Genomic DNA, 287054 nt, shown 5'->3' on the forward strand with positions numbered 1-287054 from the left:
GGGCCTCAGTCTCCTTGGCAGGGCATGAGGGTCTCGGCATGACCCCATCCTGTGGACACCTTGCCGGCCTGGTGGGGCCCAGAGCCCTTTGTCCTTGGTTCCTTCCCCCTGGGCCAGGAGGTTCCTGTCTGTCAGCTCCCAGCACTTTGCTGCCCCGAGCAGAGCCCCTTCATAATTCACTTTAATGAAATATGGTGACGGTTTTATCGACAATGCTCCTGGGGGCGACTGGGGAGAATGATGACCAGCTGCACCTTGCTCGCATTGCCGGGCCAGGGGCTGGCATGGCTTTTCCACAGACCACCGGGGCCCTCCAAGCCTGGGCGGTTATCTTGATGTGCCTCCTTGCATTTCCTGAAAGTGGGGTGGGAGCAGGGCCTCCGCCTGTCTCTGGGTTCCTGGGGTCCATCGCTCAACCGACGGAGCCACCCCGGCCCCCCAACAAGGCAGTTTTTTTTTTTTAGAGATTTTATTTATTTGTTTGACAGAGAGAGACAGCCATCAAGAGAGGGAACACAAGCAAGGGGAGTGGGAGAGGAAAAAGCAGGCTCCCAGCGGAGGAGCCTGATGTGGGGCTCGATCCCAGAACGCTAGGATCACGCCCTGAGCGGAAGGCTGATGCTTAACGACTGCGCCACCCAGGTGCCCCCCAACAAGGCAGTTTTTAACTGTGGGAAATGTTGATCGGGAAGCATGATGGAGCCAGCACCGCTCTGCAGGCCACATGGATAGTTCTGGGCAGAGTAAAGCCTACAGGCCACTACACCTGTGACAGCTCCCCCCCCCCACACACACACCAGGTGAGAGCGGCCGGGTGTGCCTGGTGCTCATGAGGACGGTCTGTGACACGTGTCATTTGAGCTCTCTCCAGGTGGAAGTGAGGGTCCGTGGCTGCAAGAATGGCTGAGGGAGGCAGCCACGTGGAGGCTGGAGGGGCGGCAGAGAGGGGTGCAGTCCTGGGCAGGAGTGGGCAAGGCGACGCAGGTCCGAACAGGGCGGGGTGGGCTGTGGAGCCCACGTTCCCCGGCTCCGGGCTCCCAGCGAGGCACGGCTGCGCCCCGCGCCCCAGAGCGGGTGGCTAAGGTGGCCTCGGACAAGGCCGTGCCCGGGGGCTGTGGCCTGGGGCGGAAGGGAAGATGTTCCTCCCCACACAGAGTGTCCAGAGCAGCAACTCCGCCTCAGCCCAGCACGGCCTGCCTGAGGGGCAATCGACCCGCCCGCTGAGCTAATGGGGCCCTGCGGGCATCGGCTTCAGGGGCGCGGGAGCTGCCTCAGCGGCTGCCTCATGCAGTGCGTAACAGCACAGTAACCCGAGCTGCCGCCACTTGGGGGAAGAGCACGCGAGTGGGCCTGGCTGGTTCCGCAGCCCGCCTGGCTGGGGACAGGAGGTGGGGCCCCGTGGCAGACCCTGAAGGCCTGTCATCACGGCGCCCCCATCACGTAATCACTTGCCGATCCCCCTCCACTGAGCGCAGAGGAGCCCTCGGGATCTTTCTCAACATAGTGCTCCGGGCAGCCACACCAAGCTACCCGAATAGCTTCTCATCTCTTCTGACACTATGGCCCTCTCCGGTTCTGACCCCCCATAATTCTAGGAGTTTCCTGATAGTCACCGCATCCTCATCCGCTCCCTGCTTCCCTCTCCTGACATTCACGGGGTCTGCACTAATGCCTTCCAGCACCTGGGAAAAACCAGACCCAGAAAAGTCTACATTTAAGGCACAGGGCAGGCAATAGGATCCTGGTTTAGATTCTGGGAGGCTGAGGCCCCGAGAGAGCCCAGCGTTGTGCCAGTTTGCCTAGACACCCATGGTGGGAGTCCGGAGTTGGAGGCATCTTCCTGATCTAGCTTCAAATTTCTCATATAGGAGGCACCTGGGGGGCCGAGTCAGGTAAGCATCTGCCTTCGGCTCAGGTCATAATCACAGGGTCCTGGGAAGGAGGACATTGGGCTCCCTGCTCACTAGGGAGCCTGCTTCTCCCTCTCCTCCCCGCTCATGTGATCTCTCTCGCTATCTCTGTCTCTCAAATAAGTAAATAGAAATCCTAAAAAAAAAAATTTCTCACATAGGTTCCCAGCATCCCCTTTTGTCAGGCCTGTAGGAGGCACCCCTACTGCTTTTGCCCTCAGTGATGGAGATGTCTCCGCCAACAGCTGTTGCCCCCCAGGCCTGGGCACCCCCTACTCTCTGCCTCATGGGCCAGCTTGTGCCAGAGTCTGAGACAAACACCCATCACTCTGGAGGCCACCAGCCTCGGCGTCAGGGGAATGGATGAGTGTTCCATCTCTGCCGTTTGCCAAACAGGGGAGGGTGGGGAGCCATGTTGCCACTTGGAGCCTCAGTTACATTGTCTGTAAATGGCATTGCTAGTGCGGTATTACACCTGCTGTGCGAGTCCACTGGCAGTGTGTGTTGTAGATGTCCTGGGTCCTGGCAATGGGGAGAGTTGACACCTAGAGAGCCCTGGAGCCATGGGGGGCTCACATCCCCTCCTCCTCCAAGCTCCTTTGTGAACCGGAAGGAGGACTCAAGTGTTCAAAGGAAGAGCCTTTGCCATCAGCTCAGGAGGCAGGAGGAGATAGATCCGGGTTCGGGTGCCCCCAGGCACGGCGCGGCAGTGGCACAGCACGGCAGTCATCAGGTGGGTTTCCTGCTGTGGGCCTGTGCTTCCTTGTCTGCAAAAAGGGCACAGAGGGCTCCATTTCAGCAATGCTATATCCTGGAGATCCTGGAAAGCCTTCATACACACACACACACACACACACACACACACACACACACCTTAGAAAAACTGGGCAAAATAGAACAAGCAACATTTAAATGCATGGCTGAGCTTTTGAGAAAGTGAGGAACATTTCCAGGGGCAGAAATGAAGAGTGAGGAGTCACAAAGTTTAAGCCCCATTCATTTAACCGACACTGCACTGACAAAGAGGGAAGCAGGGGGGTGGCTTGGAGCAGGAGTGGGGCTTGAACATACTCACAAAAAGACTGACTGCACTGTGCGGTCTTAGCGTCCAGCTACCTGAACCTTTCTTAGAGGGCTACCATGAAACAAAACAACAGCCAGCCAGTTAAAACTTCATAGAAATCTTTCGAAACTGTTAAAATTATATCGCCCAATAGCTGCAAACTTCATTATCATCAAAGAAACAAATGTTTCTTAAGTGGGTAAATTTGGCAAATTGGTCATCTAACAAATTCTGTCTTCAGCAAATGATTTTTTGAAAAATTGACTTTTGGCAAGTAGGTTTGCAGTGAATTGGCACTTTGGTCAATATCTAAGCCTGCTTCTGGTTTTAAAGGTCCTCAGAAGAGAGGAGTCAAGGGCTTGGGCCCATGAGAAGCAGAGAGTAAGAACTGAGACCCCTGTTCCCCTCATGTACACCCAATTTAAGACCCTTAAAGGTTTACAACTTCAGTAAAAATGTCTAGCAAACAAACCAAAACAAAAGTTTCTCATTGGCAGACAGATTTCTGCTTAAGTTTTTAACTACACTTGTATCATCTTGAGTGTTGATTATATACTACATGCATGATTCTGGAAGCCCAAGCCAGGAAACCACCATCAACAGTGGTTCTAGGCCAGGAAGAGCCTCAGGTTGTTTGTGGAAGGAAACACACAACTTCTCTGGCCGATATGCCTCCCCTCATCCCCACAGAATTCCCATAGCCTAAATCCCACAGAAAATAAGCTCAAAATCCCAATTATAGAGGATACAAGGAGACTGGCCAACTAAAAAGAGGGTCCAGAGACACCACAGTGGCAGGATTACCTCCGGAGAATATTAGTCAATAGAACTACTGGATGGAAACTCTAAAATGAATATTTAAGAGCATATAAGATACCATTGGGGGAAAAAGCTAACCAGGTATTTTTGAAAGGAGAAATACATCTTTTACAAATGAAAAAATAGTCATTGAAATAAAACTTAATGGAAGAGTAGAATAGCAAGATTAGACACAGCAGAAGAAAGAGTTATTAGTTATGAAGATATATTGAAGAATTACCCAAAAATATAGCACAGAGACCATAAAGAGATGGAAAAGAACAGAAAGAAAAAAGGAATAAGAGGTAATATTCACTGATATAATGGCTGAGTCTATTATAGAATCAATAGGAGATATCCCTCAGATTCAGAAGTCACTGTGATTCTAAACAGAATAAATTAAAACAAATTAGCATCTGATCTAATCTTAGTGAAAATGAAAAATAATAAATATGCAGGGTTTTTAAAAGCAATAAGAGAGAAAGAATACTTACAGAAGAAAGATATTTAGACTGTTAGCAAAACTAACAATAATAAATGAAGCCAAAAGAAAATGGAATAATAGTGTCAAAATGCTGATAGGAAAAAAAAAGTCAGCTAACCAGATAGCTAAACTATTATTTGAGAGAAAGGGTTAAAAAAATACTTTCAAACAAATAAAAACTAAATGAGTTTAACACTAGCCAACTCTTGTTGAAAATGAAGTTTTAAAGGGTACACTTCAGGAGGAAGAAAATTGAATCCAGAAGGAAAGGGTGAAAAGCAAGAAACAATGTTGACACAGTTGGTTGCTTGAAAAGATCAAAAATTGGCAAACCCTTAGCTAGACTGACAAAGGAAAAAAAGGCACAAATAACAAAAGTCAGAAATAAAAGTGAGGACATTACTATCAACCAGAAATAAAAAGGATTGTAAGAGACAATGGAAAACAATTAGACAACCTAGATGAAATGGACAAACTCCTAGAAACACAAAAATTACCTAAACTGACTCAAGAAGAAAAAAAGAATCTCAACAAGCCTATAACAGGTAAAGAGATTGAATCTATTATCCAAAATGTCCCAACAAGGAAAATTCTGGGAAGAGATGGCTTCACTGCTGAATTCCACCAGATATTTAGAGAAAATTTAACATTAGTCCTTTTCAGACTCTTCAGAAAATAGGAAATAACACAAACTCTATGAGGCTAGCATTACCCTGATACCAAAGCCAGATAAAGACATCATGAGAAAAGAAATTACAGACTAATATTCTTTATGAATATAAATATAAAAGTCCTCAATAAAATATCAGCCAACCAATTTGAACAGCATATTAAAAGGATTATACACCATGACAAGTGAGATTTATGCCAGGAATGCAAGGATGGCTCAATATAATAAGATCAATCAACATAATACAGCATATTAGTAGAATGAAGGGGGAAACACCCAACATGGTCATCTCAATTAACACAGAAAAGGCATTTGACAAAATTAAATACCCTTCAACAATAGAAACACTCAGAAAACTAGGAATAGAAAAGAACTTCCTCAACATTTTAAAAGGAACTTATGAAAAACCCACAGCTAACATAGTCAATGGTGAAAGCCTGAAAGCTTTCCTCTTAAGATTAGGAATCAAACAAGGATGCCCACTTTTACCGCTGCTATTCAACATTGTACTGGATGTTCGAGCCAGAGTGATTAGGCAAGAAAAAGAAATAAGGACATCCAAATTGGAAAGAAAGAAGTAAAACTATCTCTATTTACAGATGACATTATCTTATGTATAGAAAATCCTAAGGAGTCCACAAGAAAACTATTAAAGCTGATAAATGAGCTCAGCAAGTTGTAGGATACAAGATCAATAGAAATCAACTGTATTTGTATATTCTTGCAATGAATAGTTAGAAAATGAGATTAAGAAAAAATTCAATTTATAATAGCAACAAAAAGAATAAATTATTTAAGAATAAATTAAAGGATGTATAAGACTTGTTCACTGAAAACTCTAAAACATTACTTAGAGAAATTAAAGATCTAAATAAATGAAAAAAAAAACACTCCATACTCATGGGCAGAAAGACTTAATATTGTTAAGATGCCAATACTACCCAAACATCACCCTATCAAATTTTCAAAGCCTTATTTGCAGAAATGGAAAAGCAGATACTCAAATTCATATGGAATTGCCAGAGGCCCTGAATAGCCAAAGCAATATTGAAAAAGAAAAACAAAGTCAAAGGACTCACACTTCATTATATCAAAACATACTGCAAGGCTATAACAATCAAAACAGTATGGAACTGACATAAGGAAAGATGTACAAACTAATGGAATAAAATTAAGAGTACAGTCTACGGTCAATTGATTTTTAGCAGAGGGGCTAAGTCCATTCAGTAGGGAAAGAATAGTCTCTTTGACAAATGGTTTTGGGACAACCGGATATACACATACAAAAGAATGAAATTGGACCCTTACCTCACACTGCATGCAAAAATTTAACTCAAAATGAAGCAACAACCTAAATATAAGAGTTAAAACCATAAAACTCCTAGAAGAAAATACATAGTAAATATTCATGTCCTTGGATATGCAATGGATTCTTAGTTATGACATCAAAAGTATGAGCACCGCCACCACCACCAACAAAAGATAAATTGGATTTCATCAAATTTAAACTTTTTGTGCATCAAAGGACATTGTCAAGAAAGTGAGAAGACAGCCTACAGAATGGGAGAAAATATTTGCAAATCATACATCTGATAAGAGTTTAATATCCAGAATATATGAAGAACTTCCAAAACTCAACAACAAAAAGACACAACAACCCGATGTAAAAATGAGCAAAGGACTTGAACAGATACTTCACAAAGAAGATGTACAGATGCCAATAAGCACATGAAAAGATGTCCAGCATCAATAATCATTAGGGAAATGAAATCAAAACTTCACTTAGTTACCATTTTACACCTACTAAGACAGCTATAATTAAAAACAAACAAACAAAAGGTGGGAAATAACTGTTGGTGAGGATGTGAAGAAATTGGAATCCACTTACCTTGCTGTGGGAATGTAAAATGGTGTGACGTCGGGAGAAAATAGTTCATCCATTACTCAAAAAGCTAAACACAGAATTACCATATGACCAGCAATTCCATTCGGAGTTATATACTCAAAAGAATTGAAAACAGGGACACAAATATTCGTATGCTAATGTCCATAGCATTATTTGCAAGAACCAAAAGTGGAAACAACCCACGTGTCCATCAACAGATGAGCAGGTCAACAAAATGTGGGGTATACATACAATGAACTAGTTCTCAGCCTGACAAAGGAATGAAGTTCTGGTACATGCTATTCCATGGATTAGCCTTGAAAACAGAATGCTAAGTGAAATAAGCCAGACATAAGAGGGCAAACATGGTATGATTCCATCATATGAAATATCTACAATAGGCAAAGTTATGGAGACAAAGTAGATTAGGGTTTATCAAAAGTTGGAGGGAGGGTGTGGGGAGTTATTGCTTAATTGCTATAGAGTTTCTGTTTAGGATGATGAAAAGGTTTTGGAAATAAATAGTGCTGTTTGCAAAATATTGTGAATATAATTAATGCCACAAAACTGTGCACTTAAAAATGGCTAAAATGGCAATTTTATGTTGTATATATTCTATGACCATAAAAAATTTTTAAAGGAACAATGGTGAGCAAAGAAGTTGGTAAATCTGTGGGTAGACCCAATAACATACTGACAGCTCAAAGAAAAATAGTAACGATTCATTTGTGGCCATACACCCCAGACAAGGCTGATATACCGAGAGCAGGGCAGAGCTGTTGACTACATCTAGAGTCTGCGTGTCCCAGTACACAGGTTAAAACTTTCAGGACAACTTATTAAAGTAAGAGAGATAGAAATATGACTTCTGCATTACTTTCCTGTGACTGCTGTAACCGGTCATCACAAATGTAGTGGCTTACAACAATAGAAATGTATTCCCCCATAGGTCTGGAGGCCAGAAGACAGAAACCAAGGTGTCAAGAAGGCAGGGCCATGCTCCCTTCTAAGGCTTTAGGGGAGAATCCTCCCTTGTCTCTTCCAGCTTCTGGCAGCTGCCTGGCTTATGGCTCAACATTGCAATCCCTGCCTCCATCTTTCCAAGGTCCTCTCTTCCATAGGTCAATATCCAAACCCCCTCTGCCTCTCTGGCATAAGGATACGTGTGATTGCATTTAGGGCCCACCTGGATAACCCAGGGTAAGCTTCTTCTCTCAAGACCGTTCATTTAATCACATCTTTGGGGGAACCAATTAACAGCCTACCACCACTTCCAAATCTCAGGAGGAGGAAAAGGGAATACAGAAAATTCAGTCACTCAAGTAGAAGTTAGGAAAGGAGAGGGAAAATAGAAGTCTAGAAAAATCCAGACAAAAATTAAGTGGTGGAAAAAAAATTCTCATAGATCAATTAAAACAATAACCACAAATGTACTGAACAGAGACTGTCAGATTAGACACAGAAGCAAAACCTAGCCATATGTCGCTTACAGAATTCACACTGGAGCCCAGAAAGGTAGGAGGCAAGAGGATGGGGGAAACCCTGCCTCATGAATACGAGCTGTGGCTGTGCTCATCTACAGACAGCATGGACTTGACACCAAGTGTCCTTGGAGATGAGGGCCACTCTAGAGAGAGGACCAGGCGACCCCGCTCTAATGCCTTGAGCCCTCACTCCTTGGAGGCCAAGAAAGTCAGAGCACGCAACCTGGTTTTATGAAGAGAAAGGCCTTTTCCTGAAGGTTGTGCAGTTGTGTTCAGGATCGGCCCAGTCGGGCTTGGCTCCTGGAGAACAGCCCGACCCTGTCCTGGGCAGGGCCGCCTCAGCAGCCTAGAGACAGCCCAGTGATTGGCCACAGAGCAGGCCTTGACTTCCGAACTGCCCAAATCGTCTTCCTGGGTACTGTGGATCGAGGCGGAAAGAAACCCAAGCACATTGAATGTATGGTTTGAAGGCTGTCATTGCTCAGGATGACACTAGGTTAATAAGAGATTTATAGGCCATGATGCTTGAACAAGGCAGAAATGGAGAAAAGAGGCTGACTCCCACGGTCCAGTGTGAGGCAGTGACTAGAGTCTGGTTTGTCTTGCCATCAGGGGCCCAGTGAGATTCTGCTCCTTTCCCTCAGGGCCTCATCTGAAGGACAGGGGTGGATGAGGCCTGGAGAGCATGAACTGTGTGTGGAGCGGGGTCTCACTGTGAGCGGCAATAGGCCAGGCCTTCTTCTGCCAGGGATGCTCCTTCCTGATCCCAGCGGCCTCTGTCCCTTGGTTTTGAGCCTACAGGGACCCTGTCAAAGGTCCACCAGATTGAGCAGGAATTGGATCTACCCTTTGGGACCTCACAGGCCATCCTGTGGGCTGGAAGGCTTATCAGGGATTTTTTAGACTATAGCCTCTCTCCACGCTCACCAGCATCATCACTCCCATCTCTCTCTCTCTCTCTCTCTCTCTCTCTCTCTCTCTCTCTCACACACACACACACACACACACACACACCATTACTTTGGACTCATTTCCACAAATCTCAGCATGTATTTCAGAATTCTAAGCGCCTGTATTGATTTTTGGAAGAAGCCATTTTTAAACTGCATGTGAAGACCATTCTGTCGGGAATCTTATGCCAAGTCTAGGGGTCTCCAAGTGAGGGTCATCTCACCAGGGCATGGGGAGCCTTGCCCCTTTCAAGGCCATCCAGCATCCCTCTGACTGCCTTTCCTGGACCCCCTCCCCAAGGCCAGCCCCGGCTGGGTTCCTGGAGAGATGTGGTCCTCTCTTGGCAGGAGAAGGTCCTCCTCCTCCTCACCCGTCAGACCCCCCACTCAGGCTCAGCATCATACTGCACATCCCAGCCTGCTCCAGGGACCCTAGGCTGGCAGGCCACTCGGCTTCAGAAACAGCTGTAATCCTGCAAGAGGAGGGAAGCCACACAACCCCCCAGCGGGGGGCAGGGAGCAGGGTGGTCTGGGGCTGGGAGCCAGACGGTCTGGGTTCAGATCCCAGCAAAGCTTCTGACTGACAGCAGGACCTCTCTGAGCCCTGGTGCCCTAGTCTGTACACTATATGGGTCACTGGCTGTGAGCCATACACCCAAGGACGGAGCAGAAAGGAGGCTCAGAGTGTGAAGGTCATGCCCAGGGGACAAGCTGCTAAGTGGTCTCATCCACATCCAGGCCACACAGCCAAGACTTGTCTCAGAGCAGGCTGTTTGAACGGCAGCTGGGGCGCACTTGGGGCTCCTGGGCCTGTAGTCTCAGAGCCTGGGATAGTTACTTTTATGTGTCCTCTTGCCTAGGTGTCCAGATGATCAAACAGTATTCTGAGTATTTCTATAGGGATGTTTTTGGATGACATTAACATTTGAATCTGTAGACTGAGTAAAGCAGATTTGCTTCCCTAATATGGGTGAGCCTCATCCAATCAGTTGAAGGCCTGAACAGAACAAAAGCCTGACACTCCCAGGAACAAAGGGGAACTTCTCCTTCCTGGCTGCTGGAACATGGGTCTTTTCTGGCCTTCAGACTCAAACTGAAATATTGGGTCTCAAGTCTATTGGCCTTCCGACTAGAGCTTACATCATCAGGTCTCCTGGGTCTCCAGGTTGCCCACTGTAGACCTTGGGACTTCTCAGCCTCCATAATCACATGAGCCAATTCCTTATAATAGAGAGAGAGAGAGTGAGAGAGAGAGAGAGGTCCTATTGGTTCTGTTTCTCAGGAGAACCCTGACTAATACATAGCCCAAGGATGAAGTGTGGCTCTGGGGCCACTGTGCCCAGGAAGGATCTGCTCCTGTGCTTCCAAGCTGGGCCTCTCCTGTAGCGCAGGACCACACGGCTTCCTCAGTCAGAGCTCCTGCGATCTGGGAGGTCAGCCGTCTTGGGCTGAGGAACCCATGCCGAGGTCTGTGCTGCTGTGAGGAGAGGCAGCCTGGGCTGTGAAACTCAGTGCAGGTGTCAGCCTGACTCAGATTCTCAACCAGCTGTGGCCTGAGGCATGCTACCTATCCTTTGTAGGCCCCACTTCCCTCCCTGTGAAATAAGGAATTTTTAAGAAAGATTTTATTTATTTGAGAAAGAGAGCACACGAGAGAGAGAGAGAGAACGAGCAAGGAGAGGGATAAGCATACTCCCTACTGAGCAGGGAGTCTGATGTGGTGCTCGATCCCAGGACCCTGGGCTCATGACCTGAGCTGAAGGCAGATGCTTAACCGACTGAGCCACCCAGGCGCCCTGAATAAGCACTTGTCTTGCAGGATTTTAAGTGCCGAGCACAGTGCCTGGCACATAACTGACATTGGTAAGTATTAATTGGTGGCAGAAAAACTGGAGAGCAGACAGCTGACCTCCATGAAAGGGCCAGGCCTGGCCATGGACAACGGGCTGTGCCCCGTAGCTGAAGGGCCCAGTGCCCAGGGCTGCATGCCAAGAGGCCCCTGGCCTGGAAGAGCTGCAACCGTCCATCAGAGGCCTCTCAGAGGCTCTCCGGAGGGCTTGTTCCACAGTGCTCAGTGCTCAACCCTCCTCAGACTGGACCCCAGGCTGCCTGGCCCAGGATGGCTGCTCCGAGGCCAGCACCGCTTGCAGCTCCGGGCTGAGGGGGAGGTGTGGGGTGAAGGTGGCAGCAGGGCCTGGGGTCCAGAGCCAGCCTGTGCCTCCTGGGCCGCTGAGCTCCCTCATCCCGTTGATGCCCCGTATGCGGGAGCCCCTTCGCATGAGGACGGCCGTGGCATGCGGGGCTTCCCCACTTAACCCACTTACAGGGTGCAGACAAGAAAGGGAGCCCCTGGCCAGGCTGCTGGGCCGTGGCCCTCGGTGTCCGCCCTGGCTCGTGCACAGCCAGAACCATTACCTCCTTTCAGAAGGAGCTCTTTGAAGAGGGAGGGCTTTAGAAGGAGTTTCCCAGCAGAGATTTCAAATCAGCCCTGGTGTGGGATTTAGGTCATTGATTTTATTGATAAACAGAGAACACAGCTTGACAAAAACAAGGGAGGGCGATTATAAATACATGAAGCTGGAGCAGAGCCTATTTTCTGAAGGGAGCAGGGCTGCCAGACCTGGGCAGAGAGGCACCTCGCTGCCTCGCACCTGGGCCTGGGCTCTGTGCAGGGAAGGCGACCACCCAGCGCTGGGGGCATGACTTCCTCTGGTGGCCTCACCTTCCTCCCTGTGAGGCTCTCCAGGTCGGCTGCTAGGGTTCTGCCCTTGGGGAGCTCCTTCCCTGTGTGGGCAGCACTCGGCCCGGGCAAAGACATACGGAGGTGATGTTAGTGCTGGAATGCAGTGAGGGGGAATGCGCTTAGGGAGTGTGTGCGGCAGGGTCCTCGAAGGAGCAGACACACGGCAGAGGAGACCTGAAGCCATGGGCCAGGTTGGTTCCAGAAGGGCCAGGTGGGGGTGGACACACGGGGGAAGGGACTGCCCAGCAGGAGCCAGGCCTTGGCAGAGGGGCATGGCCACTCCCCTCAAAGCCAGGAAAGGGCTGCACAGGGTACCCATCCTCTACCCTGGGATCATGCCAACCTCCCAGGGCCCCACGAGGACTAGAGGAGATAATGGTGCTATCCAGCCCAGCATGTGAGAGGACCTCTCGGGTTTCTGTACTTTCTATACTATAAGATGTATCAGAGTGGGGAGGAGAAGACCTCTCAGATGGACACTGAGCCTGGCCCCAGTAGGGAAGAGACACTCTACTTCAGACTCACAGTTCCTGATTCCAAAGCGGACTGCAAAGCTACAATAATCAAGACAGTGTGGCCCTGGCTAACAATAGACATAGAGATCAATGGAATGAATTGAGAGGCCAAAAATGAGCACTTAAATTTGTAGTCAGTTGATTTTCCACAAGGGTGCCAAGACCAACCATTCAATGAGGAAAGAGTAATCTTTTCAACAAACATTAAAAACAGGTATAACTGGATATCCACATACAAAAGAATGAATTTAGATCTCAACCTCACACCATGTACAAATTTAACTCAAATGGATTATAGACCTAAATGTAAGGGCTAAAACTATAAAACTCTTAGAAAAAACCCCACAGGAGTAAACCTTCATGACCTTGAATTAGGCAATGGTTTTTTAGATATGACATCTAAAGTACAAGTGACAGAAAAATAGATAAACTGAATTTCCTCGAAATTACAATCTTTTGGGCTCCAAAGGATGCAATCAAGATGGAATAAGTACTTGTAAATCATAAATCTGATAAGGGATTAGAATCTAAAATATATGAGGAACTCTGACCACTTAATAATAAAAAGACAAACCCAATTATTAAATAGGCAAAGGATCTGAATTGACCTTTCTCTAAAGAATGCATACAAATGAACGATAAGCACATGAAAAGATGCTTGACATCATTCGTCATCAGGGAAATACAAATCAAAACCACGCTGAGATACATCTTCACACCTGGTAGGATAGCCAGAATCAAAAAGTCAAATAACAACAAATGTTCACGAAAAATGTGGAGAAACCAGAACCCCCAAACGCCATGGTTCAGCTGCTTTGGGAAGCAGTCTGGCAGTGCCTCAACAAGTTAATATACTGTAGGATCCAGCAATGCCACTCCTAAGTATCTCCAAGAGAACTGAAATGTATCTCCACACCAGAGGTACGCAGATGTGCATTGGCGGCATTACTCATAATAACCAGAGGTGGAAGCCACCCAAGCGTCCTTCAGCTGATACACGGATAAACAAATCGGTACATCCATACAATGGAATATTATTTGGCCATAAAAAAGAATGAGGTACTGATGTCTGCTACAGTGTGGATGGATCTTGAAAACATGCTGACTAAAAAAAAAACCAGTCACAGAAGACCACATACCGTATGTTTCCCTCTACATGAATGTCCAGATAGGCGAGCTGTAGAGACAGAAAGTACATTAGTGCTTGGCCAGGGCTGGGGAGGTGGGGAGGGAACGGGATGTGCTGCTTATTTGGTTGGGAACTTATTTTGGGCGTGATGAAAATGTTCTGAAATTAGTGGTGCTGGTGGGTGCACAACTCTGTGAGCGCACTAAAGACCACTTAGCTATACACCTTTAAGAGGGTGAATTCTGCCGTATATGAATTATAGCTCAATAAAGACCTTATTTTAAAATGCCATGTGTTTCAGCAATGAGTTGAAAATTCCACTGTGCTTTTTTCTAAAGATTATTTATTTATTTATTTGACAGAAAGAGCATGAGCAGGGGGAGCGGCAGAGGGAGAGGGAGAAGCAGACTCCCTGCTAAGCAGAGAGCCTAATGCAGGACTCGATCCCAGGACCCTGGGATCATGACCTGAACCGAAGGCAGACGCTTAACTGACTGAGCCACCCAGGGGCCTTCCACTGTGCTTTAAAAAAAATTTTTTTTCCCCTTGGAATCTGGCTAGAGGCCAATGGAAGTTGCTAGCCTCTGATTCATCATTTCTCTTATTGCCCTTGCTTCTTTAGGTCAGGTCACTGGTGACCTTCCAAAAAATCCCTCCAAAAAAACCTAGGAGTCTGGAGATCCCCAGCCGGGCCTCCCATTCTGCAGCCTTGGTAAGCCTCTGCCATACCCTGGAGCAATCCCTGTCCTGGAGAACCATCACACCCGAGCACCACTGAGTTAACCTGAGCAGCAGGGAGCAAAGGGGCTAGGGGTCTGGCCCTGCCCTGGCTCTGCCTTTCAGCCCCAAATGCCCACCTGTCCTGGGAGCCCAGATCGCCTACCTTCCAGCTCTGACACGTGCAATCCACAGGCTTGTCACACCACAGACCTTCTGGACTCCAGAGATTCATTTTAAAGGCATCTGAGTGTCCAGATTTCTCAGAAATCTTTCTCGGAAATCCCCCATTTTCCCCTAATGAGTGGTCCTGGATCTGCTGGTGGTCATGGGAGGGGCCAAGTCACTGAAATAACCATTTGCCAAGTCTGTCCTGACAACATCACTGCGGCTGCAGGTGAGTGGGTGCCCTGGGCGTTGCTGCCCCCCGAGGATGGGCCTGGGCCTGGGGTCTGGGGTCTGGCCGGGCTCTGCCGAGGACTCCGGAGGGGACTTTCTCTGTGTATATCAGAAGGGAGTCTCTGAGTCCCAGTCTCCACAGAGGCAGATCCTGAGACAAGGATGTAACCCACGGTGTCTATTTGGGAAGTTCGGGAAGCACAGCAAGTGAGGCCGGCAGGGAGTGAGGCAGGAGGGGAGGAAAGTTTGGGATCCGGGAGAGCGCTCAGGAACCGCAGGAAGTCTGGCTCCGGAGCCTGAGTGCCTGATGGCTGCACCCCCTGTCCCTCGGTCAGTTAAACGCACGTGAAGATCCGGGATGAAATGCTGAAACTCTGACACAGAGTCCGCGCTCTGGAAACAGCAGTTGCTGTGACCATAGTTACGAGAAGCCGCGTGCGGATTAGCTGAGAGAGCTGGTGCTGGAGAGAGCCCAGTCCTGCTGCGGCTCCAGGCAGGCGGATTCCTCTTCCTTCTCACTCCCCTAACCACCCCGCCCAGCCCCACCTTGCCGGCCTCCCAGAGCCGCTGCTAGTCTCACAGGAGGTCCCGGGTGTGCGTGTGTGCATGCCTGTGCGTGATTGGTGCCGCCCCCCACGCCCCAGCCTGCCCGGGACCCCTGCGGAGGAGGCTGCTGTGTGCCACTTGGCCCAGAGCTAATGGAGCCCTTCCATCACCAGCGGCCTAGGCTTTCATCATCCATGCTTTCAAGTGGAAGGCCGCGCTCCCCAGACACCAGACTGGCCATCATCTTCCAACTGGGGGTATAGAGCAGGGCTGATGAGGAGAGACACTGCAGGCAAACCTCACTCAGGGCCAAGACCTCCTCTAGGCTGGGGGTGGGGCACAACCCAGAGCCACAACCAGAGACAGTGAATCAGTTGCTTTCCATGACCACAGCTCCCACAGACCCAGGTGGGCTCTGGGATGCAAGCCCGGCCAGGCACGGGTCAGCCCTGAACTCAGCCCGGGGACTGCCTACTCCATGGGTCTCCAAACACTTCTTGGCCTCAGAGCCTTGTTCAAGTGAAACGTTACATGGAGGCCCAAAGCATGAAATTATCTGGTTGACATCAGCCAAGGGGCTGCTCCCTTTCTGCCCTGAACCCCCATCCCAGACTGTCCCTAAGACGGCATAGCACACTTGAGTGGTCCACTGTCACCCTACCCACCTCCCTACCGTGACCACAACCTGGCAGAGGGCCACCGTCTCCCCAGACCACATGGGCCCTCCTCACAGCCTCCTCCCCAACCCCTCCCTTCTCCCCCACATCCTCCCACTTGCCCTTCCCGCCTGCCTGCCGTGGCCCCACCGGCCCTAGTCCAGAACGAGGCAGGGGAAACACGCTGTTAAAGGTACGGAATTGTGAAGCTTCCTCCTTTGTCTTCCTTTTTTTGTCCTCCATTTAAATTTGATATTTAATTTGATATTTAATGTCATTCTGAGTACAGAGAAATTAAAATGTTTGTTAGTATGAATTTTACCCTTCATCTTTCTATTGTTCAATGCCAGTTTTTTTTTTTTTTAAGATTTTATTTATTTGACAGAGATAGAGACAGCCAGCGAGAGAGGGAACACAAGCAGGGGGAGTGGGAGAGGAAGAAACAGGCTCATAGCGGAGGAGCCTGATGTGGGGCCCGATCCCATAATGCCAGGATCACGCCCTGAGCCGAAGGCAGACGCTTTAACCGATGTGCCACCCAGGCGCCCCTCAATGCCAGTTTTAAATGCAAATATAAGAGCATTTATCTCATGTTCATAACTTGCATGTGCCTTTAACAGTGTAAATACTTCACACAACTAACTCAACTCTTCCAATTTCACCTCTTGACCCCAGGGCACATCCTACCAACGCTCTCCACCTCTGCTCACTGGCGAGGGAGAAAGGAAGGAAGGTCACTCTCTTTTCCTCTCCTGCATCATGACTGCCCAGCAACTCTGGTTCTAACAGAAAGTGGGGCCGCTGGGGCTGTCCCCCCTCCCTTACTCCGTCATCCACATGACAAGCTCTCCTTGTCCTTGCCGAGTCCTGGCCCCACACAGTCCCCCAGCGCCCTGTGCTCCTGAGATTCCCTGAAGGCATATGAGAACAGGGCTGCGCACGTATTTGCCTATCTCCCCCGATCACACCGCGCCCCCTTTTCCCAGGACGGCACCTGGAGAACACAAGTTCAATGATAAAGTTAATATGATTTCAGGATTACTGCAGCCAAGCGCTGAATCAAGCCCAGGCCCTCTGAGCCCAGGACCCTGTGCCGCTGTGTGGTCACCAGCCCACGAGGCCGTGCCTGCTCCCCGCTTGCTTTCTGCCTTGGCTGACTGATCCTGATTCCACACTGCGGGGACCTCATGGGGCAGGGACCCGCCCAGTGTCACAGAGCCTCTTCTCTCTGGGGCTCCTCCTGCCACCCAGGCTGCTGTTTATGGGTCTGGCTCTCCCACTAGAACACGAGCTCCCAGGGGCAAGGCTATGTTTGTTGGCCCAGTTGGCCACTGGTCCCAGTCCTGAGCCCAGCACAGCCCCTGAGTAACTATTTGCTAAATGAACGTATGAACCGTATGAACCGCTGGCTTAGCTGAGCACCTAAGATGGGCAGGTGCCTGCAGGGCCCAGAGATGCAGAGACAGGACAGCTTTTGTCCCCAGGGCCTTCCAGCCTTGTTCCCACCTGGATAACTTCTAACTGCAGCCTCTGCAAGGTGAACGCCGTCTGCAGGGGTGACCCATCTTGCTGGTGCACAAGCCGAGGCTAAACAGGGGAGACTTGCCCGCAGCAGCCTGGGTGCAGGGGCGGACCCTGGGCATGTACCAGCTGCTCGGGACCCAGGCCCACGGGAGCCTGGGAATGAGAAGGGCCGGGCGGGCCCTCAACCCGCAAGACTCTCTCCCAGCCCTCCCCCACTGCCCTGGGGCTGCTGCCGTGGGGAGGAGCAGCCTGTCCCCAGAAGAAGGCTTCCCCGTCTTGGTGCTGACCTGCTTGTCCTGCACAATTGATTTTCAATTGACCTCCACCTTCCATTTCACACTTCAGAGCCTCTGAGGCCTCACGCCTCTCTGAACAAACCTTCGCAGCCTGAGAAGGCCAGCTGGGTGCCTGGCCCTGGCAGGCAGCCCTTCCTGCCTCCCCAGGGGAGTCCTCAGGCCTTCGGCCATCAACACTCAGACCACGATTTCTTTCCCCTCCCTTCTTCTCATAATTACACAAGTAGCATTGTATTGACTATAAAGGGAAATCCTTTTTCAACTTTTTATTTTGAAATTCTACAATTCTACTTCTACAGAGAAGTTGCAAGAAGAGTACAATGAATTCCCATATACCCTTAAATTCAACAATTGTTAGCAAGATAAGGACATCCTCCTGCAGGAACACCACACAGTTATAGAAGCCAGGAAATTTCATGACAATGCAACCCTGTTTTCTAATATTCAGTCCATATTCAAATTCTACCCATTGTCCCAACATTGTCCTTTATAGCATGGCTTGTTTTTCTTAATATAGGATCCAGTTCCAGATCATACATTTCATTTACTTATCATGTCTCTTCATTAAGGGCCTTTTCAGAGAAAGAAGAGTAGCACAGCCCTGCCATCCTGACAGGCCCCTTTCTCTGTTCTCATCCCCACGCTTCCCACACGTGTGTATGCATATACACACACACATGCACACACACACGCACACACTGGCCCAGGGTGGGGTCTTGAGGTCTGCACACCGGGCTCTGTGTCTGCCACCTTCTCGCACGTTACCTCATTCGGCAGCTAATTCCCCTCTTGTGCCTGAATTATAGTCCTTATGGGAGATATGCTGTGGTTTGTCTGCAGATTTTTCTGGAAAAGGAGGGGTACCCCTGCCTTCCATGATTCCTTGAAATCACAAGGCCTATTGAGTCTGTGAGGGGTTTCTCTGAGTGGCCTCCCTCTGGGTCAGGGCTCAGTCATCCCTGCCCTGGGTATTCTCATCCAGGCCAGCCTTGTTCAGGGCCAGCTAGCTGGTCCTGGTCAACCCTGCCCCTGGAGGCATTTCCAGAACTGAAGGCCTGAGTCTTGGGCAGGTAGCCTGACTCAGCAGGAGGCCTGTGAAGCTGCGGGCTCCTAGCAGGAGCTCCACCCCTGGGGAAGGCAATTGAACCGAGTGATTCTGTGGTCCTCAGCTCCGTGTGATCTTGGGTGGGTTCCCCGGCCTCAGGAAGCCGCAACTGTCCCCATCTAGAAAATGGAAAGAATAATATTATCTAGCATGGGAAGATGAAATAGGACCACGCTCAGAAAGTCATTCCTATCATCCTGGGCATGTATTTGGTGCTTGGTGAAACTTGGCTATCAGCATCATCATTATGCCTTTGCTCCCTCCTGAGAGCACAGGACCCAGATCGGGCGCTCTGTGTATCTACACCGCTTTCCCTTTGTGCCTCCTGAGGCCAGGACTCAACTCCTGCACCAGGTCCTGTGAGCACCGCACCTCCCTCCTGCGGGCTGTGTTCACCTGCTCGTGTAGGGGCTGCACGAGGGCCAGAGCGCCAGACGCATGTGCTCAGTAGCCCCAAGGGGCAGAGTCCAGCCTGGCAAACAGCAGCATGGAGCCCAAGCCCCCTACTCTCGGCACCCAGAGGACGCTTCCTCTGGACACCGCTCCTCCTTGGGAGTGGAAAGGACAGAGAGGTGCCTATTAGGGGCATGGCCCAACACAGGGACACTGCCCAATTCATGTATCAAGACCTATGGGTTGTACCCAGCCCCTGCAGAGACAGTGAGGGGCACCCGTCCACTCACAGTGATGTGCTTGAGGTGACCTGTTGGGTCAACTGGTGAGGCCAGGCCTTGGTCTTTTACACACTGAGACCAAGCCCAGACCCCATCACTCTGAACCCTGGGGCAGCCCTCTGCGCCACCTTCCCTGTGGGATAGGCCTCCCCCAGGGTCAGGTGCGTCCCTGACACTTAGGGACTCTGGGGCCACCTTGCTTGGCTCTGCCCAGGCCTTTCTCGATCATAACCCAGATGGGCTCTGGTTTACTCCCAAGCCTGTACAAGACGAGACTGTGGCTCTGCACCCTGATTTGGCAAACAGTCAGCATCTACTGATAGAAGACAAGCTGGTGTTCAGCTGCCCTGCTTTTCCTGTCTGTATACCTTTTCTTTTCAGTGCAATCTTGTTTTCCCAGAGCTGATTATGACTATTTCTAATCTATTGTTTGAACTCGAGCATACTAATTCGTATTTATCAGATTTTCGTCTCACGACTTGGTTTTGAGACGCCGGTCATGCAGATGAGATGCTGTCTGAGATCAGAGAGCTTGCTTCTTGCGAGCGCCATCAGACAAGCAGGCATCCTGGGGAAGGCGGCCTTTGAGCAGGACCCTCCGGCTCAGGGACAGGCGTACTGGGAAGGGTGACCGGTACAAGCACAGGTGTGAAGGAGGGAATGAGCACAGGTGTTTGAGGGGTCACGGTGGGACCCAATGCTGGACAGATGGATGGAGGCAGCCCCAGAAGGGCCTCAGCCATGACAGGGGCTCCTCGTCCAGCCGCGTGCTGGGGTCACAAGGCTTGAACATGATACTGTGGCAAAAGCTCTCTGCACATAGTCTGTGCAGAGAGTGGTGATTGTATTACTGTCCTTTCAGGCTCTCCCCAGCAGGCTCGGTGACTTGGAGCCTCCCTCCCTGGGGTCCACTGTGAGCAGACAGCATGGCCCGTTTCTTGGGGTGGGGGATGCAGGCCCCAGAAAGACAACCCCAGCTCGGTCACCACTGCACTCTGACATGCAAGCATAGACAGGCTCTAGCAGGAAAAGTCAGACCCAACCACAGAATTCTTTGAATCCAGAGAGTGTCAAGGGCTGTGGAGAGCACAGCGGGTGCTGGGTCCCTGGAGCTTACTTCTGTTGATATGGAGTGCTCGTTAGAAGCCAAGAGCGAAGCTTCTGCCTGCTGTCGTGGCAGCACACCCCCAGCCCCGGCCCCTGAGACCTGAGCAAGCCAACTGGGGGCCAGGGTGAGGTGGGGCCTCTGGGTGCCCGTGCCATGGGCTATGATGAGAAACTAGAGGGACGCCTGGGTGGCTCTGTTGGTTAAGCATCTGCCTTTGGCTCAGGGCATGATACCGGAGTCCTGGGATCGAGCCTCGAATCGGGCTCCCCGCTCAGCAGGGAGTCTGCTTCTCCCTCTCCCTCTGTCCCTCCCCTCCACCCCCCACCACTCATGAACTCTTTCTCTCTCTCTCAAATAAAAAAAGACAAACATATGAAAACATGTTTTCAACACAAAAAGAGAGAGAGACAGAGACAGAGACTGGAGCTAGCAGGCAAGGGGACCAGCAGGTGATGTCCCAGAACACTCACAGTGCTCGAATTATTCATCCAGGGGTGCTCCTAACATCCCTGGCCGGGACCCTGCCTCTCCTGACCCTAGGACAACTCTTTCCTTCCCGTAGCCCCCTCTTCCCAAAACACAAAGAAGGAAGTAGGGAGCCTCCCAAGCTGGGAGGGGGGGGCCCACTGGGGACCCGACTGACAGCTCTCACCATTCTTATAACCACTCAGATATGAGCTTATCTAATCTTCTGTGCGTCAGGGACAAAATCAAAAACAGGCCAAAATAATAGTACTCCCAGCCTTTTCCCTGCTACCTGTCTGTTCTGGGTTCTTTCTTTGCTCCTGCATCTTGACTGGGCTGAAAGGAACATGGACCTCCCTTGTGACGCATCCTGGTCTCCTAGTGTTTGCTCCCATGGAGGGTGGTTGTGCGGGGTAAAGCGGATGATGACAGAAAGCAGCCAGGGCCTGCCTGGTGAATTCTAAGCACATGATAAGTGTGCGCTGTTATTTTTATAACTCCAGTGTCAACCTAACTCCTCATCCAGCCAGAACGGGAGGCGCATGTGGAGGGGCGTGTGCCGCTCTGAGCCAGCCTGGGATCTAGAGTCAGGTGTGGGTGGGAGTGGACAGGGCTGACCTCTGGCTAGGGCTGGAGTCACCAGATCCCCAAGCTGCTTCCTGGATGAGGGCGAGCTGGAGAACAGAGGGGCTGCCCAGAGGCCAGAGGCAGACCCGAAGCGAGGGCCGGCACGGCCTGATCCAAGGTCCCCGTGGGCACTGTCCTCCACGGGTGGTGGGGAGCCTTTGTGGGCTCAGGGCCAGTCCTGGGCTGAGCAGGTTGGCAAGTATGAACCTGAGACTGGGCCCCACCAGGGGCTTAGCTGCCACCTTCTCCAGCTCCACATGCCTTTTTTGAAGAGTTTGGAGGTTTTCCCCCAATTAAGTCTCTTGGTTTTCCTTTGCGGGTTTTTTGTTTTCCTGCTTCAAGTTTTAAAACTATGGAAAAATACAGAATATAACAGACACCAATGTCAGAATTTATAAATATTGACACCTGGTCATGTTTACTTCAGAAGTTTTCAATGCGTGTAAAAGCAATAGGACATTGCCGATGACCTTCCCTCCTGACTCAAGGGACTTGCCCTCTCTGCCCGACAAATGCTGGCACAGCCTCGGGGGCCTCTTTGCAGTCCATGTTTTCATATGCTTGAGACCTTGAAACTCACACATGCATGCGCACACACTCACGAACATGCCAGAACCCCCACACAAAGTGCACACGTGTGGAAACTGTAATCTATTTTTGAGCTTACCTACGTTGATACATATAGATCTAATTCATCCACTTGAACGTCTCCATAAAGATTCTATCTCACAAATATCTCACCATTTGTTTAGCCACTTCCCTGATGACTTAAGTTATTCCCAACTTGGTGCCATAACAAATGATATCATAATGAACATCTTTATTCAGCCTCCAGTGGTACCCAAGGGGATGTACCCAGGGCGGCATCTCAGCATCTTCCGAAATGCACTGTCTCAAATGTGCACGTTTTTGCTTTCCGCTCCTCCAAGTGGTTGGATTAATTTACACCCCTGCCCGTGGGCGTGAAATTTCCCACTGTTCATCATTCTAGCCACGCTTGGGATTCTCAGACACAATTTTTTTCCAAACTGATGGATAAAACATGATATTTCATTTTTACTAATTTGTATTTTCTTGATAATTAGTGAGGTTGAATGTCTGATTCCAAGTTTTCATTGGCCGTTCATGTTCCCTCTTCAGGGAATTGTTCATTTTTATTTTGCCCACTTTTCCTATAGGTTGTATTTTTTTCTTATCTTTTTTTCTTTTCCGTTTTTTACTTAAATTCTAGTTAGGTGACGTACAGGGCAATATTGGTTTCAGGAGGAGAAATCAGTGGTTGATCCCTTCCACCCAACACCCAGCGCTCGTCATAACAAGTGCCCTCCTTTCCCATTGATTTTTATGTTGCTGACCCTCATTGCGATGTGTGTATAGTAAACATCCTCCCCCTGTTGGTTGCTTTTCTTCTTCAATTGTTTTTGAACACCAAAGCGACTACATAGCCCCTAACCTATGGGTAGTATTCTCCTAACATACAGTGGATTCTATTTGCTGATGATTCTCTTGAGGTTTTTGCCCCTGACTTCAGAGAGGAGAGTGGTCAGTGGCCTGGAGCTCTCCATGTGTTGCTGTCCATCAGGTTAAAGTATTCATGATGGACTGGTTCTGTAATAACCGTTTGCCAATATGAGGGTATTACTAATCTTGGAAGCTGTGTTGGGGTACCAGAAAGCAGCAAGGGGAATGACGTTCAAGTGAGGGTCTCTTGGTGGTCCCTGAGGCTGCAGTGCGGCACCAGGAGAGCCACAACGGGCTACACTGGTCACTCCTGCTCTCTTCAAGCAGGGCTTAGACTCCCCTACACCCTCTGTCCAGTGCTGCCCAAGGACATCTCCAGGACAATTGGCTTTATGGGGCATTAATAGGAGTGGTGTCACACTCCCTTTGTTTTCCATGGGACACACTGGAGAGTGGCCTGGACTGGCGTGGACAACTTCTTCACACCCATCCCTCCCCTGTCTCCAAGCTCCACCTTCCCCATTACAGGCCACTCACCACCTCACCCCAGTCTCTCAGAGGAGATAGTCCTGGCCCATCTAACACTGGACACAGAATGATGGATCCATCACCTCCCATCAACAGCAACCTGTAGTCAGCCAAGCTCCAGAGCAAGTTGGACTGGGAGCTCAGGGCCCTGGGACTGTCCAAGAGCAGAGAGTGCCACACGTGTCCTGCCCATGGGCTCCTGAGCTCATCTGTCCGTGTGAGCCCTCAGGCAGAGAGCAGGAGCTGAGCCCACCCGAGGGAGTCTGTGATTCTGACCTCGTCACCAGGTCTATGGCCCACCAGCCCAGCCCAGCAGGGTTTTGGAGAGGAACAGACACCTGGGTACTGGGCATTCATTCATTCAACCTGCCAACATGGGCCTGGGGATGCGGAAGATGACCTGCAGCCCCTCCCTGGAGAACAGCTTGGAGACATAGAGAGGCAGGGAGCTGGCCCCCTCCCTACAGGCAGCACAGGTCTCACAGAAGAGGGACATCTGGGGGCACAGAAGGGACAAGGAGAGGGCACAGCAAAGACAAGGCACAAAGCCTGGACAAATGCAGTGTTGAAAGAATGGGATGACCCAGGATTATAGAGGGGCCTGGGTGGTGGGCTGGCCATGCGGGTGGGAGCTTTGTGTGGCAAGATGGGGCATTGACTCCACCTCTGAAGGGAGCTGGGGTGGCCTCTCCAGGGTCCATGTCCTGCCTGTGTTGGCTCAGCCTCTGTGTGCAGGAGCTCTGGGGCTCAGAGTTGTGGTGGGGAGCACTGGGTGTCCATCCAGCGTGCAGCGGTGTTGGGTGAGGTGGGTTTCAAAGGCTGGTGCCCTGTCTGCGGTCCAGGCCTGCCCTCAAGGAATCCCACCAAGGAGAAGGCATATCCAGGTAACACTCAGGTTGGTACAGGCTCCGGGGGATGTGGCCAGGTCACGGGGAAACACGGAGTTCGGGTTACAGTATTCTCCAGCTCCTATCCCCTGAGAGGACATGAGTACCTGGAGAGCTAGAACAATCCATGCCGTGGCTCAGGGAAAGCCAGCTGGGAAAGACCGCGGGGAATGCAGGAAAAATCTCAGCCCAATTGTGAAGAGAGAGAACTCCCAAGCAGTCCCATGCCAGCACCTCATTTCATAGGAGGGGAAACCAAAGAAAAGAGGGCGAGGCTTGTCCACAGTCCCACGGGCAGGGGTGGGGGGCCACCTGCCAGGTGAGGACTGTGGAGCCCCGGGCTGGCTTTCTGGTCAGCCGCACTTAGGGAATAAACTGTGCTGACATCTCATGACACGGAAGGCATTCCGCTCAGCCCAGAGACTGCCGATGAGAACAAGCACATGGAGGGCAAAACAATAACGCGAACTGGCTTGTTTTTTATTATTTTTATGACTTCGATCTTTTCACATCACACTGCCGCTTGGACCTCGGTTGACCCCCCAAGCGGGCAGGGCAGACGATGATCCTGTACGACATCTGAGGCCCGGGAGGTGCAAGGGGCTACCCTGACCTAAGGGCCCCCACTCCAGGTGGCTAGAGAGCCTTTCTGGCCACTGCTCTTGTTTGTAATCCTTCCCACTTGCCAAGCGCCTGCTGAGGGGAAGCGGAAGCACCTGGAGAGAGGAGGCGGCAGCCGGTGAACCGGGGCTTGCGCAGAGGGCACCAAGGGGTTGGTGTATGATACCTGCCATCTCCCGGGCAGCCCTGGAACCCCCACCCCCATCCCCACCCGGCCTGGAGGCAGGGGTCGGTGCACACTCTCCCTGCAGTGGTGGGAAGGTTTCCAAGCTTCCTGCTTCTCTCCAGATCCCAGAGAACCTGCAGGATTCCTGAGGGCTGGTGCACTCCATCTTTCCAGGCTGGAAAATCTCAGGGGGCTCCAGGAAAAAGGCAGATCCCTCAGATACACTCACAGCCAGCAGCTGAGGCCAGAACAGAGCTCAGGTTTTAGCCATGAGCGTGCCTGTTTCTCTAACTCGCGGCACCAGGGTGGGCTGCTCAGGCCCACGACTTATCACGGGACCTTCACGGCTGCCTCCCAAGGTAGGTGGGAAAGAGAAGACCACCTCCCAGGTGACCAGCTTGCCTGAGGTCCCTCCACTGGCTGGATTCTGAGGTCCCCCCTTTAACCCCTCCCACCAAGTCCACTCAGCACAAGCTACTCGCTACTCAGTAGGAACACTTTCCAGCACTTTCTCTGGGTGGATGAGGCCCTCAGCCCTTGTCAAGAACTTAAATCCTCACAGTGAGCCTGCGAACGAGGTAGAATTAGCTCGTTTTACAGGTGAGTGTACTAAGACTCTAGAGAGGCTGAGCCACTCATTAGAGTCGCGCCGGGACGTGGGGCCTCTGGCTTCCCTGGTGCTTGGGCTGTCCACGATACTGTCTCTTTAAGCAGCAGAGCCAACTGCGCCGCATCTCTGCACCAGACCCCTGTCCCAGCGGAGCTGCCTGTGCAGACACGCACAGGCACATGCACACCTGCGGGGGAGCCCTGCCCTGCGCCCTCCCACAGCCGGCGTTCCCCAGGCTCAGGGAGCTAATTACATCACAGGAAATCGCAGTGTGAGTCTCACATCATCGGAGATATCCCCAGCCGATGGGTCGAGACAGAACACATGTGGCAGAGCCACTGGCCAGGCCCAGCTGCAGCAGATGTCCGCCACAGCTGGAGGGCAGCCAGGCGGCGGCCCACGTGCGGCTAGCCCAGGGCAGAGCCCCGGCCAGGGGTCTGCAAACAGTTGGAACTCAGGCCTTCAGGTTTCTCCACTCCCGAGTGCCCGCCAACCTGTGGCACGAGGCTTCACTCTTTAAGGCAGTGTTTCCTGTCTGCTCCATGGGGTCACTCTGACCCTTAGTGAACTGAGCCCATGTGTGTCAAGGCATCACACAGTGCCCAGCACGGAGGCACAGGGAACAGTGTCCATGACAACAGGAAATCTGATCTCTGCCCTGCTGGGGGGAGGACACGGTCTGCCAAGCAAGGATCACTGAGTGCATGTGCCAGACAGGTGAGTCTCTACCTCTCTTAGAGAGGCAGCGGCGACCAAGTCAATAGGGAAGATGCTAGCCGACTGTGACAAGCAGGTCAGGCAAAGGGGACAGGTAGGCCGTGGATGGTGGGAGGGCTCAGGAAGTGCCCCTCTGGAGAGACACTGAGCCAAGCAGAAGAGAAGTCGAGGGAGAAGAAAGGGGACCTGGCAGAAAGAAAAGCGCAGGGGCCCCAGGCGGCAAAGGGCTGGAAGGATGGGCCGGCAGTATGGTCCCAAGGAAGGAGCAGGGGGGCCTGGAGGCCACAAAGGGCCCTGGGGGCCATCAGGCAGAACTGGGATTCTATTAGCAACAGGAAGCCACTATTGCATGAAGGAGTGGCAGGATCTGACTATCATTTTGGAAAGCTCACTCTGGCTAGTGTGTGTGTGTGTGTGTGTGTGTGTGTGTGTGTGAATGAGGGAGGGTGCCGTGGGGCCCCCCAGGGGAGCAGGGAGACCAGTGAGAGGCTTCTGCTCTCGTCTAGCATTGTGATGGTGGTGACCAGGATGAGGGTGGTGATGAGGGTGGAGAGAAGGGAGGGATGTAAAGGGGTGGGCTGTGGGCTGCCCCCTGTCGGCAGGGAGATGGGGGGGTAGCTGCAGGGCTGGCCAGGGCGGAGGAGCTCTGAGGCAGAAGTGGGGAGTGCAGTCCAGGCGAGAGCAAGGAGGAAAGGGCTTAGGGCAGGGAATTACGAACTAGAAGGAAAGGAGAGGTTCGGGATAGAATGAGAATCAGAGAATCACAGTTCAGTGGAAAAGGATCCTGTGGTTTTCAATCTCCTGCAGTGAGGTGAGAGGCCAGAATTGGCCCCCAACCTCCCATCTGCTACAACCCATCCCTCTATAACCCCAAAGCACCTCCTGAGGAACCACTAGGCTCCACGGAACACAGTTTGGAAGTGCTGGAGTAGGCCAGCTGTGTTGGTTAGGAATTCGCCTAACTGTTGCAGTGTCCAGGGAGGGAGGGGAAGTGAGTAGCCCAGAACACAGTGAATTTGAGGTAGGGCAAGGGCAATCCTAGGACAACAGAGGCCGGCCCAGGTCTCCTCATTTACCTGCCAGAGTTGACTCCCACTCCTGGAGCCTCCCTCACCTAATACCTGACCTGAAGTCTCTCCCTCCCTCGCGGCAGTCCCTGGCTTTGTCACCGACTTCAGGGGCTTCTCCTCTCTCCTCCTCTAGGTCAGAGATCTGGGAGACTAGTGAGGAGGCGGCCCTAGAAGAGTGTATCGGTGGGTGTGGGAGAGGCCTACCCAACCAAGTGACCTCTCATCCCTGGATGAGCCCCCCTGACAAGTTCACCTCTCAGCATCTCCACCATGAGGCCCAAGGGCAACTTCCCTGGTCAAGGCAGGCAGGGATAATGCAGGCTTGGTCATCCCCACAGAACCCCAGGAGGGGCAGAGCGGCCTGGCTCCCTGCCGCTGGCTGCCATGTCTGGGAGACTTACAGCAAGCTGGGCTCCCAACAGGAATCCCTACAGGAGCATTCTTGAGCCCAGTGCAGGTCTGACCTGGAGGTCATGCCACCTGAGGAATTCTCAAAAGCTAGAGAGGGGGCTCTGCCTTCTTCCCCCAGTTGTGCAGCTGCCCCAGGTATGACATCATCAACATCTACTCCTAGTGTTCTGAGCAGCCCATAGCCACTCGTCTGACCAGCCTCAGCCACTGAGGAATTGAGGGCCCCAGGTCACCTACTGTCATCTGTCTGTGTGCATAGGGGGGCGAGGCCCGGCAACCCCTCACTCTGGGCTCCCCTAGAGCTGGGGCAGAGGCAGAAATGGGCAACTCCTTCTGGCCCCCTCCTCTCTCCCCCTAGGCCTGGGGCATGGAGGCCCCTTCAGGATGGAGACCACATGGTGGGAGCTGGCAGCGCCAGAGCAGGCAGCTCTCAGGCGCCTGACCCTCCCTCCCTTCTCCCTCCAGCCTACCCCACACCTAGTGATGCAGTGACTTGCTGCTCTGCGTGTCTGTGAGGGCCCTGGTGCTGTCCCAGGGGACACCTCAGCCCCACCTCTGGTGCACCCTGAAGGGGAAATCAGGGCCCAGAAATGAAAGCTCTATCCAATCAGGCCTTATCTCCTAGATTCTAGGATCCTTGCCAGGACCTCATGGGTCCCATTCCCTGGTCAGAAGCCAAATGGAGCCTCAGTCTCTCACCCACAGGACCTCTGGAAGCCCAGGATATGCAAAGTCTTCTGACCCCCACTTAGATGTGTCTTTCCCCCTCTGCTCTGGGTCCTAATTCTACTCCTGGGTGTGCCCAGAACCATCCACGCCTCTCTCCTCACAGGCCCAGGACCTACCATGTTGTGTTGGAAGCCTCCTCATGGTACATGCCTTCCACATTCTCCCTTCTAGTGTTTGGCCATCCTCCTATAGCCAGGTCCCAGACCTTACCTAAGGGCCTGAGAGCCACAGGCAAGAGACTTTGAACTCCCTGTGCTACGTGGCACTGTCTGAACAGATTCCAGATGGGGACTCTAATATCTGGAGAGACTTCTATTGCCCCTGCTTCACTGACCTCTTTTCCTGTCCCAGAGACTTCAATGGTTCTTCTGCATCTGTATGGAAAGAGAGCCCAAGAAGGGACAGGCAGGGTCGACAGTGGGCCTATGAGATCCTCATTCTCCTGGTCAGCTAAGAAATGCTCCGCCCACTCATCCAGGCAGATGCCTGGGCCCCTCCCTCTCTCTCCTCCTGTGTCCCCTTCCTCTCACTGTCCTCTTCCTTCCCCACCTTTCCTGTGAGGATGCTGCACGTGTCGGGCCTGGCCCCCAGGCAGGCTCTCAGCACCTGGGAGCTACCACTCTCAATGACGAAAACTTGGAGTGCCCACAGAGGCTATTCCTGACAGGAGGGATCAGACCCATGTCTGGCTGGTGAAATCTGGGCCGGGGTCCCACAGCATCCACACGCCTCCCCACCTGCTCAGCCACCCTGGCAGTGGCCCACTGGGCGGCCCAAGGCCCAGCTCAGTCCCAGGAAGAAGGTGGCTGTGCTCTCCTGATCGACAAACACGTAGCCCTTTTGAGGTGATTGAGGATGACGCTGACTGATTGTGTCAGCAGTTGGTCTCCACTGGAGCCTTGCCCCAATTAACATGGAAGTGCTTCCTGTGATTTGCGGGCAGGAGCTGGAGTGGAGGCTGTGGGGATGTTTACACAGATTTGCAAGGATACTGCCCGAAAAGGGCCCGTGGATAAAAGCCATTTATCTCGTGAATCGGGGCCCGCAGGGTGATTTAATTAAGGCCAAATCAGCCACAGCCTTCGGCTCTCCCGTGCTCAGCATCACTGGGTGGCGGTGCTGAGCGGGCCCTCCTTCCCTCTTCTCCGGGACCGAGAAGGTCGGAACACGCTCGTGGGCTGTGCAGATGCGCCCTCTGTTTGTCCAGGACCTTGAACGTGGACCGCACCCGGGCACAGCGGGGAAGACCAGGACGCCTGCAGTGGGGCCCTGGGGAGGGTCAGCCCCTACAGTCAGCTCTCTAGGGCCGCCCCCACGGGCGCTCATTACGCCGCAGCTGTGCCGAGGGCTCGTGACGTCACGCGGCCAGTAAATGGCAGAGTCCAGACCCACACCCGTCAGTGGGACTGCGACACCATGGTCCAGGGCTGGGAGCAGGCAAGCGTCAGAGCACAGGCACCTCCTCAGAAATGCCCGGGTGAGGACCGAGAGAAAGAATATTCTGCAGGCCTCAGGGGGGCCTGGCTGCGGGTGCCTCAGGAAGAATGTAGTCTCTGAGGTAGGTCCTAAACAATAATTATGGTTGTTAATAATGGCGCCCACCAGGAGCCACCTCACCCTGGCTGATGCAGACACAAAGACAAAGGAGAGGAAAGGACACAGGTGACTAAAGCCCAGACAGACTAACAGAGTGCAGCCGATGGAGCCGGGCGGGAGACCTGCATGGGTCAGCGGGCGTCTGTTCCATGAACTGTGGTCCCACCCACGACAAAGGCAGTGGTCTCCTCTGGCCCTCCCTCCGTCCTGCCTCTCTGAGCCCGGCGCAGGACCAAGCAGATACTGGAGGATCCCCGTGCCTGCCGTGGGGTGGGGGTGGGGGGCTGCCTGCCCCGCTCCCTCTCAGGAAAGAAGGAGAGGGGAGAGGCTGGCGCCCCTGGAGCCTTGCCCGCTCCTGCTGTGCAGGCCCAGCCGCTCTGGGGCACTGGGGGCCAGAGGCAGAGGGCATAAGCTCTGTGCAAACATCCTGCCTCCTCCCCAGGATACTTTCTTTAATAAAAGCCCATGGAAATGTCAGCTAGTCTAAACAAATAGTCAAGTTTTATGGAGGACGAGCAGCCTGCATACAGGCGCCTCCAGGGCCTGCTTTTCAAGGTGGCTTTGGAAGACAGTGTGCCAGCAGGAAATGTGGAATCCTTCCTGTCGGGTGAACATTTACATCGTGACAATTGAGCCCAGAGGGGCAGGGCTTGCAAGGTCCCTGGGGAGGAAGGGGCAGGCGGACCCTGGGCCTGGTGTGGGGTGACTGGCCTCTAAGAGCCAGGCTCCCATCAGATGGGGGCTCCCTCTTGAAGCCCCTCAAGCAGGGCTGACTGAGGTCCTGGGGGCAAAGGAGTTGGGGGGGTTGCACAGACAACAGACACCTCTCAGGCCTGGTGTCCCTCCCTCCCTCCACTCCCCTCCTAGGCAGGAGTCTATTTCCTAGAGCGCCATCTTCCTTCTTATCCGTTATGCAAAGCTCTGCGTTAGGGGAGGCACCACTGGGGTCTAATCCTGAGGGACTTGCCAAGGTAAGGGGAGTCTTTTAATCCTCACTGGGACACTGAATAGGAAGAGGAGGAGACCCAGAAGGAAGAGGGAGCTTAAAGCCAGCGCCTGACAAACTCAGGCCTGGGCCCAGCTGGGAGCGGCAGAAGCCGCTGCTGGCTCAGCCCCCAACAGCAATCAGGCTGCCAAACGCATTCGGGGTTTGAGGTGTCCCTGAGATCTGGCTGCAAACAGCAGGCTATGAGTGCCCACACTCCTTGAAACACAGGTCCAGCTGCAGCCACGAGCAGGGTGGGTATGCAGGCTCGTGTCACAGTCTAGAAAGGTTTTCAGGGTGCTGGGCCCTGTGTGGGTTCAGATGGCCTCCATGGATTGTGGCCAGGTAAGAGCCACTTGCAAGGAGAACCACCGAGTCAGCACTGGCTCAGGAGAGCGAAGCGCTGAGAGTGAGCCTCAGGGGGCTAGTGGACCCCTTTAAGGGAAGTGGTGAAAGTGATCCACATGGCCTTGGGGCCTCATTGCAGGCACCCCACGCCTCGCCCTCCCTGATGAGGGTGGTCCAGCCCACCACAGGCGAGGCTACCAAGGCCGTGTAGGTGGAACAGGAGCCAGGACAAAGCCAGTGGCAAGCTCCCCAGCCGAGGCAGGGCCTCCAGGGTGGCCACGCAGGGAGAGGGGCAAGGCTCTCTAGTCCTGAATCTCAGCTCTGCCCCTCAGGTGCCAGAAGGGAGACCTCGAGCAGTAAGCCAGGGAGCCACCCAGGTTCCCCATTTCCTCCTCTGCGAAGCTGGGGAACGGTTTCCACCCCACGTGCTGTGAGGAGGAGAGTGGGTGCCAGGTGCAGGGCGGAGCACTCCATCTGCGAAGGTTTGTCCCCCTCCTCAGGATCCCTCAGAAGTGGGTGCCGAGGCAGGCCCTTGGGCCTCTGGGAGAGGGGTCCGATGTAGCAGATGGTATTTTCCAAAAATGGCCACAAAAATAATTCTAGTCCCTCATACTTTCTCAGAACCTGCCACTCCCCCCACAAGAGGAGGTCTGTTTCCTCGCCCATGGAACTCAGGGTGAGGTGTGGGGGGGTGGCCAGTAGGGCAGAGATGAACTGTCCCCACCACACTCTGGCCAATTTGCTGTTTTGTGAACTGAATCAACATTGTCATTTAAGCCACCTGTCTGTGGAGTGATTGGGTGTGTAGCAAGAAATAACAGAGCATCAGCGTTCTGGGGCTGGGCCTGAGCACAGGGGGCTGATGTTAATGTCACACACTCTGTCTCTCACCAGAGGAGCCTGGGAGCCCCTGACCCGTGAGGCCTGTCTCAGGAGGCAAGGCCCCAGCGACCTTTCTGTCCCTCCTAGCCCAAGGCCCCAGAACAAGGCTCAGCTTGTAGCCTAGAGCTCCTGGACCCTCGGAAGTACAGCCCCACCTGTCGTGAGCCAGAGGCTGTGCCCCTCACGGTTCCTCCTGTCTCATGTAATCCGCAGGAGAACCCTGTGCAGTCAGGACTGTGATTTTTCACGGGACGAAACTGAGGCTGCAGGATCGACCGTGTCCCTTGTCTAATGCGTCCCCACATGACCTTGGAAGAGGCACGCTGGGGAATGATTTAAAAGCCACTGCTCTAGATCACACCCATGCCAGCCATGGACCCCCATCGCTGGGGCAAAGCAGCAACTCTCAGCCACAGGCGCCCCCATCAATCAATATTTTTAATTACTTACATGATTGACTAATAAAATTCTCCACTGACTAATTGATTTTTTTGATTAAGCGGGAGCCTCTGTTTTTATTAAAAGGCTACTTAGATGATTTTTTTTTTTCACTAAATGGGAGGTTGTATGTCTTTTGGTCATTTTGGAAGAAGAAAAATGGGAGGGGGCAAGATCAAAGGGAGACCTGGAGGCCAAGATTACAGGCCCAAACCGAGGGGCCTTGTGATGAATTAGTTGAGAACCCTGCTCCCCATCTGCGCAGCCAAACACCCAGAGGCTCCAGCAGTGGGCTAAGTGCCAGCCGGAGGGACCCTCGGACTTGGGGGTGGCCCCAGAAACGCACTTTGCCCAAGCCAGGCTTAGCCACAACTGCTTCCAGTGTTGATTCAAGTGAACTACAAACTTGCCTTTGCATTTTAATAGAAGCAGTGGCCTTTAAATTATAAAAGTGACTCATTCTTCCTGCACAATTTGGGAAAGACAGGCACAGCTAACAAAACAACAAAGCAATAAGAGAAGTCTCTCAACCTCGGGCCGTGGCCTGAGAGGGCAGCTGATGGAGGCGCTGTGAGAAGAACCTCAGGGCCAGTTGTGCTCTCCCAGGGGTCCAAGGCCCCAGAGAACTGTCACCATAGAAACCACCTACTCCCGGGGCCCAAGGAAAGCTGCTCAGGGCTACCGCATCAGTGGGCCTTTGTCTGTGTTTTTTGCTTTACCACACCTTTAAAACTGTATTTTTAAATGGCTCCAGAGGGCCCTGTCCTGCTGAGGAGCCATTGCCTGTGACCTGTCCTTGTCTTCCCTGGGCAGTGACAGGCGTCCATAAGGCGAGGAGCTTAGTATGGATGGTTAGAGTGAGGGAGGGTGGGCATGTGGTGAAGGAGGGACAGGGAGCAGAGAGCAGGGCTGGGCCTTGCAGAAGGGCACCCACCATGGCCACGGATGCCCCTTCCCTCTCCAGGCCTCACGTCCTTCACCTGGACCTCGACGCTTCTGCAAGGGGTCTCCAGAGCCTGACCGCTCTCAGGTCTCAGCTGTGGGGATGCACTTCAGGTGCGGAGGGTGCTGCTCTAGCTCGGCTCCTGGCCGGGGGCCCACCCCCATCACATCCAAAGTCACTGCCGCCCCTCTTGCCCTGCCCCCACTATCACCTCACCTGCGTTAACCGCTTTATACCCAGCAACCAGAACAGTGGGGAGCATGTGGTGACTCAGAGACTAGGTGACACGTGAGTACTGATAAATCCACCTCACTCGTGAACACTCACTCCTGAGCTGACCCTGGGGCCTTGAGATGATGATCTAGGCACCTACCCCCTTAGGACGGTCATGGAGGATGTACAGGATGATGGGTGATGGCGCCCCCGCCTCACGCCAGCCCTGTGCGGAGAGGCCACTGTGATGTCTTCATGGGCAGAGGCAAGGATGACCATCCAGAGGTCTTGTCCCACCTAACCGGTGCCCAGGTGACCTGCCCTCAGCTGAGTGATGTCCCTAGACCCATGCAGGGCCCAGAGACTCTCAAGTCTACCACCGTGCCTGTGCGACCCAGAATGTCTCTGGAACCTAACTCTACTTTTAAATAAAATAAAATTCCCTGTTTTTTTTTTCTTATACAAAAGTAACATCTGCTTAAGGAAAAAAACATAAAGAGGTCATTTGTCCTCAAGTGCTAATGACATGGGAAGGAAAAGTGGGGACTTTTCAGGGAGGCAAAGGCCAAGGAGAGTGCCAGCCATTCCTCTCTGGATCTCTGTATGCCCAGGGGACACATTCACATCCAGGTCCATTTGACCTCCCCGTGGCTGGCTACCCTCAATGTAGTGAGTCACTTCCTCCTGGAAGGGCTTCCCTCCCCAGCCGGGGCCAGCAAAGCTGCAGCAGGTGGCCACAGGGGGATCCCAGGCCATGCAGAAGGCCCTGGAGTCTCACCTCACCTGCCACCCAGTCCCAGCCTCTGGTCCCCTGACTGGCTCCACCCTCATCCTGATGGGCGGACTTCGGCATGTCCCAGGATCCTCAGTTCTTGATCCCCTCCTCTCTCATACTCTTTCCTTAGTGGTGTCATCCAAGCTGTGGTTTCAGCATCTGTGTGCCGTTGCCACCCACGAAGATCACTCTGACTCTCTCGAAGGCACCTCAAGGGTAAGTTGAACCGGCTCCTGACACATCACCAACACTCACACCAGTCCCCCCAGATCTCCTACCCATTGCAGTAGGTGGCAACTTCGTCCTTCCAGGTGCTCAATCAAAAGCCCGCGGAGCTAAACGACTGTGACTCTGCCATTGTCCCCCACCCTCCCTCAGCAAACCCTCGAAAACCACCCAGGGTTCCCAGCCATGCTGGTCTTCAACTAGACCACTGTAATTGCTCCTAACTAGTATCCTGCCTTCTTGGCCCCTGACCGATGACAACTGTTAACTCAGTGATCCTGAGAAAGCAGAGGCTGCTCTTTAACTCCTGACTCACTAGCCTCTGTGCTCCTCACCCTCCTCCCTCTAAAGTAAACCCATCACCTTCGCCATGGCCTTCAATGCCCACAGAACCTGGCCACTGCCTCCTTGCCAGCTGTGCCTCCCAAACCTTCCTGCTCCCTGTGGTCCAGGCACAGTGACCTCCCTGGGGCTCCTGGAGCCCACCATGCATGCTGCTTCAGACCCTCAAGGCAGGGCCCGGGACAAGGACTTGGGGCAGGTAGTTGATCTGGAAGGTGATGCCAGGAGGCAGAACTAAGAGAGAGGAGAAAAGTCAATTGAGGAGGATATCATCAATGAAGGCTGGGGGCAGCTGGGACCCCCCGAGAAGCTCTCAGAACCATTCCCTTGAAGGATACACAGCTGGGGCTTCGTCCATACTCCTGGCCTACCGCGTAAAGGCTGCTGCAGCTTTCCCTGCCCATGCTCCGGGTCTGCCTTAGGAAGACCCCCAAGGCAGAAAAGGCAGAGCCCCAAGGCATGGCTTGAGGACACTATAGTGGGGGTTGAGTCTGAGCACACAGAACTGTCTCCCACAGCTGTGAATGAAGACAGGCAGGCCAAGGGCTGTACTGGGGACACCTGAGATCTTTGCTGTCTGCGTGTGGTCTCAGGGCCTGGCCCAGAATGTCCTTACTCCTCGGTGACATGCTCCTCACTCCTTTTGGATCCCTGCTTGAAGTCACCCTACCCAGAACCATCCCTGAGCCCCTATTGATAGAGAAGCCCCGGGGCCACTATCTCCATCCTCCTGATTCTGCGCTAATAGGGATATGAGAGCAGCTCTTATCATCTCCTGATATCATTTATATTTATCAGTTTAATTACCAGCCTCACTCACCAGAACACAAGCTCCCCAGAGTGAGAACTGCTCTGCTCTGTTTTGTTTACTTTGCCTAGTGCCTAGAGCGGATCTACACACAAGAGACACTCAATATATCCCTTTTGATTAGACAAGTGAATGAGTTTCAGCAAAATGAAAAATGTGGCCAAAGGAAGGATGTAGAATAAGGGAAACAGCAGTGGTGACATTTAAATAATTTGTAGGCATTTATTATGGAAAAAATTCAAACATACAAAGTAAACAATATAGTACAACGAACTCCCATGTACCATCACCTAGTTTCAACAGTTATCAACTTTTTGTCATTCCTACATCATCTATAACTCCATCAACTGCTCACTCTATTCAATTACTATTTTTATAGGTAAAATGTGCATACATTTTATAGGAATAAACAAAGACCACACAGATGAGAAAAGCAAGTTACTTACTCTGAACTTGCTATAGTGAGGGGGTCAGCCATGGTCACTTGTGTGTTAGCAGTGACCTAAAGGCAAGCAGAGGAGTGGGAAAACTTCATAGTGGAAAAGAGAGAAGGCTTCATGTATACTCTGCTTGGAGGCTGTTGGCCCAGGGAAGCTGTAGGTGGGCTAACAGTAAGCAGGGCGTCCTATGTGATTGGTTAAGGGGAGCACATTTGGCTTCCTCTGGTTTCTCCTAAGTTGTAAGTGGGAACCAAAATTAGGGAAGCTATGCATTATTAATCAAAGCCTTGCCATTTTGGATCAACTGTTCCTGACGTTACTGTTTAGTTTCCTAGATTGTTACTAGAGATAGCATCTGGCTTCCTGCGAGTCTGACTCATAGCAGGTTGGCTTTCTGGGCTGATTATTGCAGATGAGGAGTTGGTTTCCTGGGCAGATTGCTGTAGGTTGTAGGTCAGAGTTCTATTTTTATATATAGTCTGGCCATTGTCTATTTGCATATTCAGTTTCTCAATTGAGATATATAAATATTAGCTATATGATTTTGATAAGTGGGTATACCCATGTCACACATACTCCTGGCATGATATAGAACAAGGTTTAAGTTGTTTTTAATTGCTAAAAAAATGTGAAATTTAGTAGATGTTCAGTTAATTCAGGGTACATGAAAGGAAGATAAATGAATGAATGAATGAAATTTAAATCCAGATCATTGCCATACGGGAGGTTGCAAGAGGGAAAAGAGGAGAGTAGAAGCATACCATAATCTTTGTTTCTTGATAGAGGAAATTTAGTGCTGATTACATTTAGACTTGATAGAAAAATATAAATTTAAATATTTGTATACAAATTTAAGAGTACTGGAAAAATAAAAATAGAATTGGTAGCTTTCAGTAAACATTAAAATGAAGATAACTTAATTCAATTGTTTCTTTGAATAGTTTTTGAGATCTTACTATGTCCTGGGCACTGTTCTAGGTACTGAAGTTACAACAAAGAACAAACAGATAAAACTTCCTGCCCTCATGGAGCTTACATCCTTGTGAGAAAAATGAAAATAATCAAAATAAACAAGTCAATCCACAGCATATTAGCCAGTGATAAATGCTGTGGAAATAAAGCAGGAAAAGGGATGAGGAAGTGCCAGATGTAGTTTGCAGTTATATTTTCATTTTCTTTTATTTTAGATCTTATTTATTTTAAAGAAAGAGAGAAAGCGCACACACAACTGGGGGAAGAGGCAGAGGGAGAGGAAGAGGTCTCAAGCAGACTCCCCACTGAGTGTGGATCCCACGACCCTGAGATCATGACCTGAGCCAAAATCAAGAGTTGGATGCTTAACCAACTGAGCCACCCAGGTGCCCCAGGTTGCAGTTTTAAACAGAGTGGTTAGGAAAGGCCTGCATGTGAGTATAGACCAAAGGAGGTGAGGCAGCAAATTATGTGGATCAAAGGGAAGAGAATCCCAGACTGAAAGTGCAAAACCTCTGTGGTGGGGCTTGACTAGTGCAGCAAGAAGGCCAGTGTGGCTGAAATGGAGTAAATGAGGAGGTAGTAGAGGACATTTGGTAAAAGAGAAAACAGAGGTGGCAGGGTTTTTTGACAGATTGGATAAGGAGAATGTTTTACGCAGCTCTGAGATGACCCCCAGTGATCCCTGGGTCCAGTGCAATCCCTGCCCCTTGAGTGTAGGCTAGACATAGTGACTCACTTCTAGAAAATAGAACACAGCAGAAGTTAAAATATGTCACTTCCAATGTTAGATTATAAAAAGACTGTGGCTTCTGTCTTGACTATTCTCACTTCTCATCACTTGTCTGGGAGAAGCTGGCCCTCATGACATCAGAACACTCAGGGCACTTATGGAGAAGTCTGAGTGGTAAGGAGCTGAAATCTCTGGCCAGCAGCCAGCAAGGACACCTGCCTGTGAGTCAGCTTAGAAATGGATCCTCGTCCAGTTGAGCCTTCAGATGAGACTGCAACCTCAGCAAACAGCTCAACCCCATTTTCATGAGAGACCTTGAGCCAGAACTTTCCAACTAAGCCACACCTGCCCCACAGAAATTATAACATGTAAATGTTTGTTATTTTAAGCTGCTTAATTTGGGGGTAATTTATTACATGGAAATAGATAATTAATACAAGCTGTGTGATTTGACCAACTGGACAAATGGAGATCATTGGTACTCTTGGCTGGAGCAGTTTTAATGGGACAGTGGGGGATGAAAGCAAATGTGACTCTTTTGAGTAATCTCACTCTACAGGGAAAAACAAAAGTGAGATAGTAGCTAGAAGTCTAAGAGAGGTCAAGATGGGGTTTGTTTTTTAGGTTGAGAGAAATTATTTTCTGTTTGTATGATTTCATAGGAAATATCTAGTGGAAAAGGAAAAATTGATGATGCAGGAGAGATTAATTGGAGAAACATCCTAAGTAGACATGAGATGTTGAGGTCTAGGGAACAGGAGTCTCACTAGGAGCAAAGACAGTTTATCCATTGAAGCAAATGCGGTGGATATTAGAAGCAGACACCAGTAGGTGGGTAGATGTGAGTGGAGCTAGTGGACATTACTTATTGTTTCTGTTTTCTCTGTGAAATATAAGTATACATAAAGCAAGGTATACAATGTCTGCTGAGAGCATGGCACTTCAAGTAGAGAAGAGAAGGTATAAAACAGCTATCTGGGAGAATGGGGGAGGGAATGAATGAGAGACTAGTGTGTGACTGCCAGACAACTCTGTGAGCCCCTTGAAGCTGATAACTGTGAATCTGAAGTGAAATCAGCTGCATGGTCATGGACTTTTCTCCAGCCTGTTAAGATTGTGGGCACAGATACAGGCAGACAGAGGTAGGTGTCACCAGGATGGGTCTTTGACATGAGCAAGGGCATAAGATGGAAATGAATAGTGAAGGGACAGTGAAAAATTGGTAAGCCCAGTGGATTTTAGGTCCTGGTGAGTTTGAACAAAAACTGTAAAAAAAGGGGGGGGCGGGGCAATGGGGGAAAGGAAATAAGAAAGTGTAATAAAAAGAAAACCTAAAATAAGATGGCAGGAGTAAGTCAAATCATATCAAACTTCACAATAAATGCAAGTGGGTCAAATTCTATTGAAAAATGGACTCAGACTGGGCAGAATATATTCCATCTATACATTGTTTACAAGACACAGGCACAAAATATATTACACAAAAGATTTAAAACATAGAAATAGAAAAAAGTACACTAGACAAATGCTACCAAAAATATAGGCATTCACATGTGAATTTCAGACAAAATAAAAATGAAGGTAAAAAATATTAAAAGGGACTAAGAGTGATAATTCATATCCATGAAAATTATAATCTACCAGGAAAGTGTAGTAGTCATAAATGTTTGTGTATATAATAATTTAGTTTCACAATCACCTTCCTTAACTGAAAGACAGAAATTGTGAAATTCACAATCACAGAGGGAAATTTTGGGACATATTTTTCAGGAGTCAGCACATAAGAGACACCAAAGAGAAAAAAATATAAAAATTTTGAATTACTATAAACTTAACCACAAATATGATAAACTTTTACCAAAAACAGAGAATTCATATTTGCTTCAACCACAGGTACCACATATTAATCCTCAAAAAATTTCCATTGAATTCCAAAAATCAATATTCCTAAGACTACTGTTTGTAGCAATGAAATAAAAGTTGAAATTTAATAATGAGGGAATTAAGCTCCAAAGTCTACCAACTTCAAAATATTTTTAAAAGGTTTCTAAGTAACTCTTGAATTATGTAATGGCAGATACAGTTACAAAACAATGTCATTTATATTTAAACTGCCTCAAAACAGTGCCACATGTGTTTTATGAGTATATATGCCTGTACTAAATGAGCAGACAAAAATCTGAAAGTGTGTCATTATTCCTCTCAGTGAGCACAAATCAAAACCCTGGACATTAAATATAAAACAAATATAAGAAGACTTGAAATAGTGGAGTGAGGAAGACAGACTGGCTAGGCACCTCAGGACCCAAGGAACGATAGTGGTGGTTTCCCTGGATTTCCATATATCCCAGACTTAGAGCTGAAGAGTCAGAAACCCAGAAAGCCCAAAGAGCACAGACCAAAAAAGCTCCAACAAAACTGACTTAGTCTAGCCCAAGGACAGGAAAGGAGCAGCCTAGGAAGAGAGAAAACTTAAGACAATCACTGCTCTCCTCCGACCAAACATCACAGAAAAAAACTGTGCCCTCAACCACACCCACATCAGCAAAGGCCTAGACTTCTACCAGTATCAAAGAAGGCCAAGGGTGATGCTGGGATCTTACATCCCCATTAGCTATGTCAGTGAGGACTACACAGAAGCCAGAACTTCCACCCCCACCCCACCCTCCAACCCCAGCTCTAACAAGGATCCCTGCTTCAGGTGTCAACAGAGGCTCAGTAAATAATCTGAGCTTCTAATTCTACCTGGTTGTAAGGAGGAGCTACCCTCCACTTTCCTTGCTAGAGTAGTGGGAGAGAGACCCAGCTAAAACAGAAGGTTTGAATAAGATCCAGCATCTCACAACATAATATGAAAATGTCCAGGTTTCTACAGAGAATTACTAGTCATTCCAAGAACCAGGGAAATCTCGAACTAAATGAAAACAGACATTCAACAGATGCTGACAGCTAGATGACAGAGATGTTAGAGTGATCTGGCAAAGATTTTAAAGTAGCCATCATAAAAATGACTCAACAAGCAATTACAAATATGCTTGAAACAAGTGGAAAAAACAGAAAGTCTTAACAAAGAAGTAGAAGATAAAATAAAGACCAAAATGAAATTTTAGAACAGAAAAATACAATAAGTGAAATAAGTGGATAGCCTTGATAAAATGAAGAGGACAGAGGAAAGAATCAGTGAACTGGAAGGTAAAATAGAAGTTACCCAACCTGAACAACAGAGAGAAAATAGAACAGAGCCTCAGGGACCTGAGAGACTATAACAAAAGATCTAACATTCATGTCATTAAGTCCCAGAAGGAAAGGAAAAAGAGGGTAGGCCGAAAAAGTACTCAAAAATAAAATAGGGTCTGAAAACTTACCAAATTTGGCAAAAAAGATAAACACACAGATTTAAGAAGGTGAGTAACCCCAAACAGAATAAAAACAGAGAAATCCATGTCAAGACACATGATAATTAAATTTTTGAGACATACAAAGAAAAAAAAATCTTGAAAACAGAGAGAAATGGCCCCTTCAAATGAAGTGCATTTTTCATCAGAACCATAGAAGTGAGCAGGAAGTGAGCACAGGATTCTTCAGAAGCTGAAAGAAAAGAACTGCCAACCCAGAATCACCCAATGAAAATATCATTCTTATTCTTGTTCTCAATCTCAGATGAACAACCTTACAAGAATGACTAAAGGAATTTTTCTAAACAGAAAATAAGCAATAAAAGAAGGAAGCTTGGAACATCAGGAAAGAAGAAAGAATGTGGCAAACAAAAATATGGGCAAATACAACAGACTTTCCTTCTCATCTTGAGTTTTCTAAATGATGTTTGATCATTGAAGCAAAAAATAGCATTCGGATGTAGTTCTAAATGTATGAGGAGGAAATATTTCAGGCAATTATGTTATACATGAGAGAGGGTAAAGGAAGTAAACAAAGGTAAGATTTCTGTACTTCATTCGAACTGGCAAAACAGTGATACCAGTAGAGTATGATAAGTTATGTATACGTAATGTAATACCTAGAGCAACCACTAAAAAAGCTCTACAAAGAGATATACTCAAAAACACTAGACACACATCAAAATGAATTCTAAAAAATGTTCAAATAATCCAAGAAAGGAAAAATAAAACAAAAAATTTAAAGCAGAAAACAAAAAATAAAATGGAAGATTTAAGCCCTAACATGTCAATAATTACATTAAATGCAAACAGTAGGGATATACCAACCAAACAACAGAGATTGGCAGAGTTGATTTTAAAATATGATCCAACTATATGTCATTTGCAAGAAACTCACTTCAAATAAAATGATAGAGGCAGTATGAAAACAAAGAAAGGAAAAGACATACCACACAAGCATTAATCAAAAGGAAGTAGTAATGGCTATGTTACTATCAACTAAAGTACTCTTCAGAGCAATGAAAATTACCAAAGACAAAGAGAGACATTATGTAATAATAAAGTCAATCCATCAGGAAGGCATAGCAACACTAAATGTATACACACCAAACAACAGAGCTACAAAATATGTGAAGCAAAATCTAATAGAACTGAAAGGAGAAATAGACAAAGCCCCAATTATAGTTGGAGACTTCAACAGTCCTCTGTCAATAACTCATAGAACTACTAGACAGAATACTAGCAAGGATATAGAAACAGAATATTAGCAAGGATATAGAACTCAACAACGCCATCAACCAACAAGATCATATTGGCAATTATAGAACACTCCAACTAACAACAGCAGAAAACACACTTTTTTTAAGTTCCTATGGAACATATACCAAATACATCATATCTAGAATGTAAAACAAATCTCAACAAATTTAAAAGAATTGAAATCCTACAGTATTTTCTATGACCACAATGGAATGAAACTAGAAATCAATAACAGACAACAGAAAATCTTGAAACATTAGGAAGCTAAACAACTCAGTTCTAACTAATCCATAGGTCAAGGAGGAAGTCTCAAGGGAAAATACACTGAAGTGAAGGAAAATAAAAATACCACCTATCAAAATTTGTGGGACACAGCTACAGCAGTGATGAGAGAGAAATTGCACCAAAGGCATATAATAGAAAAAAAGCTCAAATAGATGATCTAAACTCCCCCCTTGTATTAGTTTACTAGGGCTGCCATAACAAATACTACAGACCGAATGGTTTCTGGGGCCTCTTTCCTTAGCTTGCAGATGGCTGCCTTCTCTGTGTGTGTCTGTGTCCTAACCTTCTCTTCTTACATGACCACCAGTCGTATTGAATTAAAGTGCCATCCATATGACCTCATTTTACATTAATTAGTTCTTTGAAGGCCCTGTTTCCACATACGGTCACATTCTGAGGTACTTAGATTTAGGACTTCAACATAGGAACTTGGTGGGGGGGGAATATAATTAGCCCATAACACTTCACAAAAACCTAGAAAAAGAATAGCAAAATAACTGCAGAACAAGCAGAATGAAGGAAACAATAAAGGTAAGAACAAAAGTCAGTGAAATTGAAAACAGAAAAACAATAGAGGAAATCAATGAAACAAAGACTTGGTCCTCCAAAAAGGTCAATAAAATTGAGAAACTTGCAGCAAGACTGAAAAGAAATAAAGAGAGAAGTCACAAATCACTAATTAGGAATGAAACAGGGGATATCACTACACACCCTGCAGGCATCAAAAAGATAATAAGGAAATATCGTGAACAACTCTACACACATAAATTTGAAAACTTAGACAAAATGGACCAACTCCTTGAAAAACACAACTACTATAACTCATCCAAATAAAATGGATAATTTGAATAGGTCTATACCTAATATGGAAATTAAATTTGTAACTTCAAAAACTCCCCAGAAGAAATTTCCAGGCCCTTATGATTTCATTGGAGAATTCTACCAAATGTTTAAAGAGTTAACACCAAATCTAAACAATCTTTTCCAGAAAATACAAGAGGAGGGAACCATTCTCAATTCATTTTATGAAGCTAGTATTACTGTGAGGCCAAAACTAAACAAAGAATACAAAAAAAGAGAAAACTATAACCAGTATCCTTCATACATATAGGTGTAAAAATCCTTAACAAATAATAGCAAAGAGAATTCAGAAATATTAAAAAAAATGAATTTTAGGGGTGCCTGGCTGGCTCAGTTAGTAGAACATGCTACTCTGATCTCAGGGTTCTGAGTTTGAGCCCCACGTTGGGTATAGAGTTTACTTAATTTAAATATATATATATTTATATATATTTATAGATATTTTATATATATATTATATATATATTTAATGATATTTTTTAAAAAACCAAAAAGATAATAAAATAATTTTATACTATGACCAAGTCAGTTTATTCCAGGAATGTAAGGTCAGTTCAACATCTGAAAATCAAGCAATGTAATCCACCATATTAACAGGTTAAAGAAGAAAAATCACATGATCACATCAGTTGGTGAAGAAATTACCCTTCATAAAATTCAACACTCACTCCTAAAAAAGAAAGTTTCAGAAAAATAGTAACAGAGAGAACTTTCTCCATTTAATACAGACCATATAAAAAAATCTATAGTTAACATTATACTTAATGGTAAAAGATTGAATGCTTTCCCCCTAAGATCAGGACAAAGCAAGAATGTTCATGCTCACCACTCTTACTCAACGCAGTGCTGGAAGTTATGGTCAGTGCAGTAAGGGCGGGGAAGGGGGATGAGAGAAGGAAATAAAAGACATAAAGATTAAAAGGGAAAAAATAAAACTGTTGCCCTTATTTGCAGATAACATGACTGTCTAGGTAGAAAAGCCTAAAAAATCAACAAAAAAATCTCTTAAAACTATTAAGTGAGACCAGCAAGTTTGCAGAATATAAGATACACTTACAAGAATGTTATTTCTATATACTAGCAACAAATACGTGGATACCGAAATTAAAAATATGCCATTTACAGTAATTCAAAGAAAATGAATTATTTAGATGTAAATCTAACAAAACTTGTTATGCTGAAAACTCTACAATACTGCTTAAAAGATCAAAGAAGATCTAAATAAATGAGAGACATAGAAGAGGAGACTCAACATACTTAAGACGTTGATTTCCTCCAAATTGGTCTATATATGCCTAACACAATTCCTATAAAAATCTCAGCATGATTTTTTGTAGATATATATAAGATATAAGATTATTATAAAATTTATATAGAAAGACAAAAGACCTAGAGTAGTTAAAACAATCTGGAAACAGAAGAACAAAGTTGAAGAAATCAGTCTACCCAATGTGAAGATTTTTACGTTGCTACAATAATTAAGACTGTGTGGTCCTGGCAAAGGGAGAGACACATAGATTTAGGGAACAGAACAGAGAACACAGAAATAGACCCACAAAAATATGCCCAACTGATTTTTTACAAAGGAAAGAGCCTTTTCAACAAATGGTACAGGAATAATTGGACATCCTTAGTCATAGAACTGAACCTTGACCTAAGTTTCATATCTTATACAAAAGTGAATTCAAAATGGATCACAGAGATAAATGTGAAACTTAAAACCAAAAAAAAAAAAAAGAAAGAAAAAAACTTTGAGATCTAGGGCAAGGCAAAAGTTCATAGACTTGACATCAGAAACATGATCCTTAAAAAGAAAAATTAGTAACTTGAATTTCATCAAAATTTAAAACTTTTGCTTTGCAAAAGACCCTGCTTTGAGGATAAAAAGTAAGGTATGGAGTGGGGAAAAGTATTTGGAAACCACATATCCAACTAAGAATCGGTATCTAGGGGCGCCTGGGTGGCACAGCGGTTGAGCATCTGCCTTGGGCTCAGGGCGTGATCCCGGCGTTATGGGATCGAGCCCCACATCAGGCTCCTCCGCTGTGAGCCTGCTTCTTCCTCTCCCACTCCCCCTGCTTGTGTTCCCTCTCTCGCTGACTGTCTCTGTCTCTGTCAAATAAATAAATAAAATCTTTAAAAAAAAAAAAAAGAATTGGTATCTAGAATGTATCATTTTACGCCATCTTGTAGGACATGTTCCTACTTAAAAAACTCCCAAAACTCAACAAGTGAAAAAAATTTCAATTAGAAAATGGGCAAAAGGCATGAACAGACATTTTACTGAAGATGATATATAGGCAGTAAATAAGCATCAGAAACAGTATTGAACACCACAAGCTGTTAGGGAAGTGCAAATTAAAACCACAATGACATAGCATCATCAGAATGGCTAAAATAAGAAATAGTGACAACACCAAATGCTGGTGAAGGTGTGGAGAAATTGGATTATTCATACATTGTTGGTGGAGATGTAAAATGGTACCGCCACTCTGAAAAAGTTCTACAGTTCTTAAGATAATCTTAACAAAAACAGAAAACTAAACAGGCACCTACCACACAACAAAACAATTGCACTCCTCGGTATTTATCCCAGAAAAATGAAGACTTATGTTAACACAAAAACCTGTACACAAAAATCTATAACAGCTTTATTTGTAGCAGCCAAACTCTGGAAAGAACCCAAATGTCCTCCAACGGGTAAATGGTTTAAGCAAACTTCTGGACAGCAATACCATGGAATACCACTCAGTAATAAAAAAGAACAAGCTATTGATACAGAAAACAACCTGAATGAATCTCTGAAGAATTATGCTGAGTGATCCAAACCAATCCCAAAAGGTTACGTACTGTATGATTTTATTTCCATAACATTCTTAAAGTGACAAAATTGTAGAAACAGAGAACATATTAGTGGTTGCCAGGGGTTAAGGAGGGATGGGTGAGAGGAAAGTGGGTGTGATTATAAAGGACATCATGAGGGATCCTTGTGGGGATGGAAATGTGCTATATCTTGGCCATATCAATGTCAATATCCTGGCTGTGGTACTGTACTAGAGTTTTGCAAAGTTGTGCTGAGGGGGAAACTGGGTACAGAGCATATGTATTATTTCTTACAACTGCATGTGAATCTACACTGATCTCCAAAAAAAATTTTTAATTTTAAAAAACAATGAGAGGTGCCTGGGTGGCTTAGTTGGTTAAGTGTCTGCCTTCAGCTCATGTCATGATCTTAGGGTCCCAGGATAGAGCCCAGTGTCATCAGGCTCCCTGCTCAGCGGGGAGTCTTCTTCTCCCTCTCCCTCTGCCTGTTGCTCCCCCTGCTTGTGCACGCATGCTCTCTCTCTCTAGCAAATAAATAAATAAAATATTTTTTAAAAATTAAAAAAATTAAAAAACAATGAAATTAGACGCAGACGTGAGCTCTAGCAATACTCTCCAATTATTAAAGATGACACATATTTTCTACTCTTGCAGGGGGGAGGGAAAGGTGATAGATTTGATTAATAAAAATGTAAAACCTCCACACAGCTAAAGACACTATGAACATCAAAAGATAAATAACAAAATAGGAGAAATATTCACCATGTACAAAATAGAAAAACCGGTAATACAAATTCAGAAAACATTTCATTTAGTGAAACAAAACAATCTAATAGAGAAATGAGCAAGGCTTATGAACAGGTGATTCACAAAATAACTAGAAATGGCTACCATGTGAAAATATGCTTAGCATTTCTTATGATAAGGTGAACACAGATGAAAATCCCTGTGAAATATGATTTTGCGCCTAACACATCAGCAAAAATAATTTTTTCCTTAAACCTTTATTTGAAGGCAATTCTCAACTCAGTGCAAAAAAACTCCCTTAAACCACTGACCCGTATCCACTGGACTGTTCATATTTTGCTACATTTGTCTTCTTTTCTCTACCTCTGTGTGTATGTGTCTCATATGCATATATACATGTATATATATGTATACATATGTATTTATATGTAGTTTCTTTTCTGAATGATTTGACAATAAGTTGCATACCTCCATGCCTCCTTACTTTTAAATATTAAGCCTTTGTCTTCTACAAACAAGGACATTTTCCTACTTGACCACGATACATTTATCAAATGCAGAAAGGTTCACATGGATACAGTTTTTATCTGTTAGTCATACTTTCATATATTATCTGAAGTCATTCTTTAATTTTGTCAGCTGTCCTGATATTGTCCTTAATAACATTTTTTTCCAGTCCAGGATCACATGTTACACCAATAGGCCCCTGTAATCTGGAACAGCCCCCACCACCTTCTTTGCTTGCATACCATTGACATTGGTGAAGGGAACTGTCTCTTGATGGTGTGCAATGTGCCTCAATTTGGGGTTTGTGATGTTTCCTCAGGATTAGAGTCAGTTTGTGCGTTTTCAGCAGGAAGCCATGGAAGTGATGGACATGGGAGTTGGTTCCATCACTGGTGATGTTAACTTAGATTACTTGGTTAAGCTGATATTCACTAGGTTTACCAATTGAAAAGTTGCTCTTTTTCCTTTTACAATGAAGAAGTATTTTTGTGGGAAGATATTTTGAGTCTGTGATTCCTGTTCAAACTTTCACCCACAAATTTAGCATCTGCTGATGATTCTTGTCTGATCAATTATTATCACAACTGTTGCCAAATGATGCTTTTTCTAAATTCTGTCTACATTTATTAGCTGAAATTCTACTACAAGTATAAGCTTTTCTTTTTTTTTTTTTTTTAAGATTTTATTTATTTATTTGACAGAGAGAGACAGCCAGCAAGAGAGGGAACACAAGCAGGGGGAGTGGGAGAGGAAGAAGCAGGCTCCTAGCAGAGGAGCCTGATGTGGGGCTCGATCCCAGAACGCCAGGATCACGCCCTGAGCCAAAGGCAGACTCTTATCCGCTGTGCCACCCAGGCGCCCCTTCTTTTTTTATTTATTTAATATCATTATAGGCTCATGGAGTTTTCATTTCAGTTGCTATAATTCATTGCTATAATTTATTTTGATGCTCAAAATGTTCCCATTGGGTCAATGGGAGCCCCTTCAAGTTAGCTTGAGTTCCTTTGACACGTCCCCATCATTCTTTGAATACTTCCTTACTTTCTGTCACATGCAACTATTCTAAGCTCATTTTTTTCGTTCCCTGCCCCAACCCTTGAATCAGTCATTTCTCCAAGGAACCGTGATTCCTGGCTCCTTTTAGTGGAGACAGTATTTAGAAACCAAGAAACTGAATGTTGCTACTGGGGTGTTTGTAAAACTTGCAAAGATTAAAAGTATTCAGGATTAATGAAGGCACGGGGAAAGAGCACTCTTGTCCTCAGTCAGAGAAAGAGTAACTGGCGCAGGAGTTTAGGAACGACAGTCGGCCACACCTGTCAAATGCAGATCGGTGTGCATTAGACACAGACAAGCTGCGTAGAGGGATCTTTTCAACCCAGACTAGCATGCAAGTACATAAAAGCAACACTGGAAACAACCACAGTGTCCAGCGACACAGGTTAGCGAAAGAAATCACAATACCTCCTTCCTAAAGAATACCCACCATATGTTGGAAACAATGAGCCAGATTTAAGTCCATGAATTATTATTGGATAAGAAGCAACTTATAGACTGCCGCATGTAATCCAAATTTTTTCTATTTAAAATAAGATGTGTGCATCTTACATAGTGATTGCCTTTGTGTAGGGAAAACTCAGAAAGGACACACTCTAATCTCCTAGGCAATGTTATCCCTCTGAGTTTTAGAGAGAGGGGTGTAGTGGTGAAAATATGCAAGTAGAAAATTACAGTTTTTATTTTGTACATTTCTGAACTATTTGAAGATCTTATAGCAGCCTTGTATTTCTTTTGTAATTTTTTAAAAGATTTTATTTATTTATTTGACAGAGAGAGAGACAGCCAGTGAGGGAGGGAACACAAGCAGGGGGAGTGGGAGAGGAAGAAGCAGGCTCACAGAAGAGCATGGAGCCCAATGTGGGGCTCGATCTCAGAACCCTGGGATCATGCCCTGAGCCAAAGGCAGACGCTTAATGACTGAGCCACCCAGGCGCCCCTCTTTTGTAATTTTTTAAAAAAGCATTAAGAGATAATAGGGGAAGAAGAGACAGCCAGCTCCCAGCCTAGAAGACTCGCCAGTATTGTTGAACAGTAAAGTAGCTTTAAAATAAAGAAAAAGATGTTCATCAGAAGTGGGGTCAAACAGCTTTGGAAACAGAGGAAGAAAAGAAGAAAAAGTTTGGCAGTGTTTGCTCACATGTGCCCTGGAGCAGAGGAGGGGACTTGGCCCAAATCTTGGCTCTCTGTGGAGTGGCCCCATAGGCTCTCCCAGGCTCTTGAACTTTCCAGGTGTCCGCTCCCCAGCTCTGTGCTGGCTCCCCACCCTCCTACAGAAGGTAACTGGCTTTCCCGGAGTGGTGCATGGTGGGAGGGACTGTGTTGGCCAGGAGGTTTAGGACGAGAGGCCTCAGACTTGGGTTGTGCTGTTCCTCCCTGCCTCCGGATCTTATAGCTAGATAGCACTACCACGTGTGATTACGAGCACTGGAGCTACGCTTTCTGAATTCACACCCTGGGTTCCTGCTTGATAACTTGGATAAGTTCTCTCAACCCCTGGAGGTCTTAGTTTTGATACCTATAAAATATCCCCCACGGGGTTGCAGGAAGATCAAATGAGTAAATATGCCAAGTGCTTAGGAGAGTAGCTGGCATGTAGTGAACACTTGAAAAAAAGTTATTTGTATTATTATCATTCCTAGCCATTACAGTGGGCACACCCTTGTCTCAAAATGTAATGGAAATTCAGCTAGGGTTTCAGTGTTGTGTGTGATGCTCACTGATAGTTTGCCATCATGCTGTGCATTAGCTAGGAATGCTTTCTGCTGCAAGAATTCCAAACATAGCAGCTGAAACAAATAAGGTTTTGTTTTGCCTCAGTTTACAAGAAGGCTGTAAGAAGAGGGATGCTGGCCTGTGTTCAGCACCTCAGCCATGTCTGGGCCTGTCTCAGCAAGTGCTCGGCCTCTCTTTCATGCATTCTGCCTCAGTGTTGCAATATGGCTGCCCCAACTCCTGGCATCACATCCACCTTCAAGGTAGGAAGAAGAGAAATGGAGAGAAAACTGGAAGCACCAACCACATGTGGCTCTTTTATCAAGAAAACAAGCCTTCCCAGAATCCCCCAGCTGACGGCCAATTATGTCTCATTTACCAGAACTATGTCATTTGACTACACTTAGTTCAAGACAGGCTGGGAATATAGTTAGCTTTTCAGCCTCAATAGTGCAGATCACAAGGGAGGGGAGGTCGGGAATGACCTCTGCAGAACCTGCCACTTTTCCTTTTTCTATTAAAGAAAAATCCATGTGACCGTGTTTTAGTGAATCAGGAGCAGGTGGTGGCATTCAGCAAATGTTTCCTCTGCGGTGGGACCTTTGTGGTGTTTCTGTCCCTCTCCTGCTCTTGGGGTCCTTCTAAAGAGAGGCCCACCTGTTGTGAAACAGGAGGGGAACATCTAGCCGTGCGGGCCAGCTGGGAGCTCCCTTCTCCGGGAACTCGGCAAAGCTGAGACTCGTGTGGACCCGGATCCAGGACATCCAAAGTCCCCAGATCCAACTTCTCGGCTCAGCCAACCCTCTGCCAGAAACTGCCACTGCTGCCAGCTCGAGGCCGGCGGAGGGGGCCAGAAGCAGTGAGGCTGCTGTCCCCAGCCCTTGGCAGCAAGGGCGCCTCTGCTCATTTCCTTCTGGACTGTCACCTGTTTTCCATCTTCCGGGCTCCCAGGAGTAGGGGCAGGCCGGCCTGGAATTAGGCGGCTCCCATGTGTGACAACCACAACCTCCCTTCACATCCGCCGAGCCAGCCAGGCTGATGGTATCTAGTTCCTGAGACCCCACAGTGAACTCAGACCCCAGATACTCTCTTCTGATAACAGCTTCACCTTTTTCATCTCTTTGAACAAATACCAACCACTGGCTGAAGCCAAAACTCCTGGCTGAATACCAACTCCTGGCTGAACACTCCTCTCACTGCTTCCCAGAAACAAGCCTGGTCTGAGATGGATGGTGGAGGAGGAGCAGCGGGCTGGGTGCCCAGGGCTTCCTGCATGCCCTGGCGAACTTAATGTCTTCTCTGGGGCCCTGTTCCTCAGCAGGAAAGTGAAGGGAGTGGACCAGAAGCTTCCTGGGGTTGCTCTCCTCTGCACACGCCGGGCAGTTCCCCTGCTGCCCCCCCCCCCCCACGACGCCTGGGCTCTCCACCAGTGCCGGGCGCTGGCTCTGTGGCCAGCCACGGGCCACCTTTGGCAGGAGAGCCACAGCCATGGTCCCAGGCCTTGAGGAAAGGCAGCTTGTAATTTCTGAGTTTGTGGGAAGTGCACTTCGAGCACATTTGCACCAATGGAGGAAATAATATCTCTCCCAAGAGGCCAGAAAAAAGGAAAATTCGATTTACCCTGACATCCAGCCCTCCGTTTCTGCTCTTACTACCTGCGTTCTTGGCCATCGAGAGGCAGCAAATCCTCTGGGGCCCAGATGAAGAGGAAGGGAACCAGATGCTGTTTCAAACAGGGATTTTTTTTCCCTCAATTCAGTAGCAGGTTTATATTTTCTTTCAGAATGATTTTAGTTCCCCCCACCCCAAAAGAATAGTACTTTGACTGTTCAGGGCACCTCATGTCCTGTCGGTACCATCTTGGTCCCTTTCCTAGTGGAAGACTCATCCCTCTTCATCCCTAGTCACTGCCCCACGTAGGCCTCCCTCGCACACCCTTCACATAGCCTATGAGGTTGTGCTCTCACTCACTCCATTTTTCCAGATGAAGAAACTGAGGCTTGGGAAGGCAGTCCCTTGCCTGAAACCATGGCCAGAGCCTGGTCCTGAGCCTGATCTCACAGCTGGGATGTCCAGCTGCCCACTGGTTCCTCAGCAGTGACCAGCCACTGTGCTCCCCAGAGTCCGTGTCCTGCCCCCAGCTCCTCCAAGGGCAGTCAGGGGTGTCTAGGTTGGCCTCTACTCTCCCTCTGTAAAGCTTATCAACCTTTATTTCTTTCAGCTTCTCAAAAACCACATAAAACAAGGCTGTAGATGCAACATGAGATTAAAGGCTGAACCTCGTCCAGGTCAGGAAATTCCAAGGGCAGTCTCCCAGCTCAGCTCCAACTCTGTCGGTCACCCCCAGGGTAACTTGTCCGCCAGCCAGGATGGTGGGATGTCGGGGGACCCATGCGTGCCGCAGGGGCACCTGCATCATCCGGAACTTCCTGAGGACCCGACGCTCTGATTTCCCAACCAGCTCCTAGGGACATTTCCAGCTCCCTCTCTGGGGACAACTTCCAGCCAGTCTCCCTCCCTCCTGTGTCCTGGTGTTTCCCTCTCTAGCCAAACCTTCCCTGTTGGGTTTATATACTGCTATTTCCCCATCTTTAAGACACCCCTCCACTGAACTCACTTTGTCCTTCAGCTGCTGCCCTATTTCTTTGCTCCTCTTGGCAGTAAAACTGGTCCCAATTGTATTCCTATACCTAGTTTACCCCTTGAACACTCTCTCAAGCCCTCTGCAAAGACTTCGTGATGCCCTCACTGCCAGTGACCCTCGAGTTGCTAAACCCAAGTCAGTGCTTGGCCTCACCTTACAGATGTCAGGGTGACTGAGCACCTCAGCCCCTGCTCCTCCACACTGTCCTCACCTGCATTCCAGTCTCCCTACCCTGGCTGTGCTGCGCCCGGTCCTCGCCTCCACTCCCTCTTGTCTCCTGTCTCATGGCTCGAAAAGTCTCTACATGCTGCCCTTCCCAACCGTCTCCTCAACTCTCCTTCTGAAGCTCGGACAGGTGTTTAGGGCTCAGACCCCAACCTGCAGGCCTCCCCAGACCTGCCTGCCTCCACCTTTCTTCTGAGGCAAAACAGCTCTCTTTCTTTATATCCCCCTGCCATCCTGTCGCCTATAAAGGAAATCTAGAACATGATACTTCTGGTCATCTCCCTGCTACCACCCACCTCCCCAAACACTCCTATCACCCACCTGGATCCTGTTAAAATGTGCAGCTTTTCAGTCTGAAAGTCTCCCTTTCAGCTCAGAGCAGAAACCCAAATGCTAGAATGACATCCCCAGCTCCTCTCTGCTCCCCGCCTCTTGCCCCTCTTGCTCTGTTCCTACAAACCTTGTCTCCTGAGCTCCCATAAACACATGTCCCCAAATCTAGCTCTGCTCCTGGGGCACCATGGCTCTCTCTTCTTTGAGTATTATCTCAAATTAACTCCTTCCCTACTCCCCCTACCCTGACACTCTCGAATCCTCTCTGTGTTAGTTAGCTATTGCTGAGTAACAAGTGAGCCCAAACATTTAGGAGTTTAAGAAAACATTTGTCCATTTGTTATCTCATAGTTTCTAGGGGTCAGGAATCTGGGCGTGGCTTAGCTGTCCCTCTGGTTCAGGATCTCTTATAGGCTCCAGTCAAGGGATTGGCTGGGCTGTGGTCACCTCAGGGCTGGATCTTCAGGCTCCCTCCTGAGGCTGTGGGCAGGAATTGGCTCCTTGTGGGCTCCCATGCGTCCCTTAGCCCGGGGCCCACCATAGCACTGCTCAAACATCAAAGTGAGCGAGGGAGAGAGAGGGAGTGCCAGTAAGACAGACTCCCCATCATTTGCAACCTCATCTTGAACATGATTTCCATTACTTCTGCCTCTTCTATTCATTCGAAGCAAGTCCTGGGTCCAGCCCACACTCAAAGGGAGGGGATAGCACAAGTATGTGAACACCTGGGGGTGTGACTACCTGAAGCCACTTCTGCAACTGGCTACTACACTGTTCCTGCTGTTTTTCTCGTATCGCATTTGTTCTCATCTAACACACCATGCAGTTTGCTCGTGGATTCTGTTCGTGGTCTGTCTCCCCAGGTAGAATGCACGCTGTCTGCGGGCAGGGCTTTTTTGTGTTGTTGCGGGCTCTATCCCTACCACATCACAGCACAGAGCAGGTGCTAAGTAAATGCTTGCTGGGTAGGTGCTGGTGAACTTCAGGAAGCTCTTTATGATGCAGCACGAGTAACAGACATCCACCCCCAGTGCCAGTACTTTCCCAGGGTTACAAAGCGATCTGGTGACAGGCACTGAAGATTGATTCTGTGCGAGTAGGACAGGCTGGGGCCATCCTGATTACCTCGGCCATAGCGGCCAGGAGATCACAGTCCCACACCCTCTTCTGAGCCTGGGCCTTGCCCCTGTGAAATGAGACTCAGGACCAGAGCTTGATCTCATTATCTCAAGGGCTCTGTAATGGAGTGGTGCCAATTTTATTCTTTTAAAATATGCGTTTTTCAAATATTTTTTAAAGTCATAATTTGTTAGAAACATACCTAGGGGACAGTTTGGCACTATCTTCCAAAGCTTTAGTGCACACACTCGTTGACCCAGCAAGTTCAGAGCCTGGAATACTGATTTTTCACTATATTCACACATGAATGCAAAGACAGGTGTACAAAGATGTGCAATGAAACTCTGTTTATAGTAACAAAAGAATAAAAACACTACATGTCCTCCAGTAGGGGGGCAGTTCAGTAAACTGTGGACCAGCCACAGCTGTCAGGAAAACTGCGGTGAGCCAGAGGTCCCGATGTGGGTGCATCACCATCTCATTCATCACTTAACCAACCAATATTCGTTGAGCACCTACTATGTTCCAAGAGTTGTTCTAGGCACTAGGGGCACAGAGGAGCAAACTCCTTGCCCTCAGAAGCTTACTTTATAGCGTAAAACCACACGTGTGCAAATAAGCATGCAAACAAATACAGTAATGAAATATAACAGGGCTCTAAGGAAAGCAGAGCAGGCGAGGGACAGTGTGGGAGCACTGCTTTATATAGCATGGCCGGGAGAGCTGAGGAGCAACCTCTGAGCAGACACCTGGGCAACCGAGGGAAGGGCCGGGGCATGTGGGACCAGTGCCTCCCAGATAGAGCCAACAGCCAGTGCAAAGGCCCTGTGCACGAACAGCCTTGCTCTGTTCAGGGAAGAGCACAGCAGACCAGAGGGGCCCAAGTGCAGTGAGTAGGAGGAGGAGAGTGTGGCCAGGGAAGTGGCATGAGCTGGGGTGAGGGGGCAACCACCCATCAGAGCTGGCTCCTGACCACTCACCCCTCAGGCTGCAGCCTTGGGTTGGGCAAACTGGTGCATGTTGCTGGGATATCAGCCCCTCCTCTGTGGGCCTCCTCCGTATGATGGGGTCTTGTTATTTTCCAGCATCGCTCTGGGACTGGGGGGAGGACAGATTAGGAGGGGGTGAGGACAAGGGCAAGAGCCCCAGAGGTGGCCAACATAATGACCTAGAGAGGACAGCAGCTTGGATCAAGGTGGCCATGACCAAGATGAGTGGGTGAGACTCTGAAAATGTTGAACCAGCAGACCTATGCCGTTTGATCAGATTTGGGGAAGAAAAGGAAGAAAGGAATCATGGGTGACTGGTTTTTGTCCTGAGAAACTGGGTGAATATGGGAATGCTGGGGGAGAAGCAAGATTCGGGGGAGTGGGAAGGGTAGAAATCAAGTTTCTTTTGGATGCATTAAACTTGAGTTGCCTGCTGGGTGCCCATGTGGGAGAGGCCATGGAAGGCAGGCAGCTCCGTAAGTGTACTTCACAGGAGGAAGGGCCGGGGGAACAGCCGGACAGCAGTGTTGCCAGCCTGGATGAGGATGCTGAGGGGAGGTGTGGAGTGAGCAGAGGGCCCAGGATGGGGATACTTTGGGGACACTTTCATGTTTAGAAATGGAGATGAGGAAGGCACACAGAATGGAGGAGGAGAGCCAGGAGTGGCAGGAGGGGGGAGGGTCTGGGAGGAGGATGGATGGGCTCGTCCAGCACTGACAGGGGTTGAATGGGTGCAGAGGGTCACTGCAGGCCCAGTGGGGTGGAGACTTAGATCGGGACAGAGTTAGGGGAGCGGTGGCAACCACAAGGAGTATAGGAGCCAGGAGAGGTTGCAGTTAAAGAACATAACATTGTCAAGGCAATTTTCTGTCAAGGGAGCAGAGAAATAAGAGAGAGGCATGGGGTCTAAGAGTTTGGATTTCCGTATGAGGAGCGTTCCAGCATGTTTGTATTCTGAAGAGAATGTTCCAGTAGGCTTGAGGGGAGTGTTTGTTGGGGAGGTGCGGCCAAAGGACTGACTGGAGAGACAGACAGGGCAGGCTCAGGAGCTGTGGCTGAGGGCGTGGGGCTTCAACTCCAGAGTTCAGATTTAGCCAGGTGAGCAGGACAGTATATGATTGCTGGGGGAGGGGGGATGTACATGGAGTGTCCTTGTCATGCCCGCTCCCAGGGCCTTGGCCCGGGCCCTGCTCTGTAGGTTTGCCACACCACCATCCCGGGGATGGGGGGGGGTACCCCTTTGAACCGGTTACGCAGCCAAGGACATGAGGTTTGCAACTGAGTTACAGAAGCCGGGAGCTCCTGAGAGGCAGCTGAGGAAGGCCTCAATAAATGGGCAGGTTCTCCATGAGGGGACACAGGGATTAGTGACAGGGCTGACCTGGAGGAGAAGGTGGGGCTGGATCAGGGGTGAGAGAGGCCCCAAGCAGCCCAGGACTCCCACCTCGTGAGAAGCTCCACACATGGCGGGGTTCAGAAAATGTGTACTGGGGTCCTTCTCCTTGTTTTCTAGACCCTGGAGATTGCTGACACTCCTTCCAGGTCTCAAACCCAATGGCCCCAATCCAGAATATGGACATTCAGAGAGAACCCCAATCAGATGCAGGGAACAGCAGCCCTGCCCACTTCACCCCATCTCAGACACCCTGAGGTACCAAGTCATCCTCAAGTCCTGGCAGCCCTAAGTCGTGGCCACAAGTCAGTCCTTGTTCTGAGAATGACCAGGAGGCCAGAGGTTGCTGACCTAGGACCTTGTGTGGGCCCAGCACTGTATGAGGCCTCAGGGGAAGTGTGAGAGAGGAGGAAAGGGCTCCCCTGTGCCCCTGGCACCCAGCACTCCTGGGCCTGAGTCCTTTGACACACATTGCTCCAAGGTGGGTGTCGCCCATGTGACAGTAAGGAAGGAGGCCTCAAGTGGGCCTGTGAACATTGTCCTCCAACAGGCAGTAGAGGAGCAGGATGTGGGCCTGGGTCCTCGGGTGCAAGCTGCTGTCCTTGTACCCTCATCGCTTCTTCCCTCACGGTGGGTCCCAGAGGAGCCAGGCTCAGGGCACGAGTCACTTGCTTTGTCCCTTGCACAAGTGTCACAGGTAGAGAAGTGCAAACTTGATGAGTGTGCAGACCCCACCCCGATCAAATACCCCTGCCGGGAGGAGCTGACCTCCCAGGGTCTCCTGACCCCGGCCCCCAGGGCAGGGGGGCTCCGGTGGCCCCTACTGGAGAGGAGGCAGCCAGAGCAGAGGTCCCACGTCCCTCTCCGCTTGCCCTTGATCAAAGTGTCTGCCCTGGCAACATCACCTCATGCTGGCTGTGCTGTTACTAATGGAATCACAGCTTGCCAGGCAGAGCAACAAGATTTATAAAATGCCCCAGGCATGACAAATCCTCCTTTTGAGTGGGTCATTTGCTGAAGGAGATTCCACCAATGACTCATTTCAGACTGGAGAATCCTGGCATCACAGACTGTCGGAGCCAAGGAGCCTTGAGAGAGGCTCCAGGCTGGTCTCATTGTGCTGATGGACCCATGGGGCCAGAGGGGAACACAGGCATGCCCCAAGGAGTATTGGCTCAGCCTTGCTTTGGTGGCAGTGGGGAGGCATTTTTGGACTGCGTCTCCAACTCCTGGTGGTAAATCATATTTGGGACCTGCCCTCCTTGATCCAGAGTCCCTGGAGTGACCTCTGGCCCATGGTGTGGCAAGGCCACATTTTCCAAAAATAGTCATAGCAATATTTCTTCCCTACATGCTCTTCCAGAATCTTGCCACCCCCACTAAGAGGATTCTATTTCTACTCCCCTTGAAACTGGGCAGGCTGTCGTGACCTTTGTGATGAAAAGAACATGGCAGAGGGATGCAGGGTGACTTCTGAGGCTAGGTGACCCTATGACTTTGACCGCCACGTCATATGGAAGCCCAGACCCTATGGGGCCAAGCATCTGGGTTCTGGCCAACAGCTCCAGCAAACATTGAAGTTCTGGGCTGATGACTAGCACCAGCCAGAGTCCCATGAGGGAGATCTCAGCTGCTTCCAGCCCTGCCTGCAAGCCACCGCGAGCTCAGCTGAGTGGAGCAGAGACAAGCTACCCTGGCCGAGTGCTGCCCAGATGACAGATGCATAAGCAAAAGAAAGGATGGTGTTGTTTTAAGACACTCAGTGTGGGAAGGGTTTGTTGTTCAGCAACGGATAATGAGCGCGGGGCCTTAGGGGCTCCCTCCGACTTCCAGGGACTTCTGTCCTGGGGATGTAGCACCAGCTCCACAGATGGCTGGTGGAAGAAGGCTGTGGGGGAGAGCAGGGCTCCTCGTCCTGGAGGAACTCCAGCCAGTCTGGGTCTGTGGGAAGGGTTGAGTGCCACATTCAACCGGATCCACCGCGTACGGGGAGCAGGGAAGTGCCTCATGCCCGGAAGCTCTGACCGGGGTTTTCTATTCCATGGGAATGATTTCATGGTAGCGAAGTGCTAGGCGTTAACCTTCTGAATTAGATATTTGGTCATTTTCCCGAAGGTTGTGAGGTCTTGGACTCCCTTCTGGGAATCTGCAGCAACCTGAGCTCTGGCCTGAAGAGCAATGGCTTATTTTAAGCCTCCGCTGAAAGTGGCAGGAATGGGGCTGCTATAGGAACAAAAACTGTCACTAAGTCGAGTGGGTCGGGGGGCTTTAAACAACACACTGGCATTCTCTGCAATAAGCTTCGCCAAACAAAGGTCTGTGATTTTATTTAAAATACATGTTGTACAGTGACGCCTACACCTGTAATGCCCATGAAGTTCTTGGTGTTAAAATAACACTGACCTGCTATTATGGGAAAGGACAAGCAAGCACTCGGTAGCCCATTCCCTCCATCTCTTTGGCTCAATGGCGGTGCCCTAGTTGGGTCACCGCAGGGCTCCTGATCAATGTCACTGCCATCAGGGACATTGCGGGGGGCAGAAAATGTCACCAAGACAGCGGGAGATGTGGGCTGTGGCTCCCTCATCCTCTCTGTGTCTCAGCAGCCAGCACACCCAGCAACTCTCTGATGCCCATTCTCCAGCAATGTGGAACCAACCCCCCGCAGGGGCCACCGCCCCTAGAATGCACCAGGCTGCCTTCCCCGTCAGCATCTCCCTCTAAACCGCAGGGTGTTACTAAATGCACTCTGATTTGTGAAACCATCAAAACAACGAACTAAAAAAATTAAAAGCACAAAAAATATCTGAAACACCAACCTCCCTACCAAAATATAAAACAAATAAAAGTGAGAGTGCTCTAAGCTCATGAGCACGAACTTCATCATTGGGAGCAGTTTCCTGGGCTGTCACAGCAAAGCGCCCCAGACTGCGGGGCTGGAACGTGAATGTGCTCTCTCACCATTCCAGAGGCTGGAAGTCTGAAGCCAGGACTGACTCCTTCTGAGGGCGAGGAGGGAAGAAGCCATTCGAGGCCTCTCTCCTTAGCTGTGTCTCCTCACATCATCCCTCTGGGAGTGTCTTGGTGTCTAAATTTCCCTCTTTTTATAAGGACACCAGTCATGTTTGTTTAGGGCCTACCCTGATGACCTCATTTTAACTTGATTACCTCTGTAAGGATCTTATCTCCAAATAAGGTCTCATTCTGAGGTGCTGGGGGTTAGGAGTCCAACACATGGATTTGGACAAACACATTTCAACCCATGTCCCAATGCCAAGAATAAAATTTGGGTTTATGTTTACCTCCTTAGCATGACTCAGTATGACACTATGGTAGTGCAGAACCAGCCTCATGGGCAACCCTGCAGCCATGTCCCACAGGCAGAGGGCAGGAGGCACTCCCCTGGAGGCTGGGAGGCCTGCCTTCTTCTGTGGCCTGGGCCAGTCTCTCCAGGGCCTTGGTTTCTACATCTGTACCACGAGGCTTAGATTGGGTGGTCCCTCGGGGCCTTTCTCTCCCTGAGATTTTTCAGGGTCACTTGAACCTAGCTTTAGGCTACAGGCATGAGGGCCTGCCCTGGGTCAGTCCAGTGTGAGCATGGGGAGCAGCATGGGGGACACTTGGGGTCTCTCCCAGGCTGCTCAGTGTGGTGCACACAAAGGAGGCATTGATAGGCCTCCCCGGGAAGGGCCAGAGTCTCATGTCATGAAGAACAGGAAATCAGGGGCTCCTGGGTGGCTCAGTTGGTTCAGTGTCTGACTCTTGGTTTTGGCTCAGGTCATGATCTCATGGGTTGTGAGTTCAAACCTCAAGTCAGGCTCCACATTCAGTGGGGAGTCTGCTTGAAGATCCTCTCCCTCTGCCCCTCTCCCTACTCTCTCTCTCAAATAAATAAACAAATCTTTAAAAAAGAAGAAAAGAAAGGAACAGGAAACCAGGACTTCCCCCCATGAGATTCCTTACTACTAGCCCTTCAGGAAATTTCCTTGGGGAATGCAGGGTCAGAGCCCAGCAGATAGAGAGGGTATACTTGAAGGGCCATGACTATGCTTCAGTGTAGGAGCAGAGGGTGGGGCAGGACGTGGGGAGAGGCTGGCATGAGGGGGAGCTGGTATCCCTGACCCCTGGCCCCTGCTGCAAGTCCAGACTTGGTGGAGTATAGAGGGCAGGTAGGATAAACCTCCTGTCCTCCTTGAGCTGGTCTCCTCCAGGGCCTTGGTATCAAGAGACAGATGACAATGTGCTCCTCCGCCCCTGAGGAGAAGGTCCGAGAAGGGTGGAGAGCAGGGAGCCAGCTGGAGCGCAGACACCTTCACCAGAGACTGGAACCTGGCTGGCCCTGAAACAGCTTGCTCACCTGGCTGCCCAGGTGCCACATGTGCGCGGGGGCAGAAGTGAGCGAGTATGGCCCTCACCGTGAAGGAGCGAAGGTACCTCACCGCTCACCTGGCACAGCAGGCAGCCAGACCAGCAGCTGCAGTGAGCCCCAGCTAGAAGCTTCCCTGCAGAGAAGTACCCCAGGGACTGGCCAAAGGGCTTGGACTTAACGTCTCCTGGAAGGAAAGGGTGGACTCCAGGTAAGGGGTAGTGGGAATGAATGGTTGCTTAGGCCAGTGTCACTTAAACCAAGAGTTTGGTGCAGTAATTCTCACAGAGCAAGGAAGGGTGTGTGTGATTGGTTACCATCAGGAGTTCACCAGAGCCCAGGCCCCCCTGGCTGGGGGTGGGGGTCCCAGTGCTCTGGTCTCAGGCAGTGCCTGGCCTAGCCTGCCCTGCCCTCTCCTCCCCAGGACACCTACTGTAGCTGGGAGGGAGAGGGGTGGGGTGAGGCCCAGTGAGAGGGTATCATAACCCAGGCCTCCTGAAGCCTGTCAGCCACTGGCCTGGAGCTCAACGGAGAGGCAGAGGAAGGGGAAGACAGGAGGGTGAGTGGGCTTAGAAGGGCCCCCTGCTCCCTGCAGCCTCCAAAGCAGCCATGTGCTCCCCTGGGCTCCCTTCCCCAGCTCGGAAGCAGGCACAGTTGAATGGCCCCATTTCTCATCCCTATCGATTATGCCACAGAGTCCTACAGCACAGAACGTAAATCATCATCCCCAGGGTATTTAACCCAGAGAGGGTTAGTTGGAGGTGGCATCCCTTATAAGTCCTGCATCTGATGTTTTTATATTAATTCCTATAGTGGCCAGATTAATTTTTATTCCACTGACTGTTATCTCTTCTTCATTGACTAGGCGACATTTCTGAGCAGTGCATATCTTGTTGAGTATCAGTCATTCAGTGGGCCACTCCCCCGTTTGCTGCAAGGTTTTCATTAAAGAATGAAAATTCCTTTGCTCCAAAGCCTTAGTCTTTGGAAATAACAAGGCACAGGTCAGCCAGAATCATTGCCGCTGCTGCCCCTACGTGTGCTGTCCTGGAGGGGCCTAGGTGCCCCCAAGTAGGAACACAGCGTCCCTTGTCTTCCTCTCAGACCTTGGCTTCCCCGGGCCCCCATGGGCCGTACAGCAGTCCCGAGTCAGCCTTTACCAAATGACCACGGCTTGGCAAAGACCAGTTCTCCTTGGGCTGAGCGCAAGGTCATCAGGATGATGGCAATAGCCATCTTGCTCTACAGATGAGGAAAACGCATTTGCTAAAGATTCCCTGAAGCCTAATACTGTACACGGGTCAGATCTCAGATCACATGTTGAATCTGGCCCAATCATGGAAATGACCACCCTGATTGCCTGCACAGTGAAGGTGCTGGACGCTGCCCTTCCCAAGGGGACTCCAAGGGGTCTGAACCTAACATAAGGGGCTCAGCTGAAGAAATGGGTGTTAGGAGGAGACAGAGCTGTCTGCAAATGCAGGAGCACCTCAGGCGTGTTCTGGATGGGTCCCCAGCAAAGCCAGGACCATGGGCATAAGTCCGAGGTAGATAGAGGCCAGAAACGGGGAGGTGATGCCGGGAAGGTGGAGAGGCCCATCAAGGACATACTGCCCTGGCCAGAGGGGACTGTGGGTGGGTGCCTCCCACCCTGAAACTCTCATCCTCCTCTCTGCCATCCCACTCGCTCTACAGCAGGGGGCGCCCCATTGCAGGGCTAGAGCCAGCAGCATTGGTGGCCCCTGGGAACTGGTTCTGAATACAGTCTCTCACCCTGGCCCATATCCAGAGTCAGAGCCTGGGGGACAGGCTGCATTGTGTTTGACCAGCCCTCCACTAGAGCTCGAGAACCAGGAGCAATGTGGAGTGAGGGATGCTGCTCCCGCCGGGGCAGGTGCAGTGACCCCGTGTGAGTTAGAGCTTCCCGGTCAGGACTGCCTACGGGTAGGTTCTCAATAGCTGTGAGCCATTCTTACTCAGGACCCTGCAGGGCTTGCCTCTTGCTCTAGGAGAGATGATTCAGGCCCCAGAGATCTGCCTCCCAGGGCATCTCACCCGACCTTTCCTCCAGAGGTCAGACAGGCATGATCAAACCCTCAACCTTTAGGATTTGGAGAATGCTGATAAGTTACAGATGTAGATAGGTAATGAGTCAACGCCCCTGATCCCAGCCTGGGTGTCAGCCTGGGAAATAAAACAGAGGTCATTGCCTTCTGCCCTGTGCAGACAAGGTCGCAAGAGCCCTCAAAGATGATATGTAGTTTATGGGCTGCTTTCAGTGTGTGGGCAGCTGCTTCCAAGACACAACCGTGGAAAGACAAAAAAGGTCGGAAATGGTGCTAAGAAATCGGCTACATCCAAGTGCCTGGATCCTGCAAGAAAATAAATTATGAGACAGGAGCGAAGCTTTAGAAGATTGCAGGTACTCCGTCTAAACTGTTCTCATCTACTTATGAGATGGACTCCTGATGAGGGTCTTGCCAAGTCCCAGGGGCTGAGGAGGTGAGTAGAGGGCCCTAGTGGGGGAGGGTGACCCTTGGGGATGGGGGAGGCCCCCAGGTCCCAGCCTCTCAACTCCCACCTCCCTGTCCATTCACTGCCCAAGACAGCCAGGATAAAGCGACAGGGACCACTGACCACACGTGACCCCGTTCACACACAAACTCCCCCCAAGGAGGATGGCGAGATTCTCACAAGTGGGGTCTGAGGTGGGGTGAGGGTCTGAGGCCCCTGAGGGCAGGGCTGGGAGGGGGAAGCTGGAGGGGCAGGGTGGGAGGGCAGAGTATCTGCAGAAATGGAAGAAATTGAGGCCAGGTTTCTCCATTTTGCAGCAGCTGAAACAGTTGAGAACGTGGTTCCACTTGTCCACCAAAGTCACCTGGGCAATCAGTGTGGAGTCCTGGTGTATTGATTGATTAGAACATTTCTGCTGCTCCCGGGAGGACAGCACAGACACAACTGTCCCTTCTCTCTTGTTCTCCATCAGCCCCAGTGCTCATCACACAGCTGTGCTAGGACGCAGCCTGCCTGTGTCCTCAGAGCCTGCCCTGCCATGAGCCCAGTAGGCCCCTCCTGCTCCTACCTAGGCTCCGTGTGCCCCCAGCCCACCCACCCTTATGGGAAGACAGGCCTGAGGTCAGTCCAGCTTGGCTAGGGACACCCCCTGCTCCCCCCCTCCATAGCCTGAAGCCACAGCACAGGTGATCTGGGATGTAGTTCTTTGGTGCTGGCCTCATTCAAGGATGGGTTACAACTCCGAGAGGGCATCCACCCCCTCACAACGCAGCCCCTGACCTGGGGGGCAGGGCTGGGGCTGAGAGCAGGGCAGCACACACAGGGGTAGTGGAACCAGCCCCACTTGTGGCCACTTGGTGTCCAGGCCAGAGCTGGGCAAAAGGGAAGCTGCAGGACCCAGGGGTCCTGGAGGTCCTGGGGCTGGCAGGTGGGGGCCTGCCTCTGAGCCAGAAGGGAGAAGCTTCCAGACATGACTGCATCTGACCTTCTTCTCATGTCTCCTCTCTGGCGTGGGGCCCAAGGTGAGCTCAGCTCCTTCGTACTCCTGGGCATTAGCATGGGGAACTTCGTAAGTTTTCCAATCCACAGAAAATTGCCAACCTCTGGAGGCCTCAGAAGGACCCACATCCTCCACTTGGAGCTGTTCTCCTTCCTGAGGACCAGCCATCCAGGCTCCTCCAGGGTGGGGTGGGGGGACTGGGGAGGGGAGCTGCTCTGAATGAGGAGGACACTTCTAAGCTTCTAAATCTGTTTCCCAAGAGACCCTTCCCATCCACCACCCTTGCTGGCCTGGAGTACTGAGGTCTTCAGAACCTTCTTGAACATTCCTCAGTTGAGCAATCCCAGCTCAGGGCAAATCCCCAGGGAACCTGGAAAAGGAGAATGCTCCCCTGGCTGAGGATCCTTGTATCCTTATGCTTAAAGGGCCAGGGGGAAAAGAAGGTTTCTGAGCTTTTTAAGAGAAAGTCTCTCAACAAAACACTTCCTGATGCTTGTCTGACACTAAAAACCTATTAAAGTCATAAACTTCTTCTACGGAACACTTCTCAAAAATGTATTTATCTAAAGGGCATCTGTGTTTGGTCTCAAACTCAAACGCTCCAAATGTCAGGCCCCAAATGATTTATTTGGGGCGCCTTGTTCTCTCCCTGCAAGTTGTTTTGCAGCTCAAGCCCATGGTCATGTAGCTCCTTCGGCTGATTTTTACAGATGGCTTCTATTCACACCAAGGAAAGCAGCCCAGAGGAAGAAGGAGCACAAGGGGCATGGGGGTGCACACTGGGGGTCAGCAGGACTGATGCGGTCTCAGCCCACAGCCTCACGCTCCCCCACCTGCCTGCCTATCTCCTTGCCTTTGCCCAGGCTGTCCCCACCACCTGGAGGATTGTTTCTCACAGCAGGACATTTAACCAGCACTCCGAATCCTCACTGGCTCCCCAGCCAAGGGTCCAGAGATAAGTCCAGCACAGTTAGACCAGGAGGCACACTGGGTCCCCTTTGGAGTATCTATGTGGGTTGGGAAGAAGGGTACATTGGAGCCAAGACTTCTAAGTGACGGAGAGGAGTTGAACAACAGAAGGGGCCAGGAGGAGGCAGGAAGAGTATTCCGGGCAGAAGGAACAGCCAGTGGAGGCCGGTGGCCAGGGAACACGCAGGGAGTCTGAGACCATAGTGGGGGTGGGGGGATCTCACTAGCAGAGGGATGAGGGCCAGGGAGAGGGGCCAGGTGCTGAGCTCCCAGCGGCAGCAAGCAGGCCCTCGGGTCTCAGGCTGCTGCACAGAGTCCCCTGACGGCCCTTCATCACTGCATCTTAATATGCACGAGCTCATCAGCCCCTCTCGGAAGAGGCCCCTGAGAGCTGGGCATTGCAACCGTGGAGCTGTGCTCACTCTGCTTGCAGAGGCCCAGGGTTTCGGGAGGTGTGGTCAGGCCTGGGGCTGGGCCTGAAAGGGAACGGAAGTTCCCCAGAGCAAGGGGTGCCCAGGGTGTGCACCAGCAATGCTGCCCCTCTCCTTGGGGCTGTGGCCTCTTCAAACCACCACGAAGTCAGAAAACAGAGGGAAAGCTGCTGGCTCAGAGAGCTCACTGGGACCACACTGGGCACCCACATGGCCTGGGGCTGAGCAACTCAGCCGGCTCTGGTTTCTCTGCCCTCACTGGCGGTTTGTGCCAGGAGGTCTAGGCAGGGGCTGGGGAGCTGTTTCTTAAAGCTTCACTGCCCAGTAAGTATACTGGCCACATGTGACTATTTAATTTCACATTATTGTAGATTCAGTAAAATTAGAAATTCAGTCCCTCAGTCCCACTAGCTAAATTTCAAGTGCCCAATAGCCACACTTGGAAAACACAGAAAAGAATGTTCCCACCATCACAGAATGTTCCATCAGACAAAACTGTTCCAGGGGAAGAAGGCGGGGCTGGCCAACTTCTCAGCAAGCAAAGAGGTGACCCCATCTGGCCTGTGTGAGGGGTCTGCAGCAAGGGTAAGCTCTGGGCAGGCCTAGGTGCAGGAAGCAGCCTCGAGAGGTGCTGGAGTGGAAGCAGTGATCTACCTGAGACCAGCCTGGGGCTTCTGAAACAGCCAGGTACGAAGGAGCACTTCAGGCTGGGGGCCAAGGTGGTGCCGTACTCCTGGGCCTGTCTGCAAACCAGGGGCTGCGGGGAGCTGCCCAGGCTACATTCCCCAAGCTCTGCCCACGCCGCAGGTAGGCTGCCAGCCCCCCACTCTCCAGCCCATCCAGCTCACAGCATACTTCCTCAGCACCCACCCTCGGGCCTGAGATGGACCTCGAAGCTGCACACCATGCCTGGAGTGGCAACCCGTGCCACCCTGGGCAGGGATGCCTGTGATGCCCCGGAACGGTAGAAGCCATTACAGGGCATTAAGTCAATGGGCTTCCTATTTGTCAGCATTCCAACTGCACGGCGGGTGTTTTTCGGCTCCAAAAGACTGCCCAGGCCAGAGTACGTGCTCTGCAGATAGTGCAGGTGTGACCTTCTCAGAGACGAGAGCTGCAGCTTCCAGAAGGCAAAGGGTGAGGCGTCCCATTTCTGCTGGGACAGGGTGGGCTCGCTGCAAGGCCCCTTCCCACCTCCAGCACCATCTCCGGGAGCACAGTGCTGTCCCCCACAGCTTGCCTCAAGTTGGCTCCCTGGAGCAGCCAGCCCTGACAGATATCCTGACCCATATCCCTCCCAGTCCCGGGTCACTCTAGGATTCACTGCCTATGTGCCTGCTGTGCTGGTGATTGTCAGCAACAAGCACCAGGAAGGGAAGGGTCTTTGTTTTGTTCACTGCACGGTCTCCAGTGCTGAAAACAGCACCTAGTCTATAGTAAGTGCCCAGGAAATGTTTGTTAAATAAACGAACTCTTCAAGAAGGAGGGTAAAGGAGAAATGTGCAGATTGGGTGTAGATTCACAAAGGAGTCTTTGCAAATCTCAACGTACGCTCCATTGATCGTTTTAGGTTCTGTGACTGGGAAGGGAAAACAACTACCCTGGCGATGTCAGGGGCTCAGGCAGCACCTCTCCCTGCAGACCCTCGATGGCTGGCTGGGCTGCTTCTCCCTGTGCTTCAGCACCCTTCCCACAGAGCAGGCTTCCCTGCTGGGAGCTCGGCTCCGACCTCCCCGGCTCCGTGATTCTGCCCTCCTGTAGCACACTGCTACCTTGTCATCAGTTCTGTTCTGTTTTGTTTTCCATTTTTTTCCCCTTCTGGATCAGAGAAGCATCATCCATCTTATCTGAAGGCTTTGCTATTTTAGTCTTGAAACCAAAGGAGGAGTCGTAAATAAGTTTTGCCATGGTAAAGATAAGCTTAATTTTTCATTCGCCTCCAGCTAATAACTGATGGGGAGGTCCTCCTTCGCTTTCAGAAGCAAAAGGGAAAAGAAAAGGCTTCCTAGTGACAGGATAATTTGTCAGAAAGTTATGAGTGAGTACAAGCAGGCCTGTATAGGAAGTGTGTATTGAATAATATGACACACTGGCTTCTAATTGCTGCTGCCTTTCTGATCAATAATACATGTTTTCAAAAAGCCTTCTGTTTGCATTTACACAATGGACTGTAACTACTGCAAAGGATCCATTAAGACCTATTTTAAAAAGTGCATTCGTAAAAACTTGTCTAAATCTGCATTACAAGGCAGATTATGAAACTGCCTTGGGAGATGTTTTTTCTAAAAAGCATTCAGGCCACATTTGCTGGACTTGCCAGTTCAAGCTCCCTAGCATCTCTACGGCTTGCCTGTGAGCCAGGATGGCCCTTCTTGGCGTCCACGTGATGCAAGAGGCGGGCATTGTCAGGCCCAGGCCCCATCAGGCTCCAGCCGCCTCCAGCCTGTGGTGCCCCGGAGCTGGGGACTTGGTTGAGGTGGGGTGCAGGCATTAATTAACCCAGCACTCCCGAACATGTAATTACATCACCAGATAAGTGCGCCTGCGGCAAGAGGACTCTGGGGTTCCAGAGCTCTCTCTCCTTCCACTGAGAAGGCGGCCTGTCCTGCGGGGTGGGTGAGTGACAGGGGCCAGGCTCACGTGGGCCAGGCTCACGTTTGGCTGCCATCCCCATGTGGATGTGAATTGTTCCTTATGCAAGTGGGGAGCCAGGGCACAAAGAAGCAGACAGCTCGGGTTTAGGAAACACCTGCTTTCTGGGCTACCTTTACCATGTCCACTGACCTCTTTGGCCTCTCAGCCCCAGCTTCTAGAGCTGATGGGAACCAATGGTAACCATGACAGCTCATACTGACTGTGTGGGGATTCACTTGTCCTTGGACACCTGGGGGGAAGGAACTCTGCTCTCCCACCTCGGTCCAGAGACACTGGCAACATGCTGCTGGGAACATGCCGAGGTCATACAGACAAGGACACAACTCAGAGCCCACCTGCAACCTTCACACCACGCCAGAGCCCCACCTGGCCTACCACCTGGATGGCTCCCCGGACTTCAGAGGAGTCCTAGAAGAACAACAAGAAAAATGTCCATTTTCTGCTGAACCAGGAACAGTGCTGATCCTGTCAATGCTTCGTGTGGGTTTAGCTTCAGCGCTGCAAGGCAGTGAAGATATTCTTATTTTCAGAAGAACCTGAGGCCCCACCGATGAGCTAACCTGGTTCCCGTGCTGGTTGAAAGGAACGGAGAAGAGGTTCCTCTGAGAGGATGGGGGGGAGGGTGGTGGAGAAGGAGGAGGAAAGAACAGAGAAGGTAAGGGAGTAGGGGGAGGAAATTCAGAGAAGAAAAATAAGGCTGTTGAGGGCGCCCAAGGTAGGTTGAGTTGAGGTCAGGCCCTCTGGGTGGAGGTGAGCTACCTGGGGTCCGTATCTGTACCCGGGGGTCTGTATCTGGATGTGCATACAGATATGCAGGACCCAGTTGTTGCTGCCCCAGAGCCCTGGGCTCAGGCCTCAGGCGCCTGCTCCTTGTCAAGCCCAAGGGAGGGTCCTCTCACCAGCCAGACTGAGGCTCTGTCTGCAAATGCCAGCTATGGGTGGCAAGGCAGGCAGGTGGGGCCTGCACAGAGTAAGGTGAAGAGTGTCCCTGTACCGTATCCTATGAGCTCAATTGTGGTGTGTTGTGAGTGTGTTGTGGAGATAGCATGTTTGACATCAGGGTGGGTGAGTGGGGAGCCCTGCTCTGGGGCCCCTCAGAGCCAGCTGGTGGGCATTGGCTCTTTTTGCAGCTGTGCCTAGAAAAGGGCAAACTACGGAATGATAGTAGACCTGCCTCCATCTTGACACCCCACCGGGGCTGCAGAGTGTAGTGATAGGTATTATTATTACCCCCATTTACAGAAGGGAAACTGAGGCACTGAGCAGTTAGCTAAGAGCATGCACAGTCAGGCCCGGACTATGCTTCCAGCCACTGTAACACGTGCTTGCAGGAGGGACTGAGCCCCCTCCCATGCTCACTCTGACCACATCTGGCCCCCAGGCACGGCCTGAGAGGCCTCTGTCAGTAGTTCCAGGAACTGCTGCCTGGTCTTCCAGTGCCCCAAGGACTGGGCTGTGCTCCTGCCTCTGTTTCCCCTTCCCCACAAGGCCCCCCCAGGGCCAAGGTTTCCTGTCCCTGCACTCAGCCTCCACTGGTAACGCCTGGCATTCTCAGCTCCCCTGGACCTCCCTGAGTCCCCACAGTCACATGGGTCATGGTCACAGAGCATCCTGCCATCCTCCTACCCTCAGTAGCAGCTCCTCCCCACTTGAGCAAGGCTGTGCTGGCTGGGATCTGTCTCTGTGCTGGGCTTGACCCCCACCCTCCCTTCCCTTCCCTGTGCTGTGTTTTGAGGCCAGACCCAAGGGGCTCCAGGTAGGTCTCACCTGCTCAGAAGCAAAGAATGCAGCTGGTTAACATATGAGCTGCTGCCCACGGAGCACCTTATCTTGTGCGGGGGCAGGGCCTTGCAAACACTGTTCACTCCTCACAGCCACGGGGGGGGGGGGCACTATTTCTGCCCCCATTTTACACATGACAAAACTGAGGCTCAGAGAGGTAAAGTGATTTGTGCAGTGTTACATGACTATAAGTGGCAAAATACAAACTCAGGTCTGACTCACTTCAAAGCAGAATCTTGTGTCTGAATCTCTTGGGGCACTTTTTTTTAATGTGGATTTTTTCATGGAGGTGGGGACCAGGGATCTATGTATTGATAAAAGGTGCCCTGGTGATGATACTCCAAGGGGTCTGTGGGCAGCAGCAAGGAGCACCAACAACACTGTAATGCACCCCTTCCCCAGATCCCAGAGAGCCTCTCAGTGCCTGTGGGAGCCCATGCCCTTCAACACTGTGGTCTGTTGGGGCAAGAATGCTAACAGCCAACTCCTAAACATGGGCAAGATGATGCCATGATTTATTAAGCACTTACTGTGTGCCTGGCACTGAGTTGCACCCTCACATGCACTCTTCTTTTTATCCTCACTCTTCCTTCTGAGAGGGGGATGCTTACAGTTGGGGAAACTGAGGCTGAAAGAAAGATGACTTGGAGAAGCCAAGACAGGGAGCAGGAACATCCTGCAGACCCTTCCATGCAAATATCCCAGGGCTGCCCTGGGACAGAGAAGTGAGAAGGACTTCCTGGGGATCACAACCTGGCATCTTCGAATTCTACCCCAGCTTGGCCTCTGACCTCCCCTCGCAGGACCTCAGGGAGGCCACATCTATTTCCTCTCTGCTGAGTGAGGAAGCTCCTTCCTGCTGCTCTGATGTTAGGGAGTGTGAGCCATTGCCCAGGCCCCCACAGGACTGAGTCACTCCCCTCCCTGCAGTTCTCAGGCCCGCAGGCCAAGCCTTCACCTCCGCCCTCTACTGGACGCCGCTCTGGTCAGGTCCCCGGGCATGCAGTGGGAGAGGGTAAGAATGTCCATATATGTGAACACAGGCATATACACATATGTATATATGTGGGCATATGCGCATGTGTACAGGAGTATACATGTGAAGCCTCCCAGACCTTTTTCTAAGAGGGCAATGCCCCCAACATGGTGTCAGGTATGCACTCAAAACCCTCAAAGGTGGTGCTGGAGAGAGGGTGGAAGGGCCTGATGGCGTCCAAGCCTCAGCCCTTGAGATGCTCACACAGAGCATGCTCACCCAGATGTCCAGCCTGTCCAGTGTCAGCCACGGCCTGGCCAGGGTGGTCCCTGAGAGGTGCGGGGATGAGGCTGGGTGGAAGAACGGGCCAGGCCACCCCTCTTCCTTCTGCATTCTCCTGCCACGGGAGATTTGTAATGAAGAAATCCCCCCCAGCCCCTTCCTTCCTATTCAAGTCCCTTCCCTGGGCAGAGGCCTGAGTATACAGCCTTGATGGTCCTTATTAGCACCAGAAAGTACGGCTTGTCTGCACCCAAGGGAGCCCTCCCATGACAAACTCCAGCCCCATAAATCCAAAGACCCAGGGCCCTCATGGTGTATGGCAAGCAACACAAGGTCTGGTGGCCGCAGGGTGGCTCTCCTGAGCTGGCAGTGCTGTGCCCTGGCCTCCCGCCAGCAGGCCTGCTCTGGACATCTCTGCTGGCAGAACCCCCAGCCAGCTCCTGTCTTGGCAGCTCCTCCTGCCTGCGAGGGTGACTTCACTTTGACTTCATATCTGCAGAGGGATGTGCTCATCTCTTATTCAGCCCTGAAGAGGGCGGGGCTCTGCACAGCAGGAAGAAGAGACACTGAAGTAGGGGCGCCCCAGGACTGGAGCCCCGCACCCTCCCACCCCAAGGCTCCACGGACTTCTACTCCTCTTCACTTAAGTGGGAGCCAGACCTCAAAAGAGAGCTAGGGGTGGAAGGAGAACAGTGGACTTTTCCCACAGAGACCTAGAATCCAACTCCAACCTCACCCCAGGACCCCGCCATGTTAGGGGCCCAGAGTCTTAGTGTCCCCCTTCATAGGATTGGATGTTTTTATGGGCATCATTTATTTGGGCAAAAATTACATTATTTGGGGTTCCAGCTAGTTACTCTCCTACCCAGTCAGTCCACGTCCTAAGAGTTTTCCTTTAGGGAAAGGAGAACACTCAGCCTTCGAGCACCCCATTAGGCTCCCAGTGCCAGGCCTCCTTGAAGGCCTGTGCCAGTTTTCTGCTCCCATTGGTTGGGCCAGTCCTAAAGAGAGGGGGCTCACAAACTAGCCCCAGGAGACGTTACCCTGTCTCTCCGCGCGGCCGCGGACCTTGTAAGCCACGCGCCAGGCTCGCTCCAGGAGTGCGCAGAAAGCGCTCAGGCTCCCCTTCCGTCGCCCAGGCTCTTCCCCTCCTCCCGCCTCGGGCCCCTGGAGAGGCAGCGCTCCCACCGCGTCTCCCCCCTCTGAGAAATGGCGGAGGATGCGCTCCGCGCCGAGCCTGGAGGCGGGGCGCCCGCCTAGTCTCCTGGTCCGCTGGGGCGCACCCCTAGCCAGTCCGCCCAGACCCGGCAGCCCCGCGTCGTTTCCTTGCCCTCACCGGGCTGCCGGAAAGGGAGAAGCGCAGGGAGCGCGAGCGGACGCACGGGCTGAGGAAGAGTGGCTGGGCGTGCGGAGGTGCGCGAACTGGGGCTGCGGGAGACAGGCCCGCACCCCGGGTCCCGCACCTCGCTCCTATCCCACCCGGCCAGGCCGGCATCTCGCGTCCAGCACCCCTCTCCTCTCCGCGCGGGGCGGGATCCGCACTAGGCGCCCCCGGGGCCGGTACCCCGAGCTCCGCCCTTACCCCCGCACCCCGCCCGCACCCTGGCCCCGCCCGCCCCGCCCCCGCCCCGCCCCCCTCACCGCCCCGCCCCGCCCCTGCCCGCTCCTCCGGCGCAGCCCGCGCCCGCCCCGCCTCAGTCCCGCGACCAGAGCCAGGCGCGCAGCGGCTGAGAGCAGCCGGAGTCCGCGCCCCGACGCTCTGCGCCCCCAGTGTCCCCCGCGTCCGCCGCGTCCCGGGCGGGCATGGGGCGGCCAGGCTGAGCGCCGCACCCCGCCGCCGAGACCCCGGGCCCCAGCCTGCAGCCCTCTTGCCGCGGCCCCGGCGCGCACGGGCCATGGCGAAGGCGACGGCGACGGCCGGCGCCGCGGGGCTGCGGTTGCTGCTGCTGCTGCCGCTGCTCGGCGAAGGTGAGTCCTGCCGGGGGCCCGTGCCCGCAGCGGCCGGGGCGAAATTGGCGCCCGGCGCCGAGCGGCGGAGCGGACGCGCTCGGAAACGCCTTTCTCTAGGCGGCGGGCAGCGGGCTGCGCAATTGCCTGCCGCCCGGGCTGAGCCGGGAGCGAGGTGGGGCGTTAGACCCGCCGCCTCGAGGCCGGGGCTGGGCGGGTCTCCCGCCGGAACGCGTTGCGGGCCGGGCGGCCAGGGTCGGTGCCCAGGGCCTGAGCCGCAGAGGCGCGTCCCAGCCTCGTCGCTCCTCGCGCGGCAGCCGCGTCTTGGAGCGAACCAGACGGATCTTGTCGGCGTTTGGGCGCAGGTGGGAAGGCCGGGTGGGGTAGTCCCAGAAAGCCCGCGACTTGCGCGGGCAGTTCTGTCTCTGCAGATTGTTCCGTCCTGGTTTCCTTTCCTCGTTCCACGTCGGTGCGTTCCTCCTCCAGCGCGGATGCCCTGGCCCGCACAAGGGTGCGGAGGGGATCTGCTCTTTTATAAAAGGTTGTTTTTCCCTTGTGCGTTTTTGCCGCCCTAGTCTTTAAAAAACCGAAAAGCCCGTGGTTTCTGGGAGGCTGTCCTCGAGGGCTCAGACTGGCCCAGCGTAGCCGGCTGAGGGCCCGCCATGGCCAGAGTTCCAACAGGCAGCTTTAGAGTCGCACGCTGCGGCCAGGCAGGGCTACCCGAGGGTGCGGCCTTTGCCATCAGGAGACCGCTCTTGGCCAACCTTTACCAACCGCTTTTGACCATCTTAGAGTGGGGCAGGGCTGTGTGTAGCCCTCGGCCAGGCCAGCATCGGTGCTGGGAGGATTGGATGTGGCCTTACAAATGCTGTTCACCGTCCCCACCCCAAACTCAAGACAGAATGAAGCCTAAGGCCATAGAATCTTTGACCCCGTTGGCCATGCATTTTAGTTTCCCTCAAACCAGCCCTGACTTGATCTCCTCTTTCAGTGCTTACGAATGCACCAAGTTTCTCTTGGACAGGGAAGACTGCCCTCCCCGACTGCTTACAAAGGGCTTTCTCTCCCTGTGGCCTTTGGGAACAGGAGAAGCGGTGGTCCCCTGCCTCTAGCCCCTGGTCTTGCAGACTCTGGGTTCACAGACCTGCCCCAAGGCTTCGTTTGTGTGACTGGATCCTGGGTTTTCTCGGCAGATACTGAAGCCAGAATGGGTTCCCAGCCCATCATGGGGAGGACAGGGGAGAAGCCCTCCCGTTGCCCTGATAAGGAATGAGGGGGAGGGAGTCTGTTTCTGGTATTGGAACTCTGGGGTCACTGGGCTGCATGGGGAAGACCCCTAGGAGGCTGCAGTCAGGGCAGATGTAAACACAAACAACGTTTTGAGGATCTCTTGTAACTCTGAGTTGTAACTTTGTAGTTGTGGGTGTGTAGTCAGGTGTGAGCCGGAAGCTAGTGCTGGCTGGGCAGTCTCTGCCAGCCTCTGCAGCCTGCAGAGGATTTCTCCATGCTCTTCCACTGCCATTAGCTGAGCTGGGGTGCCCACCAGGCTTTAAGGGCTAGACTTTGGGGCCCAGGCTGCAAGGGTCAGCCTGTGGCACTTGGCATGAATGCAGGTGGCTTTTTTCACACCCCTGGCCCACAGAATTTGATGGCCAAAGACAGGCTCTCCAATCAGGAAAGCAAGCATCCCACCTTGCCCACCCCTCCCTTGGGATGACCAAGAAACCACAACTGGCATGTGCTGAGAGTGGAGAAATGGCCCTGCAGTACCCAGGAGGACACAACTGGGACCCTTGAAGAGGCAGCTGGGCACCCTGCGCTTGACGCAGCAACGGTGAAGCTGCTGAGCCTGGCTCTCATTGAACTGAACCAGACCGCCCCTCGTGAGCCCTACTGCTGCTCCAGGACCCACCCAGGCTGAGAGCAGCTCGGCATCTGCGCGCCCTCTTGTGGATGCAGCACTCCAGTGGCCGGGCCTCCTGCCCAGGGGACGCATAGGGTCTCTAGAGAACGAGACTTTCCCCGTTTGGCTAGACGATTCCCCAAGGCAGGAAGCTCTCTTCTGTGCTGGGGGACTGACAGGACGGAAGTAGGGAGGCGACCCAGATGAAGAGGCAGGGGCCTAGACCAGAGTGCAGAGGAAGGAACCCCCCTGCTTCAGAGCTGGCCAGGAAGGTGGGGACAGGGATGCCCAGAGCAAGACCATGGGACATAAACAGACGCCTGCAGCTTGTTCCCCCTCCGTGTGTGCACAGTGTCATAGTGTGTGACCTCATACACCTTCAGAAAAAGGTACCGACACAGACTCCTCTCCCACATCATGGTATCCATGTGTGGGCATGCATGTGTGCGCCAGCACACACACAGACACACACACACACACACACACACAGGGTCTCTCTTCCTCTCTCTCTCTCTCACACACACACACGGTCTCTCTCACACACACAGGGTCTCTCACTCTCTCTCACACACACACACATACACACATGGTCTCTCACACACACAGCGTCTCTCTCTCTCTCTCTCTCACACACACAGGGTCTCTCTCACATACACAGGGTCTCCCTTTCTCTCTCACACACACACACATTGTCTCCTTCCCTCTCTCTCTCACACACAGGGTCTCTCTCTCTCTCACACCCACACACAGGGTCTCTCTCCATCTCACACACACAGGGTCTCACTCTCTCTCTCATACACACACACACACACACACACACACACACACAGGGTCTCTCATTGTCTCTCTCTCACACACACACGGGGTCTCCCTCTCTCACACACACACACAGAGTCTCTCTCCCTCTCACACACACACAAGGTCTCTCTCTCTCTCTCTCTCTCACACACACACACACAGGGTCTCTCTTCCTCTCTCTCACACACACACACATACACAGGATCTCTCTCACACACACAGGGTCTCTCTCTCACACACACACAGGGTCTCTCACTCTGTCTCTCTCACACACACACACACAGTCTCTCTCACACACACTGCGTCTCTCTCTCTCTCTCTCACACACACACACACACACACACAGGGTCTCTCTCATATACACAGGGTCTCCCTCTCACTCACGCACACACACAGGGTCTCCCTCTCTCTCTCTCACACACACACAGGGTCTCTCTCTCTCTCACATCCACACACAGGGTCTCTCTACATCTCACACACACACACAGGGTCTCACTCTCTCTCTCTCTCTCTCTCTCATACACACACACACACACACATAGGGTCTCTCACTGTCTCTCTCTCTCTCTCCCACACACACACACACACACACACACACACACACACAGGGTCTCTCTCATATAGACAGGGTCTCCCTCTCACTCACGCACACACACAGGGTCTCCCTCTCTCTCTCTCACGCACACACACAGGGTCTCTCTCTCTCTCTCTCTCACATCCACACACAGGGTCTCTCTACATCTCACACACACACAGGGTCTCACTCTCTCTCTCTCTCTCATACACACACACACACACAGGGTCTCTCACTGTCTCTCTCTCACACACACACAAGGTCTCTCTCACACACACACACAAGGTCTCTCTCTCTCACACACACACACACACTCAGGGTCTCTCTCCCTCTCTCACACACACAGGTCTCTCTCTCTCTCACACACACCCACACACAGGGTCTCTCTCCATCTCACACACACACACATAGTGTCTCGCTCTCTCTCTTTCTCTTATACACACACACACACAATCTCTCCCTCTCTCTGTCTCTCTCTCTCTCACACACACACACAGACACACACACACGCACACACACTCACTCATACTCATAGCCGGTCCTCACAAGATACACTGCTGCCCTTGCTCAAGAATACGTGATCATGACACCTGTGGACACACACACATTCCCACAGTGAGTGAGGCTGGACCCCGCTCATACTCCACCCTCCCCCAGGGAACCCAGCCCCTTTCCCTGCCACTCACACATATTGGGTGCCCACATATATACATAGGGACACCTGCCCTTCACCGCCTCATACACTCAAGGACACGCCCATCAGCCCCAGGGATCCTAGAACCAGAGCTGGGGAATTTCCATCTAGGACTTTTTCTTAGAAGAGTTTCTGGCATATTGTTGCTCAACACAGATACAGCCACCTTTGTGGCATGGATGAACAGTTTGAGTCCCAGCTCTGGGGCTCTCCCAGGCTGACCCCTCACCCAGCACCATTTCTCTGACTCCTGCACTTCCTCAGCAGGCCTCACATCTCTTGTCTTCCTGGCCTGGCTTCTTGGGTCCCATTGTACTCAGCACCTGTGGCTTCAAGGAAGGACCTGCCCTCTCTCCCTGTGGACCCCCGGGACTTTCACTCCCTGGCACCAAAGAAGGGATGCCAGGCCCAGCCCTCTGCAGTGTGGCCTGGGCAGGCCACTTAGGCGTGGACCAGCAGATGTCAGAGCAGCCCCTGCTGGGAAGGCTGCCCCACCTACTTCTTACTTTCTTTTGGCCCCTCTCTCTCTTTGGCCAGGGACTGGGGGAAGACAAGTCCTGCTTCACCAGCTCACCTGGGTCTTGCCCTCTTTCTCCTCCACCCTAGTCTGCGTCCCTACTAAGCCCCTCTGACCTCTGGGGGCTGCTTGCGTCCCACACCACCTGCCCTCGGCCCCAACAGAGCCTAGCCTAATCAAGGTCACAGGGGATGGGCTAGCTGGTGGGCTCCTAAGGGTGGGGCCTACAAACAGAAAACAAATGGGCAAGTTCATTGAGCCCGTTGCTAAATTGCCTTTATTCTGCAGAATTGCTTTAGGGATAGCTAAGTAAATCACTGTTTCCTTGGTGGTGTGAAGAAAATGGGATGCATTCACCTAATGGGGAGCTAATGGCCTTTTAGCCAGGGGAAGAGAAAACTAATTAAAAATTATGGTAGCTGTTAAAATGGAGCCCAGGGTGCCAAGGGGAATGGAGGGCCCGGAAGCTGCGACCTCCCCTGAGACCTTACCCCTCTCTGTGACCTGAGAGAGGACTCCTCTGTCCTCTGGTCTTAACTGGATAAGGCTGATGTCAGCAGCAGCTACCCCAGGGAGCTCACAGCCTGCTGGTCCTCTGTTGAGCACTGCCTGTCTGCTAGCTTCCTGTAATCTCCCAAAACCCTGAGGGACATGGCCTTGGTTTCCCATTTCACAGATGAGGAAACTGTGCCCCACGTAGCCTGAGGACTACAGCCTGTGGAGAAGACTTGTGACTCCTCACCCCCCGCCCTGGCTTCCATCAAGTGCCTTCTCTGGGCCAGTGGTCGTGGGGACCGGGGATGCGGCTGCGGAGGGATCCTGGGAGGGGAAGATAGCCCTGAGCCTTCTCACCCACCAGTGACTCACATGATCAGGGCTCCAGCCTGGCCCAGCTCTGGGAGTGAAGTGTGGCACTGTGCTTGAAACAGGAGCTCTTCTGGGTCATGGCTGATTTCTTAGGTCAGACCATTGCTTTAGCTGATGGGTGGGAGTCTTACAGGTTTAGATACAGCCCCCAGGCATGGCCCTGGCATAGCCAGCTCCAGGAGAGGGGTGTGTGTACTCTTGTGTGGCAGGAGGAGGTCTGTTTGAGGGTGCAGCCTCTGCCTGGGGACCCAGCACCTGGCAGAAGCTACTGTGCTGGGGTAGGGTGGGGGTCGGGGCTTCAGAGGGCATGGGTGCAACTGGGTCTCCTTATCTAGGACAGGGCCCGCCTCCCCAGGGCTCCGGGGCAGACTGGGAGAAGAAAGCGCCCAACCAGGCACCAACCAGGAAAAACAGCAGAGTTGGAAAGGCACTGCCCTACCCTCCCAAGCAGTGCTTCCTTCCATCCTGTGGAATGGCTACATTTCTACTGTGGAATCCCCTCCCTCTTCCTGTGGGTGTAGGGGAAAACACTTCCTGGTGTGAGGGTAGTGCAGGGGCTCCTGACCTTGGCACACTCAGCTCAGGTCCCCATGTCCTCTTCCTTCTCCCTGTGTCCTCCCCTTCCTATGTCCTCCTTCTCCCTCTGTCCTCTTCCTCCTGGTAACCTCCTCCTCCTTGTGTCCTCCTCCTCTACCCACTGTCGTCCTCTCCATGTCCTCCCCTTCCTTTGTCCTCCTCCTCCCCATGTCTTCCTCTTCCCCATGTCCTATTCCTTCTCTCCATGTCTTTCTCTTCCTCCCATTCTCCCCCTCTTGCCCATGTCTTCCTCCTCCCAGTGTCCTGCTCCTCCCCATGCCCTCCTTCCCATGTCCTCTTCTCCTTCCCAGTGTCGTTGTCGTCCTCCTCCCTACGTCCTCCTCCTCCCCCGTCCTCCCCCCATGTCCTTCTCTTCATGTCCTCCTCCTCCCAGTGTCCTCCTCCCTCCTGTGTCCTTCTCTTCCTCCCTTTGTTCCCCCACCGCCTGTGTTTTCCTGTTCCCCATGTCCTTCTCCTCCTCTCTGTGTCTTCCTCCTCCTCCTCCCCATTTCTGCAATTGTTTCTCTGAGTGAGTGATTTAATAGTAACAATAACAGTAATAGTGATCCACAAATACTCTCCGAGGGACCATCTGCTACCTAGGGAGCTTCTCCAGGGCAGGGGATGCCCTTTGGAGACAACATAGGGCCCTTTGACTTCAGAACTGTCACTGTGCAGGGAGGGACAGGCAGTAAAAGAAGCACTAAGCCATCACTTCTCTCAAATGCTTGTGTGTGATTTCAGAGGAGGTGCTCAGCCGGAGGCAGGCTAAGGGGCAGTGTAGGAGAGGGCCTTGGGCAGCCAAGTGACCCTCCTGGCTGTGGGCTGCAATGTGATGATGACAGCAGGGGGTCACCTAGTCCCCCTGCCCATCTCCCTCCTATTCCCTCGCTCCCTGTCCTCATCCTCCTGTAGGTCTCTGAGGGCCCTCTTCCATGCTGTATGGGGTAGGGGTGCTTCAGCCTCTTGGAGCTGGGGCTTCAGTACAACTCAGAGAGGCCACATTGCTGGGAATGCCCAGGCCTCCCAGAGCCCACCTGGCTTTCCCTTCACCACCCCAGAGTGGCAATCCAGGCCTGGTGTTTGGGGGTTTAAGGAAGGCTGTGACTTTGGAGGCAGGGCTCCACCTCACCTCAGAAAACCTTAGCAGATGAGGCCATCTTTGGGCCAACACTCCAGGACATTTGGGAGCCCTGTAGCCTGGGCCTTCCTGCCCTCCCTCCTTGTCTAGTCTTCCTACTGTCCACCTTTCCTAAGCTCTGGGACCAGTCGAGGCGTGGGCTTCTGTCAAGCTCCGGCTTCACAGCTGTGTGTTTGTAGGAGCCTCTGGGACCTCCCTTTGTCCCTGAGGCTGGAGTCGTGAAGTCAGTGGGTCCCTGCCCTGTTCCCTCTGAGACTGTGGGCACAGAGGCAGTGGGACAAGAGGAGGCAGCAATGGGCCATTGTTCTCTCAGCTCCTCCCCCACTGGAGCTGATGCCCCTAGAAAATGAGGTTGTGGGGTAGGTGATGCCACCAGGACCTTGAGAAAGGCAGTGCATGCACCACCTGGGCCCCCAGGGAGAGCAGGTGGCCAGCCCCAAGCAAACACCTCTGTTTGCTTTTGCCTTGTGAGTGGCTCCACAAAGTACAGCAGCCTTGGCACCCCCACAGAAAGGTCACCTGTGCACCTGTGGGCTGGCTGGTTCAAGTTGTCCATGATAGTCTCAAAGCCCAGTGGGGCCAAGGCTGGGCCCAGTTCCAGGCCCAGCTCAGGGGAGATGCCTGTGCCCCTGTAGGCCCAGGTCCTGGGGCCCCAGCCCCCCTCCCAAGTTCAGGCGCTGGCAGCTGCCTCTCATTGCCATCTTGGGCCTTCGCCCCTATGTGACATGAGGTGCTGACGTTTGGGTTCTGCAGGGCCCAGGGCTCCAAGAAGCTCCTAGAAGGCAGCATGGCCCAGCGGGGGGACGTAAGGGAGTCAAAAGTGCTGAGCCCAGCCCCAAGCACCAGCCTAACCTGCCCTCTGATGGGCGACAGGGCTGTGCTGCTAAAATAAATCAGAAAGTCCCGAGCAGGGTACTAGCCTTCAAAGCTGGTTCCAGTGCCCCTGGGTGTCTATGCGAGCGCCAGCGAATTCCAGTGATTCTCTTTTCAAAAGGGGAAAAACAAAAATGTGATTTCCTAAAATGTAATTAATGGCCTAGAAAATGCTGGGGAAATGTGCCCTCTATGTGCCAGGACCTGAGGGTGGGGTGTGTGTGGGGGGGGTTGACTTGGAGGTGTACAGCATGACGGCAGGCATCGGAAAGAGTCTCGTGAGTTTGTTCCTTAAATTTCTCTTGCTGGTGAAACAAGCAAAGACACAGAAAGACAGAGCTGGGCTGGTCCTGGGTGGGTGCAGGTTTTCTCCTTGCCTGCTCCCCCATCCTGCCCTTCCGACATTGGCTGTGGGGCATCTGCTGCTTTCTCTCCTTTCTGGGGAGGAGAAAGGGTGGAGCCAGGGAGCAGGGCACTGTTCCAGCAGCCACTTAGCCCTGGAGGAGCCGCCCTCCATCTCCTCGCCAGTGGAAGCAGGGTTAACGTGCACTTAGCAGCGCGGGGACGCGCTTTGCCACCGGAGGGATGATCCTTGTCAGGTAGGCAATGCAGAGGGTGGTCTTCACAGGAGACTCATCCAGAAGGACCACAGACATGACTCCCCAGAGCCTTGAAGGGTCTTGAGTGAGAACCCATTCAAATAGTCTTTGCTTCCCTGCTTCCCACCCACTTGTATCTTTGAGGGCAGGTGAGACTGTACTTGGTAACAGAAGCTCCCACGGTCTCAGTGACTCAACTGCTGACAGTGCATCCCGCTAGCACTCCATGCCCAGCCACGCGCTCAGGGAGGGGCACAGAACCAGGGCCGGAGGGGCCCCCGGCACTCTGCCCATGTTCTGTGGGCTGGAATCCCATCGCATGGGCCTTCCCTCCTCAAGAGAGGCCCAGAGTACAAAGGAGAGCATGGCGGGTGGGAGGGCACACACGGGGCACCTGCGTACACCAGACTCACACCCCTGAGCACCACCTCTTCCACGTCTGGTCAGCACAGCCAGGGCCTGCACTGGGCCCAGGGACTGGGGAGGGAAGGGTGGCAGATAATTACAGTTCGCTTTTCTTGGTGAGGTTAAAATTCACATAACATGAAATCAGCCGTTGTAAGTGAACGATTCAGTGGCGTTTAGTACATTCACAGTGTTGCGTAGGTATTCCTGCTATGTAGTTCCAAAACATTTTCATCACCACAAAAGGAAACTGCAGCCACTAGGCATTGCCCCCTAAAGCCCCCACCCCCAGCCCATGGTAACCACCGCTCTGCGTCCTGTCCCTCTGGGTTTGTCCACTTCGGATATTTCATGTAAATGGACCTTTGTATCTGGCATCTTTCTCTTAGCATCATGTTTTCAAAGCGTGTGCACATCGTGGCATGTATCTGTATTTGATTTCCTCGTAAGGGTAATGTTCCGTTGGATGTAAATATCACATTTATTTACCCATTCACCTGCTGATGGACATTTAGATTGTTTCCCACTTTTTAGCTATTGTGAATAAAGCTGCTGTGAACATTCATGGACAAATGTCTGAGTCCCTGGTTTCAGTTCTCTTAGGGATGTACCTAGGAGTGGAATTGCTGGGTCATCTGGTAATTCTATTTTACTTTTTGAGGAATTACCAAATTGTTTTCCACAGCAGCTGAACCATTTTACGTTCCCACCAGCAGTATGTGAGAGTTCTGATTTTGCCACATCCTTGACAACACTAGTTATTTTCTGGATTTTTGTTTTGTTTTGTTTTAATTATAGCCAGAGTACTGGGTACAATTTCCTAATGATTAGTGACGTTGAACATCATTCACGTGCTCATTGGCCATTTGCATCTTCTTCGAGGAAATATCTATTCAGGTCCTTGGCCCATGTTTTAATTGGGTGGGGTGTCTTTTTGTTGTTGTGTTTACCTTGCTTTATCAAACCTCCACCAAATATTGCTGAGAAGCCGTTTTGTGTCGTTAGCATTTCATTGTGTCAATGACATTTCTGTGTCTGAGCCCCAGATCCCTTCTGAGGAGGACGTGGGTTCATCTGATGTTCAGTGGGGGAGGCTGAGTTACCATAACCCCACTGGGACCCTGAGGACCTTCTCTGAAGACCTGGACCCTGAAGCCATGTTAAGCTTGAATGCCCCAGAAGCAATGGCTTCACAACTTGTATGTGAGGTGCCCATGCCCAGGGATCACCTTGGGAAGAACCAGGGAAAGGAGGGGTGCCAGGAATCAGCAACCCACACAGCCCACCTGACAAGGCAGGACTCAGCAGCAGGGGAACCCAGGGCTGCCCTGTCTTGCTAAACCTCAGTCCTGACTCTAAAAATAACCAGGCAGATCCGGTATAAGTTGATTATCGTAATTGTAGCTATGTGATGTCATGCTGCCAGTCCCTTGAAGCCATTTTCCTAGGACAGCAGAGTGTACTGAGGCATTGCTCACCCTTCTACACAGAAGCTGCAGGAGTGCTGGGCAGCAGCATGGGGGTGGGCAGGCTTGACTGAGGAGGAGCGGGAAGGCTTCATGGGCCCCAGGCAGATCTGATTCCAAAGTAGGGGAGGGAGAATGGAGGGAGGAGAACAGAGAGCTGGCTTCCGTCAGCAGGTGCTCTGTACCTGGCCTGTCCTAGCCATGCTTCCAAGGAGGAGTTCCTGTCCTGGTTCATGTCTGGGAACAGACCAGGAGAGTCTGCATGCCAAGTTAGCCACACAGAGAGGCAGTGAAAGAGTGCGGGCTTGGACCCAGCTCTGCCCTTGTCTGTTTCATCGTGTTGCACTAAAAGCTCTCCTTTGGATCTAGGCTCATGTCTTTTTGCCTTATCATTGGTGGTCTAGGAAGACACCTGTGATTGTAATCCTGTTCCATCCCATGACCCACCCCCCCCCCCCACCGCAGAGACCACCTAGGTCAAAGCCCACCCCAGTTTCCATCATGCCCACCATCCTGCCGCTTGTCCCTGGTCAGGAAGTTCATTCTGCGACTGCTTCTGCACAGATATCCCACAGACTCGTCGGAGAATCAGAATTGAAAGGAGCCTTAGCATCGGATGCAATCTCGTCATTTTGTAGATGCGGAAACCGTGTCGATGGGGAAACTGTATAGATGGGGAAAGCCCTCGGTGTGCAGTGGGCGCTCAGGACTTGCCAACTTGTCTGGCCGCAGGTCCATGCTGTGGTGGAACCTGCCTCCCTCAGAGGCTTCCCCAGCTCTCTTCCTTCCACCCTCCCAGCAGAGCAGACCCTTAGGCCTTCTTTGAGGCCTCCCACTTCCCCAGAGAGAACCCATCTTCTGCTCCAGGGATCGTGGTGGCCCTGCTGGGGGTCCTGTCTGCTGTTCACTCTGACTGCGCCTGCCCTTGCTTATAGTGGGGAATAGGGAGAGGAGGGGGCAGCAGGTCCGAAGCTGCAGGGAGGAAGAGAAGGGGTCTCCCGGCAGGGGCCCTCTGATATCCCAGACCTGCCCCACATAGGAAGGAGTGTGTGCTAGGGGCAGGAGGGCAGGCCTGTTCCTGGAGCCCCTGAGAAAAGGGCCTTCCTTTGAAAGGGCCCCTTCTGTTCTTCTCAGACTTGACAAGAAAGCACATCCAGACCACAGGACAGCCTCCCGGCCCCCCATCGAGCTAGAGCAAGCCCATTAGGCCCTGCTCTGATTGACAGGCTGCTGCTGGCTCGTGGAGATGCCTTTGTCCCAGTCACCCCTTGTAGGTGCTACCTTTCCAGGGGCTGCCCTGACCCTTCCCCCCAGGAGATACAAGTCATGGGTCACCATCCTTGTGCAGAAGTTGGACTTTGCTAGTTCTACCTTTTTGAGTATTTGGTGATAGTAGGACCCAATGGGATGGAGGGAAGGATCCCTCGAGGCTCACTTCTGGATCAGCAGAGATAGACATGTCAGGCCCCTAACATCAGTAGGCACCTGCGAGCAACCATTACTGTGTCTGTCCCTGTCAGATAGATACTGCCTGAGCCAACTCCCACCCGGTCACACTTACCTAGGCTTCACCCCATTTCATTGAAATGTTAACAGATTTATACCAGGAGACTTCTAGAGGCACCTGCCTTTTAGAAGAGGCTAAGGGAGGTATGGGTGGTTATCTCTGGTGGCATTTTCAGGCCTGGTCTGCAAACAGGTGGGTGGGTGACCCAGAATCCTAGGTCCCAGGGCCCTGGCTTCTCTGCACATGTGTGCATGGCCAGCACTGAGCAGAAGAGCTTGGTGGCCACGCACACCACCCCAGATGGACCCTCAGCTTAAGTCCTGGCTCATTGAGTGTCCTTGGGCAAGGTGCTTAGCCTCTCTCTGCCTCAGTTTCCCCCTCTGCAAGACAGGCATCATAATCACCCCTATTTCTGGCAGTTGTGTTAAGTGGAACAGTGCAGGTGAAGTACTTTAGAACAGAGCCTCTCACAGGACATGCACCATAGATGTCTGGGCTGTTAATGTTGCACAAAAAAGAGTTAGGGTTAGGGTTAGGGTTGGAGGGAGGGCACAAAAATGGGCAGGACCATCTCTGTTCAGGGAGCTCAAGGTAGGTGGGGTGACGGATTTGTTTAAGTCTGAGTCACAGTGCCCTGCTGGGTGTGTGAGGGACAGTTCCCCAGGCGGAGGCACCAGGGTCAAAGCCGGTTATGTTCTGGCTGGTCACCCCAGGCCAGGGCCAGCACACCCGAAGTCAGCTGGGGCCTTGGGGCATGAGAATCCTGGAGCCACGAGGGCCTGGTGACCCTCACGCAGTCATCGGCAAGCCACTTGGGTGGCCAGTCTTTTTCCAGCCAGGCCTTGCCCTGGGTAAGAAATTAATTGTAACCTAATTGGCAGTTTCCTTTGCATAGAAGCCGGAAGGAACTGTCCGTGAGGCTGGTGATTAACTCAGCAGCAGCTGGGAAATCACATTTGGGCAGGAGCATCCATCATCTCAGTGAGGCCACTGCAGCTGGCCTGGTTGGGTGTGGACGTGTGGGCGGTGGTTGGGGTGCATACGGGGTGCAGCCTGGGGCCCGGGCCCCTCAGAGCAGAAGGCTGGGGCCTGTGTGCAAAGGATGAGTCTGGGCTACTGACTCCCATGCTGCCTGGGCTGTAGACCTCCGTCATTGACCTCACTCCCCCAAACTTCAACCCTGCCCAGACCCCGTCCCCACTCTTGGCAGAGGGCTACCCGGATGATGTGGGCAGTGTCAGGAGACCTGGGCGCTGACTGCATTTCTACCATGAGTGTGAGAGGTGAACCTTGGCTTCTGTTTCCATCATTGAATGGGGGGAGTGATGTCCCTGGCCTACAGCAAAAGCTCAGGGGAGGTGTGCAATGAAGAGCTTTTCACGTAGGTAGAGGGGTGTGCCTGTGTGTGCAGTGGTATCTCTGAGGCAGGGGCTGGCCGTCAGGTCTCTCTTTCTCCATCCAGCTGCTCTCCCAAGCTGCTGGCCACGTTTCCCAGCCAAGGCCCAAGAGGACAGGTATCTGGGGAGACACTTCACTCTACATTGGGTCCCCTGCCCTTCCCCATCGTGAACGGCACAGTGAGGACTGAGGCTGGAGGGCTGGTGGTGGGCCCTGAGAGCTGAGCTCTGTGTGAAGTTCCTGGCCAGACAGTAGGCAGGAGCCCTGGGCTCTGTGCTAGACACAACCTTTGGAGACATGGAGAGCCCCAGAGTTCATTATGGGAAGCTGAGGCACCTAGTGTGTGCCAGGATGCCCATTTGCTCCTCCCTGTGTGCGGGCCTATCCAGCTTGCCCTTGCCATGTGCCCAGCCCACACCAGAAAGGCCACTCAACCTTGTGGCCACAGTGGCACAGGCTTCCCACTGCAGGTGGCTGGCAGCATTTGGGGAAGAAGGAGTGGAGGACTAGAAATGAGGCTGCACTGCTGTGATCACAGTGACTGATGTCCTCATTGGGACATTAATTAAAATAATTAAGATGGTAAATTTTGTGTATTTTTACCACAATTAATTTTAAAAATTGGGATTCCCTTTTATGCCCCCCAATCTGTTATTTATAAATTTGATTTGCAAATCTGAATCTGTACTCTTTTCCTAAAAGCAGATATATTATAATCCCTTGTAAAGGCAGAGCCTCCCACTGAGACAAAGCATAGTGATTGCAGGGTGACCCCCCGTGCACACACGTGTGCATGTGTGTAAGTGAGCACACACATTCTGGCCACCACCTCCAGTTGGCAGTGCTCCTCAGTCACCAGTAAGTCATTTCCTGAGCAGGGATCTGAGGCTTTGTTCTCAGCCTGGGGGCTATTTGCTCAGCACCCACGACTGGCCTCACCAAGATGGTTAGTGCACTAGAGGGCCCCGCAGGTCCCTCACGAGTCCTCTGGGCATAGGGGGGGTCATCTGTGTGGCTCTTCTGGCTCATCCTGCTGCTGACTCTCCACCAGTGCCCATCAGACGAAGCCAGAGTATCTTAGCTCCACCCCCTCTCATCCCAAATTTGGACCATTTCCCAAAAGTCCCCAGGGTGCCCCCCCTTTGTGAAACCATGTGTTTATTGGTTTGCTCCTTTATTGTTGCCTTCGTTGGGCCACTCATTAGTCTGTCTTTCAGTTCATAGTAGTGAGTTGGTGATATGCCTGGGAGGTGGGTACCCGAGACAGTGGGGAGGAGGTGAGCTGGGGCGAGGACAGTTGGGGCCTCACCCCTGGTGAGGAGCTGTGTTTTATTCTGCAAGCAATGGGCAGTTAATACAGGGTTTCAGGCAGAGGGTGACATGATCCGACTGACCCTGGTTGTTCTGCACAGGTGGCCCGTGGGGTTAAGAGTGGGCTCAGAAAGGCCTCTTGAGCAGTGTGGTGTCATCTAGGTGAGGGAGGTGTGGGAGCATGGCGGCTTGGACTGGGGATGGCAGAGGTCAGTCTGTGGGCTGGTGGAAGGGGTGGAAGACGGAAGGGGTGAGTCTGAGGTGTGTGGTCTGGGGGGGGAGGTGGATGGTACCCTGACTGGTGCGGGCAGATGGGAGGAGCAGGCGGGGGTGGGTGGCCTGGGCCCTCCTCTACGTGGACTGAGACATGGGAGGGGCTGCAGCAAGACCGTGGAGATTCGCACCTGCCACTGAGGGTGAGGTCAGGGCTGGCGAACGTGGCAGTCATCATCACAGAGGCTCTTGAACACGCATCATGAATGCCGTGGGACTGGCTGCCGTTTGCTTGGAGGGAACAGGGAACGAGAACAAGGAGCTTCCACCATCCAGAGGGTTGGCAAGAGGGAGGGAGCCAGCACAGGAGGCTGGCAAGCTGGCTTACTGTAGTGCAACTGGAGAGGACACCAAACAGGAGGTCCTAGAAGCAGCCAGAGAGAAGAGAGAATATCAAGGAGTGACAAGTAGAACGAGTATAGAGTTCTCTGAAGCAGTAACAAAAGAAAAAAGGAAAAAAAGTCCTTTGAAGGACCGAGAGAAAATAACTTTCCCACAGAATTCTCTACACAACAAAAGTACCTTCCAGGAATGAGGTAGGAGGCTTTTTTAAAAACCAATTTAAGAAAAAGCAAGAGAGACCCAAGCCCCAGGTTCATCTTTGAAGTGAGTGGGGTGAAGTGGAGGGTGGGGACCCAGGAGGGGCAGCAGCAGTGCTAAGTGTCCGGTAAGGTTGGCTGTGGCTTCATCGGTGTTTGTTGTGGGATTTACTTTCAGGGTAAAACACTCTGCCTGATGCATTTTCGTGTATCAAATACGCCATGAGAATAAAGAGAAACCGTGAATGTGCTAGAGAGAAGGGGCGTGGTGTGGACAGGCCATGTCCTGAGCAGGGCGGGGGGATAGTGCCCGGCGCTGGTGTTGGGGCTGGAGGGACCCCCCCACAGGGACAGCTGGCCTGCAGGGGGAGGGGCCGCCCCTGGGGAGAAGTCCGTGGGGTCTGTTTCACATTCCCAGCAAAGATGATGGCATTAGGAAATCGTCTGTTAAGGAGATTCTGCTGGGTTATAATAAAACTGTCATCTGCGCGATCTGGCGCTCATCAAGGGCAGGAGCCAGGGCTGTCCGGCGAGTGGATTCTGCAGGAAGGGCCTGCCCCGCACACACGTGCAGGCACTGCCACTAATCCCATCCCGGTCTTAGATCATACCGTTGCACTTTTTTTTTCTTCTTTCTTAGAAGCCCTAAATTCCAGCTTCCATGTTGCAGTGCAGGACATTTTTAGTTGTTGGGGGCTCTCTGCCTTTCCCTGGCAGGGCGACTGTGTGCCACGGTGAGTGTGACTCACCGGTGCTCATAGCAGTGGGGAAGACAGGCCCTGAGGTGGGGTCACAGGCCAGGGGCACCCGGCCAGGAAGTGCCTGCCCAGATCTGGACTGGCGTGGTCAGAGGGCAGCACAGCCCCCACAGAGGGGGGCGGGGAAGGCAGAGGCACCTCAGGCGAGCTGTGTGTGGCCCCGATGGCCGAGGCTGGCCAGGACCGCGGAGAGCTGGCGCAGGTGAGCCCACAGTCAGGAACGGGCTGCACTATGCTGCCCTCCACTGAGCGAGCCAGAGGACGTGTGTGTGCGGATGCACCCCTGAGCGTGTGAGACAGTATGTGTATGAGACATGCGTGCACCAACGCGGGCTCACCAAGGATACAGCACTCACACAGCACTTGAAACAGGAGAGGGTAACATAACTTACTAAGCTGTGTTGAGAGAACAACGGTGGGCACAGGGGAGTTCCGTGGGCCACCTCAGGCTGAGGGCACCCAGGCAAGGACACCCCCTCCCCCGAGGCTGGGATCAGAGCCTGCTGGCCGAGCAGGGTAGCAGCCCACTGCTCATGGAGAAGCTGGCTGGGTTTCTTGGGCTGGGGCTGGGCCACAGCCTCAGGGCCAGCTGGAGACAACCCTCCAGGGCACAGGGGAGCCAAGGCTGTGGATGGGTCTGCTGGAAGGTGATCACCAGGCTCAGGTGTGGGCTGTGCAGCCACCAGGGGACTGTGCACTTTGGGCAGGTGGATGGGGTGGAGCACGCGGAATGTCCCACACTAGCAGCCAGCAGCCCCGAGGCGGCAGGAGCCCAAAAAAGCAAGGGAAAGCAGCCAGAAGCAGGAGCATAGCCCTTGACCATCTGCAGCGTCCTCCCCCAATGAGGCTCAGTATCCTGCTCCCTGCAAAGGAGGGAGCTCAGAGTCCAGTGCTGGCATGAGGATGTGTGCACGCGGGACAGAGTGTGCGCGAGAGCACACATGTGAGTGTGTGTGAGCACATGTGCCCTTGTGAAGGGTTGAATGGAAGAGAGGGAGGAGGGGGTGTGGGCCTGGTTCCATCTGCACCCAAATCCAAATAAATTAAATATGCCAACCAAATGTGGAGCATTGGGGACTACCTTCGCAGGCTTCAAAATGGTACGAGGTAAAGGCAAAACCATGGCTGGGTGACCGAGTGCACTGAATGTAGCCAGCAGCACCCGCCTGGCCAACACTGTGTGGATTTTCTTGTAAGCGAGATATCAGAGGAGGCCCTGCTCAGAGCAGGACAGCACTTCACCCCTGTCAAACGTTAGTTCCACACCTTTTCCCTGTTGGGGTCAAGCAGGGTGGGAGCAGATGGGATCTCTCTGAAAGCGAGCAGTGACTTGAGCCTTGGGCAGGGGTGCCACTGTCCCGTGAAGAAAGACCAGCTCCTCGCCCCTCAGACCATGCCATGCAACAGGGACAGCCTGAGCAACCAGAACCGTGGGCTGCCCCCGGGGGGTGACGCAGGCCAACCCTATCTAGGCAGAAACTGCAGACTAGGTGTGGGAGAGGATTCTGGTGCCTGGTGGCATTCAGACGTGAGCAGTATGGATTGGGAAGGCTTTGCAAGTCCTGCTCTGTTACCTGCCCAAAGTGCCAGTGGCAGCTCTCAGCAGATGTGGGTCTGAGCCCACAGGCCACGCAGCCCTTCCTGGCACAAAGGTGCCAGCAGCGATCCTCCTGGTGGGCTCAGCATCTGCCCTTATCCTGACTCCCACTGCCACTATGTTAGCCACTGTACCAAACCACGAGACTCAGAACCACTAGCCACTTGACCTTCGTAAGGCTTCGCACCTCCCAGCCTCAGTGTTCTGAACTGTGAAATGGGGTAGTAAAGGGATCTACACACAGCAGCTATGAATCTGAAGTACGAGCTTTGTATAATATGTACCTGTGCAAAGGCGAGGCCTGTCTGCAACCTGCTCTGGCTGCTGCTCTCCCCGGCGTGCCGTCCTCTGATTCGCAGCTGGAGAAACTGAGACACAGTGGAGGCCAGCAGACTGCAGAGGCCTCACTGCCCCGTGGAAGTGGACACCAGTGGCCCATCCCAGACTCTCCTTGTCCACCTGCCAGGATTGGCTGCATTATTTGTGGGGCCCAGTGTAGAATGAAGATATGGACCTCTCGTTCTAGAATTGTGAAGTATGTCAAAACAGTGACATCAGAGCATTAAACCAAGTGTGGGGCCCTTTGGGGCTGCCCAGGCTAGACCCACCTGAAGCCGGCCCTGCACCCACCTCCTCAGTTCCCTGCCTTGGACCATGTGTTTTTCCATCTAGAAGTGTCTGTGACATTGAGGAGCATTAAGGGAGCCATGCCTGGCTACAGGGACCACCTGGGAGGTATTTAAGTGCATTTAAGTCTGTTTCTGCTCACAATCATTGCCCAACCCACAAATCCCTTTTGGCAGCAATCAACTGGGCCCCACACGGATCCCGTAGGGCTGGGCTCTGTGTGATGAGAGCAGGCAGGACCCATTCTCTCCTGAACATGTGGTCTGTGCGGTGGGAACTGCACCAGCTTGGGGATGGGGAGCTCTGGGAGCTCAGGCTGTCCTACCTCCCAGCCCCTGTACCACTGAAAGTGTGTGCAGTCAAGGAGGCTCCTCAGAGGGGAGCCCAATTCTGGAGCTGCTGCTACCTACCCAGCAAATGGGGTGCTGTAGGTGGAGTAGTTCCCCCTGACCAGACCTGTCTGTTTTACTGCAGCCTCAAGGTGTCACCAGAGCCACCCCGAATGGCCCTCCCCACAGTGGCTCCAAGAACAGCCAAGTTCTACTCAGTTCTGCTCTGCTGACCGGGGCCAGAAATGTGTCCTGAGACAGAGCACCAGCAGAAGCAGTGGTGTCTCAGGATATAAGCTCTCTTGACATGCAGCGTCCCCTCGCGGATCCTCTGGGGGTAGGAGTGCAGACCTCACCTCTCCATGGAGGGGTCAGGCACGCCAAGGAAAGCTGGTGGCCTGGTGACATGGGCTCTGGAAGACACGGGCTGCCCTGCTCCGTGTCCAGTCTTGTGCACCCAGCAGCGTTCCCTGCAGCTCTGAGAGTTGAGACCCTGCGGCAGCATCTCAGATCATTAGTGGTTGGCGCGTGCCCTTCTGGCGGGGTGCTGAGGACGTTGGCAGTACTCGGCAGAGCCCCCTCCTTAGCTGGTGTTGGTGTCACAAGCCCAGGCTCCCCCTGGCCACCACCCTGTGAGGCCCCTGGGAGTTAGTCTCTCCTCCTTTTTGTGCCCGGAAATGCCAAGCTGTCCAGAGAAATGGTGAGTCATTGGGACTGCCTTCCCCCTCGAGCTGATGTTCTTGACTTGCAGGGAGCCTCAGTCACTGCTCAGGGCTTCGTGGGGGAACAAAGCCCTGTCCCAGCAGACAGGGGCTACCTCGGTGGGGACCCAGGCCTGGTCGACTAGGGATCAAGAGCATGGCAGCTCTAGGGGCCCCGGGAGATGAGTGGGCTGGTGAAGGATGTGCCTCTCTGGAAAGACTGCTTTACAAATTCCAGTTCTCTTGCTGTCTGTATGTGCACCCTTGAGCAAACAAATGACTTTCTTTCTGCCTCAGTGTCTGTGTTTGCAAAGCGGTGGTCCTCTTGGTTTTAGCTCAGGTCATGATCTCGTGAAATGGCTCTGTGTGGTTCCCGTGCTTATCACACTTGGGTAGTGGAGAGCGATTTTGCAGTTGTTCTGTGCTGCCTCCTCCTCTCCTTTCTTTTTCTGCTTTAAGGCAGTCCATTTGCAGCTTGTGTTTAGCTACACAGATAAGTGTGTGTTGATGTTATTAGGACCACAGGTGAGAAAGTCCTACTAAGATCAGAATTTTATTATTTCCTTATTTCTGTATGAAAGTCTTTAATCCTGTGACTTATGGAGGGTGAGAACTCTTATAATTTCAGAACAAGGAACTTGCATGTAATTTTGCTTATAAACTATTACTTATGCTAGATTGGAATTTTAAGTTAGTAAATTTTGGGGTCCACAAAGAAGTGTGAAATCAAAGCTTTTATCACACTTTCGCCAAAGTGTGAAATAAAGCTGCTGGAGAGTGCTGGTCTTCCTGGGAGGCCTGCTCAGGACATCATCATTCCTCCCTCACACGCTTCCCTGCTTTCTGCAGCTCCACTGGGACTCTACTTCTCCAGGGATGCTTACTGGGAGAAACTGTACGTGGACCAGCCGGCTGGCATGCCCCTGCTCTACGTCCATGCTCTGCGGGACGTCCCCGAGGAGGTGCCCAGCTTCCGCCTGGGCCAGCATCTCTACGGCATCGCCTACCGTGCAAGGCTGCATGAGAACGACTGGATCCGCATCGAGGAGGACACAGGCCTTCTCTACCTTAACCGGAGCCTGGATCACAGCGCCTGGGAGAAGCTCAGCATCCGCAGTAAGGGAGCCACCGTGCCCCACCCTGTCTCCCCCACACACACACAGCCCGCATCACACCCGCACTGTGCTCAAGAGGGCAGTTCCTGTGCGATCCCTGCTGTGTGAGAGTGAAGAGTGAGGCGAGGCTGGCCCGCCTCTGTATCCAGCCTGGCCAGGGCACCAGGATGAATTTGGGGGCTGCTGATGACCCTTGGGCCTTCTGAGTCTGTTGGGCTTTTGGAGAGCCCTTGGAAAGGATCGGGGGCTCTCTCCATGCTGCACTTACATGCTTTTTCCATTTGGGTGAACAAGATTTGGGGTTACAAGAGAGGGGCTAAGGGGGGCTGGAAACATCGAAAAGTTTTGATTTAGCAAATGATCTGGAACTTTCTGGAGAAGTAACAGTTCCACGGAAAGCTTCTCTTCCCATCAGGCCTGGTGCCAGGGAGGAAAGTGGTGTGGAAGGAAGACCTGGCCAGCCTCCTCAGAGCAGGGGTCAGAGCAGAGAGAAGGCCACATGTGACCCTGATACTGGGGAGAGGAGCAGCTTTCTGCCTTGTGGCACAAAATGGTGATTGCATACCCAAAAGATCGCATACCCAATAGCTCGCGCACCTCCAAGCATCTCCTCCAAAGACATGGCCTCACTGCATCCTCACACCAGCCCTGAGCTACCTCATGCGGGCAAGAGGCCCGTGGCATGCCTGTGAATGCAGAGTGGGCGGCACTGCCCAGCAGGGGCAGAATGACTGTGCCCTGTCTGCCAAGTAAAGCCAAGGTCACATGACAGAGCCCGCCACCAGGGCACCCCCAGTTCTGGAGGTGGCAGCCAGATGGGTCTTGGTTCTGCTTGTACTTAGTTGCTGCCGTCTCCGTCCCAATCCCCTGTGTCCAGGGGTAGAGGCCAGGGTGGAATTTGCTGAGGGTCCCCACCCATTTCCTAGGAGGCCTGTTCTGCTCATGATTGCACCTGTTAAGTCCAGTCAGGAAAGACACCACACAGTAACCTGAACAGGGCAGGTTCGTTTAGAAAATGATTAACTACATCCGGGGATCGAAGCACCAAAGGACAGGCTAGGAAGACGCAAAGAGAACTCTGATGAATATGAGAAGAGCAAATGTGGGGGAGGAGTCAGTACCCCAGGGTGAGAGAGAGGGCCTAGGAAGAGTCTCCATCACTCTTGCAGAGATCCAGACCTTGTTGGAGAAAGAACCTCCATGATGGAGTTTGCTGGAAATTCCCCCTTCAGATGCTGGGGAATTCGGTCCACGGGTGTGTCTCTGTGGAGGTGCTCTACGAGGACAGCCCCTGGGGAGAGTGGGGGCCCCTGCATGGGGCCAGCCTGGGCAGCTCTCCACCTGCTGTTAGACCTGGGACTCAGGGCACCCCTCTGATGGGGGGCAGTGATGTGCTAGAGGCTGGTGGGGAGAAATGGGGAGGGGGCAATAGATCCCAGTGCTCAGAGCACCTGAGGGAGTGGTATTTGAGCTGAGACCTGAATGACAAGAGAGGCGAGCCTCTGAGGCACTGGCAGGTGCCTGTTCCCAGGCAGAGGGAACAGAACCATGGGACCCTGAGGCAGAGACAGACTGGGGGTCTAGGGTAGTTCGGGGCAAGCAGAAGGTGGCCAGCCAGGGTCCAGAGCCCAGTGGAGCCCTGTGGACAATGGAGAGGACTGAGCTTTACACCAGCCATGGAGCTCCTGCCCCTTCCCCATTCCGTTCCCTACCACTGGCAGGTGTGACTGGTGCCCCACTAGGCCTGACTTCTCTCTCTGCAGATGGCGGCTTCCCTGTGCTCACCATCTACCTCCAGGTCTTCCTGTCGTCTGCGTCCCTGCGTGAGGGCGAGTGCCAGTGGCCAGGCTGTGCCCGTGTGTACTTCTCCTTTATCAACACCTCCTTCCCAGCTTGCAGTTCTCTCAAACCCCGGGAGCTCTGCTTTCCTGAGACAGGTGTCTCCTTCCGCATCAGAGAGAACAGGCCTCCTGGCACCTTCCACCAATTCCGGCTGCTGCCTGTGCAGTTTCTCTGCCCCAACATCAGTGTGTCCTACAGGCTCCTAGAAGGTGAGTGCTGGCTTCGTAGGGCCCCCCTCAGTGTCTGCTGTGTGCCAGGCACAGCCCACCAGCCCTTGACATAAGCCATCTGGTTTATTCTTCACCACCACACCATTCATTCATTCGTTTAATATTCTAGAAATATTTCTTGTGTGCTTGTCATGAACCAAGTACTGTTCTAGGGGCTAAGGATGTGACCGTGAACTAACCATGGCAAAATCCTGCCTGCCAGGAGCCTCTAGTCCCCTGGGGTGGCCTCTGGAACGTGCTAGTTGGGAGGTAAAGCTCCAAGGATGTGGAGTGATGGAGACTGCAGTCTTCTATCTCATGGCTGAGGAGGGGAGTACTGGAGCAAAGGTGGGAGGGCACCAGGCAAGCTGGGCTAGCCCCTTTGAGATGGCTGCGGCAGGACCCCTGGGTAGCTGGGATGGGGAGAGCGGAAGCCCATGAAGACAGAGAAGTTCCTGAGGGTTTCCACTTGAGGGACTGGGGAGTCATGGAAGGCTTGTAGGGGATGGCATTGACAAGCCTTGACTTGACAAGCCTTAACTTGATTATCCTGGCTGCTGTGCTAGGAATGATTCGGTACAGGGCAGCATAGGGTAGAAGCAGGGAAACAGAAGGCTACCTGAGAAATCCCTGAGCAGCAGGATGGAAACTGGAAGAAGGGTGGAAGCCACAGGGCAGCAAGGAGCAGGCAGCTTCCGGGCATGTTTTGAAGGAAGATCTAGCAGGATTTCTTGATGAGTTGGCTGTAGGTGTTGAGGGAAGGAGGGCAGCCAGCGTGGTTCCAGGATTCTGCCCGAGCAGCTGCAAGGGCAGCCGACCTGGCCACAAGATGGCCCAGGGGAGGCCGGCCAAGGGGAGACCAGGGGGTGAATTCCAGTGGAGGTGAGAGAAGGCACCCGAGCAGACTGATGACTCAAAAGCAAGGAACTGGGACACAGAAGGTAGACTGCCAGTGGAACCTGGATTCTCACCAGGTTTATCGTACACACATGGTAATGACGTTAAAGAAAATGTCAATAAAGTAAGAAAAGGAGCCATCCACTCCCCCAGCATCCCTACCTTTGCCCTGCAGTAGGGATAGATGTCTTTGTGCAAGATTGTCAGCCAAACATCAGGCTTAGCAGGCTGCCCTTCCTCATGAAGATTACGTAAATTTCATTAAGCATGTTTTTGTAACCATAAACAACAGAGAGAAACAGTATATGATAAGCATTTCCCACATGTAATCCACGTGTAATACATGGCTCTGACGTGAGGGACTGAGGGACATTTGCTTCCCCGCCCGGTGGAGCTGACGTAACCCTCTGTGGTTTGCTGTGGGGGTGGTCATTGTTGACCTTCAAGCCCTCAGCATTTCCCCCTTCTCTGAATTATTCCTGGAGGATGACTTTCAGGACAGGCGTGGGTTGAAGAGTGTGCTATTGTGACTGGTCCTCCCCTCACCAGGTTGTGGGAAGAGGAGCAGGCATGTTAACCTTCATCCAGCCTGTCTTCTGGTGAGGAAGCAGAGGCACAGAGAGGTGGAGCAACCAGTCTGGGATCACACAGCCAGGAGGTGTAAAGCAGGGGTGCAAAGAAGGCAGCTGGAAATATTTGCGTGTTAACCTCAAATCACACACTAAATGTCCACCATGTTTGTTTTCAAATGGTGGAATAATGGCTTTATTTTTCACATTCTCTAAAATAAGCACATATTATTTCCACAATTTTTAAATTGCCTATTTTTTTTCAAAAGCCAGCCAACATTGGGAGCTGGATCTCTGGGCCTGCAGCCTGGTTGAACTGGTGTTTCACCCCCAACCCCATCCCCACCAGGGGAGGCAAGGTTGGGGAAGGGATGTGAGCAGTCATCAGGGTGAGAACCTGATCCAGGCCTTCTGGTCCCCCGAGCTTCCCCATCAGCACGAGTGAAACTGGCAGGCCCAGGAAAGCTCATTAGTGCATAGTCATCACTGCAAACCAGGGCTTGGAGCTGTGCGCCCTCCCTCTCCAATCTGGAGCCGAGGAGGAGGAGCTTAGGCAGGGCCAGCATGCTCCGCAACTCTGACGCACAGAGGCCACCCTCCGCTGCAGCCACTCCTGGCGGGCCCCTGAAAAAGACAGCTCACCCTGCTCCCTGGCCCGGGAGTCATGTTGGGGTTCCTGGTCTGCTTGGTGTGTAGGTGAGAATCTGCCCTTCCGTTGCGCCCCGGACAGCCTGGAGGTGAGCACACGCTGGGCCTTGGACCGCGAGCTGCGGGAGAAGTATGAGCTGGTGGCCGCGTGCACGGTGCGCGTCGGCGCGCGCAAGGAGGAGGTGGTGATGGTGCCCTTCCCTGTGACCGTGTACGATGAGGACGACTCGGCGCCCACCTTCCTCGGGGGCTTCGACACCGCCAGCGCTGTGGTGGAGTTCAAGAGGAAGGAGGTGCCTGTCTGCCATCCCTGCGCTTGTCTCTTGTCTGTCGTCCATCTGTTGGGTGTCTGCCACTCCGTCCACCATTTATTCCTTGGTCTATTCACCTGTCCGTCTAGCCATCCAGCCATGTGGCTGAACATCCCTCCAGCTATTTGTCAGTTGTCCGTCCAGCTGTCGGGGCTTTCTGCCTTTCTTGAGGGTAGCTGAGGAGGAGAGGGGAGGTCTGCCCAGCTGGCCCCTGACGAGTGTCCGTGTCTGACCAGGCTGGCAAGGCCAAGGGCGCGCATCGGGTACAGGGGCGCACCTGTGCCGCGGTGCATGGGTACGGTGGTGCTGTCCCGGGGAGGGAGGAGAGGACGGCTGCCAGAAGGGCTCTCCCTTCCACCGCCGTCAGCGCTCACTGGAGGGTCAGAGAGACTCATGGAGGGTAGCCCAGCCATACAGAAAGACCAGCCAGTGGGTCTGGCTGGTATCTCCCAGCATGGTCCCGCCCACCTCGTCCCGCCCTGCTCTGGTCCGCGCAGGTGGAGCGTGACTGCCACCTGCTGGGCCTGGAGCTGTCCTGCAGCCGGCCGGCCAAGGGCGCAATGGGAGATGTGTGGTTTTACCCGGGTCTCTGGGCACCCCAGGTGCTGGTTTGGTGGATGGGCTGAGGAGAGGAAAGCACATCTCATTAGTAAAGATCACATAAGCTTGAAAGGGCTGCTTTGGGTGACAACAAGGAGTCTGGTTAGCAGCGAAAGCAAAGATGCCCTGTGACTGCTCAGAACTTTCCTTGTGATCCCCTCCAGGCTCGTATATAGGAGGTGTTCAGAAGAGAACATTCTGGTGTACACCTGGGCTTGGATCTGGCTCTGCCATCTATTGCTATGTGACAGTGAGCTAACTCCACCCTTTGGGGCCCAGCTTGCTGTTCTCTGGGACCTGGTGAAGCCTGTCAGCAGAGCACCTGGGAATCTGCTTTAATCCATTCTTACGGGAAGTCTGTAGATGCCTATCATACCTGTTGCACAGGTGAGGCACAGTGGCCCAGGGAGGATGACTGGGCCAGATGGGCAAGGGACCCCATGGGAACTCTAATGCAGGTCAGTCTGTCCTTAGAGCTGCCTCTGACTGCACACACTTGGTCCACCTGTGGGGCATGTGCCCTCCTGAAGTCAGGCTGCAGAGTCTCCAAGGGGTCCCTCTCACCAGCTCTGACTGGCACCCCCTGTTTTCCGCAGGGCACTGTGGTGGCCACAATACGTGTCTTCGACGCAGATGTGGTGCCAGCATCTGGGGAGCTCCTGAGGAGATACACAAGCACACTACTCCCTGGGGAGCCCTGGGCCCTCCAGACATTCCGTGTCGAGCACTCACCCAACGAGACCTTGGTCCAGGCCAATGGCAGCTTTGTGCGGGCAACTGTGCACGACTACAGTAAGAGGGGCCAGGCATGGCCTGGCTGGGCCCCCTGGGGAACCGGCAGCCCACTCTTCTTGCAGCACCCTACACACACAGACACGTGTCCTGGCGCTCCGAGCCCCAGGCTGCAAATCCTTCCACTCCACCCAGCCCTTCCTTGTCTCTACTGGGCTCACCTTGGCCACCTTGGTGGGTTTTTACAGGCTTTCTTCTCTCCCTGCATTGCCTCCTGGCAGACCTTGGTAGGGCCCTACCACACTTCTCCGTACGGACCATGCCAGGGCTCACTGCCCACTACAAGCATATACATCATTGCCTGAGGCCTTCCTCTGGCCTCTGCTTTGCAACCCCCAAGGTGCTGAGTGCCTGGGGATTATTTCTCCCTTGTTCCCACAGCTGTCTACTAACAGGCGTTAGTATATAACAGCAGCTCTGTGTGTTGGAGCCAGAGGATCCCGCAATGATTGTCCTGTCTGGCTCCCGGAATGTCCTGCAGGACTAAGCTCCAGGGACCTACTGTGCTCACCTGCAGGGTGGGGCATCTTCATCAGCTGCCTTGTCTCCCCCACCTTCCCGCCCATGTTTTCTGGGGTCACCTGCCAAATACCCAACTTGCACTTGAATCCTTGATTTGCGATCTGCTTCTGAGGGATCCCAGAATCGCTGGTACTGTTACCCCTTTCTACCCAGACCGATCCTGTCCTGGGCTGATCCTCCCCACCCCCACTGAGCCTTTGAAGGTCTTCTGCCCTGTATAAGGGAAAATGTCATCCCTGCCCAGGCCCACTCACTCTATACACCATGTGTACCAAAACCTCCCCACCCCTATCCTTCTGTCTCTGCACAACTAGAACCATAGCCGCGGCATGCAGCAGGCGTGGAAGTGTGCAGGCTCCGTGCGCTGGGGGCCTATGAAGTCCGGGGCTCCACTGAAGGCTGCGGCTGCTGGGAAGAGGTCTCTGGGGGAATGGAGGCCAGTATGGTCTTCCCAGGCCTCGGTGGTGGTAGATCTTTATCTCGTGTATGTGCGCACCCCACACATACATGCTACACACACACACACACACACACTTTTTATATGCATACCAATACACACATGTATACCCTATACACAACTCACACACACATACCCCACCACACACACACACACCACACGCACTTGCACACCCACACACACCCCACCATACACATATACCCATACCACCACACACGTACACACACACACACCCCACTGCACACATACCCCCCCCATACACACCCCCCACCGTACACATATACCCATACCACCACACACGTACACACACACACACCCCACCACACACACACACACACACACACCGTATACATATACCCATACCACCACACACGTACACACACACACACCCCACCACACACACACACACACACACCGTATACATATACCCATACCACCACACACGTACACACACACACACCCCACTGCACACATACCCCCCCCATACACACCCCCCACCGTACACATATACCCATACCACCACACACGTACACACACACACACTCCACCACACACATACACACATCCCACCACACACACACTCACCCCACCACACACACACACACACACACCCCACCATACACATATACCCATATCACCACACACGTACACACACACACACCCCACCACACACATACACACACCCCACCGCACACATACCCCACCACACACACACACACACACCCCACCGTACACATATACCCATACCACCACACACGTACACACACACACACTCCACCACACACATACACACATCCCACCACACACACACTCACCCCACCACACACACACACACACACGCACCCCACCACACACATACACACATACCACCATACATACAAGTGTCCTCCCACCTGAGAAGGCTTCTCTCGGCGTCCAGCTGAGCACAATGGACATTTAAACAGTGGTTCTAACTTAGCACCACCTGCCAAGTTTGTGATCCACACAGCACAAGTGTGAAAATCTGTGTTTGCACACGTGTGTGTATGCGCCTGGTGCGTGGCTGGGAGGAGGCGTGCAGCGGCATGGGGCAGCAGTCCCAGGCCTCAGCAATGAGGCAGTCATCACTGTGCCCCCACCCGCAGGGCTGGTTCTCAACCGGAGCCTCCCCATCTCGGAGAGCCGCTCCCTGCAGCTGGCCGTGCTGGTCAATGACTCGGACTTCCAGGGCCCCGGGGAGGGTGTCCTCCTCCTCCACTTCAACGTGACCGTGCTGCCTGTCAGCCTGCACTTACCCAGCGCCTACTCCTTCACTGTGAGCAAGCGGGCCCGCCGCTTTGCCCAGGTGAGCGCACAGCCCGATGCCTGCCTGGGGAGGGGCACAGAGGGCCAGAGGACCCCCAGGGTGGGGTACTCTGTTTAACAGGTTGCAAGCAGGGCTGAGGATGAGAGACATTCCTTCTGGCCTAACATGTACACAGAGTGGCCCAGGAGAGCCTCAGGCACAGGGCCAGGGAAGCTGGGGCCATGGCGAAGTTGGCAGAGTCATGGGCAGGGTTGGTGGGCACCATGGGCCTCTTTTTTGCCCTCTCCCTTCTTGGTATCTTTAAAGCGTGTTTCATCCTAATGTAAGAGCAATGCCAGCTAAAGCTACATATGGTGACTTAGAAAGATGTTCCTGGTGGGTTTGTAAAAATGGGTTTGTAAAAATACTGGCCTCATGTGGCTGCTTATGTTCAAAAGCAAATTTTCATTGATGAAATTTGGAAGTGTGTAAGTGCAGTCAGCAGTTAACAGTGGCACCCTCTGCGGGGAAAGGTGGGGAACGCTTCCCCTTAGCCTCTGCAAGTGCGTTTACTAGAGCTTATCTTGCGTGCATTTGTCGTTGGAAAATAACAATTAGTTAAAGTAGTATAAGATGAGGGACAGAGAGGACTGATTTCTTCTCGCCATATCAACCAGTACTTAGCATTTTGGTAGTTTTTTCTAGAAAGTTTCTCTTAAAGACTTTTGTAATTTTACTTGCAATTGCAGCATGCAAATGGCCTCACACACTGCTCTTTCCTAACAGAGCAGCTTCAGATCCATCCTCTTCAGAAGGTCATGCTTAGGGGCATCTCCACTTGTCCCAGTTTCTATGGTTGGTTCCTATGCCCCCTCCACTCCTGACAGCCACCCAGGTCCCGCACACAAAGGACCCCTCCTTTGGACATATCCAAGCTCCCTGACCTGCCGCAAAAGGCCTTTCATGGAGGCCGAGGTCAAGGATGGTGGGAGGCGACAAGGCAGAGGGGCCTGAACGGTGTCTGAGGGCGTACTGAATGGGAGCAGGCCCTGCAGGACGTGTCATCTGTACCCCAACACACTCAAAATAATACAGGGACTTGAGTCCCAATCCAGCCTCAAACTCGCTGTGATCTTTCACCCCCACTCCCGAGTCTTTATGATTGTAAATTGAGGATAGTGACCTTGGGCAGTTTCAAGGCCCCTATGGGAGAGTGGAAGTGAGCACACTTTATACGGGAGGCACTGGGGCACCCGGGAGGGGGGTTGGTTGTGGTGTCAGGCCTGGGTATGGAGGAGCCTGGCTCTGCCCTGGGCCTGAACAAGCTGAGCAAGGACCTGCCCAGTGGGTGCAGGCAGGGCCTCACCTGCCCCACCCCTGCCCTCTGCCCCCCAACTTGACTAGTTGGAGCTTTTGGTCTTAAGCCACTGAAATTCTCATTCTAACTCACGTAGCCAAAGGATAAAAAGGAGAGTTCCAGCTGCCCAGCTCTGGGGCCCAGCAGTGGCACTGCCAGCCTAGCATCCCCAGGAGAAGATCCTGTCTTTTCCAGGGCTTCTAGCCAGAGTCCCAGGAAGGCCCCCTGGGGCTCAGGTAGGACAGGCAGCAACGCTGCGTGAATCATGTGGCCCCGGCGCGGTGTTCTGACTGCCAAGGCAGGTGGCCTGGGCAGGGGGTGGAGCGCCCCAGCCACATGCAATGAGGATGGCAATTGGTGGTCCCCAAAACAAAACTGGCCTGGCCAGAAGAAGTGAGGGAGGTGAGAAGGAGGGACCAAATCAGCCTTCGTGCCTAAACAAGTGAGTGAGTGAAGAATGAGCTGGGAACACAGGCACCTCTCGAGGCAGTCACTAAACCAAACCTTAGTGCCCTGTGTTCTTTCGCCTCTGGCTCCCAGGAGCAGGGGTGGCGGTGGTGTGATGGGCAGGGCAGGGGCAGGCAGGTGGATGGGGACTTGAAGGGAGTGGGGCTGTCATCCCTGGACCCAGTAGGGGACTGATCCAGGACTCGGGCCGCCCAGAAGCCCCTCCAGCCACCATCACAAGCCGGTGCAGCAGCTGGCTGAGGCATTGCCTGTGCCCCATGCCTAGATTGGGAAAGTCTGTGTGGACAACTGCCAGGAGTTCAGCGGCATCCACGTGCAGTACAAGCTGCAGCTCTCCAGCACCAACTGCAGTGTCCTGGGGGTGGTCACCTCAGCCGAGGACACCACGGGGACCCTGTTCGTGAATGACACGGAAGCCCTGCAGCGGCTCGATTGTTCTCAACTCCAGTACACGGTGGTGGCTGCCGACCGGCCAACCCGCAGGCAGACCCAGGCCCCGCTGGTCGTCACCGTGGAGGGGACGTGTGAGTGCCAGGGCCCCCATGGAGGGTCGGGACAGGCAGGGTGTGGTAGAGCCCTGGGCTTCCCCCACATGGGAGGGGCCCGGGCCTGCTCCCCTTCACCTAATGGCAGCGTCCCTGAGCCTGAGTCTCCTTCCCTATCGGATGAGAATCACAGTGTCCCCTGCACAGCCAGGCTGGGAGGGTGACAAGGAGAAAGTATAAAGCAACGTAGGCCAGAGTCACCGCATAGTAAACAGCCACCACTCCCCATCCCCATTGCCGATGCATTCTGTACATGTACTTGCTTTAGGGCTGCCAGAGAAAATACGAGACCCTGGTTAAATTTAAACTTCAGGTAAGCAACAAGCATTTTTTGGTGTTAGTATGTCCCTTTGCAGAGTCTCTTAGAAGACAAACTTCCAGGTATGTCCATAAAGTGTTAGGGACACAGTTACACAAGGCAAGTAGTCACCGTTTATCTGAAATTCAGGTTTAACTAGGCGTGTGTGTTTTTGGCTGAGTCTAGCCACTAGCCTCCTCACATCCTCCCTCCATACTTACCCCAGCCCGGTAGCTGCCTCCCCTTGCCGTGACTGTGGTGACAGCCCTCTCCTCCGTGGGCCCCATCACTGCTCTGTGACCTGGTGCTAAGGCACCCCCACCCCTCTGGGCTCACCCATGAAAGGAGCCCAGCCAGTACTTCCCTCTGCCCCCAGAGGCTGGCTGGACACTGAGTCCAGGCCACCCCCTGTGACCAGCTTTCTGCCCCCCGCAGATGTGGCTGAGGAGCCAGGCTGCCCTCTGTCCTGTGCAGTCAGCAAGAGGCGGCCTGAGTGTGAGGAGTGCGGCGGCCTGGGCTCTCTGACGGGCAGGTGCGAGTGGAGACAGGGAGATGGCAAAGGTAGGCCCCACGCAGAGTTAAGGGCCTCTGTCCAGGTGGTCAAGAGGGGTAATGGTGGCTGAGTGGAAACGGGGTCCGTGTGGGCCCTGCCGGCCACTGTGATGGCCCTCCTCTCTCCGCATCTGTTGTCCGGAGCCTTGTCCCCATTTGTAGTTCCTGATGTCAGGAGAGGGTGAGCATGGGTGCAGAGTAGGGGCAGCACAAGGACATTGAGGCTCTTCATCATTGTGGGACCACAAGTCCCTTTGGGTTTGGGAAGGTCTGGGCCAAAGTTGGAATGTGCAGGGGACAGAGAGACTCTACCTGGGAGGTTCCAGGCCAGGGCGTGTGGCCCCAGACAGTAGGGCTGGGGCGTAGACAGCAGCCAAGTCCGAGCTGTGCCCTCCACCATAAGGATCCCACTCATAGATTCTCCGCTCGGGCCTCAGTTTGCTCCTCGGGAGGGGGCAGGGTTGGTCGGGAAGGCCCTGGGGTGCCGCCCTTCTGGCTCTGGCAGTCTGACCAGGGCAGGTACTCCCATGTGGTGGTGACCAGCCCGCTGTGTGTTATAGGGATCACGAGGAACTTCTCCACCTGCTCCCCCAGCATCAAGACCTGCCCCGATGGCCACTGTGATGCTGTGGAGAGCAGAAATGTCAACATCTGCCCCCAGGACTGCCTCAGTAAGCAACCACTGGGCCTGCAAGTTCAAGGGCCTGGTGTGGGTAAGGGTAGCAGCAGGAGAGGCTTGGACTACCCCCTGCACTTCAGCCAGACCAGCCTCATTCCTGAGTTTTCTGTGCCGAGACTTCTTCTAACATTTCATTTGAACAAAGGGCTCTGCCCCATCAGAACTCTGGAGACTGGTATCCTGACCCACACTCTCCAGTGTCTCCCTGGCCAACTCACACAGTACAGCTCCCAACCCCTGATTCTCCTGGCTCCCTGCTGCCCCTTCTCCGCCCTGTGAAGTAACCACGTGTGGACCTCAGCAAGGGCCCTGGACATCCTGTGGGTTCCTCCTCCTACCTGCGGGGGCCAGGGAACAGGATTGGGGGCAGACTGTGTTGATTCCTACCCAGATGACCCAGATTTCAGAGCTCACTGCCCTCCCTGACATTGTGTGGGGAGGGACTTCTCGTGCTTTTACCTGGGTGGTCCTGGTTTGTCTGGTCACACCAGGAGGCTTAGTGGGCTGCATCTGTCACCAGGGGGCGGCAGCATCATTGGTGGGCACGAGCCAGGGGACCGCTGGGGGATAAAAGCTGGCTTCGGTATCTGCAACTGTTTCCCTGAAGAGAAGAAGTGCTTCTGTGAGCCTGAAGACAGCCAGGGTGAGTGGGTGGGGGGCACTGCTGGGATCACATGCAGGGCAGGACTCCCCACACCTCCCTGAGCCCCAGCGAGCCAGGGAGGAAATTGTAGGAAGGCAGGTAAAACCCAAGAGACCCTCTTCCTTCCCTCTGGACCTCAGTTTCCCAATCTGTGCAGACAGGTCTAGGTCAGGGTGAGTTCCAGCCCAAAGTTCTATGAGAAAGATTGGGCTGGAAAGTTCTTCCACCAAGTAACTCAGCATCTACTCAGATGGTCCTTGTGCAGGGCCTTCTCTGGGCCCATGGCACCGTCTGACCAGAACCCCACCCTCCCAGCCAGAGCCCGCAAGTGTTCCTTCTGGACCAGCAGGTGCCGTGGGCGGCAGGGGCCTGAGCACCCAGGGAGCTTTCCTGCCTGAGCCCAGGGACGTTTTTCTCATATTTGAGTTGTTGCTGCATGGTGCTAGGTGCAAAGCCACTTTCCTTCCCTCTCTCAGTTTTATAAAGAAAATACGAAAGATGATGGGCACACAGAGGAGGGACTCCACCTCCCCACCAGCGCTCTGGGGCCAGCTGACTTCGGTGCAGTGTTCCATGGCTGGTGCAGTGCACACGCTGCCTCTGCTGTGTGACCTTGGGCAGGCTGCTTAAACTCCCTGGGCCTCTTGGCCCTTCTGTAGGAGGGTGACAAGTCTACATAGGGAAAACGTACGGTACAGCCCCTGCCACACGGTCGCTGCCGTGTGAGTGTGTGCGTTACTCTCACATCCAGACTCCTGCAGCGCTTGCCGGCTGCTTAGTCTGCCAGGGCAGCCCTCCAGCGGTGGGCACCGGGGCCCCCTCCCGGCACACTGTCCCTCACGGCCACCCCTGCCTGCAGACCCACTGTGTGACGAGCTCTGCCGCACAGTGATCGCGGCGGCCGTGCTCTTCTCCTTCATCATCTCCATGCTGCTCTCCACCTTCTGCATCCACCGCTACCACAAGAACGCCCACAAGCCGCCCATCGCCTCCGCTGAGATGACCTTCCGCCGGCCGGCCCAGGCCTTCCCAGTCAGTTACTCCTCGTCGGGTGCCCGCCGGCCCTCCCTGGACTCCATGGAGAACCAGGTCTCTGTGGATGCCTTCAAGATCCCGGTGAGGCTCCAGGGAGGGCCTCGGCCTGGGAGGCAGCCCTCCTGGAGGCCCTGCAGGGGGCACTGACGTCCGGCCTGGGGAAGCGGGGAAGTAGGAGTGGGGCTCCCTGGTGCCGAGTGTCCAGTAGCCCACAAGCAGCTAATGCATCCTCGCCCACCAGGAACATCCCATGAGCAATCCCCAAGTCTTCACGGAGCTGCCTTCCAGGAAGGGCAGGCGGGAGGGAGGGTTGCAGAGGTCATGGGGCAGTTTAGCAGAGTGGAGAGTGCTAGGTGCTAATTTAGGTGGACTGAGATTTGGGAGGGTGGGCCACGCCATATCTGATAAAGAACTGTCCTGCAGATGCCCCGAGGACTGGGGGGAGGCCCTGAGGAAGACTGTGAATTTTATTCTCAGAAGGTGGGGCCCTGGGGTTTGGGGGTTCAGCGGAGGAGGCCCATATTTGGCCTTCATTTCTGCAGGCTGCTCTGTTGGGGCCCCAGTCTATGGGATGGGTGCAAAAGTGGGGGCCCTATGATGAGGCGCTCTCCCCATCCAGTCAAAAGATGGCAGCAGGCAGGGGCTGGGCCAGGGTGGCAGCCGTGGGGAGGGGAGTTCATTTGTGGAGCGGAAAAAGGGATACCATGGGGCCTCTGGGCCAGCTGTGGCGGAGGATGGCCCCAGGACTCTGCAACCAGCTGGCTGATAGAGAGTGCCAGCCAGAGGCAGCAGGCTCCCAATCCCTCCTCTCCGCGGGAGGGCCTGGGCCTGCAGTTACCGTGTGCTCTTTACAGCCTCCATCCCAGCTGGGCCTCCCCTCAACCTGCCATGCTTCTCCTGGGTCCCTGCTGGCAACTGCTAAGGAGCTGGAAGCCAGGTTCTAAGAGGGACTGAGGAGAGGTGCATGTGAACAGAAGCTGTACCCCCAAGGCCTGGCAGGGAGCATTGCCCCTTGACAGGGGCCTCCAGGCAGAAAGCTCCAGGCTCACCGGGACTTTGGCAGTACCCTACTGGGGCTGGAGGTGGCCACGGATTATAGGAGGAGCCACCCAAGGGTGCTCATCCCTTAGTGTGGGTCGGGGCCATGGGAGCCATTCCCACATGTGGTGGACACCATGGCCTCTACCCTAGCTTTCCTAGTGCCAGTCGCTCAGCGGATGGGGTCTGTGACCCCTGTCCTGGGAAGCGTCTCAGCCTCTGCAGCAGACCTCTTGGATAAGCCATTTGATTCCTTTATAAATGCAGGCAGTTGATGGAGAGGTCACAGGAAGGGCAGTGATGGCAGGTGCTCGTGCAGGTGGACACATGCCGCCCTCAGCCCACCTCAGCTTGGGCACACGGCACAGAGACGCCAGAGCCCAGCCCGAGGTCCAAGGGCTACACTGACCAGCTCTGAGGACATGTTGCTCAACTGCTTGACCTTAGTTGTCTCTTATATAAAGTGCGGAGAATTTTTAATGTCTTCTAAGAAGATCAAATCAGTGCTATCCACACAGGTTTAGCGCAGTTTCCATGTGCAGTGAATGCTTATTCAGTGCCGATAAGAACACCAGGGTAATGATGATGATGTTGTCAACCCTGCCCCTGCCTGTGGGTTCTTGGGGAACCTGGGCCAACACCAGGATGCCCAGGAGCTGGCCAGCAGGAGCCCGAGACACTGTGCTGAGAGGAGGCCACCTCTGCCCACGAGGAGAGCACACACACCTACACTGGGTGTTGGAAAGCATGGCTGTGCTCAGCAGGACAGTGGGCGCAGTGGTGTCATCTGTGTGGGTCAGGCGAGTCTGGCAGGGCGCAGCATAGCAGCACCCCCAGGCCACACCCACATCCAGCTGCAGGGAGAGTTGGGGCAATGGACGCCCAGTGCTGGCACAGGAGGGGAGGTTCCAGCATCCTCAGGACAGGCTTCGGCATCCCCAGTCAGAGTTCAGATCTGGGGTCTGGGAAGCTGTCCCAGAGTCGTCTTGAGTGGGATTTCAGTGGGAAGGCAGGGTGGGTAGAGGGGGACATGGTGGCAGGTGGCTGCATGTTCAGGGAGATGGCCAGTCTCATGACAGGAGTAGCTTCTTCCACACGTCAGGATGGAGGTTCCCAACTACTGTTGTGGTACCTTTTCTGGGGCAGCACACAAGGAAGTTACCCTGGACACTTCCATTCATAGCTGGGCGTCCTGAGCTGGGGGGTAGCTTGGGCCACTGGTGCCAGTGGAGTCCGCTTAGGGATCCTGGGGATCTCTGGAGAAGACAGATCGGGGCCTGGTCTGTAGGACGTCCACAGCTTGTGGGCTTGGTGTCCAAAGTGGAGGCAGCTGGTGGAGGCTTGGACTCCCAGGGAAGAGGCCACACTCCCATGTGAGCACCCCTGGGGTGCTAAGTAAGTCCCGAACTCCTTGTTTGAGAGACGAGGACATGGGCCTGGGATGGCCAAGGGCATGTTCCGTAGACGGGGGACAAACAAGGGTCCAGGCATCCAGAGTCCAGGCCATTCGGTGGCAACAGCTGTCTTCCCATAATGTGTGGGATCCTACCCAACTGTGGGGTCCTGCCCTCGGTGCAGGGGGATGACCATTGCCCACTAGGTCAGGTGGCAGTGTTTGCACACTGGAGCTTGTCCACTGGGGGCTCATTTATGGGCCTTGTCTTCTTATTTTCCTCTTACCCTCACCAACTTTCTCGCTTCTCCTCTTCCTCCCCTTCCTTCAACCCCACATAGGAGGATCCAAAGTGGGAATTCCCTCGGAAGAACTTGGTTCTTGGAAAAACTCTGGGAGAAGGTGAATTTGGAAAAGTGGTTAAGGCAACCGCCTTCCGGCTTAAAGGCAAAGCAGGGTACACAACCGTGGCCGTGAAGATGCTGAAAGGTACCTGTCTGGGCAGTGTGCACAGGTGGCTCTATAGGAGCCCCGAGGGCTGGACGGAACCACCCTGAAAACCAGGGTGCTGACAGCCAGCCCGGGACCTTCTAAAGAGCCCCCCATGGCTATTCTTGAGTGGCTGCATTCTGAAGACCCCCACCATGGATGACATGGGCCAAGGTGGCCCCTAGAAAAACAGAACAAGAGGACTTTCCTCACTTGGAAGGTTCTAGCTTCGTGCTGCTTCTGCCCCAGTGTTGGGTAGAGATCTGAGTTTTTAAAAAATTAAAAGCCTTTTGGTCTTGAACTGACAGCTCTCCCACCCCAGTCTGCCCCATTCGTTCCTCTCAGCCAAGTGCCCCTGGGGTCCTTCCTGGTGAAGAAGCCACCTGGAAGAACTGGCCCCTGGAACCCTTCCTGGCCCAATCCCCGGTGGCCCCCAGTGGATCTGCCCCTCCTCTGTGACCCACTCATGCCATAAGTCTGGCTCAAAGTGGGCACATACTCATCCACACACAGAGACACTCACTGGTGTTTCTGAGCAGATACTGGGTGGACGGCCCTCTGCCATGACCAGACTTTGGTTCACATGGACCAAGGGCCCAGCGGCCATGCAGTGGGTACAAGCTGGCGTGCGCACATGAGAATTCTAGCACAACACTCGGGGCTACACTGTGCAGGGTACTTCTGAATGCTTATCTAGGTCCACAGACTGGGGTCTCCCCATGCCTTCATGAGGCCCCAGGCACTAAGGGGGCACATAGAGACCAGCCCCCGGGGCCACCATGTGTGGGTCCCAACACCCTCTCTCCAAGCTGTCCTCTCTCTTCCAGACAAGTGTGTGGCCAGTGGGGGCGATGTGGTACAGCTCGGCAGTGGGCTGTGGGGCAACTGTCCCGGGAGGCCTGTGTAGCCACAGCTTCTGACTCCACATCCCTCCCCCCAGGCTTCAGCGCCTGGTGGGAGCACAAGCACAGCTCTGCCCACCCTCAGGATGCATGTGCCCAGCATGGCAGGAGGCCACCTCTGTGAAGTCCCATCATCTCCAGCTTTCTCCAGGGCCTCACCCTCCTGTTGAGTGCTTGGTCAGCAAGTGTTTTAGGACGTGGGACAGTCCTCTTTCCCTCCCAGAAGGATTTATGAGTACAGTCTCTGCACCACTCTCCTTGAAAGATGGCAGTTGCAAGGAAATACTGCCACTTACACACACAGCCTGGTCCCGGGAGGGTTTGCCTGGAGAGACCCTGCTGATGAGGAAGTTTGCTGCTCAGGGTTATTACTCCCTGGAGGCAGATGAGGCTGCTGTTAACCATCCTACGAGCTAAGAGAAGCCCGAGCAGCAGGGTCCTTGGGGGCCTTGTCTAAACCTGGGTAGGCTATCTGGGAAGGAGATAACCAGGGTCTGTGCAGACCTATGATGTGGGTCCAGTGACCCAAAGTGTTCACAGAAGTGGCTTCTAGAAGGGACTGGTTTGCAACTCATCGTGTTTATGTGCATTTCAGAGAACGCCTCCCCAAGCGAGCTGCGGGACCTGCTGTCAGAGTTCAACCTCCTGAAGCAGGTCAACCACCCACATGTCATCAAGCTGTACGGGGCCTGCAGCCAGGATGGTAAGGCCAGCCAAGGGACAGGCAGCTGCCCGGTGCAGGCTGGGGGCTCTGGGCTGCCGCATTCTTACTCCTTCCCTTCCTTGTCCTCTGTGGCTCTGGCCCCCACCTGGGGCCTGCATCCTCCCGTGTGGGTGAGAGGACCAGGAAGGGCTGCCGCAAGAGCGTGGGCATGAGGCCTCTGCTCCGAGTGTGCTCTCTGGGCCTGCCGTGGGTGCTCAGAGATCTCTGGTGACAGTTGGTTTGTCAGTACCCCATTCCAGATGGAGCTCTAGGGCAGGGAGCTCTAGAAACAGATGGTGTGTCCTGGGCACCTACTGGGTACTAGGCGTGCCATGGCCTCCAAGTGACCAATCTCAGCCCTGCGTGGTAAAGGCATTGTCACCATTTCCCACATAAGGACACAGGAGGTTGGCCTGGTCTGTGCCACACAAGGGCCTCTGGCCATGTGTGTACACGTGTGCACGGATGTGCATGTTGCCGGTACGAGAGGGCAGGGTGCAGGCAGCAGGACGCTGGTTGGCACCAGCAGGACTCAAGGCTGGGCCTGGGATGGGACGGCAGCCTCAGAGCTGCCGAGAACAGGGAGCAGGGAGCAGGTGCCACGTGAGGCTTCGGATCCTCTGCCTGCATCCGCTGTCCCCAGCCTGTGCTGCAGCAGGGCTAAGGGTATGGAAAGACATGACATCCTAGCAGCAGGGGCAAGCCTCCCAGGGGAGCACTGAGCACAGTGGCTGCCTGCCTTGGGCACCCCAGAAGGTTGTGCTCCACTGCCCAGGGAGCCTGCTTCACGGGCAGCGCAAGGAGAGCAAGCCATGCAAGAGTGAGCTGGGACTGAAACATGTAACTCGTGCTGCATGGCACCCAGGCCACCAGCCAGAAGGATACAGCCCACTTCTGGTGGGGTGCAGAGCTTGCCTGGGGACCCTGCAGCCTCCTCCCATGCTCCCAGAGCTGGCCTGATTTCTGACGGCCCAGAGCCCTGCAGGCAGCCAGCTCACAGCCCCCACTCATCCGCCAGGGCCACTCTTCCTCATTGTGGAGTACGCCAAGTACGGCTCCCTGCGGGGATTCCTCCGAGAGAGCCGCAAGGCCGGGCCGGGCTACGTGGGCAGTGGAGGCAGCCGCAGCTCCAGCTACCTGGACAACCCCGAGGAGCGGGCCCTGACCATGGGTGACCTCATCTCCTTCGCCTGGCAGATCTCTCGGGGGATGCGGTACCTGGCGGAGATGAAGGTGTGTGCCGCGCCGGCCCGGGCCCCCACTGCCTGCCATGGGGACCTAGGTTTCAGGGGTCCCTGCTGTTGTCTTCCTCACAGCTTGTCCATCGGGACTTGGCTGCCAGAAATGTCCTGGTAGCCGAGGGGCGGAAGATGAAGATTTCAGATTTTGGCCTATCCCGAGATGTTTATGAAGAGGATTCCTATGTGAAGAGGAGCAAGGTACCAGGTCCCCGGTGGATGGCCCAGGGCTCCCGGGCAGAGTGGAGGGCAGGGGGCAAGGTTCCCACAGTGAATGGGGGCAAAGCCCTTAGAACATCCGGGGAGCAGAGAACAGAGTCTTAGAGTATGAACTTCTAGCCCTCATCTTCAAATCCTTCCCTGATTCCTGGGTCCCCAGAGACCCAGCTCAGCACTCATCCTGGGTCTGTTCCTTCCCTTGCTGAGAGCCAGGCCCGACCTTTCAGAGAGCCCACTGGGGAGCCGGGGCCCTGTAGCTTCTCTTGCTTTTAATCACCACCAATTTTGAAGGTCACCTAGTGCTGCGGAAGTGACAGTTGTCTCCGCAGTTGTTCCTCTCGCTTCTGCAGGATGGAAGGTCCCCCGTTTCCTCTCTGTGAAACTTTAGCTCTTCACTCAAAGGAGACTGAAGTCAATACACCTGAGTGTGGCAGTCATTCTGGGGCAGAAAGGAATGAGCTGCTTTACAGGTGGGGGTTCCTCTGGGCCGGGGGCCTGGGAACTCCTGGCTGGGTGAGTTTGGAAGGCTCCCAGGGAGGCCCTGGAGACGGAGTCCAGAGACACGGCGTAGGGTTCTCAGCCGCTTTCTCCAAACCTCTGAAATAGGTGGTCTGGGGCGCTTCTGGGGAATTTGCTTCACTGTGTTGTCCAGTTCCCTGTGGCACTCGTCCTAACACTCCTAGTTCCCCTGCCCTGTCAGTCGCTGTCGTGCAGCCTCCTTGTGACAGACCAGACAGGGCCACTCACAGGGCCGTCCAAGAATCACGGCTGCCTGGCCTTCAGGACAGACACTGCTCAAAACAACATACAAAAGGCGACTTGTGTAGACCTCAGATCTGCTGTCAGGGGTCAGGAGAAGCCCCATGTCGCCATAGGCTGTGAGGATGAGGTTTTGTTTCTTCTAGGGTTTCCGTTGTGACAGCATATCTCAGAACTGCCAAAGGGGAAGTGGAGAGGGGCTCCTTCCTGCCCCATGCAGGGGTGTGGACAGAGTCTTTCTACTGATGCACCAGTCCCCCAAGAATGGGGGGGCAGAGAGGTACAGGCGTCCAAGCACAAGGCACCCTAGAGAGCACAGGCGGCAGGCAGTATTGTCATGAACACGTGCCCCAGAAAATCACACTTCATTAAGGATGTAAATCCTAAAGAATGCTTTAAAGAAAAAGAAATTACAGGACATGTTGCATTAAAATCCAATGCACACATTTTTGGTTGATTTGTGTCCTAAGACTTACCTACTGAAGAGCCGTTTCTCAAGTTGTATTGGAAAGCCTTTGTTAGGTCTGACCCCAGCCCCTCCACAGTGGGAGCACTTTTTCAGAGGATGCTAACAGGGGTCTGGGATAAAGTGATAGGGAAAAAAGCAGCTCCAACACATGAAAACAGATTTCTTCCCTCAGGGCTTCTTGGGACAGCCTTTAGTGTGTTGGTTTGCATCAGAAGTCCCCAAGATGGAAACACTGGAAGTTGGTTTCCCAAACTCATTTACCCTCAGAAATGGGGAGATCTTGCTGGGTGGCATTCTTGGCCCACACATTGGGCATCACCACCCAGGGCACCCCAGAGCCCTCTGGACCTGGCTGTAGGGAAACCTGACTTGGACATGGTCGTGATTCCTTGGGTTTCTTCTCAGTCTCAGCAGGGATGTGGTGCATGACAACGACGCCCTGTCTAGCTGTGGGCAGGCCGGCTGACTCCCTCCAGCGTCTCAGCCATGCCTAGGAAACCCGGATTAGAGCTGCAGCCCCTCTGAGGCCGTGCTGCCAATTCTGTATCGGGGAGCACTCTGGATGTCATTACTCAGCATCCCTCCAGAGCTGGAAATGCTTGGGACATGGCCTCGCATTCCTCCGCCTCCCGCCCTCCTCCCCGCCCACCCCGCCCCGCCGGTTCCCAGGGTGTCAGAGCGATGTTAATGCCTTTCCTTCATTCCCTTTTTAGGGTCGGATTCCAGTCAAATGGATGGCAATTGAGTCTCTTTTCGATCATATCTACACCACCCAGAGTGATGTGTAAGTGTGGGTGTGGCCTTCCTGGGGTCAAAGTTACGTGCATAGTGCACCATGATGCCTCTCGGGGCAGCTTGGCTGGGGAACAAGTGCCTGTTGGCTCATACCAGCCATCTGCAATGACCTCCCCCCCCCCAAGCTGAAGGGGCTTCGTGTATTCATTCAGCAAACGGCAGGGGCCCACACAGTGGTTCTGAGAGTCGCAGTGGAAGGCATGAGAGCAGTGAGCAGGTAACTGCAAGTTCCGCTCACTGCTCCCATTCCCAGCCCCTCCCTCTCCTCTCTGGGCATCTTAGTGCCACACAGGCCCAGCCAAACAGTTCCCCTCTGTGGACCTGAGTGTGGGCTGGGCTCAGGCAAGTTCCCCTGGAAGTGGAATGGTCCCCACCACAGGTAGGGTGGCCTTGAGTGCGTTGCTAGGCTGGTGTGTCCCAACTGCTCAAAGATGGGAACCAAAACTTAGCCTTTCAGGTCTAATCACAAGACTTGATAGTTTTCAAAAACATAACAGACTGGTTTCTCAGTGTTCTGCCATCAACAGACATGCATATCTTGAATAACGTGGGCTGAGGAAAGGCAGTTCCTGAACAATTTTAAACAGCGTGTTCAGATTACGTGAAGCTGACTGTAGACAGTTGGAAATGCCGAGAAGAGGGTAATGAAGACCCTGGAAGCCACTTGGATCCCACTGCCCCTAAGTAACTCCTGCAGGTTCTGGCATACACAGGCCTTCTAGTGTTTTCCGTGGGGTGTAGGTATATGCATTCTTGCTGTAAGTGGGCTCATGCAATAATGCTGTTTTGTGATACGATTTTGTTCCCCCTTCACAGTAAGTTTTTCCTCACAGTTAAATATTTTTCTGTGGTAGTGCCTTTTTTCTTCTAAGATTTTATGAAAAGTTCTAAGCCCGCAGGAAAGGTGAAGGAATTGGGCAGGCAGCCCTGTGCCCTGTGCCCACGGTCCCCCCGTCGCGTGTTGCTGCACTTGCTTGGCTGCCGTGCGCTGTCTTTGATGCTTTTGCACATCTCCACGGGGCCAGCCAAGCACTTCTTGTGGATGTGGGGTCTGAGCTTGGGCAGTGGCTTGGTGGGGCTTCCGCACCGCAGGGGTGAGAGCAGGGCAGGCAGACGGCCTATCCCCACCTCCATTCCACACCCAACCATGCAGTCAGGCCTTGGCTGCCTCTTTACACTGGGGGCTGACGGGGTCAACTGCTGCTGGTCTGCTGAGGTGAGGACACCACTGGCCCAGTACAGCCGCTCACTGGTTGTCTCGCTCCCCTTAGGTGGTCCTTCGGTGTCCTGCTGTGGGAGATTGTGACTCTGGGGGGCAACCCCTACCCGGGGATTCCTCCAGAGCGGCTCTTCAACCTTCTGAAGACAGGCTACCGGATGGAGAGGCCTGACAACTGCAGCGAGGAGATGTGAGCAGGCTTTGCTTTGGCCTAGCCTCCCTCAGACGCAGACAATATACTCACTCCCTCGCTGCTCCCAAGCAGCCCTGGGCACCAGGGTGAACCGGGTAGTAGGTCGTAACAGGGCAGAGCATGCCAAGGCAGAGGTCAGAGAACCACCATTGGGCATAACAGCAGATGCTGGGGACCCTGACTCTGCTGGGGGCTGAGTGCACTTCCTGGGTTGGGGGGGGACACTTACATGGATGAGGGGAAATAGGGCCAACGAGAAGTAGTGGGAAGGATCAAAGGGTGTTTCAGGCCCAGGGAGCAGATTAGGCCCAAGGCCTGTCCCCACAAGACCCTTGGGGAGGGGCAGGTAATTCAGAATGACCTTAGGGGTTCATGTTGGGGAGAGCTCACGTGGAGGCACAGAGGTCGGCAGGGGGCAGGCAAGAAGACCCGGCACCCCTGCCCAAGAGCACCAGAGTCTTCACATATGGCGGTTCCAGCAGATGATTCTCAGAAGACGGGCTGAAAACACATGAGAAAGGGGCCGTCACTGGCAGAAACATGCTGGTCCATTCATTCCACAAAATCGGTTTTGTGCCTGCCACGTGCCTGGCTCAGAGCTAAATGCGGGAGTGCAGGGGTGAGTAGGTGCCATCTCCCTGGGTGGCCTGGGCTGGCAGCCAGCTGGCCTGGCGCTCAGCCACCTGGCAGCCCCGGGGGCCCTGCAACTATGCCAGCGACCCAGGGAAATGAGGAAGTGAGAAAGGCACCAGACAGAGGTGTGACTGGCAGAAGTTTTGTTTGTTTGTTTCTGCAACCAGTTCACACTTCCTAAGAGTTTGAAAGACTGGTGTTGCTCCCTCAGCCACCATAGTGGGTATGACATCCTGTCAGCTGTTTATCCATATCTATGAAAGGAAAGTGAAGACAAATCTCTCTCAAGGGAAAGGAGACTCACAAGATGGTGTACCACAGCACCAAGCACCCCCAGATCCTGGCCCGGCTCAGAGAAGGATGTCAGTGATGCAGAGATGGCTTTGGGGTTTAAGAGCAAAGCCCTCTGGGCCCAGGGCACTGTGCTGGGTGCAGCGGCTATGATTGGGCAGCCCTTCTGGGTCCTAACTGCCCATCTGTGCTTCCCACCAGGTATGGTCTAATGCTGCAGTGTTGGAAGCAGGAACCAGACAAGAGGCCGGTGTTTGCTGACATCAGCAAAGACCTGGAGAAGATGATGGTTAAGAACAGAGTGAGTACCTGGAGCCAATTCCTGGTGTCAGGCATCTGCAGGCTGAATGTGGCAGTGGAGGGATTCCCGCCTCACCCCAGTTCTATGGAGTTCCCAGTGCAGGGGCAGAGCAAGGCTGGGCAAAGCGAGATGGTCGTGCTGTCCCCAGAGGGCAGCTAGTGACTGAACCCTTCTCCTTGAGCCAAACCCTTCTCAAATCATAAAGAAACCGAGATTCTTCCCTTAATACTTAGAACTCTCCACGGACAGGTGTGGGAGGCAAATCTTCCAAGGTCAAAATAATTTTTAGTAATGGAACATGAGAGAGTAGAGTTGAAGTGGGTATCCTAAATTCAGATGCTGCGAGGGGCCCGGATGAGGGTTGACAGGTGGCTCGGGAGTGGTGGGGACTGTGGCGACCAGGAGCGCGCCAGCGCCTCTGAAGAACCCCTCACTGTAGCCACACAATCTATAGGAATATGAGTGCCAGACTGTCAGGTCTTCTGAATTTCAGAGGATATTTATGTTAAGTTTTCCAGCCTTTAGTATTAATAACTCATTTAAATTTCCAAAAGCTCAGTCTGGTCGAAATAAAGCATATCTGGGAGGCTAGATTCAGCCCATGCACCTCCAGCCTACAACTCGTAGGTAAATGAGAAAGCCAACAAGGTTCAACTAATATTTACTGAGCTCCTACTACGTACCGTATTCTGTCGCAGGTGCTGGGGATACAAGTAAACAAGACACGCACAGATCTTGCTTTCAGGGTTTCATCTTTCCATTGACACATTTACTAAAAGTTGGCATTTCTTCATCCACAAAAACAAAGGTGCATAGTTAGTGTAGGCTGCTTATAATAAAACCTAACATCAGTGTACCACTTGGGCCAAGCCTCCAAATCCTGTGATCACAAGGTTACCTTAAATAAAAGTAATAGGTGATGCCAAGAGAGCCAGCCTTCCTAGAACAGAGCTGAAAGTCAGCCAGGAAAATGCTAGAACTGTTCTTTACACATTTAACCAGGGCAGCAGCAGTGGCAGGCGCTGGGAAAGCATCAGGCTTAGGAGCTAAAGCCCATAGCAGCATCCTATGCAAAATCCACATCGATGACTTCAGATTTCTGAGTCCTGACGTGCTGTTCTAGACAGTAGGGGTCCTCAGAGGAAAGCTGAAGAGTGTCCAGCAATCGGAGATGCTTGTTGGCACTCCCACATGAGTAATGGGGCTGCAGTGAGCTCTCCCAGAGCCTCGGGTTTGGTAAACAGGCCGGTTCCCCAGTGCTGGATGCGGTACTCCCCTCATGCTGCAGAGGTAGCACTGGGCACTGAGGGAGCACATTTCTGCCCCAAGAAGGTGAATTTCTAGGGGGAGCAATGAGGGCTATGGAGCAGGGCCAGCGAAGCAGAGGCTGGGAGAGGGGCTGTCCGGGGAGGGGCTCAGGTCTCCCAGAGAGGCTAGTAAGCCAGCACGGGGTGGGACTCAGCCAGGGCTTCTGCCTTCGGGCGGGGAGGGGCAGGACGCAAGTCCAGTTATGACCCACCCCGGGGGTGACCGGCCATCTCTCTCTTCCAGGACTACTTGGACTTGGCCGCGTCCACCCCATCTGACTCCCTGCTTTACGACGATGGCCTCTCAGAGGAGGAGACGCCCCTGGTGGACTGTAATAATGCTCCCCTCCCTCGAGCCCTTCCCTCCACGTGGATTGAAAACAAACTCTATGGTAGAATTTCACATGCATTTACTAGATTCTAGCAACATCGTTCCTCTCTGCACTATCCTTACTCTCTGTAATGCTTTTTAAGAGTGTTTCTGGTCTGAATGAAACCAAAGTTCTCTCTGAACCTTTTTGTTTGTAAATGTCTGACTTTGCATCCGTTTACATTCAGGCATTTTTGAAACTATGTTTTTTTAAAAGGATGTGAAAATAAGTATAATTACCACACTGCCCGGCAACTTACGATTATGGAGAAGAAAGAGAGCTGGGCAGAACTCTCAGGGGATATTGAGAAAATGATAAATAAGTCATTTCTGGTGTGGGTATGTATCAAGTCATAGTACTTCTAATTTAACTACTGGGATAAATTTACCTAATCTGGGGAGGCATTTAATTTAGACAGGAGGAGCGAGCACCACCCTGCCTGCACGGAGTGCACAGCCTGTGGTCACTCCCAGACCCCATCTGGGCGGGCAGGGGGCTCTCCGAGGCCTTTCGGTATGAGGGAGCATTGGCCAGCCTGGCCTGAGCCCCGCCCACATGCCCACCCTCAGGGAGGACACATGCTGACTGCTGTTTTCACATCCTTTGCATTACATGCTGTCATGACAGTTGTCACTTATGAAGTCAGTGCTGAAAGCTGGAGCAAATGCTTTTGAAAGAACATAGTCTGTGGTGCTGTGGTCTTGCAATGGACAGTAAATACGGTTCTTGCCAAAACTCCTTCTTTTGTCTTTGATTAAATACTTGAAAATTTTTCTGTTTCCTAACTTGATCATTGATTGTTTTTAACTCTTGGAGTTTCAAGCATTTTTCAGCTGAGATTGTTCCTTTTGCATGCCTCCTGAGTCACTGATTCCTTGCTGGCTTTGGGTCTAGCACGACACGCCATTTGTCCCGTCGACGCTGTGGGGCTCGCCCGCGTGCACCCTTGATTTGGAAGATTCTCTCCTCCGTGGTAGGCTTGGATGGAAGATGAGTAGGCTTCTTACCTTAGAGAGCTTTTTATAGAAGCTTCCCGCTGCAGTAAGCCCTTTAATTCAGCAATGCTTTATGCTGTCTTAGAAAAAAGACTTAAACAGGTCAACAAATATTTATATCAGATTTCGGAGTTCGAAACTCATAAAAGATAAAATTGGTAGTTTCTGTTAAGTTCTAGTTACCAAGAGAGCACGTGATCTTCCCCCCAAAAATATAACAGTGTTTTGGAAACCTGGAGCACGAAAGCATTCATATAATTGGCACAGAAACCAGAAAGTTTGGTTTGAACCTCAAAGGGAGTTTTGCCAAGGCCTTACTGTCTGCACATGAAGTTTTGGTTCTTCAGTGCAGAACAAATGATCTGTTTTCATTTTTAGGCATGTCAGACCCGAACTGGCCTGAAGAGAGTCCTGTACCACTCACGAGAGCTGATGGCACTAACACTGTGTGTCCACGATATGCAAATGATAGGGTATATGCTAACTGGATGGTTTCACCCTCAGCGGCACAATTAACGGACGCGTTTGATAGTTAACATTTCCTTGTGAAAGGTAACGGACTCCCAAGGGGAAGAAACATGCCGAGAACGGAAAGTCCGCCGGCCCCTCCTTTGTACACTTGACGCTGGCTGGTGATTTTCCCTCCTGGCAGACGTAGCCACTGGACCAGAGTTGCGAGTCCAGCCTTTAGTTAGTCCTTCCTCTTCGGCCCTCGGCAGCACCCTGTGTTGGTCCGTGTTCACCGGTGACCACCACACACTCTGTGCTCACACGCGTGGGTCCCTCACTCACTACCTGAGCTGTTTGATTTTTCTGGTTGCCGCCAAACAGGGCAACAAGATTTAAACATGAAGCACACACACCAGAAGGGCAACAGGAGAAAAAAAAAAAAAACCTGACCCAAACGACATGTCCTTGCTCAGAACAAGAGCCCAGCAAGGCCTTAGAGTGGGGTCAAAGCCCTGCCAGGGCTAGAGGGGATGAGGGGACCTCAGGGCAGGCCTCCGCTCAGCATTTGAGATCCTGAGAACGGTTTTTTAGAATCATGGCACCTTTTCTTAGGAAGACATTTGACTTTTATCATGATTTAAATGATTCTTCAATTTAGCACAATAAAGAGATCGGATGCCATATTTGCCATGTAGAGGGGTGGTGTAAGGGCGGAGGGCTCACAAGACACTTTGGTCCCCATCACTGAGTGATCACTGCCCCCTGACAAGAACAGTGTGAAGAAAAGGGGCATTTGAGTGGAGTGGCCTCCGGTCCAAGGATTGCCGACAGCAGAGACGTGGCTGCTGTGAACCCCAGTGCAGCCAGCCTTCAGCGCACCACGCGTCCGGAGCCAGAGAGCAGTGGCTCATCTCACACATGAGGAGTGGGTGGGGTTGGTGCTCGGGTCACAAGGGACAGTTCGGCTAGTTATGTTAGAAGTAACGCTGACAATGACCAAGGACTGCTACGCCTCCGATTACAATTCTGATGTGGAAAAGACAATGTTTTGGCTCTCATAGAGCTTGTGTGAAAAGGTTACGTGTATCCACTCTTTCCTGTGTTTGTAACAACGTAGTGCTGCTAGAGCAGGACATTTTTGTTTATTAGATTCTGACCATGACTCATAAACTTCTTGTCATTCTTCACTGCTTGTTTGTGGTCACGGACACTCAGCACTCCTCCCATCTTGTGGGGGCGGCTTTCGGGAAGTCCTCGGCAGCTCTTCTGTCTGTAACTTCGCCGGAGAGGGTCGGTTACCAACACACCTTCTGATCTTCAGACTTAAAAGGACTGACAGTGTCTCATCCAAATACTGTATCTTATAGGCATTTCACAAAAGCAGTAAAATTAGGGCATTTTTGTAGCTTGGATGAGTATGTATCAGAGCCTCGTGGGGTGTGTGTGTGTGCGTGTGCACACAAACCCAGAGAGAGAGCTGGAAAAACACGTACTGGAGATGTAACGTGGCTTTAGTTGCGGCCATTTTTCAGACACACTGTGGTAGGTTCTTTTACAAATATCTAGTTGTGGTCAACTTTTGGTTTTCAGATGTGCTTAGTGATACTCATATTAAATGCAGAAAAAAAAGAATGAACTCTCTCAAATTGTTAAAAACACCTACTCGATCAGTGTGAGTTGCCACCGTAGGTTTGTGCTTGGCAGGGTGAGAACTCCAGGTCTAACTGACCGGGTGATGGGGAATTAACCCTTGACCAGTTATCAAACTGTCTATTCCTGAGTTTTAAAAGCACTCAGACTTACTAGTCCTATCAGACAATTTTCTTATGCATATACACCGAAGTTACTAAGTATTAAGTATTACTGAGTATTAAGTAGCAACCTATCAGCTATTAAAATTTGTAAAATCTATTTATGAAAGGTTATTAAACCATACCATGTTAATTTGCTTTTGTAATCAAGGTGACTAAGGAAATAATTTCAGTTATGTAAATAAAATCATGTATCATAAAATGTGTAAACTTCTTTTCTCTTTTTAACTTCCTCATTGGAAACATCAGGTTTCTGATTTTGAAGTTTCAGTGTAAGGATTGAAATATCACAAGGAAATCTGTTGTGGTCACCACTGGGGAAGTAACAATGCTCAAAGCACCAGGAAGCGCTTGGTGATACCTTTGACTTGTCTTGCACAATATGTATGTGAATGGGTACATATATGGTAACTGTTAAAACTCCTCTAATTCCATCATTCACGGAATTTCTTCTTTTACGTTTCCTTCCCTGAAATAGAGCAGCAGCCGTGTGGAGTTCAGGTATTTGTGGTTCTCTAGCAAATGTGGTTTATTTCTTGAAGCCAGAGTTGGACAGGTGTATGACAGAGGATGTAGAATGCATAGTCATAATTGAACGTTCGTTACAGTCAGAGGAAACATCTTGCCTTGAACCACCATGAAGCTTAAAAGACTAAGTGCTTCTGTGTATGTCCTGTTGGGTTAGGCAGGCATTCTCTGAACTCCTCCTCAAATGCCTGGCAGGGAGCAGGTGGACCAGTTAATAAACCTAAGTTGTTACCAGCATAAGTCTGATTTGTGGTTGTGTTGTGCAGTAGGTGCCGAGGGCCCGTGTCATTTCCCATGTGCACATGTACACACATGCACACACACACGTGAGCTGCTTCTGGCCCTCGGAGCTCCAGCTCCTGGCCCTCGGCACCCATATCTGCTCTTGGTGTCCTCCTTCAATCTGGATCACAGAAAATGGAAGTAAATGTAATTTCTAGAGTGAGCTATTTGTTACAGCCTTTCCTTTTCCTCTGAATGCTTAGAAATCCATGCTGGGAAAAGCTAATACTAAAATACTAAGAGCCTGTTTTCAAGAGCATTGAACTTCTATCAGGAGTGTTTGTGTGTGTGTTTGGTTTATTTGTCTTAAAAAGTACGTTTCTACACCAACTTCCACAAAGGATGCTTTCCCACCATGAAGCCAGCTTATTTTAAGGGTGGAAATTTAGTTGAAGATAATGTCTGAGAATGGGGCTTGGACAAATACTTTATATATAAAAGAAAATTCAAAGGAAAAGCATAAAGCTTCCCGAATATAAATAAAGTATTTTTCCCCCAGTGAATGGTTTCCTCTCCTCCTTTGAGCAAATTCACATGTAGGATATTTAGCAGGTGGCATTTAGGATGGTTCTAGAAGGTGCCTGAGAAATCCTTATCTCTGTGGCCCCTGAAAGACATAGCATTGGTCTGAAGGCCATGTGCAGCAGTGGGGTGGGGGGAGGGGCCTTCCTCATCCCTTCAGCATGAAGATATGCACAGAGCTTATCCGTTGCTCTTGCCCTCATAGGAACAGAAGACACCCCTCTTCCTGAGGCCGCCTGCTCTGTTCTTGTCTCTTCTCCATAGGCAGCAGCCTGCTGGCCTCCTTAGAACTGTAGGGATTCACAGGAAGGATACTTAGCTGACTCACGAAAAATTAGAACCTCTATGTAGAACATTTTTCAATTTGGGGCACCTCTCCATGTCTGCAGCCAAGGCCAAATGGGTGGCAGTGTTACAGCAGGGAGAATACGCTTCATGCCCAGGGTTAGGATTAGGAGGCAACACACTATCAGAAGAAATCACCGTTAATCTTTGCAACTCAGGTTTTGATGGCTGTGTCAAGTGATGAGATATTTTTGCAGATGTTTCTGGGATGTGCTAAATCACAGGACCTGGCCAACCAACATCTCTCAACGGGAGCCCGGGCCCAGAGCCATAACAGGGAGGCCATCTACAGGAACGTGGTGACTACAGGAACATCGGTGTCACAAGGAACTGGGCCAGGCAGCATGGAAGGAGTCACAACCCGAGACCACCCCAACCACTGTGACTTCAGGAGTTCTGCAGTCCACCCTGCATCCTTTCAGAGGACACTGAGCAATCAAGTTCAAAGTTAGCGTGAGCAGGCAAGGTAAGTACATTACAAAACTAAAAAAAACAAAAACAAAAAACAAAAACAAAATTAATTTTTTGAGAAGGAAATCATTTTGATATTTCATACACAGACAATATTTACCATGAAAAGGGTCAAGTTCATGAATAAAAATGTGATGGTCATTTTAAGTGTCCCTGTTTCTATTTATCTTGGTCAGTTTTGTAAACAGTGCCAGAGTAAGCCTTACTGCTCTTGTTTCTCTTTTTGGCTGCTCTTGTTTCTCACCTTGGTGCCAGTCCTTTTCTGCACGTCATTTCCCCTGTTGAGGAAAGTCATTCCTGTGGGTCAGAAAGGGTCTAGCACCTGAGAAGAAAGAATGCGAGGCTGCCTCTTGCTACCTGAGGCAAGGGACTTTACCCAGAGGACTTCAGGGAGCCTGCGTCACAGCCCCTGTCTTCAGACGCTTCTCTCACCAAGGGCCTATGACGTGCTGCATGTTTGGTGACTCTTGAGAGTTTTAAAGAGCTTGAAATTTTTCCTGGAGGTTCTGTGGCCACAGGGCCTGGCAGGCCAGATGCATGCCAAGGGTTTGGGGGACTTCCTAAGTGTGTGAAAAGAAGAGATTATCAGAAGTGAATTTTAAGGAAAGGAGTGACACAGAGGATGCAAGGGTTCTGGTCTCTCATAAGATAGTCATTGAAAGAAGTCAAAGAAGTATTGTGGTAGAAAATCGTATTTTTCAAGAGAAGTCCGATTACCTATAATCTTGAGTTTTGTAGAAATAAGTAAAGACCATCCAAATGAGAACGAGCAGAGGTTATTTATTCTGAACTTGCTATAGTAAGGGAGTCAACCACCATCAATTTCTTTTGACAGAATCTCAAAGGCAGGCAGAGGAAGGAAAAGCTTTACAGTAAAAAAAGGAGGTGAGGGAGGGAGGCTTCAGGCATGTGGTGACTGGAGGTTGTTGGCATGGGGAAGCGGGAGGTAGGCTACCTAGAAGCCGGGCATCTTATGAGATTCGCTTGGGGAACATATTTGGCTTTCTCTGGTAGGTCCTGATTTGGAAATCGCAAAAGTGGGGAAACTGGCAGTCATTGGCCAAGCCCTGACTGTTCTGGGCTGGTTCCTGCAGAGATGTGGGTCAGAGTTTCTCAGTTTCCATGCGGCCTGATCATTGTCTGTTTGCATGTTCAGTCTCTCAGTCCTCCTGTCGGATCATTTTCTTGCTTGTGAGAAGCTGGCGAATTTAGAGAAGTCTAGAAATCCAGATCTTCGCCACTTTGAGATCGATTGTCCTGTCATCTCCATGGCCAACTGTATCATGAGGTCTTCTCGACCTTTCTGTTGTGTCAACATGGGAATCATCCGATGAGGAAGTAGCTGTGCACAAGCATTTCAGACCCTGGATAGAATGCAGTGAACCAGGACCATGACCACGATGACAAAAATAAGAACAAGAACAATTAATAACCCCTATCAGATGCTGTGAACCCAGAACCCTAACCCAGGCCAGGAATAAATCCCACATAGGTCATGAGGGTCAACCTTACAGAGCACGTAGCTTTTGCTGTGAAGGCACTCACTGTATAGCCTGCCTCACCTTCCCTGCGTCACTGATCCAAGTACGGTATGAGGAATGGCACACGCCATGACTCACCCACGTGAGGTTTAGAACGATGCCGCTGTCTCTACAGCTTCCCCAGGGTTGATTGAAGGTAGTAATCAATTTGTGCTCTACAAGTAGATTCAGGGAGAAAATTCACTGTTTGGCGTGATGATCTGCAGAGTGCTTGCTTTAGCTTCAGCATTGTCTCCTTCTGCGTGGTTCTCGAACTTCCCAGTAGCCACCTTTGTAGTAAGTAGAGCGCATCTAAAAGTTGCTTAACTTGCTGTCCAGTCACGTAGTACTCCAAAGGCCTACTTCCTACCTATGTATATGTTTACTGTCTAGTCTTTGGCTAGTTAACAAGCTCTAGTAATTGCAATACATTCTGCCATTTGGGCTGATTTTACCTCAGGAGAGGACTATATTCTAAAGGAGACCTTCAATTAATGATAGTATATGCTGCTTGATAACTTCTAGCTTTGAAAATGATCCATCAGCAAACAGGATTAGGTCAGGGTTCTCGATATGAGACTATAATACATGTGAGTAAGGTACAGAGAGTTCCCAAATTATCTGAGGTAAAATCATCACTAAGTTCCCCTACTTCTGTCAGAGGAAGGAGACTGCCGGGTTTCAGGATGCTGCAGCGGTAAGTAGTACCTGGGAGGGAGAGAGTAATAGAATTTCCTAAGAGGTTAATCAGCTGGCTGAGAAGTTATGTGTTTCCAGTCAATAGTATTGTCTGTACTTCAGGAAAAATCATGAGGTCAAGCCAGGAGCCTGGAACTAGATCAGCAGAAGAATCAACACATTTTGCAGCAGAGCACTTGCCCTAACTCTAGGGGGATAAGTCTTTGCGGCATGTCAAGGGAAGGTGACAGTAAGTGATGGGTTTTGGATAATTCCCGCGAAACTCCAAGGCCTTGTCCAGATTGCTCTTGCACAAATAGGCAAAAAGGCTTTCTCTTGTTTCAGATGTCTAGGGAGGGAAGCCATGGAGGAGCCACCTGCAGGTTCCAGAAAGCCTATTCCTATTAGGGCTCTCTGAGGAGAGAATCTCTTACTAAGAACTTAGTTCATAAAAAGGTATCAAAATCACAGAAACATTTAGCACCCATTGTCTGCAAAATCTAGGTGAGCCTTTATATACCCTCAAATGTCATTTTGTGAGGGATCTATCACAGATTTGAGTAGTTTTTAGTCTATCGGAAGAAAATGTTTTCCCCCTTCTAGATGGATCATGCCCTAAATAATAGACTGCATTCTGGCAAATGGTAACTTATCTTTTAAAATTTTATGACCCTCTTCTTCTAAGGCTAAGTAAATGGAATCCTTTTTCTCTGAGCAGAGTAGGAGATCATCTACGTCGGGTGTCATAACAATCACAAGGGCAAGTAGATCATTTAAATCCCAATTAACAACCTGGGGAAAAGAGCAGGGCACTTCAGTGAACCTTTGGGGCATGACTGTCCTGAAGGACAGTTGTCCTGCCCAGATGAAGGCAAGAAAGGTGCTGTCATCATTCAAACACATATTCAAAAGACAAATATTCTGTGATTCCATTCACGTGATGTACACAGAGAAGTCAAATTCATAGAGACAGAAAGTAGAATAGTGGTTGCCAGGGGCTGGGAGAAGGAAAAGTGGGAAGTTAGTGTTGATAGGGAAAGAGTTTCAGTGTGGGATGATGGGAAAGTTCTGGAGCTGGATGGTGGAGATAGCTATATAGCAGTGTGAATGTACTTCATACCACTGAACTGTATACTTAAAAATGGTTACAAATACAGGTTTTATGTTACAGAGATTTGCTATTAATAGGTACAAAAAGTTATTACCTGTCCTGTTCTAGACTGTAAAAAGCTGAGCAGAGATTCACTACAGCCAGTGGCTGTAGCAAGTGGCTCACAGGATGGTATCTGGGTTAGAAAGTGAGGAATAACAATTTTGTTAATGGCCCTGAGGCCATTCTTTACTGTCAGAATGGGCATATTATAAGGGCAGGGTATGAGAAGACCTTTGTATATAGGGCTTTCAACTATAGGTTTGATCCCTTCCTATGCTTCTGACTTCAAGGGATACTGGGGAAATTTGGTTAATGGTTTGGTAGGTTCTCTCTAAACATTATGAGGTTCGCTCCAATCATTTTTTTCCACTACAGTAGAATTTTTAGCCCATAAATTGTCAGGTACGGTGCCAAGAAAATTATCTGGGATATGTATCAAATGTGATGCAGAAGACAAAAGGTATATCCAGAACAGAATCAACTTGCTTCTGTATGAAGGGATCCTATGGAATCTCACACAGTCCTAAGTACTCTGGTGTGCATTTAATATTGCAGAATAAGTTTCTCCCTATTACACTTGCAGGGACGATGTCACAGAGCAGGAAGGAATGTTTGGCAATCAAGGGCCCAATGCTTACAGTTATGGTCTAGGAAACAGAGAAAATCTGTGGGTTATTTGAAATGCTTACCATCTGCCATATGTTTACTCCCAGGAAAAGACTGAGCAAAAGTGGTTTAATGCAGAAAGAGTAGCACTCTTCTTATAAGAAGAGGGAAATTTGGACACAAGGAAGACACAGGGGAGAATACCATGTGAAGATGGATGCTGGTCGAGAAAGAACCCCAAACTCAGGTCTGTGAACCAGCTTGAGCGACAGGGGTCTAGGGCCTATGCCAGTGTTCTGCCCTATGATTCTCCGTATGTTAAACAACACTTTAAGAAAGCACACAAAACAGTAACATTAAAGACAGTAAAAGGGGATGAAGGGAATGGACTGACTCCATCAGAGATGCCAAACAAACAGGAATCTATAACAAAACCAGATTCTGAAACTGAGAATAAATAGCCAAGGAACTCAATGCAAAGCAAGCAGACGTCAGACCCAATGCCAATTTACTATATGCTTATAGACTTGTAAGCCAAGAACAGCAAGGCACATGGGGCCTCTGTGAACACCACACCTGACTGAAGGCTGTGGTCTGAGGTAATAAGCCACGTGAAGACCATATCTTGGTGGCCCCACTGGGAAAACTATGGAAACAAAGATGACCCAAATGAGAATAGGCAAAGGCTATTCAGAGCTTGCTATAGAAAGGAAGTCAGCCCCCATCCCTTCATTTGGCAGGAGCTCAAAAGCAGGCTAGGGGAGTGGGAAAGGTTTCTAGTTAAAAAAAAAAAAAAAGAAGCCTCAGAGTAGAGATTGTTGGGGAAAAAACTATATTCCTCTGATATTAATATACCACAATAGTACTTTAGTATTTTTCTCAATGGAACTACTTATTTTATGTATATCACCCATTATCTGCCACAGAACTTGAATTATGCATTATTGTCTCTCCAAATTTAAATTACATACATTTAGTATTTGAGTTAGTGATTCAAAAAATAATAAAATGCTAACAATTGAAATCCATTGATGGCAGAACCTCAATTATTTTAAAAACAACAATGCTAATGAGGGATTCAAATAGCAGTTTACAAGAGGTGACCACTAACCCTAAACCCCGCTGCTTCAACTCCATGTCAGTTCCGTCTTGGGAGAGCCTCTGCAGTTTCCTCTCTGAGTTTCTGTTTTCTCCACTGTAAACTGAGGACCATAACCTACTCCACAGGGATGTCAAGAGGATTAGAGGGAGCACTGGGAGAAGCACCAGCTGCTGAGTGCACGCTTGGCTTGTGCCAGACATGGCTAGACAGCATGATCAGTAAGGAAAGTGTAGGATAAAAGAAAAATTTAAAAAATGCTATAAATAAAAAAGAAAACCCAACGCTTACAAGGCTAGTTGAGGTAGACAGAGAATAGAATGTTTAACGTGGAGGGGAGTGGTTCTACCGCAGCACAGTGGGAGGTGAGGCTGTTTTGCATCTTGTGAGTGGAAATAGATTTATCTTGCTGTTACTTTGGCCCCCACTAGAGGAAAGTTAGAGCTGTAGAATTTACCAGTATTCATTCATTCACGGATCTGCAAGTATGCAGTGAGCACCTACAATAGGTCAGGCCCTGTGCCTGGCTTATGGGTACCTAAGAGAAAAGGAGAGGCCCTGTCCCTGCCCTAGGGGAGCAGATAGTCTCATCCAACTTAAAGTGTCTAGGGACAACAGAAAGAGAGAACAGCCTAAGCATTTGCCATTATTGGTATAAGACTTGAGGACAAGGTCCAGATAGCTCTTTTTCTGTAGACTTCCTAAGGGCCATCAGCAGGAATGTCAGGTACAGGCTGATTACAACGTCTTAACTAACAATACGTAGTGGACTTAGACTTGGATTGAGGGCTTCAAAGCTGCCAGCCTGGGAACATAATCCCCTGACGGTTCAGTGGCCTGCCATTTATATTTACTTGCAGTAATGCCTTAAGTATTTAAAGAACTTCTGTCTTATCCTCTTAAAGCCACCAATTCTGTGCTTTGTACCCACTCTCTAATTCTCCCATGAGAATTTACATTTACATTTACACTCCCAATTTGGGTCCGCAGGCTTACAGGACAAAACACCGATGGCAGGCTTAAACACTAAATAACTAATTTACACCAAGTAGACTCACACAAGGCTGATCGCCATACTAGAGCCTAACCAGGCATCCAGACAGAAAGCTTAATTATGTCAGGCAGTAAACTAAATCATTCATGCCATTTGCTCGAGGGGCATGAGATTCTGGATAAAGGAGATTCTGGATAAGGGAGAGATCCTTGTGTGTTCTTATTTTAACCAATTCAATTCACTTTTATTGAACACTTCCTAAATGTAAAGTAGTGGTAGATGAAAAAGACATGGTCTATATCTTCACAAGGTCACAGACCCGTGGAATCTATGACTAGATGGATTATTTACCCTTGCGCCAGGTTGAGGGAAGGAGTGTTAAAACTATAAACATTTACAGTTGCTCAGAAATTACATGAGAGAGGAATGACACCTTGATATTAGGAAGAGGCTGGACATCCATCAAGCCTGGCTTAGAAGTAGGCTATCCACTCTCTTACCGGTGGGGTTTCCCACAAGACATATCTGAGAACATCTGTGTTAAAGACATCCCAATAACCACCATCCAATGAAGACAGCTGTGATTAGGACCAAGTCCTCCCTTGTAAGAATGCCACTTCTACAGGATGCACCCCATAGTCACCCCAGTCTTCTGCTCTGACTAATGCAGTGAGCTCCAACTGCCTGCCACCTGCCAGGCAGAGTGCCAAATTCTTCAAACACAAAATTGCTTTCAACCCTCACAACAACTTTAGGAAGCATATGCTATTGTTACTGTCCCTACAACACAGCTGAGGAAAGAGGCTAAGGGAGGCTGAATGTGGTAACCTGCCAAGATAGCTGCTAAGGAAAGCAGAGCCTGATGGGAGGCAGACCCCAAAGCCACTCTTACCACCTTCGTGTCCTGCCCAGACACAAGCAGGGGCTGGGGCTGCCCGACATCCCCCCCCCCCCCCGCCATGCCATCACTCCCCAGGGCGGGACAAAGTGCCTCGGGGGATGCCCTGAAATAAGCAGTTGAGTGGAGGGGATGTTAGATTGGGCTTTCTTTTTCTCCACTCACTAAAATCATGCAATGTCAAATCTCAAGCCATCTTCCACAATGTCTACTTCAAATCCCTCATTTCACATGTAAGGAACCCCAGGTCCAAAGTAATGGAATGGCTAAAGGGACTTCCTCGCTGGAGGCTTCACGCTCAGCCCAGCACACTCGAGGATGCTGAGACACCTCTGGCGACCTCTCAGTCCTTCGCCCAGTGCCCACGAAGGCACTCTTCGCTCCTTCGGGCTCCCAGGACAGGGGTCCCGGGCGGAACTGAGCTGCCATCCTCGGCTGAGTCCCTCCCTCTCGCAAAGTCAGCGGTCGGCTGGAGCTGGTACTCCTGTCCCTGCAGACCCTTGTTCCTGCGGGAACGGTTTTCTGCCTGGGACACTCTCCAGGTCTCCACAAATCATTTTTGGACACACACACACACACACACACACACACACACACGCATTTTCAACAGATAATCGATTAATCAATACTGTATGCCAGTTACTGAGCTACCTAAGCCTGGCACCGGGAGCGGGCGGGGAAAGTGGGCGGAGCTAGGGCGGGGCTGTCGGGGTTGGGTGTGGGCGGGGCGGGGCGGGCGCGCGCCGCCGCGGCAGCCTCATTTCCTCACGCGCGCCGGAAGTGGCGGTTGTCGGCGCGTCGGCGTGTGGTGGTCTTCGAGGCTGTGGTAACCCCTGTGCGCGGGCGCCGCCGGGATATGCCAGCGGCCGGGGAGGAGGCGGCGGAGCCGCGGCGGTGGCCTTGCGCGGACTCGTGAGCGCGGTGAGTACTCGGCCCCACCCGGCCTCGCCTGCCCGCGGCTCTCGCGGCTCGGGCTCGGGCCCGGGCAGTGCGGGCGCCGGGGCGCGGGCGGAGAGCTGTGGGTCCCTGTCCCGGTCGGGTCATTTCACAGACTGGCCCGCCGGGGGGCCCTGTCCCGATGGGGTCGCCGCCTGGACAAGACCTCGGGAGGCCGCTGCGGTGTTAGGAAAAGTCACAATTTTTCGGAACGGTTTGAGTTCTCTTTTGAGAATGATGCTGAGGACCGTTGGTTTGGGTGTGTTTTATTTTTATCACTTTTTTTGGGGGGGGGGGCTCTAACTCACCACCCTCTCTGCTTCTCTCAGTGCGTAAACTTTGTAGTCAGCTGTTACCTCTTCACGGCGTTGACAGCAGCCCCCCGTTGTATCTGCCAGACGCCTGGCGCCTTTAAAGATGCACATTTGCGTAGGAATTAGCGGGGCCGAGGAGACTACGGACAGGGAGCCTCTTGCATTTTCAGTCTTCATCTGGAAAATTGCGCTGTTCGTGAACAGCTTGCGGAGGAATAATTTGGAAACGCAATAGTGATGCTTTTATTTGTGATGACATTATTGGCAGAATGAAAATTTAATTATAAATCTTAAGCTTTTATCCTTCATCCTGTTCTTGAGATTTATATGCAGTGTCCGGATATTTAACCTCTTTGAAGGTTCTCAGGAACTGGGTCTTCATTTTTGGTGGAATTAATGTTATCTTTAAATGTTGTATTAAAACAGTACTTCCATACTTGGAGGTGGAGAACCAAGTATTTTATGACTCAGAATGTTAACCTTTATTTTGTATTATTATTCTGATACCATTTGTTTAAAATTGCCTTATGACTAAAAGAATGTAAAAAGGATGTTCGGTTTCCAATATTTAGAGCTAAATATGGTTAACTATTCCAGCATTTATTGAACATTGACAGTTTGGAAATTACATTTTTTTCTTTTTTATTGAGGTATAAAATACATATGAAGTCGTCAGGTACATAAATCTTAGTTGTACAGCTGAGTGGATTTTTATATATTTACTAACTTGTGTAACCACAAGCTAGACCAAATTATACTTATGGAACATTTCCATCATCCCAGGAGTTTCCCTCTACTTCTTCCAAGTTTTACTCCTGCCACCCAGTCAGTGTTGATTTCTGTCATCATCTCTTAGTTTTGTCTGTTTTGGACTTGATGTTAATGGAATCATGCAGAATGCTTAGCACATTGCTTGTGAGAGTCACCCGTGATGTTTCATGTATCAGTAGTTCATTCTCTTTTTTATTGCTGTTTAATATTCCATTGGTATGACTATTCTTCTGTTGATGGATATTTGTGTTTTCAATTTCTGTTATTACATATTTTGAAGAATGCTATGCACATTCTTATAAATGTTCATGGTGAACACCTGTGTGCATTTCTGTCAGCTATGAAGTAACGATAAGGTAGGCAGAAAATTGTTTTAACCAACATGGAGTCTTTCTTTTTCAGTAGAATTTATTATTTTAACTTCTATAACATTAAAGATTGGTAAAAAGCATAACTGTTTTGAGTTCAAGACTTAAGTGATTCATTACTGTATTACTATTTATTTCTTGGGTTGCACACCTATGACAATCTTCTACCAGACTGTCATTACTTGTTTAACTGTTAGATAAGTCTGTTAGAGCTGGTGACAGTCTGTCCCTGAAGCTTATTGCATAACACTTAGGTAAAAACTGTGTTACTCAAGTTGGTGGTTGTTAGGGGAAACGAAACACCAAAAGAATAGGACTAAAAAATGGTTTGAAGAATCATGGGATTGCAAGTCAAAGACCTTATCTTGTTGTTGTCATACTACACAAGTACTAGGTGTAAATGTAAACTTGAATTATAGGGTTAGTTACAAATGTGAATTTACTGCAGGAGTACAGTGATTTCCATGTATACTGAGATGCTGATATATTTTTAATGGGGTCAGACAACAGAAATAAGTAGCATGTGAGAGATAGATACATAGAACTAGACCTGTAGCAATGGAGTTGATGTAAGGAATAGAAGAAAAATTAATATTAGGATGCTCAGATTTGGGAGGGCATCATACCTGTTGAACATACATCTTGAATATTGAAAAGTAGAAAGTAGGAAAAAATAGCTATGACATAGAAAATAGATCCAGAAGAGTCAGTGAACATCTAATAGCAGTTCCAGGAAGGAGTAGAAATTAGAAGAGGAGAAACAATCAGAGAGATCATGAGGGTAGGAGTATCCAGGCCGAATCTTGGGCATCCAGAGCCAAACAGAAAGATGTATCAGGAAACAAAGTACTGGCAAATGTATATCAGCCCTTCCCTCTCTGGTCTCCATTCATCTGTGTAGTGGGGATGATCAGTAAGTATACTTGATTTTCAGCAAGCTTATAGAAAGATGTGGCACGGATTAAGGGTTTCTGGCTAGGCTAACAGCTTCTATTCCCCATTCTCCTCCCCTCGCAACTCACCGTAAATGCCAGATTTCCCATTCTTACCTTATGGTAGAATGTCAAAAGAAGAAAGGAAGGAAACAAGGAAATTTCTCTGGGTAGAAGTATCTGACTAGACAGTCGATTCATACCAACAGTCTTAAAAGAGTATTGATAGACACATGTAGATACATTCCAATGAAATTTGTGAACTTTATGGATAAATTAATATACAATCCCATAAGCTTCCAAAGAGAAACATATGGTTACCTATAAAGGAGTGAAAATCAGATGTGCACTTAGACTTCTAATCTGGAACATGGACTGTTACGGTGGAACAATATTTTAAAAAGTGCTTATGAGACATATTTTGAACTAAGAAACTTGTCTGTAACCAACCTGTCATTCAAAGTGAGGGCATAATAGGGACCCCTAGGTGGCACAGTCAGTTAAGCATCTGACTCTTGGTTTCAGCTCAGTTTATGATCTTGGGGTTGTGAGATCAAGCCCCGTGTTGGGCTCTAAGCTCAGTGAGGAGTCTGCTGGAGTTTCTCTCTCCCTGTCCCCCTCCCTGCTCTCGTTCACTCTCTCATTCTCTCTAAAATAAATAAATTTTAAAAAAAGGTAGGGGCAAAATAAAGTCATTTGCACCCACACCCACAAGGAATACTGGAGGATGTACTGTATCAAGTGAAAAATTAATCCAAGAAAAATAGATGTGGAATTCAAGAAACAGTAACCAAAGAAAATAGTATAACTTATTTCTTAACTCCAAGGCATTAATAACCATAGCTAAGACATGTAATGCAATGCTAAGGAAGGATCCACAGACTAGAGTAGTTATAGTTTAAGGTCTATAATCTGGAACAAATACTTAACATGATTTTAAAAGTTGGTTGGCAAGGTGGGAAATAGGTAAAGACATGTTGGAAGGCTTATCCTGAGCAAGCAAAAAGCTATAGATACTGACCAGTTACATGCTGGAATGAATACTTAAGGAATTTTGACTTAGCAGTTCCATTTTCAGAGATTTATCCTATAGGTGAAATAACATGTTTCCACATGTTATGCTGGGATGTTTAATAGTGGCAGTAGGTTTGGCAGGATACACAAAAACTGATGAAGAGAACTGGGCCTATGGGAGAGAAGAGAGAGGTTTCACTGTATACCCTTATATCATGTTTAATTTATTTCATAGAATTTTAGAAATGTAAAAAAAATTTAAGACTGTACGAAAATGTAAAGATTCAGAGCACAAGTTGCCAGGTGTGGCCGGTCACCTATTTTAGTATGACCTGTGACCTAAGAGTGGTTTTTATATTTTTAAGTGCTTCAAAACAAAAGAAGAATAATACTTGGTGACATTAGTTATAGGTAGTTCAGATTTCAGTATCCATTGGAATACAGCTATGCTCATTCATTTATACATTTTCTGTGGCTGCTTTTGTGCTCCAAGGCAGGGTTGACTGGTTGTGATATTTACTACATGGCCCTTTACCTGAAATGTTTGTTAACCCCTAGTTTAGAGCCAGAAATAGACCTCCATATGTACAGGAATTTTGCTTATGATTGAAGTGGGATTTCATATTAGTGACAAGAGCATGGATTATTAAATAAATTAAAGAATTGCCTATTTGAGAAAATAAGTTTTATTTTAGGATTATTTCCAGTAGGGAAGCTAAAATGGAGAAGTCATGCAGGAAGAGACCATTTGACTCCATTGACAACAACAACAAAACAAAACTTTACGTAAGGGAAATAACACCTAACACTTATTGAGCACTTAATGCTTCTCATATTTTACTTGACTAATTTTACAATAACACTGAAAGGTTGGTTCATAATTATTCCTGCTTAACAGAAGAGAAAACTGAAGTTTATAGAGATTAAAAAACTTATTTATAACGAAGAATTAGCAGTAGAGCAGATATATGAATTTAGCCTGTCTGGCTCCCAAGCCTATTATATGGACAAGACAAACTAAGAGAAATGTTCATAATCTGTTAATACCATTTTATAGGTATTATCCATGTCAACACATCTGGGTCTACCTCGTTCTTTTTAAATATTGTATAAATGTCTACAGTTTACTTAATCTTTCTACTTCTATTGCCATTACATATAGCAGTAATAAACATCTTATGCATGTGACTATATACTAGTATTAGTATTTCCATAGTATAGAGTCTTAAAATCTTAAAAATTGAATTGTGAATTGCTGGATTAAAAAGCATGTGCATTAAATTTGTCCTCCAAAAAATAAGGGGTGTGTGTGTATGTGTCTATTTTTAGTTTATCTTTAATCAAAGGAATTGAAACATCTTGGAAGGAATCTTGGCCATCCACACAAATTACCTCATTTTATAGATGAAGGCCCGATAGGTTAAGTATTATGCCCAAGATTACACAGCTGTTACACGATTTTTTTCGTTGTTTTTCCTGTGCCACAGGCTGCTTTTGACATGTTTTTCTGTTTTACCTGTAATGATAGCGTGAATATTACTGTCATTTGTTTTGCTGAAATCTGGGTGCCTTGAATGTAGTTAAACCCAGAAACACTTCTCAAAATGATCTATCTGGTATTACCTGTTGTTAGCACCCAACACAGTGTCTATCATAGTTAATTTGGACAGCTATAACAAAGTACCATATACTGGCTTATCAATGATAGAAATTTATTTCTCTTAGTCTGAGCTCAGGGCACCGGTATATTTGAGTTCTGGTGAGGGCCCTCTTCGGGGTTATAGACTGTCAACTTATTGTATCTTCACATGGCAGAAAGAGGGCTGTGTTGCTCTCTGGGATCTCTTAAGAACACTAATCTCATTGAGGAGGGCTGCATCCTCATGACCTAGTTAACCTCCTAAAAGCCTTGTCCCCTAATATTACCACGCTGGGGGTTAGGATTTCAACATATGAATGGGGATTGGGGAGAGAAACATTCAGGCAATTGCAGTGCCTAACACACACTACGTACTCCCAATATTTTTTGAAATGTACTACCTTCTGGTGATCAGTACTTCTATTTCTAAATACTTACAAGCCATTTATTCAATGACATGTTAAAAAAAATCCATGTATCATTGTAACTAGAAATAAAAGGTTCTAATTCCTTCCCTTATAAATATGGATAATTCATAATGTTTTAGCTTTGTTTTTCTGATGGTGCTTATGTTTTCCAGATAATTTTGTGACTTTTTTGTGTAAAAAATGAACTAAAAATTATAAATTTAGTGTTTGAAAACTTTAGTAAGAAATTGTACAGAGATTTAGGTAGATTATACAGAATAGAACTTTTAAAGTAAATGGATTCAAATGGATTGTTTGTATTTTGCAAAAGGCAGTAGGTTACTCTTACTGCAGAAGTTATTTTGTCACACTGCCATGTAAGTATCATGGAAATGATGTATGAAATATGTATGAGTAGTACTATAAAATTATAGAATCAAAAGATTGAGTAGAAACTGCTCGAAGCTCATAGTGTTATGTAGGGAATAATGTCATAGAATGAATTGAGGTTTTTTGTTTTTAGAATGAACTGTGTTGGGCACTCTTCTGTTGTCTCAAAATCACAAGGCAAACAGAGAAGATACAATGAGACCTTCAGAATAATATGAGTTCTACTTTTTTTAGAGTGGGTGTTGCTTAATTTTTTTTTTTTTAAGTAATCTCTACACCCAATATAGGGCTCAAACTCACAACCCCAAGACCAAGAGTTTTATGCTCCACTGACTTAGCCAGCCAGGTGCCCTTCTTATTTTTGTTTTTTAAATCCAAACTTGGAGTCAACAAATCTTCATGCTTATCTTAATGAACAAAATGGAGTTTTCTTAAAAATGCTTCTTTGGTGCTACTACTAAAGCTAAATCTGATATGGTTTTATTTTTTAAATAGCTTCATTGAGGTATACGTGACATACAATAAGCTATACATATTTGTATGATTTGATAATTTGAACATATGTATATACCTGTGAAATCATCACCACAGTCAAAATGATAGACCATATCTATCACTCCCGAAAGTTTCCTTGTGCTCTTTTAGAATTGCTTCCTGTTACCACTTCCCCGACCCCCACCTGGTCCCAGGCAACCACTGACTCATCTGCTTTCTGTCACTACAAATTACCTTACATTTTCTAGAATTTTATATAAACGTAATCATACAATACATACTCTTCTGTTGTTGAACTTCTGTCACTGAGAATAATTACTGAGATTCACCCTTGATGCATGTATCAGTATGGCTATACCACAGTTTATTTATCCATTCACTTGTTGATAAACATTTGAGTTGTTTCTAGTTTTTGGCTGTTACATCTAAAGCTGCTATGAGCATTTAGCGTACAAGTCTTTGTACGGACATATGCTTTCATTTTTCTCAGATAAATATCCAGGTATGAATGATTTAATCATAACTTATGTTTAACTTGTTAGGAAACTAAAACCATTTTACATACCCACAAGCAGTATATGAAAGTTCTAGTTCTTCCACATTGTCATCCCAACACACCGCTTTTTAATTTTAACCATTCTAAAATTAGCCATTCTATGTAATGGTATCTCATTGTGGTTTAACAGTGTTGAACATTTTTTTCATGTGCGTATTTGAAGTGTTTGCTCAAACATTGTGCCAAGTTTTAAGTGAGTTATGTTTGTTATTAGTGGATTTTGAAAGTTTTAAGTATATATTCTGAATATAAGTCCTTTATCAGATATATGCTTTGCACCTATTTTCTCCAGGTCTGTAACTTGTCTATTCATTCTCTTAACAGTGTATTTCAAGGACCACAAGTTAACAAATTTTGATTAAATCCAGTTCATCAGTAATGCTATTACTGTTAGATCAAAGAAGACTTTGCCTAACTTAAGGTCACAAAGATTTTCTCCTTTGTTTACTTCTACTTTTATAGTTTTAGGTTTTTTATTTAGATCTCTGATTCATTTTGAATTATATCCTAGTGAATGTGAAGTAATATCTCACTGTAGTTTTGATTTGTGTTTCCCTGTTGGCTAACGATGTTGAGCCATCTTCGCATGTGCTTGTAGGCCATTCTTAATCTTTTTAGAGAAATATCTAATCAGATCTTTTGCCCATTGGGTTATTTATCCTTTTAATATTGAGTTGTAAGAGTTCTTTATATATTCTAGACACAGATCCCTATCAGATATATGATTTACAAATATTTTCCCCCATTCTGTAGTTGTCTTTTCACTTTATTGAGGATATCCTTTGCAGGACAGAAGTTTTTAATTTTAATGAAGTCCAGTTTATTTGTTTTGTCTTTGGTCCTTTAGTGTCATATCTAACAAATCATTGCCTAATTGAAAACCACAGAGATTTACACTTATGTTTTCTAAGAGCTTTATATTTCTAACTTTTACATTTAGATCTTTGACCCACTTTGAGTTAATTTTTTAATATAGGGTGAAGTAGGAGTCCAGTTTCATTCTTTTGTATGTGAATATCTGGTTGTCCTAGCACCATTCACTGAAAAGACTATTCATTAGCCATTGGATTACCTTTCCACCTGTGGAAATCAGTTGACTTAATGTGAAGGCTTATTTCTGGGCCCTAAATTCTATTGATATATATGTCTATTCCTATGCTAGTACCACACTGTCTGATTTATTTATTTATTGGGGGGGGGCTCACATGTGGGGGGGGCAGAGGGAGAGGGGACAGGGAGAGGGACTGAGCAGGGAGCCCAAGCTGGGGCTCTGTCCCAGGACTTTGGATTTCAACCTGAGCTGAAGTCAGATGCTTAACCAACTGAACTACCCAGGCATTCCCAAATTAATTGATTTTTAGATGGTAAACCAATCTTGCATTTCTCAGATAAATCTTACTTGGTCATGTTGTATACTTTTTATGTGTTGGTGGATTCAGTTACTAATATTTTGTTGAGGATTTTTGTGTCTATATCATTTAGGAATATTGGTCTGTAGTTTCAGTGTCTTTTTCTGGTTTTGGTATCAAAGTAATACTGGCCTCATAGAATGAGTTGGGAAGTGTGTTCTATTTTTTGAAAGAGTTTGTGAAGAATTGGTATTAATTCATATAAATGCTTGGTAGAATCCACTAGTGAAGACATCTGGGCCTGGATTTTTCTTTGTGGGTAGTTTTCGATTATTAATTTAGTCTCAGCATAGGTCTGTTCATATTTACTATTTCTTCTTGAGTCACTTTCAGTTGTTTTTGTCTATATTTTAAAGGGATTTAAATAATTTGAAAACTTATCATTATCCATATTGTTAACATTTCTGGTTTCTTCATTGCTTTGTGTAGATTCCTATTTCCATCTGGTATCATTTTAGTTCCACCTAAAGAATTTGTAGTGCAGGTCTGATGGTGGTGAATTCTTTTAGCTTCTTAATGTCTATGAATTATTTTCTTTTGAAGATTTATTTATTTGAGAGAGAACTCCTGCGTGCACATGTGGGTGGTGGGGGAAGGCAGTCAGAGGGAGAGGGAGAGAGAGAAAATCCCAAGCAGACTCCCCGCCGAGCCCAGAACCCAGCACGGGGCTCCATCCCATGACCCCGAGATCATGACCTGAGCCAAAATCAAGAGTCTGACAGTTAACTGACCGAGCCACCCAGTGGCCCAAGAATTATTTTGCCTTTGTTCTTGAGAGATACTTTTTCTGCATATAGAATTCTAGGTTGATATGTTTTTTCTTTCAGTTCTTTAAAGTTTTTTATGTCATCTGTGTCTCTGCTTGGTTTTTTGAACATGAATATCTTTTTAAATACACTTGTAACCATTTTAATCTTTTTTATTGAATTCTAGCATCTGTGTCAGTTCTAGATCAGTTTCAGTCATTGATTATTCTCATTATGGGTTGTATTTTTATTTTTCTTTGTATGCCCCATCATTTTTGTTTGGATGTTAGACATTGTGAATTTTATTTTGCTGGGTGCTAGGTATTTTTATATTCCTATAAATATTTTGAGGCTTGTTGTGCAGTTACTTGAAAACAATTTGATCCTTTCAGGTCTTGCTTTTAAGATTTGTTAGGCAAGACCAGAGCCATGTTTAGTCTAGAGTTAATTTTTTCCCATTACTGAGGCAAGACCTTTATGAGTACTCTACCCAATGTCCCATGAATTTGAGGTTTTCCAGTCTGTCTGGTAGGAACATGCACATTATTCCTGGCCGTGTATGAATGCTAAGTTCTGTGTCCTTTAATTTTTTTTTTTTTTTTTTTAGCTTCAGTTAGTTTCTTTATATGCCTGCACTGGTCTGTGCCCTGCTCAATACCTAAAGGGTGTGCTCTTCAGATCTCTGGAGTTCTCTCTCTCTGCACTCTCTCTTCTGGTACTGTATCCTTTCAACCTAGCAGCCTTGGTCTCCTCAGACTGTCAGCTCCATCTCATCAACTCAGCAAGTCAGCTAGGCTTTGCTTAGGAGGAGACTCCCTGTGTTATGGCCTGGAAACTAAGGCAGTAAGCTGGAAAATTGTTTGTTTTTTTTGTTTCTCCCAAGGATCACTGTCCTTTATTACCTAATGATCAGTATCTTGAAAACCATTGTTTTATATTGGGAGGGTGGATTCTGGATTTTATTGGTTGGTTTTTTTTATTGCTTCAGGTACAGGAGTAAATCTGGTCCCTGTTGTTCTATCTAGGCTATAAGAGGAAGTCTCTTTAGTCTGGCTTACAGAGTAAGAAAATTGATGGCTTCTAAGGTTTCTTTCAACTCTGAGATTGTTGATTTTGTATTGCATATCTTTAACAGCTCATTTTCCCATCTCCACAATTATCTCATTCTCTCCTCACAACACTTAACTATTTGCTCTTTGTGCATAGAAAGTTGCTTGGGATTAACTCTGGGTTATGAATGAACTTTGTTTATGATATAAACACATTACATAGAATGATGGCAATCAAGGTATAAGAGCTGAAAAATGGATGTTTTCTCCAACATACTTAATGTATTTAGAGCTGTTATGTAACAATCTAGTCCTCTAGGATTTGGCTGAAGAGTTCCCTTCAGGAACTAGGCAAATAAGACTTTAATTGATATCTTTTATTTTTAACAACCACAGAGGTATGCAAATAACATTTATACTCTAAAGTAATTACAGCAACTTTTCTTTCGTTTCAGTAGGTAATACTCAATTGTAAAAGATTCAACTGTAAGATAAGCATGTAAGGTATCTTAAAACCTGTATTTTGCTTAAGGGAATGGAAAATGAAGAACTTGGTTTTAATAATACCACTTAATAGTTATAAAACCTTACTTAAACCTTTCATTTTTGAGCTTATTGTTCCTATCCAAAATGAAGATAATATCCACACCATTTTAAAAGGATGACATAGGAAATGTATAAAAATACTTTATAAACCAGTATTCTTCAGGATTTTTGGACTGCAGCCCTCTTACCAATACATTTTATGTAGAGATCTCATACATATACATATATATAATTGCAATACAAAACTTACTATTATGTGGTATACACTGATATTTCCTGTTGTATTTCATTGAAAAGTAAACCTTTATTTAGTAGTGACCCATTAAATGGGTCATATCTCACAGTTTAAAATGTTTTGTCTATATAAAGAATAAAACTATGAAGTAACATATTAATAAAAGGTAGAGGTACTTAGATTACATACTGTTAGTTCTGTTGTCAAGTTTCATTTCAAAATAGTTTGAGTATAGTATAGTTAAATCATATCCAGTATTTTTGCCATTAGCATCTTTGCCATAAGCATTTTTGCTGCATAGGTAATTGGCCAGAAAGCAAAATCGTGAGAAAAAAAAAAGGACATTTATTAAAAAGGACATAATGAAACATGAAAAATGAAGAACAAAATATAAAGACTTGTAAAATACAAAATATTTATATTAAAATGTGTTTAGATCCATGGCAATATTACATAACTGATTTTATTTTGTGGATTGTACCTAAGCACTTGTCTTCAGTCTTTTGTTCATAGTGTTACACTTTTATTTTATTTTTTTGCTTATTGATCCATGCCCTTGGTCAGCATTGCAATTTCTTTTTTCACGAAGATTTTGTCCTTCATTTTTCCTTCATTTCAAATCTAGGATACATATTTGTAACTGAGCTTTCTGTTGTATTGTGAGAGCCTTTTCCACTGTTGTTTGTTCTTGGCATATTGTCAGGTGTCCATTGATAGACATTCCAAAGTTCTATTGGAAATGTGGGTCCAAAACTCTGCCACTGTATAGATCATTATGAGGGCTAAGCTTTATATAATATAAAAATGGGAGTACCACGTCAATGGAGAAGTGAAACCAAACTGTCATCCAGTTGATGAAACCAAGAAACTGTCAAACCAAACTGTCAGCCAGTTATTTTTTAATCTTTTACAGCAGAATTGCCTTATGGCCTATTAGCTATGCAGTGAAAATGCTTGTGGCAAAGATGCTTACACCAGAACTACCTGGAACCTAGTTAAATATGTATAACTTTATTAATAACTAATATAAGATTATGACTCTACATTTTCAGTTTTAGTCTTTCTTTTCCCTAATAAGCAGGCTAGTTAATAACTTATAAATAGTTAAAAGAGATACCTCTAAGTTTTATCTCTCAAGTAATGACATTCAAGTCATTTCTTATGCTAAGAATTATGGGTTTGAGACATGGTAAAGTCCTAGGACTAATATTAACTTTGCATCCTTATTTTTTAATTAGATACTGCTCTTTATAAAATTTTTTCCTGTTTTTTCTACATTACTTTAAACAGCCTTTACAATCAGTAAAACAGATGCCATCACATTAAAACTTCCTTATAGTGAATTAAAATTTTCATGATACTTGGTTATCATTTGGTTAATCAAAGTAATAAATGGCTAAGGGTAATTAAGTCCATTATTTTTGATCTACTAGCTATAAGGAGCTTGAGTCTATCCTACATTTTTATTCAGATATGTGCCACAAGAAAAAAGAGAAAAAGAAAAAGGCATTCAGGCTTTCCTAATCATGAAGAAGGTGACTAGGACTGATGTTCCCCAGTGAAAGACTGCTGGAGTATCACATATCCTTCTTGACAAATACTTTGTTAGAATGAAAATTCTCTCTGCAACAGAGGCCTCCTTTGCCTCCTGTCTTCTAAATTTAATGTTCTCTATTTATAGAATTAAGCATCCTTAGTTTAAAAAGAAATACGGAAGAGCTCACACAGCTGGTTATGGTATGAACAGTAGTGTGTGATTTTACATTTTTAAATGGTTTTTGAATTTTTTTCCTGATAGATAAACAATAAAATGGTCACGTTTTTTTCTTTAAATAGACTCTAAACCTTTCCAGACTTGTAGGAAATCTGTTGCTGTGTAATACAGTGGAAAGAATTATGTGATCTAATGCTCAAATAATCTATGGGAGGACTTTGGATGTAAAAATGTTTCTTAATGTGTTTTCCAGATATCTGTGACCTTTTGGAATTGTCCCTCCCCTCACACACACACTTAATTTTAAGGCTCTTATATTGGTTGGGTTCAGCCATAGAAATTAATGAAGTAGAATGCTTGAATTGAATAAACTGGAAGAAAATATCTCTCCCTAGTAAGCCATTATCAATATAACAAAGACAATTTATGGAAACTCAGTTCCCAAATGGTGATATGCTCTAGGTAGGAAATGACATATTAATGTAAATATGTTAATAAAGAGTTATAGTATTATAATTATCAAATAATTAGAAATAGTAGTATCTATGTAACACAAAGTATGTTAAACATAATTTTAATGTTTCTTTGATTCACTCAGGAGGTTATGGTTGTGTAGACATTCTGGTTAAAAGTATTGCATGTGTCATTTTAGTGTTTTGTAAGATATTTTTCTTAATACTTTCTCCCAGCATTTACAATATAGAGTATTCTACATTGTATTAGCACCTCTCATGGTGTTCTACGTATAGTAGTCACATCGGTAAGTTTACCAAAACTACCAACAATTTGATATGCTAAGGAAACAAGATTCTGATTGATTCTATCTGTTTCTTTCAGAAAAATCACCACCCATTTAATGGAATTTTATCTGATTCTGTAGATCAGATTTCTTTATTCTGGATATCATGATAACAATACAGGAAGTATGTACTATTTCTCATTTCTGCAAGTAGTCTTCACTGCTGAAAGAAGAAATTTTTTAATCTGTAGCAGAGTTCATCTTGGTCCATCTTTAATGGAAATTCTGATTTTGTTTTTAATTTTTGATAACCTTTTGCTAAAGGTATGAACAACCAAAGAACTTATCTTGTTAGGCAAGTCCACATTAATAAGAATGCCTAGAAGAGGATTGATTCTTCAGACCCGGACCCACTGGCTACTGTTGGGTCTTGCTTTACTCTGCAGTTTGGTATTATTTTTGTACCTTCTGGAGTGTGCCCCCCAGACTGATGGAAATGCACCTCTTCCTGGTGTTATTGGGGAAAATTATGGTAAAGAGTATTATCAAGCCCTCCTACAGGAGCAAGAAGAACATTATCAAACCAGGGCTACCAGTCTAAAACGTCAAATTGCCCAACTAAAACAAGAATTGCAAGAAATGAGTGAGAAGATGAGATCATTGCAAGAGAGAAAAAATGTAGGGGCTAATGGCATAGGCTATCAAGGCAACAAAGAACAAACACCTAGTGATCTTTTAGAATTTCTTCACTCCCAAATTGACAAAGCTGAAGTTAGCATAGGAGCTAAATTACCTAGTGAGTATGGAGTCATTCCCTTTGAAAGTTTTACCTTAATGAAAGTATTCCAGTTGGAAATGGGTCTCACTCGCCATCCTGAAGAAAAGCCAGTTAGAAAAGACAAGCGAGATGAATTGGTAGAAGTTATTGAAGCTGGCTTGGAGGTCATTAATAATCCTGATGAAGATGATGAGCAGGAAGATGAGGAAGGTCCCCTTGGAGAGAAAATGATATTTAATGAAAATGACTTCATCGAAGGTAATGTGAAAAATATGTTGGTCCATAGTTACATTAATTGACAATGCTATTATTCTATGCTGGTAGTATAAGTCAGTCATTATTTACAGTGTTGAAATATTTGAGTTTTTACCCACTGCATTCCACCAAGAATTTGAAGTGGCTTTTTAAAAAAAGTTATAATGCGACCGTAATAACATAGAGGACCAGGGAAATAGAATAAATCTAAGTTTATATAGAAAAATACTGTATAGGGCTCAAGTTGAAGGGCTCTTAGGGCTATGTATGTATTTGTACACGTATGCTTTTGCATTCCTCTCTTAGCTGGTCTTGATGTTCCTTTTTTGTATTTTTCAAAATGTATGGACTAAGGTTCATGATTTGAAAACCATTTGATAAAGGAAAGAAAAAACCCTAATTTAGTAGATTGATGATTATTCTATATTTTAGAGGGAGGAGAAGCACATGTCAGAACATCAAGGGGGCATATATAGTTTTGAAAAGCATATTTGGTATTTGGAAAAGTAAAGAAATAACCTATTTTCCTAATACAGACTGCAGAAAGGGCATGGGATGTATACATATCAAGATGGAGTATGACTCAAAAGTTGAGGAACACTTCCGTAAACTTAAGATATTTCCTGATTGATAGAAATAGAAATACAGATCCCCACCCATCTCCATCTTAATACTTCCTGCTAGATATTTAATTATAAACTTAAAACCATTTTGGTTATAAATCTCTCTTGAAAGTTCTCTTTGCTTGAATTATGAACAGTATACCACATGTAGTTTCTTTGGCCTTGAATCATCATGAATGGTACTTGCTATACTACAATATAGTAGTACCTTGAGACCTTTGGAGGCCATCAGGGAGGGCATTGTGCTTTTCCATGGTACTGTAGCTGTCTTCGTTGTAGCCACTTCTTTTCTCGGTTGTCACTTACTGCAATTTTGGATGGGTTGTTTCTCTCAAAAATTCTTCTAATTTTTCTGCAAGCTCAGCTTTTTGTCTTTTCACCATATTTGTAGCTTATGGCAGAATTGAAAGCTGCTGAGAAAATAACTCACTAAGTATAAAATGTCTTCACATCTGCCTTAAAAAAAAAAGGAAGCCATGTCAGTTATATATTCTACAGCTTCTGCTTATCTTATAACTCTTTTTGGATTCTTTCACTGACAGGATTTTTCTCTGCATGGAACATATTTTGTCCCCTACTTTTCTTCCACTCTGCTACCCTCCACCCCAGCAAAAATAAAAAATAATTACTCATTATTCAGTAACTCCTATTCCTTTTCCAGACTTTAGCTTAGATGTCACTTCACTTAGAAGTCATCTCCAACCTGCAAGTCTTAAGATAACAGTGCTTCCTGTGTTCTCTTGTAACCGCTACCCTGTGTCCCCTCCCACAGCACTTGTCATGGTGTATGATGTTTCCCATTTCCTAATTTGGAGTTCCTTTTAGGCTGTAAGCGTCAGGAGAGAGTGGATTGGTCTATCTTGTTCATTGTTTTATTCCCGGATATTGACTGACTCACACATCTGTAGGGCTTCCCTCTCTCCTGAATGTCACACTTAAAAATCAGATTGCCCAGTAGACTTCCAAACTTTTCTCCTGCAGGTATCTCAGATCACCATGTTTAAATCTGTACTAATTTTTCTTTGTCTGACTTCACTCTCAGAGAGGGAGAGAGAATATGTGTGTGTGTGTGTGTGTGTGTGTGTGTTTGTAGAGTGAAATATATATCAGTATATTGTTTTTATTTCCTTATTTTTCTGCCTCCCTCACTAGACTGACTGTTCCTCAAAACCAGGACTATATAGCCCTCTTTATACCACCAGTGAGTGACACAAAGGCCCTCCATTTATTTTAGTTGAACTGAACCAAGCAATAGAAGTTTTGACTCTCAGGTCTAGAATTCAGTATTGGTTGAAGTAATTTATTTTCATCATATGATTACTGTGTCAGTAGGCTCTACTATGAAAAAAGTCATATGTAAAAAGGAATAATTGTGATTTGGAGCATATTTATGGATTGACTAATAATAGAGCAGTGAACATTTTTTTAACCTCTCCTTTTAAAGAAATAATTGTTTACAACTGTACAGTGGGGATAATTATTTTCACAAAATGATTAAAAACACTACATGTCTGGTTTTGTACTTTTGGTCTTTGAGTAAAATCAATATTCACATCGAATTTATAAACTTTGACATGGAGACATCTTTGTCCCTAACTCTTTCCTTTAGGTTATTATCGCACCGAGAGAGATAAGGGCACACAGTATGAACTCTTTTTTAAGAAAGCAGACCTTATGGAATATAGACATGTGACCCTCTTCCGCCCTTTTGGACCTCTCATGAAAGTGAAGAGCGAGATGATTGACATTACTAGATCAATTATTAATATCATTGTGCCACTTGCTGAAAGAACTGAAGCATTCGCACAGTTTATGCAGAACTTCAGGTAACTCTCAGGGCTTAATGATTTGGCTAAACACTCCTAAAAAATCACATTTTATGCAGATTTATTTAATTTATCTTCACTGAATGTGATTACATAGAATTACAGAGTAATTTTATAGGCTTTGGGGAATCTTAGTTTTTGATAGTGTCTTTTTTTTTAAAGCGTGCATAATATATTGTTATTGACAGTTTGAACTTTGAAGTAAATTGAGAGTGACAACTATTAGACACTACAGTTGATGACCTTTATAATTGTGTGTGAGTTAATTTTAGGACGAGTTGAATTTTTAAAAGCAACTTTATTGAGGCATAATTTACATAAAATAAAACCCACATATTTTAAGGATACAGGTTTCATGACTTTTGACAAACCTGTACACTATAATTGCTTTCCCAATACACATATAGGACACTGCTATTTCTCCAGAAAATTCCCTTGAGAACAATGGAATTTTAAAATTGAAATAAATTTTAGAAACATAAACATTTAACTAAAAATGAGTTATTCTGTCTTGAGAAGCAGAGACTTTAACAATTTTTAAAAGAATTTTTTCCTTTTTTTTGTCAATAAATTTGGATATTTTAAAATGCTGAAGTGTTAAAAAATTAACAAGTATGTATTAGGGTAGCTATTTGAGGAAAGTTTTGCCTTTTTGTTTTAATTTAACAGTTGCCATGTTTTTAATATTTTAATATGCTAGTTTTAATGCTTTATAATCCCAGTCTTTATTCTTATATTGAAATCATTGGATTTAAAAGTTAATGCTGTTCTGTAGCAGAATATCTAGAAATCATGCTTCCAAATGAGTTTTGCCTGTTTGAAATAGCTCACTTGAGATCTGATTTCCTAAAGCATTTTTTACTGCTTTTCTTGGAATTGCTTTCAGATGCTACATTATTCTTTACAGTAAGTAATCTCAGCCATGGCAAATATTTATTCCTTGATGGTAGGTATAATTTCTGGAATTAGCCAGTCTGAAGGCAAAATAACTCTTGACCAACAACTTGAATATTTACTTATTTGGTTTTGAACTGATTAGACTTCTTTCCTTTAGTAGCTTGTAATTTGCTTCTGAAGGCAATACCAAAGCAAAAGTTCCAAAAATATTTTGAAATATGGCAACTTCCATGGACCTCCAAGGGCTATATTCATGTGCTTATGTCGTTATGTGTTTGCTCTGATACCTTTAATAATTCAGCAATATTGCCATTTTTATATTTACTTAAAGTTTCATGCAGTGTCATTCTAAATGAGTAATGCCTCATTCGTTTTGTTAAAGCTTCATGTGATTGCTTTCTGAATGAGTAGTTCCTTATATTTTTTTTGAATGAACTTTATTTTTCAATTCTGTTAGGGATGTTTGTATTCATCAGGACAAGAGAATTCATCTCACAGTGGTGTATTTTGGTAAAGAAGGACTATCTAAAGTCAAGTCTATCCTAGAATCTGTCACAAGGTTGGTGAGCCATGTCCAAATTGAAATCCTTGATATATAACATTAGAAAAATGAGAATTTCAGATATTTAAATGAGCTAATTTTTAATAGCTGCTATTTAAAAGTCGGCTGAGTGCATGAGTGGTGGTGCTAATAAGTTCCTCATTTCATCCCTCAGTTCACTCATGCAACTCTAAATGATTCGTCTTCCCTGTCCTTTTGGCAGACAGCCTGGCATGATCTGGGTCCTCCCACTCTGTGGCCCACCCACCTTCTGTTTATTTGCCTCCATTTATTACTTCTTCATTCCCTTCTTTTGGACTCTTTCCCTTTTTCTAAATCTAATCCCTTCACTTTGATATCATCTCCGGAGCTTTTCTCTCACTGTCACCTCTCTTTCCTTCCATTTTCCCAAGTTCCTTCTTCTTGCCCTGCAAATGATGCTTAGGTCTCTCCTGTCCTTAAGCCACCACCACCTGACTCTGTAGTACCCAGTAGCTACTGGTAGGTTTCTGTCCTTTCATAGCTAAACCTCAAAGAACAAAAGTTCTCTAATCAGGCAACTCATATAGTACCTGGCACATAGTAGGTACTCAGGTTTGAATGAATGAATTAGTAATTCCTTAATACTCCATTATTAATTCTATAGCTTTTCAGCCTTTTCATCTCTAAGTCATGGGCCCAAAGTTATGACCTAACTGCCAAATTCAACCTTTTCTCTGTCATCCTCTTTGATCGCTTTTTTACATTTGATGCCTAACCAGTACTTCCTTCTGGACACGTTCCTCTGATGTTTGTAAAATGTATATATTTTGTAAATGTAAATATGTTACAATGTAAGATATTAGGTTGATTGTCTTTTCCACCAAGCCAACTCTGTATCCTTTACTTGCTTCTTTACCTTTCTGCTAGTTGTGGCCATTCCCTAAGAGTCCAGATTTGGCCGGCCATTCTTCTCGAATCGTTCAACTAACATTCCTTGAGTCCCACCGACTATGTTCCAGGTACACTGCTCGGGAGTCTGACTGGGGTGGTTGGAATAGACGGGCACAGAAGAGGGTGTTACAGTCCCTATCCCTAAGGGACTCTCACAGCACACATATAAAAAAACAAATATTGTCTTTTCTTCTCCCTACACACTAGCTGCTTCTCCTGGTGGCCCTCTTTCAGTTCAGACTAAGACCATTTTCATGATTACCTGGGCTTAATGTCTGAAGGCTAGCATCTTTCATTCTTTACCTCTGGTCAGTTCTTGCTTACTGTTCAGGACCTCTTCCCTGTCCTTTCCTTGCTGCTGCCACCATCCTAACCCAGGTTCCCCCTCCCTTTATTTCTTTCCTTCTTTTCCCTCTTAACCATTTTCAGGTCACCCACTAAGTGCCAGGCACTTATATTGGTATTACTGAAACTGTCCCTGCATTAATCAAGACTCCTCAGTGGCACATGATGGAAACCCATCTTGAACTTGCTTAAGGAAACTGGGAGTGTTACGGAAGAATCTTGGATAGCTCCCAAACTAAAGGGATTATTACAGCCAGATTTGGGGAAGAAAACCAAAACAGCTTTGATATCTTAGGGACTGGAACCAGAGACTTGAATACCATGAAAATTCTCTTATTGTCTTCTTGTCTGTTTTTCTCTGCATGTTGACTTCATTCTCCTATTGCAGATTGGCTTCTTCCACATGTGAGGTATATGGCTGTTGGCGGCTTTGGGCTCACATCTTCTCAGCTTTGCCATCAGAGAGGAAAGAGCTTTCTCCCAGATCCAGTTGAGAAAAGCCCAGGGAAGGAGTTTTGCCCACTCTTGAGCCGGTCACTATGGCCAGGTGGGGTGGGGGTATTGTGATTGGCCCAGCTTGAGTCTGGTCCCCGTCCCTAGGAAATTACTGTGGTTGGGGTGTTCTATGATTAGTTCCTCCACTGGGTGCTGGGAGTGTGAGGTGGTAATCAGCAATTTTCCCAAAAGAAGGGAGAGATTTATATCCCATGAGAAGGGTAGTGTGGGCATTCAGAGCATGTGGAGTCCACTGTATAAACTATTTGAGACTTTGCTTCCATCTCTCCATTCCCCATTCTATACTGTTATAAAGAGTAATCTTCCTAAAATGTCCCTTTTTGATCTGGCCATACCCTAGCATAGCTGTTGTCCAACTTTAACATCAGACTCACCTGGAGTGACTTGTCCCGAGAGAGACAGATGCTCCGCATCACCCCTAGTATCTGATTCAGGGGCCTGGGGTAGGGCCCAAGAATTTGCATTTCTAATGCTTTCCCATGGGAGGCTGATGCTGTGGGTATGGGGACTTCACTGTGAGAACCACTGCCCTGGCAGAAAAATTCCTCCTTGCCTCAAAGACACTGACCAACTTCTTTAACTTCTCACAGAAGGCACTCCTCAGTCTGACCCTTTTCTGGTCTTCTCTCATTGTTCCCATTTTAGGATCCCTTTGTTCTAATCCAGTTTGTTTAATCCCTGTTCTCTAAAATGCTTTCTACTCTCTTACCTCTTTGCCTTTGAGAATAATTAATTGGAATAACCTTTAACCTCACTGCTGAACTCAGGAATTTAGTCAAGGCATAACTTAAATTCTGCTTCTAACATCTCTAGTCTCTAACTACTCTCAGACAAAAGCAATCTTTTTTTCTCAGAACTGCTGTTCATTCATTCATTCAGCAAATATTTGTTGAACTCCTACTCTTTGAGGAGGTACACTGTATCCACAGTAATGAACAAAACAAAATCTCTGCTCTCATGGAGTTTATGTTCCAGTGAGAGGGAGACACTCGAACAAACATGTCTGGTGGTGCTGAGGAAAGCAAAGCTGGGCAGGGGGATAAAGATTAAAGAGAGGGAGGTCAGGGCAACTTCACAAATGGTATGAGGGGGATCCCTCTGATAAGGGGACATGTGAGCAAAGATCTGAAAACACAAGAGCACTCTTTGAATGTTCCATTCATATGGAATGCATTGTTTATTACCAAACGTTATGCCATTTTTCCATGTGTATATTTCTTATCTCCCCAATAAGTTTTTAAGATCCTGAAGGGCAGTGACCTCTCAACACTTTTTAAGCTCACATCACCAGCATGCTGCCTTGGATATGGGCATTTAGTGGATATCTGTCCCTGATGATCATACAGGCGAAGCTGATCATTTCCTTTCCCTGTATGACCGTAGAACCAAAATAAAAAAATACTTGAAGTGTAAAACATATTTTGTAAGTCTTGTTGAAAGAAGAAAGTTGTTAAACTTTAAGTGGGACTTATCCTTTGTTGTATATGCTTTTCCTCCTAGTGAGTCTAATTTTCACAATTACACTTTGGTCTCATTGAATGAAGAATTTAATCGTGGACGAGGACTAAATGTGGGTGCCCGAGCTTGGGACAAGGGAGAGGTCTTGATGTTTTTCTGTGATGTTGATATATATTTCTCAGCCGAATTCCTTAACAGCTGCCGGTTAAATGCTGAGCCAGGTGCGTAAAATGTTGGTAGATGAGCTGAGTGTAAAAATTTAGACAGTGTCAGCATGTCCCATATTTTGAATCAAGTTAATTATGTTTTCTTAAAGTTATATTAGGCATACTTTACTGGAATGTTACGTAGAAAAGTGAAAATTTGCCCCTCTGAAGTTCATACCCCTGTTCTGTTGTGGCCAAATTCCATTGCCAAAATTTGAATCCAAATAAACAAAAGCAAAGAATATGTCTTAAAATTGACAAGGAGGAAGCAGCACTTATCAGAAAAAGAGCCAAGCAGACAATCTGGAGATGTGTGAGAGAAGCACTCTACCTCAGGCCAGTGGTGCCAACACAGGGGCACACACACAAAGAAGCATAGAAACAGATGGTGCTTGGTGTCCATACTATGTATTTGGGGATCATTTACTCTACTTTGCTTTATGTTGTAGTTATTTTTTGAAAATGTATGAGCAAATGACATTTTTATAAATCATATTTTAAATGTGAAAAAGAACTTTTCTGTGCCAAAAAAAAATCTCCCAGTAAAAGTTTTTGTGTAGAACTATTCAAATCATGCAAATTATTACCCTATTAATTATTTTCATTAGGGATAATTGTCAGGAACTCTTTGAGCGCCTAGTGAATACATGAGGGTTAGGTTTACCTTTGTTACACCAGACAGCATGAAGTTCACAATGTGGAAGTTGAAGGAAACAAACATTTGCTCAGTGTAAAAGAAATATTTTAATGTCTAGAAATAGATTTGCCTCTGAGAATTGAGCTTCCATCCCTAAGTGAGTTTTAACGAAGGTGAGATGAGCACCTAGTAGAGTTCTTGTAAAAAGGCTGCCACGTTGCCACAGGTACTTGACAGTTACTGAGCACTTCATATTATCACGTCTGACTGAGGCCAGTCTTAGCAAGGGGTTCTCTGTGGAGGGGAGGTGGATTCCTGAGTCTACACCCTTCACTGCTATCAGTTTGAATGCTAATGACAAGATTTTCTGCAGAGGCTGTTAGGTCAGGTATTTTTAACTCTTCCCAACTCTTCCAGATCTTACCAAATCTATCTACAATTTTATATTTTAATTATTCTATATAAATCTGTTCATTGTATAGTATTCTTTGGATTTACTGTTTCTATGATTCGTTTTGGAGGGTGGATTTAACAGACATTTCTAAGTTCTTGGTGATTGTCAGAGGTTAACCTACATCTAACTCTGCTAATTAGATGAAATGATGAGTAATAAATTGCTCACCTATTGAATAACTGGGCAAACACCTTTGTGTATCTCTCCAAAGTCAAAGGGAATAAATGTGTAAAACAGCCTTTAGTCTGTTTTTTTAGTCTATTTTAGGTTATAATTTTGTAGCTTGGCCTACTGATATGTTATAAAATCATCGTTATGTTCATCAAATCAGCATGTTGTTTACTAGCCTGAAAATTGACAAAATACAATATTGATAAAGTCATCACATATGACCAAAGAAATATCAATATTAAATATTGATAACGCAGTAGTGATCAGTCTTTTGTTTTATGACTTCGTTGTACAATGTAACCATATATTTTAATTTATAGGTAAGAAGGTGTTTTACCCTGTGGTGTTCAGTCTTTACAACCCTGCCATTGTTTATGCCAATCAGGATGTGCCACCACCTGTGGAGCAGCAGCTGGTAAGACTCACTGTCAGTTATGAAAGGCCACAAAGATCCTTGCTAGGTTCCTTTATGTTTGTTTCACAAGTAGAAAAGAAAGTTTCCATAAAAAACTGTAGTTATTTTTTCTAAGATTTTATTTATTTATTTATTTATTTATTTGACAGAGAGAGTACAAGCAGGGGGAGCAGCAGAGGGAGACGGAGAAGTAGGCTCCCCACTGAGCAGGGAGCCCGATTCGGGGCTCAATCCCAAGACCTAGGGTCATGGCCTGAGCCAAAGGCAGACATTTAACCGACTGAGCCACCCAGGAGCCCCAAAAAACTATGGTTATTATAAACACATTTTCATAGTATCCTTTACCCCTCCCCCCATAAGATGCTTTCGCACTTACTGTTTTAGAATTAAGTATCATTCTAGAGGGGGAAAGAAAACGTTAGGCCACAGAGAAAACTTAATGTTGTAGAATATGAAGATTTTACAGTCACTTCTGCCAGTGTATTTTCAATAATACTAAAAATAAATTTTAATTTTAAAAATCTTATTAACTAGAAATTAAAACTACAAAATAAACTAAGAAGGAATGATATTCTGTGGGAAATTACTTAAAAAGTCATGGAGTGGAAATGCCACATAACAGAACTACAGTTATTAATAGTTATATAAGGTTATTTATTTTAAATAAAAATATTATGTTGGAATAATTTAGATTTACAGAAAAGTTGGAAAGATGCTATAGAGCATTCCTGTACTTCACCCAGTTTTCCCTCAGATTAATATCTTATGTAACAATTTGTCAAAATTAGAAAATAACATTGGTAAGTTACTGCTAACTTCACTGTAGAGTAGGATTTCACCAGCTTTTCTGCTAATGTCCTTTTCCTGTTCTGGGTTCCAGTCCAGAATACTATACTGCACTTAGTCTAATCTTTTATTGTTAATATTCAATAAAAATGGAAACAAATGAACTAAGAAGTCAATTTAAGATGTTAAAAAAAATGAATAACTCTGAGGAAAGAAAGATAAGGCAGAAATTAATGAACCAAAAATAATAGTTTGACTAATATATAGGAGCCTATTCTTTATGTGCAAAAAAATTTTTTTTAACCAAAGTGGGCATGTTTGAGGTAAAAAGGAAAATACAACAACTGGGAGAAATCAATTTTATGATGTAAATTTTTAAAATTCTAAATTAAAGATTTGAGAATTTATAAACTATTAACACAAGCAAAGTTTGTGTTAGCATCTTATAAATAAAAGAGATGGAAGCTCTGAAAAGACTAAGAGCCACTTAAAAAATTAGAACAGTTATCAAAAAAATTACCCTGCAGGTGCATAGGTATAATGTTTTACTGGTGAGTTTTTCCAAACTTTCGAAGAACAAGTTAAATTAGTACCATATGATCTACTTAATAAATTTTATGAAGCCAACATTATCTTCAGACCAACACCTGGCAAAGTGTCTGTATACACACACCCCTCTACCTAATCTGTAGGCCAGTATTAGGAATATAGAAACAAATGGGATCAAAATGACAAACTAGGCACCCATATTTGCCTTATCTGACACTCTAAATCCTTTGTAAAAGTGGATTACTTAAAAGAAAGAAGTATATTAGCATTGGAAAATGAGAGAAGTGCCATTGGTAGAAAATTTTGAGAAATTTATAAAAGATGGCAATAGTTGGCATAGGATTGATAGAGGAAGGAAGAATCTAGAACATGTTCAGGAGAACACAAGATGGGGGCGCCTGGGTGGCTCAGTCATTGGGCGTCTGCCTTCGGCTCAGGGTGTGATCCTGGCATTATGGGATTGAGCCCCACATTAGGCTCCTCCGCTGGGAGCCTGCTTCTTCCTCTCCCACTCCCCCTGCTTGTGTTTCCTCTCTCTGGCTGTATCTCTCTCTCTGTCAAATAAATAAATAAAATCTTAAAAAAAAAAAAAACCACAAGATGGGGCTGCTCTGTATCCTCTGAGCTCATAGAAGACAGAGTGGTGGAGTACATATTCTCTGGGTGTATGCTAAGCAACAGGCATCACAGGGATTGGACTGCAGACTGTGCCAGTGTATGTGCTCCCTGGAGCAAGAGAGGCAGTGTAGGGTTTTGGGAATATTGAGTTGTAGGATGGATAGGGAGCCCCAGGCTCTGAAAAGGAGCTGCTGTTGGCACATTGTGTCCAAGACCACATTCGGCCCCTCTTCCACTATTACTGGAGGTAGGCCCCTGTAATCATAGCTAACAGCCAAGGGTTTTTGAACAATGATTTTTTTTAAGTATGCTCCACACCCAGCATGGAGCCGAACACAGGGCTTGAACTCAAGACCCTGAGATCAAGACCTGAGCTGAGGTCAAGAGTTGGATGCTTAACTGACTGAGCCTCCCAGGCGCCCCGAAGAATGATTTTTGAAACAAAAATCAGTAGCAATTAACTGAGAGTAGCCCAACCAACACTATGAAAGAGAGGCACCAAATTTCAATAAACAGAAAAGATAACACATCAGAGTATGAATACAGAATGAAAACAACCTTAAGATAAATATGTCTTTAGGGAGAGAAAACATTAAATTCATAAGACCAGATTTGTTGCTAAAAAAGGTCAACATGGAAATTGTGAAAATCTAAAACTCACTAAATGGGCTGAATAGTGGAACAGTCACAGTTGAAACAAACTTGTAAACTAGAAGACAAGCCACCTGGACACACAAAGACCAAGAGATAATGTGAGGGAAAAATTGAGACATGAGGAATCACTCAAGAAGCCCCCAAAATTGTTAATAGGAGTTCCAGAAGGGAGAGAAAAGAAAGAACAGACAGTGGAGGAAATAGAAGAAAACTTCAAAGAGCTAAGGAAAGACAAGTCTGGCATTTGAGAACTTATCTACAAAGGAGTAAGAATCAGATTGGCATTTGTCTTTTCTTTTTTTTTTTTTTTGATGATATTGGTTAGAAGACAATAAAACAATATCTTGAATGTTGTGAGAGAAATAACTTTAATTCTGTAATTTATATTTGACTTATTTGAGGACAAAATAGATATTGTTGAATATTCAAGGACTCAGAGTTTACTTCTTATAGATCTCTTCAGCAGAATGTGAAATGAGCCCATTTGAAAGAAGACCTGAGAATAAAACAGTTGTCACCACCACCAAAACCCCAGGAAACTTTTGTTTAAAGAGTTGTTGATGAAACACATAGTAAAAAAGAAATGAATAGCAATTGGGGATTTAAAATTCAAACGGTGCACACAAATGTGTATTACCTAGCTCTGTCCCCTGAGAGGACCTAGAAGCAGTAATACCCCAAGAGTAACAAGCATACGCAGCTCCCAGATCTTAGTGCAGGGACAGGAAATCAAGGAGCCTGAAGCTCCAGAAAGTAAGGCAGTACTCAAAAAAACAAAAGGATGAGGGTGTGTCAAAGGGACACAGGAGCCTGAAAGAACTCCCAATGGCAAAGTTGGAACAATTTGAGCAACAAAATAAATAACATAGTACTGGATTGCAACCCCAAGCATAAAATAAATATCCATGAGTCCATACTGTTATAAATAAATTAGTGAGTGAATAAATAATAATAATAAATCAATGGATAGACAAACTGATTAGAATAACAGTAGATAAGGGAGAAGAGCTAAATCTTTGCTACAGAATTCCAAATAATTTATCTAGATACTTTCTTTTCCAGTAGGTGGAACTAGGTGACTCACTTCTAAAGAATTGAGTATGGAAAGAGAACTAACTTCTCAGTGCAGAGACCTGGCAGACACCACCTTAAGCCAAATAATGAAGGTTAACATTACCAGCGTTTTTATGCACCCCTGATTTAATATAGCAAGAAGGGCATTTCACTTCTGTGGCCTTCCTTCCAAAACCCTAATCATGAGAAACACTTCCAACAAACCCAGATTGAGGGGTATTGAGGGGTATTCCACAAAATACCCCACCAATACTCAAAAGTGTCAAGATCAAGGGTGCCTAGCTGGCTTAGTTGGAAAAGCATGCAACTCTTGATCTCAGGGTCGTGAGTTTGAGCCTCATGGTGGGTGTAGGTATTACTTAAAAAGTAATAATAAACTTAAAAGTGTCAGATCATCAAAAACAAGGAAGACTGAGAAATTATGACGGTTTCTCAGGAGACCAAGGAGACACAACAGGTAAATGCAGTGTGGTGTCTTGGACTGGATCCTGGAACAAAAAAAAGGCATTAAAGGAAAAACTGGTAGAATCCAAATGAAGTCTAAAATTTAGTTAAGAGTGGGGCGCGTGGGTGGCTCAATCAGTTAAGCGTCTGCCTTCGGCTAGGTCATTATCCCAGAGTCCTGGGATCAAGTCCCACATCAGGATCCTTGCTCAGCAAAGAGTCTGCTTCTCCCTCTGCCTCTCCCACATGGTCACTCTCTCTCTCAAATAAATAAATAAAATATTTAAAAATAAATAATAAATAAATAAAATTTAGTTAATAGTAATGTACTAGTGTTGGTTTCTTAGTTTTTATAAAGGTACTACAACAATGTAAGATAATAACATTTAGGGGAAGTTAAAACTAGGTGAGAAGTATGGGATCTCTCTACTACTTTGCAACTTTTCTGTAAAATTACTCCAAAATAAAAGGTTTATTTATAAAAAAAATTACTTGGTAAACAAAGTGCTGAATGGAGTCAACATGGGAGGGTGAAGAGGAATATAAAAGCATGCTAATATTCTTGTCTGGTTTGGAAGAATGTGGGAGAAGAATGATTTGAATGTGGGTTCATTGTAGATGTTACACACACACAAAAATAATTTTAAATACTTCCACTTCAAGTTGTAGTTTCACTACTTTGTAACCTTTGCAAGTTACCCTTTCTAAACTTCAATCTCCCCACTTAAAACAAGACAAAAGCTTGCTCTCCTTAATGTGTAATATTATCTCCTTGATATTGAAAGTAGACAGGAAATACACCGATAGGGAAAAAAAGGCTAAAAGATAGTTGGTAATAATTCACAATAAACATATTTAAATAACCAACCTTACTAAGAATAAATTAAAACAGCAGTGCAATACTTTCTTTGCTGCTGTAAAATCAGTTCTTAAAACAGCCATGCAAGCGAGACTGGTGGGGTGGGAGTTCTCCTATCCAGGCTGGTGGTGTAGTAATGCAGGCAGGCTTCCTGGGTAGGAGTTTTCAAACAGGTTCACCCCTCTGATCCAGTAATCTCCACTCCCAGGAGTCTCTCCTGAGGAAACAGACCCGTAGAGCAGCAATAGATACAATAATATTGACAACATTGGAAGCAAGCAAAACTCTAATAATAAAATAATGAATTATAGTACATATGATGGTGAATATGTAGCAAGAGGAAAATGTTCATGAAATGTAGATATATACAGCAGTGTAAATGTGGAGGTAAATATAAGGTTTAAAAAATGGGAAATTATATACGTGTATTTTCAATGCTATTTTAATGCTAATAATAGCTAATTTTTTTATCTACCCTTTTCTTTGTATAAGGTACTATTCTGTTTTTCATACATGTTAACTTATTTAATCCTCCTTACACCTCTGAGGTATGTGATATTATTACCCCTATTTTACAGATGAGGACACAGCCATATGGTAGTTTAGTGCCTGTCCAAATGCACAGCTGGCAAGGGTGGGGCCAGGAGCCAGGGCTGTGTGTCTCCACTCTTATCCACTGCACAAACTGCCTATGTTACCTTAATTCATCCAATAGGGTTCATTCTATGCCAGCCACTATTCACTGCTGGAATCCCCAGCACTTAGAACCATATCGACATGGTTATTACTCAACAAGAATCTTTATTCTGGTAGGAAGAAACAGAAGATAACGTCAATTAATAAATACCATGCAGATCATTAAAATAGGCTGAGTTGTGAAAAGTGATTAGGTGTTTCTGTGGTGTGTTTAGTCAGAAAGGCCTTTCTGGGATGAGGCTGTTGGAGAGGCCATCCAAATAACAGGAAAGACCCTGCTTCCTAGTGGCTGGGGAAAGGCAGTTCCAAGCAGAAGGAACAGCTAAATGGGTTTCCTAAGGTGGCTAGAACACAGTGGGCAACAGGGCACAAAGCTGGGCCAGTCATGTAGAGCTATAAGGAGTTTAAGTTTAGGCTAAGTGTGATAGAAAGCCTTGGGAGGGTTTTGATTCTGTGGAGAATGGATGGCATGTGGCTCCAGCTGCAGATAGCCAGTTAGGCTTTTGCAGTGCACCAGGAAGGTGACCGTGGCTTTGGTAAGGATGGTAATTGTGGAGAAAGTTTGGGGTATGATTTGGCTGACAGAACTTGCTGGTGGATTAGATGTGAGCAATGAAAGGAATGGTAGAAGGAGAGATCAGGGATTCAACCTGAGCATGGTAGATGTTTATGTTGTTTATTAGACCTCCACGGGAAGGTGTCAAGTTGCCACATGGATTTGTGAACCTGGCAGCCTGTGAGGGGCTGGGGGCTGGAGATGTAGGGTATGTGTGGATAGCTGCATCCCCCACGTGCTTAGAAGAGGGACAGATAAAAATGGAATAAAATATTAACAGTCAGGGATTACAAACAGTGGAAATGTGTTGGTTTAAAAATCAAACAAAACCAATGACTCCTTTCCCCAAGTGTGATAATATTTGGAGATTTTTTTTAAAAAAGAAACTAAGTTATAAAGGAAGTCTTAATATTTGTAAAGTCAGAATTGTCTTGGGATAGAAATGTCAGAGTGAGTGTTTTGTTTTATTTGCACTGGGAGGGGAGTGTTTTGTTTTAATACTTTGCACCAGGATTATGTTTTGACTCAGGAGATAAGAATATTGGAACCTGGTTTTGCCACAGAAATTATGGCTCTATAAATTTATTTATTTCATTTGACAAATGTCTATTGAAAGCCTACCATGTGCTTTGCATTGTTCTAGGTGTTCCGGATATAGCAGTGATCAAAATCAACAAAAAGTCCTGCCCTCCAGGAGCTTTACATTCTAGAAGGGAAAGAAGCCTTCTCCCACAAAAAAAAAAAAAAAAAAAAAAAAGGAAAATGCATACCTCACTTACTACCTCCAACTTAAGCTGAGTCCTCAGTGCCGCCTTGTTCTTCTATTTTCCAGCCAATTCTCCCATTACATACAGCAGCTTTTTTTTTTTTAAGATTTTATTTATTTATTTGACAGAGAGACAGCCAGCCAGATAGGGAACACAAGCAGGGGGAGTGGGAGAGAAAGAAGCAGGCTTCCAGCGGAGGAGCCTGATGTGGGGCTCGATCCCATAACACCGGGATCACGCCCTGAGCCGAAGGCAGACGCCCAGTGACTGCGCTACCCGGGCGCCCCTACATACAGCAGCTTTTTCAGACTCTTCCCACTCCTCTCAAGATTTGCCTCCTCTACAGACCTGCATATTCCCTTCATTCCTGCTGCCTGCAGTAATTTCCATGTGGCTGCCTTACAGATCACTCACATTCGTTATGCTCAGAACCCAGCTTTGTATCGTTCAGCTCTGGGCCGGCCCTTTCCTCAGTGCTCCCACTCTTGGGGGATGGCACTACAACATACCCATTATTTAGGACCAGCAGCCTGCTGTCACCCTTGGTTGATCCTTCCCTCTCACCCCCAACCCCTGCCCATTCAGTCACTTCTGACTTCTACTAACTCTTTGTCCTCAATCTTTTTTTTTTAACCCCCATGCAATTCTTTCTTTGTGAACATATCATGATAGTCTAAACCAGCAGCTTCCCATTCGCAGATTATAACTGTTGCCTCTTAACCAGCCTCTCAGCTTATATCTCTTGTCCCCTCCTCTATCTCTTCTCTCTACTCTAGCCAGAGTGATCTTTCAAAAATGTCATATAATCACATTACTCCTTCTGCCCTGACTCTTCAGAGAATTTCCATTGCTATTAGAATAAGCCCAAAATATGTGACCAAGTATCCCGTTCTCTCTGATGTGGCCCCCTGGGTCCCTTAGACCAGGGGTCATCAGTCTATGACCTTCTGGCCAAAACAGCCTACTGCCTAGCATTCTATGGCCCATGAATGAAGGATGGTTGAAAAATATTTTCAAAATAAAATTATATGAAATACAAATTTTAGTAGCCATAAATAATTTATTGGAACACAGCATGCTCATTTGATTACTTATTGTCTATGACAGCTTTCACACTATAGTGGCTAAATTAAATAGTTGTGACAGACTGTATGTTCTGCAGAGCCTAAAATATTTACTACCTATTCTTTTACAGAAGTTTGCTAAGCTCTGGCCTGCATTTGTGGGCACCTGTACTTCTGTCTCTAATGTGGTCCCACCATCCTTCACCCACAGTGCTCTTTCCAATCTCTAGGTCTTTGTACAACCTGTTCTTTTGTCTAGAACTTCCCCCAGCACATCTTTCACTTGACTAACTCCTGCTTATCTCTCAGATCCTAGTTCCAACTTCCATTTCTTAGGGGAGGCTGTCTTAGAACCTTGTACTTTGGATGAGGTAACTCTCTCTTTTCTGTCATCCTCCTCATGTCTCTCCTTACCCAACTCCAGCTCTATAGTCAGTCATTATCCACAGCCTCATTGCTATACTCACCTTCTTCCCTCACCCCATCTAGTGTTTTCTCTTGGAACCCCAGCCTGGTTAAGGCAACTGTTACCCAGGTCTCTGAGCAGTGGAATGGGGAGGGTAAGAAACACACAGCCCCACTATAGGGCCACTGCTTTAAAAACATGATCACAGGCCTCAGGGTTCCACAGCTGCCCTGACATCTGTGCTTGACCATAGTCTACCTGCTGTGCATCCTGCACGCCAGCCACACTGTCGTCCTTCTCATGCCTCGCAGCACCCCTCACCACTAGTCACTCTCCACATAAGTTTCAGACATTGCACTTCCTTATTCTCTCATGAGACCCATCAGCCTCTCTCCATTCCCAGTGGAGGAACTGCACAGGTCCCTTCGTAAGGCCAGTCTGTCATCCCTTGTGCCTAAACAAGCACTCCCCTTCAGCCATCCTTCATGCTCTCGTATCCTAACGTTATGCTTCTTCTAGATCATTTCCATATGCATACAAAAATACTGTAATACCAATTATCTTTTTAAAATGTTAATAGCCCTTTCTTTTCCACAGGACTTCATTCCTCTGCTCTTGCCCTTGTTTTCTCTGCTCTTGCCCTGCTCATTCCCTTCCTGCCTCATAGCCATCACACATGCTACCCTCTTTGCCCTTTAGATATCCCCTTTAGATATTTCACAGCTCGCTTCAGTATTTCATTAGGGTCCCTGCTCAAACATTATCTCCTCAGAGAAACCCCGTGTGGCCATTATATCCAAAATAGGCTTTCTCTCATGCTCTCCCCTTGTCCTACTACATTTTTCTTCCTGGCATATATTATCACCAGAGATATGTATTTATTTATTTGCGATTTTTCCATCAAAACAGAGGCTCTGTGATGGCAGAGACTTTGTCATCTCTATTCACTTCTTTGTCCCAGCTCTCAGTACTATGTCTGTTGGATTAAAACACTTGCTCAGTACATGAATAAAATAAGGTTTATCAGTCCTCAACTTTTACTTGTTTCTGGGGCTGTATATCATCGAAGCCCTCATTTTCTTTTTCTTTCTGTTTGGACTTCAGTGGTGACAGTTTCATTTTAAAGCCTGTTTCCCTTATGGTGGAAAAGGACTGTAGCAGTTCCAAGCTTCACATCTACACCCTACATCAGGAGTTGGCAAACTTATTCTGTAAAGAGCCACACAGAAAATATTTTGGCTTTGCGGGCCACATAGTTAAATCCCTATTGCAACTACTCAGCTATGCCACTGTACCATGAAATACACATAGACAGTTTATAAACAAATGAGTGTGGCTGTATTCTAATAAAATTATTTTCAAAAACAGGCGGCAGGCCAGATTTAGCCTGGAGGCTGTAGTTTGCTGACTCCTGCCCTACACCATCCAAAAAAAGCTAGTGTCTTTTCTAGTAGCTCTCTCAGAGGAATGAAACAACTTTGTTTTCCAGAGTTCCCAATAACCCTCCCCTTTTACCCTGCTGGCCTGAATTTTGTCTAAGTCCCGTTAGTGAATCAATTCCTGCAATAAGCGAGTGACACTGTGCCACTGGTATAGAGTAGTCATGATCCAGTCTAAAGCTGCAGGTGGAAGGAGCTTCCCTGAAGCTCATGAGCTACATGGGGCAGGTAATTAGCAGAGCAGAACTGTACACAGTCAGGTAAGGGGCAAGGGAATGAATGCTGGGTAGGCACCAAATAAGGTCTATGTAGAAGTAATTATAGTGTTTTATAGTATGTGTTTGTGCAACTCTTATTCTCCCAGAATGAATATAAGCTCCTTGAGCTCAGGCACCGTACTGTTTGATTATTAGTAACTTCTGCTTGCACCTTGTACAGGGCTTAAATTCAGTTAAATTGAATGTGACAAGAACCCTTTGCTGACAGTACTGTATTTTTGTTGGTTTTGTAAGGATTTAATCATGTGAATGCATGTGATCCGTTGTCAGTCACATAAATGACCAGGAAAATTATTATTTGGAAAGTATTTTAATTTTTTTCATTGTTGGTTGAAACTTCTTCTAGTTCTTAAGGGATTAAATTGAATTTATTTTTTTTAACTGAAGGTTCACAAAAAGGATTCTGGCTTTTGGCGAGATTTTGGGTTTGGAATGACTTGTCAGTATCGATCAGATTTCCTGACCATTGGTAAGTATACCTTACATTTAAGGAGAGGGCTGTACATACAACTGTAGTACCTTATGGCATTTTTCTCAAAGGTCTCAGAATCAAATGTTTTCCTATTAAATTATGAATGAGATTAGCTAAAAATAGGCATCTGGAGATGTGAAAGGCAAAGTAAGTTTATAATTAATGTGCCTACGTAGCAAAAATGAAATCATAAAAAAATAAAAGTAAAATAGAATATTTACTTGTTTCTTTAAAATCAAAACACGAGTTTTTAAAAACATCTGTTTGGCTTGTTACCAGTATTTGCAGTTGTTTTGAATACTGTTACGAAAGATCTCTACATAACTTTGGTTTTGTGCTCATGGATTATTACATCTGGAAGTAATGTTAGGTTATCTTGTCCAAGGGCTTTTGCATTTATTTATTTAGAGATGAAACCCCCTTAATTGTCTATTGAACTGTTATGAAAATCCTAGTATTTAAAACAAATGAAAAGACAGCTGATCTTTCTAGCTGTGGTTGAAGTTAGAGTGGGGGACTTGGAGTCACTGGCTTATTCATCCACTCCTTGAAGCCAAAATGACCCTGAAGAATCCGGTCTAAGCCTCCTGCCCCACTCTAGCTTCAGCCTTACCCAGCAAAAAATACATTGTCAGAGTACAGTTTAAGAAAGCAGGCTGAAACCTGATTCTGTGTCTCCTGATCAGTCGGTGGCTACATTTCCACAGCATATAAGAATATATTTTATATATTTATAATAGCTTGTGTGTATGTGTGTATACACACACATATACATACACACATATCTATATATACATATGTATATATTTGTATATATTTTTTATATTTTATAGTAGAATATGTTATGTGTACTTTTTAGGTCCATCTTATATTCATTTTTTATAATCAGCTATTTATTTTGGAAATTCCTGCACTTTGTCTTTTTATCACTGTAACATTTGAATCATGGAAACAGCAAATAGGAATAAAAGGACTATTAAGTGAAACTAATGTCCTTTCCCCTGATTTCTGGCTTAATAAAACAGCAAGGATACATCACCGCTTTCTAACCTGTGTTATTTCTCACTGCTCCTTTCTCATTATTTTCTCCTCATACTCCTATTTGGTATGTGTTGGTATAGCTAATGGTGTCCCACATTTCTCTGAGACTCTTCCATTTTTCATTATTTTTTTCTCTCTGTTCTTTGGATTGCATAATCTCAATTGATCTGTCTTCAAGTTTGCTGATTCTTTGTTAGTTCAGATCTACTATTGAACTACTCTAATGAAGTTTTCATTTGTGTTATCCTTTTTAACTCCAGAATTTCCATTTGGTTCTTTTTATATATAGTTTCTGTCTCTTCATTAATATTCTCTATTTGATGAGACATTGTCATCTTGCCTCTGTTACGTCTTTAAGCATGATTTCTTTTAATTCTTTTTTTTTTTTTTAATAATGATTTTTTATTATATTATGTTAGTCACCATACAGTACATCCCCGGTTTTCGATGTAAGGCTTGATGATTCATTAGTTGTGTATAACACCCAGTGCACCATGCAATATGTGCCCTCCTTACTACCCATCACCGGTCTATCCCATTCCCCCACCCCCCTCCCCTCTGTAGCCCTCAGTTTGTTTCTCATAGTCCATAGTCTCTCATGTTTCATTCCCCCTTCTGATTACCCCCCCTTTCTTTATCCCTTTCTTCCCCTACTGATCATTCTAGTTCTTATGTTCCATAGATGAGAGAAATCATATGATAGTTGTCTTTCTCTGTTTGACTTATTTCACTAAGCATTATCTCCTCCAGTGCCGTCCATGTTGTAGCAAATGTTGAGAACTCATTCTTTCTGATTGCTGAGTAATATTCCATTGTATATATGGACCACAACTTCTTAATCCAGTCATCTGTTGCAGGGCATCTCGGCTCCTTCCACGATTTAGCTATTGTGGACATTGCTGCTATGAACATTGGGGTGCATATGGCCCTTCTCTTCACTACGTCTGTATCTTTGGGGTAAACACCCAGTAGTGCAATGGCTGGATCATAGGGTAGCTCAATTTTTAACTTTTTAAGGGACCTCCACACGGTTTTCCAGAGTGGCTGTACCAACTTGCATTCCCACCAACAATGTAGGAGGGATCCCCTTTCTCCACATCCTCTCCAACAATTGTTCTTTCTTGCCTTGTCTATTTTTGCCATTCTAACTGGCGTAAGGTGGTATCTCAGCGTGGTTTTGATTTGAATTTCCTTGATGGCTAATGATTTTGAACATTTTTTCATGTGTCTGTTAGCCATTTGTATGTCTTCATTGGAAAAGTGTCTGTTCATATCTTCTGCCCATTTTTTGATTTGTTTATTTGTTTCTCGTGTATTGAGTTTGAGAAGTTCTTTGTAGATCTTGGATACCAGTCCTTTATCTGTAGTGTCATTTGCAAATATATTCTCCCATTCCGTGGGCTGCCTCTTAGTTTTTCTGACTGTTTCCTTGGATGTGCAGAAACTTTTAATCTTGATGAAGTCCCATAAATTCATTTTATCTTTTGTTTCTCTTGCCTTTGGGGATGTGTCATGAAAAAGGTTGCTTTGGCCGATGTAGTAGAGGTTGTTGCCTATGTTCTCCTCTAGAATTTTGATGGATTCCTGTCTCACATCGAGGTCTTTCATCCATTTGGAGTTTATTTTTGTGTATGGTGTGAGATAGTGGTCAAGTTTCATTCTTTTGCATGTAGCTGTCCAATTTTCCCAGCACCATTTATTGAAGAGACTGTCTTTTTCCCACCGGATGTTTTTTCCTGCTTTATCAAATATTAGTTGCCCAAAGAGCTGAGGGTCCATTTCTGGGCTCTCTATTCTGTTCCATTGGTCTATGTGTCTGTTTTTGTGCCAGTACCATGCTGTCTTTGTGATCACAGCTTTGTAGTACAGCTCGAAATCCGGCATTGTGATGCCCCCAGCTTTGTTTTTCCTTTTCAACAGTTCTTTGGAGATTCGGGGTCTTTTCTGGTTCCATACAAATTTAAGGACTATTTGTTCCAGTTCTTTGAAAAACATTCTCGGTATTTTGATCGGGATAGCATTGAAAGTGTAGATTGCTCTGGGTAGCATGGACATTTTAACTATGTTAATTCTTCCGATCCATGAGCATGGAATATCTTTCCATCTTTTTATGTCTTCCTCAATGTCTTTTAAGAGTGGTTTATAGTTTCTAGAATAAAGGTCCTTTACGTCTCTGGTTAAGTTAATTCCAAGGTAACGTATGGTTTTTGGTGCTATTGTAAATGGGATGGATTCCCTGATTTCTCTTTCTTCGTTCTCGTTATTCGTGTACAGAAATGCAACTGATTTCTGAGCATTGATTTTGTATCCCGCCACGTTACTGAATTGCTCTATAACTTCTAATAGTTTGGGAGTGGCTTCTTTTGGGTTTTCCATATAGAGTATCATGTCGTCTGCGAAGAGAGACATTTTGACTTCTTCTTTGCCGATTTGAATACCTTTGATCCCTTTTTGTTGTCTGATTGCTGTTGCAAGGACTTCTAGTACTATGTTGAATAATAGTGGCGAGAGTGGGCATCCTTGTCGTGTTCCTGATCTTAAGGGAAAGGCTTCCAGCTTTTCCCCATTGAGAATAATATTTGCAGTAGGCTTTTCATAGATGGCTTTTATGAGATTGAGAAATGTACCTTCTATTCCTACACTCTGAAGGGTTTTAATCAGGAAAGGATGCTGTATTTTGTCAAATGCTTTTTCGGCATCGATTGAGAGGATCATATGGTTCTTGAGTCTTTTCTTGTTGATATGATGTATCACGCTGATTGATTTGCGAATATTGAACCACGCTTGCATCCCAGGTATGAATCCCACTTGATCGTGGTGGATAATCCTTTTAATGAACTGTTGGATTCTATTAGCAAGTATCTTGTTGAGGATTTTGGCGTCCATATTCATTAGGGAAATCGGTCTGTAATTCTCCTTTTTGATGGGGTCTTTGCCTGGTTTGGGGATCAAGGTAATATTGGCCTCATAGAATGAGTTTGGTAGCTTTCCTTCTGTTTCTATTTTTTGAAATAGCTTTAGGAGAATAGGTATTATTTCTTCTTTGAATGTTTGGTAGAATTCCCCAGGAAAACCGTCCGGGCCTGGAGTTTTGTTATTTGGAAGGTTGTTTATCACTGACTCAATTTCTTCATAATTAATTGGCCTGTTTAAGAAATCAATTTCTTCCTTTTTCAATCTTGGTAGTTTATAGGTTTCCAGGAAGGATTCCATCTCTTCCAGATTGCTTAGTTTATTGGCATATAGCTATTGATAAAAATTTCTAATAATCCTTCCAATTTCAATGGTGTTCGTCGTGACCTCTCCTTTTTCATTCATAATTTTAATAATCTGGGTCCTTTCTCTTTTCTTTTGGATAAGTCTTGCCAGTGGTCTGTCAATTTTATTGATTCTCTCCAAGAACCAGCTTCTAGTCCTGTTGATCTGCTCTACTGTACTTCTGGTTTCTGCTTGATTGATTTCAGCTTTAATTTTGGTCAACTGCTTCCTTGTGCGTGGATTAGGCCTGTCCCTCTGTTGCTGTTCCAGCTTCTTGAGGTGAGAATATAAAAACTGCATTTTAGATTTTTCTATTCTTTTGAGTGAGGCTTGGATGGCTATGTATTTCCCCCTTAGGACTGCCTTTGCAGTATCCCATAGGTTTTGGACTGTTGTATTTTCATTCTCATTGGTCTCCATAAATTGTTTAATTTGATTTTTGATTTCCTGGTTTATCGAGTCATTCCTGAGCAGGATGGTTCTTAGTCTCCAAGTGTTTGAGTTTCTTCCAAATTTTTCCTTGTGGTTGAGTTCCAATTTCAGAGCGTTGTGGTCTGAGAATATGCAGGGGATAATTTCAATCTTTTGGTATCGGCTGAGACCTGTTTTGTGTCCCAGAACATGGTCTATTCTTGAAAATGTTCCATGGGCATTAGAATAGAATGAGTATTCTTTGGTTCTGGGGTGTAGTGTTCTATATATATCTAAGAGGTCCAACTCGTCGAGTTTGGCATTCAAAGCCTTTGATTCTTTGCTTAGTTTTTGCCAGGGTGTTCTGTCTATTTCTGAGAGTGGAGTGTTGAGGTCCCCTACTATTAATGTATTTTTATCTATATGTCTCTTTATTCTGGTTAAGAGTTGGCTTGTGTATCTTGCTGCTCCCCTGTTGGGGGCATATATATTTATAATTGTCATATCCACTTGTTGAATACTTCCTTTAAGAATAATATAGTGCCCTTCTGCATCTCTAACTATAGTCTGTAGTTTAAAATCCAATTTATCTGATATGAGAATTGCTACCCCAGCTTTCTTTTGAGGTCCATTTGCGTGAAAGATGGTACTCCATCCCCTTACTCTCAGTCTGAATGCATCTTTGGGTTCGAAATGAGTCTCTTGTAGACAGCAAATGGATGGGTCATTTCTTTTTATCCAATCTGCAACCCTGTGGCGTTGAAGCAAGAATTTAAACCATTAATGATCAGGCTGAGTACTGAGAGATATGCTTTTAATTCTGCCATGTTGTCAGTAAAGTCTTTGTTTGTATTGGCTGTGACTTTCTGTTTTGTATCACTCTTGGGGCCTTTTTACTTTTATAGAACCCCCCCGTAATACCTCCTGTAGGGCTGGTTTCGTGGTTACGAAATTGGCTAGTGACTGTCGATTCTGAAATGTCTTTATTTCTCCATCAATTCTGAATGACAGCCTTGCTGGATAAAGGATCCTTGGCTGCATGTTTTTCTCTGAAAGAGCTTTAAAAATGTTCCCCCAGCCCTTTCTCTCATTCCAGGTCTGTGTAGACAGGTCTGATGTAATTCTGATGCCTTTGCCTTGGTACGTGAGAAATTTCTTTGCCCTGGCCGCTTTCAATACTGTATCCTTGGATCTCATACTTGCGAATTGCACTATGACGTGACGTGGTGTAGGTCTGTCATGGTTGAGCTTGGGAGGGGTCCTCTCTGCCTCTTGGACACGAATTTTTGTTTCCCTTGCTAGATTAGGGAAGTTTTCAGCTACAATTTGTTCAAATATCTCTTCTAGACCTCTGTTTTTCTCCACCCCCTCGGGGATGCCGATGATTCTAACATTGGATCGTTTCGTTGAGTCAGTAATCTCCCGTAGCCAACATTCGTGGGCGTGGATTTTTTTAAGACCATCTTCTGTTTTTATTTTTTCCTCTATTAACCCATCCTCCAATTCACTAACCCTTTCCTCCGCTTCCGTGACCCTGGCCGTCAGAGCCTCTAGTTTTGCCTGCATTTGGCTCATAGAATTTTTAATTTCTGTCAAATTCGCTCTCATTTCCGCCCTTAGGGATTCTGTATTCTCAGTAATATTTTCCTGAATACTTTTTTCAAGTCTACTCATTATCTTAACCATTGTTACTCTGAATTCCATTTCTGATAATTTGGTTACATCCATATCCGTTATTTCTGTGGCAGAGGCCACAGACTCACTGTCTTTTCTTTGCTTGGGGGGGGCTTCTCCTTCTTGTCATTCTAATGAGGAGAGGTTGCGGGGTTGTCCAGAGCCCAAATTATTGACTGGGTCCCAGGCCGTGCCCCTTGTTTTATAGGGATCTTAGAGATGTGGGCTTCTTCTTTAAAGATTTTATTTATTTACTTATCTGAGAGAGGGAGACAGACAGTCAGCAAGAACGGAACAGAAGCAGGGGAGTGAGAGAGGAAGAAGCAGGCTCCCAGCGGAGGAGCCCGATGAGGGACTCCTTTCCGGAACGCCGGGATCACGCCCTAAGCCGAAGGCAGGCGCTCAATGACTGCGCCACCCAGGCGCCCGGGTTGTGGGCTTCTTGATTTTTCAGCCTGCCTTCTGGGGGAGGGGCCTGCCGCGCCGATACTCAGGCAACCCTGTTTGGGTAGAGTCTCCGTGTCCCCTGCAAGGGAGGATGGGGATGGGCACTCTCTGAGCCGGTATTTCCAGGCTTTTGTTCTCTGGCGGCTTTCCCTGGCGGCCGGCTATGCCTCTTCTGAGGGTCAGAGCAGCAGAGGCTGCATTGTCGCAGAACAGAGGGATTGCGGCCCGTTCTCCACTGATGTTCTGGCCACTTTAACTCTATTACTGTTGGTGCTGCTCAACCCTGCAGCGTCCCAGGATGTGCGCCCCACACCCGGCGTCCCTGCCCTCACTTCCAGGGCCGGCGCGTCTCTGTCCTTTGTGTTTCTAATGCCGCCAGCCACCGGCCGCCCCGCGCGCTCCCGGGTCTCCCGGTCTCAGTCTATGCCCGGTGAGCACACCTCGATTCCGGAGTTTCGTGAGAAGCCTGGTGGCGCGCACCCGGTTCAGGGTCTCCGTCTGCTGTTTCGCGGGTGCCGACCGCGAGTCCGCCCGCTCCCCCGTGCAGGTGGCCCGCCAGCCGCCAGCCGCCCCGCGCGCACTCCGGGAGTTCCCGGTCTCAGTCTGGATCCCGTGAGCACACCGGGATTCCGGTGTTCCGGGAGATGCCTGGTGGCGCGCGTTCACGGCTCACCGGTCTCAGTCCGCTCTCTCGCGGGTGCCCTCTGTGAGTCCGCCCGCTCCCCCGTGCAGGTGGCTGCCGCTTCCCGGAGCCCAAACGCGGCAGCTCCCTCCCCCTTCCGTTTATCTTCCGATATCCGTGCACGGTTTACAGCTCCCCTCTTCGTACCTCAATACTCAGCGCTGGAGGTGTTCATTTGTAGAGATCCAGATGCATCATCCTGCGTCTCAGGCTGATTCCGTGGTTATTTAGGCTGGTCTGGTACCTATCCAGCTCGACTCAGGGGACCGGCTGAAAAAGGGGTCCCCTACTCCTCCGCCATCTTAACTCCTCTGACCTCTTTTAATTCTTTGAACATATTTATAATGATTTTGAAATTTTTGTAAAAACCGACATCTGGGCCCTCTCACAAACAGTTTCTGTTGCCTACTTTTTCTGGTCGCACTTTTCTATTTCTTTACATGCCTCATAATTTCTTTCTTGAAAACTAGACATTTCAGGTGATGTATTGTGGCAAGTCTGGATATTGATTCCCCCCTGACTCCAGGACTTGTTTTTTTGTTCTGTTTTTTGACTTGGCTTTACTCTTTTAGTAAATTTTATCTCCCCATTCCCCAGCAATATGAAGCCTCTCATGTCATTTCTTAGGGCATGTGCACAGTCACTCTGGGATAACATGGATTTAGTAGGGCTCTCTTTAAAATTAAAAAAAAAATTTTATTTGAGAGAAAGAGAGCAGAAGGAGGGACAGAGGGAAAGGGAGAAGCAGACTCCCTGCTGAGTGTGGGGTCCAACTCCGGGATTGATCCCAGGACCCCAGGATCACAACCTGAGCTAAAGTCAGGTGCTAAACCGACTGAGCCACCCAGGCGCCTCTGGTGGGGTTGTCTTTTACTGTCTCTGTGCCTCTGTTGGTAACACTCCCACCTGTTAGGCTCCACTCATTGCTCTCTTGTTTTTGACAATGCTCTGGGGCATAAATTGCTTCATAGTCTGACCCAATTATATTGAACCCTTTTGCAAGGTAGTTCTTGAGGCACATCTTTGAGTTTTATTCAGACCTCAGGAGGGTTCTTCTTATCTCTTTCCCTGTTTCTCTCCGGCCTACATTTTAGCTTACTGCTCTAATGGAGCTATCAGCCGTCTCTTAATTGCTTACCACCAAAATCTCCGTTATTTTCAAGAGCCCCCTTAGGCTTGAACTTCTGTACACTTATTTCAAATAAAGTCAGTTCCTTCGGGAAGAGCTTTGAAGCAGTTTGTTCTTATGCACTGCCTCCTCCCCTGGGAAAAGTCACTGAGCCACCTCTGGAGCTGGGGGTGGAAACGGTGGCACACTTCTCTCAGAGTGACACCCCTGTGTTATGAGTAGGACATGGGGTGGAGGGTCAGGGGTCCCAGTCCCTTCTGGGGTGTATCCTCTACCTTATGACTATGGGCTAGATGAGAAAGGGAGCCCCTGGCCTCTCAGCAGCACTTGTTTGGAATTTGGCCTCTTTTCACTTTGGAGCTTCTGTTCCTTTCTCTCTTTCCTCTCCTTCTGATATTCCCATTACACATATGTTATACCTTTTGTATACGGTTCTTAGAAATTCTGTTCTGATCTGACTTCTCCCCCCCCCCACCCCCCCGCCCAAGTCCTCTTTGTTTCTGCCTTTTCAGTTTTGGAAGTTTCTATTGACATGTCCTCAAGCTCAGAGATTCTTTCCTCAGCCAATACAAAGGCATTTTTTTCTTCGTTACGTTGTTTATCTTTAGCATTTCGTTTTTATTCTTTCTTAGAATCTGTCACTCCCTGCTTACATTACCCATCTGTTCTTGCTTATTGTCTACTTTTTCTGTTAGAGCCCTTAGCAGATCAATTATAGTTGTTTTAAATTCCCAAGCTGATAATTTCAATACCCCTGCCATATCTAAGTCTGGTTCTGATGCTTGCTCTGTGTCTTCAATCTGTTTTTTGTCTTTTAGCATGCCTCATTTTTTTCTTTATAGCTGAGTATGATGTATTGGGCAAAGGAAACCGCAGCTCACAGGCCTTTAAGAATAGGTGATGAGGTGTGGGGAAAGAGGAAGCATTCTATAGTCCTGTGATTAGGTGTCAGTCCTTTAATGAGATTATGTATCAAGACCCTTAACTTCACAAGTGTTTATCAGACATTGCCCCCAACCTTAGGTGGGAAAGAATGGCTAGAGCGGGTTGGAGTTGGGTATGTCCTTCTCCCAGGTAAGTTTGACTCTAGTAAAATAGTTTCTCCTGAAGGCAAGCCTTGTTAAGAGGAATGAAGTGCTCTGTCGTGTTTCAGAATGATTACGTTCCCACTGCCCCTGCTGAAAGCACTAGAGGATTTTGCTCCACTATTCACAGTGAGAACCTGCTAGAGCTCCTAAAGGTAAAACTCACACAAATGTAGGGACCCTCCTATGACTAGTCCCCCCACCAGAGTTTTCAACTCTCAGACTTGGTCCCCTGAGCCTGTAGCCATTCATCATCTATAGTTCAGATTTTTTTTCCCTACCCCAGTATGGTTTCCCTGGAGATTTCTACTGGTGGGTTTCTGTTCTAATAGTTGTAATTCTGTTTTACCTGCCTGTCTCTTCAATTTGGAGGTGGCAGTTTGCTCTGTGACCTTATTTCTCTGAGGGATCTGAGAAGATTTATTTTTCAGTTTCTTCAGTTTTACTTGTTGTTAGGATGTTATGACTTCAAAGCTCTGTATATGCTGGACCAGAAACTGGAAGTCCCCCATTTATTTTAAGTATCTACACCATCTCTAATATTTGAAGAGCTTATATCTACAAAGAAGAAAAACCAGTATGTTTTAGACATAGTGTTTAGTAAAGCTTGTGACTATTTAAGGTAATACTTTTCAGAGATCTCAGGATTATTGTCATCCTGTGAGTATGAAACTAAGTGGCATATAATTATTTGACAGAAGACATAATTTGGAAACCTAGTTCTTAATTGAAGAATTAATTTGTTCTCAGTTTTTTAAAATCTTGGTAATTTTTCAACAAATTCCCAATGGTTTGTGTTCTCTATGCTTCTTTAGAAAGTTTGTTGTTCACCCTAAGTCAATTTGAAAATAGTCTCAACTCTATCTCCCATTTCATGTGTTCACCCAGTCCAGTTAGCTGTTTGCCCCATCACTCCATCAGAATTGTTCTAGTAGGTAAGGTTACAAGTGACATTTATGTTGCCAGGTCTACTTGTTTTTTTGTGGTTTGTTTGTTTTTTTCAAGTTCTTTATTGAGCAGCACATGCTTGACCATTTCTTCCTGAAGACACTTTTTTCACTTGACTACTCTGATTAGCTCATTCTCTGGAATTTTCTCCATTCTCTGGGGCCATTTTTCAATCTCTTGCTGATTTATCTTTCTCTGCATGTTTAACCTGTAGATACTGGTATTGCTTTGCATTTAGATCTGGGCCCAATTTTCTTTCTAAACTCCTTCAGTAATTTCATCCATTCCTGTGGCTTTAAATCACGGGTGTGCACATTCTCAAATATAGTTGTTCAGCCTAGCCATTTCTTCTGTTTTGTCCTCTGGAAAGTTGTCTGGGACCCAGAAAAACTTGTACCTCCAAGGATAACTATATTAATTACAATATTAATAGTAGTGAAATTATGGGTGATTTATATTTCCTTTTCCTTTGACTTTCTCTAGATTTTTCTGTATAACTTAGACATTTACAAAGCATTCTCAAATATTTAATCTCATTTTGATACTCCCAACAACAGGCTTGAGCTCCTAGATGTCAGCTCCTAACTGGACTTCCAGACCAGGATGTCACTCCTCTATATCAGGTGTCTTTAGGCTGTCCGGTACCATCTCATTTGAGCAGAGCATCTGAATTCTTATCAGGGTTGACTGTGCTCTGGCTGTCAGGCATTTACCTATACTGTCAATTTTCATCCTGCAGGTGGATTTGACATGGAAGTAAAAGGTTGGGGTGGAGAAGATGTTCATCTTTATCGAAAATATTTACATGGTGACCTGATTGTGATTCGGACTCCGGTTCCTGGTCTTTTCCACCTTTGGCATGAGAAACGCTGTGCTGATGAGTTGACTCCTGAGCAGTACCGTATGTGCATCCAGTCCAAAGCCATGAATGAGGCCTCTCATTCGCACCTGGGAATGCTGGTCTTCAGGGAGGAGATAGAGACGCATCTTCACAAACAAGCATACAGGACAAATAGCGAAGCTGTTGGTTAACGTAATCATTGGCACATTAGTCTGAACCACAAACCAGCACTATTTATTTAGCCTTAATTCCAATTCCAGATGCAGTGCCTCTTTCAGAGAAGACATGCTTATCTTTTGTGTTCTTTCTGACATTACTTTACTTTAGCAGTTTAACTTGATATGAGAAGAAAAATCAAGTGTTTCAGTGCAAAGCCTGTTTTGTGGAAATACCGTACTATGGAATCTCTGACAAATCGAAATCTGGTGTTTGCCCTCAGAGTAGTTTTGAGTTAGTTTCTACCCTACACCCATGTTCTAATGCGCCCTGGTTGCATCTGGGTTGAGGGATGGCATGTGTTGTGCTCATGGTAGGTCAGGAGCATCCAGTTCCTGCCGAGATGAAAGAGTGTTATGGATGCAGTGTGTAGACAAGGGTTCTTCACCTGCTGACTACTGAGTCAACCTGCTTTTAAATTGAGATCTTTAGTCAGTTGCTTGAAGAATTCTTTTTCACTGAAGCAGAGGATGACTAAATGACACATCTGAAATTCACAATAAAAAAATCAGAAATAAAAACCCCTTAAACTGAATGTTGCTTAGCTCCCTGAATGTTTTTAAATAAATGGATGATAGTAGAAAATACTTAGCTTAGAATCTATGACTTGATTAAAACTATAATGTGTTGTTATCGTTATCAGGATTAGTAGTCAAAGTTGCTGTAGGTTGTTTTAAACAAACAAACATAGAAATGTCTTTAATAGAACATTTAATTATGTTGGAGTACAGGGCAGTAGTGATATCTGGGGACATCAGTTTACATGAGCCAGGGTGCTGTCATGTCAGGGCCTTCCTGTAGTGATTCGGAATAGATGAACATAGCATGGCGTTGCGTGTTTTTTGCTTTGCATTGTCTTATTTAGCATGGATCCATATGTATTTATTATCCTTTTTTTTCTAATATGTTAATATATGCCACATCTCTGTTTGTAACATTGTGATACTTCGAGTTGACAGAGTTTCACTGAAAGGAGAAAAAACAATTTAATGAGGTATACCATAAAATTACACCAATTTGAGAAAAGAGGTGGAGGAAAAGGTGGTCTGAATAGAAATCTGAATTACAAAGTATTTTAGAGAAATATATTGTTTGCAGATAGAATAATATTTTAATTGAGGTATAAATTATATTAATGAGACAAGATGAATAAGAAGTTATATTCAGATAGGACTGTACTATGTTATTTATCACACATGGATCTTTTACCATAGGGTCCGTTGCTAGATCCAGAAATTGGAAATATGGTTGAACCTTTGGCCTTTAAAAGGAACCTATATTCTATCCTATTTGTATATAAACCCCTGAAAATTCACAGAAGAAAAATCATTACTCTTTTTACTCAGTAAATCATATCATCTGAAATATAAATCCCAAATTTCTTGGTGCTACATGAATGCATTTTACAGTAACTCTTAATGAATTATTCTTACAAGTTTTAAGTTGGGTAGCATTTAGGCTTTTTTAACATGTGTAAAATGTTCTCTGCAGAATTATTCAGGCCAATATCTCCTTTTATATACAGTTATTTATTATGAAGACCAGTGAGTTTAGGTATTTAAAGTGAGAGAACCTAATTATTTGCAAAGGTAAGTTGCAGCTTGTTTTTTTGGCAGAATCAAATGACTTCCCCTTAATGAGCTTTTAATTTAAAGATGGAAGCTAAGCAATGGAAACAGTATATACTGTGTTTTTGACATTAAACGGTACCAATAAAGTATTTTATTACCAAAAGTTAAATGAAAATGTGATAAATGGATTTCTTTCTGTTGCAAAATACCATAAATACAAAAAAGTATATAACATGTAATTGTGTACTTTAAAGAATAATAAAGCAAACAGCTACACCGATTAAGTGCACCAGCTACCCAGATTAAGATAAGATAACGCTATCATTGAAAGGCCTTGGCATGCCCCTTCTCGATCACACACCCTCCATAACAGTAACCATTCTGATTTCTGTAATAAGTTTTCATTTGTTGTTTTTAGTTTTCTTAACTGTGTATGTACCTCTACCCAAAAGACTCTTTAGTTTTGCCCATTTCTGAATTTATATGCATATAAATATATATATATATATTCTCTAACTTTCATTCAGTTTTGTATTTTTGCGGTTCATTCATGTTAGTCTCAAAATTAATTTTTATTACTAACTAGTATTCCAATGTATGAATATAACTAATATTCAGTAATTCTATTTTTTATAGATATTTGGGTTCGTAGTTTTTTGTTGTCTGCTTTTGCTATCAGAAGCAGTATATTCATGAATACTGCTTTACATGTCTCTTAAAAGTGTACAAAAATTTCTCTAGGAGTAATGATGCTGAGTCATCGGTTGTTTGTACATTCAGTTTCCTTTCTAAAGTGGACCATCTCTTTTACTGTGAGAGAGTTCATTTTGCATCCTTGGCAACACTTAATTTTGTTAGGTTTATTAATTCTTGCTAATCTAATAGGCCTTAGGTATGAATTATAGTTAGTTTGCTTTTCAGTCCTCTTGCCCATTATTATCAGTTCTTAGGAATTCTTCACATATTCTGGATACCAATTCTTGTTGGTTAAGTATCATTTCCTAGGACGTGGCTTGTCATTTCCCATTCTTGGTTGTACTTTTTCATTATAAAAATTAACTCTATTGTGACTAATTTTTTTCCTTTATGTATTCAACTTTTTATTATTGATTTATGACCTCATATTAAGAAAAGATAACTTAAAGCTATGGTTCTGTATTGTCTTCTGAATACTTCATATATAGCTTGGGCTTTTCCTAGTTAGGTCTTTAACCTAACTGGAAGAGATTTTTATGTATGATGTGAGGTGAGGATTGCATTATACTTTTTACCAGCGTCGCCTTACAGTATAGTCCATATTTTACCTGCAGAACCACTCTCATCCATCAAATTTCCAAATGCACAGGCCTGGTTCTGGGTTGTCATCTGTTCAATTAGGCTTTCTGTCTGTCCATCACCATACCATTATATCATGGTCTAAATTACTATAACTTTATACAAGTCAGTATCTCTGAGAGCTAGTCCACTTGCCTTATTCTTTTTTTTTTTTTTTAAGATTTTATTTATTTATTCGACAGAGATAGAGACAGCCAGTGAGAGAGGGAACACAAGCAGGGGGAGTGGGAGAGGAAGAAGCAGGCTCATAGCAGAGGAGCCTGATGTGGGGCTCGATCCCATAACGCCGGGATCACGCCCTGAGCCAAAGGCAGACGCTTAACCGCTGTGCCACCCAGGCGCCCCCACTTGCCTTATTCTTAAAGATTGTCATGGTTCTTTGTAGCCCTGGTACTTTGACATAAATTTTTGAATAAGCTAGTTAAATTTCACAAAGTTTTCATGAATTTGATTGGAATCTCATCAAATCTATAAGATCACTTTGGGGAAAATTTACATCTTTATGATACAGTCTTCCAGTCCTTGAACATGACATGTTTATTGAGGTCTTTATTGTCTTTCGATTAAATTTTACTCTTTTTCACAGAGTGGCCTTACATGTATTATTTTATACATTTTTCCTAGATACTTTGCATTTTATATACCATTATAACTATCTTTCATTTTTTTTTGTATTGTCTGTTGCTGGTATTTAGAAGTCCAGTTGCTTTCGTGTTCAGCAGCCTTGCCAAAATGCTTTTAATTCTAGTAATGTATTTCTAGTTTCTTTTGTATTTTTTCTGTTATGCAATCATATATCTATGAGTAGTGAAAATTTTGTTTCTTTCCCATTTTTATATCTTTATTTTTCTTGTCTTACTGTGCTTATTGGGATTTATTGTGCAGTGTTGACTGGAATTGATAATAGTGGACTTCCTGCCCATGTTTCTGATTTCAAGGGGAATACTCTCCATGTTTCATCATGGAGGTGTGGTATTTGCTGGAGGTGTTTTTACAAATACCCTTTATCAAGTTAACAATTATTTGATATTTCTAGGTGAGTTTTTATCATGCTTTAAGAGCATTTATCAAATACTTTTACTGTATCTATTGAGATGATCATATTTTTTTTCCATTTTTGATATGTTAAATTGAGTTAATCAGTTTTCTGAAGTACCCTTGCATTCGTAGGGTAAATTCCAATCTTTCCTGATGTATTATCCTTATTATACACTGCTAGATGCACGCGTGCATGCACACACACTTCATTTGCATATCTGTGTATATATTTCTGTGGGGGGGGTGGGTGTGTATATGTGTATATATTTCAGGTGTTTTTCATCTGTGTTCATGAGTAAGAATGCCCCTTCTCATGTTTGTTGGGCTTTTTTATTAAGCTTATGCTAGCCTGTAAAGTAAGTTACAGGTATTCTTTCTTACTCTATTTCTAAAGCAGTTTCTAAAGAAGTGGAATTACTTCTTCCTTGAATATTTGGCAGAACTACCTGAAAGCCACCTGACCATGAAGTTTTCAATATGGGAAGATTTCTGATCACTGTTTCAAATATTTAATGATTATAGAACTATTCAGATTTTCTATTTCTTTTAAAGTAAGTTTTTGGGTGCCTGGGTAGTACAGTTGGTAAGCGTCTGACTCTTGGTTTCACTCAGGTCATGATCTCAGGGTCTTAAGATTGAGCCCAGCATTAGCCTGTGTGCTCAGCATGGAGTCTGCTTGAGATTCTCCCTCCCTCTCCCTCCGCCCCTCCTGCTTATGCTTGCTTGCTCTCGCTCTCTCTTTCTGAAAGAAATAAATCTTTTCTTTAAAAGGTCAGTTTTGACTGAGTAATTATTAGGTAAGGTGCAATCTTCTAGGAATTTATAATGATAAATTTGAAAATTTAGATGAAATATGCAAAGTTGTTACAATATCCCCTTATTATCTCTGTAATATGTATAGGATCTATAGTGATAGCCTTTCGTTCATTCCTGGTATTGTTTATTTGTGCCTTTTGTTTTTCCTCGATTAACCTTGTCAGAGGCTGGACAATTTTTTCAGTCCTTCAAATAACTGATTCCTACCAGCCACATGTGAGGGATCCAGTTGTGTCACATTGTCCCAACACAGTATTTTCAGTGTTTTCAATTTAGACTCTTGAATCTCTGTTGAGTGTGTACAGTTCTCTCATTTTGGTTTTATTAGCTTAGTTTATCACTAGGGAAATGATATTAATTATCTTTTCATATGCTTATTGGCCATTTGAGTATCTTTTGTGAAATGCCTAGTAAAATTTTTTACCTTTTTTTAATTGCCCTTTTTTTAAGACTGTATTTATTTATTTGACAGAGAGAGCACAAGCAGAGGGAGAGGGAGAAGCAGGCTCCCTGCTGAGCAGAGAGCCCGATGCAGGGCTCCATCCCAGAACCCTGGGATCATGACCTGAGCTGAAGGCAGACACTTAACTGACTGAGCCACCCAGGCACCCCTTAATTGCCTTTTTTTAAATTGGCTGGTAGGAGTTACTTCAGTATTCTGGATATGAGTCTTTTGTCAGATTTATGTATTGCAAATATCTTCTCCTAGGCAGGAGACTATTCATTCTCTTAATGGTATCTGTTAATAAACAAAAGCTCTTAGTTTTAATAATGTCCATTTTATCATTTTCTTTTATGGCTAGTGGTTTGGTGTGGCAATTTAAGAAACCTTTGTCTAAAGTAACTTTGACAAAGAAAACTTTGTCCAAAGTAAAGAAGAAATTTTCATATTTTCTTTTAGATGCTTTATTAAGATTGCCTATAACTTACTTTTCTCATCTTTGTTGAGCCTTTCTAACTTAGATCTATGATGCATCTGGAAATAATTTTTGTATATAGTGTATGATTCAACCTTTAGAATTTCTTTTAGTGAAGGTCTGCTGATAGCAAACTCCATTTGGTTTGTAAGTATCTTAATCTCATTTTAAAAATATTTTTTGAAGGGTATAGAATTCTAGGTTGGGAAATTTTTTTTTTTTTTTTTTTTTTTTTAGCACTTTGAGGTTATTCTGCTGTCTTCTGGCTTCAGTTATTTCCTTTGTGAAGTAAGCTATCAGCTTAATAGTTGGTACTCCTTTGAAAGATTTAATCAGCCTTTTTTCCTCGTTGCCTTCAGGCTCTCCTCTTTATTTCTGTTCTGTGTCACTATGATATGTTTGTGTGCTGGGGTTTTGTTTTTTTGTTTTTTTTTTTATCCTGCTTGAGATTCTTCGGGCTCCTTGGGTTATTCTTGTCTTTTATCAATTCTGAAAGATTTTCAGCTACTATATTTTGATTGTCTCTATCATTCTCTCTTTCTTTCAAAAGCTCTAATAACATGTTAGACCTATTGTGTCCACCATGCCCTTTATGTTTCTTAACCCATTTCATATTTTCCAGTCTTTTCTCTCTATGTTAAATTCTGGTAATTTCTTCAGAATTATGACCAAACGGATTTGGGGAAGAACCTCTATTTGGTTCTTCAAGAAATGAAAATGAATTTTAAAAATCCAACAGGCGGATTAAACAAACACAGCTAAGGAGAGACTTTTTAAACTAGAATCTCAGAATGTTTGCTTCTACTGGCTAACTTAGTGATAGTACCCGTCCATAGTTCAGAGCCATGTTAAACTAGATTTTCAGCTTAATATTTTTTTGACCAGTGTGATGTTTGCTGCAAAACTTAACAAAATCCACTGACTTGTGATCCACTGACCTGTGGTTACATTTTATCAGTGGTGAGTTTTCCCAACCTCCATTCAGTACCAAGGTTCAAAACAGGCAGTTTCTTTTAACCCCTTTCGTGGGACTGGGGGAGAAGCATTTTATTTCAAGTTCACTGTTTTGGTGATAGGAGTGGTTTTGGGGGATGTCAGCTTTATGGGCTGGGGTCTCCTATTTGACCCCTCTTCTTGAACAGGCCCTGCACTTTCTTCTCCATCCCCATGTGGACTTGAAAATGGAAATTCATAATCCTTGCCCTCCTCCGGGCAAAAGCTGCCTTCATAGTTTCCTTTACCTCTCTGGGTTTTTGCTTGGATATTTAAATTTTGATATTTGCGTAACTTTAGCAGTTGATTTCAGCAGGCAAGCACATACTTAGTCTAGTGCTGCCAGAAATAGGTCCATAACTTTCTTATATATATATTCTTTTTAAGATTTTATTTTTAATCTCTATACCCACTGTGGGGCTCGAAACCACAATCCCAAGACCAAGAGTCACATGCTCCACCAACTGAGCCAACTAGGTGCCCAGTTTTCTTTTATTCTTGACAAGACTGTTTCCTCAACATTGTTGCTGAAGATCCATACCTAAGAGTTTAAGGTATGTTGCAATAGATATTTGGGGAGGGGGGATGGCAGCCCTTTACCTTCCTCACAGTATCATGACTTCCTTTCTGGGAATAAAAATAGAAATTGTTTTGGTATGATCTAAGGTTACTAGCCTATATGTGGGTAGTAAGTTTTTTCATCTAGAAAGTAGTTTTGAATCCCAAATTTGTGGGAACTTTTTCCCATATATGTTTATATACTGATTAAACACGTAAGTGACTCTTTAGTAATGTTAGAATATATTTGTATTTACCAGGACTTCAGTTGTTCCTTTGAGAATATCAGTTATAATTCTTTGTTTCACTTTTCCCAGGAGATTCTGCTTTCTGCCAGAGAAGTGGGGTTCAGTTTCATCAGAGGTGCCCCTCCTAGTACTCAGCTACCACTGACTGCTTCTGATGAACCAGGTACTGCACGTTCTGCCATGTATCTTTATAACAACCCCGTGTGACAGAGAGTATTGTAATTTCATTTTAATCATAAGAAAATGGAGACTTTAAAGGGTAAACAACTTTTCCCAGGATACCCAGCTAGGAATAGGAAACTAGGACTCAAATCCAAATAATTTAACTTCTGATTCCTTGCTCTTACGCTTATCCTGTCTTGCCTCCCTGGGGAAATGACATATACTTTATGTACAGGTGTAGTGGGTATGTATTTCACAAATAACCTTTGTTTTGTCACGGAAGTCTCTATCACCTTAGGAGAGAGCTTTAGCTTATTTCCTGTCACAGCTGATACTGTGACAGATTTTTGTTCCTGAAATGTCTGTGCGAAGTGAAAGGTAGCATTCAGTCATCATATGATAGCATTAGGAGCTGCACACCATGCTAGTCGCTGGCCACACAGCTATACAGGTGGCTCCTACATGGAAAGCCAAGAGTGATGGGTGAGACAGATGCCAATGGTGTGATGTGAGAGAACGGGTAGGGCCCACAGGAGCAGGGAGCACCGCTCACCAGGGAAACTGTAAGGAGGTTCAGTGCGCCTGTGAAGCACAGTGCCCCCGGGAAAAGGGCTGTACCTGGAGTGGCGGGCTGTGAGGCTCAGCAGGAGAGCATCCCAAATGTGCTAGACTCCCCACCCCCACGTTTCCCCTTTAGTGAGGCTGCAGTGGGGCTGTAAGAAAGTTCGAGCAAGTTTTCGGCACTGCTGACACTGCTGTCAAAGGGGCACAACTTGAGAAGCACTGCCTTGGAGGGACTACTCCGTGGGTGAAGGAGAGCACCAGAGCTAGCCAGCTGAGCTCACCACCCACTCCCAGCTCAAGCTCCATGGCCAAGGTACACACCAGATGATGGGCTGCCCCTTCTTCAGCTGAGGTAGGTAGAAACTTTCAAAAATAACTTTACCAGAAAATTAAGAATTCCACTGAATTATAAAGACCTAAAAAATGTTGTCATTTACCCAAAATTCACTTAGGCATCCTCATAGGTGTCTCATTTGCTCCACAAACACCTAAGCAGCTATTATGTGCCGTCCACTCCACAAGCCACTGGAAGGGCAGCAGGTGACAAAGCTCCACCGGCCTGGCCTTCTGTCCAATACTGTGGCCACTAGCTATTTACACCTAAATAAAATTAGAAATTCCATTGCTCAGTTGCATTTTCACATTTCACATTTCAGTGCTCAGTACCTATATGTAACCAGCAGCAGTGCAGATACAGAGCACTCCAGCACAACGGTTTTCTGTCGGGCAGTGCTGGTCCAATGGGCAGAACAGACACCGAACGTATTTAAAAATGTGCTGAGTTAGCTCTAAGGGAGCCGGGTGAGGTTCGTTGAGCTGTAGAGGAGATCTCATGCAGCCTGGGCGTTGCTGACAGAGTGGCAGTGGGACAGGCTGGAAAGGAACAGGTAAGAGTTTGCCTTCCATTCTAGTGTCTCAGTTCTTTTCCTTCAATTCCACAAACTCATGTGTGCCTTTCAACAAATCCCTCTCTTTAGTGCTCTTGAATGTGACTTATCACAACAGAAAGAGCACCGTCTAGAACTGCATTCTGCAACCTGTTCTGCAGAGAGATGTCAGGAGGTGTCCCCCAACTTCCCCTGCCCCAGGAGAGACCCACAGTGCCCAGGACACTGACGGTTCTGATCGGTCTTGCAGTAAAGGAGCCTTTACAATCTTATTGAGGTTAGATTTGCCCAACTTACAGGGCCATGTGATACAATGAGCTTGTGATAGTTCTGGATCTAAGTTTGAGGAAAGCAGACTAGAGTGTGTCTCTTGTATGCTTTGTCGTGTCGTGCATTATTTATTTGAAAAGCCCTTTGTCAGAACGTGTTGTGTAGATGAGAGTTCCTTGCTCATTTGAAAGGCTGTGGAGGACCTAGACATCCCCACACCTCCTGCCAGCAGCCAAGCCATCGGGCCTCGCCAGCTACGCGCAGAGAGCAGGCAGGCAAGGGGAGCAACATGTTCTTTTATTGATGCAAGTAGGTCCAGTCACACCAACAACTGCCATCCTGCATTATGGTACAACTTTGTACTCAGAGTTCATCTCAAAATACCAAAACATCATAGGGTGTGTATCAAATTGGGAAAATAAAGTAGCAAACATAGACACTGTATCAGGTGGGTACTAGAACTGATGACCCAGTGGAGTGCACATTGACATGAAAGCTCCTTAACACAAGACGGAAAGTGTTCTAACATTGTATTCCAAATATAGAGTCTCAAGTTTTTAGCCTTTCTTTGTCTCAAATACATAAACAAAGCAATATGTACTATCAAGATACAGTATGTACTATCTAGAATGTCTGAAAAGTGCGAAAACACTGTGACAATACAGTGTAAATATTCTTGCTCCACGCAGGGCTGAGGGCGCCATCAGCAGTGGATCGCGGAGCACCCCCCTTCCTGAGGCCTCACCTCCACATCTCCAGGCTCTCCTAGGAGCTTTGGGAATTAGCAGCTAACTGCCCCGTCCTCACTCAGGCATCTCAGCTGCAGGCGCCCGTGGGAGGAAGCCAGGCATGCGGAGAGCAACAAGGGTGCGTAGCTCCAGCTCGGCTTATGCAGAATGAAAGTCCCACTGTGAGGGGGAGAGAGTCAGAGCAGATAGCCCACCTCTGGCTTTTGAGGGACCAGGACTTGCCGTCCCACAGCCAGAAAGACACAAAATGGAGTGTACTCCTCAATTTGGGTGTGAAAAATACCTCCAAATGCTGGGCAGTTTTATGGGAGTGTGCTCCAGCAGTCTGGTCTGGCTAATTTTCTGTTTCAGATTCCCTTAGGGGAGCCCCCGACCTAGAGGAATGGAGGGAACCAGCCCACTAGAATACCAGTTTGTGAGTTGCTTCTTTTCACTTTGTACTGGAGCTTGAAGAACTGCTTTAAATGTCCCCATCCTCAGGTATACTTTGTATTCTCTTCATTACAGCTCAGTGTACCTGTTACAGCCTGGAAAACAGGCAATTCCACCACACCCTCCCCCCTATTTTAGAGTCTCTTTTCCTAAAATGTAGTTGAACAATTTGTCAGACATATTCCAACAGAAAATATGCTGCCAGGTATCCCCCTGCCCCTCCCCAACCCCCTAAATCCCTGATAAAGGAAAATGAAAAATGTAAACTTTGGAAAGCCTGTACTCAAGGTTTGCTTCTAGAAGTATGCAAATGAGGCCCCTTGGCCAGCCAAGCCCTTCTTGCTGGAACCTCTCTGGCCTAGGCTTTGAGGGCAGGTGCCTTGTGGCCCAGGGCAGAGCTTTCCTGGCGTTTCCCCGGCGGCACTGGCCGCCTGAGGGCTAAAAGAACGGAGCGGGAGACCGGCCCTCCAGTCCTCTCTAAGGCACTAACCCCGACATCAGAGACACTGGCTGGAAGGGCGTCCAAGCAGGCAGGGCTCACATTGGTTTTGGTTGGGTTTTTTTTTTTTAATATTTTTTCATAAGATGTTAATAAAAGTAGAAAATAAAAATCTACATTTCATTAGAATAAGATGTTATCATGGATGCCATCTCCCATGATACTCTTTCCCCACCCCTCCCCAAAGCAGGGCCCTGCCCTGTTATTTAAAATAAACGACAGAAAAAAAAACTTTGTAAGTGCCAAAGGTTGATGCATGAAATAATTACTTTTTTTTTTCATAAAAGTTATATACAAAATGGACCCCAACCAGTGAGGCCTCCTCATCTCAACCCTTATCAATCAAGATTAAAACTCAGTGCATGTGTGTGCTTCATCCAGCGTCTGCAGGCTGCATCCGTGCCTTCAGGCTCTGTTAAGGAGAGTGGTCCTAGAGGTAGGCAGGGCACAAGGAAATGGTCAGGTGGTTGGCAGGCCACAGTACTGGGGAGGGCCTGGATTCTAAGAACCGGCCATCAGGGGAAGCGTCAAGGACACTCAGACCCAAGTCCTCAGCCTCCCACCTACTGGCAGCCTGTGTGGAGTTACCCTGGCTGCCTTTCAGAAGGGCAGATCCGTCATGCTCCCCAGTCCTCTCCCTTCCTGTAGATCCAGGCATGGGACTGGTCTCAGGGGCTCTAGGCCTGTCCCTGGAATTTTCTTACCTGAGAGTCTTCCAGCTATCTTTTTCCATGTGGTTTTCAGGACCTTCACTTTCAAAGGAGGCGATGAAGAGAGCTGAGAGATGAAAAGCCCCTCAGAACCCATGTCCATGTGCAGTCAGTCTGCCTACCACACCAGCTATCCCTTCCTTTCTAAGGGAGCAGCTGGGCCCGGGCAAAGACAGTGACCTCTGGTCTGGGCTTTTCCACAGGTCTCTGTTGCCTGGGGTTCCAGGCCCCATGAGGTCTAGAGCTCCCAGCTTCCTGCTTAGGGACTGAGACATTTCATGGTTCTGCAGCATGAACCCACCCCTGTTCTGGCTCTCTCTGGTGGCTTCCAGAGCCCCATCTCTCCTTGTCCTCCTCCTGTTATCTACTGACAGCCCACCCTCATGTACTCAGCCCTGTGGGCTGAGCTTCCCCTGTGTAGCACGGGGATAGTGATCAGGCCTGCCTTCCAGGGCAGAGGCCGTAGATGTGGGGAAGTCAGGGTGACATGTATGGTATGGGGAGGTGAGTGTGCTGCTGTGGAGAACTGGGCCTCACCTTCCTCGCTGTAGATGGGTGCCGTGAGCAGGTAATTCTGAATCTTCTTGTCCTTCTCGAAGGGACACTCTACCTGAGTCCATGTCATGAACTCATGGATCTGTCTGGAGATCTCCCAAAATTTCTGAAGACACAGAAGATGAACTGGATGTTCATTTGTCACCTTAAGCTTGAAATCCTTGGTTAGGGCAAGGGATATAGGTTCTGGTTTCATTCTGCATCCCAGCAAGATGGGACAGTGACCCTACTCAGCTGACTTTGTGGCCATAGCAGCATTTGACGCAATATCAGAGCCAATAAGTGTCCCTAAGACTACTCTGTCTGCCCTCTGCCTAGGCCATCTGGCTGCAGCAGGATCTGTGCCTCCCCTATACAAGACCCAAGAAGGCCCCATCTGGGACTCCAGGTTGAGGCAGGTATGTCAGCCACACCCAGCAGAGCACCACCAACCAGAACATGCCATACTCTCACTCTTCAGGGCCTGTGTAAGGGTCCCTAACTCCTTCCTACCCCTTACCTATGTGAGGTAAACACTGGACAACCCCACTTCCCCCATACCTCCCCAATCACCGTTGTCCTACTTTTCACCCTTGGCCAGCTGCCCTTAGCTTCTGTCTGGAAATCTGCCTCCTTCTCTCTGCTCAAGTCCCTTCTTAGCTAATGCTTTCCTCACTCCCAAACCCCCAGGAGTAGCCCCTTCTCTGTCTCCCTGTTGGGGTCAGTGTTGGGACCAGGGTCCTGGGTAAATGCAAATTCCCTGTGGCTCCAAGCCCTGTAACCAGATCATCCACCCAGAAGGATTGGGGCCACCATTATACTTCACAAACAGCACACATAACCCACCCTGAAGCTTTCAGTCCTACAGGCCGTTCTGCGACAGGACCTCTGCCTGCCCTAGGATAAGGCTGAGGGGGTCTGTTCTGCCTTGTGTTGGGACAGTCTGGCCCCCCTCCCCTCAGACCACAAGGGGGCTGAGCTCACCTTGAAGTTAACATGCCCATTGGGCAGGTGGTTGGTATGGATTTTGTGCAAGAAATAAATGTCCTTAACGAAAAGGTTGAATACAGGGATAACAATCTTCTCTCGGCTGCTGTTGGCCATCTGGGACCTCTGCGTGGCCCCCTGCAGGGCAGTACGGTAGTTGCAGAAGTTGCTGGATGGGTCCATGTGATGCTGTGGGCAGACAGGAGGACCTGGTGGGCAGTGTTCTCCCTGCACCTGTGACTTGCTCAGAATGCCCTTTTGCAGAGTGGGAAACAGTGATGAGGAAGGCCCTTCCCCACGGGGCAGCCCTGAACTGTCATCAGAAGAGGCCTCCTTTCTAGAAGTGAGCACCTGGCTCAGTACAGGGTTTGGGTCGAAACATCATCAGGAGTTATAGAGAAGTCTCACAGCTCACACACACACCTCTTCCCCTCCCTGCTGAGCCTGGGTCTCACCTTTTTCCTTTCACAAAACCTTCCTTTTCCCCTCTACTTGGACCAACACCTACCAAACCTGACAAGCTCCACAAGACATTGGCAGAAAATGGATTCTGTGATCAAATACATCAGGGAAGGCTGCAAGTGAATCTGCCTGTCCACTCCTGGGCCACCCAGGTGATCCAGGAACACAGGAATTCAAGCCAGGAAAAGGCCAGTCGGCTTAGCATCACCCAGCACAAGGTTCATGGGCCAACTTTTGTCATAACTGTTTCCTAAGCACTCCCCAGAACTTGCTTTAGGCAATGCCAGTTCTGACTAAAGTCCCAAGGGCCAAGGAGGGCTTCAGCTACTCACCTCCTAGAGCAGCCAGGCCAGCTCAACGTGCCCTACCCCAGATGGCACTGTGGGTAGTGGGTTCTGAGCAAAGGGGCAGACCTACCCCTCCTTGGGCCAATGTAGGATGAGGCTGAGTGCTTACCTCCAAGACGTCAAACTTGGCCGTCTTGACTTTGGACCATGTTTTCTTCAGCCTCGCCACAGGACTGAGGTTCATGCCAGCTGCAGGGAACAGCAGGTAAGGTCAGGGCAGGGGTAGGCAGGCCATGCAGAAGCTGGACAGGAAGCCCCTGGGGCCTGGACACTCACAGATGATGGCCATCATGGAGTTGAAATTCCCGATGTTGAAGCACTCCCGGGCCACATCAATAAAGAACTCTAGCATGCGGGTCCGGTGCTTCTTCTTCACCACCTTGAGAGCAGCCAGATAGCCTCAGGGTGAGCCCAACACACGAGCATCCCCTCCACCACCCGTCCCTTAAGGGCAGCCTGGATAGGAGCTACTCTGGGTCCTCAGAGCTGTCCGACCCAGGGCTGGGGAGATGTTTGTGGGCTGCAGAGGCAGGAGAGCAGTCTGAGAGTACTAGGGAGCCCCAGATAAACTCACAGACCGTGCTGGTACCCCATGGATGGGTGTCTCATAATCACTGTGAGATTGGCCAGGGGGCTGGGGGCGGGAGGTGGGTAACAGGGATTTTAGTGGCCCTGGCAATGGAGGCTTCTGTCTCCACTTTCAAAATTTCGTCATCTGAGGGGTACAGAAGTCAGCCTCAGGCAGCCCTGTTGGTTCGGAGAAGTGACAGTGCCGCCCCCCTGCCCCCCCACATGGGCCATGCAGCACTTACCCGGCACACCTCGGTGGCCACTAGCATGCTAAGGCAGTTGAACCAGTTGTCATAGGCCTCCAGGCTGTAGGTCTTGGTCAGGTCCCCTCGGCACTGGTGGAACACAACAGGTCACAGGGAGCCTGAGGACCCTGCCAGAAGGTGCTGCCCCAGTCCTACCCCCAGAAATGAGTAGGAGTCATGGCCAAAAGAGACTGAAAGCAATGGTGGGGTGTGAGCAGCTAGACAGATCCAGGTCTCCCAGGACACCCCCTCTCCAGGCTCCTGGGAACACTGGCCCCCTTCCAGTATGTATGACCCTGTATTGCTGTTTGCTGACCCCTTGGAGCAGGCACCAGGCCAGACCCATATCCATTTGGTTGTGAGGCCCCCACCCTGCATGGGGTGTATATAGTACCAGGCCCACCCTAAGGCCACCCCAGAGCACACAGTAGCCCCTCACCCTGTGCTTGTCCCGAGAGTCCATGTGGCTGACGATCTGCATCAGGTCCTCAGGGTGAATGCTGTTGACCCTCTCCTAGGATGGGCAAAGAGCACAGGAGGGTGACAAGCCTACCATTCTTGGGCAGGCCCCCCACTCAAGGTGTAGGCCACATTCAGAGTAGCAGTCAAGACCTTACAGGTGTGTACCACAGCCCCTCCTTGATCAGAGCACCCAGCCAGTGGGCAGGCCCTGCCTGCCTCCCACCAAATGTACCCCCCAGGGGTCTGAAAGACCCTCCCCTGTGAGGGGAGGAAACAGGGCTTCATGGGAGTGAGGCAGAAGCCTTGGGGCAGTGGCTGCTAGCTGCAGGGTACCTTCCCAGCCCACGACATAGGCAAGATGAGGTGATAGGGTGGGGAAAACTGGCTCTCCCCCTCCAAGCCCTTCACCTCCTGGGTCAGTCCCCATCACCCCAGCCCCTCCCGTGTACACAGGGCTGCTGTGATCCTAGGGACCCAGAAGCAGTGGTTGGAGCTGGCAAGTGCGCTTCACCTGACACGCCAAGAAGACCAGCTGGGGAGGCCCTGCAGCACTGTGTTGAAAAATGCAGGGGGCGTCCAGCAGCCTTGAGTTAGCATTGATGAATACACCCCCACCCCAGACAAGGCACACTGCAGCACTGACCAGCTCAATATGAGTCAGCTGCTGGGCCAGCACCAGGGGGTCGCAGCACACACCCAGGATGTCCTTCTGAGTGGCTGGCGGCTTAGCCTTGAGGACAGACCCTTTATCCATGGCTGGTGAGCGGAGCTTCTCCCGCAGCTCCTGAAGCTGGCTTCGGGCAGCCAGAGACAGCAGCAGGCTCTGTGTCATTTGGGCAATGGCCTTCTTCACTGTGCCATTCTCCTATGGGGATAGGGGACAGTGAAGGTGCTGGTGTGGGTTGGCAAGACCACCACCTCTCCCGAGGAACCCGTCTCGTCTCTAAGGATATGCCTAACTTTGAACCCACATCCCTACTCAAACCTGCCATGAGCATTTGGGCCTTTGAAGACAATGAATACAGTGTGAGCTCCTCTGAGTACTGCTGAGGGGGGCTCAGCTGGCTATCCTGGGGGGTAGACCTCTGGGTCTAAAAACCATGGCTTTCCCCGCGGGTGTCCAGCTGAGCTACTACTTTTGGCCTTCCCACAGCAGGGGGGTGGAGGGGGAGGGCACAATTGGAAAGAGAGCATCTGGAAGGGCTTCCTCCAGGACCAGGAACCTTCACTGTCTGGGTGGGAACAGCCCTGGCCTTGCCCAGAGCTTTCCCTGGGCCTTCTGAGCCGTCCAGCCAGACAGAAGGGGCTGAGTGCACAGAGCACCTTCCAGGTTTCCTGTCTCCACAAAAGACCAGCAGTGAGCTGGGGGCCAGAAACGCAGACAGGCTCTTGCAACCTCTTACTATCCCACTCCACTCACCCCAAACCCAGGAAAGGGTGGGGCCTGGGCTCATTCCAGCCCACCACTCAGGCCACAGGGTCTCCCACATGCAGAGGGTGCCGAGGGTAAGCCTGGCGCATTGCTGGACAGCTGAGCAGTCTTCTTGGGAGGGGCACAAATGGAGCCACCCCGCAGTCTTCTTGGAAGGCTGACAGCATAGAAGACCACATACAGCACTATCCCTGAAGACCTACCCTCCTGTGAGAGTAGACCCCCTCCCCTGAACATTTACCCAGGGAGCTCTGCCGGGGTCCAAGGAAGACCTCACCTCATCACACTGTGTGACCCGGTGGGTGATGGCCTTCAGTTCAGCCATGGCCTTCTCATCCTGGAAGTCGTAGGGGAAGGCCTCCGTCCACTCCTTTAACAGCTGTACAATCTTGGCTGAGAAGGACTTCAGCTTGGCCTGGGGCAGCAAGGCAGAGAGTAAAGTCACCCTCCAGAGCAGGTGACGAGATGACAAGTGGCACAAGCCTCCCCATCTCCCCCAGGTCTTCAACACCCCCACACCCATTACCGCCTGCAAGACCTGCCCTCCCCTCCCCTCCTCCCCGCATTGGGGTGAGGGTGCTAGGTACGGGCATCCCCCACCCTGTCCACCTGCGGTTTTGTTGTACTTGCTTTGTTTCATACTGCCCTTAGTTCAGCTCTTTCACTTAAATTCATCTTCAAAAAATTCATCCTCTTACTACTATGACATAGAAAACTAGTTTCCCTTGTTGTTAATTAGAAGTTACCCATTTAAAACAACAACAATGAAAACCAAGCAAAATTATTAAAAATGAGAGACTCTTGCCTGCCCCCTCTCAGTTAAAAGCGGGTTGGCAGATGCTGGGAAGGGGTGCAAACACTCAGAGGCATCCCTCTCCCAACTTCATGTCATTAAAGATGGGCAGGCACCCCTGCTGTTGCCCTGGATCCACACGCATGTAAGGCCAAGGAGGCTGTGCCGAATGTTTGGCCACAGTGTTCCAGCTGGTCCTCAGTGCCCAGCCCCACGCTGTCCCACTGAAATGACTCCAAGTGCCCACACCCCTCCTGTGCCCACCATGGCTCCTCCTCAGCACTGACCCGCTCCCTGCCTACCTGTATTTGCCCGACCTGGACTGTTCCTGCTGGGCCTCTAGCCACTCATCCCCACATCCCCAGCATCTGCCCCACCCCTGCTGAGCTGCCTCTAGCCTGCCTGATCCTGGCCATGGACCCAGCTGGTTCCCTAGCGATGGCTTCTCATGCCTGACAGAGCCTCTCCCAGCTGGCCACCACACTCCCAGCAGCCACTCCTTTTGGCCAGAGTCCAGTGCATGCAGCATCCAGAAGGCCTTGACACTTCCACCGGATGACCACAGCACCCCACATTCAGCAGGAGCTAGAGCCTTGAACTTAGAGGCCCTGTGGTACATGTCACCATGAACACAGGCCTGTGGGCTCACCCCAGGCTCCACTCAGGCTTCTACTGTCCCCACGCTGAACTTCCGCCTATAATTTCTTCTCCCCACCCATCCCACTTTGCCTTATTTCCACCTGTCTCTTCAGGAGCCTTTCCTAATCCTCTGCAGTCAAAGCCTGTCTCCTTGCACCCTGGGACGGCCTCCTCTGACAAGGAGACTCAGTTCAGAGGCCTGTGCTGCAAAGACAGGAGGCCTGGCCTGGTGGAGGGAAGGTAGAGGACAAAGTCATCAGCAAACAGGGGCAGGACATGCTCTGCCACAGCCCAGACTCGGCCCTGCCAGTTTTCGGACCGTGTACCCACCACCCCATCTTCTGCACCAGACTGGGCTTCTAAAAGCCTCATCCTAAGCACATGCCCCCAGTCACCCTGGCCACCCAAAGCCGGGCTCAATCAGAAGAGACAACAGGGGCAAAGAGCCCTACTGAAGTCACTTAAGACCACTCTGAGCAGCAGTCAGCCTGACAGTGCTGCCACCTGACCCCTACCCGCAGAGTGGTGGCTTTTCTGCCAGCTGGGGGTCCTGGAGCTGACCAGGATGGCTAACAGTGCTGTCTGCTGTGGCCCTTTCCTGGAAAGAGGTGTGAGTGCCCACCAAAAACAGTTACTTTCAGCGTCCCATGAAGAGTGCTTGGCTCTGTGTGCACCCCATGCCCCAGGGGTGCCAAGGGGGCCAGAGACAAGCCAACCTTGCCCAGTCAGGGAGGGCCCTGGGCTGGGGTCAGCCGGACCCGTCCCGCCGGCTTACTCAGAGCAGGCTTCTCCCCCAAGTGTGAGCAAAGGGGGAGCCGGGGGCGCAGAGACAGGGAGCCTCCATCAGCACCTTTACCTTCTCAGACCCCGTCTCCAGCTGCTGCCTCTGCTCCAAGCAGATCTGCCCAACACGGGCCAGCAGGTCATGAGGGGGGATGAAGACCCGGGAGCTCAAGAGAAATGTAAAGATGTATGTCCTCTGAAGAAAAGAGACAAGGTGAGAGGATCAAGAATAGCTCAGGCCTGGTGCGGCCCCTCCAGGTGTGGTCAGAGCCTGTCTAGCCACCCCCCAGGCCTCCCAGCACCATCTAGGAACTGTGCCTCCTCCTGCATGCTTTGCTGCACCTGGAACGCCCTTCCTTTTCTCTCACTGCTACCCAAGTCCCGCCCCCTCCTTGCAAGGCACAGGTCGAATCCCCCTTCCCGGCAGCTCCCAGACGCTTCCCCTGACAAGCTCAGCTCCCAGCAGTCTTACTCTACGCTCTGCCCTACCCCATGATGGGAGAGAACACCAGACCTTGGATGTTGGTGGGATTCTCCCAACCAGTGGAGCCTATCACCCAGTCCACAGTGCTCCCAAGGCCAGGCTCCAAGTGTGCTTCTCCCAATCGCCACTGGCCTTGCCAGTGGAGGCCAGTCGGGGGTAGGGTGGGGCATTCTTGGAGCCAGCAACCCAGCCATAGGGGACTTCTGCACGTGGTCACTAACCAGCTATGGGCCTTATCTCCACCTGGCACACCAGGGCCCCTCTGTCCCACATCCTTGTGCCCTTGTCATTGGGCCGTGTGGTACAGGTTCTGAGGGGTCCTCATGATCTAAGCTGAAAGGGAGCAGGGCCCAGAGCCAAGGGTTCTCTGAAGCATTTCGTCTGACATGGGTCAGCACCTGTGAGCTCTCCACGCTGGCCTACAGGTTGGACTTGGAAGTGGGGGACACTGCTTGGGGTTCTCCTGGGGATTCTTCCCCTACATGGCTGCTGCAGGCTGGGGGACCTAGGACCCTTTGTCTACACTCTGGGCCCAAAGGGGCAGGTCTTCTTCACTCCAGTCCAGAGCAAGCTGGGCCATGTTTGCTGAGAACACAGGCCTTGTGGAACAGGCCTCAGGGCCTCACGGCCTCACAGCCCGCATGTAGCCTTCCGAGGCCACTGGAGGAAACCCTCCTGGGAACAGCAGGGGTTCCTCAACCCCCCCCCCAACACACACAGGCGTGCGCATGCACACACACACACTTCCCATGTCCTGTCCCCAGGCTGTGCAGCATGGGTGCTCAGAGATCCCAGCTGGTCGGTGGCCCCTTCTAAGCAGGTGGCTCAGACGTGTGATGATAGTCACCCAGGCATCACACCTTGGAGTTCTCAGCCAAGGCAAGAAGAGCACACAGGGAGGAGCCCTGCATTTTCAAGGAGCACAGAGATGTACTGGTGTGCACGCATCCCCCAGCTGCCCGCATACATGGGGCAGGGGCAGTGGAGGAAGGCTGGGGGAACCCAGGAACTTGGCAGAGGAGCTGATGCCCAGCTGGCCTCTGCCAGCCCGACCCTTCTGCTCCACCACCCCTTTACGCTCTCCTGGGAAGCAGGTTGTGATCCCAGGGTGTAGTGTTTGGGGGAGGCTCCTCTGGGACAGACAGAAAAGAGGAGTAGCTCCCCCCACAAGGCCCCAGAGCGGTGCTGGGGTTGGAGGGGCCAGCCCCTGGGAGGCTGATGCCCTGCCCTAGGCTGCCTCGGGCCTCTCTCTCCGCCTCTGCCACCTGGCCCTCAGCTGCCAGGTCCGCACCACCAATACAGTCCCGGCCCAGCTCTGGGAGGGTTTTCAAGTAGGATGGAGTAGACGGAGCCCCAGGAGGGAGGGAGGAGGCCTGATCGGGGGCCGGGGGGGCACCCAGAAACTGAGTTGGCTCCATTAGATACAAGCTGGAGAGGGGAGGGGGGCAGTTACTCTCCAACCCTCCCAGGCAACAGTGTCTGGCTCGCCGAGGCCAGCGAGCACAGCTCTGCTCTCAGGAGGGAGGGGGCCTTTGCAGCTTGACTTTCCAAAGGGAGCAGGCAGGCCCAACACCACTGCTGCGAAGAGATGTCCCCTATCGAAGGCAAAAGGGAAGCCACACGTGACAAGGGAACTCTTTTTCTCTGTTCTAAGAATGTACCAACGGCATCTTGAAATGAAGAGGGTGCATTCGAATTGCTGCCGAAGGCCAGTCCTGCCCACGCAGGCATGTGCCTGGGGGTCTGCATGCCGGCCAGGCATGGCGGGGCTGTCTCCCTTTTTTCTAGACTATGGCAGTTCATGCACAAAACAAACTTCCCAGCTCAGGGACAGGACACACGCTGGGCAGACCCTCAGCAGGACCCCAAGGCACCAGCCTTGCCCTTTAGACTCCTCTTCCTGAGGACCCTGTCCAGAGCGCAGGTCCCTGTTCTGCCCCCTTGTGTATCTGCTTCCTCGTGCCATCAAGGCCCTCTCGCAGCTGCCCGGGGTCAGCAGGGAAGTCACTGCACCTTCCTCTCCCCTAGGCTGGGCACAGGGGGCAGAGCAGGAAGTAGGGCTGAGGCTCCCTGATGGCCTGCCCCTCCCCAGCTCTGTCTGGGCCTCCCTCCCCATCCCAGAAGCAACCTCCCTTGGAACCTAGGTGGCCCCCAGCAGTCCCACCCGTCTCCAGGCCCTAGGCACTCACATCCGGGTAATAGTCCACTGTGGGGACCAGGTGCTCCATCAAGGCCTCCAGGGACCCAGAGATGAGGCGTCCCTCTTGGAAGACGAGGTCCCCTGAGCCGCCAGCCCCGCTTCCTCGCTCCCCCATGCCGGGCTGCACCTGTCCACTACAGCTGGGCCCGAGTATGCTGGAGAAGACGACGGACGTCTGGGGCATAGTTTCCTGGGAAGAAGAAAAAGGCATCACAGGCCCAGCCGCCAGGCCCTCCTCCTCCCAGGCCAGCCTGCATCCTGAGTGTGTGTAGATGCACAGTGCGAGCCCCAGCAGGGCCAGGAGGGACACCCCACCCAAGGATGGGCATTAGAGGTCAGCGCAGGTGGGCAGGCAGGCTCCTTGGCAGCCCCTGCAGCCACTGGGTATCTGATTAATGTTTCTTCAACACCTGCACTGTGCATACCAGGTCTCATTCCTGGAGCCTAGACACACAAAACCCTGCCTCCTGGGGTTACATCCCAGTGGAAGAAGAGAAACTATGGAGGAGGAGAACATGAAGCAATGTAGGAGTGGTCAAGGCAGCCTCAGGTAAGGTACCACTGGAATAGACTGATGGTGTTAGTCATGCAGCATCCTGGAATAAGAAAGGAACATTTTAGGCATAAGGGACAGCAGGTGCCAAGGTCCTGAGGCCAGTGTGTGTTAGAGGGAAGAAGCAGGGAGAACAGTCTGAGGAATAACAAACAAGACTATACACACCTGGGGGATAGGGGGCCATGTGCTCTTCCTCTGAGTGAGACAGGAGACAGTGGGACTCCAAGCACAAGAATGACCTGACTCAGAAACTCGGGCACAGTCCCTGATCTGTGCCTTTGCAAGCTGTCTGTGGGGGCTTCTGAGGCTGCTCAAGTCCATGTGTCTTGGGCAGCCACCTGCCCATAGCCAGCCCAGGAGTCATCACCCTGTTCCTCCCCCAAGGCTCCTCACCCCCAGCGGGGTCTGAGGGCACCCCACCACGCCCCGCCCATCACAGCCCAGAAGGCCACAGGAAGGAGCTGCCAGGAGAGGCCCATCCCTTCTGCTTGGGGTGGTAGCCTTTCCCGGAGCAGCTGGGCTGAGGACCTCATAACTGGACTCCCCGACCATGCAAGATCCCATATTGCCCATTTTTTCAATGACATCAATATAAATTTACATAAATGCAGAGAAACTCGTGGCCGTTCACCACCACGCCAATTACAGAGTTTACTCCAAGGGAGCTGGAGAAGGAGACTCACTTTCCATTCTACACATTTGTAGCTATATGGTAACTTTTCTAAATGACACATCCATTTTATCATTTTTTAAATGACTTTGTTTTTTAGTGCAAAGAGGCTGAGTTTTGAAATCCGCACTTTTTATAAAGGCACGTTAGAGAGACTGAAGCCCTGGGTTGGGCCTGTGGATGGAGGCACAGCCACCACTGAGGGTCCCCTGAGAAGGCAGGCTTCGAGGCAAGGGTCTGGAACCCACTCAGAGAACAGGGAGGGCGCACGGGGGCTGTATGGGACCACCCCTGCATCTACCCTGCCCGGGGACCCACCCAGAAATGCTGCCTGTCCACCTGTCCTCCTCTTTCCCCTCCTCTGCGCACTGAGCTCATGGGTCCTGGGGGCCTCTCAGTTCCTAACAGAGCCCCACCCCCAGCCATGAGCACTGAGGGGTCTCCAGGTGCAGCACCAAGTGGCAAAGATTAAGAGCACCCTCGGGTTTGAATCCCACTCTGCAACAGCCAGCTCCTTGCCCCTGGCCAAGTCTAACCAGCCTCAATTTCTGCGGCCATTAAGTGGGGATGGGGACAACCCCTGCGGAGCCCTCTGCCTGCTGGCATTTCTGTTGGCCGCCCCACCTGGCCCCGTGGGCCCCTCTGTTCTTGTACGTGGCGTCCTCCCCTCCCATCCCAGCAAGAGCAGGAACTGCCATCATTGGCCACGTGATGTGTGTCATTGTCCCCAACTGGCCCCCTTCGCCGGGGGGTGGGGGGGAGACGCAGCAAGCAAACTCATAATACAAAACAAAGCTCACACGGAGTACATCACACGAGCCATCAGTGACACCAATGCGAGTCATCTCAGTAATCCTCACAAGAATCCCCACAAATCCCCTTATTCTCCATGCGCTACAGATGAGGACAAGGCACAGAGAGACTAAGTAACTGGCCCAGGTCACGCAGCTAGATCGCAGCAGGGCCAGGACGGCCGCAAAGGCAGGCAGGGACACCTGAGCCTGAGCTTGGCCCGGCCACTTGAGGCTCTGTCAGGATCCTCAACCTCGAGGAGCCTTTATTTCCTCATCTGTGCAATGGGCACAGGGTGGGCTGTCTGACATTTGCTGGGAGGATGAAGTGGGCACTTGTGTAAAGTGCTGCACGAGAGACACGCTCTCACCTCCCCATCCCGGAGGAGCCGACGCCCACAGACATGCCCGCTCAGCACCCCGCACAGGTCGTGTGGGTTGCCCAGGACCCAAAAGCGCTGGATTATTCTAGACACGCTGGCCTGCAGAGGCCTCGAGAGCCCGACCCCGCACGGACGCTCTCAAGCCAGGGCGGTGCTAGAGCTACGGCAGCAGCACCAGGCAGCAGCATCAGCAGGGAACTCGTCCGGAGCCCCCCCCCCTGGTTCTCGGGACTTTTAGATCCTCTCCGAAAGCCGCGCTGCCCCATGCGGGGCCCACCCAGCAGCACCTCCACCTGGCGCCTCGCGAAAATGCAGGACGAGCTCCAGCCCCGTGAGCTGAGTCAAGACCGCGTTTCTGTGGGACATACTCGGCCTTGGAGAGCGTTCGCCTGCAAGTGAGGAGAGCCTGCCTCGCCTGGGTCAGGGCTGCGGCCGGACACCACAAGCACCGGGGGGCTTAAGAAAACACTCTGCCCACCCCGCCGCCCCACAACCCTGACATAACTGGCCTGGAGTGCTGTCTGCCATGGCGGTTTTCAGGGTTTTCCAGGTGAAAACGGGAGCAGGGGGTACAGAGAGCCTCTCACTCACCTCTGCTGCCCTTGGCTACACCCAGACATGACCGGAGGCTGTGGACACCGGGAGGAGAGCTCTGGAAGCCTCCTGAGGCCAGGCCCAGGACGGGGGAGGACGGAGCCGGGCTGGGCCAGCCTTCCGTACCGACTTCCCTGGCGCCTGAGGCTGGAACCCGCACCCCCGCTCCATGTTAGCTGGCCGCCCCCCCCTCCCCCGGACAAAGCAGCAGTCCGTGGCGGGAAGTGGGAGACGGACTCACGCCCCATCCCCTCTGCCTCCTTGTGCTCCTCCTCCGTTCAGGCAGGAAGGCAAGCACCTTCTAATCACAGACGCACTCGGCTCCCTGCGAGCCAGGTGAAAGTGATTCACCATCTCCTGCAAGCTGGGCCTCACGAGCCCCCCACCTTCCCCACGGGGCCAGGTGGGCGTCCGGCCGGCCCGGGGCCCAGGTACCTGGTGCAGGCGGGAGGGACCTGGCTCCGAGGGTGGAGGCAGCAGCCATGAGCCAGCACTTGCCTGGCTCGCGCCTGATTTTAGTGAGGTTTTACTCGACTCTCTGGGGGCATCTACGGAGGAGTCCTGCCTGCCCCTGGGCCCCAAGTCCCAAAGGGTGCTGGGGTGCCAGGTGAGAGGCCACTCCCACTGCTCCTGTCCTGCCAGTGGCACCGTGGTGGCTGGCATGGGATGGGGGCAGGCCGGGAGGACTGGCCTGGCAGAGGCCGAGTCTGAGGCACCCTTTGCAACCTGCCACCAGCAGTGTCCAGGAGGCTGGCCGAAGCTGAGGCAGGCCAGGTGGGCCAAGCAACAAGCTGCACCGTTGACCTCTTCATCTTTCTGCCCCTTCCCGGGGTTCCCCCACCACTCCGCTCCATCTGGCATACCTGCTGCTGCTCCCCAGAACAGGAAGTGGCTACCGTGGGGTCCTGCAGCTACCCCTGCTTCAGGGCTCACTCCTGCTCCCACTCCATGGTCCAATAAAGCACATGACCTTGGGAAAACCCCAGCCTCCTGCAACTCCATTCCTTGAATGCTCCTTGTCTGCACCCCAAACCATGACCATCCACCCACACATGCCCAAGTCCTTTCATGGGGGTTCAGGTCTGGGACTTCAGTGGGAGAGTCCAGAATGGAGTCAGCAGACACACGCTGTCTCAAGGATAATGGGGAAGCCTCGGTTTCCTCTGCTGGTAATTGGGTATATAATTTCTTGCCCCACTTCCCTGGCAGGGTGGTGAAGGCTAGATGAGAACATGGAAGCCAGCCCCCCTGGGAGTGGTTCTAGATGCCACTGTGGGCCACCACCTCTGTGCCTGGCCTCAGTGACACTTGAGTGGTCAGCACTGGCTGCCATGCTTCTGACCTCCAGCCTCTGGCCTAGAGCCTCACATCCTCAGCAGGCTACATGCCTCCTGCCCTCAGCTGTGAGTTCTCACTGAGGCCACATTCTGTGCCTCTGTTGATGCCCCATGCACAACCCAGAAGTCAGAGGACCAGGTTACACCCCAGGGGTGAATTTGGATCAATGGGACATGGGAGGCAGAGGTAAATTCCCCTTCCTCACCCCAGATGGACTGTTGGAAATATAACAGTTTTTGGAGAGCCTCTCCAAAGACATCCAATGAGACGGACTCCTATAGAAAGACATCCCTAGTTTCCATTCGCTCCCCTTCCCTCCCCCCTGATTCCCTGGGACCACACCCCCAGTAAGTGCTGGCATATAAGCTTTGGCTCAGGCTCCAATCTCTGGGGAAGCTGGGCTCGGAGAAGAGCATCCATTTGTCTTGTTTCTGTCCCCCTCGCCATGCCTGCAACAGGCACATGCTGACGGCCAAGCTTATGGGGCAGGGCACTGGCCCCTGAACGTCCCAGCAGGAGTGGGGGGTGCAGGGGGGAGAAGGGCTTCCGGCCCAGAGCAAGGGCTCACACGCCAGTACAGAAGGTAAACCCTGTTCTCTGCGTTCTGCTCAGCCCAGCCGACGGCCTGCCTGCAGATGGTCCTGGACGCCCGGGGGCCTTCCCGCGGGGTACGCTCTGGAAGTCTGCATCCATGCGACTCAGATCGAAGGCCCCTTTTAGGGCACTCAGCCAATGTACTTCGCTTCTGAGTATCTGCGGCTGCCCCGCCTCTTGCACACGCTTTCTCACACGCGCAGTTTCTAAGGAACACACACGCGGACACAAGCATCCCGAGCGTGGACACACTGCCTGGCCGGAGGGCCCAGGAGGAGAGGGCAGCACAGTGGGTGGGGGCAGACGGTCTTGGAGACTGGGAGAGACTGAGTGGCGAGAACACAGGCAGCCCCAGGGCCCCGAGAGACCTGGTGGAGAGGGGAAAGAGGGATTTCAGGACTTTTCTGTGGAAGATTATGAATCAAATTCCCTTTTGCAGCCTCTTTGAGAGACCTCAGCTCGAGATGTGAGTGCCACTCTGCCACCGTGTTTCCCGATGTGGCCCTAGCACACTGGGGCCCCGTGGGGTCCGTGCCCCTGCCCCCCATCTGGGGTAGCAAAACACAGAGGAGGGCATCTGCGTCTGGCCATACGTGCAAAAGCCAGACGAGTCCTGGGAGGGACAGCCATGCCCCGTGCCTGTGTGTACCTTCTGGAACCTGGGGCACCGTCCTTCTACTCACAGACTCCAGAGGCCTTCACTGTGACCCTGCACCCCACTGCCATCTCCCCCAGAGCCTGGGAGCTGCAGCTCTGATGGAGACCCAGATCCTTCCAGGCCAGGGCCTCAGTACGAGAGCCAGAGCCTGCTGTGAGCACCCAAACGGGCCCATCACTGCGTGTCCCATACACCCTTGTCTGCCCAGGCCTGGGTAAGGGTCACCCTCCTTCCCGACGGCTTTTCCTGCTCCCTGTACTGAGCTGCCCAGCAAGGCCCAGGGGAGCCTGACACCGCCCCACAGTCTTGGAAAACACTCCCACAGTGGACGAGCTGATGTCACAGTTTACTTGAACATACTCGGGGACGGATTATAAAGGACACTGACTCTAGAGAAACCATCCAATTACTGCGCTGTGTGCCGAGCCGTCTGTGTTCACGGCTGTCCGGACAGCCCCGTCCACCTTCATGGAGACTTCTTCGTGCCCACGGCCTCCTCTCCCACGAACCGGCCCTTGTCTCCGGCCTCCCAGCCCTGGAGGGAGCCTCCAGTTCACTGCTTCACCCCCCAGGGCTTTACTCAGAGCAGCCAGGTGGGGCAGGAGCCTCATCATGGGAGGGGCCGTGGCCTGCACCACTGCTGGGCTCCCACCAGCTCTGCCCCCCAAGACATGTCCTGGGAAACGAGAGGCAGGGCTCCACCCCGACCCAGGGCATCTGCAGGAAGCAAGCACTTCCTTCAGCCCCAGAGGGACTAACGGAGGAACACAAAAGATAACTGGGCAACCTCAGGCAAGGCCAACTCTGCGCCAGTCAACAGGGGGGACAAGAGCCCACGGAGCGGACAGTCCCTGCCACAGCCGGGCAGTGTCAGGCCTCCGTTCGACGCTGAAGGGGAGAACAGGGGTAGGTTCCCAGGGCAGTCAGAATTTTCGGACCCCTTCCAGATCGTGGAGTCTGCAATTCTGGAAATTTCTGAGAAACACAGAAGCAGGGATAAGCTTTCTTTTGACTAACCTTCAAATGTTTGTCATCAGGAGTTGGAGCCCAGCCAGAGGCTGGGCATCACACGTCGCACTTGATGCCATGCCCCTAACCTGGGGGGCGGCACAGAGACACCCATGTTTCAGACGAGGACATGCAGTTTGCGGCCCTTGCTCGGGTAGGCGGCGGCAAATACGTCTGCCCCACTTCCCTGCTCCTTCTCAGGACTGTCGTTTCTGCTCATCAACGTCCCTGGCTGGGGCATGACCTTCTGAGCATCGGACGAAGGCTGAGGCCCCTGCCCTGGACATGCGGATAAATGCACACTCCCACGGCATTCTGCACATAATTCCAGGGATTGATGGGTTCCCAGAAGTTCATCTACGGATGCGAAGTTAAGAATCCTAGCTTCCTGGAAAACGGGGACAAACGTGGCCTTCAGGGCCCATCCCGCATGCGTCCCCAGGGACGCTCCAGGAGGTGGGAGAGGGCCTGCCGGCCGTGCCTCTGCCAGGCTTCGCCAGGGCTGCTTTTGGAGGCAGCACGTGGGCTGCTATTTTTTAACCTACTCAACAAAAACGAAGACTATTTTTAGCTCAGCTAGCTGCAGGGCATCACAATTAGCAACTGAAAATTACACATCTTGCCAGTCTCCCCTCTTTTGGCTGGAGGAGAAAGAGAGACCGAGAGACAGAGGAGGGGAGGAGGGAGGGAGAGAGAGAGAGAAAGTGCTCCTGGAGGGAGCTGGGTACCAGCCCTGTCACCCCAGCCTGGCGGGCCGCTTAACCAGGAGGGCAGCCTTTAGCAGAGATTCCAGAATGAGCGCATTCAGAAAGCTGTCTTGGGTTGCATCCTGGTTCCAGAAAAATCCAGCCTTGGTGGGAGCAGGCACGAGCCTCATTCACACTCAGAGGCTGCAACCGGGGAGAAAATCATGCTGGCTACTTGGAACAGGACCAGCAACACACAGAGCCCAGACCTGCTGGGGACGCTGGGGCAGCCAAGGTTGGGCAGGAGCACAATGGCTCCCCTCACCCTTCTAGGGCTGTCTGCTTCCCTAAAATCATTTGCACTGGGGTGCAGTAGAAGTGGGGTGTCCCACAGAACCCTTACTCCTTGCCCATCCATCCATCCATCCATCCATCCATCCATCTATCCACAAATGTTACCAAAGACCTGCCCAGACACTGGGAATCCACCAGTGAAGGAACCAAGGCTCTCTGTGCCCCCGGGATGCCCACTGGAGCAGACTGTGGCTGCCACGCACGATGATTCATATCTATGGGTGTGCCACTAGGGGTTTGAAGGGGATCGGTGCTCTGGAAGAGGAAGAGGAGAAGAGCATCAGGAGTGTGGGGACAGAGCAGATGGTAACCTAACCAGGTGGAGAGACTGGCCTTCCTAAAGGAGACTTCTAGAAAAGGAAGAGCACGGTGAGCAGAGGGAAGGGCTGGTGCCAGGCCCCAAGACCTATGAGTCTTCCATCCCCATTGGCTCCCTAGAAATCTCCCCTGGAGCACGTCTTGCTTGCTCACTTCCAAACAAGTATTTCCTGATTATCTTTCAGCCGTGCTAAATGCGGCTCTATGCCGGGCTACCGCGGGCAGGGCACCCTCCCTGCCTTCCTCTGCTGCCTACATGGGGCTCCGGGGATACTCTTCTGGTGTTTGTCCAGGATGAAACACCTCTTCCAGGAGGCTCTCCTGGGATCCAAAGCTGACCCCCTTGGCGTGCAGACTGGGGAGAGGAATTGGCTGAGGGGACCCTCACTTCACACAGCAGGGAACTCTAAGCAGGAGGCAACAAGACAAAACAAGTTCATAAATGAAATGCTTGTTATATGTGTGCCCCCCCAACACTTTTACAGGATTCCTCGCGCATATGCAGACCGTTTTGGTAAACCCTTAGTGGATCCTTTGCAGCAGCGAAGATTTTCACCTACTCTTTGGACCCTGTCAAGTCACACCACCTGAGGGGGGCCAGCAGTGGGAGGGGGCTGCCCCTGCCAAGAGAAGGCCATCAGGATGGTGAAGGTGGCCTCGATTCTCTGGAACGTTGTGACTCTAAATTATAACCAAGAACCTGCCCACTGGGGATGCGGGAGGAGTAGAAAGCTGCGTGTTCAGGGGGTGAGCCAAGGGGCCCACCTCACGAAGCCCATGGCCAGACTAAGGCCTCAGTCCCCAAGCTAGACCGGTCAGGAGGAAGAGGCAGTGCTCCCTTCCTTCCCCCATCATCCCACTTAATCTCCCCTATCCTGTGATCCTGCTGTTTCCCTACTCATTTCACAGACCAGACAATGGCAGCAAAAGCCAGAGGTCCAGCAGTGGACAGACAGGTCACTTCACATGGCCTCCGCAGTCCTATCCCCATTGCAGGGTGCCCGGGGAGAGGGAGAGATCCAGAGCCCCACCCCCACCCTGGATCCCACTAACTGGCAGAAAACCCAATCCAGAGAGCCAAGACTAGCTGGGGGCAGCTGCATGCCAGACCCTTGAGCTGGTGGGGGGATGGAGGAGGTGGGGGGGTGGAAGCCTGGCCCCAGGGGCACAGTGCCCACAGACAGGGAATGGGGAGAGGCAGGGGTGCGGTAGTCTGAAGGGAGACAGGGGGAGGAGGAGGACCCGCCCCAAGTGCAGCCCCCTCCCCTTTCCAGTCCTCCGGCCTCTCCCCACCTCTCTAATACACCTGTTATTCACGACAAGCTCATGTCCCTCCCTCCGTCGCCTCCTCTTCCCACTCCAGTTCCTTAAGAGGCAGGTCTGCACCCCCCGCGTTGGGCATCGAACCCTCGCAGGCTGCCTCCAGCCCCACGTGGGGCCAGGTGGCGCTGGCAGCTCTTTGGGCAGACCGCCCAGTGACCTGCCAGTGGCCACGCCCTCGGGGCTTCATCTGCAAAAGGGCACAGGTAACACCTGCTTCAGAGAGTCTGCGTGCTGGCGTGCTGAGCTCACAGTCATTTCCATAGATTCTGGTGGTACGAGAGCTTCCAGGAGCCAAGACCCTGCGCCCTACATTGCCCCGGCCCCCAGAGTGGCCCCAGGACTGCCTCTGGCTCAGGTGGCTGGATCCTGGGCCAGTGGGGAACAGCTTCCTTCAGCCCCCGGGAATGGAGGCCCGCCCCCAACAGCAGAAGGGCACAAGCAGCCCCCAGCCTGAATTCAGACACTTCTAAGGCAGGAACCTCCCGAACCTCCCTCCTCCCCAAACCCCAGCTCTCAGATCTTCCTAACTTTGAGCTGAAACGTGTCTCCCATAAGCACCAGAGAGCCCAGTCCTGTCTGCTGGGGCCACATGCCGCAAATATTTGGGGTCTGGCTGCAAGCATGGGCTGGGCATCCAGTGGGCTGGCAGGGAGGTCTGACCACCCCCCAGCTGGAGCCACACCCTCCTCTGCAAAACACCAGCAGCTCCAGCGCCCGGTTCACAGGTGGCAGTAAGCACACAGCGAGGCCACCATGCTCGGGACATGCTCGGTACATGCTGACCTGGGTGCACTTGTCACCAAAGTTACCTGCTGCCTTCTGCGACCCAGATTGTGAGGGCTGGGGCTGGCCTCTCCCTGACCCCACCTCTGGGGTCCCTCTCACCTCTCCATGCCCAGGACAGCAGCAGGCCCCTCCTGCCCACAGGAGGACAGTGGACAGAAGCTCCCTCCTGCTCCCAGGCAGACAGATCCATCGACCTGGCTGCACCGCCGTGCCCGGCAAGCGGGGCTCAGAGCTGGCTCTGGCCTCGCGGTAGCTGCTCGGCCCCTGCCCGGGGTGGGGAGTGGTGGGGGTGACACACCTCTGCGCACAGGTCCTTGGCCCTCCTCCTCCTGCACCCCCATGGACTTGCCCCCAGGGAAGTCCTGGGGAGGACGTGGCTGGTCCCACCCGGTGGGTCGGGCCACGGGAGCACCCTGCAGCTCCCACCTTGGTGTCCGCCCAGCCGGCCTCAGCGGGAGCTCCTGGAGGGCAAGGAGTGACATTTTTTTACATAAACCAAGCTTCAAGAAATCGCATCACAGAAGCCATGAGGAAGGGCCATATTTACCTTCGCCCGGCCGTCCTGGGGGCGGAGGGCCCGACTGCAGCCAGAGGCGGCTGCCATGGGAACCAGAGCCAGGCAGCCCCTCGCAGGGCGCTGCCTCGACAAAGGCCCGGCCTGGGGGGTGATGCTGATAATTAAAGCTTTGTTACAGACGCAGGATTCATTTTTTTTCCTTCTGAATTCCTTCCTAGAATCAAATACTATTTGAATTGAGTAAAGGAATCTTGCCATCTCCTCTTCACACTCCTAAATACGAATTCTGCCGAGCCCGGCTTTTTTCCTCTTTTTTCCCCCCTCCTTCTTTTCTCCCTTTCTGTCCAGTCAGCTTCTTCTGGTGGCTGCTCAGGGGACAAAACGTCATTGTCCACCAATAACCATCCCATTATTGAGCCTTGAGCGGCCCAGGGACAGAGCAGGTAGGATTTCAGAGAATCCCTGCCCTTTCCCGCAGGGCGGCTGGCTGGCACGCTGGCCTCCCACCAGGGCCACTGGGGCCCTCAGGGCCGGGGGCGGGTGCCTGGGGCCTCCCCTTCCCCCGCCCCTTCTCCTCTGGCCTCCTGCCCCTTTGGGCCCATTCCACTGGATTCCACAGGGGTCAGCCCAGCACTCCTGCACGGGGGCGGCTTGGACTCTTGAGCTGAGCGGGGCGCAGGCTGGGACAGGACACTGCGCACACGGAGATCAACGTGGGAGCCAGTCCTATCATTTCTGGAGTCCTCTCAAGGTGCCCCGAAGGGGGAGCAGGGCACAGATGCCCACCTCGACTGAACTCGCTCCTCTGGGGTTCCCTTTCCACGTGGAACGGCCCCCTACAAGGCTGCTACTCAGAGTCTGCCTGTCACTAGGGCCCCGCCCATCAGGTAGGAAGAGCCCAGGTTCCAGGAGGGCGACAGTGAGGGACTGCGTCAGAGTTGAGGGGCCTTGAGAGACAGGGAGGCTGGGCCCCTCAGCATGGATGGGTGGGGTGGGGGACCGGCCATGGCCCAGACTTTTCCAGGAGTTAGTATCTGGCTGCCTGGGCTTGCTGGGGTATGGAAAAATGACACACAGTTCCTTTATTTTTAAATGACATCTAATTAGGCTGAGCAACGATTTTCCCTTGTGTTTAAAAACAAATAAAAATCAATTTCCTTTACTTGAATTGTCATCCTCCTGGCAGACGCCCCGAGTGGTGCCCCTGGGAATCCACTGTGCTGTGAGAGCCGGAGGGTTCTGTGTGCCAGCCTTGGGGTGGAGGGCAGGGGGCTCCTGGCTCCCTGCTGGGCCCAAATAGCCATGGCCTTGTCTGGTGGCCACAGCCTCTTGGAAGGATCAAGACACATGTCTTGACCCTCTAACAAAAAGTTTCCCACTCCCTGTGCCACTTCCCCTGTACACTCCCTTGTACGTGCCCCCTACGTCCCCTGGCCCAGAACCTGACCAGCCCCCAGGAATACCGAGGGCACGGCTGCCTCCATCTCTCCCCGGGGCCGCGCACTTCCCCACACAAGGCACTACACGTGCTGTCATCCCATTTTCCAGAGCGAGGGACAAAGGCTCAAAGGGCCTCTGTCCTCAGCCCAGATCTTAGAGCTCCGACGACGGGGGGCTGAGATTTGAAGCCTGGTGAGTGTGACCGCCGTGATCGGACAGAAAACCTAGAGCCATCAGCACAGACTCAGAAGGGAGAGCAAGTGTAAGACGAAGGCAGGTGGGAGCCGGCCATGACCCCGTGAGACAGACTCGACCCGGCCCAGATGGAGCCACCTGCTTGGAGCGCGCAGAGAGGGGTCTGGTGAGCGCAGCACTGCAGCCAGGGTGGGGGTGCTGGGTGGTCAGGCCAGGGTCCCAGGGCCAGCCATGCATGTGCCCCCAAGAAATCCCACACTGGGAGGGATTCAGGACCTCCCCGAAACAGCCCAGCAACCTCACTGCCGATGAGTGACATTCACAGAGCGCTTTCCGCCTGCTGGGCCATCCCGCACCTGCCCACAGCACCCTCCAAGGCATTACTGTCCACTTTCCAGATGAGGTGCCGACCAGGAGGCTAAGGAGAGCCTGAGGCCACGCGGTCTGACAGGGCAGAGCAGAACGACAACTAGAACTTTCTATAATTTCTGACAAGTGGAAGAGACGAGGGGTAGAAAGGAATGAAAACAGCAGAGTGCGTTCCCTTCAACCAGGGGTGTGGGAGCACGAGGAGACAGTACATGGAAACCGTGTTGTCAAAACAGAAAGCCATATTCTTCCAACCAGAGTATTCACCTGCATTGTTCACACATCCTATCACCAATGAAACCCCAAAAGAGTCCCCAAACAGAAATGTACGGGTGACTGAACATTGTGGACACACTTAACACAATAGCTGGATATTAATAAACGATGACCAAAAAAGCCTACCCACTTGATTAAAAAACTTCCCTAAATCATGTCTGTGTTAAAGAGGCAGTCAAAACTCCAGTTACAGACACATCAGAGAAATAACCCTTATAAGAAAACTCGTGAAATTTGATATGGCCAAAGCTGTTCTCAGAGAAACATTCATAGACTTCAATATATTTTAAGTAAACAAGAAAAAATGGAAATGAACTCAGCACTTGACTCAAAAAGCTAAAAAGAGCTTCCAAACAAAACAGACATGCAGCAAAGCAAACTACAAGAAGGAATTACTGAAAGATAAATTAGTGTATTTAATGAAATAGAGAGTAGAACTTGCTGATTGAATTCAAGGGCTGATTTTCTTTTGAAAACACAAAATAGATAAACCTCTGGCAGTTCTAATCAACAAAAGGGTGGAAGAAAGGGAAGGAGGGAGGAAATCAGGAGTATGGAGGGGAGGGAAAGAAAGGAGGGAGGGGAAGAGGGTGGGAGGGAGGAAATGCAAAAATACAGCTACTAGGAATGAAAAAGGAACTCTAGCTTCAGATATGGAGCAGAAACTTTAAAAGAATCGACTATATAAATCTGTGCTAAAAGATCCGAGAGCATTTTGAACTGGGATATTATTTAGAAAATATAAATAACCAAAATAGACGAAAAATGCTTAAAACCCCGAAAGACCAATAACCATAGTGCAAATTAAAGTGAGTTGACAGCCAACCAAACTGTAGGGAAAAATTAAACCAACTCCTGGCTGAGACAGCTTCTAAAATGAATTATTTCAAGCCTTGGAGAATAAGATAATTTTATATGTTATTTAAACTATTTCAACTACGCAATTCATATTGAAAACCCTTCCTATCCATTTTACAAAGCTGACATAACTATGATTTATAAATGTGACAAATCTGTCCCCTAATAAAAAGCACAGATAAATTCTTACTTATGAATACAGATGAAAAATACCCTAAGCAACTTATCAGTAGAATGAACCCAGAAGCATTTTAAAGCACAATTGAGTCTGACCCAGTGGGATTTATTCCAGAAACATGAGGATGATTTAGCTCAGGAAAGCTAATAAGTCAACACATTAATAGGTCCAAGGAGGAAAGGAATTTGATGATCTTGCTAGATATAGAAAAGCTTTCAATGAAATTTAATATCCATCCGTGCTGTACACTCTTGGCAACTAATGAAAGAGAACTGCATCCTGTTCGTGATGAAGGCTGTCTACTGGAATTTAGAGCCAATTTCAGACTCAGTAAAACATTAGAGGCCTTCTCACTAAACTGAAGATCCAGCCAAGGACAGCTGCCATGATGTAATGTTGCTCTGCCCCTTTCAGAAAACACAATAAGATAAGAAAATAAAAGACACATTAGAAATGTAGAGCTAGAATGTTCCTTATGTGCAGGTAATCTGGTTAATTTCTTAGGTGTTCTAGGAAGCCAAACTGAAAATCTGTTCAAACTAGTAAGAGAGACTTCACTTATCAATTATTTAACATACATTTTTTAAAAATGAGTAGCTTAGCTATTTACCTCCCCTGCGTACAGGTGTCCCTGTCCCCAAAGCTACCCCCCTCCCTCGGAGCACAGGCTGTGATGCTCGCTCCAGCGGCAGCAATAGGGAGAGGTGTGTGTGAGCCGGTGCCCTGGGACCTCCCAGCTCTGCAGGTGTCCCAGCCTTTGGCCAGGGACACAATGTCCACCCAGGTCAGCCACCCCGGGTCAGCCACCTGGTGCACAGCGTGCTTTCCTGCCACACACCCGTGCCCCTGCACCATTGCGCCCTCCGGGCCGGGCACTGCCGGTGTCCAGCCTCCTCTGGGAACCTGCCAGCCCTCTTCTAAGGATGTTGCTCACGGCCCTGGTGCTCACAGGAAGGCCAGGCTCTGGGAACAGTTAGCCCCAAAATGAACGTCAGCTCCTCCTGCTCCGGGTGCTGCCGCAGCCTTTGACCTTGGAGCCTTGGTTTCCACTTGTCTTACCGGCACGGTGACCTCTGGAAGGTTAAGGGAGACCCAGAAGCTGGTCCCCGGGGTCCTCTGACTCACACTCACCAGCCCCACCTCAGGCAGGGGGCGGCTTTTGCGGCAGCCACGCTGACATTTGGGAAATGCCGTGGGCTTGGCCCCAGTCAGGCAGGCGGGTGTGAGCAGGACAGCAAGGGTGGGATTATTCCACTGGAGGCTGAGGTGCAGGGTGCTGGGTTTGCCAGAGAAACCCCAGCTGTGACAGGAGGCCACGGGGCCAGAGCCCTTGCAAGCCGCAGGACTCCTGAGGGGAGAAAGCGAGGAACCCCAGTAAAGGTCCCTGGCTGCCCTCCTTCTCCTGAGACCCCGAAATCCTGGAGCCTTCGTGCATATGCTCCCACCTGACCGCTCACCCCAGGGCCCCTCAGCCTGGCCGCCTCTGGGATCCCCCTTGTCCTGGAACCCACAGGGACCCAGTCAGCCCAGAACCTGGCATAGTGGAGGCCTGGTCTGGGAGTCAGTTCTGCCCTTGACCTCCTAGTTGAACTCAAGTAACCCAGGCTACTGTGGGCCTCGGTTTCCCCATGTGTAAAACAAGGAGGAAGAACTAAGCAGTCTCCATGGGCCACTTCAGTCCTCATGTTTTTCCTTCCTTCCTTCCCTCACTTAGTCAACAAGCACCCATGAGGCCCTACGGAGCTGTTCTGCACACTTGGAAGGGGAACAGACAGACATAACACCTCAGTGCACAGAGCAACTCAGGACCAGGGTCTGTGCTGAATCCTGAAGAAGCACAAGGGTGGGGGACTAACTCTGTAGAAAGAAGTCAAGGAGGACTTCCTAGAAGAGGTGATTTTTTTGAGATGGGTTTCCAAGGATGACCAGGGGTTTTCCAGTAGATTAGGAGAAGGAAAAGCAAGGAGACAACAGTCCTGACAGAACCCAGCCTTCCTCATGTCACTCCGCCAGCAGCTCCCCTGGTGGGTGAGGTCCCAGAAGCCCAGAGGTATGGAGGGTACAGGCAGCTTCCACAGGTACCCCAGTTCCAACGGAGGCCACGTCATTCCTGAGTCAAACCCTACCCATTCCAAAGCCAACATGTTACCCTCTCCCCCAAGCAGCCCTCCATACTGCCTCGCCCGTAAAGACTGCACCACTGTGGTCCCGTGCCTAGTAGGCACTCTGCACCTTGGCCAGTCCCCGATGCGCATAGCAGCCAAGTCGACACAAGACTCTGCAGCTCCCTCAGCCCACCTTGCTGCCCCTGGTGAAGCTCACACAAAGGGCCCCCGCCCCAGCAGGCAGGCCCAGCACGATGGTGGTGTGGGGCCTGGGGCAGGCTGGGCCCAGAGCCCGGCTGTCCTGAGCCAGCAGGCAAGGTGTAGGCAGTATGGCCAGGAGACAGCAAGGGGCCCACAGGATAGAGCAAGCTGGGGCTCCAAATTAGCACTCCACGCCACACCTCTCCCCAAGCTCCAGCCTGCCCACCCCCGGCCAGGTGACATCTCCCCAGGGGATGCCAAGCCGTTTCTGCCTCGTGCCCACCCCCAACTGTTCCACCTGCATCCTGTCCCACCTTTTGCTGAGGGCCATGTCCTCCTTCCTGGCATCGGCCTGCCTCTCTCTGTCCCCAGCGCCACGTCTCAGCCCTCAGCAAGGCCTCTTGCTTTACTTCGGAGCGTGTCCGCATCGGCTCTTCTCTCCTCCACCACCACCTCCCCAGTCTGAGCCCCTGGGCCACGGTGCTGGCCCCACCTCTTCTCTCCCTTGCCTCCTCTGCTCCTGACATCCAGCCTCCAGTCTGGCCTCTGGACACATAGGTGGCTTCTTGTTCAAAGCCCTGCCTGGCGTTTTCCTGGTGTGCCCCCCCCCCACTGCCACTTACCCCCCTTCCGCCCCTCTGTCAGCTCCTCATGCATGCGTCACACACGCTGAGGTCTCCCCTAACTGTCCTACCCTACGCACAAAGAGCACCCCCGTAATGGTGGTCAGTACACTGGGCCCCACTTGCCAGGCTGGGCAGGACTGTCGTTACTGGTCCTAGTGATAACTGAGTGGGACCATGTGACTCACCCAGCTCAGGAGTAGCGAGTACAAGTGACAGGGGGACATGAACATCCTAGTGCAGGAGCCTCTCTTCCACTCTGCCATGGAGTCTGTCAGCCTGGGGCCCTGAGTGGAGACAGCTTGGAGCAGGGTCCAAATTGCACTGTGCTGTTAAAAGCCACTGGATTTGGGGAGTTGCTCTGTTTCTGCAAACAACCTAAACTATTCTGACCGATGTACCCTCCATATGTCCTATTCCTCTTTCTTGCTTTACCTGTTCTCTTTATCACTTACCACCATGCAACATTCCGCATTATATGTAATTTTTTTCTAATTTTTTTAAAGAAATCTCTACACTGAACATGGGGCTCAAACCCATGACCCTGAGGAGTCACGCACGCTCGTCCAGCTGAGCCAGCCAGGTGCCCCTCACGTTGTATCTATTGATGGTGCTTTCCCCCCCAGTCTCACTCGCTAGAAGGTGAGCTCCGTGAGGACAGGAACTGTGCTGTTCGGTCCCCCTGAAGCCACAACATCTGCACACAACAGGTATTCAATAAATGTGTGCTGAATAAGTGATGAACGAAGAAACAAATGAGTCCCACGTCTTCGGCACAGCCGGGGTGGGCCAGCTCAGCTGAGGCCCTCCTCTGTGCCCCTCTGGGCCCCCATCCACACTAGGGCTGAGCTCCCTGGTCTGTGCCATCAGCGCCACGCTAAGGGGGCTGGGAGCAGGGGCAGCACCCTAGCCTTGAATCACGCTGCCATTCCGTCTCAAAGGGTAGGTTGTAATGAACAGTCACGGGAATGCAACACCCTGCCTCATGCTCAGGTTAAGTCCAGGACATGTTCTCAGTCTCCTTTCCTGCAGAAAGGAAGCTGCCCCTCACCTTGGAGCCCACACTCCTTGAAGCCCCACCCTGGAGTTCACTGTCCTTAAATACACAGGCATTTGTGGGCCCACACAGTCACAACCCTGCCCCCATACACACCTCTCCCTCCCTCTCTCCCTCTCTCACTCATACACACACATCCCATATATAAACACGCCTGCATTTTCACATACTCTCACTCTCGCCCACACATGGCACACACACATACACACCTCCCACGGCCGATTCACGCAGACCTCCTCTTCTCCCCCACCTCCTCCCGGCAAACAGGTGGTTCTGTGTGGTTCGATTTCCAGAAAGGATTCAGGGTCGTCCTGGCTCTAACAAGCCTGACTGCCAGTCCCATGGCAGCCACCCTCCTCCTGGCCCTGCTGCTGGGGCTGCTGTCTCCTGCCTCCCTGGCCCTGTTCACCCCACAGGGGCCCCTACCAGGTTTGCAGGTGCCTCCCAGCCATAGATGATCACTGGCATCAGCGAGCCAGGCCAGGAAGGGCAGTGGCAGACTGAGCCATCCACCCATTCTAAGCCCTGGCGCCGCCCACCTGGCAGCAGGTGCCCCAGTGGGGACACGCAGAGGGAGTGGTTCCCCAGGGCAGGCTCCTTCCGAGCCAAGCGGGGCCAGAGATGTTCCGGGTGGTCTCATTAACTGCCGGAGGTCAGCACCTCTTCCCAAGCTCTCGGTGGCGCAAGAACCCCCTGCCCGCGGTCATAGGCGCAACCGAGGGGTTGCCCCGCGTGGGCACCCTCGTCGCCGCCTCGCGACCAGCCGCCCCGCACCTGCCACGTGCCGCAGCCCTACCTGGGGCTCCAGAAACATCCTGGGTGCCTGCTCCCCGCGCTATACCCCGGCGCTGCGAGCGCCCCGCGTGCGGTCGCTGGACTCCCCGAGCGCCGAGGAAGCTCCCGCCCCCTGACCCCGCCCGCGGGCTTCCCCATGCCCGCTGCCCTCCGGCTCACTCACAGCCTTGCGTGGGGCGGGGCGGGGCCAGGGGTGGGGCTAGGCAGGGGGAAGGCGGGAGTCTGGGTGGGGCCGAGGGACGGCTGGGTCAAACCAGAAACGGGGCGGAGCTTGGGGCGGCGTCGGGAGGGTTGGGGGGCCCGAGTGGGGCGTGCCGCGGCGGGGCGGGGCGGGGCGGGGCAGGGGAGGGGGCCCGAGGGGCGGGGCGCCGCTCGGAGAGCGGTGGGGAAGGGATGAGTTGGGGAAGGGACGAGTTGGGGCACCGCCAGGGGCGCGGCGAGGGCAGGGCGCACGGGCCTGGCGCTGGGTTTCGGGGCGCTGGGAGTACAGGGCCGGGGGCCGTGGCGTCAGTCGGGCGGCCGCACCAGCCGTCGGTGCTGGGGGGCGCCTATGTGCCACCGGGCGAGGGGGTGCTTTGTCGGTCGGGACTCAGTGCGGGATGCGAGCAGATGTGTTGGTGAGATCCCGCTCTCGGAGAGCCCCGCGGTGACCCCATCTCCTCCCTTTGAGCATCTCTTTCACCTTTGCAACCTCACCTCATCGTAGATATCCACTACAGAGCAGGTGCTTGGCCAGCGTTTGGCTTGAATGCTTCCCTTGACGGGGCGCTCACTCTGGTCTCAAGCGTCACCCGGAACTCTGTTCTTCCATTTCCTTGAGTGAACACAGGGGATACAGCAGCTGCTTTTGTGGGAGGACTAATCTGAGACATGGAGTGGGGCGGGCCTGGCAGGCATGGCACAGTGAGGCGTCATTCCACCCCCCAGAAGCCCCAGCACTCCGAAGGAATCCTGTCAGGTGACAGGTCACCCCCTCCATCGTGTGCCTGCGGTGGACCCCACCCCAGGCGCTGAGAATTTGGATGGAAAAGATGGACTGAGCCAAGAGCACCCTCCCTGGGAGATCTGGAACTGGAGAGCCCAGAGGCTGAGTTGGGAGCCCAGCTGGGGTGGGACTCTGGGAGAGTCACCACTAGAGAGGAGCAGGGACATTCTCAGCTTGCATGTCATGGGCGGGGGGTGCCCAGAGAGAGGCTGAGACAAGACCAAAAGAGCTCGTGAGCAAGCCCTGAGGCACGGATGGGCAGAGGTGACTCTGTCTGTGTCCACACCAGTCCCAGGATGCCCACCCTCTGCCCAGCAGTCTGGTGAGACAGCCATCTCTCCTCCCAGCTACCCCTTCTTGTTTGCCTGCTCTCTTAACCATCCTGTCCCAAGGTTGGCCACCAGGCTGAGGCCCGTGGATGGTTATTTCCGTCTTGTGTAATAAGGGGCTGTGCAGGGTCCACTCGCCCGCCTCCCCGTAGAGGATGCAGGAGTTTGGAAACAGGTGTCTTTCTCTTGGAGCTCTGCCCACCACCCCCTCACTGTCTCTGCTAGGACTGGAGCCCAGCTCTCACTGCTCCGGGACCTGCACTGTTAACTGTAGCCTTGTGTGGCTCCTGCGGGTGGGCAATGGGGGCAGGGAGGAGCACCAGGCAGAAACGGCCAGGGCCGCAGACCACTGCACATCAGCCCTCCAAACTTTCCAACCGTCCTTTCCCCCGCTGCTTCTGCATCTCATTTCAGGCCAGCTGAAGGATACAAATTTCATGGTGGCCTCTGCAGGTGACTTGTGGCACCGGGGCTAGCCTGGCTTTTGGGTGCTGGGCCTGCCCACCCTATCCCGTCAGTTGGCTCCAGAGCACCAGGGGAAGCCTAACAGGCACCTTGTGGTCCTCAGCTCTGACCCACCACCCTGCGTGACATCTGGTGGCCCCGGTATGGTCTCAGGAAGTCCATGTGGGCAGTGAACATCCCTGCTGCCACCTACACCCGGTGCAAAACTTCTCCTCTGCTGCCCCAGACGGTACAGCCCAGAAGAGGTGGCTGAGCCGATACGCAGCCCCACAGTACCTTCCTGTACGGTCACAGAGCCATTTCGCCTAGGCGCTCACCCACAGGTTTCACCAGCATGCCCAAGGACCTCAATAAGGTAGATGCTTCCCCAGGAGGAAGGAGGGCCCCTCTGCCTGTTGTCTCCACAATGGGAATGTCCTTGCAGACACAGATGGCATTCTCTCCTTTGCTCATAGGTGTGACCGCAGCATTCATGTGTGTCTCTGGACTACATCTATACCCATCCTGGTGCCCGAAGAGGCAGGGAGATGGGCATGCCGGGGCTGATCCCTGCTGGGCTATTCCCTTGCTGGAAGCTGCAGGTGGGGCTGGGTGCAGGGAGTAAGAGTTTGTAGGGAGGGCTTGTGGGGACTGACAGAAAAATCTTGTTACCTTGCCAGATTTGGCTTTAGAAAGTGGAGAATGAGCCAGGTGTGGTGTGGGGGCTTCTGGAAAGACAAGGCACACAGAAAGAGATGCCCCAGATGATGTGAGCTGCACATGAGGCCAAGAACAGTGTGTCCATCCCGTGACCATGAGAGGATGCTCCGAGGATGGCAAAGAGCAGAGAAGCCCGAGTCTGGGATGACGGTGACCCTGGACGTCCTCACCAGTGCAGAAACCTGGGACAGATGGGACCCTGGGACAGGAAGGTAGACCGACCGCAACAAGCTCCTAATCGGTGTCCTGCTTCCACCCGTGCCTGCTCAACACAGCGGCCCAAGGCCAAGAGCCTTGTTCAATCCTGAATCACGCCCCATCCTCCTCTGCCTAGAACCCCCAATGAAATGACAGCCAGAGTCCCAGTGACCTGGTGACCTGCCCCCATCTGAGGCCTGCCACCTTCCACTCAGCCCTCGCTCACTCTGTGCCAGCCCCCTGCAGGCCTGCACACCCGCCCTCCGCCTGCTCTGCTCCCCCGGAGGTCCTTACCAACGTGTCACCTGCTCAATGAGATGACCGATCTACAGTGTTTAACCTCCACTGCAGCGCTCCGCCCCCCCTCCACTGAACTTTCCTCCTCTCGGTGGTTCTGCAGTCCGCACATTCCTTCCGCTTCCTCCTTAGTCTCCTCTCAGGAGAATTCGAGGGCTGTGAGTGCAGGGCCTTTGTCTCTTCTGCTCACTGCTGTGCCCCCGTGACTGTGACGTTGTGCGTGGGGGCACTCGGCTGTTGAATAAATGTGCGTGTGTGCATATACGTGCAGATACACATGCAGATGGAGGTATCCAGCACGGGCCTCACATCCAGAATATATAAAGAACTCAAACAAATCAGAAGTGTCAAAAGACCCAATTTTATAAAATGGGCAAAAGCGCTGAAGAGGCATTTCACAAAAAAGGATCTCCAAAATGGTGATAAATGTAAGAAAAAGGAAATAACACTCACTTGATTCGTCATCGGGGAAGGGAAATTAAAACCACAGTGTGACACTGCTGTACACCCACCAGAATGGCTAAAATGAAGAGGCAGAAAACGCCAAGTGCCGGTGAGGCTGTGACCCAGTGGAAACTCCGAGGCACGCACAGAGGCAGCGAGAACTGGTAGAGCCGCACGCGAAGCCGGTCCCCGTCCACGCGGTGCCTGGGAAAGCGAGGCGTGTACCGGCCCAGGAATTCCTCCCGGGTGGAGCCCCTCCCAGACATGCTTACAGACCCACACCAAAGGCACACCCAGGAGCGTTTACAGCAGCCCTATTCCCGATGGCTCCTGACCGTGAGACCACCGGACAAAGTCAACCACCCACAAGGACCAGTGTCCCCAAACCACATGCCGCTAAGAACGCCAGGAGTAAAAGGACATCTAATCAGGACCCCATGCGCATCCAGCTTCGAGGGGGCTACTGGACCTGGTGCCCCTCACCCCTGTATTCATCCCATGAAAAGTCACCAGGGCCTCACACTTAGGACTCATGCACTCTTCCGTACAAACAGCACACTTCAAGACAGTCTATGTTTAAAAAGTTGAGAAAGAAAAAAAATAATGATGCAGGTCAGGCAGAAGCCACCTGAGTGCAGGGACCTTCGGAGTCTGCTGTGGGCCACACCTGAGAGAAGCTGACTCGGAGGAGGAGCATTTCAGGGACACTGGGGCCTTGGCCTCCCCTCTCCTCGTCTGCCCAAGACCAAAGGCCCCTCTGGTGAAAACACCTGCCCCATTCTTTTAAAAGTTACAGGCTACAAGGTGTTGGCTGGAAGATGGAAGGTGGTCTAAATTGGGTTGACTGACCTCGCAGAACAGAGAAATCAGGAACCCAAGTGGCCCCACAGGGGCTGTTGACAAGAACAACAAAGACCTGGCAGAGGCTAAGACCTCAGGGGCCTGAGCTCCAGGGTCGAGCGAGGCCCGGCTGCCCGGAGGCATGGGTGAGAGTTTCTATGGCACCTGTGGGACCACGCGGGAGGGGGCACTGAGGGCGAAGGAGTAGATGACAGTGGGGCTCTGCTTCCTGCACTGACTCCCCGCCCCCTGGCCCTTTGTCGCCCAGAGCGGCTGTGCAGGCAGAGTTCCATCTCCAACCCCTCAGCGTCATGGGCAAGGCATGGAACTCTCTCATTATCGTTTCCGGGTATAAAGTGGGGTTCACTACACACAAATATCAGGGTGGTTGGCAAAACACAAAGCAAAACAAACCAAGCACTTCTAGAAACTTCTAGTTCCAAGGGCTCTCACTGTCCAGAGGCTTTAGACTCCCCTGGGAGATGGCCTGGGCTGTCTACACTCAGTAACAGTCTACTCAGAAGCTCTCGCTAAGAGCAATCACTAGGAACCCGTGTGACACAGTGTGGCCTGTGGGCCGGTCAGCTCTCTCAGAGCGGCCACTGTCCCCCTGTGGAGCTCATACCCAAGCACGCCCATGAGCTCCATGGCCGCTGTGCCCGAGCCCGGGGAACGGCAGGGAGTGCCAGTTCTCCCCAGCTGCTGATGCTGTCCCCAAGGGACCTGGACCAATCGGGCACTATTTGACGTCCACTGGGGAAGCCACACAGGCCTCTGCATCTCCCTAAAACCGTCCCATTGACACTCCCTTTTGGGGAATAACATCCTAAGCAAACAAATCACTAACGGTTTTAGGCATCACTGAGGGAAAAGGTGGGGGCTGGTAGAGTTGGGGAGGACAGCTAACCTGATGCCTCCCTCCTCCTACCACAGAGGTAAGGGCTCCACCGAATAAATGACCCGCCCCCACCCACCACCCCCGGGCAGGAACCCCCCAGGCCTCTCCCTACAGCCTGCACTTGTCCTTGGACTGTGGCCCTCCCCTTCATCCTGACGTGATAACAGATTCGGGGAGAGCTGCCCACCTGCCCGAGGGTGAGTGACCACAGGGCGTAACCCAGCATGTAGCTAACCCTAACTGCACAGACTGTCCCACTACCCGCCTCAGGGCGCCCCTGCCCTCTGCCTAGCCCTTCCTGCCCTCCGCAGGACTGTCCCTGCCCCTCCCTGTGCACCGGGATCCATGGGTGGCAGGAGCACAGGAGGGTGAGGTGGGCTACGTGGGGACCCAATGCTAGGAATGGGCATCACCCTCGGGGATGGTGCTGGGGTCCCCAGAGGCTACCTTACCTATACCTCAACACCCACTTTGGGAAAACAGGATGTTCCCTGGAAGGCCCTGGAGAGCCCTTGCCACTGAAAGGCCCCCAAAGGCTAGAGACCCTGGTGCACCTCCTTCCACCTGGCCTGGCTCTGGCTCACCCTCTCTGTCCACTCTGCAGGCATCCTGGGGCTGCATCCAGAGGGCACAATTTCCCAGGGGTCCTGGCCAGAGACCCAGAGGGTCCTGGGCGCTGGGGAAGAGCCTGGGGGCACCTAGGGTGAAGGCTGGGAGGACACAGAGATCCTGGTTCTCCGGAGGGGGACCCTGCTCCTGCGAAGGGTGCCAGCAGGTGCTGGATGGTTAGAGAAAACATGCCCTTTGGAGAGAGAGTTGGGGGTGTGTGGGAGAACAGTTCCTGCGCCCAGTCTGGCCTCTGCTTCTGGGGAGGGGAGGAAACACAGGTCAGAGGAGGGTCCTTCCTCCGTCCCAGTGAGGTCTCTCAGTGGGACCCAGGCCATGTGTGGAAGGAGGGAAGAAAAGACACAGGCCTGGCTGTGAGCATCTGCCCTCCCAAGGAAGGGGTGGGGGTCAGATCCTAGCAATGCCCTGACCCCCCACCAGTGCTCCCCTGGGTCCTGTTGCCCTTCACATGGAGTCTCCCCCCCGTCCTGGCTGGTGGAGGTGGGCAGGGTATGGACCATCGCCCGCTGCACAGGTTAGGGCCCCAGGCAGACGTGCAGTGACCTGCCACAGGACACTGCCCTGGTGTCCGCCAGTGGGTAAGCTGGCCCAGGAACCAGTGTGGGGGTGGGCAAGTGAGTACCACCGGGGCTGCTTGAGGCCGCACTCTGGCCCTTTCCACCGCCCACAAACCTCTGAGAGGCCACAGTCAAGACCCCAGCTCATGAAGAAATAGATGACTTCCTCACAAGCGAGGCTTCCCTTTGGGTGACACCCCATGGCCGGGCCAGCTTACGGAGTGAGGTTGTTTTCCAGTCTTTGTGCGACACCAGCAGCCAGCATTTACCTTCTGAGAACAGAGAAAGAGAGAGAACGCTCTACTGAGGAACGGTGAGAAGAGAAGCACCCCAGAAGGAAGCCCAGACATGCCTCCCTGACCAGTGCCAGCGGTGGACGCTGCTGAGGAAGCTGGCTGCTCGCTGCTGTCAGATTCCCACCAGACTGGGGCAGCAAGGCCCCACCTGCCGGCTGCACCCCAAAAGTTTCCATTCCTCTGACACAGATGCTGGCCCCACGGAAAGGCTGCCCTGACATTGAGGGGCCTGGTTTCATGATCAGCAGTGGTTGTCTTCAGAGAACATTCCCTTTGCCGTGGGAATACAGCCTCTGGGTTTGGAAGCCATGCTGCCAGGAAGCTGACCCTGGAGCGGTCACAGGGAGGTCAGGTCTGCGGTGAGACTTCTGGATCCTGCAGGATCCCGGGGCTGGGAGGACAGAGACCCTGAGACTGGGCCCTCCAAAGTGCGTGACCTTGGGCTGGGCAGTCCTCTGGCCTTGGGGGACAACTGGCCACTGCGTCCAGGAGAATGGTTGGTGTCTGGGTGGCGGGAAAGTGGGAAGTACAGGGGACTCGCGGTGAGCTGCTCATGGACTGTGATGTCATCAGCAGACAGTCCTTGACCACTTCACAGCTTCTGCAAGCCTCAGTCTCTCCCAACCCTAAATGAAAACGACACTCATGATGTTCTTTCTCACAAGATGGTGCTGAGAGCCAAATACGGTTTGGGTGGGCCCTGCTTCTCATGCAGCCTTTCAGCAGAGAGGGCTGTAAGGGGGCCCACAGGAGGGCAGTGAGAGCTCAGCAAGTACCCCAGTAGGACAGGTAGGCGACGCAATTGGCCTTGTCTGGGAGGGAGGCGAGCAGCAAGCCAGGACCCACCTGGGGAGGAGGCGCAAGGGCAGAGGGAGGGCCGCTTGGTCTAGCATTTCCCCTTACTCCTCCCGACAGGGAGGGCGCAGAGGCCCAGAGATGTGCCTGGTTCCAACACGGGAGGCAGAGTGCAGGACAGCCCAGACCACAGTTCTCTGCTTCTGTCACAGGCTGTCACTCCCACCCACTTCATCTGACCTCATCTCACACTCATCCCACACTGACGCAGCCCTGTCGGTCACCGTGATGACAAGCACCGAGCAGGGGGCCCTCAGTGGAGCTGCTATCAGGGTTTGCATCACCCCAGAAACCAACACAGTTTGGACACAACGTCCATAGGACTCTTACGTGAAGAGATGGGGCCCAGGGCAGAGCATGAACCTGCTCAAGGCTGCAAAGCAGGATGGTGTGAACATGGGGCCAGGCTGGCTTCCGAGAATCTTGTGGCCTCTGGCCAGCGCCCCCTGATGGGCTACAGGAGGGCAGCATTCCAGGACCAATGATGGGTGAACACGGGGCCCTCTACCCAGGGCTTCTCAGTGGCTTCCAACCCAAGGAGGGCTGGAAATTCTAGTCCTTGCCCTGCCTTCCTGAGAATTAGGGGAAAAAAGCCCCTCTTGCTCCAGGAGGACCTAGTCATAAGCAGAAGGTGAGCTGGCTCTCAGCCCACTTTCCCCTTGGCCCGTCACCCTTCTGTGGCAGTCGTGTTCTGAAGGGAGTGCTGGATACAGCATGTCTCAAAGGTACTTCACCACAGAGCTGCTTCCTCCCAAACATTCCAGGAGACCCTGCAGCAGCTGAGGAAGACCCTTCTGCAGTCCCCCCGTGCTGGCCGGCCACCCGGTCTGTCTGCCTGCCCGCCCCAGGGCCCACTGTGGGTCTGCAGCCCTGGCCCTGCCCGTGTGCCTGCCCCACCCAAGTCCTGCCTCTGGGCTCAGGGCTGTCCCGCAGAGGCCCCTGCCAGGCAGGACACTGCAAATGTGCATGTGTCCTCCGTCATCGGAGAATCAGACTCTCCCCCTGCACAAAAGCACTTTTGGGAAATGCCTTAAGGGGCCACAGAGAATTCTGATGTCTTTTCACACAAGGCTTCCAAGAATCTATCCATTTGCTTCTGCCACCTGGAGGCCACGAGGACAAGCCCTCTCCTGGAGCTCCTCCTGGAGTGGGGTGCTGGCCCCCTCCGCTGGCTCTGCAGGCCGGGGGTCCGCGCCAGCCACCCCCACCCCGGACTTGGTGGCACGGTGCAGCCGTCACAGGCACAGGGGTGGGAGAAAGGCAGGCACGTTGGGCTAGGGGTTTACTCCAGACAGAGGCTCTTCAACCCAAACAAATCCTCCCGGAGCCTGCAGAAAAGGCACTTGCCAGCCCCAGTCCCCGGAGGTCCCGCCTCCATGGGTGTGTGGGGACTCGTTCCTAGAGACAGGATGGCATCAGGACCCGGCCTGGAGAGCAGGGCCATGGGACTGAGGGGACGGTCAGAAGCCACTCAGGGAGAGGAGGGCAGGAGGGCAGGGCAGTGGAGCCGGCAAGACTCAGGGGCCTGGGGGTGGGAGAGGTCCGGGAGGAGGGGGCCACCCTGGCAGGCAGGGGCTGGGGCGGGTGACTTCCCCAGATGCAATAGGTCATGACAGAAACCAGGCACTCGTAACGAGCCCGATGAAGTGTATGTGGGGGTGGTGAAGGCAGGAGGTGTCAAGGGGAAGATAGAGGGAGCCCCTTCCGCCACAAAACTCTCAACCCCCACCGCATCACCTGCAGGGCCTTGAGAACAGGCTGCCACCCACGGAGACAAGGACAAGGCGTCAAGGTCCTTGTGCCTCCTGCACTGCCTCCACCTCCCAGCCTGAAAGAGGGGGAGGGACTCAGGCTCATGCAAAGGAAGAAGCAGGAAAGCCCAACAACAAGGAGCAAATTGCTTCATGGCAACAAAAAGCCCCGAGTAATCAATTTTCCCCTATGAAATCTGCAAAATTAATGTTCAATACAGAGTGTTAGCGCACGTGTGGGGGAAGGCCAGGGAAGGAGATGGCCAGAGGTGGGTGACAGGCCTGGGTTTCACAAGGCACCTCACGCAAGGATCCACTTCTTGGCAGCAGGCATGGGTAAAGCACAACACATCCGTGTGTGTGTTTGTGTGCACGAGTGCACGTGTGACTTTTTGTGTGAGCACGTGTGTGCATGTAATTGCACATGTATGCTCTATACATGAGTGTGCACATATGTTGTGTGTGCATTCGTGCGTGCATGCGCCTGTGTGTGCATTTGTGTGCACGCATGTGTGCGTGTGCTCAGAAAACCGACCGGCACATGCACACGGAAAGGTTAATCAGGGCCTGGGCCCCACACTGGCCTCTTCTCATGCCCTCCTTTCTCTTCATTTATCCTTGTCAATTTCCCAAATTTTCTCCAAAGAACGTGAATGGCTCTGTCATCAGCTTAACACAATGTATGTTCTTTTTCTAAAACCAAGACTTGAGGCTGGAGCTCACTGAAAGGCTCCTGGAGAAGGGAGACTTGCTCCCACCAGCCGCCGTGTAACCAAAGCGTGGAGGGTGCCCAGGGCAGATGGGGGTAGGGAGCCTGGGAGGTCGGAGAAGCCAGGACCGTGCTGGCTGGGTGTCAGGAAAGGCTGCATCAGGCAGCACAGCTGCATGGTTGCTGACACAGGGGTCCAGACATGTGGGTCCTCGGAGGGGCAGTCTCTCCTCTGTCATAAAGAACCTGGAAGAGTTTGACACACTGCCTTAGCCCTGGGTGTATGTGCTCAGCGGTGCTCGTCACTCCTCTCCATGCATCTCACCAGCTTGTCCCTCCAGCTGGCCAAGAAGGCTCCACGTGGTGGCAGGCAGTGACATGCTGTGGGAGCTGTTTGGAAGCAGGCAAGTGGGCCCCCGAGCCAGCCTAACAAGTGTCCTCCTCTCCACACAGGGGGCTTTTGACTGTCTTCGGGAAATGCCTACTGGATTCTTACCTCTAAGACGTGTGGTATTACACCCTCCACCCTGTCCTCCTTCCCCCTCTGCCCCTAGTGCTCAGCCTGTCGCTTCCTCCAGAGAGCCTTCCTGATTTGGCACATCCTCAAGGTCCTCACCCATGGACTGCCGGCCCTCTCATAACATGCACCTTATCGCCTAGTCTTCCTCCCACCATCTCTCAGCTAGCGGCTCCCTGGACGGCCTCGCTGGGAGGATCAGAGCTCATGTCTGGGCTCCATGGAATCGAATGCACTGGGCTAGGTTCGTGATGCCTGCCTCAGGTGAGGGTTAGGAGGGGGAGGCACCTCGCTGGATCTGCATCCCCTCCCCTAGCTCCTCATTGGCAGGTTCTTCAACCACTGGCTGGGAATTTGCATTCCTAACTAGACTATTCACTTCCTCATTTTCTGAAAGTTAATGAACGCTTACTATGTGCGAGGTTCTCCGAGACCTAGTCACTGCCCTCAGGGTTTACTCTCGGGGCCATGGGAGCAGGGCATGGCAAACAAATAAATAAATGGACAAAATAGAGCTGCTGATGAGAAAGGCAATAACATCGAGCCTGTGGGTCACAGGAGGCCTCCCTGGGAGATGCGTCTGGAGCAGAGTTCCCGCTGCTGGGCTGGAGGCATCCTTTAAAGGTACCAGGGGGCATGCCAGGCAGAGGGCACAGCAGGTGCAAAAACCCCAAAGCTGGAAAGAGCTCAGTGCATTCAAGGCACAGCAAAACCAATGTGGGAGCCTGTAGCAAGAGATAGCTGGACACTTAGGGCTGTCCTGGAAATTCCCCAGAAGCTCAGCAGAATGGCTGAGTTTGGGGCTGGGGTGGAGGGTGGGGGTGGGGATGCATTACCTAGGAGGCTCTCACCTCTTCTGTTACAGAAAGCCTTAAAGGGTTCTGACACCCCCACGGGGGCCCTGAGCAGCCCCAGTACAGCGGGGGTTCCAACTTTAACCCATTTGGGGCTGACCTGGCAGTAGCTATTTTTCAGGGGGATGTGTTTTAGACCCAGGCTAGCCATCTGTGTGCAGCCTAAGGGCTGCTTGTCAGGGGGCTGGCCGCTCCCCACTCTGCCTCTGCTCCAGGGCTGAGGCCAGACCTAGAGCCTGCCCCCTCCAGGGCTCATGAGGATCACCTGCAGTAGAGCGCTGATGTTTCCGATCAAGGCTTTGTTTCTTAAAAGAGGCGAAAGGAGGTAGAAGGCATTGGGGTGGGGTGTGAATCAGGGTTGGGAACCCTCGCTTCTTCCCCACATCACATCTCAAAATCCACAGTCGCAGGTGGCGGGAGGGAGCTTGGGAATACATATCCCCTCTTCCTCTTGGAACAAAGGGAACCACTGTGTTCCCATGTCTTTGTCATCCCCCACTCCCAGAACAATGTCCCAAGATTACCTAGGGTCCCTGCCTCTTTCCTCTGGACCCCAAGCCAGAACCTGTGTGTCCCCTGGACCCTTCCTGCACCCAGAGTGTCAAGCCTCTTGGCTTTTGGCATTTTCTTCTTGGTCAGGGTCCAAATGCTGGCAGTATGATTTTGGAAATGCAAGCATGGCTTGTGTGGACTTTAGTTATCTCAATATTTCAAAAATGCTTTTTCAGAAGAATAAACAGAGGCCAGAATCCATAAAAAGTTCCTCCCAGTATAGATGAAGGGAAGAGGGGCCAGCCCAGCAACAGGCCCTTGGGACAGGCAGCTGTGTGGCCCAGGGATCTGTATTCAGGCAGTGAACCTTGCCACCCCCTCCCCCACCCAATGCTGACCTAAGGACACAGGCTTGCTGTGAGACCCATGGGGAACCAATGCATCCCTGAGCTGGCGGGGGAGAGAGGGCCAAACGGGCACAGGGGTGCCGCGAGCTGATACAGGTACGCTTGAGCTCCACCTTCACAAAAGGTCTGAACACAGAAGAACACATGGTCTCCTATGCTTGAGCTTCTCTGTTTACTTCACTGACTTCAAATATTTTGGATAGTTACGTTACATTTCTTTTTTTTTTTTTAAGATTTTATTTATTTATTTGACAGAGAGAGACAGCTAGCGAAAGAGGGAACACAAGCAGGGGGAGTGGGAGAGGAAGAAGCAGGTTCCCAGTGGAGAAGCCTGATGTGGGGCTTGATCCCAGAACGCCGGGATCACGCCCTGAACCAAAGGCAGACGCTTAACGACTGCGCCACCCAGGTGCCCCAGTTACTTGCATTTCTTGACAGTTTATTTATATTTTATTATAGGTTTGAGGAAGAGTTTGGGTCTCTCTCTGATCTTGTTCATTGTCCTGCCCTCACACCTTCAGATATGGTCACAAATAGTCCTTCAAAGGTCCCCCAACCCTGGAGAGGGCCACTGTGAAGGTCCTGTGCACCCTCCCCTAGCCCTCTCCCTTTCAGCAGAGAGAGGCTGCCTCTGATGGACAGGGAGGCCCTGCCAGCCCCTCAGGCATCTGAGCAGGGGAGGAGCACTGGAGGACCCGAAGAAGAATCAGAGGTGAGGCTGGTGGGACTGACAGTTGTGTGAGCAGGCAGTGGGCCTCTGGGAGTTGTGCCCTCCTCCCTGCGGAGGGCTGAAGCTGCCTGCCGATGAGCGTCAGTGCACAGCCAGAGTCTCTCTTGAGCCAGGGAGAGCAATGCTCCAGGCTGGTGGAAAGGGGCTCGTTGCCGACTGGACATGAGGGGACCTCTGTGTGCACAAACGTGTGTGCCGCATACATGTCTAGTCCTGAGCAGACACAAACGTTCCTGGTAGGGCTCTTTCTCTTTCTCAGGATCACTGGCTCTCGAAGGATGCTGTTGTGCCCTCTCCTCTTGCCCCAGACAGCTGTGGTCCCCTGGCCAGTACCCCCATTCCTGGCCCTCACTACCTGAGTGGCAGCCCAGGGCCAGGACTGGACAGGGCTATCCTGAGGATACCCTGTGAACTCATAGAGCTGAGACCAGAGCACGTGCTCTTTCCCCTCTGGGGACCCACCCTGTCCTGAGGACCCCTGTAGGAGGGAGAATAGCGGGCATGGCCTGCAGAGAAATGTTCTTTATTCTCCCAGCCAACACCAACAGTTCAAAAGATTATACGAGAAAAAGTAAGTCCCCTCTCACCCCAGGCTCCAGCCCCTCCCCAGAGTCATCCACTATTGACATTCTTGTGTGGAACCTTCCTGAATCATTCTGTGTTCGTGAAATTATTTACATGGGCATACAGGGTTCTTTTTCTCAACTAAAGGGCTCCCACTTCACACACTATTTTCAACTTGCTCTTTCTTCTGGGCAACTCCTCAGGTTCTATAATAGCTGCAGGACCTTCTGCTAGGTGGCTGGGCTGTCGCATGCATGATAGATCCCCTAGCAAAAGGCACTCGGGTGAGGTGTGGTCACCACAAACATTCCTACACTTAGCATCCTTGGCCAGGGGTCTTTATTCAAATGTTATCATATCTGAAGGATAAACTCCTAAAATTGGGTGTGTCAGATCAGAGATTACATGCATTATAAATTTAAAGAGACATCACAGAAGTGCTCTCACAAAAGGATGGTCAGGTGTCAATGAAATGGTAGAGTAAGCACCTCTGAAAATCCTCTCCCCATAAAATCTTCTCCCCAGTAAAACTAGGAAAAATGATCAGAATCGACTTTTTAGAACTTTGGAAATTAATTAGGGACTTGGAGCAAATCAGGAAGCATTTATTCTCAAAAAACAAAAACAAAAAACAAATGAGTCTCACTAAGAATTGTAAGCTTTGTGGCATTTAACTTGCTGTAGTTCCCTCCTCCACTCATCAGCTCCCCCGTGCCTTGAAAAACAAGACCCCATACTTGTCATGAAAATCAGTAGCCTGGAAGCTACTGCAGAGTGTGGAACAGGGCTGAAACTCTTTCAAGGCCCCATTCTCAGAAAACTCATTATTTGACCTGTGGTTCAATAATGGTGGTTTCAGGGAACCTGATGGTTTTCTGGAAGTTCCCATTTGCAAGGATGTCTGCATTTGACCTAACTCAGAGCCCATCTAGTAGGAAAAGCCTATTCCCCTGGGTTGATTGTCAGAAACAATTACTGGCATTTACCTTCACAGCTGCCTGAGGCAGTGGATAACAGTTGGAGCAAAGAGTATACTAACCAAAAAGCTTAAAAGACAAAGTTCAGTAATGAGAGGTCCATAGGGGCTTTAAGAATTTGCAGTGTATCCCTGGGAATCCAGAAGGCCGCATGCATGCCCAGGCGTATGCACATGCTTAGGTAAGCCCTGGGAAGGCCCTCAGCTCCTGCCCACTGACTTGGAAGCAGGAAGTGACGGCTAAGGCAGAGCTGCCCGCTGCCTGGCTGAGAGTTGAAGGTGTGCCCCAATATGCACACAGAGCCCCTGGGCAGATACCAGGAGACTTACTGGTTCCAGGCATTTAAGGAAATCTCTAATTATTAAATGCAACGAAGATAACCAAAAAGAAACCATAGTGGCCTCTCTGCAGAATGAATTCAGAAAAGTCACTATACAAAGAAAGCACAACGACTTCAACAAACAGCAGTAACAACAAACCCTGAAGAGTGAGAATCGGACTTCCACAGTGGCCACATCAATTATTTAGAATATCCAGTTTTCAACACAAAATTACAAGACGTGCAGAAAATATGGTCCATGAGCAAAAAAGCAACCACTAACAACTGTCCCCGAGGAAGTCCAGACATTTACTTTTTTTTTTTTTTTAAGTAATCTCTACTTTCAATGTGGGACTCAAACTCATGACCCCAAGATCAAGGGTCGCATGCTCTTCCAACTAAGCCAGCCAGGCGCCCCACACATTTGACTTATTAAAAAGTTTAAATCAGAGGCACCTGGGTGGCGCAGTCATTAAGCACCTGCCTTCGGCTCAGGGCGTGATCCCAGTGTTCTGGGATCGAGCCCCATGTCAGGCTCTTCCGCTGGAAGCCTGCTTCTTCCTCTCCCATTCCCCCTGCTTCTGTTCCCTCTTTCACTGGCTGTCTCTCTGTCAAATAAATAAATAAAATCTTTTAAAAAAAAACACATAAAAAAAAGTTTAAATCAGCCTTTTAAAGTGTATTCAAAGAAATTAAGTAAGGCAACTTACAGAATGAGTAAAAATATTTGCAAAGCACACATCTGATAAGGGGTTAATATCCAAAATATATAAGAAACTCATACTACTCAACAGCTAGCTAGCTAGCTAGATAGAACACAAATAATCCCATTTGAAATGGGCAAAGGAATTGAATAGACATTCTCCCAAAGAAGATACTCAAATGGCCAAAAGGTATGTGAAAAGGTGCTCAATATCACTAATCATTAGGAAAATGCAAATCAAATTCACAATGAGAGATCACCTCACACCTCTTAGAATGGCTATCATCAAAAAGACAAGTGGAAACAAATGTTGGTGAGGAGGTGGAGAAAAGAGAACCCTGGTGCACTGCTGGTAGAAATGTAAATTGGTGCAGCCACTACGAAAACCAGTATGGATGTTCCTCAAGCAATTAAAAATAGAGCTACCATAGGATCCAGCAATTCCACGTCTGGGTAGATATTCAAAGGAGACAACAACACTATGCCAAAGAGACATCTACACCCTTGAATATAGTGCAACATTATTTACAACAGCCAAGAAATGGAAACAACTTAAATGTCCATCACTGAACGAATAAAGAAAATGTGAATAGAATACTATTCAGCCATAAGGGCGCCTGGGTGGCTCAGTCAGTTAAGCGTCTGCCTTTGGCTCAGGTCATGATCCCAGGGTCCTGGAATCAAGCCCCACATCAGGCTCTCTGCTCAGCGGGGAGTCTGCTTCTCTCTCTAACCCTCCCCCTGTTCGTACTCCCACTCCCTTCCTTCTCCCTCTCTCTGTCTAATAAATAAATAAAATCTTAAAAAAAAAAAGAAAGAGTAATATTCAGCCATAACAAAGAAAGAAATCCTGACATTTGCAACAACGTGGGTGGAATTTGAGGACGTTATGCTAAGTGAAATAAGTCATACAAAGAAAGAAAAATGGTGTATAATCTCGCATTTATGTGAAATTTAAAACAACCAAACTCATAGAAACAGAGATCAGATTTGGGGTTGCCAAAGGCAGGAGGTGGGGGGTAGGGGAATTAGGTGAAAGTGGTCCAAAGGTTCACGTTCCTACTAAGATAAATAAGTTCCGAGGATGTACTGTACAACATGACGACTATAGTTAACAATGTATATGTGAAAGTTGCTAAGAGAATAAATCTTTAAAGTTATCACAAGGGGAAAAATTTGTAATTATGTTAAGTGATAGATGTTGACTAACTTATTGTGTGATCACTTTAACATATACACATATATCAGTTCATTATGTTGTACTCCTTAAAATTATACAATTTTTATGTTACTAGTGACAAAAAAGATTTTATAATAAAACGGTCAATTCAAAAGAGGTATAACAATTATAAATATATGCACCTAAAAACAGAGCCCCAAAATTTAAGAGGCAAAAACTGATAGAACTGAGGGGGGAAATAGACAATTCAAAAAAATTCAAGAAAAACAAAAATTCAACAATCCAAAAAATATTCAACTTCAATACCCCACTTTCAATAATGAATAAAACAACTAAATAGTAGATCAGTAAGGAAATAGACTTGAACAATACTGTAAACGAAAGAGACAGAAGAATACATATTCTCCTCATATACACATGGAACGTTCTCCCAAGCAGACCTATGTTAGGTCATAAAACAATTCTAATAAATGTAAAAGAAATAAAATCAGGAAGGTTGTGTGGCTCAGGCAGTTAAGTGTCTGCCTTCAGCTCAGGTCATGATCTCAGGGTCTTGGGATCCAGCCCCGTATCAGGCTCCCTGCTCAGGGGTGAGTCTTCTTCTCCCTCTCCCTCTGTGCTCTCTCTCATTCTCGCTCTCAAATAAATAAATACAAATCTTTAAAAAAAAAAAGTAAACCATAAAAATAAAAAGTAAAAAAAGAAAACCATACAAAGTATGTTCTGTAACTATAATGGAATAGCAGAAGTCAATAAAAACAACAACAACAACAACCACAACAACACCTAGGAAATTCACAAATATGTAGAAATTATACAACATGTTCCTAATAACCACAGGAAAAGAAAAACTTACAAGGAAAAATTTCAATGCCCTAAGTGTAAATGAAGATACAACATATCAAAACTTACAAAATACAGCTAAAACAATGCTTAGATGGAAATTTACAGCTGCAGATATCTGTATTTTAAAAGAAGACCTCAATTTCTATTCAACATTGTACCAGAAGTTCTTTTTTTTTTTTTTAAGATTTTATTTATTTATTTGACAGAGATAGAGACAGCCAGCGAGAGAGGGAACACAAGCAGGGGGAGCGGGAGAGGAAGAAGCAGGCTCATAGTGGAGGAGCCTGATGTGGGGCTCGATCCCAGAACGCCGGGATCATGCCCTGAGCCAAAGTCAGACGCTTAACGACTGAGCCACCCAGGCGCCCCTGTACCAGAAGTTCTAATGAGGGCAATTAGGTAAGGACATATATATAAAAGACATACACATTGGAAGAAAAAGTAAAATGATCTCTACTTGCAAGTGACATGATCTTGTAGGTAGAAAATCCTAAGGACTACACACACATACACACATATTATTAGAACTAATAAGTTCTACAAGATTGCAGGATGCAAGATCAATATACAAAAATCAGTTATAATTCTATATACTGGTAATAATTCCATTCATGATAGCATCAAAAGAATAAAATACTCAGGAACAAATTTAACAAATTTAAGAAGTGTAAGGCTTGTACACTGAAAACTATAAAACATATTTGGAAAAAATTAATTTAGTCTTAAATAAAGGGAATGACATCCCATGTTCATGAATTGGAAGACAATACTGTTAAGATGACAATGCTCCCCAAATGCTTCAGAGTCAATGTGATCCCTATCACAATCCTAGCTGCACTGGGGGGGGGGGTTGTTTTTTGGGGGGTATTGTAGAAATTGACAACTTGTTCTTAAAATTCACATGGAAATGTAAGGGACCTAGAACAGCTAAAGCAATCTTTAAAAAGAAGAGAAAGGTTGGAAGACTCACACTTCTCATTTAAAAACTTAGTAGAAAGCTGTAGTAATCAAGTCTGTGTGATACTGGCATAAGGACAGACATCTAGACCAAGGGAACAGGTTGAGAATCCAGAAATAAACCCGTGTATCTATGTTCGATTGATTTTCAACAAGGGTGGCAAGGCAATTCATTGGGGTGCTGAGATAACTGAATAGCCTTCTGCGGAAGAATGAAGTTGAACCCCGACCCTCCCTCATGGATCCTCCGAATGGATCCAAGACCTAAATGTAAGAGCTAAAACCATTGAACTCTTAGAAGAAAATACAGATGGGAAAACTTTGTGACCTTGAATTAGGCAACCGTTTCTTAAATATGACACTGAAAGCATAAGCAACCAAATAACAAAGACATAAACCAGACTTCATCACAAACATTTTTGTGCTTAAAGGGTACTGTAAAGCTATGAAAGTGACAACCTGCAGAACGGGAGAAAATATTTATGTACCATACTTCCTATGAAGTGTCTAGTATCCAGATTACATAAGGAGCTCTTACAACTCAGTAATAATAGAAAAATAACCCAATTAAAAATGGGCAAACTATCTCAACAAACACTTCTCTAAAGAAAATATACAAATGAAAAATAATCACATAAAAAGTTGCTCAACCTCATTAGTTATTAGGGAAATGCAAATCAAAACCACAATGAGACACCATTTCACACTCACTAGGACGACTATAATAAAAAAAGATGGATAATAAGTATTAAGGAAGCTGCTGAGGAGCTGGGACTCTAGCACTGTGCCGGTGACAGCATAAAATTGTGTAGTCGCTTTGGAAAACAGTCTGGCAGTTCCTTAAGATTTCCAGCATAGCTTTCAGCAGTTACAGTCCCAGGTATGCCTCCAAGATATCTGAAAGCTTATGCCCACATAAAAACTTATAGGTAAATGTTCTTAGCAGTGTTATTAGTATCAGCTACAACGTGGAAATAACCCACTGTCCATCAACTGGTGAATGGATTTAAAAAATGTGGTGGGGGAGCCTGGATGGCTCAGTCGGGTAAGCGTCTGACTCTTGATTTCCGCTCAGGTCATGATCTCAGGGTCTTGACCACCTCCCCACTCAGCAGGGAGTCTGCTTGTCTCCCTCTCCCTCTGCCCTGTCCTCCTGCTCACTCTTTCTCTAAGATATATAAATGAATCTTTTAAAAAAAATGTGTATCCACACAATGGAATATTATAATAAAAAGGAATAAAGTACACGCTACAGCCTAGACGAACCTTGAGAGCATCACGTTAAATGAAAGACACCAGACACGAAAGGCCACGTGTTGTAGGATTCCATTTATGTGAAATGTCCAGAATAGGCAAATTCCAGGTCACACAACAGATAGTGGCTGCCAAGGGCTGCCAGGTAGGGGACGGGAAGCAGCTGCTAATGGGGATGGGAGCTTCTTTTTGGGGTAAAGAAAAGGTAGTGGAACTAGACAATGGGGCTGGTTCTACACCCTGTGAATACACTGAAAACCACTGAACTGTTCACTTTAAAGGGGTGAATTTTATATGAATTATATATTTCAACTTTTTAAAAAAGGAAGAAAGAGATGGCCCAAGTTCACTCCACTGGGACACTGGGACAGCACCCAATTCCCCTCACATTCACTACAATCTAATAATAGGTGAGAATTATCTCATTGCAGACTTAATTTGCATTTCTTTAATTATGAGTGAGACTGAGGCATTTTTGTCTTGAATTCCTGTTTGGGGGTTTTCCCCTTTATTCAACTGGCTTGTGGATTTTTGTCTTATTCATTCAGTGATCATATAGCGAGCGTATACCTTATACTGTTTTGGCACTGGTGATACAGTTGTAAATACAGTAGACAAAGTCCTGGCCCTCATCATGAGGCTCACACAGTAAAGGGAAGACACAAATAGTAAACACGTGAATACAGACCAGCTGGCAGTAAGTGCTGTGGAAAGAACTAGAGCAAGCAAGGAGGACCCAGAGTAGATTGGGGGGGTGGGGGTGGAGCTTGAGGTTTTGTTGTTTCCATCAGGCAGTCAGGGAAGGCCCTTCCGATGACTTCTCAGTAAGACCTGAATGAAGTAATTCATCTGGATCTAAGGGGACATCAAGTGCAAAGGCCCTGTGGCAGGGTCATCCATGGCCTGTTCAAGCAATAGCCTGTTCAAGGCCAGTGTTCCTAGGGTGGAGTGAGGGTGGTAAGAGGTAAGAACAGATCCTACTGGGCCTTGAACCTTGACCTTTGTGGGCCAGGAAAGAAAGCTTGGATTAGTTTCCTAGAGTTGCCAGACAAATTACCACAAACTGGGTGGCTTAAAACAACAGAAATTTATCCTCTCACAGTTTGGGAAGCTAGAAATCTGAAATCAAGGTGTCAGCAGCCTGAAGTTCCCTCTGAGGTTCCAAGGAAGAAGTCTTCCGCATCTTCCTAGCTTCTGGTGGCAATGCTCGGCATTCTCTGGCTGATAAATGCATCTCTTCCATCTCTGCCTTCGTCATCACATGGCCTTCTTCCCTCCATGTCTCTATATCCCCATCTCCTTACAAGGACACCCAGTCATTGGCTTAAGGCCCACTCTAATCCAGTATGGCCTTGTTTTAACTTGATTACATCTGCAAAGACCCTATTTCCAAATAACGTCACATCACAGACTCCAGATGGATATGAATTTGTGAGGACATTGTTCACCCCAGCAGCTTCTCTTTAGACCCCTGAAGTCTATGCCTGTGGTGTTCCCTGCCTCTTTCATCCACCCATACACTCTCTTTACTTCCCACTGGAGGCTCTGAGTGGAGAATGACACAACCTATTTCAACCAGTCTGGCTAATTCACAGAGACAAGGCAATGTCAAGGTAAGAGGTCAGGTAGAAGGGCTTGCAAAGTCTCCGTAAGTAGGAGGGCAGCCTGCCCTGGGGAGGTGGCGGTGCGGGGGACGGGAAGTGGCGGTGCGGGGGACGGGAAGTGGCAGACTGTGGACATGATCAAGGCTGGGATTTGCTTGTTTTTTTTTTTTTTGTTTTTTTGTTTTTTTTTTTTAAAGATTTTATTTATTTGACAGAGATAGAGACAGCCAGCGAGAGAGGGAACACAAGCAGGGGGAGTGGGAGAGGAAGAAGCAGGCTCACAGCAGAGGAGCCCGATGTGGGACTTGATCCCAGAATGCTGGGATCACACCCTGAGCCGAAGGCAGACGCTTTAACGACTGCACTACCCAGGCGCCCCTTGCTTGTTGATCAGATGTGGGTTCTGAGAGAAAGAGAAATCAAAGATGCCATCCCAACTTTAGGCCTGAGAAATGGTAACAACACTATGGATTTGTAAGAGCACTTTTACAGGAAGAAATTCTTCTGACTCCTAGTTCAAGGTGGTGAACGGAGCACATGCACTTGCTTTTCACCCTTCCCAACCTCCATGAGATAAAAGAACAGAAAGGGAAAGTTGTGGAAGAGGGTGGGTCATTGGTGGACAACAGTGACTCACCCTTCCGGAAAACGGAAGGCAGGTGGGGGTGGGCGGACGAACCAGTCACAGAAAAGCCTTAGCAGGAAACCCCACCTTTCAGGGGACAAGTGGGCATACAGACAAAAGACCATGCAGAGGTCTGCCTCAGGGAGGGCTCCCCCCACTCTCCCACCACAGGACACGGACAGGTCATTACCAGGCTGGAAGGCAGGAGCAGACCCTCACATAGAGAGCTGCTTCTTTTTCTTCAATTTAATTTTTTTAAGTAATTTCTATATCCAATGTGGGGCTCGAACTTATGACCCCAAATCAAGAGTTGCACGCTCCACTGACCGAGCCAGCCGGGCGCCCCAGGAGAGCTGCCTTCTAAGCAGGCGTGAGTGTGGAGCCAGGTGCCCCGAGTGAAGCCCTCACAGCACCGAGGGGAGGGGTGGTGCTGCAGGCAGCCGGCCCCTGGCACCCAAACTGGCCTGAGAGCCAAGTGCTGACTCATCGGGCCCCAGCCTGCAGTGTCTGCCTGGGGATTCCACAGAGGAGGCAAGACTCTGCGGGACAGTCCGACCCCAGGACAGCAGAGGGAGTGCTCAGCCAGCCCGCAGACCCCTGCCTTAAAACTGACATTCCCAAGTTCAACAGGCACAAACAGGCACAAGAGAAGGATGAGATGAAAGCAAAATGCCGAAGGGCCGAGGGAAGAACTGACCCCAGAGGAAACACATACTTCAGGCAAGAAATCTTAAAAGAAGCAATTGTAGAAGAGCTACGAAGACCACTCCCTCTCCCCTGCCCCATATCCAATCCATCCCCTGGTACCAGCAGTTTTGCCTGCCCTGTATTTCCCATGTCCAACGTCTGTCCGTCCATCCCCATTGGCAGCCTAGTCCAAGTGGCCATCTCTCTCCCCTCGGGAACATCCTCACAGTGGTCCCAGTGTTTCACTGCTACCCCCTATTCTAGCCCCTCCCCAGCTGCTAACCACTCTACAGATAGGATCATGTGTGTGGCTTTTGCCTGCCCCAACTTCTTAAAACATTCCAATGGCTTCCCACTGCTTCAAGGAAGACAAAACCTGGTGACTTGGCTGGCAAGGTGCAGACTCCCCTTGACCCCATGCCCACCGCTTCTGGGTGGCTCTGCTCCCTTCCCCACAGAACTCGCACAGGCTGTTCCCTCTGCTCAGAATGCTCTTCCTGCCTGCTGTCCCCGCACCCCCCCCCACACACACACACCTCCTCCCTGCCAGGGCTCACAGATCAGAAGCCTCCGCAGCCACGCTCTTCCTGGGACCCTCCTATGACTGTCTCCCCTACCAGACCCTCAGCCACCTTCCCCGCCTCCTTTCAAATAGAGCTCAGTTCCTAGGATCTATTCTGCATTATCCTGGGTTTCTTTCACTGCTAAAGGGAGTCTGAAACCACCTACCACACACCATGTCACCTCCAATTTGGAAGGGGCCCTTGGAGCAACAGGCTGGGCCTGCAGGAAGCCCCTGGCTTGAGTCCTGCCTCTGGCCAGTGGAGGGGAGGGGCCCTTGGAGCAGGAGACAACAAGCACCTCTACTCAGCGGGAAGGAAGGACACAGGGCCTGAGAATGGATTCCAGAGGTGGGTGGGATTCTGCATTCTCTGCTAGCTGGCCCCCAGTGTGGGCTCAGCCTTCCTTCGGACTGTTACAGATTCCCGCTGCGAATAAACCCTCTTTACAAGTACGTTAACTCACTCTCCATTCCCGGAAATCTGGGCTCAACGCCCCCAGTGAGCACCGAGGCCTAGAACCTTGGACAGAGGTCCCTGGCCAGGTGTGGAGGGGGCAGGAGACCTCGTCCCCAGAGTGAGGGGCCTTGCCTGGGTCGGGAGCTGCCACTGAGGCATTCGGCTCCCGGGTCTGAGAGTTCCTTAATCAGGGCAATGCTCCTGCAGATGTTTCAATTTGTGCGGGTCAAGTTTATTTTTAAAGCAAGATTATTCACTGCCCTCTTCAGGTACAGCCCCCGAGGGAGGTGGCCCCAAGGGAGGTGGCCCAGCGGGCGCAGCAGAGCCTGGCAGCCTGGTGAGGTCCCCAGCTCTGCATGCCCCACTGAGGCAGCTGCCACAAGCCTTTCACCTCTCTGAACCTCAGTCTCCTCTTCTAGAAAATGCAGCCTGTGATGTACACCGGGCAGGAAGGGCACAGCTCGTGCCCGGCAGCCTCTCCCGGCACCGCACATCCACCGATGGGGCGACCTGGGCTTGGAGGGCCCACCACAGCGCCAAGCTGCTTTGCCGATTCCACCTGGGTGATGCAGAGATTGGCTCCCAGTTCAGTGCACTCTGTCACCAACCACCAGGAGACAATTGTCCCAGTGGACCAAGGACTGTCCCGCTTCTGCCTGTTGTCTAGCATAATTCACTCTCAGAAAGTGTCCCCCATCCCACCCAACAAGACTGCTAAAAATGGATCCCTGGGCTCCGCCCCCAGATGGCTAAACCAGTCTCTGGGGATGTGGACTGGGAATTTATGCTTCCTGCCAGCTTGAGGGGGATTCTAATGCGCAGCCGGGCTTGAGAACCACCGGGTGTGGGGTGTACATGCAGCAGGGGAAGATGGGCCAGATACCCCAGGCCGGTCCCTTCACTGTCTGCCCCTCACCCAGCCCCCAAAATGTTAAAGGCACCCGAGGGGCATCATGACTCAGCTGTCTTCCCAACTGCCACCTGGCCAAGCACAGCTTCCCACAGGGCAGGGGAAAGAGGGCCAGAGGCTAGGGCAGGAGAGTCCTCAAGGGACTGCGACTCCTGGGTCCTTGCTGGCAGGATCGTCCTGGGCCAGGCAGACGCTCCCACAGCCTGCTGAGCATCTGGAGAGACTAGCTGGGTCCCTCTGCCCCAGTTCACAAAATAAGAGTCGCCAGGACCCGGCCATCACGCAGAACAGTGCAAACTGTATTGCAAAGAGCATAATGAGGGCCCCTCTAGGGCCACAAGGCACAGAAGGCAGTATTCACCCCCTGACCCACAAGGGGAGGGCTGGGGAGGTGCCAGAAACCCAGACATCCAACAGGAAGGGCCGTGGAAAGAGGCTACCGTGGGGGTTGGAACCTGGCTTCACTTGTTCTGTAAACTCATTCCTGAGACTCAGTTTCCCTTCCTGCCCCAGGCCCAGCATTTGGCGCAGATCAGCCGGGAGCAGCCACCTCACGGGCTCGTGCTGCCAGGCAGCAGGTTGGCTCCCCAGCATGGGGTGCAGCCGCATCGGCACCGCCCAGGCCACCCCCTCGCCTTTCTGCGATTTGGAGCTTTACTAGGAGCTCCCCAGGAGGCACAAACGCTGGAGTGGGAACACACCCACACGTGTATTGAAAAGAAAAGAAAAGAAAAGCCACATGGATTGATTTGCTGTTCCTCGTTTGCAGCGGAGCAGGTGGCTTCGGTGCGTGTGATGGGCATGAGCCGCCGTGAAAACTGAGATGTCAGCCCAGAGCGCACAGCCCTGCCGTCTCCCCTCCAGACAGGGCCTGTTCCCTGTGCAGCCCCTGAGCAGACTGGGAAGTGTGCTAGCTGCAGTGGCTGGAGAGGCTGGACCGGCCCCCGACCCTCCTGAGCACCGGTTTGCTCTGTAATCACTGGGTTCGCAGGAAGACAAGTGAAAGGGCTCTGCCCTAAAGTCCCCACGAAATGTCTGATCACTGGTAATGTAGGAACAGGCAGGAAGGGACCCCTGCCTCTTGAGGCGGCAGCACCCCTGAAGACACACAGGAGTGGCACCAAGCTCCCATCTGACCCCGGCCATGGGGTGCAGTGCCAGAGCTCTAAATGAAGACACAGGGGGCACCTGTCCCCCCACCGATGCTGGGAGAACCCCAGGATGGAGACCTGCCTGGGTCAGACCCCCAAGAACAGACAAGGCCTGGAGCCCCAGGTAGGCCAACCAGGGCATCCCTCCCACACATGTGCATGGTGCTGCCCAACCCTCACACACATTCTCCCCAACAGGGAGCACCTCTGGATCAAAAGGTGTCAGCAGGTGGAGCTGGAGACCCCAGATAGAGCAGAGCTGACCCTCCCCAAGCCACGCCTGGTAAAAGCAGAGAAATCCAACCCCAGAAGCCTTGGCAGTAGGGTGGGGTGGGCCTGGACACAGGTCCGGGCTCCACATCCAGCAGCCCTTTCTAGCAGGGGCAAGATGGAGCATAGGTAGGCTGTGGCTAGAAGGCCACCAGGCAGGGATGCTGGGCCAGAGAAAACCTCCCCCGGGGGGTAGGATGGAGAGCGGAGAGGCAGCAAGTGCACACAGACAAACAAACGACAGGAGAGAGGGAGACAGGGGTTCACCAGACTCAGACCCCTCGCAGCACATGGTAAGCACCGTGCTCTTTCTAGATCTGTTCTCCCCTTTCCCGCCCTGATAGCTACTAGAGGAGGCCTCTAGTAGCACTACAGGAGGCCAGTTCTGGGCTGGGCTGGGCCACCAGAACTGCCCGAATCGAGTAGATGGCCGGCGAGCACCTCTGTGGCCACGTGCTCACGGGCCTGCCAACACCCCCTCTCACCCCCCCACCCCCCCATCCCATCCCACCCCACCTCCCCGCCGGCTGGAGAATCGCCCACAGGAAGGGCTGGCTGGCCCAGTGGAGGCAGGGACTCTGCCCTTCCTGCCCGTGGCAGGGGTGGTGGGTTGGGGCTCTCTGGCTGCCAGCACCCTAACAGAGGCCCTGGGGACGCTTTCCACCCCCCCCCCCCATCACACGCTCCCTGCTCTGAGAGGGCGCTCACCCTGCACACTGACCTCTCATCCTCAAAACCCTGCCAGAGCTTCCCCAGTGCGGCAAATGCCTGCCCCAAACTCTCCTCACAGAGCATGCACCCCTCCCCCAGGACCTCAAGAGCTCACCAGGAGCCGGATCATGGGAGAGACCACCTCATCTTCTCTAGGGTCCCCACTAGACAGGGAAAGGCCCACTATGGGGGACTGTCGTTCCCGCACACTCCCATATGTGGCATGGGAAGGGCGCTGGGACCTGATACTCCCAAACCCGGGTGGCTGGCTGAAGGGGAGCCCCAACCAGGTCTGCCCTGGGCTGTGATGACCTAAGGCCCCTCTTAGAGAGGCTTCTCTGATGTCCATGTAAGGCCCCAACAGTGGGTATGTTCCCCAAAGATGCCCATATCCTGATCCCTGTAACTGTGAATGTGACTAAAGGGACTTTTGGCAAAAGGACTACACAGCCAAAGGGAGTTTGCTGATGTGATTAAAGTAAGGCTCTCAAGTGGGGGAGATCATCCAGGTGGGCCTAATCCAATCCCACAAGTCTATAAAACGGGGGAGCCTACCCAGCTGTGGTCAGAGAAAGAGGTGTAACAGTGGGACAGGGTCAGAGACCGGATCCAACACCCCACTTCTGGCTCTGAGACGCAGGGAGCCATGGGCAAGGCCTCGGGGCTGAGGGACCCCCAGCCACCAGCCAGCAGGAAACAGGGAGCTCAGTTCCTCAGCACCCGGAACAAACACCCGGGTAAGCAGAGCCTCCAGGGAGGAAGAACAGCGGGGGCACCTCGACCTTAACCCATTGACACTACAACTGGCCTCTGCCCCACGGAACTGGAGGATGGCAAGTGTGAGTTCTTAAAGCCACAAGTGTGTGGCCCTTTGTTAGGGCAGCCACTCTGCACAGGTCCCAGGGCCATGGCAGAGTCTCTGCTTCAGAGCACCAGAATGTGGCTGAGGTGGCCCCCGGAAAGGGGTGCCCCACGGCACCAGGCCATCTGACGTGGGCTCTGGAGGCCACCGCACCCAGCCGACGGCTCTGCCTGCCCCTGCTGCACTCAGGAGTGGGGCCCGGGTCTGGCACATTCTCCCCCACGCTGCGAGGCTGCTGTGAGGCCTGAGGGAGACATGCACGCCGGACCGGGGCACGTATCGGCACACACCGGCATCTGGGGATGGCATCCCTCCAGAAACGCCTCCCGTGATGCCAGCGCGAGGGGGCTGAGAAAGAAAGTGACTGACAAAACACTGATGTGGGATGTCCAGCAGCTGGAGGGGACGCGGAGAGCACACTGGGGACAGAGGAGGGTGCCCTCAGGGCCTCCCAAGCACCTCACTGGGACAATGGCACCAAGATAGCTGGCAGGGGCCGAAGACCTCCTGCCAGCCCCCGGCTCCCGCAGCTGCCTCTCCGGACCTGCCAAGGTCGGTGCCCACTGCGGTCTGTGGCTCTTCCTGCCTGGCCCCTCCTCCCCCGTCCTCTCCAGCTCCTGGCTCACAGCGGCACCGCGGTCCCAGCTCCCAGATCCCCCCTCTGTCATGCGTCCAGTCCAGTCCAGGCTTGGAGGGCCTGGAACTGACACCTTCACGTGCACACCGCACCACCACCACAGAGGATCCCCGCGGTGCAGGAGCAGCGGAGTGGCGGGCCTGGGGGTCCAGCAGGCACCCTGCTAGCCATCGCTCTGGTGGTGCCCCTCCAGAAGCCCGTGTTTACTGAGCACAGTGTCTGTTACCAAAGCAAGTCTGAAACCACTGCTGGAGCTCAAGGTCATGGCGGGGCAACCTTCAGGCAGGGGTTCTCCCTGGAGTCCCCAAAGTCATGGCTAACAGGAGGGACCAAAGGAGGCAGCCTCTTGTGGCATGCGAGCAATGACCTGAGTGACACTCGACATGTCCCTGTTGGGGTCTGGCCACAGGGGAGCCCACACTCCCCACAGGCTTCTGTTTCACAGCAGCCCTGGCCACCGAGCACAGCAGGGAAAGTTGGGGATTTTCCTCTTGGGCAGAGGCCACCAAATTCCCAGGCATTTGGAGAGGAAACCGGGAGGCTCTGGGGTTTCCAGCACCTTCCTGGGAAGTCCCCTCCACCACTGCGTGGTCACTGCCCAGCAGAGTGGAGCCGCGCCCAGCTCAGCCCAGGCCGTCTGGCTCAGCTGAGGTGGGAATGCCAGGGAGGGAAGTGCTTGGCGATGCAGGAAAGTCCTCCCAAAGTCACTGTCCTGCCACAGGCCCCTCCCAGGAGCCAACACCTGCTGCCCCCTCCATCCCCCACACCCTGCCTCGGCTGACTTGTCCTCACTTCTCTGCTGGCCACCCACTCAGTGTTGCCACCCCCTTGCCTCAGTTGCCACTCTGGGTCTGGACCCCTGTAGGGATGTCCTGGAGAGTCACGCAGGCTGAGGTGTGCAGAGCTGACCCCAGTCCCGATCCAGTCTCACAGCTGCACTTTTGTCCAATTTGTCCAAAGGCCTGGGGGTCCTGTCATCCTCATCTTCTCTTAGACTGCAAACTCCTGGGGCAGGGATGGCCTCTCATGGAGCCTCCTGTGTCCTGCAGCCCCACTTACAGGTGCTCGGCATGCCCTTTAGGACAGAAAGGCCCTAGGATTTAAACACCCCATCTCTGTCATTTACTCCTCACAGTAACTCCTGTGAGTGCTACTGGCCCATTTTACAGGAGTGCAAAGTGAGGTCAGAGATGTGAAAGAGTCTGTCCAAGGACACAAGACACTGATCAGGGTCAAAGTAGAAACAAAGCCTAGACTCCCACATCAGGGGCATCCTGGAGCCCAGTGCTGGGGGAGGGGGACACCTGGTTTCTGGCTCGGGACCATCAGGTGGTAGGCATGTGGCCATTCCTGGGAGCCCCATCACCCTTGGCTCCTCTGGGAAGACAGCCCTGGAGGGACGACCTGGAGCCACCTGGGGCCTGATTCCCAGCTCTGTCCACTGAAGGTTAGCCCAGAGTGGGGCTGGGGCCTCAGTATGGTCTGGGCTCCTGACACCCTCCTTTCTCCTCTGGTTGCCAAGCAACGCTAAAAGCTACCTCATGCATGTGAATTAGGGAGGTCCTTCTGGCCTTCCCTCCCTCCCCCCCTTTCCTCACATCAGATTTACGGTAGAGGCTGTGTGCTGGTCCCCTGCCTGGGGAAGCACTGCAGAAAGAGGCTCCCAGGAGGCCCACAGTGGGCCTGACCGCAGGGAGCCTTCTGCTGGGCCGCTGACTGCCCATGCTGGGCGGGCGGTGGTGCATCGCTCCCCCACATGCAGCCGGCGCAGTGGGGCTCACCCACTCCTGGACCTGGACCGGGAGACTGAGTCGGGTGGAGTCCATGTGGGCCTGGAGCTGGGAGCCCTGGGGGCCCCATGCCAGCTGGGAAAGCTGGGACAGAGGACAGGCCAGAGAACACCCAGGTCCCCAGCAATGTGCAGCGTCACCTTGCCCTGGAACACGGCTTGTAGGTCACCTCGTTCTGCAGAGAAGGCATCTGAGACCCAGAGGGAGCAGAAACATGTGCAAGGGGGAGGGGGCAAAGCTGGCTCCAACGCAGAGCTGTACCTTCACGGCCTGCTCTCCACTCGGGGGATCTTGTGGGAAGGTGGTCTCCTGGATTCCTGGCCCCCCTCCCTGCTTTGGACATGAGGGAGAGGGAAGAGCTCCCAGGCCTGAGGAAGTGCTCAATGCTGGGGAGTTAGGGTCAGGGCGCATGGGCCTGGGGGGAGAGGTGTAACAGGGGCCAGACCTACAGCCCAGCAGCCCCCAGGCAGGAAGCATCTCTGACTTCGGGGCATCCGTGAGCAGGTCCTCCACCTGGCCTCACTAACACCTCCCACCACCCACACCCTGAGGAGGCCCCCAAACCATGAAAGGCCCATGAGACCCCTTGTCAGCAAGAGGCAACAGAGCTGAGCAGGCCAAGGGGAAAGGATGGTGAGGCAAGGTGGCCCATCCGCCGGCATGGGGCTCTCAGGGAAACAGTCCTGGGGTCTGGCGAGCAGGGTGTGCTGAGCCCCTGTGCACCCTTGAGAGAGATGGACAGCCTCGACCTGGCTGTCTGCCTTACCGATGGGAAAACTGAGGCTGGAGGGGCCACACCGCTGGGCCTGGGCCCAGCCAGGCTAGGGGCCTTGGCTCTGGGCCAAGCCTGGCAGCCTGGAGTGTGGGTCCCACTGCATTGTGGGACCAGGAAAAGGAAAGGAACGTCGGGCCACCTCACCCCACCCAGCAGAGGCAGCCAGAGAAACCGCCTGAGGTGCTGCTTCCCAGGCCCGCTCTCCTGGGGGCTGCGGGCCAACTCAGGAGCCAGATCTGCAGGTGGTGGACACAGGCCTCTGAGCCGCAGGAGCCGCACACGGAGCTGCCATGTGCCGAGCCAGGCAACAGACAGAAACCACACAGAACCCAGCAGTCCTGGCCACAGGCTTCAGAGAACCTGCGGGCTCCCCTCAGGGAGCTTTCCTGGGCCCTCTCTGCATCTGACAGGAAGGCCGCTTCCCTCCCCTAGCCCCTAGCCTCACAGGCCCGGGGAAGAATGAGGACAGGCCTCTGCCACCTGCAATAACGTCCCCACAGGCATCTCTGAACGGGGCACTGAGGGTCCAAGGCCCACCAAGGGGTCCCATGACTCCTGAAGTGAGTTCCAACTCGAGGCCCCACGCCCAGGCCTGCCTTCCCCTGCAGCACCCCCTTCTCTGCAGGCAGTAGCACAGCCTGGAGCCAGCCCGCACCTCCCTTAACCTCTCAGGTTCCTCACCTGTATAATGGGGGCAGGACCCGCCCTGTTTCTCAGGGTCGAGGGGGCTAGAGGAGTTGATGCAGATGAGATGCCCACAGTGCGCCTAACAGAGCATGACCAGCATGATGCCCTCCGTCTGCACCCCCAGGTGCCCGCACCCACGGAGTGTCCCTGAGCCCCCTGCACCCACCGCCCACATCTGCACCTCCAGAATGGGAGCGCAGGCCTGCAGGCATGTCTCTGGGGTCTCTGGGCTATAGGCAGGGCTGAGGGAGGGAGGAGGGGCTGCAGGGGCCCTGTGGACACTCCCTCTCCTTCCTCCTCTGACTCACAAAGGCCCCAGAGGTCACCTGGTCTGGGCTTTGGCTTGGTGTTCTGTTCCCCCACCCCCACCCAGGAGGGGCAGGGTTGGGACAGGCAGCTGAGCTGCAGGGGAGGAAGGTGAAAGTCAGGAGGGGTGCAGTCCAGGGCGTGGTGACCAGCGGGAGGTGGGAGCCAGGATAGGGCACAGCTGCAGGGTGTGAGGGAGGCAGTGTAGAAACCAGCTGTCCCCCAGCCAGAGTCAGAGCAGGGCCTGGGCAGGGGCTCAGGGAGGGCCAGGCGGGCCTTAGCCCAGAGACAGAGTCATGCCAAGACATCAGCTCCAGGCCCAGGACCCGCAGTGGCCGAGGGCACGGGCTCCCAGGAATTTGTCCTGGGGAGTGGACCAGAGGGCACGGAGAAGCTGGGGGCTTAGATACAGAGCAAGGGTGATGACCTAGCTGGAGATCGGGAGGGGATGTATTTTCCTGGCATTGGTCAGTGGGTAAACAAAGGCCCACAGGGGTGAGGCTGAGGGTGGGCGGAGGTAGAGAAGGGGGGAAAACATTCGTGGTAGAGTGGAAACCACTGGTAGGGGCACTGTGGGTGACAGGAGGGAGGGGTGAAGGGAAAAGGCTGAGTGGGCAGCAGGCTGGGGGCTCCAGGGACAGTGAGTCCAGCTACAGGGGTGAGTGAATGGAATTGGGGCTTCATAGCATCAGCTGTGCCCTCCCCCACCTGGGACTTCCCCCAGACTATGAAGGGTCAGAGGCTCCTGTCCCCCACTCTCCCTAGGCTCAGTCTCTCCCCACATCTACCCAGGACCCTGGGGAGGGCGATAGCTTGGAGGCTCGGTGGGAGGGCAGGGGCTGGGCAGGTAAGCTCCACCCTCTGAGTTCTCTTGGTGACAGCCCAACCTGGGGACATTTCTTCCACTCACTAGCCCCTTGCACTATGCTCTAGGCCAAGTGAGGGAAAGGCAAGTGCTGCAGCCTGGGCCCGGTGGGGAGACAGTCTCTGGATGCATGGTCTCCCCAGTAATCTCCCTGGACTTCATGGGGTGCTGTCCACTCCTCACAAACAGCCCCCCATCCACTAGGTCCACGTAGCCTTGACCCTCTGCCCAGTGGAAGGAGGGCAGCCAGGCTGTGGGCACCAGGGCCACACCATGGAACCTGCCCCTCCCCTGAACATGTCCAGCACCCTGGATCTGGACTGCCTGGCCAGCGAGCAGATCAGAAGGACCATGCTGCGGATGGGGTCCCAGCCTCTCCGACACCTCTCCTGGAGCCATGGCCCATAGCTCCTTCTGTGGCTGCCCTGCCCAGGGGCCCCCATTTACCGTCCTGGAGCACCTCTCTCTCCCCCGCCCCCCGAGGGGCTGTATAGATGTGTCCACTCTGTTCCCCTCCAGAAGCTTCAGAAACCATATAAACACATTACAGTTCCAGCAAATCCCATGGTAAGGACATAAATTTGACTTACTTAATGACTAAACATTTTCCCCTGTACTTCCGCGGGAGCAAGGAGGGGGAGGAAAGCCCCAGGCCACGCACTTGCTCCTAGATGCCACCCCTTGGGTTTTGCAGGATGAGAGGGCCTGGGACCGTGGGAACAGTCAGACGGGGTCTGAGTCCCAGTTCTGAGCCTTCCTGCTGCGTGACTTTTGTTGGGTTTCTCAGACTCTCTGAGCCTATTTTGTGCTCTTGTAGAACTGGAGAAAACTGCTATCTTAGGGCTCTGTGAGAGTGAAAGATCTCATATGAAAGGGCCCCCAAAATATGATGCCCTTCCCTCCTGTCCCACCCCCTCCCTTACCCAAGTCAGAGATCCTTTGTCAAATGATCCATTTAAAGAGGGCTCCGACAGGTACAATCTCTCTCTCATGGCAGCGGCTCTTTGACCTGGATGTTGTTTGCCCCGGGCTGGGAGAGAGATGCCAACAAGAGACGTCAGCACCCCGAGTGTCCTGGAAACCGTTCCAAGCTCCCAAGTTCCTGAATGCCAATTACGGGAAGTCTGATTCATCTGTGCTCTGAGTAACTGGGTCCAGTGACTCCCGAGTGATTGTCTGAGCTGAATGTGTGTGGGGGTGACAGGCAGGGCTGCCCCGGGAAGTGAGCTCCCCCACGTCCTGGCCCTGGGCCAGCCACTAACCTCCCCTAGAGGGCTTTTGATAAAGACACGGACCACAGCCCCTGAGCCATCCCAAAAGTGCAGTCGGCCTGGGCTGGGGGAGCTTTCTGCTGTGACCGAGGCTGAGTCAACTGAATGCCATGGGCAGCTCTCTAGAGACCAAAGCAAATATGATGAACAACAAATTCCCGTTTTATGTTGAACTCAAAGGTCCCTGCACTGTAGTGCCTTTGGTAGTCAGATACATACCCAGAATGGTGGGCATCTGGGGCCCAAATGGACAGAGCATTCTGGGCTGACCCTAGTGGGTCAGCATCTGGGAGCAGGCTTGGCACTCAGTAGGGCTCAGTGGGCTCAGAGCCACAGGCTGTGGCCTGGGAAGTTTCCAGAACCAAGACGGAGGGTCTTATTCTGGCCTGAACCCCTTGGGCTGAGCTGTTCGTTCTCAGGAAGGGGTTCTCAGGCTTTAGTGGGCATCAGAATCCCCTGGAGGGCTTATCAAAACACACATTGCAGGCCCCTCCCCTAGAGTGTCTGATTCAGGAGATCTGGCATAGGGCTTGAGAACCTGCATTTCTAAAAAACAGTCCAAGGGGATGTTGATGCTGCTGGTCCTAGGATCCCACTTTGAGAACCAATGATCTAAAATTATAGCTGGGAGAGGGCCTGGAAAGCAGAAGCAAGAAGGCACTGCACTCTGAGCCTAGTGCCCCACCAGGCCCAGCCAGAGGCAGCCTCAGGCTCAGCCGGAACCCAGGCCAGGCAAGGCAGGGCTAGGAAGCAGGTAGCTACAGAGGAAGGCCACCCTAGGCTTGCTGTACCTTTGTCCAGCACTGCCCCACAAACCAGGAGGTGAGGAGGGGTTCTAGGAGCTTCCAGAAACCTGTTTCCTCTCAATGTTTCTGCCCCTGCCTCTGGGCCCTTGTTCACAGCCTGCGGAATTCCTCAACACTTCTATGGGGGAAGACTCTCCAGCCCTCAACTGAGCAGAGGCCCTGTTATGGGGGGCGTACTTCCAGCGCCCACCACAGTGTCAATGCAGCATGCTGGGCAGCTGTCAGCGTGGCCGCCTCTGTGGCCCCTGCACAGCATCGCTGGGAAGGCAGCTTCTGCGGGTTCCTTCATTCGACCCACATCAGCTGGGCGCTTGAGGCAGGGAGCCCCACCTGGGAGCACCAGCTCTGCAGGGAGGGGAGAGGAGAGGAGGCCACCTAAACACTCTGAACCCTTAATCCACACACAATTACACCCTCGCTGCTGGAGCCCCCACTCTCAGCCTGGCAAGGCCAGTCAGCAATGCCAGGCTGGGAAGGGCCTTCGGCAAGAGAGGGCATGGATTTAGGCGTAGATTCCATTCCTAGTGGGTTCTTCTGGCCAGGGAAGTCAGACACCCTCTACCTCTTGCCCCTGATCCACCCCAGCATCAACCCACTGCTGGGGCCCTTATCAGACCCCAAAGGCAGGCACAGCAGCTCAGGGGCAGAGCTCAGATCCCCAAAAGTCAGCACACATGCCTCAGGGCACTGAGCTAGGGGCTGGAGTCCAGGAACTTGCAGGGCTGGCCCTCCCTGGCGGCCCTGCTCCCCCACGGGCCCAGGTCTGTGTCTCCAGGGGCTGCTATGGACCAGCTCCTGAGGCCCTTCTTCATCACTCAGCTCTTCTCTGTGCCCTGGCTGTGCCCTGCCTCCCTAGTGCTCTGGGTACAGCATCTTCCTGGGCTGGGACCTGCCATGTCATGGGGTGCCCCTTGTCTGACGTTCCCAAATGTTCTCAAACCCACAAAAGCACCTCTTTGGCTGCAATGGATCTGGGCCTGTCAGGGCCTTCAGCTCCCCTTCTCGGCCTCTTTGCCGATGCAGAGATGGCTCACATCTGAGGACAGGGAGAGGACGAGACAGCTAGGATGCACTCTTCATCCACACATCCTCTTCACCGGCCTCCCAAATGTGCAGGCATCTGTGCTACACTAAGATCTAGCAATCTGGGGGGAAACCCTCCCCTGCCGGAAGGTTGCCCCTCAACACATCAAGATGGATGAGAAGACCAGGTCGGGCTGACCACCCCCATGGGTTGTGACATCACAAGCAAGAACCGGCCAGCCACAGTGCCAGCCTCAGGAGCCACCAGCATGGTTCATAAGGCAAACTGAGTCCTAGCAGACAGAGCAACACTAGCAGAAATACGGGGTTGCGCCTGAAGAAGATGGCAAAAGCAAAAGATGAAAAAGGGTGTGGTGGGCTTAGCCTCCTGAGTTATGGAGACAAGCACAGATCGCAAAATCAGAAGGAGCAGCGTGTTGGCAAAGGAGAGAACTTGGCACTTACCCTGCCTTTTTTACTAAAATCGTTTTGGGGTAACCAGATAGCCCTGGGTGATGAGAGAACGTTCCTTATAGAACGTTCCAAATACACGGGGAAGGAACAATGAGGAAGGTGCTGCGTTGCAGTCCTTGATGGGATACTTAGTGTTGTCAAGAGTTGAGACCGTCAGAAGGGTGGAACGGATGCAGGGGGGTGAGGGCCCACGGCCCCCACGCTCACACCCACTGCCACCAGGCCTGCCGCGGCAGACTCCTGCAGCACATGGGGCAGCACCACGAAGCATTCTCGCCAAGTAACTGGAACCCCGTAAAATGAAGTTGTTTGAGCTAAACTCCAGTTTGGAGAGACTACTAGGAGCGGGGGAACTCATGAAATGACACTGCGAGGAAGCAAACAGACAAGTATCAAAAATAGGACATCCTAGAGACACACACTCACCACGGTTCTGCAACAAGTCAGTGGCTTAAAGAAAGGTGACCGCGGAAGGAAGGGCTGCTTCAGATTACAGAGGCTTGTGACAAATAAAAGCCACATGTCACACGTGGATTGAGCTCAGTTACTAATTTTACGAGTCAACTGTAGAAGAGCATTTTTAAGACAATTAAGGAAAACTGAAGATGTGCTGGGCGTTGGATGACAGCAAGGAATTGCTATTAATTCTGTTAAGTGTGATAATGACCGCGTGCTTCTGTTTGCAGATGGCCTCGTTTGAGGGATCCACGCTGGAGTATAGAGGGACAAATTATGGAGGTCTGGGATTTGATTTAAATACTTCAGCCCAAAGGAAAAAGAATAAGAGAAAAAGAAGAAAAAGAAAAGAAAAAAAAAAAAGAGGGAAGAAGGGCGAGGAGGGAGGGAGGGAAGGAGAAGGAAAAATGCGTAAATGAAGCAAGCTGGTAAAATCTTAACTGCTGAATCTGTGCAATGAGGTTACGGAGGTTCATCATTCTATTCTCTTTACCTTTCAGTGTGTTTGTAAATTTCATGATAACAGTCCAACCTAAAACATGGTATCAGCACATGAATATACTGTCAGAGCTGTGAAGCAAACAAGAAAGGCTTGAAATAACCCCAAACACACACAGCAGCTTAGTATATGAATAAAGGTCATATTTCAAGTCAGTGAAGAAGAGGTAATTGTTTAATAAGTGGTGTTGGGCAAATGGGTGACCATCTGGAAAAAAATAAAATTGGAGTGCCACCAGATAAATCAAATACTCACGTCTGAAACACAAAACCATAAGCCTATGAGAGGAACACATGAGGGCATTTCTTCATAGTTTCATGGTACGGAAGTTTTTCTGTTACTTTGAATGTCATGAAATTACTGATGGGCAACCATTTTTGACCTATAGAAACAGTAATTTCACAAGGTTCCAACATAATATGTACAATACTGACTACATAAATTTTTTAGATACTGCATGGCAAAAATCATAACAAAACAAAAATACAATAAATTGAGAAAAAGATTTGCAACTCATGCTCCAAGAGTTAGTTTCCTTAATACATAAAAAGCTTCTATGAATCAATAACAAAAATACCATCAGCCCAGCAGAAATACTGTTAATAATTCAGACACCAGTTCACCAGAGAGAATACAGATAAATCTTATGAAATGATACGAAAATATGCTCAACTCTCATTCATAGAGAAATGCTAACTAACTTCACAACGAGATACCATTTTTTACCTATTAGATCGGCAAAGATAAGGGGATGGAGAAACAGGTGTTTACATCCATCACCAGCAGAAGTATAAATTACTATGGCTGAGGAGGACAGCTTAGCAAAATCTATCAAAATCACAAATGCACCTTCATTTCACCCTGCTGTTCTATTCTGAGGGATTTATCCTACAAATATGCTCACACTTGGAGCAAAATGATATCCGGGCAAGGATGTCTGCTGCAGTACTGCTTATAAAAGGAGAGTGGACACCATCTGAATGGCTACTTTTCAGGGCCTGGATGAACCGTCCGCTGGTGGAAGACCATGCAGATGTTAGAAACAGCAATGCGGGGCACCTGGTGGCTCAGCTGGTTAAGCGTCCGACTCTTGATTTTGGCTCAGGTCATGATCTCAGGGTTGTGAGATGGAGCCACGACTAGGGATCCATGCCCAGTGTGGAGTATGCTTCAGATTCTCTCCCCTTCTCCTTCTGCCCTTCCCCCTGCTTGTGTGCCGGGTACAAGCGTGCTCGCTCTCTCTCTCTCAAATAATAAATAAATATTTTTAAATGAATAAATAAATAAATAATTGGGGGTGCCTGGGTGGCTCAGTCAGTTAAGCATCTGCCTTCTGCTCAGGTCATGATCTCCGGAGTCCTGAGATCAAGCCCCGTGCGGGGACTCCCTCTGCACCTGCCCACCTCCCTGCCCGGCTCATTCTCTCTCTCTCTCTCTCTCAAATAAATAAATAAAATCTTTAAAAAATAAACAAAATAAAAACAGCAGCTCCACTCCACGCGCACGGAGATGGGGCTCTCAGAGGCACTGTGACACAAGAGAAGGAAAACGAGGCACATGGTCTGACGAGCCGCTGCCACGTGCCTCACAAGGACTAATACGCTGTGCGTGTGTGGACCAGAAATGTCTGGAGGAGACCTGAAACAGATAACAATTAGGTCTCTGCCTTTAGGACCTGGCAGGGATGGGAGGAGACATGCTCCACATGGACCATTTTTACTTGTTGAATACCTAGTGAAATAAATACAACACTCCAAACTGTATACACTGAGGAGGAGGAAGGGCAGCCCTATGAGGAGGCCGGGCAGGAATCCCAGGGAAGGAAGAGTGGGGCAGGAGGAAAGGCAGAGGGGGGAGAAAGAAGGTGAGGTACTGCAGGTCGGGGACCCAGGGTGACCCTTCCAGAGTCCCCACCCACATGGCCACAACACAGGCCATGTCTCTCTCAGCTTCCCAGGGCACCTCAAATTCGATGTAACTACATCTTCCAAACAGGCTCCCCCACTAGGCTCTCTCCTGGGGGAAGCACAGGGCTGAGGACACAGCTGGTGTGACAGGTCAGTTGCCTCTCTGTTGGAACCCTTCACTTGTGCCCATGGCTAAGCTGCAAAGGAGGCATGAGACCCCAGTAAAGCCACAAGTCCAGAGTGACATGTCATCAGTGGCCCCTAGTCACTGCCTGCCACGGACTGTGCTCCCTGGCTTTCTTGGCTTCTTGGACATGGCGACACATGTCCACCTTGGGGCCTGGGACCAGCTGTTCCCTCTGCAAGGAGCCCCCTGCCTCCAGATGTCCAAGGGTTCAAGCTCTACCTTCCAGGGGCTGCCCTAACGACTCTATTCTAAACGGAAGCCCCTACACGCCCTCCCTCTTCCCCCAAGCACCTTCTAATTACCTGTTCTGTTCATTTTCTACCTATTTCTGGATTTTGTCTGCACGCTCAGAACCTGGACAGGGCCTGGCACGCTAGTTCTCCACACGCACTCAGTGGATGGGACGATGATCGGACATCTCCCCACATTCTTCTGGTTTTTCATTGGCTTTCCCCAAGTCCCTCTCAGGTGTAGTGTGAAGGGCAGGCAGCACCTCAGAGCATGGGTTTCACATGGCCCCAGAGGTCACAGTGAGGTGGTGAGGAGGGGCAGGCCTGGGCTATCCCGCCTTGGGCAGGGTTCTTAGCCCCTTGGGATTCTTGCTGCTACACACGTGACAATTTCCACACTCTCCGTGGGCCCACTTATGTCTAATTGCCCCTCCATATCCCCCTTGCCTCCTGGCACCTGGACCCCACCACTCCTCCCAGCCTCAGTCTCCACCTCTGTCCTATTTGGCCTGCAGACCCATCCAGCACCAGTGTCCTATGAAGCGACGTTCTTCTGCCAAGCACCCCACCACCACCTCCCTTGCCCTGGCTGTGAGTGCACAGAGCACTAGGCAGCGACGGGTTCCCAAGGCCAGGACACCCTCCCCATTCTAAAGCCTGAGACACACACATTATCATTCTCCAACGCCGGCCCTGCTGTCTGTCACATTAGGCTGTGTTTATTATTTTTATCCCTGCAATAAAATGCCTGTTTGCAGCTGGGATTCCTCTTCACTGGGTTCCCTTGAGGAACTCGGTGGGGGCTTGCTCTGGCCATCCCTGTGGGCCCGGGGAATGGTGTGCTCTCTTGGGACTGACAGCCTACCCTCCTCCCATTGTCCAGGGCCTGGCAAACTGGACAGTCAGCACTTCTGGCCAAAGCACATGGCCATAGCCTGGTGAGGGTGGCAGGCTAGGGCCAGGACACGAGGGCCTCCAACATCAGAGCAGTAGAGGCTCAGGGGTTCCCTGTGGGAGAACATTTACACCCCCAGGAGAAGTTGCACGCGTTACAGGTAAGCTCAGAGCTGCTGGGTGTGCAGCGGACAGGTGGGCATACATGCATGGAAGCATTCTCGTGGAGGCCTGCCTGCCCCTGAGCTACCCAGGGCCCCAGGGTTCTGGAAACCCTGCCCCAGTCAACCCATCACAGAAAGATAGGTTAACTGAGGTGAAAGTCAGTTTAATTCAACTCAGCATCACCCGAGGAGGTGGTATGGGAATGTCTAACTCTGCGGTGGGAGACTCATGCGTGAGTCTGGCACTGCCAAATGCGCCTGCCCCGTCAGGAGGCCTGAGGCGAAGGGCAAGGGCAGGGTGAAGACATCGTCCTGGGAGGGCAGCAGAGGGGTGAGGTCAGGGCTCAGTCAGAGTTTTCCCTTCCCCTGCCCTGCCTCATCCTTGTGGCCATCCCAGTGCCTGTTGCCCTCTGCTCCTCAGGGGGCTGCCCACGAAGCCACTTGCTACGCTGTGTGTGACGCCATATGTGGTTAGGGCAGGCCAAGTGGTTTAGATGGCAGGGAGCCACAGAGGGCCCCAGCCAGTGTGGGGTGGGCTGCCAAGCTAACAAGGTAGCCGCACCAGGCATCTCATGGGTCAGGCACGTAGCCCGTCCTGTGCCAGCCACGCCCACACTGGCCCTCCCTGTCTGCCCGCTCGCTCAGCCTCTCCACACCTCTCTCCAGTCAGTCCCCAGAGCCCCCACCCCTGAATTGGGCTGCAAGAAGCCTGGGAGGGTTCATGGGCCCTCCTGCAGCAGGATGTGCCTGAGTGGGGACCCCAGGGAGCCGACTAGCCCCAGGCAGGACAGCTGGGAGCAGGCAGGAAGACAGTGGCTGGGGCTGGAATGCAGGCCCCCATCCCCAGGCCAGGGGTCCTCACCCCACACTATCCTCAGTGGCCCAGGCCGATGGGGTCTGGACAGCCCTCAGTCTCAGGTTCTCCCGTGCCTGGCCTGCCCAGCCTCCTACCATCAGGCCCGGGGCTGATGACCATGTTGTCAGTCCTTCCCTGGACAAACTGACAGAGCCCCCTTCATGCACCAGCACGGCACTCGGTCCTGGGGCCCAGCAGTAAGCAGCACAGGGCAGAAGACTCAGACACATGAGGATATACTTCATGGTATAATATGAGACCTCATGGCAAGGTGGCCAGTGCTGTGAGCCAGGCCACAGGATGCCATGGGCAAAAGCACGCTGGACCCAAGGTTGCATCTCGAGCCCCCCAAGGACTAGCAGGGACTGTGGGAAAAGCAGGTAGCTTCTTGCCTGGGAGTGGTAACAGTGCCCCCCAGGTGGTGCTGTGGGGTCCACCCAGATCACTGGGCCCTCCTATCAGCCTGGGGCACCTGTCCCCCAAGGGTTGCCGGCATGCAGCACACTTCACATCTGTGACCTTCTCCAGACAACCGGAGGGACCAACAGCCAACAGCTGGCCAGTACAGGGGGCCAGGGTCCAACTCCCTGCCTCACCGTGAGACAGAGCCAGTGCGGTCTACACTCTGGAGTTCCCCCACAGGGTTAGGCTGAGGAGAGACTGCCTGAAATGGCACCTGTGCCTGGCCTCCTCCCCTTTCCTACCTGCTTATTCACCCCCTTAGACGTGTCTCTCAATTGCATACCCTCTACACGCCTTACATCCAAATCCCTGTCGCAGGCTCTACATCCGGAGAAGCTGAGCTAAGCCAGGCCCTTTGAAGGCATGCGTGACATGAGTGGGTGCAGGCAAAGCTCTTAGGAGAGCGCCTGGCACACAGGACACACTCAGAAGCTGGTCACTGCTGTTACAGGGCCCTGGCACTCTACAGCCCAGACGAAGAGCATCCTAATGGCCCCAGAAGGTGACAACGCCACGTGCAGGAAGCCCTCTCCAAGCTGAGACCTAAGGTGTGTGAGGTCAGAGAAGCATGGGGGCAGCAGGTGGTCACAAAGGTAGGAAAGAGGGCAAGGGCCAGCTCAGGCCCCAGACACCAGGGGAGGTAGCAGGAAGGGCACAGAAAAGTCAAGGGAGGAACCAAGGCAGCACATTACCCACTCTCGATAGTGCTCCTTGGCACAGAGGAAAGACCTGGGTTCAAATTCTGCCTCTGCCCGTCTCTCCAGATAGGAAGCTCATCAACAAAATGGGTATAATGATGCCAGCATAAAAAAAAATATTTAGGACATTAAATTAAGTCGCTTATTAGTGAAACACACAGCAGAGCCCCTGGGACAGAGAGCTGGTCAAGGATCCCTTCCCGGTGCTTGCATGTGAACGCGTGTACACATACACACACACATACACACGTACACGTGTGCACCGCATGCACACGCACACAGAGCCCACACGCATGCTCCGTGTACCACGGTCTGAGCACAGACAGGTGGTCCGAGGGCTCTGGCCTCCACCACACTGTCTGCTGTTCTTTCCTCTCTCCACTTGGAACCCGGGGCCGTTCCTGGCTCTGGGACTTCCTTTTCACCCCCTCACAGCGCCGCAGTCACCTCACAAAACAACACCTCTTCAAAATCTCAGCCCAACTGTAGACATGCCTGGCATCCCCCCCTCCAGGGTTGTGACCAGCTGTGACCTGGAGCTGCACCTTGGGGGCCACCTCGGCCAGACAGCATGCTTTAAAAGCCCTGGTCTCTGCAGGCTCACAGGCAGGGCAGCTCCCCTGGCCCCAGGCTGGCCTGACCACAAGGAGAAGCTGGAAGATTTCGCACCTCCCTTAGGCACCCTGCAGTCCCCAGGAGACGTGGCCACCAGCTCCCTGCCTCCAACCCCTCTCTTAGGCTCTGTTTCCCAGCCTCTTTTTGCATCTGCGGGGCCAAGCAGGAGACACCTGTGTGTGGATTTCTCAAGGACCGAGGGCTCTCCAGACAGGGTCAGGTGGTATTGGCAAGCAACACATTTGCAAGGCCGCTATGGCTGTGTCCCACAAGTATCCTTCTTTATATTTTTATCATTTAATTCCATTATCATGTAATTTCTATATTTATTTCTTTTTTGATCCACTGCATGTTTATACATGTGTTTTAAATTTTCCAAATATTAAATTTTTAGTTATGCTTTGCTATTAATTTCTATCATTATCGCATTGTAGGTAGAAAACATGGTCTGAATCACAGTTTTTTTATATTCCTTGAGGTGTTTTTACAGCCAGTTTGCAGATAGTTGACCTCGTGGTTGGTCAAGTACCCGTGAGCACCACAGCCACAGCATCGCTGGGGGCATGGTCCAGGTGGTGACGTGGGCCTTGTGGGTGGCTCCCCTCCAGGCCCCGCCCCATACGCCCCCCCCCCAGCCCCCGCCCCTCACACACGTTCTTGGAAGTGATCTGGCGGCCCTGGCCTTTCCCAGAGCAACTTCTTGGACTCTGGCCAACCCTACTCACTGTCAGTCCCCCCTCGTAATCTTTGAGAAACCTCACTTGCTGACCCAGCAGTGGGGGACCCAGGGACCAGATGCTCCCAGGTCACCCACTCCAGCTATCACTCACAGACACACTCACCTTGATGGAGGTCAGCTGGGCTCCCAGGCCAGAGGAGGGAGGGGTTGCAGGGTATGGGAGGCCCCTTCATGGGGTGGTGTCCAGCAGGAAGGGCCCTGGCCTTCCATGGGCAGGGTGGAAATGAGGTAGGCTCTCCCGAGGGCAGCCCTGATCTTCTGCTCCTGGCCTCATCCACCCAGCAGGGGCCACCCAATACTAATACCAACAATAATGAAATGAATAATTGACGACCTCCTGCTTGCTCTGAGTGATTAACTCATGAAAGCTGCAGAGGCTCCCTCTAGGAACTCCATGAGCTCCTTCTATGTGCGCTTCCAATCCCATCCAACACTAACCACCGCCCCTCCCCCCTCAGCTGGTTCACGGGCCAGCCTCTCCCCTGCCTCCCTCTTCCCTCAGCTCTGAACGCAGAGACCTGGGTCCCAGCAAGCGGGACCAACCCTCTCCAGTCAGCACAGCCAGGGCTGCGAAGCTCTAGGCTCCCACCCCTCGTTGCATGTGATCAAGACCATAGCCTTAGAGGAGGAAGGGAACCCAAATGTTCACAGTTCATAGCTGGAAGAGGTTTGGACACAGACCCAATCTTCAGGATATCCTAGGTAGGAGAAGTTTGGGTCTCCGAGCCTGGGTTTCTATGGCAACAAAATAGGGTTCCTCACCCCAGGAAGTGCCTGGGCTGGGGCTGGGCACATCCCCCACGTCCCAAGTCAGAAGCCTCCCTGGGTCTGCCCCAGTGACCCAGCGGGAGCTGGGATTCAGGCCACACCCAGATGGAATCCAGAGACTTCATGACGTTCACATGGGAAGGGTCTGAGTACTAGAGGCCCACAGAGCCCCACAGGGAGAGAGGGTCTGGGGAAGTGTCCCTGCCGTTGAGGCAGCCTTGGGGGTGGGGAAACCGGCTCAGTTAATAAACCCATCAGAACTGGCACACCCTCTCCCAGCCCCCTCAGCTTCTGGGTGAGCCAGCCTCCTCCACCAAAGCTACTCTTTGTTAACAGTGTTGCCATGGCAACCAGATCCAGGGAGAACTCTCTCTTCAAGGTAGAGTCTGAGGGTGACACTTGGAGAAACGGAAGTGGTGGTGACAACAGGCAGGGGCCTGGCCTCCCAGCCCTACCCCCACTACTCCTTCCTGAACTAGCCCAGCTCCCCAGAGACTGCCCCTTGCTGGTGCCAGAGTTTTGGGTCTGCTCCCCTCTCCTTTCCCTGAGGGGGGTGGCAACATGGTCCAGACCAGGCACCCCCCCAGCCCATGCTCCCACACAGATCTGTGTGTCTCTGCCCTGTCACACACAGGGGCTCACACTTTCGCGCATGTTCCAGGAAGGCTTTCGGAGTCCACCAGCACCGTCTTGGAGCTGAGGGGGCAACAGGCCAAGTGTACCCTTGACTCCAAGAGATCACAGACAATTACACGGGGGCAATGTGCTGCAGAGGCCCAGCGTGCTCTGCACAGCACACCCATGCCGGAAGGGCCTCCCCCCCCCCCAGAAGGCCAGGAGCCAACTAGGTGGGGATATGGAGTCCTGCATGGGAACAGAAGGTTCCGAACATTTTGACAAAGAGAAGGTTAAAAGGTCACCTGGCTGTGGTATGGGGAAGGAGGCTGCTGCAGGTGTCCGGTGCAAAGGGGGCAGCCCGACCTGGGGAGGTAGCAGTGGGCAGGGGAAACGGGTGCGAGAGAGGTCTGGGGGGACGGGCTGACCACTCAACCCACGTGAGGGTAGACCTGGCAGAGGCAAGAGGGAGGCCCTGGCCACCCCGACTGCTCAGATGGGGGTCCTAGAGCAGCGAGGTTCAGGGGCACAGTGACAGTGGACAGGCTGCCCAGGGTCCTCTGGGAGGCATCCATCAGGCCCGGGCTGGACTGCTGACAGAGCCCAGGGGACAGGCCACACTGATAGGAGTTAGAGTGGGGTAGGCACGGAGAAGGGAGCAGGAGCCATGGCTGGGGAAGAGAGGGTGCAGGTCCAGGTCCTGAAGAACAGGAACAGTGAGTGCCCCCAGGAGAGGAGGGGGAGCCTGCAGAGAGGTGTGCATGGTGCCCAGAGGACGTGGAGGCACAGGGGTGGACCTGCGGAGCCCAGCGGACAAATGCCTGGGAGCAGGAGCCAGGAACACCAGGAGGGCCGGAGATGTCCACAGGCACCTGAAGACCCTCTCCCAGGAGTGCAGAGGGCGAGCCAGATTGGAGTGGGCTGGGAGCGAGTGGGAAGTGAGGATGTGGAGTGAGCAAGCAAGGAACACGGCTTCAGTCAGCCTACTTGCAGGGGAGGAGAGAAGGGGGAAAATAGCTGGAGGGGGAGACAGCAGAGAGCAGTTTGTGGTTGTATTATGCTGGAAGAAGCTTTATGAAAGTAGGGGCGCCTGGGTGGCTCAGTCGGCTGAGCGGCAGACTCTTGATTTCGGCTCAGGTCGTGATCTCAGGGTCATGGGATGGAGCTCCGAGTAGGGCTCTCCATTCAGTGTGGAGGCTGCTGGAGATTCTCTCTCTCCCTCTCCCTCTGCCTCTACCTCTCCCCTGCTCATGTGCTCTCTCTCTCTAAATGAATAAATAAAATCTTTTTTAAAAATTTTTTAAAGAAAGTAATATCACCTTTGATGACATCACCAGTCAAAGAGGGCAGCAACACCTCCCCTGTGAGGAAGTGATACAAAAACTGGACAAATGGAATGAAGTGCCCCCTGAGTGCCTGACATCTTGCCCCCAGGGCTGGCTCCCTGCCTCAGGTGGCTCACAGTGTGTGGGCCGTGGGCAAAATGGGGTGTTGTCTAAAGAGTCAGGGAGACTCAGTGAGGCCCAGTACCAAGCCTCTCCTTGAGCTGGTGCTTGTCCACAGCTCCCTGAACTCACCCTGCGTGACGGAGAACCCCACAGCCGCTCAGAAAGGACATGGCAGGCTTTAGCTCCCACCGCCACCCACCACCCGGGGTAGCACAGGCCCGCAGCCTGTCCCCCACACCCAGCATAGGTGCTCATGGTAGGGAGGTGGGGTGAGAGGCTCTTTTCTCCTGGGCTATGTCCACATTCCGGCACCACCGCATGAATCCTGAGAAGCTTCCCTAGCAAGTAAGTGAGGTGGGTAGAAGCTTCCGTGACAGGATCACTGGGGGTTGCCTGCACCATACTCAATGGCACCTACGTTCTTTGGAAATGCTTCTGCAGACAAGAGCATTCAGACACCTGAGGCCATGAGACAGTTCCCCCTCCGGCAGGGTCAGTGGCAGGCAGCAGTTCTACCGCCACCCCTTGGCAGGCATCCGTACCTATCCTAACACTTTCATCCTGTTGGCCAGACACCTCCCACAAGCCTCTCTGAAGCCCGACCCAGGAGGTGAATCCCCGAGGTCCTCCATTGCCCAGGATGAGCCCTGTGCCTCCTGTGCTCTGAACAGGCCAGGAGATAATAGGGCTTTCAGGCTTTCCCTTCCATGGTTCCTGCTGTGCTGCTGCTGTGCTGCCGTCAGGCCGACATCAGCTGACCTTCCCAAACCCTGCTCCAAGGTTGTCGGATTGGGACCGCCCGGTGTCCCCAGTCTAGGGACATTCTGAATGGATCATAGCGCCTCTGTGCCAGCCAGGCATCCCTTGTTCGCTCTGTCACATGAACACGCAGACCCACAGCCCCAGGCTCTGGGCCCACATAGAGCTGAGGAGGGCACATACTCTGAAGAAAGGGCAGAGCATCCTTCCCAGGCCCCTGCAGGTCCGGGGACCCTGCCTGATGTGTGACCAGCGGCTGTCAGAGGCCCTCCGCTCATGGCCGAGGGCCTGGCAGCTTCCCCACCTGATGCCACTTCAGCACCCCGTGATGACAGGCCTCCCTCCCTCCTACCCTGCTCCCTCCTCAGATTCTGCCTCAAAGACAAGTTGCTAAGTAAACACTCATCCACAGGGGGGAGGTGGGCAAGCGAGGGCAAAGGAACTGAGAGGCAGCCTGGAGTGGGTGGGAGTTACAGGAGGCAGATTTCTGCTCAACATTTGGAAGCTCTGAGAGAAAAACAGCCAGAGCAGACCCGGACAGAAGCAGATGGCCTCAGGAGGGAAAGAGGGAGGGAGGAGGAGTCCCAGCAGGGGGCAGCCGGGGGCGGGGTGCTCTGGACCCGCAGCAACAGAGCTGTGGTCACCTGGATGGGCCCTGATCTGCCTCCCCAGCCCTGTCTCCCACCATGGCCCTGGGACCTGCCTCCAGCAGGCCCTGTTGGGGAGGCCCTAAGCCCCTCTTCTGGGGTAGGGTGATGCAGAGGTGCGCATCCTACACCAGCCTATGCCAGCACCCCCACTTCTGAGGACTATGGTAGTCCCCAAGCCCTGCACCTCCCTTGGCCTATTTGACAAATTTGGCTTTTGTGAAACATGTGGCTTGAGAACAGGGTTCTGTGGTTAAAAACCAAAAATCAGCCAGAGCTATTCCAATACCGCCCATTCATCTCATCATTCTGCAGCCAGGGAGACAGTTGTTCTCTGAGGTTCTCAGACCATACCTGAGCATCCCCGCCCCCCACTACTCTCCTCTGAAGGATCCAGGGGATGGACTAATGGGTCTGTTCCTCATCTGGTCAGCCTAAGGCGGCCACTCGCGCTGGGATGCCCTCCCTACTCGGCCAGGCCCACCAGCCCCCGGTCTCACTCAGGACAGCCCAGCACAAATCCCGGCAGCGCTGGTTTTCTCCCCCACCCTCCTCCTCTGCCTGCAGTTGCTAAGTTACACCAAAAAACCCTCTGCTCTGTGTGAACTGTTCCATTTCCACAATTTGCCAGGTGGAAGGGAGCCATCAGGCTGGCAGTTCAAGGATACCTCCCAGAGAAAAACAAACTTGCTGGCTGGCTTTCAGGCCCCCATGGTATACCTGGGGCCACCTGCTTGTGCTCCCAAACCCAGGAGCCATGTGCAAGAGTACACAGCTGCCCTGGGAGGGTGTTAGCATGTGGGTCTCTACTGCTCATTCCCTTCTCAGGGACAGGGCCTGTGGGTTCTACTGCCACCCCCTACCCACTCATGACCACCCAGAGGGCTGCTGGTCACTATGACCCATGTCCCTAACAACAAATAAAAGCTAGAAGGGCACAGAACCCATCCACGTGTCCAGAGCCAATGTCTTCTACTTCCTCCCACTCTGGACGCCCTCCTCCTATTCTGGGCTGGGGTCCTGAGGTTCCAATGCAAAGTGTCCCTGGGTGTCAGGGGGGAAATACCCCTAAAAGTCACTGAAACCATTTACAGATGGGGAAGCTGAGTCCCTGAGAGGCCCGCAGCCTGCCCGCAGTTCAGAAGCCGAGACCTGTGGCCTCCCGACTCCCTAGCTCCCTGCTCCTAACGGGAGCTGCTGCTTTGCACTCCAGGCCTCCTACTGAGGAGGGAAAGGCCTGGACCCAAGCGAGGCTGCACTGGGCATGACTGTGTCCAGAGGCAGGTGGAAGACCTCTTAGGGCAGAGCAGACCACTGCCTCTTTGAGGTTCCCCTGAATGCCAACCTGACTCTCTGTGTCCTGGGCTCCTAGGACAGGTGGCCCTCTGAGCCCTGCCCTTGCTCCAGAGGGTGGGAGAGGAATGACAGCAGGGGGGAGGGTTAACCAGATGGGGCTCACAGCTCCAAGCAGGGAACCAGGGTGCCCGGCCACCACCACATCTCAGCCCCCAGGTGGCTCCCAAGAGGCAGGCAGCCTCCCTGTAAATATCCACCAGCTCTAGCGCTCAGAAGCAGCTAGAGACGCAGGGGGCAAGGGCCTGCTGCGTGTCCTCCCCAGACAGCAGGAGCCCCCTCCCCCCTCACCCACACGCCAGCTGCACCTTGTAAGGCCTGGGGCAAAGAGAGCACGGTCCTTGAAATGACCCTTGCCCATGGTGCAGAGAGGGGCATCTCGCCCCCGTCGTCTCCCTCCAAATGCTGAGCTCACGCCCCACTTCCTCGCCACACAGCAAGGGCGTGAGATGCCACCGCGGGGCCCAGAATGCAGACAAGCAAATGGAAACTTCCAACTGCGCAGCCCCGAGCTCCTCAGATTTCCCAGCCCCCTCCCCTATACCAGGCCCGGGGCAGCGGACCTGCCAGCCCGTGCCCACGCCCGCCGGGCGAGTGCACTCACGCCACGCCCAGGGAGAGATCGCCCTGTGCCCCGCAGGCGCTGGGGACCTGGGGTCCCGGCGCTGTCCAGCCCGGGGCGGAGTTCTCGGCAACTCCGCGCTGGGCTCCCGCACGCCCTCCTACACGCGCGTCCCACGACCCGTGCCGGGAGCCGGTGCTCCGGCCCCGCGACGGTTACGCCGGGCGGGAGCCGGGGCCCGCGTACGCCCCGCCCGCGCCCGCGACCGGAGGGGACGACCCGTGGGAGAGAGGGAGGGACCGAGGGACTCAGGATCTGCGCCCGCTGCCTACCTCGGTCCGGGCCGGCGTAGCTCCCGCGCAGCCCTCGCGCCGCAGTCGGGCCCCGAGCAGCGCGCGGCCCGCGCCGGCGGCGGCTCATGCTCGGCGCCGGGGCCCGCGGCACCCGCCCACCCGCGGCCGCCCCCGCGCTGCGCCAGCTGCGGGCAGAGCGGCTCCCTCCGCAGCCGGCGCCGGGGAACGCGAGCGAGCGAGCGCGGAGCGAGCACGAAGCGGGCACGGAGCGGGCACGGAACGGGCACGGAGCGGGCGGGCGCGAGAGCGCGGGGAGCGGGCGAGCGCGGGGCGAGGGTGCGGGGCGGGCGCAGGGAGAGGGAGGGCGCGGGGCGGGCGTGTGGAGAGGGAAAGTGCGGGAAGAAGGTGGAAGGAGAGGTAAAGCGCGCGGCCAGGGCGCAGGGCGCGGGACGGGATGGAGGTAGGAGGCATAGAGAGAGTGCAGGGAGAAAGCGAGCCAGCCTTCATTTTAAAAGGGCTAATTCAACAAACCATCCCAAAGGTGATGAAGGCACCTCATGTGAAAGAACCTTTGGGGACTCCCTAGAGCTGCCCAAATGTTGGCTCCTGAAACCGCTTCCGCAGGCAACTCCTGGTCCCTTTGATTATTCCCTTCAACCATCACAACCATCCTATAAGGTTGGTGTTGGTTTTGTTCCCATTGCACAGATGAGTAAACTGATGGTAGGCAATTGAAATGACCCTGTAGGATCGGGCAGGCAAAGCGAGGCTCAAAAACCACCCTGAGAGATTCCATAGTACCCATTTCTCCAAAACCACTATGAGGAGGATGCGGGATCCAGGTCTTCTAGCTCCCAGTGAAGTTTTCTGTTCTCTGAACAGGCATCCTTGTTCTCTGGTCACAACGTCAGGGGTCAGGAGTAACCCTTATAGGCACAGACCCAAGTGAATGTGGAACAGGCCTAGGGCCAGGAAGCTCAAAAGGGGAAGTACTCCACAGACATCCCCCACCCCTGCCTTGGAGAGGCTGAGGACCTTTCTTATTCATTCATTCAGTACATATTTACTGAGTGTCTATTGTATGCTGGGTGCCATTCTGGGCACTGGGATACAGGTGTGAATCCCCCCGTGTGGCTGAAGTTTGCATTCTTGTGGGAAGCAGGCAGTAAATAAAAAGCACAAGAAAATTTTTTTTTTTTAAGATCTTATATATTTATTTGACAGAGAGAGACACAGCCAGCGAGAGAGGGAACACAAGCAGGGAGAGTGGGAGAGGAAGCACAGCAGGGAGCCTGATGTGGGGCTCCATCCCAGGACCCTGGGATCACGCACTGGGCCAAAGGCAAACGCTTAACGACTGAACCACCCAGGTGCCCCAAGAAAATATTTCATACGTCAGATGATGCGGATGCTCTGGAGAAGAGCATGGCAGAGAGAGGGCATAGGGAGTCCAGTTTGTGGAATTATTTTATTGTGGCAGGTCAGGGAAGGTTTTGCTAAAGGGGTGACATCTGAGCCAGGACCTGACTGAAGCAAGCCATGCTGAATCCAAAGAATGAACATTTGAGGCATAGGGAATAGCCCTGAGTGCAAAGGCCCTGATGTGAGAATATGCTTTGGGTGTGTACAAGCGACAATGAGGAGACAGAGTGGTGTGCAAATGAGTGAAGAGTTGTGAGTGAGAATGAGATTCCAGGAAGTGCCCGGGTGACCAGATCAGGGAGAACCTGGTTGGCCATTGGCCCATCGTAGCTTTGACTCAATGCCAAGCTGGTGGCGGGTTTTGCAAAGAAATGTTATGGTCTGACTTTTCTTGACAAAAACATTTTGGAAAATTTCAAATGCTTACAAAAGTGGGAGCTAAGACGGTAGTAAGCCCAGTGGTCCAACATCAACAATTATTAATATGTGGCCAATTTTGTTTCACAAGCACCCCGACCCACCACTATATTTGTTCAAGTGAGCATTTGTTATTAAGTGAACATTTATAACTTGTAAAGTATAATATACATAAATGATGGTATACATCATAAATTTGTGCTCAATTGGTTTTCAATGAGAATATTAATAACCATCTGTATCTTGAGTTCACTATGGGAAGGTTTTAAATCAGATTCATTTTCTTTAATAGATCTAGGGCCTTGCAGATTATCTAATTCTTCTGATGTCACTTTTGATGAATTGTGTTTTTGAAATATTTTTAATTTGGCTAAATTTTCAGATTTACTGACAAGTTGTTCATAACATCCTCATATTAGCCCACAGACGTCCGCAGAATATGTAGTGCTGTCCCACGTTTCATTCTGATGTTGGGAATCTTTGTTTTTCTTTTCTTGATCAGTCTTGCTAGAGTTTTGTAAATTTTACCATATTTTTAAAGAAAACTTTTGCCTTTGTTGAGTTTTCTCTATGGTGCTTTCTATTTCATTGATGTCTACTTTTTGTTTTATTGTGTCTGTATTTCTGCTTTGAGGGAGATATTTACTGTTTTGTTTTGTTTTGTTTTTCAGTTTCTTAAGTTGGAAGCTAGGCTCATTGGTTTTCAGCCTTCTTTTCTACTATATGCATTTAAAGCTATACATTCTAAGCACTGCTTTACCGTCTCTCACAAGTTTTAAGTTTTTTATTATCATTTAGCTCAAGATATTTTTTCATTTCCATATCTTTTAATTTATTTGAGAGAGAGGGTGAGAGACCACAAGCAGAGGGAGGGGCACAAGCAGACTCCTCACTGAGTGAGGAACCCGATGCAGGGCTCAATCCCAGGACCCTGAGATCATGACCTGAGCTGAAGGCAGATGCTTAACCAACTGAGCCACCCAGGTGCCCCTTAGTTTCCATTGTGATTCTCTTTTGGCCCATGAATTATTTAGAAGGGCATTGGTTAGTTTCCAAATACTAGGAGGTTTTCTAGTTATCTTCCTATTATTGAGTTCCAATTTAGTTTACAACAGGCAGAGGATGAACTCTGAATGCTTTCAATTCCCTGAAATCTACTCATACATTTATGGCCCAGAATATGTTCTATTTTGGTAAATGTCCCATATGCCCTTGAAAAGAATGAATATTCTGCATAAATCAGTTAGGTCAGGTTGGTTAATCAGGTCCAAATCTATATTGCTACTGAATGTAATCTGTATTCTGTTAGTTCTTGAGACAAACTGGAAACAACCCAAAAGTCCTTCGACAAGTGAATGGATAAACAAATTGTAGCACACCCATACAATGGAATACTGCTCAAGAACAACATGAATGATTCTCAAGAGCATTACGCTAAGTGAAAGAAGCCAGACTCAAAAGGATTCAAACTGTATAATTCCATTTATATGACTTCTGGAAAAGACAAAATTGTACAGATAGAGAACAGATCGGTGGTCCCTAGGGGTTGGTGGGATGGAGGAATAGGGGAGGATCAACTACAGCACAGGGAAATTTTTAGGGACCATGAAAGTGTGTCTGTGTCTTGATCTGTGGTGGTGGTCACATGACTATGCATTTGCCAAGACCTAAAGTAACTGTACATCAAAAGGAGTGAATTTTACTGTCTGTAATTAAAAAGTAATTTTAATCTCCAATATAATTAGAGGCTTCCTGTGGCTACCTTGTCATCTCTTTTTTGTTCAGATGTCCATAGTTTTCAGTTTTCCCCTCCTTTTTGTTCTATTGTTATGGAGGGAATCAGGATGACTTATTACTGCCAATGAATATAGCCTTGCCACTGCTGCCACAAAATGAAGAAGTCTGTAGGGTGCACAGGGGAATTGGAGGGGACAGTTAAAGGCTGTTCCAATAGTCAAATGATGAATGATGCTTGCTTAGACCAGGGTAGTCATGCTCATGAAGATAAGAAGTGTTTGCAACTCAACATGTGCTGCAGATAAAGCCAAAAGTACTTGGGTCAGAGAAAAAGAGAAAAGCCAGCAGTCTTTTTGCCCCAAGCAGTCTTGCTGTCCATGCTTTGGAGCACATCCCAAGGTGCATCTGCATAGCTGGACACTGGTAGTACTTTGAGTGTGGTTTTATTTGGGCTGGCTTTGAGGTAGAGGGATTTCTGCAGGATATGGGAACTAAAACACACACATCCATGACAATTCAGGCACCCACTGTTCGTGTTGCACCCAGACATTGTCTTGCCTCAAATGTGTCCCCCTTCAAGACTTCTCATCACAATGATTGCACTGGCTTACAGCTTTTTACTTCCATGGAGTCCAGGAAGTCCAGTTCACTGGACTCTAGATCTCTGATTCTCCATCCAAACCAGTTCTTCCCAGGATTTCAGCTTTCTCCCTCTTGACCACTTGCCTTATTTTTTTGCCTTGTTTCCATAGAACAGCTTTTCAGTTGTTCCCTTGGCAATACCCTGGATTTTCTTCCTTCTTTTACCTTCATATCTCCCACCTGGCAAAACTCCAGTGACGGATAAATCCAACTCTGCCTTCTCCAGATGTCCCCTCAGGTATCTAAGTGCTGCCAGAGGCAATCACACAGCCCTGCTATCACTCTAAATTCACAATAAATTCATCAATGGAACTGAGAACTCAACACTACTCAGTCATCCTCCTATAGTTCTTTATTTCCTTTTCCTTTCTTTTAAAAGATTTATTTATTTATTGGAGAGAGAGAGAGAGCATGCGTGAGGAGAGGGGCAGAGGAAGAGGGAGAGAGAGAATCTTCAAGCAGACTCTCCACTGAGCACAGAGCCCAATGAGGGGCTCAATCCGAGGACCCTGAGATCATGACCTGAGCTGAAATCGAGAGTCAGATGCTTAACCAACTGAACCACTCAGGTGCCCCTCTTTCCTTTTCTTAAATTGTGAAAATATATGATATATACATAAGAATGGACAAAATGTGTATGTACAGTTTCAGGAATAATCACATTGAGAATACCAATGGAACCAGGACTTAGGTTGAGAAATAGGGCACTACCAGTACATGGGAAGCCCCCTTTGTGTCCTTTCCCAATTGCTTGCCCTCATACTCTTTCCCTACCTCCTCACTCCCAGAGGTAATCATTATCCCGATATTTATTTCCCTGCCTCTGTTTAAACTTTTATCCTTAGATATGTAAGGCTATTCTTGAACTTTTGTGAATAGAATCATACTCTATTTTTACAGTCACTTACTTGTATCATCAATATTATGTTTGTGAGATTCACCACACTGATAAGTGTAGTTTATTCATGTTGACTATTGTTTGGTATTGTTATATTTACTTGGTCTACTATTAATTGATGTTTGGGGAGCTAACGTATTTTTGCTATTATTCATTCATTCATTCATTCATTCATTCATTCATTCACTAAACAAATATTTCTTGAGCACCTACTATGTGCCAGGCAGTATTTTAGCTATTAGGTCAGAACAGTGATCAAAACAGGTAAAAGGGGCGCCTGGGTAGCACAGCCGTTAGGCGGCTGCCTTCGGCTCAGGGCGTGATCCCGGCGTTCTGGGATCGAGTCCCACATCAGGCTCCTCCGCTGGGAGCCTGCTTCTTCCTCTCCCACTCCCCCTGCTTGTGTTCCCTCTCTCGCTGGCTGTCTCTCTCTGTCGAATAGATAAATAAAATCTTTTAAAAATAAATAAATAAATAAATAAATAAATAAATAAATAAATAAAAATTTAAAAAATTAAAAAAAAACAAAAACAGGTAAAATTCCCTTACCACATGGGTATTCTAGGGGCAGATGACTACAATAAACATTTTTTTTTAAAGATTTTATTTATTTATTCAACAGAGATCGAGACAGCCAGCGAGAGAGGGAACACAAGCAGGGGGAGTGGGAGAGGAAGAAGCAGGCTCCCAGCAGAGGAGCCTGATGTGGGGCTCGATCCCACAACGCCGGGATCACGCCCTGAGCCGAAGGCAGACGCTTAACCGCTATGCCACCCAGGTGCCCCTAAACATTTTTAAAAAGAACTTATGTTGTATGTTAAAAGATGAGAAGTGATAAGAACAAAAGGCAGGGGAAAAGATGAAAGGTACCAGGGTTAGAGGTTGCAATTCTCTGGTATTTCCCACTGAGTTGACATCTAAGCCAGGAATTGAAACGATTGAAGATGTTGCCATGTGTGGGGCACCTGGATGGCTCAGTCGTTAAGCATCTGCCTTCGGCTCAGGTCATGATCCCAGGGTCCTGGGATCGGGCCCCACGTCAGGCTCCCTGAACAGCGGGGAGCCTGCTTTTCCCTCTCCTCCGCACTCATGTGCTCTCTCTAGCTATCTCTGTCTCTCTCTCAAATAAATAAATAAAAATCCAAAAAAAAAAAAACAAAAAGATGGTGCCATGTGGCTATCTGGGGTGAGGTGTTCCAACAGAAGGAGGAACCAGTGTAGCAGTCTTGAAGCAGGACTAATACAGAAGGATCTGTGCAATGCGGCTGTGTTACTAACTACCCCAAGTTAGACAAAACTTCACAGGTTAAGGACATAGTCCCCACAAGACTACAATAACTTCAGACACAAGCTGCAAGCTTAGGGGTCCCGAGGCCACCTAAGCTTCTGACCAACTGGCTACAAACTTAGAGGTTCCCATTACCCTCTCAAGTTTGATAATTCACTAGAACTCATAGAATTCAGCTAAGCACTGTACTCATAATTACAGTCCTAGCATAACAAAACGGTTTCAAATCAGAACCAGCCAAAAAAAAAAAGAGTCTCATACATACAGCAAGATCTGGGAGAGTCCCAAACACGAAGTTTCCATGTCCTCTCCCAACAGAGTCAGAATGTGTCACCCTATCTGCACAGAGTACTGTTAATCAGGGAAGTTCACCTGAGCTTCTGTGTTCAGGGTTTTATTTCTGTGTCAAGTGTTTTATTACATAGACATGATTGAATTATTCATTGCCCATGTGGTTCAATCTCCAACCTCCTCCCCTTCCCAGAAGTTGGACTGATGTCATGTGACTCAAGGTTCCAACCCTCTAATCACATGATTGGTCTTTCTGGTATGACTAGCCCCTATCCTGAGTCACCTTGTTAGCTTAAGCTCAGGTGTGGTCTGAGGGCCCACTATGAATAACAAAGATACTCCTACCACTTGGGAAATTCTAAGAATTTGAGTCTTCAGGTACAATGAAGGCTCAGGAACTCACAACTCTGCAGCCAAATCCAGCTTCATACAAAGACTGGAAAGCCCACTCTCTGCCTGAGGGGTCCTTGGCAGCTGGCCACCAGGAGGTGCAATGTTGGTGAGTACTAAGGACAGAGCCCAGGCCAGCATCAAAGGGCATTCCTAGCTATCTGGCTGTCAGGATAGAAGGACCTCCTTACGGATACTGGGAGGAGTCGGGGTAGGGATGTGTCCAAGTGCCCTGCAAAAGCCAAAGATAGCTGACATGCCCCTTCTTGAGTAATCTAGGTGCAACTTCTAAAGTATGAGGCACCAAGTCACTTAGGGGCTGGGAGGCCAAATATTAGGTATAAATGGATGCCATGAAAGCACTGGATGCTGGGCAACCTCCCTGGAGAGAAATATGTGATGTGTTCCCCAAAATATCAAGTTCTGCCTGACCAACACAGACTGATTGCATGGATCTGCTTCCTGGCCAAACATGCTTTCTCTTTCTGGTTTGAGTGCTTACACTGCTGACTCTGCGATGCTTTGCTTTCCACTAGCCCTTGAACTGGGAAAGAAAGTGCTTTTATGGGTCCAGCTTTATACGGAGGAATCCTGAGAGTAGCAGGAGCCACTGCAAGAGGGAGAGGGTCTCACTGGGATGACCCTACAGGTTCCAACATAGCTGCTGGGTTGGGCATTAGGTCCATTCAAATTGAAACTCCCTGTTCCCAGAACTTCTGAGTGGTGCAACACTGTTCCTTCTCTGCCCCTGAGGGATTGCCTTCTACTGACCACTTCCTATATCCCACATACACTAATCTCTCCTCTCTTCTGATTGTCATAGCAATCCTGTGGGATGGGTACTGCTGCTGCTGCTGCTCCTGTTTTACAGACAAGAAACTACGGCTCAGAGATGCTAAGTCACAGCCAGTGAGTGATGAATCCAGGACTATAACCCAGATCTGTCTTGCACCAATGTCCCTGTTCTGTGCTACATGGCTCCAAGGGCAGAGAATTCCTGGGGCAATGGTTCTGGAGTAAGGGATACACCATAGCTGGGTTCCATAGCCTTCCTTCTCTGGGTAGTCAAAGCTATTTAGACTTGGAGGTCAGAAAACGAATGGCATTACTTAGTGCTGGGCTTATAACGTCTCTATTCCTGAAGCCAAGAATCTGGCAGGAAGGCCAACATTAATGCACAAATAATCACGCACTGTCAACCTCCCAGACTCTGTTATTCACCTGTTCAATGAGACAATCATGTCTCTCTCACAGGACTGCCTAAGGGAGGAATTCCACTAAAAGGTGTTTGGCCCAGCATACATGCTCAATAAACATGACCTCCTTCCTGGCTACATACTGAGAACCTGTGAATTAAGCCTATTCCTTCTGGACACTGAATCACTAGTATCAGGTCTCCAGCCGGGGGCCGTGAAGGTGGAGCAGCCCCTACATGATGGCATCACAGTGGATCTGCTATCCTGGGGGTAGAGTGGATGAGATCTTCCCAACAACCACTCTCCTCCGATCACTCCCTTTCCTTCACTCTTATGCTGCTAAAAGTCAGTTTGTGAGCCTTCCTGGTCACATAATTCTCTTCTTTGGAAGCCCAAGGTGCCTCTCCATAAGGAATTGCTAGGAGTCCACAGAGCATGGGAGTTTGAAGGGAAAGTCTGTTGTCCCAAACTGAGAGGCAAAGGAGGACACTAGGGGGGCGCCTGGGTGGCTCAGTCGTTAAGCGCCTGCCTTCGGCTCAGAGCATGATCCCAGGGTCCTGGGATCAAGCCCCACATCAGGCTCCTCTGCTGGGAGCCTGCTTCTTCCTCTCCCAGTCCCCCTGCTTGTGTTCCCTCTCTCGCTGGCTGTTTCTCTCTCTGTCAAATAAATAAATAAAATCTTAAAAAAAAAAAAAAAAAAAGAGGACACTAGGGATGCCTGCACTAGAGGCGGAGAGGGCTTTGGCCCCAGAGGGCTTGGACGTGGCCATAGCTAATTCTTATCCCAGATCTGCCACTTGCTGGCTATTTGAACTTGGGCAAGTCTCTTGTACCCTGCAAGCAGCAGTTTCCATATCAGTAAAGTGGAGTAAACTGAGGCCCCCTTTTCAGATAAAGTAGCAGGTAACACATGAAGGCACCAGGAAAGTGCTCAGCACATGGCAGTGAAGAGAGGTTGACAATACACACACACCTCCCAAAACATGCTTAACTAGACAAGCAGAGCAAGCTCTCCAAGACTGGAGACTGGTTTTGAATAATGGAAACATTCATTTGAGAGTAATAATGCCTAGAGGCTGATAGCATTTCTCAGAAGTATAGTGTCCTGTCTCCCATGCAGCACATTGGGCTTCCTTGGAAGAAAGGTATGGTTGGCCTTGAAAAGGAAGGACATAGAGCCCCGTGGGCCACATTGCCTGCTTCTCTCATCTCCCAGGCTCCTAACCCAGCATAGGTCAGGCCACCTATGGTGTGTGGATGCCCCCTTCCTATCTCCCCTTCCCCACTCCTTTCTCCCTTAGAAAGGGGAGAGCCACGCACAGAGGGAGTTATGTTCCCACCAATTGAACACTCTTGTCTTTCTGGAGGTTGATGTGTTTGTCAAAATTCAACTCTGCCTCTCCTCACAAATTAAATGGCTTTTCTCATTTGGATCAAAAACCCTAATGTAGATAAAAAGTTCCTATGTGGTTGCTACTGTTAACAGTATTTGTTTTTAATCTAAACGGATTATAACTGACTAGAAAGTTTTCTCCATCCTTCTGATTTATCTGCTTTTAAATGTCAGCTTCAAGAAAGCAGACGAGCTCTGGGTTGGGAGGGTCCATAAGCTAAAGGCTTCCTAGAAAAGAGGGGAGAAGGAGTATGTGAAAGAGGAAACAAGAGTGTTTTCAAAGGGTCAGGTCTAGATAATATTGCTGCACCCTTGATGCATGGTGCCATGCCCTCAGCACATGCTCATTAAATAAATGAATGAGTGAATGAATGCATAGAAAAAACAGGCACAGAAGTGAGAAATGAGAGGAAGGATTCATGTTCACTTAGCTGGGTAAGATGGCCACTCAGGTCTTGTTACACTCACATACTATGGGAGAAATAGGCAGCCATTTTACAAAGGAAGAGAGTAAGCCCTGAGAAGTTGGGAAACTTACTCTAAGCCCATGGCAAGGATTAGGCAGAATCCAGATCACCCAGCTACAGGCCCATCCCATTCATTGCGAGGCCTCCCACCTGGTTTTGAGTTGTTCATAGCTAGACCCCCAATCATTCTTCCAGGTTAGACCAGAGGCCTTTCCTCTGATGACCCCAGGATTGGGACCACAGCTTCCCCTAGAGGGGATGGCCATAAACCCTTGCCCAGGGATGAGGGAAGGGAGAGTAGGTGTTCTGGGCAGGCACCCTGGACCTCACCCCAGAACAGCAGTGACTGTGCTGTGTGAGCTCGCTGCAGTGGGTCTCTGGTCCTGATTTTCACACTACTGTATGCCCCCTACCATGACCCAGCCCTCCTTAGTCAGGGGCAGTGGAGCAGCAGCATCCTTACCTCCCACGCTCTGAGGCCAAGCCTCCACAAGGGGCTGGCATGGTGGAGTGAGTGTGTTGAATCAACTTCTGCTGTTCATCCTGCAACATAGCCAATGGCTGGTAAAATAACACAGAAAACCAAAAACGAGGCTAAGAGAACAGAGAGGGAGACAGACAGATGAAGGAAGAGAAGATTCCTTGAGAAAGAGTGGGAAAGGAACAGGAAAAGATAAAGAAACAGCAGAGATAACTATGGAAAGAGAAAGAGAGGGACACCTGGGTGGCTCAGTCAGTTAAGCGTCTGCCTTTGGCTTGGGTCATGATCCCAGGGTCCTGGGATTGAGCCCCACATCGGGCTCCTTGCTCAGCAGGGAGCCTGCTTCTCCCTCTGCCTGCTGTTCTCCATGCTTGTGCTTGCTCGCTCTCTCGCTCTCTCTAGCAAATAAATAAAATCTGCAAAAAAAAAAAGAGAGAAGGAGAAAAACTGAAGAATAAAACAGTGTGTGGGTGCACCTACGTGTGCACCTCCATGCTTGGGCACGTGTAGTGCATATGCATGTCTATGTGGGCGCACATATGCGAAGCAGGGCCAGGAGACATATGTGTGAGCACTGCATGTGTGAGCAGACATACCCATGAGCATGAGCATCAATCACGTGGCCACTACCATGGGCTTGGGCATCCATCACAGCGGGCAGTGCCAGCAAAAGCAGTAAAGCTTGGAATTTCTGGAATTCTTCAGGGGTTGGAGCCAGGTTGGGAAGGTGCTTGGCCTTTTCTGTTCCTCTAAGTTCCCATAGAGTCTGGCCACCCACTGGTCAGGGTCTCAGATCCACAGACAGGCCAGCATGGTACAGGCACTTTCCTAACTTGCTTGCAGTGAGGTCATGAGGGCAGTCTTGGACACTGAATCATCTCAGTGCACAGGTGCTGTCCAAAATGTGTTCTGTGTTCATTTCCATGTTGACCTTTTAAGAGAGAAATAGTATGTCTGTGGTACAGATGAGAGGATGAAACCAATGAAGTTAGTTTTCCATTCACTTGTGGCCATAAATTTATACAATAACAAATTTTTTTTTAGGAAACGATATCAGGAGAAGACTAAAGGTGGGCTGTGTTGGAGGATCTGAGAGGAAAGAGTCACAAGAGCAGAGGGGCCTGGGCTACTGAGGGGTGAGGGTTGAGGATTCTGGGGGCAGTAATTGGAGGGTTAGGCCATCTGTCCTTCTCCACTTGCTCCAGGACAGAGACAGTAGGTGTAGGCACTTGGGCCTCAGAGGCCTGACAGAGCCTGGGGCGAGTCCCAAGACGATAAGTAGCCCCTTTCTAGGAACCTCCAACACTGGGCTCACAACTGACTGCTAGGCTTACACATGTTCCTTGGGCAGGGCTGCAGAAATGTTCCTGTGTGGGTAGACAGGAAATGGCAAAGACAAGAATGAACACAATCATGTGTCCCTATGATTTAACACACAACCAAGGAAAATAAACACAAAATAGGAAGTCAATGCATCCAACGGAAACCAACATTTAAGGACCTAGAGTTAATTGAGAAAACAGAATAGACTTTAGAATAAGTATAATTAGTATCCACAGAGAGATGTGAGTGAATAAAAAGACAGAAAAATATTCAATTACAAATCTCGAAGGTATCCAGATTGGAAAGGAAGAAGTAAAACTATCCCTGTTTGCAGATAACGTAATCTAGAATGTAGAAAATCCTAAAGAACACACACAGACACACACACACAAATTATTAGAGCTAATGAACAAGTTAAGCAAGGTTGCAGGGTGTAAGATCAATATACAAAAATCAGTTGTATTTTTATAGACCGCATAAGAACAATCTGAAAATAAGTCTGTATTAGTTTGCTAGAGCTGCCATAACAACATTCCACAAACTGGACGGCTTAAACAGAAATTTGTCTTACAGTTCTGGAAGCTAGAGGTCCAAAATTACAGGCGGTGGCAGGACTGATTTCTTTCGAGGTCTGTGAGGGAAGAATCTGCTCCAGGCCTCCCCTGGCTTTTGGTAGTCTCTTGGCTTGCAGCAGCATAACTTTGATCTTCACATGGTGTTCGCGCTGCGCATATCTGCATACTAATTTCCACTTCTTAGAAAGACATCAGTCATATTGAACTAGGGCCCACTCTAATAGTCTCATTGTAAATTGATTAACTCCATAGAGACTAACTCCAAATCGGGTCACATTCTAGGACAGTGAAGGTTAGGACTTCAATATACGGATTTTGGGGAGACACAATTCAACCCATAACAAATTCCACTTACAGTAGTATCAAAAATAATAAAATATTTATAAATAAATTTAACTGAAGAAGTGTAAGACTTGTACACTGAAAACTATAAACATAATTGGAAGAAATTAAAGAAAACTTAAATAAATGGAAATACATTCTGTGTTTCTGATTGGAAGACTGAATATTGTTAAGATTGCAATACTCCCCAAATTGATCTACAGATTAAAGCAATCTCTATCAAAATCCCCGATGAATTCTTTGAAGAAATTGACAAGCTGATCCTAAAATTCATATGCAAATTCAAGGAGCCCAAAATAACTAAAACAATCTTGAGGGGGGTAGAATAAAGTTGGAGGACTCATATTTCCTAATTTCAAAACTTACTACAAATCTACAGTAATTAAGATTGTGTGGTGTTAGTACAAAGATAGATACATAGGTCAATGGAATAGAATTGAAAGTCCAAAAATAAACCCTCATATTTATGAGCAATTGATTGTGGAAAGGTTGACAAGACAATTCAATAGAGAAAAGAATAGTCTTTTCAACAAATGGTGCTGGAACAACTAAATATTCACATGCAAGAGAATGGATTTGGACCCCTACCTCAAACCATATATAAAAATTGACAATATATCTAAAACTTAAATGTGAGAGCTAAGACTATACAGCTTTTTAGAAGAAAACAAGTGTAAATCATTCTGATTTTGGATTAAAAAATGGTTTCTTAGATGTGAGACTTAAAGCACAAGCAACCAAAGATAAAATAGATAAGTTAGACTTCATCAAAATTTAAAACTTCTATACTTCAAAAGACATGATTAAGAAAATTAAAAGGCAAGCCACAGTCTAGAAGAAAATATTTTTAAATCTTATACCTGATTTTTAAAAAATGTATTTGGAATAAATAAAGATATCTTACAACTAAGTAAATAATATTTTTTTTCAGATTTTATTTATTTATTCGACAGAGATAGAGACAGCCAGCGAGAGAGGGAACACAAGCAGGGGGAGTGGGAGAGGAAGAAGCAGGCTCATAGTGGAGGAGCCTGATGTGGGGCTCGATCCCATAACGCCGGGATCACGCCCTGAGCCGAAGGCAGACGCTTAACTGCTGTGTCACCCAGGTGCCCCAATATTTTTATTTTTAAAAAAGATTTTATTTATTCATTTGACAGAGAGAGAGTGAGTGAGCACAAGCAGGGAGAGTGGCAGGCAGAGGGAGAGGGAGAAGAAGGCTCCCCTCGGAGCAATGAGCCCAATGCAGGATTCGATCCCAGGAAACTGGATCATGACCTGAGCCAATCATGACCTGAGGAATTATGCTTAACCAACTGAGTCACCCAGGTGCCACAGTAAATAATATTTTTAAAAGCCAAAAACCTAATTTTAAAATGGACAAAAGACTTGAAGAGATATTTCGTCAAAGAATATATACAAAGGCCTGATATGCAAATGAAAATATGTCCAACATCTTTAATTATTTAGGGATATGCAAATTAAAAACACAGTGAGATATCATTTCCCAACCACTACGGTGGCTGCAACCAAAAAGACTGACCATACAAACTGTTGGTGAGAATTTGGGGAAACTAGAACACTCACATAGCTGATGAAGTTTAAATGATGCTTTGGAAAAACATTTTGGCAGTTTCTTCAAAAGGTAAACATAAATTTACTATATAACCCAAGAAATTCCACACCAAGGTATCTACCCAAGACAAATGAAAGCCTGTCTCCTCACAAAGATGTGTACACAAATGTTTATAGCTGCATTATTCATGATAATCACAAAGTGTAAATAACCCCAATGTCCATCCACTGATAAGCAACGTGTGATGTATCCATACAAAGGAACACTATTTGGCAATAAAACATATGAAGTACAACACAGATGAACTTTATTTTTTATTTTTTTAAAGATTTTTATTTATTTATTTGATAGAGAGAGAGACAGCCAGCGAGAGAGGGAACACAAGCAGGGGGAGTGGGAGAGGAAGAAGCAGGCTCCCAGTGGAGGAGCCTGATGCGGGGCTCCATCCCAGAATGCCGGGATCACGCCCTGAGCCGAAGGCAGACATTTAACGACTGCACCACCCAGGCGCCCCACCAACTTTAAAAATATTATGCAAATGAAAGAAACCAGAAGCAAAAGACCACACATCATATGACTTCTTTTTTATGAAATGTCCAAAACAGACAAATTTACAGACAGAAAGTAAATTAGTTATTTCCTAGGACTTCAAACAGAAATAAGTACTTACTAAAGATGGGCATAAAGGGTATTTTTGGGGTGATGAAAATGTTCAGAACTCAATTCTGGCAATGTTTGTACAACTCTTTAAATTTACTAAAAATCAGGGGAGCCCGGGTTGGTTAAGTGACTGACTCCTGACTTTGGCTCAGGTCATGATTGCATGGTCCTGGGATGGAGCCCGGAATCCAGCTCCGCACTCAGCAGGGAGTCTGCTTGAGAGTCTCTCTCTCTCCTCTCCCTCTCTCTCTGCCCCTCTCTCACCCCCACTCAAATAAATTAAAAAAATTTTTTTAATTTACTAAAAATCAGGGGCTCCTGGGTGGGTTAAGTGCCCGACTCTAGATTTCAGCTCAGGTCATGATCTCAGAGTCATGGGATCCAGCCCTGCACTGGTCTCTATGCTAGACATGGAGCCTGCTTAAGATTATCTCTCTTCCTCTGCCCCTCCAGCTCGCTCTTTAAAAATAAATAAATAAATAAATAAATAAATAAATAAATAAATAAACAATTTTACTAAAAATCATTGAATTGCACACACACACACCCCTAGTAATACCTCAGTGAAACTCCAGACTTTCAAAAATAGAGATACCTAAAACTTCCAGAGATTTAAAATAAAAGATTTTATCTGAAGGAACAGAAAAGAAATATGTGTAAA

The 287054-nt window shown here is 49.9% G+C and overlaps 3 protein-coding genes and 1 long non-coding RNA gene across 5 annotated transcripts; 3 read left to right on the forward strand and 1 right to left on the reverse strand.

Moving 5' to 3' along the window:
* Positions 1-74671: 74671 nt before the first annotated feature.
* Positions 74672-123399, forward strand: RET (ret proto-oncogene). Its single transcript, XM_045810020.2, has 20 exons — positions 74672-74944; positions 95226-95492; positions 97255-97542; positions 99705-99949; positions 101164-101359; positions 103463-103662; positions 105693-105951; positions 106706-106831; positions 107383-107493; positions 108022-108144; positions 109004-109260; positions 111952-112099; positions 113597-113704; positions 114723-114937; positions 115021-115143; positions 117103-117173; positions 118456-118593; positions 119722-119821; positions 121373-121520; positions 122873-123399. Exons 1-20 carry the CDS (start codon positions 74872-74874, stop codon positions 123028-123030), a joined length of 3354 nt encoding a protein of 1117 aa, XP_045665976.1. The 5' UTR covers positions 74672-74871; the 3' UTR covers positions 123031-123399.
* Positions 123400-134606: 11207 nt separating this feature from the next.
* CSGALNACT2 (chondroitin sulfate N-acetylgalactosaminyltransferase 2) lies at positions 134607-181095 on the forward strand. 2 transcript variants are annotated; one of them, XM_045810022.2, is made up of 8 exons: positions 134607-134772; positions 148210-149147; positions 151377-151593; positions 152948-153049; positions 156326-156504; positions 158072-158166; positions 168744-168825; positions 180243-181095. In XM_045810022.2, exons 2-8 carry the CDS (start codon positions 148487-148489, stop codon positions 180533-180535), a joined length of 1629 nt encoding a protein of 542 aa, XP_045665978.2. In that variant the 5' UTR covers positions 134607-134772; positions 148210-148486; the 3' UTR covers positions 180536-181095. The 2 variants fall into 2 exon arrangements, with proteins under 2 accessions (XP_045665978.2, XP_087719045.1); XM_087862919.1 differs by lacking the exon at positions 134607-134772 and adding an exon at positions 147903-148132.
* A 5366-nt stretch (positions 181096-186461) lies between these two features.
* Positions 186462-193901, forward strand: LOC123800381 (uncharacterized). The gene is made up of 2 exons (XR_006781904.2): positions 186462-188199; positions 188896-193901. It is a non-coding gene; the product is annotated as an uncharacterized LOC123800381 (long non-coding RNA).
* RASGEF1A (RasGEF domain family member 1A) lies at positions 191907-202434 on the reverse strand. Its single transcript, XM_045810044.2, has 12 exons — positions 202237-202434; positions 199637-199759; positions 197626-197763; positions 196560-196781; positions 195894-195968; positions 195452-195544; positions 194916-195018; positions 194749-194828; positions 193828-194019; positions 192847-192970; positions 192304-192376; positions 191907-192029 (listed from the first exon to the last, which is right to left on the reverse strand). The coding sequence occupies exons 1-12, from the start codon at positions 202429-202431 to the stop codon at positions 192005-192007; spliced, it is 1443 nt and encodes a 480-aa protein (XP_045666000.1). The 5' UTR covers positions 202432-202434; the 3' UTR covers positions 191907-192004.
* Positions 202435-287054: the final 84620 nt, after the last annotated feature.

This window comes from Ursus americanus, chromosome 6 (genome assembly GCF_024610735.1).
Source record: "Ursus americanus isolate L20-20 chromosome 6, mUrsAme1.1.p, whole genome shotgun sequence".
In the NCBI taxonomy this organism is placed as follows: Eukaryota; Metazoa; Chordata; class Mammalia; order Carnivora; family Ursidae; genus Ursus; species Ursus americanus.

Coding starts and splice junctions, on each gene's coding strand:
- RET (XM_045810020.2), top strand. CDS start 74,872: ATGGCGAAGGCGACGGCGACGGCCGGCGCCGCGGGGCTGCGGTTGCTG. Junction 117,174..118,455: donor TACACCACCCAGAGTGATGT/GTAAGTGTGGGT, acceptor CGCTCCCCTTAG/GTGGTCCTTCGGTGTCCTGC. Junction 118,594..119,721: donor GACAACTGCAGCGAGGAGAT/GTGAGCAGGCTT, acceptor GCTTCCCACCAG/GTATGGTCTAATGCTGCAGT.
- CSGALNACT2 (XM_045810022.2), top strand. CDS start 148,487: ATGCCTAGAAGAGGATTGATTCTTCAGACCCGGACCCACTGGCTACTG. Junction 149,148..151,376: donor TGAAAATGACTTCATCGAAG/GTAATGTGAAAA, acceptor TCTTTCCTTTAG/GTTATTATCGCACCGAGAGA. Junction 168,826..180,242: donor ATCAGATTTCCTGACCATTG/GTAAGTATACCT, acceptor TTCATCCTGCAG/GTGGATTTGACATGGAAGTA.
- RASGEF1A (XM_045810044.2), bottom strand. CDS start 202,431: ATGCCCCAGACGTCCGTCGTCTTCTCCAGCATACTCGGGCCCAGCTGT. Junction 199,760..202,236: donor CAGTGGACTATTACCCGGAT/GTGAGTGCCTAG, acceptor TCTTTTCTTCAG/AGGACATACATCTTTACATT. Junction 194,829..194,915: donor CTCCATGATGGCCATCATCT/GTGAGTGTCCAG, acceptor TGTTCCCTGCAG/CTGGCATGAACCTCAGTCCT.